Here is a 264,428-nt window from a genome sequence, read left to right on the forward strand (position 1 = left end):
CTTGTAAAAAAAAACAGTTCTACAGATTTTATATTTGATGTAAAATGACAAAAAAAAACATCCTGCACCCAGAAAGTAATGAACTTTTTTGCCCAATACCATAGATTGAAGACACAATGACTCATTGGCTCTTTAAAGAAAGGTAGGTAATAAAATAAACATTAAAAATGTGTCCTTCCCTCTTTGCAATGTTCAGCAGACTGATCATTAGAGATGAGCTGGTAGAAAAGCCTGTTAAGTGCTGGGTTGTGCTGAGGAAGATGTGTGGACAGACTGCTCTTACACTACACTTCAGGAACTTGAAAGAATAACTAACCCAAGCCATCGGTGATATCATAGCTGTCCAATGTGTCCTGGAAGTTTCCGCTTTCCCCAGTCATGGATATTCAAGACCGACAACGCAGCAACGACCTAGAAAACTAGACAGGCTGCAAATCATCATCCAGAATCTAATGGCTTCGTGTGTCAGAAGAGTAGCAGACAAAAAATTGTCACACGAAACTAAAATTATAACCTCATCTGGAAAATAACAATTTTTGCATTCCTCCACCAAGCCAGAGATTCAGCGGAGTGTGTTTTTTCCAGGAGCTCCAATGCTAATGCACTAACCCAGTACATTACGGCACAATTAAGCAAATAATGAATTCAGTTTACTCAGAGGGAACTGAGCAAATCCACATTGCAGGCCTCTAGACCTAGAGGCTCCTGACATATAAGGAAGAAAAGTAGGATAATGAGTGCATAAGGGATGAGAGGAATTGAACCTGGTCTCTTTTTGTGTGATATAGTAAAGATCAGTACTTCTGGGTTATCTTAAGTCATGAATACACACACACACTGTATAAGTCTATATGATCATCCCAGTAGCCTTTGAAAAAACTCAGTTTTGCAACCTCTTTAAAAACAAAAGATTCAGATTCATTATAATTTCTGGGTGATTTAACTGCATAGCCTCCACAGCAGCCCCTGGCTCTCACCAAGTGATGAGTCAGGAGTTATCTTCGTGATTCAGTTCTTCACGTTTACAAAAAAGAGCAAAACACCAAAGGTGACGAGCACCCACATAGCCAACTCCCAGCACAATTCAATCAGGCCCTTTTATCAGTTTGAACAATGGAGATATCAGCCACTGCAGGACAAAGATCAAAGCAATCATTGAGATTAATGCAGCGAGTGCTCGGAGAGCCTCACACGTTCTGCATTAACTTCCTAGCAAGCTATTCAAGGCTGTTCTGCTAAGCTAACCCCACTCCTTGCTGTATTTTGCCAATGCATTTTCTCTTGTTCTTTTAGAAAAAAGCCGGCACAACCCCTCCCCTTTTTTGGCCACAACATAAGCAGCTCAAGCGATTGAGACTTAAGGATGTTTGGAAAGATCAGATCATGCCAAAGATGAGGAATGAGAGCTAAACAAATATTGAAACATGCAAATGCTCAAGGGTAAATGTCAGCTCCACACAACAAGACCAACAGCCAGAAAATGTGTATACATTAATATTATTTTAAAAGAAGATAGAAATAATGTAATCTTCTGTTCACCTTCTGACACATTTTGAAGAGGTGAAAACAATCCATGTCCCCAATTCTTCAGGACCGTTCAAAACATATATCCATCCATTTTCTAACCACTGCTTCCAAATCAGGGTCACAGGTGAGCCAGAGCCTATCCCAACAAGCAATGGGAACAAGGCAGGACACACCCTGAACGGGACACCACGGGACACTTAGCCCAAAGTCTGACATTGGGAAACAAAGGCTTCCAGCACTGATTAACATTAACAAATTCAGTGGGTTCAGCAGAGTAATGCCATTTTCAAATGGAAATGGCAGATTAAAAAAAATTACAAATCCACACTTACAGTAAGTACACAACAATAGGAATTTTCTATTTTGTCCCGAAACCAAAGTTCTTTACAATCCAACCCCTTTTGCGGTGCAGCACAGCAATCACGTGCTGCCAAGCAGAGAGCTTAGAAATAAATGACAGTAGGATTTAGGAGTTAGTTTGCCTCAGAACTACTTAGCGCATAACTGTTTAGCTTAATACCTGCAAAAATGCAGATAGACCTTGCCTATTGGAAAGAGAAAAATAAAAACAGGGGGTTTAGCCGTCCATGGTTTCCTTCATTTCTCTTTAATTTACATACCAACGTATCCACAGACCTCAGGAGAACTGCAGGATAAAAAAAATATCTTCTCTAGGAAAGGTGAAGAGCATGATTCTCATTAAGAATACATGAATGATTATGTAACAGAACTGCGAGATGATACTTAGTATTAAAATTCTCTAACCAACCTGAATTTCGATTGACCATTTTTGCAGCTTTGCTTACGGATCCCCCCAACACAGAGAAACCCTGCACGTTCCTTTTTTGTTCGGTGAATTCACTGTGGGAATATCAGGGCCCTTATTTCTGTTGCTTTTGACACGTGGGTGGAACAAGTAAGGACAGCACATGTAATCAGAGCAATCAGAGTTATAGCACATTCATAAACCCACAGAATGGAATACCTATGAGATTTTTTTTTTTGCTCAGCTCTGAAATCATTCAGCTTGGCAGGCTGTTTTGGAAAAGGAGAAACAAAGCAGGCTGAGTCAGTCAGATGAGGGGGATAAATTGAATCATCTGTTTTCAGATTATCTCATTTTTTTTTATTTTTTTGGGTCTGAGGTACAGGACCTTTATGAAGATGAATTAGCAAGTTGAGCACGCAATGGGATGAGCAATGTGTGGAAAATGAACACAACTGTGGACAGAGTGTGAACTACAAAAGGAAAAAAGGGGCAACTTTACCATACTATGAACCAAGTTTACCAAATCAATTGGCCCTGCCTTGGAACCAGGACAATGACTAGTGTAGGGTCACCATTGACAGTGTGAGATACAGGAGTCCTAGAGCTGCTTCACTGACAGTGAAGGCTCTGGCAATCCAGTCCTCAGCAGAGCAGGTGGAAGAAGTTACCTCGATTTTACGACTCATCTGAAGGACGGCACCTTTTTACAGTATAACGTCCCCGTCACTATACTGGGGAATTAGGACCCACACAGACCAAAGGATGAGCGCCCCCTGCTTGCCCCACTAACACCACTTCCAGCAGCAACCTTAGTGTTTCCCAGGAGGTCTCCCATCCAGGTAGTGACCAGGCTCACACCTGCTGAGCTTCAGCGAGTTGGCAGTTGTGAACTGCAGGGTGATATGGCTGCTGGCATAGATATGTACAGTGGTGGCATGAACACATGTATGCTGTCAAACACATTCCCCCAGTCCTTTCACAAAACGCTAATGGTGATGGGGGCAGAATAGTGATGTCTGGAAGCTTCTAGTCATGATCTGGCATGGAGGGCAGTATCATCACTTTCAACTGAACAGCCACATACAGAGGGATCACCCTCCTGTGCCCAAACACACAACTGAGAATTCAAATCCAGGACCTGGTACAACAGAATTGTCCTGGGCTGTCCAGATAACTAGCCAGAAAACCATACTGTAGGTTTGACCAGGAATACTGTCAAACATAAAAGAGATGGAGAAGGGCAACTCAAGGAAATTGGCTAAGCTTTGAACATTGAATTCATAGAGCTGGACTTGCAATCAAGAATAACATCAACCACATCTATGAACATCCCTATGGAATCAATGAGCGTCATCTTTTATTACCTCTAGCAATTTCTTCCCTATTGTAGATGAAGACAAAATCAAGTAAGATCTTTATGTCAAGCTTGACCACATTCTCTGTGGAATCCAGAAGGTGGAAAGACTTATTTTCAATGCAAGAATTAAGAGACACAAAATATCTAGTGGAAACACTGGCACCTTATTTACTACTGTATGCTATTGTCTATGATATTAATAGAATCATAAAGATGTCCACATCACCAGAGCAATGACCAGAGCTCAAGACTGCTGAATTGATCATGTTGTATCTGTTCAATTATGTCTATCAAACCAGCTCCAGACCTCACATCTTTGTGAGGAAAAGGACCAGGTGATCAATGAGCCTACTAATCACAAGTGCAAGGCTTTCTGTACTTGGCCAAAGTCCAAGCAGGAGAAGCTGGCCAAACAAAGAAAAGGGGAAATTTAACCTAGTTTAGGAAGCGGACAGACCAGACAAAGGAAATTCAACACACTTTGAACTGAAAGTTCATTTACAGAATTTGCCAGTTTCACAATGATATACGTGCATCACTGATAAATCTTGTACAGATCCCTTTGATGTCTGGACAGGAGTAAAAAAAAAAAAAAAAACAACTAAGTGTCATCGATCCAACTATTTTTCTTCCGAATTCCAGTGTGGGAGGACAGCCACACCACTTTAAGCATTCTCTCTGGTTCAACATTCACTGACATACAATCATCTGCCACCAGCTCAGCTTGGTTGACCGTGAATCACAAACTCAGATTCCAGGCTCTGAAGGAAGGCTCTCTTCTCCTGGGTTAGCTAAAAGAATCACACCACAGGAGGACAGAGGAAGCAATCAAATCGGTTTAGGAAATGCAACTCCAAGCACTTTAGATATGTTAAGGTGTCAGAATGATAAAGAAAAGTGAGAAGAGAGCTCATCGCATCTGGAATGAATTCAACACAATCACATGTTTTCCAAGATAACACTTGAAGAACCTGGCAATTGGCAGAATTTGCAGGGGTAGCTAATTAATAAATGGTTGATATACTTACTGTGAACATATAACTATACTTGTATGACAATCATACAGTACTCCTCATAACTCACAATATCATGCAATTACCTTTAGCAATTCAGTGGGATATTAATAATGTGATGTTAGAATGACTTTTTATTGGCAATTTAAGCTATTAAACAAAAAATTCATAAAACGCAATGTCCATTCATAAACAAAAAGTTATACAAATAAAATACCATCGGCAGAGCACACAGGAAAACCATATAACAGGTACGGTATACTTGCAAACTGCCTTACCATCAGTCGAAAAACCATTGTGCCATTGGTACTGTACGTAAGATAACCCAAAAAATCCAAAATGGAGCTGTTCACAAAAAAAACACATGGCTTAATAGCTTAATCACTGTCATGCCCGAGGAAACCCTAAGAAATCGTCATTAAATGAGCAATTTAACAAACATAAGATATTAGGCAAGGTCATCAGACAGAGCAAATGGTGTTTTCTCATTTACAACATCAAATCTGTATTATAATAAAAAATAAATGAATCCAGCAGACTGTGATGTCAGATTATTTTTTTAATGGGACCTTTTCGCACATACAAAATCAAAAATGCTACTTTTTTTCAATTTATATATGTTTTCATCAGCCCATCACCAAAAAGATATATTAAATTATGACATTTAGAGTATGAAAAGCTTTCTGGTTCAACGTGTATAATTTATTCCTGCATTAAACAATATTCACAGTTATATACAGTACATTTAAATCTGGCCATTTTCAAAGAAATACCAACTGTATAAACTATCTTAAAAATAATAAAGCAAGAAGATAGAAAAGCTGTCAAAATGTCAAAGTATTTTTTGAAAAAATATGATAAACCTTTACAATGGTATGAAAATTAAATTAGAATTATTTTTATAACCTTAGGCACATTTAAATACGTGGCGTTGCGTATCTCAATTCAACCGAGTTGCTCCTAAAACTACCTAAGCAAAGACTACTCAGGTGCTGAGAGGCTGAAGAAATTAACACAACGCTTAACTAAACAGATATGTAAACGGGTTAAATCTGTTATCTCTGCAGCTTCTGTCAGTTGACATGTCAATCACCAAGTGCATAATCCACAATATAAATCATATTTCAGGCTATCGATAAAGTGCCTCTAAAGTATAGTTCAATCTATAATATTCCAAATTGAACACATTTGACAGTAATTATTTCTTTGGTATGTACATCATTGTTTTTTCCCTTGTGTTTTGCTAGGCATTTCTTTTAATTCCTTAAATGAATATTAAACCAAGTTATTTTATTATTAAAGCAGCTAAGGACACAACCAAGACCACTACCTTAAAAAGAAATAAAAATAACTTCAGTGCAATTCACCTGCGCCATCATGGAAAAACACTGTAAAAAAAAAGTTCCCTTTTCTAAAGATATTGGTTATTCAATGTGCACTGTGAAGGAAAGCAACATGCCAAGTTTTTAATTTTTGTATGTCAGATCAATTCTGAAGGGAGCATGTTATTCATAGCACTAGAGACGTCAAATAAACATTGTTGCATTTTTTCGCTGAATAACATCTGAACTCTTTCTGTTCACATGTCCAAGTGAAGACAAACAAACAAGTTTGGTTTTAAAGTGAGTATTGTTTTACCCAAAGAGACTTGTTCCACAAGCAGTAGAACTATTAGAACTAGAAAAGAAAAGATGAATATTTTTTCCGTCATGTGTCTTTGCTAGCCTACCGGAAAACACATAAGGATGGATTGCTTTAAACCAACTGTTTACATCAGAAGAGCCAGGGTGCCCGATTCAGATATAATTTTAGGAAATAACACCTTGGGCTGTAGCAGTTAAAAGGATTAAAACAAGGTTATGGTTCTACATAATAAAAATAAATTATCCATAAGGTAAAGGTTAGGATTGCTAAATGCAATTCTTAAAACTAAGAGACTGTCTCACTTCAGTGGTCATGAATTAAAAAAAAAAGCAAATAGTGTGTGTGAAAGCCGATAATCTAAATGAAAGACCTCATGAAAAAAAAGTCGACTCAAGTTTACTCAAGATATTTGTGCCGAGAAGGTTTGAACAGTATTCTTACATTTGTTGCAGTTTGCTTATTATATGAACTATTATGTCCGTTATTTTTGCATATCACTCAGCTCCTTTATAAATTTAGTAAGGACAGAACAACAACTCTATCCTAAACATTTTTATACTAAAACAGAAATATGCACATCAAATATTTCCCGATTCCATATTCAAACAGGGTGTGAAAAACGATAGTCCATACGTCCTGAATAAGTTTCCAAGTGTACCACTGTGGTTTTTCGGCTGCACCACCTGTTGTGTGAAAGAAGCGGATCTGATTTTACAATGATCTATTTGTAAAACCATTTTTAAAAGAAATTCTTAAAATATCTAGCAATATGGCACATATACTTTATTTAGAACAGACTTGAAAATCTAAGAAAAATGTACAACTAGATTTTCAAAAACGGGTGAACTGTACTTCTGGCACAGGCAGACATTTCTGATTGCTATTTTGAAGGCAAGTTTAAAGAAGATAAGAGATGGACACTGAACAGTACAAAGTAATGCGGTGACTAAATAACACACTTTGCTGTCAGTGAGATGAGAGGCAATTCCATTCGACTGCAGTGCTTTCTTTATTTGAAATGCTAAGTATTAGAGATACTTATGGAACCTTTACTATGGTTCAGAAAATCATCTTCAAGTTTACATTCTGTATGCCAGTGACCTGCATGTCAGAAGCCCCAGAAGAAAAAGCTCGATCTGGCTGCTCCTGTGATATGACAAGGCAATGAGTTCCAAACCAATCTGCTTTTTTAATATAAACATTGCTTGAATCACTTCAGACACAGTTTGGTGTCCCTTTCAAAGTCAGATTTACTGGAAGACATTCAAGAGGCGTCACTGTACGTTTCCCAGCCATCCAAACTTCTCTGGGTGCTCTGTCAGATCTTTCCAATTTACGGTGACACATTCAGTAGCTTTGTTGATCTGTTTGGGTAATTAATGGCCAGGCTAATAGCAGCAATGTTCTTCAGTGCCTGAAAAAGTAAGTTAACAGAGAGGGCGTTATGCAATGTGGGCAGCTATTCATCACATGAATCTGTACTTCATACCATTTGTTCCAGGTTGACTTTCACTAACATATAATGCTTTGCATATTACAAAAAAACCTGCATCTTTTCCATTTACAGTGAAAGTAGTTATTTCATAGTTGGAACACTTTGTACTATTGTGGCCTATGATTACTGATAATAGACATCTGAGGAGTGTCTTTGTTCTACAACCTATAGAACAGCACAGGAGATAATTTGCATGCATCTTCTGAAGTCTAAAGATTATCTACTTAGTGTATCAGGTTTTATTTCTTGATGAGAAAGGAAACTAAAGATAAGAATCTTAAACATCAAGAACATTATATTTACTCTGTAATAATTGCTTAAGCAATTTCATATGAGCTGTGAACTTAATGTCTTCCATGTACTAGCTATAAAAACATGCATGTTAACAGAAGAATTAAGTATAAGATACACTAACCTAGTTTGGTGACACTTATGTATTGATAATTATGTACTGATACAAGCTATTGCTCAGGTACAATCAAGTGCAAAAGTTCAAAATGTCTAAAGTGGAAATGTCACATTTTTGTTTGCAATCACATCATAAAATGGATGATCTTAAAAAGAAATACAATTATATTATTCCCAATAGACTGTTAATATTTTTAAGTTTGAAAATAAACTACATTTATCTGATGAGTCAATGCACAGTAACTCAATTTAAAAAGATATTAGCAGTATATAAAAGAGAGCTATGATAAAAAAAAATAAGCATGCGTCACTTTAATGCTGTCTGCAACAGATGTGATATGGCTCAATCATCTCTGATGCATGCAACTGCCTCTATTCTGTTTACACAAAGCAGTGTTTTGAGCCATTTGCTTGGAAACTCAGACTCAGATAAGAATCATCTGATGACACAAGTACACACAGACTTTCACATGTTGTATATGTAAGCCAAACAAAAAAAGTGTTTTTTTTTTCTCATTCTTGTAAGATGGATTTGCCATTATTTACATCCCGATATTCCACTGAAGGCTCCAGAAAATGTGCTTTTTCAAAACAGCAGCTGAGCCCAAGCTAGGCACAGGCTATTTGTTTAATCACCATGTCAAAACCAGCTGCAGCCTGTACCTGTACTGTATGGATGTGGAGCTGTTCATCTGTAGTGAGGGCTATCAGGTATTCCTGGAGAACCCCCAGCTCCTGTATGGAAGACAGAAGAAAATAAATTATATTCACCATCAGAAATCTGGGATATCCCTGGAGCTATCGTCGCACATCCCATCAAATTTCACTGGAACACATACCAGTCTTTTAGAAAGCTAAACATCCTTAATCCACAGGGTTTTATGGCTTGTACTGCTGAATTACTCAGGCTTACTCTAGCAATCTCATGTTGTTGGAATTATTATGCAGGAAAAGCCAATGAGGAAAAATATTCCTTTCTTTCATCCAGCTGCATTACTGCTGAACTTAAAAACAATAAGACAGGAACATTTTGCCAAAATATAGGAAGGTGAGCCATGTCCTTTCGGAGTTTAACCATTTCTCCGGACACACCACAGGGATATCTTGTTATAAGTGAAGACAGAAGGCTGCTTACAGGGAAAAGCTACTGTTTTTATTCCTTTCACACGCGATACACAAAAAAGAAGGTATGTGCTCAGGAAGTGAGGTTCTTAATCCCCTAATAATAGATGCAAATCAGAAATCTCATGGTCAGACCTAGACTCCAAGACAGGTTGAGCAGTTTGGGGTAAAAATTGAGAAGGATCTGAACTACTGAAACAGCAATACTAGTATATGCTTCACTTAAAGCACAGGACCTCTCAAATCCTTCTGAGATCTGTCAACCTTCTGCTCTATCTTTTTTACCAGAAGGGTGACTGATAACATGTAGGTTTTAATTAGGTCCAAAGTTATCCTGAACCATTTGTATATTTTCAAAATGCAACAGTCAGAAACCGCTGAAGTGCCAGTAAATTCAGGGCTCTTAAACAATGTTGTTTCCTTACATCATCCAAACTGTTGCATTACTTATTACCACTGGAATTTCAAATATGGCTGTAGAAAAGCAAAGTATTACATTAAATCGTTTAATTCATTTTTCCTTAGCATAGTAGGCCATGTTATATATTTTATTCCCTGCAACCCACAGAACTAAAAACGACTAAATAAAATAACAAAAAAGGGCTTTTATTTCCAAAAGGATCTTAATACATTAACTGTAAATGCACTGGCACTGCAAAGAACAAAAACACTACAGTCCATGTCTTTGATTAGCTGCTGAGAAAATGATTGGATGTTTTAAAAAATCACACAACAGTCTGACCACATCCTGAATCAAGACAGTAAAATGCAGATCTTCACCCCAAAGTGGTGGGCGGGATACTTTAAGGAAATAGTTTTTCAAAATTGTTCACCATGCATACTTGCACCTCATTTCCTGTTCAGATCTTCTTATATAAATGTACCATGACTGCAGGTCACACACACGAGAAAAATAAAGCACTGGTCCCAGACAGCACATAGATATACTGTATGAAAGAATTACTTGGCGCAACGTTTGATTTCTCCAGTAGGAAAATCTGTACTTGTGATAATAGCTTGTGAAAAAGCTATTATTCAGAACTGTAATTAAATTAACTAAATTTGATTTGGAAAATTCTAACAAAAATGCTTGTGAATACACACTCAAAGGTGACTGCACAGAAGAAGTTCTTAACCTGAGTTAAAATACTGCTGCCCCAAACTACCTCAAACTAAAACACTAGATCATGATCATCATGGAGGGCAAAATGTTGAGTCATTAAGAAAGTGCTGGGTCCTCAGTGCTGGAGAAATGTGTTTTGTTTTTTGCTCTGAGATACTACTATATATGATAAGAGGAATAATTAATAAAAATTTGCATTTTCAAATAGCATAACAAAACTAATTTAACTGCACAGAAAAAGTTGAAAATATTTAGCTCTCACTGCACTTGCCATAGATCTTTTTTGCATTAATAGATGCCCTACATTATACTGTTAGACGCTTTCAGAGAAAACATATCAAAAGGCAAAAACTGTCACACTTCAACAAAAGCAGAGAGGAAGTGATGTACGACGTGCAGCATTCTTGCCTTGTCTTGCAGAGGCTTGAGCTAGTTATGATCTTCTGCACAGGTCCTATTACTCTGCATTTGTTACAATGGCCTAATACTTACAGCCCTTTCTAAATAATACAGTCAAATAATACTGTAATAATACAGTCTAATTGGAAAAAAATATATATATTTAATGCTGGAAGAGCTATATCCACTTCATTTATTCATGAAGATGTACATATTTCATCTGAACTACTGTGGCAAGCCCACAATTTCAAAGGACTGGAAAGCGTGTGCCTCAGTGATCCTGAACTCAGACATCTCAGTATTATTCTGTGTGGTGCTGCTCAGAATCACATTGACGTTGCAGAAATGCTCAGACTACAACGCTTTCAAGCTATTGCCTATATGGGTCTCCGAGATGTGTTCTGACTCCACAATTGTCAGTGCCTTCTGCCGCATCTCCTCGCCTGCTCCACAAAAGGAGAGAGCGCCCCCTGCTGTACACTTAACCCACTGATTTGAAGATCACAGCAGAAAAGCTCAAGGTCAAAGAACCTCAGAGATGATCAACCTTATTAATCTTACTGACTACTAAAAGTAGCCTTGTAACTGCTATAAATGATGCATTATAGAAAATGTATACAGACTCTGTTGAGGAAGTATAATTGCTAAGTATTTTCCTTGCACTCCAATAAGGCAGTGTACAATCTGTATTTGGCGTTTTATGAAAAGGTCACTTTGATGAGAAGTCAGAAACATAATGGAAGATATCAGAGCACTCGCTTCACTTTTCATGCACCACACCTTTTCATCACACCACAGTAAAGAAAGTTTTTAATAGAAAATTAAAAAAAAACCTTCCTACAGTATGCCAGGTACGAACTCCAAGCACGCACTCAATCAGTGGTTTTCCTTCATAGTTTCCTCACACAATAGGCATGCCCCTAAAACTGAAAGCCCCTTAGAGAAACTGAACTGATACATACCATTCTCAGAATGGACCTGAAAAGACAATTAATCTTAACCAAAAGTATTTTTCCATCTTTCTTTCTCCTTTCTTACTCATTCATTAAATGATAAAGAGACTCCTCCGCACAAACTTGTTTCTTGGATGCCTTAAGTGGGCAGCCACTTGCCTACCCACTAAAATATTAATCGGCCAGCTCATTTTGTGTTCACAGATGGCTGATTCCTGCCATAGGCAACAAGTAATGAGCAAAACATGTGAGACTGGCACTTCTTGAAAAAAAATATATGAAGATGATCTGATGTTTTTAATCAAGTTAATATTAAATGTAAAAAACACAACTACAACTACACAAGACTACAGCAATGCATGATGAGTAACTCAATCAGATATCCATGTTTTTTTGTTTTATTAAAAAAAACACACCTACACATTATTAATGTCTCTTTACTCCTTGCTTAGGTCTCTGCTTGACAGCCATAGTATACCAAAAGGTTTTTCAGTGACATACACACATCCTGAACTTAAACAATAAAGGCCTTGATACTGTCACTCCATTGAATATAATCTGGCCTGCTTCCATTACACTGCTCCAGCATATATGGAAAAACTTTTAGACATTATGAAGGCAGATGTAGTCTAAGATTCCTTAATAAAATTCAATGTAAAGAATAAGCTTTTGTATTCTTAAAGTGACATCCGTTTATTATCCATCTCTTCACAGAAGGATCTGTTAATGACAGTCCATTGGGAGTGTTGAATTTCATGAAGCCTATCAGTATTCAAACATTTATAAAACATAGTCAGTCTTATCACAAAGTTTATTATTAGGATTATTATACTTGACGGATCCCTTGAATAGATTTCGCTTTGATGTGTGTAGTGAAGCAAGAGACTACAAACATAACCACAGTGAAAACATCTACAGGAAAGGGTGCCTTCAATTTTAAATAAGGAACATTTTACTTTTTAAGAATTGTTGCAGTAGCTGTTTCGATCATTTTTGCCTATTCATTAATCCAGAAAGACACTCCTGGTGTAAGGGCTGTGGTAAAAAAAGGTATTTAATTGAATGAAGTGCAACAACATCCAACTGGTGTACTAGACTCCAGCAGAAGTACCTTATTTTTCCAATCCTGCAATTTATCATTATGCAACAATCAGCAGGATAACAATAAACCAATATCTAAAAATCACAATATTACTCAAAACAAAAGGCAAAAACTGACAACTGTGAGAGAGAGAGACAGTGCTCCATGAAAAAGTACAAAGAGGAAGAAGAAAGCGCAGAAGTCTAGCATGCTGTAATTTATGATTTGACATTGTCTGCGCTAATACAGTATTTCCCTGGAAAAAGTCAGCCATCTTACGACACTTCATTTCTCAACAAATGTAATAATGAGCAGGGCAATTCCTACAGCAAGTAAACCGAGAAAGAAGTATTTACCACAGAGTGCAGCTTTCAACAAAAAGAGAACTGAAGAACTAATCAAAACAACTGACTGCAAATCTGTCGCTACTGGCAACTCCACTGATGTGAAAATGTATGTCATATAGTAAACTTTTACATTTTGTTAGTTTTACTAGGACAATCAAATCATTGTATACTGACAGTTATTCTGACAAGTCCAGTTTAACTATACTCCACAAATAACTCCTTGATGGCACAGAGCACCATGAAATGTTTACTCATCTGACGTGGATTTCCAAAATTACACTTGCAGTGTTGCTGCAGAAAAAAAAAATGCAAACTTTAATCCAGAATAATTATATAAAAAACAAGTTTCACAAAAGAAGTTAGCAAATTTTCAAGAAATTAGACCAAGGGTGCAGTTTGGATGATGAAGACAAATCCGAAGTGGACAAACACAACCACTATAGAAACAGAACACGGCAGTTGAATTGGTCTGATGCTGGAGTGAAGCTGAAATTTTATTTCTCATTTTAACCATATAAGAATAAATAACAATTGCCAGGTGTTACCAAGTGTGTCTCCATATGGGCAGAATCTCAAAGCAGCAACATTAAAGAACAATAGGAAAATACATTTAACAATATTTAAATTTAACAGCCAGACATACAGTACCACACTGGACACTATTTCACTGAAGTGAAGGCTCAGTGTCTTATCTTTTGTTTTGCTTTAAACGGTTTTGATATATGCTACAGCATCTTAATTATGTCACTGTACTCATTTTCAAATCTGAATACAGTACTTCATATATTATATGTATACTTCATGTATTTGCAAACAAGGCAAACAAGATTGTTCTGTTGATACATCATATATTTCCCTGATGACTATTTTTATTTATTACTGCATCAACTGTTAGCTGCTGAAGAAAATGTTTGATTAAATGTCATACACATTACTGTTCATCTATATGCTTTAAGTGAATAGTTTGGAATAACTTAATGACCAAGATGATTAAGGCACTGCAATGGGATGCATGTTTAATAAGCGCCTTCAAGCTATACCTACAGTAACTTTTTGTGCAGGAGGATTGAAATACAAGTTAAAAAATTAGTCAAAAAAAAACTCCAGGCCCTACTGTGCTGATACAAAATCTGACCCCACACATCTCTCACCCAAAACACAGAACAAGCATGGCAGCTTCTTCTCCTTCCCAAACTGGGATATTTCTTGCATTCGTGAACACGACTGAAGTGGTCTAGACTACAGATCACGTGTGTTCTCAAGCATTTTCCTTCGAAATCAGCAATGTTTACCTTCACGTCAGATAAGATCACAAGCTTTCATGAACAAACATCCACTGATTAAATGAAAAGGGACTTTTCCTATGTGTTGGCACATTCACCATATGAGAAGGCCAGTGTTATTTAGCTTCTGAACTTGGCTGTTTTTCCTCTCAGTTATGCCTACTCTCATCCTCAAGAGGTGCTCCGTTGCCCACTTACTGTAGCGCTGCTTTCTGCAATGAAGAACAGCTCTGTGAGCGCGCGGTGCAGAGGCAGCAGGACACTAATACTGGTGGGGTCCTGGCTCAAGCCGCTCTCCATGGTGCTGAAGAGCTGCCACAGTGGCCTCAGCAGAGTCAGGTCACAGCCACTACAAACAAAGAATGACAAAGCCTCCTATCAAATCAAATCCAAACACTTGGAAAATATGTAAATACTGCTAGGAAAATTACTTCATCTTCTTTGCAAGCACGTGCATCAGTATTTGCTTCCGTGCACCAGCGAGCTCTGTATGCAAATCCTGAGAGAATTAGTTTGCATGGCGACCACTGCTCCTTGCTTTTAATGGTAATCCCACTGTAGGATATTAATAAAGTTCTGTGTCTTGAGGCACGTATGTTCAGTATTTCCATTCTGTATGAGTTTTAGAATTTGCAGTGATCTGGGTAAAAACAACAACAAATGCAGCACTGCTAACCCCAGAATGAAATAATGAATTAAATTATCAACAGATAACGTCTCAGGATTATCTATTGAACAGTAGATATGAAAACTGTACAGTGATTAAAATGGAAAAAAAAATAATGGAAAGTTCAAGGTGCCCATTATTTCTTAAGAGCAAGCATTGCGACTCACACGTTCAACAATAAACTCAATCTTTAGCTACATTTCAGAACCTGTGAAAGAGCCAAAGGATTTCTCACTATCTATGTTGATTTTTGACTTTCAATGATCTCCTGATTTAAAGATAATTTGATAATTTGTTATGTAACACAGAAGCACTGGAAGACTTTTACCTGTTGGAGCTGCAGTGAAGAATCCTCAACAATAAATGAATGGCTTTGAGGCGTTGATTTCCGGTCTGTCGGCAGGCCACGCCCACCTGCCACTCCCAGATGTCGGCCAATGGCAGATCCAGAAGGGTTTGCTCGTCCGCCAACATCTGCTTCAAGATCTCAAACCCTAAAGACGGTAAATTGCCCACTTGCATTATGGATGAGCGGGCATTTGGAAAATTTATATTCCATTATCATTTCATCCAGTAGCTGAATTTTCACAAAACTAATTTAAAAAAATACATAGTATGTGTGGTTGTTGCATATAAATTCTCTGCATGAACAGAGGTCGTTGGGAAAAATCTTATTACTTTTGTCTGGTTTTCCTTCCTCCCCCCCACCCATTTGTGGATTTGCTGTGTCATATTCCTTTTCTTTATTTTGACCTGAAGCTCAGACTTTAATAATTTACTTATATGCTAAATTCCTAGGCATACACTTAAAAAAGCTGGCATACAGTTTCGAGTATGATGACATCTCCAAAGCACTAGCTGGAGAAGGTTTAGTGAATGTGACCTCAGGCACCAGAGTAGAAGGCTTCTTTCTACACATTCATAAAAATGTTCCTGTAGGCTGAGCTATTTAAATGTGTAGTATTAAATATTTATAGCTACTCATCATGTTTTACCACAATTATTTTTAAAGACTAAAAGACAAAAGTAATTCAACAAAATGTTTTCTGGCCTGAACCCTAAATAAGAAAAGAGAGAAATCTGACAGGTCATCACACAAATGAAAGATGAGTAATTTGAGATAATGACTTGAGATAGTGTTGAAATAACTATAAAAGGTTTTGTCAAATTGTGATTCCCATCTGTCATAATTCAATTTGCTACATGAAACTGGTATCCCAAGAATATACCTCAGCTTTTCCGTAGTAGAATAACAACCTCATAAATGCTTTGATATTTCCAGCATGTACAGTGGCTAGTAGATAAAATCTTGATTCGTTTCAATAAAAAAAATCGAGGATGGAAAAACAGGACCGTAAACTGTTCCATTGTCATGCAATAAAGCAAGCAGAAGAAGTAACCAATCAATCTCGTCTATGCATTTTCAAAAGTAAATTAATTTTAGATATAGATACAATTTGACAGATTATATTACTATTCTAGCAACATAGTAGATTATTATATCACTGTAGATTAGATATGTAACCATATGCAACTTGATAACTATTAACAAGAAAACACCTTTGTACCACCAGTTTGCTAGAGACAGCAAACTGTCATTTACCATCTGGGGTCTTTCACAGCGGCGATTTCTTACCAGGCAAGATGTTATATCTGTCAAGCACAGTCTGTCAATAATATATCTGCCATGATCTGGGAGATCACAGAGTTGCAACACTTGCCAGAATGAGGCCGTCTGGGTAGGAGAGTCTAGGTGCCCTCCATTTATTTTGAGGGAAAAAATAGCACCACCAAAACTTGTAGATACTGCTGTGTTATATATTACTGTGTGACTGCTAATTGGTTAGGCTCTAATTTCACAAATTGGAGCAGGAAAAGTGGAAAACTTGAGCCACTTATAGTTCACATCACTTCATTCCCAAAACTTGGAGAAACTCAGCCTCAAAGTAAACTTTAAATGTTTTTAGTTCTTGTAAAGAACACAAAGACTTAATTTCTCAACTGTCATTATTTGTTAAGATTCCTAGTCTCCGTTTCATTTTTTGCCATGTTTCCACTTAAAAACTCACAATAATCTCTCAAAAACCAACCTCAGCAACATGGCTATTTTACATAGTGTCAAAAGGGATTTACTTATACGTTTATTTTTGATTGCTTCAGTATAATCATCCCTGTTGAAATGATGCAGGTTCTTCCGAAAGTAATTTCCCTGCTCTCTTGAAAGGAGCAGACCATTTGTTAGTCATTTCTTCAGTGAAGAAATACAAACTGCAGCCGCTGTCTGGATTCTATTAAATGTAGAAATCCTCAAGATTCCCATGCTTTTCTGGAAAATGTCATACTGCATGTTCTCGCACAGTGCAATCAAGAAGCGCTAGAATAGCTGTTGAAGTAGACAGTAAAGGGTTGTAGTTATTTTCCCATGTCAAAAGGGAACCGTGAGTGCTGCTCAGTGGAGCACAGTGCTGGAGTACAAGCAGGAATGAAGAACTACACAGGCCCCGACGGAAATCGGAATGAAGGGCTGGATGCATGGAGAATCGGAAACAAAGAAGCGAGAGGGAGACCACCAGTGGCCGAGACCACAGGGCAGATGGCAGAAGTAAGACCAGTGTGGTTTGGACTTGGGGGAAAAAAAAGCGAAGAAAACGGTGTGGGGCAGAAGTTACAGGAAGCGAGCAGGGGTGGGACAAATCCGAGAGGAAGGCAACAGAAGAGGTGGCGTGATGCAGTAAGGAGAGTGGCACAGGACTCTTTGTGCCATCGGGGGGAAAAAAAAAAAGTTTCCAGGACCTTGGGCCCTACACGGCAAAAACACACAAGAGCAGAAGAAGGTGTTTTACCTGTCTGGAATCTGCCTCTGTGGCCTCCAGTAACTGTAAACTTGTATCCCCATTCTGTGTTGCTCATGTCAGAGATGAACCTATAGTACAAGGTATCCCCTGCAGAAATACCCATAAAAATATGTTAGGCTATTTGCGAATATTTTTTTAAGTATGTATCTCACTGGTATAATTGAGCTGGTAGTTATACTCAGAAAAGAGTAGAGTATTCTCAGAAAACATGTGATGTTGTAATAAAAGCTCCAAAAGGTTTCTGGTGAACTCATATTGCAAATCATGGATAAACAAGTCATCAAATCAGATTCAAAAGAGTCATAATACATGGGCAGAAATATGTCAATGACCAGTACAAGAAAGGCTTTCAACACGCTGCAATAGATATCTCGTGTGCAAAAATGACTGCTCACAAATCCAATTTGCAGAAATTTACATTTTTGAAGAAAAAAAAACAGGAAAATCACTGCAAAGAGCAACAAAGATAAAAAATGCAATAAAGATGAAGAGCCTTGCTGCTGGTAACGCCTTCTAAGCAGCAGAATTTATGACACGCAACTTAAAAAGGTTATGAAAATTGAATGTGAATGCAAGTAGCAATTTAATGCTGTTCATCTCTTCTAAACAGATTTAATATTTAAACTGTTACAAAGTAAACAGAGTGAGAAAATGACTGTATATATCTTCTGGCCCTCCTGTCCATACAGACACATACAGTATACTACTGATACACTTCCAGTGGATTCTCACTAAGTTTTATTATATTCTCAAGACAACATATTTTGCATAATATATACCATGCTTCTGAACTTTTTTTTTAAAACCACATTAAACATACGAAAATGAATATTACCTGGAATTTCAAAATCCGTCCACTTCTGCGGTGAGCCACTGAAGTTGTGGTGGTCCTGGAGGAAATCGCTGCTGCTGGACATGAGCAGCTCGTCGCAGCCTTCCTCAGTGTGGCAGCGGGAATCAAACTTAATGGACAGGTAAATGGCACCAGGGATATGGACCTTGTCCTAGTAACAGAAAAAAACCCAGAAAGCGATTACTGACTTCTGTAGTCATTGGAAGGCTTTATCGCAGCAACAGGAAAGAACAAATTAAGACTTCAGATTCATTCAGACCCACTTTTGTTTGTTAAAGGCTTCAACAATGGAGACCCACGATTAAATGAGAAGCTAGTAATCTGAAGTGGGGCAGATGGGTAAAGCTTATAATGCAATCTAGTCCAAAACTTGTTTTAAGAACCACAACCTAATCATCACTATGGCTTAACAACTTGTTTTGGAATACGGCCTCATTACATCAAAAAGGCCATCTTTAAAAGACGCTTAAATAATTGAATTAACATACATGGATCTGTGATTTGCTCCATGGCTCTTATTCCTGATCAAATTGACTAAAAACTTCCTCACGTTGGATACTTATAGTTGACAGAAGAACAGGGAACTACGAAGTCCAAGATAATATTAACCCAGAAGTCATAGGCTGATGCTGGTTAGGAAGACTGAATATTGTTTTTGTGAAAAAAACTAACGATCTGTAATTTGATCATAAACTTGGTTAGGCATACACAATTGATATTTCTAAGAAGACAGAAAACCGATACTTTAGATCTGTTGAGCTGTCTAGCGTGGCAGGCTTTCAAACCCAGAAAAAACACATTTGGAGTCCCTACCTCAAAGTTGGTGTTGTTGTCGTAAGGGTGCTTGGATTCCCTGACCTGCACTGCCATCCCTGGCTCTTCCATGAACTGACAGGCCGTGAGGGACAGGCTTCCCAGCATGTTCTTGCTACAGCCCTTGAGAACTTTCTGCAGAATCTGAACACGAATTTAAATCTTCTTACTTGTGCACATCATGAAGAGACAAAAAAGGCATTTTCCCCCCCCCAGCAAACAGGTTTCATGTCTTTGTCTCTCCCCCCCCACCCCCATTTAGAAATTCCAGTGATAAGCTATGTAGCTTTAAAATGCATTCGACAATTTTTCCTCCCAATCCCAGAAGACTTTAAAAATGCTAATGTTTAAGAGTCAGGTGCTTCTGTCAGTTTCAGACTTGCTCACCTTCTCCCACATCTGCTTCTCCTCCAGCTGCATCAGCATGTCCAGAATGTAGGCCATGTGGGAGGCCCCGCTGAGCTCCAGCACTTCTTCGCTCATGGCTACCCCTTCCGGCCACTCTGCCAGCAGGGAGGCCAGCACGTGCCGGGCATAAAGGATGGCGATGGCTTCATTGACCTTGAACAGGTACTGCCGCACCGACTTATTGCTGCGGGCATCCAGCTCCTTGTGCAGCAAGGCTGAGCTCTTGGTGCGTCGCTGCTTGGCATAGCTCATCTGCAGGTCGCTCTCCGTGTTGGTGATCAGCTTCTGGGTGACCATGTTGGTCTCCTCTGTGGCCTTCTCACAGCGGCTGGGTTTGGACTGTTTGGAGGAAGAGGGAGCTTCCTGACTGATTCTGATTTTCTCAACCTGGAATCACTTTGCTAGTCTTAACATTTTGCAGAAATAAATGTCAGTGAAAAACACCCACATGCAATCCTTGAAGATGTTTTTTTCTAAATGAAAGTGCAACTGCATGCTTCTATGTAAAATAAATCAAATCACATTCACCCCATGTAATTTACTAAAGACTTAAATGACATCTAAGTTTTAATCTTCAAAAACATATATTATAGGTTCCTGGTAACTTGCACTACTTCTTGATATTCTTACTCCATTAATAATCCAATTGTCCATTTAAAAACCTGGACTGTCAAATGAGAATTACTCTCAAATGCCCACCCTAGCTAGAAACAATGAACCGACACCGGCAAAGTGCATTTCATGTGCGCACTTACTACACATGGCATAACAATCATGTCAGTGTCCACTGCCTTGGCGCTCCTCTCCCCTGAACGTGTCCTCTTTGCAGGCTGCCACTTCTGTGCCAGCGTGCGGATTGTCTCATCTGTCTTTATCATGTCGCCGTCGAACCTTGAGTAAAAAAAAAAAAAGAAATTAAAATTGGGAAAAAAAATTAAATCATGCATGCCTAGAAGACATATATGATAGCTGCTGGTATATTAATAGGAGTCAATATTCTTTGGTGCTTATCAATATTTGTTTAATTAGCTAATGGCGAATTATGTCAACCAACAAGCTCCCTTTTCACCATATTGGATCACTTACCTCTTCTGCACCTCCAGGAAGAAGGAGTCTGTTCTCTTCATCTGCAGCTCATACATGGCACGCAGAATATGTAGGGGGGCATTGAGGGCATCATGAGTTATCTATATCAGACAGGGGAAGGCACCTTAGGAGTCACATTTTATGTCATAAGAACATAATTATACTATGAAATGATTTAGTACTTTACTCAATTTTCTTTCAATGTAAAGTTTTGCATATCACAGTTCATAGGAACAGACATTACACACTGCCAGGTCTGAAATGTTTTTCTCTACAGAAAGTTAAGTCATAGAGCAGATTAATTTTTGGTGTGCAAGAGAATCTTTTTAGCCAGGAAGTAAAGGGCCGAATGCAGGCTATACAAGCCTTCCGCTTTCTCAGACCTGGAAACAAATCTTCGTCTCCTCATCCAGGCCCTCCAGGGGGTCTGGTTTGTTCGGGTCCAGGTCATCTGCACAACAGCTGGAGTGATCAGAGTCCGGCTCCTTCTCCTGTTCCCTGTCCTCGTTCTCGGTGTCTGTGTCCTCAGCCATCGAGTTGATTTCCTTCTTGGAGGAGTACAGCATTATAGACAAGATCTGAAAGCAACAACAACAATAAAAACTGTTAAAACGACCGGCTTCTCTTATTACACAGAAAATGTGCAAACCATTACAGACTCATTTCACCAGTCTAAGGAGTCTCAAGTCTTACCTCAAGATCCCGAAGGAGCCACATCTTGCTGAATCCAGTTCCCTTGCTGCACTTTCTCACCAGTAGTTTTATTAGCCCTGACTGTTGAATAGCTGCCTGTGCCTCTTCAACACCGTGTTTCTGTAATCAGAGCATAAAAACCCTAAAATGTTACACTGAAACTGCAAAAGAAAATGGTTTTGAGATGAAGGCAGTAACATGTTTTCACTCCTATGAACCTGCACTGAATAAAACTGTAGCCAGCAATAATATGACCGCCTAACAAGTGTCTTATTAGTTCAGAACAAAGAAAATGTGAAAATCAGCTCTACTTTCTACATTTTAATACAAGCCTATTTAAGGTAGACCAATTCTCTATGCTCTGGTTAAGAATTAAGATTGACTAATATAATGATGACACAATGAAAATGCAAATCTAAGATTAACGTGGCCAAACAATATTGAGGTCCAACAGAACATATCTGTGGAACCAATCTGCCAATGTCAAACAGGAAACAACCATAAAAGGCCAACCTTTGCCTTCTGACCCCTCTGAACAGTGATGTAACATCCCTTACCAGTGTATATTAAAATTGATAAATACACCTGATCAACATTTCTTGGACTGGGTAAATGCTCAATAAGGCCAAACCTAATAATACTGAATACAGTATTGCAAATGTATTTCATACTATGAACTCACTTATGATTCTTTAATTTGTATTTTTCTGCTCATATTCTGTAATTGTTTGATATCTATGGTTGAAACACTTGGTTAAAGTGTTCCATTTAATCAAGTTACCTTCAGAATGTTGTAAAGGCCTTTAAGAGCAAGAGATAAGACCCATGTGGCCTCTACAGCCTCACTGGAGCTGCACTCCAGGTTGTTCTGCAGCAGGTGACTGATGATCATGATGAAGCTATGGAGGTAGCGGCTGAGATGAGACTGAGGTGGAGCCTGCTTCCTGGCATGAGTCTCAGGGGTGCAACCGTATTCATGAGGCTGTACCAGCTGATAATCTTTCACTGAAGAGGAAACAAAAAAAAAAACATAGAAATAAGTAAAGCTTTATTCCACGCTGAAAAGAAAAGAGACATTTCGACTGTGGAGCCTTCTTCACGCGTGAAGATGCAGTCTTGCTAAAAGAAAAAGGATTCAGCCTGACCTGTCCTTCTCTTGCGGGTTTTGACATCCACCACAGCTGCCCGGTTCTTCTCTGTAAAGTGCTTCAGTAAGATCATATTGTGCTGCTCGTTGGCATTATCAATGAAAATTGAGTGTGTTCCCATACACAAAACCTGTGTACCAAAAAATCAGAAACGAAAAGAACATCAAAACTTGTCTTAGTAGTACTTATCATTTATGCTTACAAAAAAAATTAATTTTCTATATAACAACATTTAGATAAAGACTACCTACAGACATTGATGCTCCCAGAATATCAAGTCTTAAAGCACTAAACGCCATTTGTATGGGATTCCACTGCTTACTGGATTAGGCTTTGGCATCCCTAGATACAGTGGTTAGAAAACAGCTGGATGAATGGATGGATGGACTTACCTCTGGGAAACCGACAAGCACAAGAAGAGTGAAGAGGTTTGTGCGTTTGAGCTGCAGAGGCAGCTGTTTGACACAGTGATTGGTGAAGGCCGCAATGACATCGCACCACTTAGCGCAAGCATTAAGATCCTGCAGAATATCTGCAACGGAGCAAGCCCAGTCCAGACCAATTCGGCTAAAATGTGACAACAAAAAATAATTAAAAACTTCAGAAGAAATTAGAAACGCCTTCATTAGACTCCATTTAAATTAATTGGAGTGGAAAAAAATGTTGATCTCATCACCACTCTGGGGTGTGACCCTTTTCAGTTCCCCCGACCGTAAATCTCACCTGTCCAGACACACGGCCCCCAGGCTGAAAAGAAGCTGTGTGGTCTTCCAGCCATCAGCGTGTGGAGCACCATCTCCCTGAGCCAGCAGCACAAACTTGTCCTCCAGGGCTTCGGTAACGGCGGCATCGGAGTCGGCTGGGGAAATCCGGAGCAGCAGCTGACCGAGGAGCCCCAGGGTCAGGTGGTAGGTCTCGTTGAGGCATCCTGCATTGGAGATCACCACCCGGAACAGCAGTGGTAGGATCGGCCTCAGATTGAACAGTGACATGGTGCAGCCCTACATATAAGGAAGATCATAATTAGAATGAGAAAAATTGATTTTAACAAATGATTTTATATAGATGATAACAAAAAAAAGTTACCCCACAAAGCATTGCTCTTTATACACTTCTGGAAAAAGACTGGATCTCTATTTTTATTTTTACCAGAACAGTACAATAACGTTTACTGTATACAAATGGTTTCCCAGGAAAATAAAGCAGTTAGACATGAGGTAAACAAAATGGGAATTGGATTTGCTTGGACACTTGAGAAAAAATAAGGCAGCACAATGCCTGGTGTAAAGAGCTGCAGATTCCCTAATGATAGAAGGCACATACTGGTTTAGCTGGAGGCAGCATAGCAGCCAGCAATCCCAGAATCCGCTCTCGGGAGCACTCTGCAAACACATGCTCTTGGAGTGGAACCCTGGCCGTCTTCTCATCCCGCTCTTTGGAAACATCATGCGAGTCCAGTACGGGTGTGGTTGCTGTCTCTGCACTGCATTCAGAGCCTAAGGGAAATCATGAGAGGTCATCGCCGACTTCATGAAACAGCATACAGTACGACACAAATGAGAGATGACCGAGTCAGGGCACCTTCAGTCATATGCTAAACTGGAGTAACTTAAAATATTTTTTTTGTTCCGAGGACCAGTGGACTAAACAATCAAAATACAAGGGAACCGAGTACTGTTGTATCTCTACTACCACATCTCTGCTCATTTCTAACCATTTCCCTGCGATACAGAAAACAGCAGTTCCATACCTCTGATGACCGGGGACAGGGTATCCTCGCTGGATACAGAGGGTGTCTGGCTGAAGCTAGCGGAATCCAGTGTGTCTTGTGACAAGAGTCTCTTTTTCTTGCCCTCTGCGTCATTAGAAGTCTCAAGTCCGGATGCTTCTTTGGGAACAGGATTTAGCTCTCCATCCTGGGAGTGGTCCTTGTTCTTGCAGAAGAAATCACGTATGAAGATTTAAATGGTTTAAGCTGGAAGGACTGTCTTTACGAGAGCACTAGTTTGTCTTTTAAAATATTATTTTGCAATGTGTCTCTAATATTTATGGTCACTTGAAATCATTGGACTAAACATAATATATTTGCTTTTGTTCTAAAATAAATCAAATGTAGGCAATTTAATACTTTATCCTAATGTTGTACGTATCATATTAATACCATGATCACAAAAACAATGACTCAAGTCTTTTCTTGAAAATGTGCTGGTAAGCTCTTGAGTCTCCTAGGTAATATCTGCAAAATCTGAGCAACAAATCTCCTGTACCGTACATCAAGAAAAATCTAAGGCCACTTGTACCTTGTCCCGGGAAGGTAGTGGAGAGCACACTGCAGCAGTGCTGCCAGGCAGGGAGGAGGAATCCGTAGTGCTCAGCTCCTGGCTGGACTCTGTGCTGACAGGGCAAAGCTCGCTCTCGGAAGCCGAATCATTGGGCGACAACAACGAGAGGAGAGCCGATGCTCTCAGGCCTGTAACGCAAGAGTTCACAGCTCAGGCCTATTGTCCATTTGTTTCAGATACAACAAATAAGAAAGCAGGGCTTTCCATCATTTACAAAATGGTGTCATCGAAGTGAAAATCACAGACGCATACATATTGTACTGCTGGAATAAGCTGAAGTTAGGAACTCTTTTCAAGTTTACTCTAGTTGTGACAAAAAAGGCTAAAGTTCTTTAAAACTGACATTTGTTTCAGAAAAAAGGCAACTGCATATTGATCAGTCCTCTAAATTTACATTCTCCTTTTAAAAGCAGAGGGCCAGATCTCTTATAGACTGCACAAGAGCAACTGTAGGCAAACTCTGAGAATGATTATCAACTCCATTTAAGGACAAATGTTAAACAGAGGGATCTGCTGTGAAAATCATAGGGTATTGTCACTGATGTAAGCGAAGTTGTACGTATGGGATACGTTCCTTTGCAGCCTATGCATGCTCACGCAGTTACACACCGAAAAGCATAAAGAGGCCAATAAGAGACCACTAAGTCATGCTCAGTATTGACAGTAACAATAAGAGTAAAAGCAAATCACCTTTGCCAGTCTGTCCTTTGAGCAGGCAGTCTGCAATGAGCTCAGAGCAGCGGGTCTGCAGAGCTGTGGCTCTAGCAAGAGTTTGGGAGTCCAGAGCTTCTCCCTCCATCTCTTGCTCGCTGGTGAGGTCTGAGGTGTAAAGAGCCAGAGCGGCAAACAGCAGCCAGGAGTAGTTATGGATATAGGGCTGAATGAGCCTGTGACGATCACTGATCCGGATAGTCACCATGGGATAGACGGTGATGCGGTGGGTTGGCAAATGGCTATAACAGGGGGTGCACAATCAAAAAGAGAGTAAAAATGTCAAGTTCAAAACGAAAACTTTGGCATAGGAACCAGGCAAGCGAGAAGCATGTCCAGCTTACCTGTCGGGGTATTTCTTTGCATTGTAACAACCGTAGCAAAGATCGAAATCTTCACACACATTGCAGTTGATTCTGCTGCCGACGATCAGCCCCTGGCAGTGGTCACAGGCGTACTCCATATTGACCATCTCATGGTCATCCTCGTGACCCTCAGGTTTAGCCCCACCTGTATTTGTGCAAAAAAAAAACACCATGAAACACCCTTTAATCAACATCCGTTTCAGAATCTACCATCACTCGGTCATCTAAAGCAGGGGCTACCAGACCTCATCCTCGACGTTCCCACCTGGGCTCGGAGTTATTCTTACCCAGCTCTGCGATATAAATCGAGCTAATATTGTTAATCACTTGAACATTTCAGTTAATTACAGCTATGAAATACTCAAAATGGAATACTTAAACTTGAAATCTCTAAATATTGAGCAACTTACTGTTTCAGTATAGTTCAATAATTATTTAATTACGTAACTAACAGGTTGAGTGGAATGAAAACCAACACTCATGGGCGTCCTGAAGATGGCACATGGAATCCCTGATATACGACCATTACTGTGCTTCCTTTAGGACATCGAAAGCCCCCGAAAGGACTGTTTAGAAAAGCTTTGGGTTTAATTTAAAAACATGCTGCAAGTCAATGCTTAACTTAATGAACAATAAACCAAAACCATGTTAATTCCCCCCATAATGTAAATAGAACTTACTTAAGAAGCATGTTTTGCACAGGTCCATGTCGGTACACTGCAGGCAGCGATATCGGTGCCAGGGTGCGATCCTCTCACAGCCATCACAAGAGATTTCCACATTTAACAGGTCACAATATCGAGCAATGAACATGTGCATCTGGACAGGAGCAACCAGAAAGATGTACGTGTTCACCATAGCATTAATGAACCAACACCTAGCTGCTTCAACCTGCTTTGTGTTTCAGATAAACCTTTAAATCAACAAATAAGTTCTTTGTACAGTACCTACCACAAAACTGTGGCGTGTTGAATTCTACCTCTCAAAAAAAGCAAACAATTATGTTCGGTTACACTTCTATCCTCTATCATCCATCAATCTTTGTAACTGCTTGATCTAAAATAGGGTTGCATGGATCCTATCCTGGTAAGCAATGGTCACAAGGAGGTAAAAGCCCTAAAAGGGACTAAATCTCTTCAGTCTAGAACAAAAGGAGATTGAGAGAAGATTTGGCAGAAGTATAATGGTTTATCTAGGGGAAAGTCTCAAACTTTGTAGCAAAATAAGTACATAGGATCACAACTGCAACCTAAAAGAGAATTCATTTAAGACCTAGAATATGAATACATGACTTCTTAAAACAAAGCCGAGGTGTGGGTAACTGTCAGTATTATTGTGTTCCAGTTGACAAAGATGTTTGTGGAGCATTTGTAGCAGTGTGATTGGCAGTCTAAAGCCTTGAATGTGTGGAATTCCCACATTTAACCAATTATTCCCGCAAGAGCGAATGAATTGCCCGGTCCCACCTTTCTCCTGTCCTCAGGAGTTCCCTGAGCAATCTTGTCGTACCACCGCTCAAACATCCCGTCCTGGCACTCATCCATCCACTCGCAGTTCCTCTCGTAGTCCGCGATCTCATCCTCCTCTGTCCACTGACTGCACATCGGAGGACAGGGCTGGTTAACTTCATCAAGCATGGTTATTTAGGGTGATTTTCATAGCCTAAACTTTTCAATTTTCTTGGCTTTGCTACCCATTTTAATAGAGAAAATCTCAACCAAGACGGTCTGCCTAACCCTCCCTGGTCAGTATACGTCCTGGATTTCAGCGGTAGTGAAAACCACTTTGCAGTGCAGTTCATACACCACTACCTTTATTTTGAACCTCAAGGGTAGCTTGTAAAAAAGAATAGAATTGGATTGTGCTGTAAATATTTCCATACTTTGCAGAATACGTGCTACGTCCCGTTAAAAGTGCTCTTACTACTTACAGAGGCCAAGCATGTTATTTACTGAGGGGTCCTAATATTTTAGCCAGTGCTAGACATGAGCTCAAATGTTTACCAACAGTCGGACCATAAATAATCCTACTGATTCAATCTTATTAAGATTATATAGGAGGCGTCTGTGCTACCTGATGGCAATGTCATGAACACTAATGTTCTCCTGAGACATGGTCAGAAGGAGGTCCGGCAGTTTAATTTCCTGGAACAAGGAAAGATCTTGCACTTCCCAGCACATATCCAGCAGATGAAGCAAGCAGGTCTGCACACAAGACAGAGCAGGGAGCAGAGACCTGGGAAAGGAAAAATCAGTGACGTCACAGCTCCATAACAGAGTGGCTTATGTTAACTTCAAAAATGGATACAAATCTATTCATGAAAAAAAGGTGGCTTTCCACTTTAAATGGTATCGGTAACAACATAAACTCTACCTCTTGAGAATCCAAGGCTTACTTTACATGTCATTACTGCAGTGATATCTTTTGATTTTAAAATGATGCTAAGTCTTCATCTTAACCACTAATCCTAACTTGTATATAAATATTTTTTAAACACTCCTATCTATTCCTACTCCAGCTTTGTACTACCTCAAGGCATTCCCATAAGACACACTGATGTTTCTAAAGGAACATGCTGCTTTCTAAACCTCGTTTAAAAAAAATAAATCTCACTTGTCATCAAGGATGCTGAAGCCCTGCACTGCATCCACCAATATCAGGACCAGGTCATGGTAGGACTGGCGTACTTCATCCCGCAACCTGTGCCCACTGCCAGCCAACTGGGCAAAGTAACTGCACAGACAGAGATCACAGCTATGACACATGCAACAGATCAGTTTGTCATTATTACAGCTTTAACACATGTCCCTTTCTATATGCAAGCTGACCCACAGCACATTTCTCAATAACTTTACAGAAAAATTATGTAAAGACTCTTGCAGAATTTTCAGTGACCTGTACTACAAATCGCACTTCATTGCATCTTCTAATTCTTCCCCTAAAAATGTATTTTTCTGTGACGACTGCTTTTCACACTGTGGGGAAAAATCCCACCCACCTTGTAAAATCCTTCTGACAGGCCAGCATCTCCTGCAGGAAGAGGATACAGGGGGCCTGGAAGAGGTGAGGATCCCCCAGTGACCCAAAACACTGGCACACGGTCTTCAGCACCTCCGACACACTCCGTGCCTGGGTCATCTTCAGAGTAAGGACCTGCAAGACACTGGGCAGAGCAAGAGAAAGGAGAACTGTACTTAGTGGGCTAACACTGCTATGCAAACTTTTAAAAGCACCCAACATCTATAAGCTGCCGTGAAGTGTAACTGCTGAAAGACCGTCTTACTGTGTCTCACTGATGGCTTGGTCCTTTATGAAGTCCATGATGTGCTTCAAGAGGGGATACTTCTCCTTAACAGAAGGGACAATTCTGGGCTCCTCCATGGACCTGAAGGACAGAAGGCGCAGGCGGCCCTTGCTGAAAGGGGCCTTTCGAGTCGGAGTGGAAGGAGAGGCAGGCTCGCCACCCTGAAGAGGAAGGCTCTCCGCGGACCCTTTGTTGGGGACCGCAGCTGCGGAATCGCTTGCATCCGAAGACAAGGCACCCCCGAGCTTCTCCTGTGCCATTCCGGCGGCGGGGCGGCTTGGCTCCGAGACCAAGGCATCCTCTGGGGCGTCGGCCTGCGACGCAGAAGGGGCACTGGCCTGGAAATCTCCCTCGGAAATGGACACTGATCTCTGCAGTAACAGAGGAGCCCTCCCTGCACCTCCTGCCTCCCTCCTATGCTCCCCGTCGTGCGTCTGAGCTCCACCGGGGCTGAATTTAAAAAGCAGCAGGCTTTTCTCGATGCAGATTTCCGCTGCAAAGATACAGCAAAGAGCAATGAGGACGGATGATATGAGAAGAATAAAGCTCTGCAAAGTGCCAAGCCTTGCTTTACTCACAAACTGGACATAGACTTTTAAAAATATAAGTATGAATTACTGCTAAGTCCAGGAATTAAAACATCCTCTTGATATTGCTTACCAAGAGATTCCATATTGACTTCACAGAGATCCTCGTCTTTCTCATCAGCCTGACTCATTTTTCCCACCAGGTATCTTTGTTTCATTTCAAGCTGCAGGCGGACAACAGCAGATATGAGTATCCAGCATTTTTAATAGACATAATTAATATTTTTTACTTCTTAAGATATGAATATGACATTTTACTAGTGTTTACGAAACAAAGGAGGTTTACTGAAAGTGGGCTTGTCATGAATCAAAGCTTATATTCAATAATTTAATTAAAAATAAGGAAATAAGTGAAAATATGTATTGATTATTCCAACTCACCATCCAGGTTCTTATCCCCTCAGCTAGTGCATACACCTGGACAAACTCTTCACTTAGCACAGCCTGACCCCCTTGGGAAACTGCCAGCAAGAAAAAATGAATGCTTAGGTACAGCAATATACCCCTCCATTATGCTCTAGCTGAAGCTGTAGAGAAAAGGTTGAAGCTGCTGGTATATAATCTAATAAAGGTCACAATGAGAGGGGGCCATTCAGTCCAACCAGCTTGTTTGGTAAATGTATATTTATAAACACATGATATATATTTTAAATGTTAAAAACATTACACTACTTTATTTTCTCCCAGTTTAGATAATCATCTTGTTACACTTACATTTTTATATCTGAAAAGGTGGGGAATGTCCCCTACAGGATAATAATACAGTTTGAATTGAAGTGTAAAGTGATCCATGCATGAACTACCGAATGAGAGTCAGAAGAGCTTCCTCTCTAAAGCAAAAACAAAATACATCTCACATGGGTACAATAAAAAAAAACTAAAATGTAAATACCATAGCTCCTAAGGGCAGCGTGCAAAACAGGTGTGTGGTAAACCATCACCGCCCAGATGGCATTGACAGCCTGGTCGACCTTTGACCCGGCAGCAATCTCATTTCTGGATGGTTGCTTCTTACAAGCAAGCATGAGTGTTCTCATGAGACAAGTCCTGGCATCTGAGGGCTCTTTGGAGGGGTCCCAGTGGGCAAAGTCAACAAGGAAATGTTTGAAATCTTCACTGGAACAAGCGTTGACCTATAAATGAATAAAGTGGGCTTGTATAAAAAGAATAAACAATTTAAAACTAGAGCTTTGAAAGGTTGTAGTCGGGTGTTTTATACTATCAGTTTAATAGGATAATAAAAGACTTATATAATTACAAAGAATAATCAGCGGATCTTTAAAATGCCCATATCTGAACAAAGGAACCTTATAGTGCATAACAGGAAAAACATTTACTAAAACTGCACTGCTGACATGGATGGGTTTCTCATGTACAAGAAGACAAGTGAAATACTTACATATGACTAAAAAGAGACACTCAAAATTACTGACTTTTGAACTGCACAAATTACTAATGCAAAAGTTCTAAAAAATATATTTAACAGGACTACACCTGTAGATTACCTTCTTCTTGTCAGCACTGCACGGTGGGCAGCTGTCTTCCTCAGGCAGCCCGTGTCGGAAGAGAGGCTTCCACAGAGGGGAGTTCAGAATATGCGACATCTTTCCAGCAGGGAGCTCTTTAACATTTCTGATCTCTAAGCAGGGAAGAACAAAATATTATTAAAAATGTTGACAAGAATTACAGATTGATACACACGTACTAAATAATACATGCTCTTTTTGTTTGGTCCACTTACATTAAAAGTACCAGTTTTGTTGTGTTCAAATCAATTGCAACATCTTCAACAAGGCAAGAATGTCTAAACAGGCCAATATTAATTTGATAACTTTAATAAAGTACTACACCTGAGTACATCAGCAAATGTGCATAAAAAATAAAATTCCTTGACAAACTATAAAGATAATAAAGAAGAGGAGGAATACTGAATGTCTCTTATTGGATAATACCTTTCTTAATTTAATTTAAGTTTTGGGTATTGTTAGGTTTAGGGTATAAGGTTTCTAAGAGTGCTTTTTAACCTAACATAAGTTTCCCAAGCCCCCCCCTTTTTTAAATAAATTGCCATGTGCCCATGTGCCCACTGGCCACCAGCCTCACCATAGGGAGATTTCAGAGCCATTGTTCGAGATGCCAGACGACCCATTAACCTGGACACTAGGAGCTGCAGATCAGATACCCAGGACACAGTGACATCAGGCAGGCCGTATGCTGTAACTGTAAACTTGTAGCCCCATTCATTGTTGCTGCTGTCAGAGTGGAAGAGAAACTGCAGCTGTGGACCAGCCTTAAATGTAACTTTCTGTGGGTTAAAGCACATCATCCAGACATGCATTAGAACAATGTTAGATCTAGTGTCCTGCTAATAGCCAAAGCCCTAAGCATGGCTTGTCACGTCCATCACTTTAGCAATTTGGTTCGATTTATTGGGCTCTTTATCAGAAGACATGTTAAACTAAACGACTGTTCTACCTTGATCCATCAAAATCTAACTTATTGTTAATTTTAAAGAAAATAATAATAAAAAAAATTCCTTTTAAAATCTCTGATCCAAAATCAGATGCCTGAAAACATGTCTGGGATTCCTGCAATCCATTCATTGATCCATCTAGAAAAATTAATCAGCACAATCAAGACAAAGAAACCCCACCTTAGGCCACTTCTCTGTGCCAACCTTCATATCATAGCGAACCTTTCCACCCCTGGCATCAGTGAACTCCAGGTAGTCGTATCTAACAGGATTCCAACATAACAGAAATTTAAGGAGATGATTTCAAACAGAAGAAAGCGTCTTACATCTAAACAAGCATTTAAGAGCTCATTAAGGAAATTTAAGCACCTTTAGTTCTGAGTAGCTTATTATTTGAGAAGAAATAAATAGATCTAAGCATGAACAGCAATAACAAGCCCTGTGAACAAAATCCAGTGTTTCACTATACTGACTTTAGATAGATAGATACTTTATTGATCCCTTGAGGGAAATTGCAGATTTATTTATGTATATTTCATGACTAGCATGAAGGAAACATTTCAAAATCTTGACAGGTACCTTTTTTCAGTTTCACATCTGTCATCAAAAACGACTTCAAAGGATGTAGCCCCTGGACAAACAAAACCGGTTGTCTCGTGACGGCTGTTCTCATAGTTGTGTGGAGACTCCATCTCCCATGTCCTCAGCACCACAGGCTGCTGGGGCTGTTGACAATTCTCCAGATCCCCCTGGACAGAGAGAGAAATACTATGTCTATGGCTATGACTGGCTACATCTTGGGTTAAGAAGCCAAGCAGCAACAAATAGTTGGAACAAAAAATACAACATTTCCATATAGCTCCTGAAACATGATTTATACTTTGACCACTTCATTGAATTGCTACAGCAAGTGGTTTCTATTAAACCAGGTTCTTCTCAGATTGCTGCAAGGTGATTCCAGGAAGTCCATACCTTGGAGAAGCTGTCCTCGGTTTCACTACACAGGCCTTTGAGTAATTCTACCAAAGAGGCAAAGCTTCTTAATAGGACACTGTGCGGGATATCCAAGGAGCATAACTCCAGCAGGAAAATGGCCTGAAACAATATAAAACAAATTACATACTGCATCTAGCTAGATATGGCTTACTGAGGACATCACAGGATATTAGGGTACCAAGAGGCAAACTGTAACTCTACTAAACAATGCAGATGCTATGGGATAAATATCATACTATAATAAAGTTTCCTTATTCATTTTCAATTCAAAATACTTAATTCACCACCAGGGGGCAATTTCATATTCTAAGTTAGCATCCAAAAATCAGAAGAATTAACAGTTGACTATTTTCTTCAGTACCAGTTGTCTTGTAGTTGTTGCCAGAATAGAGCTGCTCAGTCTCTCCATGATCTCTGTTCCACTGTACTTCTCCAACAAGGAGACCAGGATAGTCTTTGTGCCCAAGAGGAATCTATCAACATCTAGGGAAGATCATTCAGATGTCACCAGTTAGAACTATACTTTAATAGAGAATAGAGTACTTCAATAGTCAATGGCATACGTTTCAGAAAACCACACAACATACTCAATTGCAGTAAACAATGAAAAGATGGTCCTTTGCCTATAACAGATTTTGTAAAATGATCAAACAAAAGGCCTTATTAAATATTTAGTTTAGCCTAATTACATTATAGTTAGTCAAGCCTAGTAACAGTTTAACAGTCATTATGTTTCCATCATTGACAGGGATACGTTTTTTCATATTCTTGATTCCATCATAATGTATAAATCCCCGGTAAATAAGTTATACAATTATATAACACTCTCTTGTAAAGCAGTATTTAAATGTTCCTTTTTCTAATTTATGCGTACAACCAATTACAGTGACATCTCATAATGTTATATTATTTATTCTTAGCAAAAACAGTTGATGAAAACAGATGATAAAAATTCTGAAAGCCAACAGTTGGATTTGGGGAAAAAAAAGAATAATGCACTTTGCATTTCTGTTCACTGGTGAAGCTTAGAGAAATCTTTCCAGATGTTATTTCCACTGAAAAAGTTGCTTCGTATGTCAGCAAAGCACAGAAACCAGCAAAGGCTTTAAGGTGATACAGGCAATAGAATATAAAAATATAAACTATTTAAAATACAGAAAATATAATCCAAACCTTGAGGAGGAGGGACACTTACATTTAAGGAGGATCTCCCTGGCAAGATCAGCAGCACTGTTGGGTCCTCCCTTGAGCTGGAGGTAGCACCAAGACAGGAGGCTTCCCTGCAGAGCCCAGAACAGGGACAACAGCACCTTCCTCTGCCCACTGCTCTCACATGCCATCATCACCTCGCACTGCAACAAACACCACACCATCAGAAAGCCTGCCAGATGCACAAGGAATCTACTCCCCACAAAGCATGATTAGCTGTACATAACACTATACTGTACACAGTCTCGAGGGCAAGCAATGTGCTTCCTAACTGGTACTGTACCAGAACGCTTCAAAGCAACATGAATCAATGCTTCTATGAACACGCTGCGTTTTACATCAAATGTTCACATATTCTGTGATGAGGTTGATGAACAACAACTTATTACAATACTGGACAACTGCAACTACAGTATTTGTATTCAGTTTTGTGCTTTCACTTATTTTATTAAGTAACATATGACCGCTATGGATATGTTGTCAAAATCTAAATCAGTTTACTGGGGTTCTGTACTGGAAAAGATCTGTGGATTCTACATTAGGAATGAGAAAATGACCTTCACCGTGTCCATCCCTGGCTATTTTAAACACTTTTCGAAGATGCATCCTGAGTCTACCGGGTATGCTCTGTCAGATACACAGTTGCAGATTATACTTAATAGGAACCAGAGGGGATATTAGAACTAGTATCATATTTCTACTTCCATTCCAGGAAAAAAAAAAAGTGTTAAATACAGGGAATTTATTCATTCTAACCAATGCACGAAGAATCTATGGAAAAACGATTCTGTCGTACAAATTTAAAACCTTACAGCACTACCAATATAATTTAAGCAACACAGACCCAATAAATCAAAATCTGATATTGCTCAACATACCTCTCGGGTTGCCACCAAAAGCATGGAGTCCATGACCATGAGAACTGGACTGGTGTCGAAATCAGGAGGAGCACCTTGTGGTGGAAGGAGCAGCAAACCGCTGGGGTCTTGACCACTAGTAAAAGCAGAAAACATGGTACTTAGTCATTCAGGCATCACCATCTTTCTCTATACTGATATTTTACATTCTGTCATTGAGGTCCCAGTTTACTTGTCCGGTGAGGAAACTAAAATAGAGACAGGAAACCCAAGGTCTACACTAACCTGAAGTAGTTACAAAGAGACTCAAACATCAGCTTTGTGGACTCCGGCTGATCATCTGCTGTGATATTTTTCTGAAAGGGGAAAAAGAAAGGGACAGGATTTTAATTAAAGAAAAAAGGAGCTTTCGATCCATAAAACCTTCCCCGACTATTTTAAAACAATAATTCAAATCTGCAGACATGTTTATGATGTTGCACATTGTTTGGATCTTTAGGTTTAAATAATTAAGGTTCCGTTCTTAAGAAAAAGACTTCCCGCTACCTAAAACCATCCAACACTCAAAGGTTTTACCTACACAGAAATCACTACATGACAATAAGAACCAGACATTCTTCAGTCTGCTACTTTGCTTCTATAATTTGCAAGACTTGGCTAGTATATGGATATTGCTTCTAAAAATAATTCAGTAATGCTGAAAGACTTCCACTAGTCATGGTTCCAAGTTACAATTAAAGAATTGTATGAGGCTCTGTATTTCTGAAGTTCACTTACCATCATAACAAAGAGCTTGTCTCTCCTGCTCTGCTTGTCAGGAAAGAACACAGCTGCTCCATTCAGAATAGTCTTGACAGCTTCTTTTCTCAGAGCTTTGTCTACAGCACTCTCCCCTTCTGGGCTATCCACCACTGCTCAGGAGATTAAAACACCTTCTTTAAGCATTTACCACAGCACCCAGCATTTTCAAGTTTTGATACCAGCAGTGTTTGGTCATCACATGGATTAATGGGTATAAACCCGGGTGAGACAAAGCTCAGCACTGTCATCTAAGCTTCTTTTCAGTATCTATCTTTTCTGTTTCGGCAAACGAAAGGTACATCAGCAGAGGACTAGATCAGCTACCATATTAAAAGCATTTCAATACACTTCCACAAAACCCACTGCGGGAGTGCACTGGGTCACTGGACAAGCCAGTGTGATGTCATCCTGGTGGCAGCATTCAGGTGTGGGACCTCACCTTGGCAGAGGTGCGTGTAGAGCTCCTTCACTGCCCCTGGCTGCTCCGGCTCTGCACTGCAAGAGGCTCCATCTGGTGCTCCAGGTGCGACTCTGGCAGACAGCACAGGGAAACAGCTCTGCAGGAGCTCCAGGAGCAAGATCCGGGTCTTCACAGCCTCTACCTCCTCGCTAACATAAAAAGAGAAATTGCAGTCAATCGAATAAACCGAGGGCCTGCAATTTTTTATTCTCCGGCATCCATGAAGATTAAGAAGAATGAAATGGGGAACACTTATAGAAATTTATTTATGGAGGTGCATTTTAAAATGAGCACCCCTGACTTTCTCAGAGTTCTTACCCAAGCAGTTTATCTTGAATCTTTCTTTCTCAACATACTCACATACTTACTTTTTTAGGAGTTTGTTGTAAAAGTCCCAGAACAGCTCTAGATTCAGACCACTGAAGTCCAGGAGACATTTCTGTTTCAGCATGGATGTTTCTTGAGTCACCTGAAGTCAAGAAAATTACAAAGCAGGAACCTTTTAAAACTGAGACCTCAAAAATGTTCCAGCAAAATGTCTGAATATTATCCTTTGTTAACTAAAGAATTCTCTGCATGAGAGGGGAAATGCAATTTTAAAACGTATTACTTGCACGTTATAAATTAATACATGATGGTGGGTTCCCAATGGACAGAATCACGCTAAATGTTTGTATTTTGCAATTGGTACGTGGTCCTGAATTATGGTTTGTTTCGTGCCTTAACACATAAATGTGGAATACCACTGGCAAAATATTCTACTTTGCACTCGATAACTTCAGAAAAGAATAACAATGGCAATTACAAATCAGCTTAGATATACACAAGTAAAACATCAATTTTGATTAAACTAGTTGGAAAGAGATTTTAAAACATCAGTCTGATAAAGCTTACTTTAAGGAATTAGTTCAGATTAGACATGTCAGAGCTGGTTTCTGATGAAAAGACAAATAAATAAATAAAACAAAGCAATATGCTTTTCATTGCCTGCCTTCTGCTAGAGTCCATCATGACGTAAACCACCAGGAGGAGGAAATGATACTACCATATTACTTAGAAAGGGGATAAGTACCATGTCACGTGTAAGCTGCTGAATGAAGTAGAGTGTTTTCTGTATAAGTGAAACTCCGCAAATCACACTAGACTCTGCATTCTCTCCTTGCAAGTACAGGTTCTCCGTGTCTATGTGCTCAGTTCCAGGCCGCATGTATCCGCTAAAACTTAGCTGCTGGATTCCCAGACGCTCGGCTGTCTCCTGTCTTGTGCATAGGAATTTCACCATCAAGTACTAGAAAACAAACACAAAAAAAAGACAAGACACCTTAGCCCACTATTCTTTGCAAAACACATGGTACATAGAACTTTATAATGCTATATTAAAATTGCAGGTATAAACTTGTCCCTGAAATGGAATTAACTAAAATCAGCAGATGGCACATTCCTTGTTTACTGTGCTATTTTTTAAACATGATAAAGCAAGAGACAACGCTAATCACTTCTTCTAAATTTGTGAGCACTCTTATCTGACTTCACAAAGTTTGACAGATCTTGCTTCACTCGGCCTGTAAAGGGTATCTGGCTCCCATGCGGACAGCGCACTAACCTTTGTAATGCAGCACTGCTGCAGCTTGACCTCCACGTCATTCCAGTCATCCTCGAGTTCAAACCAGCCGACAGGGTCATCCTCCCCCAGCTCTGAACGCTGGCTCGTGCTACACAAACAGCAAGTGGTGATTTCACTTCTGTTAGACCAAGCCAAGCATTTCACTTCCTTTAAAATACATCCATCCGTGCAGGGTCATGGGAGGGCCGAAGCCATGAGTGTAAGGCAGGATACATCCTGGACAGGATGCCAGTCCATCAAAGGCCTCACACAGCCACAAACCTGCACACACTCGCACCAGGGCCAATTTTCCATGAAGCCAATTAACCTACCAGTATATCTTTGGATTGTGGGAGGACACTGGAGCACTCAGAAATAACCCAAACATGGGGAAACATACAAACCGCACACATACAGAACCCCAAGTCTGAAACTGAACACAGAGCCCCAGTCCTGGAGGTGGCAATGTTAACCACTAAGCCACTATGCTGCTCTAAAGCTAATGCCTATTAAGGAGGGGGAGAAAGCTGGGAAAACAATTTTACAAAATGGAGCACAATAAAATAATTTTACCAATTCTTTTTAGTTTTTGTTTTGGCTCTCCACCTAAACACTGCAGTTCACAGGTCAGAAGCTCTGCGCACACTTTTGTTTTTCCAAGACTTCTGCTTTTCTCACTTCATGACAAACACAAAAGATCTAATTAATAGTCCTCACTGTCGTTGCCGCGATTTCAACCAATGCACTAGGGATTGGTTAAGGGATTGCGTTAAGCCACCGGAGTGGGACACAAAGGCACTCCACAAACAAGGAAAACAAAATATGCACAAGGTTATTAGAGGATTGGTGTCACCAATGTGAAGCTAGTTTTCCCCATAGGGTTCAGGGAGTAGAGGATGATAACCATGGAAAATAATCTATGCTTTGGGATTTCATTTTCAAAATGAAACAAACATATTGCCCAGAACGAAGAAAAAAAGATATAAAACGATCCATTTCAAAAGGCTTTTCTTACCTATTTTTTACAAATTCACGGTAATCATTGAAGTCCCATGCATCATACTTCTTAAACCTTTTGAAGTGCTTTTCTGCGTCAAATGTTGTTTCAGCCTCGTTGTAGGCAAAAATCAGACCACATTTGGCACCAATTGCTCCTTTCCGCACCTACAAATTAGGAAGGACACAACTGCTTACAGCCATTGACATCACCATACAAAAAATGCAAAATTCCAGAAAATTAACATTTTAGTTATTGTGACAGTACCTCTTTACAGTTTTTCACACGACAGAGCATAAAGGAGACTACACAAAGGTTTAACAGGTTCAGTTAAAAATTAAAATAAGAAATTGAGATAAAGAAACTGAATTCAACTCCACCCTAGGTAAGAGATGACGGCTTGGTTCCCATCATGCCACTGCATGGTTACAGCAAAATTGTGCACTCACTTTAATCTTCATCTGAGTGACCTGGAAGGTTGTTTGGTCCTCTGTTGATAAGATGATGCTAGCTCTTTTCTTTCCATTTTCTGTGAGGAAACCTACAAACAAAGAAGTGACAAAATACTGGATTATGTGTAATGCAAAAGACACAGTTATTCTTTTTATTAATCTGACACAAACTGAGTATGGCTATCAAGTGAAAAAGAAGACCAATTATTAGTAATATAGTGATGGATTAATGAAATATTTCCAATGATTTCTGAACTGCCATGAATTATAAGAACTCATGCCTGAAATGGCATGTTCCCTCATAACACCAATACTGAATGACCTGACTGGGACGTCCCCTGTGACAAAGGCCCTACCATCCCCTGCAGCAGGAGGATCCATCAGCATGTTCTCAGGCCCCGATTTTTCCTCCTTCCCCTTCACGTCACAGGCTTGTAGCCTCAGCTGGAGAGGCTTCCCTGAGAGAAAACAGGAATACGCAAAATTGTAAGAGACAGCCATTTTGCACCACACTCTCAATCTCATCAAGCTAATTCCAACTTCCTACTAGATTCACAGATAATCATAATGTGCTCATGACGTTAACAATAATGCCCAGATTTAGAGAACAGTACGTTAGCTCACATGCCATTCTCAGCAAACTCATTATAGTCTCTACCATGACCAAAGTCTGCAATGAAAGTCTTAATCTACAAAAGCAAGATGGCAAGATTTTTCTTACAGGTTTAATTTCAATATCCTTTAAAATTAAACAATGCCCCTTTACTGAAAACATGGAGTAAGTTCTGTCAGCTGTTTTCTGAAGCGCTTAGAATATGTCATTTGGCAAAAGAGATTAGCACTCATATGAATAATGAAAGTGTATGCTTTTGTGAAAAAAAAAGGAGATTTTCCTTTAAAAATGGTCATTGTTTAGACCTAGAATAAGTCAATTAAGGAATGAAAAGGTTTGTTATCATGTATTATTACCACTTTTAAGCTGATCTAGTGACAACTTAAAATATCACATCTTCCCCAAGCTGTAACCAGAGTGAAAACAGCATAAATCATGGCAAAATAGGCTAAAAAAAGCTAAACAGCTGCTGTGCAGCTCTGGCTAGAACCTGCCTATAGTAAGAAACTATATTTTAGAAGATGTCAAGTGTGCGAATGGCCATTACATCTATGTATTGTTAAAGATCCCCATCAAGTTATGAGCGAAAATCATACATTTATAAACAGAATATACTAGAAAGTGACACAAAGCAAATATTCCTGCCTCAAAAATAGTTTAATACAACTCAATAAAAGACATACATTTATAGCTAAAAATACAACCACATAAAAAGCACCTCACTTAAGACAAGTCAAACAAAACAAAGTTACCATTCTTATACAGCAGTTGGAGTCTGACTGTAGCCATGGAGGAGATGAGAGAGGAGGCCCTGTACTCTGTGCCCAGATGGTCACTGATGATGGACAGGGACATCATCACCTTGGCAAGACTCCCCCGGGCCAGGGCAAAAGCCAGCAGTGTCATCTCCGTTTCAGGGGTCACACAGCAGCTGGCAAGGAGAAACCCAAAACCTGATTGAATGTGGATACTCAAGTAATGTACAGGTAAAGTGAACAAAGGACAAATCTGTAACTGTTAAATCCATCTTCACTCTTTGATCTTATAGTAGGGGCACCTTTACCCTATAAATATGAATTTCTGGATGCATAAACAATAGAAAGGGTGGCACCCTAGACTGAGACAGAGCTGCTGTAAGTTAACAAAAAAGTATACGAGTTATGCAAGATATTCTATCTTGTGCTGACAAAATTACTGTATTCAATTTACCGGTCATCACTCGTGCAAGCAGAAATCTTCCTCTAGCACTTACATCCAACCCATGCTCACAGGAATAGCTTCATTTACTCACTCCGCTATTCTGAGAAGAAATCCATCCACCTCCTCCAAAATGTTTGGCGAAAAGAATTTGGGGAACTCAGTGGATCCAGGAGTTAAGGACAATGGTGGCATGTGCTGCAAAGCTTTCCTGAATGAAAGGAATACATGCTTCAGCGCCCAAGACAGCTTCGCAACAATTAATTCAAAAACGCTTATGACACGGTGCCTTTGTGTGGCTGCAGTATCATGTTAATCTTTTCTCTGCATACGCTTTGTTAAAACCACCTTATATTTTTGGGTTCATTTCTATTGATCTGGTTAAACAAATCGTGTTAGTTTAAAAAATCATTTTCTAAAGATCAGATTCTAAGGCAGACCAACTATTATCAGTTAGAACAGGAGAAGCTTACTGTGTGCTCTGCAGGACTGTCTGCGCCAGCACAGGGTTGGTCTCCATGGAAGCCGTCACTAAAGAAGTCAGAAGAGACAGATACCAGATAGCAGAAGCATCAGACACAGACACCTCCTTGTTCTTGGTGATCTGATAGCCCATGGTCTTCAGGCCATGTATCCGTGTGTCACAGCCATCACTCAGGCAGCGCTTGATGTTGATCTGAACATCTGGAGGCATTTTTGGGATAGAAAGCAAAACTGCAGTTAAAGTAATACAACAACATCTGATTGCATATGCGTTTCAGCAATTTATGTTTCTTAAGTAAATATAATCCGAGGACCATACAGGCCTAACTACTCCATATTTGTACATCTAATCATTTTGCAAAGAAGGACAAGCCTGACATTTTTAAGGAGGACAGAGGAAGTGATAAAGAGGTTTATGTTATTTGAAAAGTTAATGTACTGTTCATTGTATATTAAAATATAGGGAATCAAAAGGCTAGACTGAGGTTAAGAACAGGAAGCAACACAATATGTTTGTACTCACAAGGGTAGGTGATATTGGCATTTTCCAAAAGTGCAACGTATCCTGTGACGTTACTAGGAATCCGAATATCCCGGATTTCCTGCATGGACCGCCGGTTCTTCCCTACAGCCACAGACACCAACTGGGGCATGTAGCTGTGGTCATTGGAAGCCACTGCAATCGCCAGGCGTCTTAATACGACATCGGGTTTCATTTTCAACCTGCGAATAACAAGGTCAGGGAAACCAAACGACAAGGAAAATCACGTTCATGTGTTAAAGAATTACTGGCACAAAATTTTCAGTGGATACTGGCTGATTACAGTGTTATGTCATACTACATGTGATTTATATTGGCTCCTAACTTCCTAACTCCCAAACAACACCAAAACACAGGAGTTAAATTATACTTGAAATCTGCAAAACTGTTATAAATTAACAGGATGATTAAATAATAAAATTATTATTAAAATAATATTATACTCTTTATAATAGAATATAAAACAGATTAATGGTAATATGCTGACTCCAAAGGGATTACAGGCTTCCTTACATTTTTAGTATTCACAACCTTAAAAAAATGTAAATCATCCCACATCTGTATGGATGTATGTACTCAATGAGTACATATGACATTCAAAAACTAGTGAAAGTAGTTTTACCTTATCCAGTGTGATCGGGCACTTCCATCAGATTGCCAAAAGGACATGGTCTCCCCATTAGTCATCTTGTAAATGTCAGCAGCATTCGAAGAGGCTTCTATGAAGCTGTAGCACTGGGTGACAATTTTCACTTTGTCGACCTCTGGATCCTGGCTGAGCTCAGCTCTGTACTGGATATCTAAATCTAGAGAACAAGTCTATTACTGAAAAAACATGCTACCGTTTAACAGAAAATAATGCTCACAGAGATTCTAATGTTATAAAACTTAAATGAGAAACAAATATCAAGCCTGTCTGTGATATTCTATTTTGTCCTTAAACTCTTAAAAAACTTTTCAGAATAATAAAGTAAATGAATAACAACTGGAAGTAGACCTATGACAAAAAAGAGACAGTGCTTGCAAGCACAATGAGTTGACAAGTTTAGTCATCTAAGCTTATGCTTAAGAAAGGCAACCAAATTAAGAGTACTACACATTTATGGGATTATTGAATCTAATCAAAAAAGCACAAATAAAAAATATGTAGACAGAAGAATAGTACTTTGACCCTCATGGAAATAAGGAACACAATCTTGGATTACTCAGTAGCTCAGAAAAAATGTATATTATTCTCTACTGCTGGCTGAACTTAAACTATTCATAACTAGCACAAAAACCGAATACTCATTCCACCAAGAAGTGAAATATGTTCATAATTTAAAGATGACCACTTTTACGCAAACTACCAAGACAATTTCGGCATTGGCTCTACCTGAAAACCTATAATAAAATGCAGGAGCAATCTGAACGCCTCTTCACCTTAAACACATACAGTATGGGAATATCTGAGGGTATGTTTGCCTCTACCACCTTAAGGAAAGGTGTCTGCTCGAGAAGACGGTTTCAAGCTGGTTGTTATCAGAGTTACTGCACAACCGATGGTTAGTGCGTGTCCCAGAATCCTTCACCTTTCTCTTTCTGAAGGAGAAAATCTAAGAAGTCCTGGACGACAGAGGACCTCATCGCACAAATGCTATTGTAGCCCTCCAGCATGGGGAAAGGAATGGCACTGCTGGGGATCCTGTTCCGATGCAGGAACTTCAAGATCTTCGAGGCATGGAGCCCAAGGCGATCCTTCGACTTGGAAAAAATATCAACGAAGCCTGAAAGATGGTGGGGGGGGAGAAAAACAAAGTGCCCATGAAAACTCTGTCAGGTATGGCTTGTAATCTCTTGACACACTGCCAATGAGGAGAGGCCCAGACGCCAAGAAAAGCTCCTTCATGTTTGCACAACACTGCCGCCACCCCATGCCACACCTGGAGTGAGAGAGCAGGCCTGCAGCTGCCGGATGACGTGACTGAGCTCCCCCTGGAGGTTTGCCCCATTGCAGTTCTTCAGAGCCATCAGCATGTTCTCAACGTCAACAACGCCATCCCCCTCGGCATCAAACTGCCCAAACGCCTGCGGGAATGGAGCAGAAAGGTCTATAAGCAATCAGCGAGACAGGCTTGGCAACAAGAATAGCAGGCAGGACACAGCTGATCGTGGCAGTCAGCACATCTGTACAGCCCGGGAGTGTATCGATCCTAGAACTTCATCATAACGCCACCCTCTACTCTTCATATAAAGTAAATGTCTAGACCCACTTTCTTTTCTTACATCACTTAGACCAAAGCCGTCCCATAGTAGAATATAGAAGAAATGTTCCCTGGCGGAACACACACCAGTATTAATGTGTTCAACTCGGTAAGAAATACAATCTTTATCAGCTGTCTCCACACAGAAATGGCTACTGTACACGACTGGATTTATAATTATTGTTCATTTGACTTACTTTGAAGTACCAGTTTATAGAGCTGGACTGCCTGGAGAAATCTGGGTTAAGAGCTTTACTGTAAGATCTAGCAGCAGTGTCCCCAAAGCCACTCTCCAAACCCTTCTCTAAAATAATCACGTTTTTCCCCAAACACACCGTGACAAAGTTCAATCACACATAACAACTCAGGTTGCCTCCCAAATGGGGTAATACTGATTCCGATGTCTGCCTGAGCGACACAGATCATGTGGATCTAAAAGGAAAGCCTCAGTCACATAAAACAAGCTCTCATACAGACGCACGGAGTGGAGAAAAAATAAATGTGCAAAAGGTGCTTTTATTCTTTTAAAGACAGCTGGGGAGAACTACACAGTCCTCCAGCCCTGTCTCTAGACTGAATGACAGCTGCTTAGGAAAGTTCCACGCAAATCGGAGACCAGGATGAAGTTTGCTCGTCTCTGGCTCGCTTTTGGAGTGGGGGGCAGAAACTGGGACGCCTGGGAAGACGCACCTCCTCACACTCGTCCCTCGGCGCGTCGCGGCTCTCCAGCATCTCGCAGAACTGCTCCAGGGTCACCGACTCCTCCGCCCGGCTCAGCCGCTCCTCCAGCCAGCGCACCAGGGCGCTCTCGTTCCGGGCCAGCACCGACTCCGAAATGGCGACCCACGAGTCGCTCATGCGGGCGGCAGCCTCCCGGAGCTTCACCTGCTCCAGGAGGGCGTCGGGCGGCGGGAGCCCCCCGCAGGGTACGAGCCCCGGGGAGACGCTCACCCCTCTTCCGCCCGCTGCCGAGCTGCCCCCGCCGGTGCCGGCGCCCGCCGGAGCCCCCGAGGCCGGGCTGTTCGTCACCAAGCCAGGGGTCACGGTTTCCAACTCCTCCTCGTCGCCGCTGGCTCCTCCGCAGCCGCTTTCGGCGTTCCCCATGTCTGCCAGGGGCCTCGGGCTTTCCTGCGTGCTCTAGCGGCCCGGCCAGCGAAGGTGAACGGGTGGGTTTGTCCAAACTGCCTGCTTCACAGAGACGCTCCCAGCCCGTCTCCCCACAGCGCCTGTCACTACCGCATTAGGCGTACTGTACGTCGTGACGTCACGCCATTAATTCGCAAGTCAGCGTTTGACCTGCCTGACTGGTATTTATACTTACCAGTTTAGTACACAAATTTCTCAGTTGTACATATTATGTCACCCGCGCAAGAGTGTTCCCGCAATGAAATGAGTGTTAATGGAAAATGGACAACTCCATTGTTAAATGATCTTAAATTTGACAGTTCTATTACATGTATAAATCACTTTTTTTCCCCTATTTTTATTGTAAGGTGCTCTGTAGACATTCAATATTAGAGTGGCAAATTATTTTCTGCCGTCTGGAAAATAACTTACGCAACTTAATGCCTCTTTCACATTTGGGCCGCAATATTAATGTAGTTTAAACATGTAAATTATGCGTAATAGGCTTCAGGAAATATATTTTAACTTGGCTTAAGTACATTAACAGGTTTATTTTGATACCTTAAGAATTCACTGGTTAGATTGCTACATCAAAGGTTTCTTAGTTTTTATTTACATGTATTTCAAAGAAGGGACCTACATTTAAAGTGGTTAATAACATAATTTAAGCATTTATTTAATTCTAAAAAATTCCTGTACAATAATAACTAAAACTTTTCAGCCTATAATATAAAAATCCCAGAGTGAGACGTCATCAGTGTTTATTTAGAAAAATAGCCAGGAAATGGAAATCCCGGTGTCCTATCGAAAAATGCTCCTATGAGCAACCCATAATCCCCTTGTAGGGTTCCCATGCTACTAAGATAAATTGAACCAGAAATTAACCCAGTGACAAAGTATAAATAATTGATCAAAAAGTATCTTGCCTTTTTCATTCTTTTTCATAATGAATTCACTAATGACATAGACGCAATATATACGTTTTATTAAGTCCAACTAACAAATGTATTAAATGCAAATAACAATGTTTTAGTGCTTTCTGTTAATTTGTATAAATGATACTGTTACATTTAAAATTAAGTTTGCAACGTTTCGGTTTATGTCAGACTTTTTCTTTCTCCAGGCAACAGGAAACCTTTTACAAATTTAGTGGGTTTTGTTGTTGTGCTTTACATCTCTTAGTCGATGATAAACTCGTTAAATGCTGAAATTCCTGCGAAATACGCTTTACTCCAGAAGGCTCCTGAACGCATACGAAGTAAAGATAAATGTTTTTTTTTAAAAGGCACATGGGCTACCAATTTAGACGGCTAGTGGTTTATTATTTTGTGTCTCCAAACAGTGAAGAGAACTGTTCACGGGGAAATAAATTAAGGGGACACCGAAATGGTCACAAAACCGGAAAAACAAAGATGTCATAGCAAGTGTTCAGGACGCAGCAGTATAATAAAGTCTGATGGCTATAATAGGAATCTTTCAGTTCCTGCTTTTTTCATAACCGCTTTGTCTGTTGGACTTTGAGGTGCTCGTCAATCACAAGTACAACATGGAGACGTGTATTATTTAAATCTTTTGGCGAGCAAAATATTTTAATGTACAGTACCTCGGGCCATCATGCTGAAGTATTTTGTGGCGGTGCTATTGGTGGCTATAGCGATCCTGATGGCGCCGCAGACCAGGAAGCTGCTGGAAACTAATATTCTGGACAGGGCGAAGTCCTTCATGCCCGCAGCCTGGACAGCTCAAGCATCGGTTCGGCTTTTAAATGAAGATGAACTCGCCCTGTACAACGGAGAGCCGGGCAGTCGAGGCTTGTACCTGTCAATTTTGGGACAGGTATTTGATGTCGGGAAGGGAAGGAAGCACTACGGACCAGGCGGTGCTTACCACTTCTTTGCAGGTGAACCCTTCACCTTAATTAATATTTACAAATGCGCATAAATATGTCATAAACGCAAATCATTCGTGAGACCCTGCTAGAAATTTCTACGGTATGTACAGTGTCATATGCTTTATCCACTTCGTGTTTGTGGTACAGCAGTTTATTGTTCCTGAATTTCACCCTTCAAGAGTCAGATGTAGGGACGAGAATAGCAGAACTCCAAATGACTAAAATATTGTCCGCATCGTGTGCCAAAAAAATTAAAACGTACGAGTCCGCTGCATAAAGGATGTCTTGAAAAAATGGACTCCAGAGTTTGAGAAATGCTTTTAGCTGCGCAGAGTGCGATTTCGCTACACGGCTTTGGGATTTTCTCAGATACATAGGTTATCTGAGAACCTATGTATCGTTATAGATACGTTACATAGCTAGAGTACCGTTCAGTTACAGTAACTGTAGACATACTCCCCTTTTTAGTTCTTTTGAGGTGGAGCTGAAACACTATTTAAATTCTATTAAAAATGTGAGAAATAATAAAGCACGGAAAACATATGATATATGTAAAAAATACAATTTAATCATATAACTTACTTATTACCTCTGGCGGTTAACTGTTTATTTTTCTGTTTGTGTTTGTTCTCTTGTACCTAATTTGATCCTCTGATTGTATTTGTATTTGTAAATTCTTTACACATTTAATAAAAAATTCTTTTAAAAAAATACAGTAACTGTAGACATATTGTCTGATTTAAGGCAGAGATGCCTCCCAAGCTTTCGTGACCGGGGACTTCACCGAGGCCGGGCTGGTGGATGACATCACGGGACTCTCGCCCACTGAAATGGTGGTTCTGTTCGACTGGCTCTCCTTATACAAAAGGGATTATGTGCCAGTGGGTAAGGAAACCGCAAGCGCAGTTCTTGGGAAATACCAATGCTTGTTACTTAGGACAAGAGTATAGGAGCCTGCACACGTCCAGATAGAGCTGAGGCACATGTATAATGTTCTGACATTATCAGTAATTTCAGACAGAGATGATCAGCGACCTTCCTTCTCGTTAACATTGGATAAGATTTTTCCCTTTTCCTGCCAGGCTTATAAACGCAAATCAAAATCTTGATTTCACGTTGTCAGCTTGTTGCATTTCCATGGTTGTTACTGTACATATTCTACAAGGACAAGAAAGTTTAATATGCTGTATATTTTAAGTGGCCCTGAATAAGACTCTTTGCAGAGCATGACAACATTGTAATTATAACAACAAGAGTGTATGACATGAGTGAAACCTTTAACATTTGTCTTAGAAATGTACCGAAGTAGAATATTCTTGTTCAATAATTTAATGCAAGTCAGTAATTCTTAAATGAAAGAAGACAGTGCTATAACCTTATGTCTTGTCTCATTGGAAAAAAAAAAATGTCTTCCACATTAACATGCCTGCATGCTGCTGTGTGAAGGCAGGCTGGTCGGGCGGTTCTACAGCGAGGTGGGAGAGCCCACAGCAGCACTGCAGCAGGCCCAGGTCACGCTGGCGCAGGGGCTGGAGCTCAAGGCCCAGGCTGAGGAGGAGAGCCGGCAGTTTCCCTCCTGCAACTCGGAGTGGAGAGCGGACAGGGGAGGCAGAGTGTGGTGCTCCACACAGAGGTGCGCTGCCAGCCGGAGAATCCCGCCCTACAGCTGCACATACACGTCTGGGGCAGTACGGGGGGACACTCCGTACAAATAGCTTGGGCGTATTTACATTTTTTACACCATTTATCACTAGTGTGGAATAGCTGCTGGGCACTGGTGTATGGCACAGACCTTATGTGATTGGCCCTTTAAAACAAAATCATCCATCCTTCCATTTTCTAACTGCTTCTTCGAATCCAGGGTGGCAGGGAAGCCAGTCTATCCCGGCAGGGTACACCCTGGATGGGATGCCAGTCCATCGCAGGGCAGGCACATAGAAGCAAACACACTCACACCGGGGCTGTGCCACGCACTGCAGTAAAATAAAAACAGGTTTTCAAAGTCCATGTGACCGACTTTAACGAAAAATAATCCATTTAAAACCTCACTCCTTGGCATTCTGGCTGCTGGCCATAGTGACACCACAACACTAGAGGGAGCACAAGCCTTGTATTGTTGACATTTCTCAAAACGGGAAAAGTTAGTAGTCTTGTCATCATGCATCTGTCAGTACATGGGTGTGTATTGCTAAGAATTAATAACACTTCAGAACATGTAGTTCCAGTTTTCCTTATACTTTTGTATTTAAAATGCTACTCTCACAGCCTGTTAAAAATGTACTTGTATTTAAGCGAGGTCACAAGGTAGCTGACCGCTGTGCTTGTCTGCCGCAGTGGAGGCGTGCTCAGAGGCTGGGCAGGCGTCCCCAGGAAGCTCTTCAAGCCGGGTTCCAGCAGCTCCCGCTGCGTGTGTGTGCAGGTCAGGGACCTGGCCAGCCCCCGCCTGCAGGAGTACGAGGGCTGCCCGCCCCTCTCCGAGTCCTGCGCCGTCGGCAGCTAGCCCCCCGCCCGTCGCTCAGGAGGGAGATCAAGCGCAGGCCTCAGGAGAGGACTGTCAGGCAGTATGAGCCCCCGCCGTTTTCCTTCTGTCCTGTTGTCAGGCAGCGGTTCAGACGCTGAGGTGCTGATGCGATCTGACCCAAATCCAGACGTCAGACCACTCCTGGCCCTCATTACACAAGGCAAGAGCTGAAATGAGTGCTCTGAGATTATAAGGGAATAACTCCATTAGTATCTCTGTTGTTCATAAGAGCAAGAACCTGCTGCGTTCTTTACCTTGATACTGGGCCAGGGCATATCTGTGGATGTGTAGTTTTTAGGAAAAAAAATCACGTGCTTCACTTCTAAACTTATATAAATACCCAGGAAAGTGTGAATAAAAGTATTTTAAAAAAATGAATTCAATTAAATGTTTAACTGGGCCTGGAGGGTGGAAGGGTGGTCGAGGTTTCTGTAGAAACACTCAAATGTTGAAGTTGTGTTCATAATACCTAAATACTGAATTACTTTACTTTAATACTTTATATGTCAACATAGTTGATTGGAATTTGCCCCAATGCAGCCCAAATAAAAACACCAACAGAAATAATTTTACACTTACATACAGTAGTACACATTGAACATTCAATTTAAGATTCAAACTTCAAAAAATCAAAAGACTCCTGCTTGCATCACCCAAGAGCTATGTTTTGAGGTGCCTAATGGCCTCTAGACAGGTGATATTTCAGATGCATTTCACTACTGCATTTGATATTTTGAAACCTCCTAACTGAAGGACAAACTTTAAAAAAGAGCTGATGGGGTGGAAGAATTCAGACAAACATGTAAAAGAGAACAAGAATGACCAACATATTGTACTTAACGGTCACAGTAAAGTGACTTTTCATAAAGATCAGTTGCATATTAAGTCAATAATTTGTCATTTCTAAACACTTTTTTAATGGCAACTGCACTGTTAAAAACTGTTCCAAACTATTAAGGTTTAAACCCCCTAAAATACTGTTATTTTATTCTACTGTAATGATCATTATGGCCATAATTTTAGGTGAAGATAGAATGATGTTCATAGTCTGCCAGGAGGCTTTTGAAGGTTGTATCCTGAAGAAAACAGCCAAGCAATTAGAAGGAAGTCCTGCCTGCAACATATGCCCTGAACAGTGTCCACCCGAACCACTGCAGCACCTACAGAAGGGCACAGTGGGACACAAAACCACTCTGCGGGACTCGTCTTGCTTTGGTCAAGGCGACATCTTTTCATAACCAGAGAAATGGCTGAAGTCTGTCAAAAGTTTCGCTAGGATCCCATACTCGAGCAACGCCACAGCAGGTGGAGTCCAGGACGAAATGTTCTTGGAAAAATCTTACAATTAACTACGCCTTTGTGCTGGTGGAAGCGGCTAATTTCCTAGGTATATAGCCGTAGGAAATTAGCTACGGCTTTTGCTTTCGGGTAGGCAGGTGCGGTCTAGCCATTCAAAAGACTGGCGCAACAACTGTTCCCCGCCGGCTCCTCCTCACAAACAGGTGCCGGTATAATGGAGAAGAATAAAAGACGGAGGCAGAATACTCTTCCCTCGGAGAGTAGTTTTATTGTCGGCCTTGTCATACACAGCACAATACCAGCTACACACACAAATCGATGATCCTCAAGTCATTTAAATGCTTCTCCCCTTAGCCGCCCGCCTAACTCTCTTCTCGCCCCTGTGTCGTCACAACGAAACTTATCATTCTTATCATTCTTTTTAAAACTCAAAACTCTTTTAACATTTACTAAATCGCGTCTTACACTAGTATTGCGGTATTGCACAACCGGGCTATTTACTTTCTGAGAGGTTAGAGGAGCTGAGGTGACCTACACATCCTCTGTACCTCAGGCAAGAGTAGGGTGTGTAACCATTCCCCTCAGCTGGTTTTGGTTTCATTTCTGCTCCGGCTGCTGACAAGAAGTGCGGAAGAAAATCTTACCTCTCGGTGTCTCATCTTTTAAAACAGGAAGTAAGCACTGTTATCTTTATTATCGTTTAAAACAAAACATTATTTAGTGTTACAATATTTATATAATCTTTAATGAATACTTTGTAGAGCAGCAGAGGAGAAAACGGTATTTGCTATTGAATCTTAACTGCAAAAACTAGTAACGCAGAATGATAACACATACAGTATTGGCAGTTCAAATTATCACACGAAGGTCTGTTCTTTTTTTGTAGGATTACGACAGCGCTCATCCATAGGATAATGGAGTCTCAAGGGAATTTATGGAAGGAGCTTCTGAGAAAGTTGGAGACGAAGGATTTGGAAAAGCTGGTGAAAGCAGTCGGGCAAGGCTGCAAGAAGCTCACCAGATCCATGATGATTAACACCGTCGTTAAACACAGTTTGAATTCCGCCGAGCTCCTGAGGCGCGCAGCGCTCAGCAAGAATACTCTCTACGCGTATGCGCTGGAGAAATGCCTCAGTGTGTCTGCAACCCAAACCAAGGAGGAGATCGCGAAGAAAATCGAAGAAAGTTGGGAGATGAGGGGGAAATGGAGACCCCGGCTGAAAGATCACGAAAAGCGTGAATGCTTGGAAATTCTTCGGAACCTCAAGCCTCAAGAGGTGGAGAAACTGATGGGGAAACTTGGTTGCGTTTCCCCTGAAAGGAGTGAAAACCCGTTTTTAAGAATCCTAGATTACCTGCCGTCAGTGGAATGGCTCTTGAAGAGAAAGTGTGTCTCCAGAGGTGCACTGATACGCTATTTGGGAACGAGGGATAGCCTCCCGCCGCCGCAACTTTCAAAAGACCAACTTGTTTCGTGTGTGCTGGATCAGATACGTCAGAGCGCCGTGGAATCATTTCATAGCTGATACTATAGGCTCAAAAGGAGCAAGTAGTAGGTTTATTCCATGGTGAAAAGAGAAGAAAGAAAACAACGCGTGTCACCCGAAGAAGGCTCCACGGCCGATACGTTGTTTTTTTCTTCTCTTCTTCAGCACGAATAAACCTGTTGTTCTTAGCAGCCTACGCATGCTGACGCAGCTACACGCCGATACTAGACTTGGTTGTGTTACACCTAAGTTGTGTAATCAGCAATACGAAAAGTTCGTTCATGTTTAATTTTTGTAATTGCTAAATCAACCGGCTTCTTAAGTTTTATTTCCCATTAATACTATCAATTGTAATAATACTGCTAACGTTTGCGATTTTTCTTTTTTGCATTTCTGTTCCTTTTTTATTAATGCTTTCTCTAGCCAAACGTCGGTGTTTTACAACAGCTAAACAGGCAGAGTTTAAGGTTGGGATGAGTAGCCTACCTAAGCAGATATTTGTTCCATAACAGTGCAATAAGAATGTTAAGTTAATTAAGTCCTAAGCGGCAACCATTTTAACTGTTTTCACGAATATAGTCCAGAAACAGCCATAAATAACTAACTAGCAGAGGACATTAGCTAGCCAATATGATAAGGGAATAAATGACTTGCTTTTTTTTGTTTAGTTCTTGTGCACATTTATTTGAACATTTCCATTGATCGTACAAGCATTGAAAAAACTTCCAATCCCGAGTTCGTCGGGCATTTTCCTTTTCGCTGCGGGAGCGCTCCCACTGCTGCTGGTAGCATTGTGTTGATTTAAAGTGATCAGGTATGAGGAAATATGCAGCCATAAGCTTCACTTCAATTGTATTTTGTAGCAGTCATATCTTTAAATAAAAGTTTTACTTATTTTTTGTAACCTTCCTTGTGGTCACGTGTTTTCTGTTCGCTGTAGGGTGGGAAAATTGAAAAATGTACTATTTCCACAGCTGACCAGCTTCCACCTGTCAGGCAGGTTCTGAATTTGGCGAGGCAGCTTTATAAAAATTAAGGCAACACAACAGGCAAAAGCTTACAGGGTTTCTGCCTTCCAAAGGAGAATACAAAACAGCAGGCCCAGGAATTATTGGCACCTTTGAGATAAAGATGAACAAAAGTTGTATAAAATTAACAGCACAGATAATGAGTTATGTTTTATGCTCACAAAATGGGAGAACTTTAAAAAAAAAAGATGGGGGAGTGAGGCAAGAAAAGAATCCAAGGTCACTCTTGGGGTCCCTCAGCCTCCAAATCAACAATCGGATAGTACATCCATGCCATCAGTCTATCTGGGAGGCTTTCCAGAAGAAAGCCCTTACAGACAACTAATTGAAATGGCTGGAGTTTGCCAAACGCCACTGGGATTTTGATTGGAGCCGAGGGCTGTGGTCAGATGAGAGAAAAATCGAACTATGGGGCCACGCACCACCATCAGCCTGTTTAGCATCAGAAGAGGGATGCATTCAAAGAAAAGAACCTCATGCCCACCATGACATGTGGCAGTGGTTTGTTGTTATTGTGGGGCTCTAGCCCAGGGGCCCTTTTGAGATCAATGGCATCATGACGTCTCCTTCCTAACTCAGGATATTTTGGTCCAAAATCTGGTTGCCTCTGACGGTAGGCTGGGACTTGGTCGCAGGTGGACTGTCCAGCGTGTCAGGGAATATCGTACAGCTGGGTGGAATGGAGTAACGGGTTAAGACCTGCCTCAGGGGTACAACAGCAGCGCCTGCAGCAGGGACTCGAATCCACAACCTGTCAGTTAAGACTTACCGACTACCTGATGCCAGCCCCTAGACCTTTCATAAGTAAAAAAAATAATAAATAATTCATAAACATGGAGTATTCATCCTAGCAGTCAATCACACACTCATACAAAATTATGTTTACAAAGAATCTTATTTCAGATCTGAAAACACACTTGTACTACACAAATACAAGATTTCCAAGTTTTTAGAAGCAGTTATCTGAAACTGTGGGAGTGCTTTCTGAAGGGAAATGCCTCTTGCTTTATCTACATAAACTAATTTTAAGGTTACACACAGTGGATCATTGTTAAATCCACCATGCTTTAGAAGAGGCCAAAGTTTTTTATTTTTATTTTAATAGCTTGTTGTTGCATTCTTATTACAATTCTGTTTTATGTTTTGTAGGAATTTGAATTTGTTTGCAGTATAAAGTTATAAAAAATTATCTATTATCTACTTAAAAACAGTGTAATGCTTGTTTAAAGTACAATATTCAGAAACCGGGCTATACAATACATTACTTCAGCTGATTAAATGCACTGTAAACTACATTTACTACAGTATTTAATGAGAAAATGTCACCAGTTTAGCCTGAGACCATACTGGAAGCAGATCACCGAATAATACATGATCTACTGCTGATGCACAGAATCAGCAGTGAACAGATTCATGCCTGGGAAAAATCAAAACGCCCATCGTCCTACAAGTGCAAATTACAAACCTCCCAATTAACAGAGGGTTCGTCAATGAGCAGAAGCAAACAAAATGTCTCCGATAAATAATAATAAAATGGCATCAGTTTTGCACAAGTTTTGTTTGATGAGAGAGTGAGTGAGAATTAAACATGGACAAGGGTTGGTGGTGTTGAAATGTTAAGGGACGTCAGACTAGCTAGACACAGAGCTAGAATTCCTGGAACTATACCACCCATCAGCTAGACATTGTTCTTTCACAAAAAGTCAAATCCAAGGCCAGTCATTTTTTTCCCTTTCATCCTTTATGTAAAGGTATGTCCTTGTTCTTCAAGGACGCTAAAGAAAGCAGAGGGCTACATAATCTGGACTAACAGATACATACAATGTGCATAAAAGGTTAAACAGTAGCAAGATTAAAGTTTGTCACAATGACCAAAAAAGCACAAACTGCATTAAGGTACAAAACAGCTGTAGTGGTCAAAAATATTTTACATTAATCTGTACAATTTAATAATAGGCATCAGCTTCCACCCTCCCTCCCTCCCTCCCTCTTCCTCTTGAACATTTAGCGCAGTCTAATGGTTTTCAGATAAAGTGCACCTTTCTGAGTTAGCTAAATAGAGTAGGTCATTTCTGATGAGATACAATGACATTTTAGGGCAAATGCAGAACGAGCTTTTTCATAAAATATAATTAAAATCAAGAACAGTTTAAGTGGACACCTAGAAGATTCTGAGTTATGTCTAGAAAATACTATAAAACATGCCTGTATGACAGCTGTCTGGGCTAATATACTAGTTTCGTTTTAAAGATCTCTTCATATTATGGTGTAAATGACATTAAAAAACGTAAATGTGGATCCCAATGATGCAAGTGAAAGGCTTTCTCGGTTACAGATTTAATTAAAAAAATTGATCGTTTGCTGCTTGGGAATGGCATAGAATGGACGCCTTCTTATCCTGTACTTTGACAACTGCACTGCTTTTTTAAAAGGGTTTCAATACTTACCGGAAAGAAATCACAGCTCAGTCACCAATCGGCTGTGAAAGACCCTTTATGCATGTCTAAAAATGCTATAAGAGATGTGCCTTTACTGGCCTCCATAGGAAGGTCCGCTATGATGCGGGTTCAGTCTTGTGAACTTCCTGTCTTTGAATGTTGCACGAATACCAGCAAATCGTGAGAGCAGGTACAGATCTTTGGACTAATGTCCTAAGAAAGTGGAAAGCTTGTCAGCCAGGCACTGCAAAATGAAGTCCTGCTAGTGTACCATGTGTAACAAATTAGTGTCTAGTTTTACACTGCAGTTACTGTATCACAGATTCAAACAGTAGAATGTGTACAGCATAAACTCCTGCATGCACGGTTTTAAAGTTGTACAAAAATGCGGAGGAGAAACACTTTCTAATGTTCCTTAAAGTGAGCGGTCCATTCTTAAAACTCCTGTACCAGCAGCAGCACACTTGGTTATAATATGTAAAGCAAATATGCTCATTCTTTATTATCTGGTTTGGGAACCGATTTATTCTGTGGCTCAAGAACCAGCTCCTTCAAGTTGATCTCTTTTCAATATGCAGATCATGCAAGGACAAAGCTGTTTCCCAGACCATGACAGCAGGGAAGAGATATTGTTAGCCATTTTTCAATCCTCAAACTGCCAGTCCAAATCAGGTGCGAATCAACCTCCGGGACCCCATCCCTTACCCTTTGACCCCGACCGGCTTCCAGGAAGTCCTTAGTTCCTTTTACTCTTCTGCCTCTTAACAAGGTTTAATTCAAATCATCAGACTATTAAATGCTATCTGAAAGTCCACTAAAAAGTGTACAATTTATGAAAGACTGGATTCTGGAATATCACAGAAGTGTGGTTTTGGGTTTATCCGGGCACTGGAAGAATGCCCATCAACAAACACTGACAGCGTGCCAGGAGGGTGGCACAGCTGCTCCGGAATACAGGAAGTGCCTCTGGAGGGGCACTAGGACACGCCGCCCAGCGTCAGCACGTCAAAGCAGATGTCGCACACCCTCACGGGCTTGTTCAGGTCAAACTTGATGATGGGGATCTCCTTCATGGAGCATTTGTGACAGAGCAGGCGGCCACAGTGACGGCTGGGGAGAGGAGAGAAGGAAAAGAGGAAAAACAGGGACAGAGAATCAATCCGTTCAGAGATCTCATTCATCAAACACTAGCTTCACAGCAGAAGCTGCTCCTTCTTTCTGTACTACCATTCATCATCTAGGAAAGAAGGGGGCTTCTCAAGCTCCATCACCACGAGCAGTGGCCTGGTGAAGGCCTACTTCTTCAAGAACACTAACGAAAAAAAATGCAGCTATTAAAAGCATCATCTGATGAACGAAGATTGTTTTGATTTTTTTTGTTTGGTGGTTTTGCTTCCATAAAAAAGGACAGGAAAAGGATCAATGTTGACTCCCAGTGTAATCTATGTTTTTAAAGCTAGATCACCAAGATTCTCAGATGGCTTCAGCCTGCGATCTGTGAGCTGCACAGTGCAGTACAATGAATTATAACGGAGACACTACTATCAATATGAGCTTTACCAGTGGTGCTTCCTGGTGGTGACCCCAAACTTCGCAGCACACTCATAGCAATTGGATCCATCACACCATGGAGGTTCTTTAGACAGCATATCTACCAAGAAGAGAAAAGGAAATAAGGAGTTACTGAAGAGTACTACTGTCTGTAAATGATATTAATCAAATTGCATTAATGACTGAAACAGTCTCCTAGAGAAACAGTTTTTCTGTGTAAATGTATCCTCGATGTCAAAACTTAGAGCACCTGAAACGCCAACATCTAAAATCTTTCAATGAACATTTACAAAATGACTACAGTTACTGTGTAGTATGATGAAACCAAGAGAAACAGGTCATTTTACTTCAACATTAATCAGAAATAACAAGACCCCACATATCACTTAAGTAATGTGAAATAGCATTATTTAACTGCAGGTTTGTGGCCTTGCAAAGCAATGCATTATCAAATGTTTCTTTAATCAGATTTGGACAGCAAGTCTCAGCAGGTTTTCCATTCTGGGTCTCATTAGCCTCAGTGCAGAATCCTTTCCTTAATGACCAAGAGCCCCTGAAACAAGCTGCCAGATCCAGAGTGTCACATCAGGGTTAGGCCACCAGAGGGCAGCGTACAGACACTCTAAACACTGGGAGAAAAATTAATTTCCAGAATTTGCACAAGGTTATGAGGGGACTGGCTTCGCCTGTCTGGAAGACAGTTCCCCCACATAAGGGTTCTCAGAGTAGATGGAGGTTTCCTGCTCAGGATTGGGTTAGACCCTCACAGTCATTCCCGGGTCAGAAACTCAGTCTTTAAAGTCAGTGGTTATTAGAGGAAGGTTCAGGGTTTCAGCCTGTGGTGTCTAGGACTGGTCACATGGCAAGAAAGAACAGATACGTCATGGAGCAGAAAGGCTCCTACTGAAAGGCCATCGAGACCAAGGGAAGGCTATTGGGAGAGCAGCAGCCTCAGCTGTGTGAGATGGAGGCCAGAAGAGGTCTGGCCAAACGGGATCGACCTATTCAAGACATTCCACTGTTACTCCCTGAAAGGGGTGAGAGGAAGAAAGGTGGGCACATGACAGATCAAACTGGGAAGGTTAATTACCCAATTCCCGTTATACAAACGGGGTTTGTGTGCACAGATCCTACCTGCTGTGCTACCACACGAGGGAGATTCATCCCTGTCCCCTAAGTCTCACAAGCAGTCCTGTCAGAAATGGCCTTACCCAGGAGTCTGAAGAGCAGCTGCTTGGTGGCCACCTGGTAGTTAAAGATGTTGATGCCTTGGTTGTTGTTGACCCCCAGTCGTGCCCCTGCTCTCACAATGGCTCGGCAGAGGTTGGCATTTCCTTTCATGTAGGCCAGCAGGAGCACTACAATACACACAGACAGGCTCTTCATACAGCAACAGAAGAAACCTTTCAGACGTCAATGGAGAACAAGCGCTGAGCTACAACGACAACCTGTAGAGTTACCCTTGTATATAGTCTGGCATTTTACTGAAGCACTCTCTGTGAAGTACTTTGCTGAAGGTACAGCAGTGTCCTAACCCACGATCCTCCGTTTACAAATCTAAAAGTCTAGCAATCACTTCCGAGCTACCACCCACGTTTGGACAAGGCCCGTACTGAAATGAGAGTAGGTATAAAATAAGTGGAAAACAGTGCCAAATTAATTTCCTAAAAATAAAACTTCAGCTCTTTAGAGAGATTCTTGCCACCCAAGAAAAATCCATCTTCGTGAAATGCATTTTGATAGAGTGCTTTGAGGGATAATAAATGGCAAGAGCTACAACTTCATGGATGAAGAGCATGAACTCTACTGAATTATTTCAATACTTCTAAGATTTTCTCTCAATAAATAATTCAGGAACAGCAAAAGAAATAAGCCAAAACTCTCAGAAGTGCCTGATGAAGAACCGAGTGATATCGATCTGTGTTTGACTTTTTAGGATCTGGGACGGAGGCTGACTGTCTCCTTACCAGTGTTGCCTTCGTTATCGGGCTTGTCCAGTGGATACGCGGGCATGCACTCCAGGAAGAGCTCAAAGATGGCCGCGGCATTCTCCTTCCCATACTGCCCCAGGATGTGCATCGGTGACTGACCCCTGCAGCACAACACTTTACAGAGTCACTGAACACTCCCTAGGTCACTGGGGGCCGTGACCTTTAAAAACCAGGCCTGAGAATTTGCACAGATCTATCCAAAGAAAACGCTAATGCCTTTCCACTTTTGTTTTCACTTCAGCGGTGGTCCGGCTTTATGAATTCATAAAGAGTACACTGCATATTATTAATATCCCGCGATCACTGTGGGTATTGACAACACGAATCAAACAAAAGAAGAGGCAGACGAGATAAAAGAGGAAGCCTGCCAGTCAGATAAATCCATTACTTTTTTTCTTAAAGATTAAAAAGCTAAGTGTGGCTCTTCAGTTACAGAATTGTCATGAGTTCAGAACCAAAGTGCTCTGATCATCTTTAAGAGGGGTGACTGAATTCTGGCTCGTGCATAATGTGAACAAAGATACATCACAAACACATCATCTCTTGTACCACCAGAAAAGCTCAAGAACACTCTGTGTCCAGAGAGAACAGGGATCAGTGTTAAAAAGCACACCTGAGATTGAAGGCCTCTGCATCAACGTTGGACTCAGTGAGCAGTGTTCTCACATTGTTCAGACGCCCTTGCATCACTGCCAGGTGAAGAGCTGGAAGAGGACGGAAGAGGATTCTGGTAAGTCTGCACTAGGGAATTCAACAGACCTATTAAATTTGGGGCCCACATCAAAAACCCAAAGCCAAACAAGTTTAACAGAGACAATTTTGTATACCTGCATGAATAAAAAATAATACTCCAACAGGAAGTTCAAAAAAGAATCTGTAATTCAGCAGGTTTGATGCGAAGCATTATTTAAAAAAATAAGATCACAAAAAGAAATAACGGATCACCAGTAAAGGTATTCCCAGCACAATTTCAGCTCTACGGCCCAGGCGTGGTGAATTCAAGCACGGGTAATCTCAACACTGCCAATGTGCACCAGGGTTGGGATCAGTGGGCATGGCCAGAGACATCAGTGAGGGATGGGCCACTTCTCCAATTGGCACCAACCCTCCTGTGGAGTCTGTACTACAAGTGGGCCAGAGGAGCCAATAATACAATAAAATACTGTCAGTAGCTCAGACGGATTTCTCACCATTATTGCCGTTCTCATCGACAGCAGCGAAGTCCACTCCGTTCTCCAGCAGCACAGAGCAGATGGTGGGCAGGTCCTGCTGGGCAGCCAGGTGCAGGGCAGTCTGTCTGTGTTTGGTCAGCTCATTGACTTTGGCCCCTGCTAGAAGCTGGTCAGAAAGACGACCACAGATCAGACTCATACTCGTTGTTTTGTCCCATGTTCTTTCTGCACTGACACATACAGCTAATGTGCTTTGAAACACAGTGAGACCAATCATTGGATAATAAAATATCCCTTCTCTTCCCTCTCTCACTACAGTACCATGCATTGGTGTTCCGTTATGGCATTCTACGTAGTTGAACTATAAAAACATAAAAACTATCCTTTTGCCACAGCTTTTCTAGAGTCACAATTCACACTTTCAGACGTGGAACAAGTACACATCTGACGTTTGTCTCCTTGAAAAAATAAAAAGGCACGAGAAAAACATAAAACTCCCGAGAGTTGTAGACATTCATTCACATACCTGTTTTTAACAGGGGACAGTGATGAACAAGTCTAAGTCAGTAAATAACGGGTTCAAACATCTAATAAAGGAGTCCTACAGAAAGAATGAAAGCGAAGTAGTTTTTGAAAACAATGCACGGAACAGAATCCTAGCGATTGCCAGGGGCCCAGCAGGAGTTACCTACCAGGTTGCGGACGATGATTTCGGATCCGGCCTGCACGGCCAGGTGGAGGGGGCTGAGCTTGGCAGCGTCCTGCACGCGCGAGTTGACGTTGGCCTGGACGCTGATGAGGAAGAGCACGCTCTCGATGTCCGAGTTCTGCACTGCCACGTGGAGGAAGTTGCGGCCTTTGTTGTCCACCTAGAGGGCACAAGCAGGCTGCTGGGAATGTACGGACACCAACAAAACTACTGCTGAGCCACAGAACGTTTACATATCCTCTTTATAAAGGGGTGGCCACCTTGCCCCCCACGTATAAGAATCAGAGCTTTGTAATGCCACCACAGGAAAGGTGAGGCGAGATTAGCTCCGAGCAGGACCTGACCTGCTCTGCTGCTCCCGGCTCGCGCTTCAGGATGGCCTCGGCGGCTTTGTTGTTCTTGTGCGTCATGGCGCAGGCGAAGGGGGTGGTGCCCTGCCTGTCGCGCACATTCAGCCGGATCTCTGGATGAGAGATGAGCAGCTGGATGATCACGTTGTGCTGGTTGCTGATGGCCACGTGGATCGGAGCCCTCCCTTCAGCATCCTACAGCAAGGCAAAGCACAGATGGGGCCCAGCCGGTCACACTACAAGACCTCAGGCCTGCTGCTTGTCTCCCAGGCCAGGACTTCAGTACTTTTCATAAGAAAATGAATCATGATTTCATTATTCTTTCCCCAGGTCTGAGTAAACTTTTTAAACTTAGGAATGCTGCTATTGAAGACTTAAGCACTTATGTACTGAACTCATGTTTTCGCCCTTTATGAGTTGTATAAAGCCTACCTGAAATACCTAAGTCAAAATGCCAGTATGCGTCACAGAAGAAACCCAGCAGAAGTGCCTATCTATAACAAGCAGGTAATTGCTTTACCATTCTGGTGACTTTCTGCTTTACTGCTGCTTGTCGCTTGGAGACGGTTTGAATTTCTCAAATACTAAACTGATGAAATGCAATGAAGTGGTCCGGAGCGTTAAACGGCAAGTTAATCTTTATGTGCTAACCTTGCTGCTCAGAATGGGTCAATTAAAATGGACATCAAATGATCAATTCGCACCAGCCTCATCAAGTTAATCAATAATGTTAAATTATTTGCTTTTTTAATAAAATTTAAGTGGTCTTACAAAAACATGGCAGGTATCCAAGACCCCTAAAGAACAGTCCAAGACCATGCTCATCACATTACTTGTCTTTTCACTAAACTGCAATCAATGGGATTCACTTTTACTCAGGATGTCATCCCATTTTAATTTAACTGATGCACTCCAGCTTTTACAGAAACATTAAGAACAATCAATACGACTACAGGCCATCGCGCTGGCTTGAGAAGGAGAGAGCAGGCCCTGGGCGGAGCGTGCTGGTTCCTGTCCCGGTCCGCCAGTGCCGCAGGCTCACCTGCGCGTTGACGTTGGCACCGAACTCCAGAAGGCACTGCACCACGTCCTCCAGGCCCCATCCCGCGGCCAGGTGCAGGGGGGTCTGCCCGTCCCGGGCCTCCTCTTCGCCCTCGCCGTTGGTGCCCGGCCGGCGGGGGCTGTTCACGTCACATCCGCTGGGAGCGACAGCAGGACGAGAGTGAGCCCGGCTGGCAAGCTCAGGATCTGGCCTGAGCAACCGTGGAAGAGCTCACACAGGGTTTAGCGATTTGTTCCTGTGCCCACTTGCAGCCCACTAAGCACTGGAGGCCAGTCCAACTAAAACCACACTAACTGTTCAGGATTTCACTTTGACTTATCTACTTGACTGGCCAGAACACGCACAGGGGCTAATCTAGTTAACCCTGTGGAATGAATGAAGCCTGGAGTGTGTAGATCGCAGATAGAATAATTCCATATCAATAAAATAAATGTTCATCACTGATGCACAATTTGCAATAGTTTGTAAATGACCTGTTGTGGGATTTTCTCACATTTCTCTCTAATAAATCTGGATAAACACGTGCCAGCTAGATAAGCAGTTGGTTTCTGAGTACTAGAAACACCACGCCAGTTCATCAAACCAAATATACAACGGAGCTCAAACCTGGTGACCAGGGCATCCACATCAAACCTCTTCCATCCTAATCTCACAAGCAAACTACTGTAATACGAGCAGCATAAGGACACATACTGATCTGCAGGATCAGTCTGGATCAGATCAGTTCTCTGTTGTAATCCTTAGGAAGGAAAGCCAAGTGTGATCCCCGGACCTGAATCAATCTAGTGCCAAGCAGTGGCTTAGTCAATATTCACTAAAAAAAACCCCGAAGAGACTAGAACCTCAGTAGCTCAGCTGCACATCTGCGGCTACACAATCTACAGGTCCTAAAGAGGACCTGAATCCATCGCTGCTGGATTCACCTGAGGTGTTGCCCCAGTGTAAGTGGGGCCTATTGCTTCCTTTCTGTGTTTCTCCTCGTTTTTCACTGGTCTTGACATTTCGACATCCCAAAACACTTAACCACGTGTGCACACTCAGCTCTCAAAAATGAGGTGATCTAATGATTATGCAGCAGTCCAAGTCACTTGAGTGTATCAGTCATCCATCAGTCAAAATAATGCCTAAAATATTTAGTCATTTTCCAAAACCCACACCTTTAATTTTCCTAGAATCACACAGACAGGTTTCTTTTGATGCTCAATGGTGACGCACAGCTCAATGCTCTTGTACGAATCCCACATCCCACACTGCTTTCACCACCAGCCTGCAGTCGCCTGGGAGGTGGCTGTTTCATGAGGAGCTAAGAGACCCCAGGCTGATTAATTCCATCTCTGTTCACAACAGCACTAGACCCACAGCCAGGTCAGAAGGATGAATTAAAATCGACTTCACGAGGCTCAGCCAGCACAGCCTGGGGCAGCGCGGGTCTCGGGCTGACCTGCGGATCAGGAAGCAGGCGACGCCCTCGGTGTTCTCGTCCACAGCCCTGTGCAGGAGGGTCTGCTGACAGCCGCCCGGCCCAGGGCTCCAGCAGGTGGCGTCACAGCCATGCCTCACCTGGACAGCGGCAAACAGAGAGGACAGAAACACTGTGGAACTGTCCTGCGTCACAGAAAAACCCCAAACTGCTCTTCTGTTATCCGATGTCACAAACGGGTCATTCTCATTCATTTACGGACACACTTTGAAGTTTCTGTAAATCGGAAGCATTTGACTAGACTAACAGAACTTGCTCTTGCAACACGTCAGGACTAAGAAAGAGAAGCAGGCTGCTTCTTCCAGCTGCTTGAAAAGCCTCAGAGGCTCGGGGGCTGTGTGACGATGGACATGAGTGTGCAGTGCCCTGTCTTACCAAGGTCGAGGCGATGTCCTCCAAGCCGCTCTCCAAGGCCAGCCACAGTGGCGGATTCCCCTTCTCATCCATCACAGACATGTCTGCCCCCCTTGTGCAGATGGCATCCACCACTAGGGGGAGCTGGTTCCTGATAGCCAGCTGCAGAGCAGTCTCGCCATCCCGCGCCCTGGCAGTACACACATCATCATGCTCCATCACCTACGCGCTGCACTAACCGGACTAACAACCACACGTTCTGACCAGCTGATGCTAAAAACAACTTGCACAGCTTCACAGAAAAACACCCTAGGATTTCAATCCAGACTGCTGTTTCGGATGACTTCATATGAAGAGACTCAAAAATGAAAACCAGCACTATCACTCTATTTATTCTGCCTTAAAATATTACAGATTAGAAACAAGAACTATAAATCAATGGGCTTCACTTCCTGTAAATAACAGACTTGTATTTGGCATGTCACAAGAATTCATTTTCTATTTAGTTTTTGTTTTTCCCCGTATATGAATAAATATCAACACAGCACTAATGCACCAATGAACATATTGCTCCCTGTGCAACTCCACATAGATCGAACAGTCCACAGAATCAAAGTTATAAACATAACTAATATGCTCCACGTTGCCCTTTCAGATATTTTCATTTGCCATCAAATATTTAACTGATTTTGCAGAGAATTCCCTGGTGGCATATGTCTGGCTGATGTGCAAGAGTGTGAGCAAAAACAGTGGGCGCACCCCTCTCTCTCACGCTCTCCATACCTGACATTGATGTCCGCCTGGTGCTCCAGGAGAAAGAGGGCGCTCTTGCTGTCCTGCCTCTGGATGGCCATGTGCAGCAGAGTCTGTCCGTTTGACATGGTGTCATTGATAGCGGCTCCAGAGCCTAGCAGCTGGGCAGCTATCGTGTGCATGCCTTAGAGCGAGACAAAAACAACACACGCTTAACTAAAAAAGCTCTTCAACTGATGAAGAAGCCTACTCCAAGCACAGCTGAAGCTCTATGATCCAGATGTAGTGACTGGCCGAGTGCTTTCAAGGTAGAATTGGGAATCGACAGTCACACCATTGCAACTTCATGCGTGCAGTAAATTCAGTGTGGTGCATGTCTCTCTTCCAGGCAGAGGGGAACTTCATATATTTGGGTCCGTCTGCAACGCGTCACAGGATGCAAGTCTCAATGGGAGGGCTCTCAGAGGAGCCTGTGCGCAGCTCCTCCTTTCTCCCATGTGGGTACATCATCCAAGATGTAAAGACGCACTTGGCAATCTCAGATTCAGAGGGTGATAAAAAAACTAGAATGGAACTGTTTTCCAATCTTCACACCAAAAATCAAGAAAACCGTGCAGTTTTCTAAGCTTGCTCTGTTGATGTAGAATTGTAAGAATTTTGTTGAAGAATTTGACTAACCCCCTGAAGTTGATAGACATATCCAAATCCATAGCATTCTTGGATAAAAATGTCTTAAATTCCTGATAAGCGACAGATTACTGTGATGGGCATCCTTGCAGAGTGAAGCGGGAGTCAGTTTTACACAGTGCGATGCCAGGCCTACCTGTCCACAGAGCAAGGCCCAGGACAGTCTGACCCATGGAATCCTTCAGGCTGAAGTCTGGGATGATCTGTAGGTTATTGGTGGCATGAAGTGCATTGGCTGTTAAAATACAAAACACTGGACATTAGAAAATGTCAAAGATACATTTATACAAAGCTATACTGAAAACTACTGCACGTTCAATATCTACATCACGGGAACACTAGGCCTCCAGTCATCCCAATTATTTGCGTTTTGAAAAACATTCAATATTTAATAAGTAGAAAATGCTGAGGATTATCACAGACTGATACGGAAGCTCAAATTGGACAATGAACACTTACCTGAGCTTATTTCAATTTTCAGCACAATGATTATAATTTTTATTAACAGTCCAGGACACATCAATAGGTTGCCATATATTTTCTATCTTCACTGTACTTGTAGACATCACCCAGTTTATTATAAAATTATTTTCGTTCAGCTATAAAATGAATTAGCTCCTCCAGAGAAACAGGGAGTCGCCCCTGTCATTTATCCTTATCATTTTATTGCATGTCAATTTGGATCAAACTGTAATGGTTCAGATTCCAAAACTGACAGATCAACGTCGTACGACCATTCCAGACTGTGTGTGCAAGTGGTTTTAGAAAAGATTCTAATTTCTTGTATGTCAAACATCCACAAAATAATCTGCTGACAGATCAGATCCGATGAACAAAGGCTATTTATTCACACTTCTCCATTATAATTATAAGTAAGGAATTCCTTGTTCATTGAAGTTAAACAAATGTCTACACTGAAGTTGTGGAGAACAGGTTTTGTTCCTGACGCAGGAAAAATGTGAAGATATATTCTTTGGGGAAGGTTTTCGTTAGAGGGCTCCAGCTCTGACCTTTCTGCTCTAGGATGACGGTCACGACGTCAGGATGGTTGTAGGCTATGGCCATGTGCAGGGGGCTCTGCAGGGACACCCCCTGGCCCTGCGGCCCCTCTGGCAGCGCCCTCTCGGTCTGCAGGTTGGGGTTGGCTCCCTGCTGCAGCAGCTCTGCCGTCAGGTTGGCCAGGCCGTTCCGACAGGCGGTGTGAAGAGGCGTCTCGCCCTGAGAGACAGGCACGGAGAGCACGATCAGGCTAGCACACCAGGATCCGTACAAACACCTCTCTTATTAGTGATGGCAACGCTCGGCCTGAGCACTCTGTTCCCATCGTTAAAGCTTCTTACATTTTCCTGTAAATATTTGCCTTTCCTTTCATACTCATTTTCCATTACAATAAGAAATTGCGTTCAAAGAGGTTATTTTACTTCTTAATACTAAGTGCGCTCCTAGTTAAAATAAACGAGGGGCAATGAAAGCAATAAAACAGTCTCCACACGCTAGTGTTTATGTATATATATGGTGATCCCATGCTAGTATCACTGAGATCCATAATATTTAAAGTCTGAGCACTCTGTTCCCATCATTAAAGCTTCTTACTTTCTTTACTAAATATTTGCCTCTCTTGTCTTAGCTTGCTTTAATTCAAGTGCATTCTGTCACATACCTAGTCTCTGTTCGGTCACAATTAAACAAGAAAAGCTGTAAAATCTACATTTGGACCTCTAGTTTGTTTGAGAGGTTTACCAGAGAGGTACAACAGTTCGGATCAATGGCAATAGGGTGCCTCTAACCAGGCTACTTAATTTGTGAAGCTCCACTTCTGTAATCCAGATCCTTGAATGTGCAGTGGCTCTTGTCTCCCCACTCGGAATCGGAGACAGGCCCGTGAGAACTGCAGCCAGCAGCTCATGCACATACCCATTTGTTGGTGTGGTTGACCTTTGCCCCATGCGTGGCGAGGAAGAGGGCCGCAGCTTCATTGCCAGCTCCAGCGGCTCTCTGCAGAAGACAGTTCCCTGAGGAGAAGCAGTCAGTAGTTTCACTGACAATCCCTGAAGCTACAGGACTCTCGGAACCGGCAGCGGAACAAAGGCTCACACACGGGCCGACACGTGACACAAGCCCTTTCCAACAAAAGATCACACCAGGCGTCTCATTCCATTTAGTTCTTTCAGGAAACGTGGGCTTGTCTCTTAGGGTCTATTAGTGATTCAAAGTAATTTACCTTTCACTAAAAGAGTGGACAATTCCGGAAAACAAACAGGACATAATGAGTAACCCAAAATAAACACTGCCCCCAAAATTTAAACTTACCAAAAAACTGAACTAAGCCCAATTTAGAACATAAGAAACAAATACAAACTAGTGTCGCCTTTCAAGCTCATTTCACTGTTAGCAGCTCTTTCTTGAAAGCCAGGTTATCGGCTTTGACAACATGGCAGAACTCCCACAATTCCCTGTACAAATCAAGAGTACGCAAAGCAAAAAAAAACAGACTAATTCAAAGCTCACACCCCCCACAGCCCACATTTCGGGCTCCGCCAGACGGACAGGCCGTCTGGTCAGTACCTGCAGCAGAGTCCGGCGCATTCGGGTCGCTGCCGCGCTGGATGAGGCGAGCGGCGAAGCTGTTCTCGTCGAAGGAGGTGCCGTTGACCACGGGGGCGCTGTCCTCGAAGGGGTTGACGGACTGGTCCGAGGAGACGGTGATGTACTGCAGGGCCAGCCACAGAGCTGTGCTGCCCTCGTGGTCCTTCAGCTCCAGATCCAGCCTGCAGAGCAAAAGCCACACCTGCATCACGCTCTGCACCTGGAGACGCACAAAATCCCCACCGTGTCCCGCAAGCAAGCTTTAACCCACAACGCCCTTTAGAACGAAGCTCTGCCCACACTTTATTACCTAAACTGTTCGTTTAGAAAGACTATCTGTATAACAGCCCTAATCTGTTCATAGCACTGGGTAGAGTTCTGGACCCACAACAGGAAGCTATAGGTTCTGATCCCAGGTGAGACCCAATAGTATAAATGGATGCAAATACAAGGCAAATTGGATAAGAGCATCAATAATTAAACTGCAGATTGAGATTCTTTAAGCACTATGAAAGACGGAGCTAGCCAGAAACTGTAAAAAGGCCGAGGTGTGACAGCTGCCTTGAAAATGATTGGGTTGTACAGGAAGGATTTTAAAAAATCAGAATACCAGAAATGTCACTGAGCGAGTCATCAAGTCTACATTGTTAAAAACACAGGGCCATGATATAATGGGAAGCAACGGATGCTTTCTTCTGTACTCACTGTTTGCACTGCAGGAGCTGGTTGAAAACGGGTTCATTTCCAGACACAACAGCTTCATGCAAAGGGGTTCTGGGGAAAAAGCACACGCAGCACTTTAGAGCAGACACAATACAATCTTTCACCACTAATCCAGCCTTGTGATGATCCAGCCACTGTGCCTGCAAGAGAATCAACTACACAGGTGACTACTCACACTTCCAAGTGAGGTTTAAGATTTACTTCCTCTTCTCAATCATTAATCATTTGTGCATTGGAATTTTTAATAAACAAATGGTGGCAAGGCGGAAAAGTGGCTAGCCCTGCTTGCTGCCTCACAGCACTGGGACCCTGGTTTCATCCCCTAGGGTGCTATCTGCATGGGGTTTGTATGCTCTCCCCATGTTCACACATGACTTGTCCAGGTGTTCGGTTTCCTCCCACAGTCGAAAGCCATACTGTGGGTTAACTGGTATCTGGGAAAATTAGGTGCGAGAGTCAGTGTCCCTGTCTGCCCTGTGATGGACTGGCGTCCTGTCCAGGGTGTACCCTGCTTTCTGCCTGTTGTTCCCTGCCAGGATAGGCTCCATCTCCCCCGTGACCCTGAACTGGATGAAGAGGTTAGAAGATGGATGGGTCCCTTTAAATATTATGCTTAACAGGCACAAAGCTAATTAAAGTAACTGGCAAAAAGACTGATGGAGCTTTTGTGGCAGTTTTTCACTACTTGCCTGCCTTTGCTGTTCTGCATGTTGGGGTTGGCACCAGCCTTCAGCAGGGCTTCTGCGATGCGCGCCATCCCTGCCATCACCTCCCCGCAGTGTTTCTTTGGGCTGAAGGAGCACACCAGGTGGAGCGGAGTCTCGACGGCCCCCACCGTAGCAGCGCTGACCTGGGCAGAGTGACGGATGAGGAAGGTGGAAGCGAATTCATCCCCTGAAACCAGCCGGAGAAACACAGCTTAGACGAGTCTTGAGTCAATCACGCTGGATGCACGCAATTTAAATTGGAAGAGAAAAAAAAATAGTCGAGCCTTTGTGACATTTCTTTTTTGCTGCTGCACCAGCTACACAAGACATGAAGCCAAAACCACTGTTTCCTTTTGTATCCAGATGAATTCTACAGCAAGGTAAAGGAAGATCAAATTGTCTTGCAGAAATCCCTGAAACTGGATGAAAACAACGCAATGAAAAAAGACGAGGATCTGCACTGGCGGCAATAAATAACAGGAATAGCAAGCCCCAGACAAATCTGCAAGCCTGGTTTTCAAGAGAGAAAAGTCCACGGCTTTGTTCTCTTTATGGGACTCACTGGAGGCATTTTTAGTGAGCTCTCTATATATCTGCAAGCATAGCAGATTTTTTCATGACAGGCTGCCCTTCCGACATTTTTTTAAACTCAAAACTGCTGCATTTCCCTTCTCAGCAGAAGCCTAGAATGTTTCAAATCAATTATTAACCGCTAACATTAAGTTTTAAAATCCCGTGGGATTCTGACCGTCTTGTCTGTATGGTGCTCTGTTACATGACAGGCGGAGGGCGGCGGAAATCAACGCAGGAACACAAGGCAGAAATGTGCTGCCGGTGCCGCTGGCGAAGTCAAGGGGGGAGTCCCAGTCTCACAGGCAGCACCTATCTGAGCAAGGGGCTGCGCCTGAGACCCCTGTCCCACCTCTCTGGATGGCCTTGTGAAGGAGGCTCCAGCCGCTCTGATCCACCATGTCCACATCGGCCTTGTTGTTGACCAGGGTGGTGGCGATGCTCTCCAGCCTCCGAGACAGAGCCAGGTCCAGAGCCAGGTCTCCATTGTTGTCCAGTTCATTCAATTTGCCAGGCAACTGAGAGAGAAGGAGGAAACCATCCTAACTAGCAGGTGGGCCAGCCTGGAACCTGCTGGGGTATCCCTGAGCACCACGCTCTCCTCTGAAGTGATACCCAGGGAATTACTATGTTATTGCATGGTTACTAAAATGCTTTTCTGCATGAACCCAAACGGGCTGCTTCCTATCACATTCCTCCCTCACACAGCTCACAGGTCTGTCCATGGTTTGGTGGCGTGCTGGTATAGAACAGAATAATGATATTTGACGACGGAAGGTTGCCATCTCATCACATTCACTTTCACACCCTCATGGGATCCTCGATCTACATCTAACTTCAGTACAATACAGAGTGACGGCTACAGCTAAGACTCAGACGCCAGTCACCGACTGAAGGTCAACAGCAGAGTGTAGTAATTTTGGGTAATCATTACACACCAAGCTGCTCTGCTTATTAAAACCCACCATAAGCAGAAATGGCACAACTTACTTGAATATAACTGAACTTCCTAAAAAAGAACTTTGAACAGTAAAAAAAATTCTAGAACGTAAAACAGGAAAATCCAGGTAGGAGGTAGCTTACGCAAACATATGTCAGTATGCTCACCACACATCAGCTGTCAGCAGGGAGGAGAGCAGAGCAATGAAGTCAGTTCATAGATGGGATTATTAGGAGGCCATGATTTGTAAAGGCCAGGACACCAGGGTAACACTGTGAATAGGATATTCCTTGTCTGGTCCTATAGCACTTACAGTCACATGATTGCATCAGACCTGCTACCGTCTTGGACACACCCTCAAGACAATACCTGGGAATCCATCTCTATGAGGTAGAGGAAGACCACGTCCTCCCGTTCCACTTTAATGGCTTTGTGCAAGGGGTACTCGGTTTTGGATTTAATCATCTTGTATAGCAGCTGAGCGCTCATGGTGCTGAAATCCTCCTTCCTCAGGTCATCCTGTGAGCGACCAACAGTGAAGTTACACAAGAGCCCCAGAAGACATGCAACACACAAGCAGTGCACACAGAATGAGCAACCAGCCCGAAACGTCTCTCTCCTCCACAAAGCCCTACAGCAGAATGCCAAGTTCCCTTGGATAGCTGTAGTTCAGCTGATGTAGAGACTTAACAGAGGTTCTTCACAGCAGCAGTCCTCAAGAGCTCCAGGCACTTCTGATTTTAATACCATCTGAGGTCCAAATCTCTCTTTATGTGAACCAACTTTACATATTTTTCACATGATTCTAGCTGTGGATCATTTCGAGACATCTTCCAAAACACTCCACTGTATAATGTTCCTACGGTCGACATTACATGCTTTTGGAGTAGAATGCTGGAGGTTCCCACATGCACAGAATAAAGTCAGAATGTGCTTTACCCAGTGACTGGCGATGATCTCCGCGCAGTAGTTCATTAGCGTGCTGGCACTGAGCTCCTCCGCTGTTTGATAAAACCGAATACAGTTCCTCACATTGACCGAAGACATTATCCCTTTCTCACACCTGCCAAGAAGAATTGCTACATTACAGACTGCGTGAGAACAGATACCAAAATGTCTGATCCTGGGATAAAGAAGTTATCGTCATCCTGATGACTCACAAGATACTTTCTTTCGAAGTATGATATCATACAAATGATACAAAGGGCCAGTGAAATTTCCTTCTGTAAAGACCAAAACTGGAGGGTTTCTTTAAATTAAGCGTACTGACCTTACCTTGCAATGAGAACACTGCAATTAAATGTGGGTGAAGGATTGGGGAGTCTGGAACAAGCAACCCAGCCATACCATTAAAGACGATACCCTGGTTTCTCTCAAGAAACAGATGGGACTATCGGATTAATGAGCTACTAGCAAAAAAAGGGCTAGTTGTATGTTCTAACTGTGATCACGTGTTTTCTCTGGGTGCCCCAGTTTCCTCCCACAGTCCAAAGACAACTGGAAGGTTAATTGGCTCCTGGAAAAACTGGCCCGGATGCGAGTGCTTGTGTCTGCCATGCGATGGCCTATGCTTTCCAGAACAGGCTCTGGCTCCCCCGTGCCTCAGAATTGGAGGACGTGGGTAGAAGGTAGATAGATGTTTGGGTGAGCCGAATGGCCTCTTTTTGACCTTAAACTTTATTACATTCTTAGATCATGTCTTAGGACACAGCCTTGTCAGCCTGGCTCCCTGTTATGCCAAGGTAGAGATATTAGCTGGGAATCAGTCTGGAGCTGCCAGCTGGTACAGAGGTGAGGTGGGATTTATCTCAGGGTGTTGGGCTGCCACACAGCATGACCAAGCAAAGTGAAAGGAGAGCACCACCACGACTTCCTCACAGGCCACCTTTCGCGCAGGAGCTGCAGCTGGAAGCGATTGGCCAGCTTCATGAGATCCGTCAGGAAGACATCATCCTCCTTCAGCTCCAGCTCGTCTGTGTAGGCCCAGCGCAGCATTGCCATGGCAACCTCCGGCTTGGCATCTGGTGCCACACAGAAGCAGGGAGGAGGACGGCAGAAGCCGGGGAGTGGAGGGAGAGCAATACATTAAGTGAATAATGATTTTAAAAAGTTTCTGAGTCTGGCACAGAAACATTTCTAAACATGTTAAAGCACAGGGATGCGATTCAGTGAACTGTAGGGCAGAGTGTTTAAAAAAATGAAGACTTGTCACTCTGGGACAGTTTATAATGTACATAATGAGAATGGGGGAATCAAAATCATATTTTCCAAACATGAACGCCTTCAACTGCACAGCAGGAGAAATGCGATGCTCAAAAAAGCTACGAAGTGTAATAATAATATAATAATAATAAACTTGATTTTATATAGCGCCTTTAAAGGTGGCTTCTCAAAGCGCTTTACAGGATGACAGGTTGAATTTAAAGGTTTCAAAGATTTCCAACATGACTCTCCTAAGGCATTGGTGTCTGAACAGCTCATGAGTGTAATTACAGGGTACGGCTTGCTCTGTGATGCTCACTGGTCCCTAGCCTGCTCTGTAGACTTGAAAGACACTGACTCACCAGACAAGTCCAGTTCTGTAGTGGTGGCCAGGTTGGCCAGACTCCAGGTTTCGCTCCGGGCGGCCAGTACAAACTTGTGTGCTCTGTATTCCTTCTCGCCAACCCTGACTTTGAGATCACTGAAAGCGAACAGAAACAAAACAAAACAGAACACAGGAGTAAGACCCACATCACTCCAGAAGGGAAAGGTCAAAGGTTTCAGTTCCTGTACCAGTGGCTTCAATATTCGTGAGCAACACAAAACAGCCCTTTCATTGCATGCGAACAGATACTGTTTTTTTGTTATTGTAATGACACACCGAGACCCAGGAAGCAACTCTGCGGTGTGGCCCTCCTTCCCCCTACCTGTACTGCTCCTGCTGGTACAGCTCGGCCACGATGGCCAGCAGGCGGCCGATGAAGGTGGCGCTGGCGCTCTCCTGGTTGGCCTGGGCCGCCAGCACGGCGCACCGCTTCTCCGACTCGGCCAGCCTCTGCTGCATCTTCACGTACTCCTGCCGCAGCAGGGCCAGGTGCTTCTGCAGCTTGGCCACCTCCTCTGAAGCTCGGCAGGGGCAAAAAGCACCAGTGAGACACCCACTCTCGGCTGAGCAATTCTCCCCACACACTCACACCAGGGCCAGTTTTTCCAGAAGCCAATTAACCTACCAGTATGTCGTGTGACTGTGGGAGGGAAACCAGAGCTCCTGGAGCAAACCCATGCGAACACAGGAAGAACATACAAACTCCACACAGATAGTATCTCAGGACCTGAGCGCAGGGCCCCAGCATGGTGATTCAGCAATGCTTACCACTGTACCACACTCTTGTCCGAGTAATTAGATGATTCAGTTCGGTTTAAACAGTTGTTTACAAGTCATTAAATAAGCTACTGTAATATGCTGATTTCAGACCAGGACCTAGGTGTGAAAACAAATAGCTATCTGAACACCAATGTAGAGAACACCAGCTACAGGAAGCCACCTACCACCTCAAGTAACTGCAGCATAGCTCCTGCCTGCCAGCTGTGTATAATGTTATTTGCCCTGTTATCATTTTCCAGTCTACTTCTTAGCTATTCTTTGTAGTTGCTTCCACAAGTGGTCTTAATGCCTGGTGTGTAAATGTTTCCTGAACTATTAATTAGTGTATCTGACTCATCTTTATTTGGAACCTCCTCGTTCATGAGTCTCTTTGCCCTGGGCAGTAGTGGAGTTAAGAGACTCTGTGTGTGAACAGTGCATGCTGTATCTGGGTCTTATGATTCGATATTCTGCTTCCTTCCTTGGTTTCCCCACATCCTTGTTTTTTAACTCCAAATTAATATCCTCCTTATTCTAGTTTCCAATTCAGCTATCACTTCATAAAGCTCTGTGTCAATTTAACAAATGACCCCTACATACATATATGTATCGTTAATCTAGAATATAATGAGAAATAGAAAAGAAAAAAAGATAGGATTTATTTTCTCTATCCACAAAACAGTGAACTTTCACTTCAGGATATGACATCTGACAAATCAGCCAGCAGAGTTTGACATTTCCTGTTGTTCGACAGGAAAGGAATCTGACAGCACAGAGTTTAGAACATTCTTTGACAAAAGGAGTGATCCAACAGAGATCAACCACCACTAGGAGTTTTAGGGAGACCAAAAAAAAGGTACCATAAGTGTCAGGGCAAAGCTAGACAAGGCTGAAACTGATTTTTCCCATTTCTCCTTCTCAAGTCCGTCTTAAGTTTCAGTTTCCTCACAATGCTGAACTGGCAGTTTCCCAAGGCAGCGCTACATACTCTCTGCAGATTTCTACAGGCTGTACGCTCACATCAGGAGGGAACTGGAAACTGGGCTCCCTGCTCAGCCAGCACAACCACAAGTACAGCGAAAAGCTCCAATGGCACAGACAAAACCTGCACTGGCCAACTACAAGGCATGAACCCAGACATCCACACTTTTCAGATCCTAGCGTATGATTGCACAATTTGAAAGCCAAAATGTCTCTTTTATGAAAAAGCAGAAGTTGCAGAACCCAGCAGATACTGACATTCCACAATACTCTCAGTCTTTTAACCTGAAATGGAATGATCTGGGTCACAATAAGGCAGCATTTGAACACCAAATAAACCACAAATGACAAAGGGTCGTTCTGTCTGTTATGGTCTTCTTTCTCTAATCCCACAGGCAGCACTAGTTGTACTGGGAACAAATCCCTCATTGTTGAAACCCTATGACGAGACCTATTTAGAATAGCCAATCAAGCCTGTCCTACAAAGGCAGGCAACTACAGCACCTGGCAAAAGCTCACACTAAGGGAGAACATGCAAACGGCACACAGACAGGCATCCCAAGCCACACTCTAAATAAATACTTCAACTTTTTGAGACGGCAGTGCGAACTGGCTTACTGGACATTACCCTTCCACCCTGTTTTAAGTTCTTTTCTTGTTCAGGCTATTGTAATACAGCCCAGACCAGTAGTGCCTCCACAAACTGCAACAGCAGCATATTAGGCATCCTAAGGCTGTTAATCAAACCACTGTTCTTTACGCATAACGTGAAGAAAATTCTGAGATGCATCACCAAAAAAACAGGACACCCCATTCCAGAACGGAGTGCAAACATCAGACAGCTACATAAGATACTTTCTGCGAGGCTCTGTGATGCAGCGTAGCTCAAAGGCAGCCAGATGTCAGCAATGACAACTGAGGATCACAACACAACAAGCACAAAGAAAGAAGACCGCCTTTTGTTTAACAGAGATCTGAAAGAAGACATTCACATAATTAAGCACAGCATGAACTAGAGTTGCCACTAGGCCATATGATTCTAGGACATTCTAAAACAGGGCAGAAGAGAAAAGGCATCTCTAAAATGGAATTAGTATTCAAAACGCCCTCTGAAAATAAAATTCACTCTTGTCCAACAAGGGAGTTGCATTCCTTTATAGTGACATGATAAGAAAAGACTCACTGGAGAAACTGAACACCTCATGTTATTAAAAGGGACATGTGAATATTGCCTTGTTGTTAACCTTTGCCTTTATTCCTATAATATTACAAACAAATGAGTTTTGATAATAATAGGAATATACAGTAGAACAATGGAATGGAAATACATATACCTCAATTCAAACACAAACAGTCCTGAACAGGTAAAATTCTAAAATCTTTCCTTTGAACGGTGAAAGCTGAGGACACACATGCCTCCCTGCAAAATAACCAGAATCTTTGCTTTTGTCCGCTGTCATAACCATACACACGTATTCTTCTCCACATAGCTGCTTTCAGCTGCCTTGAGAATGGACCAAAGAAAAGTGCAAAAACGGTCAAAAAGAGCATCTGCAACTTCACTGAATTCCCCGTGGCACCCGAGTACACAGGACTGGGAGAGGATGGTGCTTGCTGGGGCAGCAGCGCTGTAGATATACTTCTAGCTTTAATTATGGTTTATTGTCATATGCACAAGTGCAATAAAAAATGTTTATTTGCATGTATATGCGTCTATACAAAGACATCAAGCAAACACCAAAAACAAAAACACAGAACAGCGGTGGCAGCAACAACAACAATTTAAAATAAAATACATCTTGGAGAAAAAAGACATCAGTGTGAGCCAGTGGTGGGGGTGGAGTTCAATAGTCTGACAGCTTGAGGGAAGAGTCTAGACGTTCCTGCCTTTATGCTCGAAATAAAGGGATATAGATTCTTTACTACCTATACGCGTCATAAATGATACTTTTGATGGACTGCTTATAACTAGGCGTGGTTCCATTCTTTTGCATTTGCATTTTTGACATTTGACAGATTTGGGTTCCCATTGGTTTCGTCATGCGTAATCAAAGCCATGATGGACAGACCCGTGCTGGGGAAGGGTTTTCTGTACTTGTCAGGCATCCATCCCAATAGCTCACAAACTACTGCCACCCTACCACATCCCAGCAAGCTCTGGAATTATGAGGCCAGCTGGGCACCTTTGCAGGCCAATTGGTAAGGCCATCCCACTGTAGAGCAGAAAACTTCTTGAAATGCACACTCTGCTTCAGATCACTAAAACATCATATTCCCATAACTGTACCAGGGCCTTTCATAAATAGCACAAGAGAAACTACAGCACAGTAACTCGTGACCTCTCCGAAGCTAAGCTACCTCACCAGTTTCTCTTTCACAGTAGCAGAACAATACCATCAGCTTACTCTGCAGCCTGCTTCAGTCTTCAGTTTGCAAGTGCTAACCTGATTGATGGTGGACGAATCACTCTCAAGGCAAGGGTCTTTCCTGTCAGGAAGTGGTTCTCCAAAAGGACCACAGAAATGATATCAGACAGAGGCAACAGCATATCCCATAGTGCAGAGGCAGGGTTTTTTTTTTTTAAAAAAAAAACATTTTTAATTTAAAAGAACAGTTGCTTTACTGCTTTTCTACTTCAGGCGGCACATTTACTGCAAATGCGCAGCACTCCTGTTGCAGTAATTAAGAGCAGCCCAGGCTGATATTTACAACTCTGTATCAGCTACAGTGCTAGAAAAATAAATAACGTCACACCCGCAGTTGTTACAGATCGGAACTTGACACCGGTAACGCGAGGCCAAGACGCATTTTCTAAGCCCCGATCTGGAAAATAATGAACGGAATAGTAAATGGTGTCCGCACACATGTAAAAATCCAGGTCTTCCCTTGAAGGGAGAAACCGGGGTGTTTTAACAGACGGCAAAGCAAGATCCGTTCTCTTCTGTCAGCCATTAAAATCAGGGCTTAACTTTTGCCTTCCAGGATTTTTGTTTTTAATAAAACGATATGCCCTTGATATGAAATGCCTAATGTTTTGCCCTCGAAGACCAGTGTCTTCAAAGAAAGAGTAATATGCGGTTTGACGAAAGTGCCCTTAACACCATAGTGCTTATAAACTATATTCCGTTTATCACCTCTGTTAAAACACCCCGAGTAACACATACTGTTTTAACAGGTGGGGGGCGTCTTGAAGTTTTGTAATCGACCTCCAGTATATCGAAGCCACATTGTCCAGATTTATCAACCCAGCCACCCCAGAAAGCATCCCATTGTAAAAGCGAATGAAGACACCAGATTCAAGGTCGGTTTCTCATTGTTTCGAGGTCTTAAACTTGGGACATGGCCGAACCTAAGGTCTATGAACCAGAAAGAAAGGGGTGTGGTGGGGTGGGGGGGAACCAGTCTTATTCTCACAAAGCCTCGCCGAGGAAAAGAAAATACTACGTTTCGCGTTTCATTCATGCTTCGTCGATGCAACCGCGACGATCCAGCAAGTACACCACCCAGCCCCGCTGCACGGGAAAAAAACAAGAGCCGCAGACAACGACTTCTAGCGCAAAGAGACGACGGCCAACGCTTCCTAAAACCCGAACGCACGGCGACGTGGGGTGCCCACTCCGCTCCCGGAGCGACCCCGGGGGAGGTAATTCACAGCCAGCGAGCTCAGTAAACAGAGGCGGTGCACGGATCTTACGAGACGCACTGTACCTTCAGCCATGTTGGGTCCGGGCTGCTCGCTTTCTATCGCGAGAGGAGGAGCGGGGCAGAGCCGGGAGGAGAAAGTTTGAACAGACAGGGCGGTCCGGGGCCGGAGAGCTGTGCGCCTGCGGGCGGCATAGCGGCCTGCAGCGGCAGGATGGGGACAGTGTCTCAGCCACCGGACCTCAGCCCCGTCTCTCCTCGGGAGGGGGGTGGGGGGTTTAATACCGTGTGCCCCGCAAGGAAGGGTCCTTCAACTAAAATGCGTTGGAACTGGAGCGCCCCCTATCGCTCTGTTTGGGGGTGGCATTCACACCCTTTTCGAAATGGTTGAGTGGAAGACTCTTCCCTCGGGGGGGATGAGGCGTTTAAAAGAGAAAAAAGCCGTTTTATTTTCATAGTGATGATGAAAGAATCGTGGGTGGCCAATACAGAGATTACACGCACATCTACGTTAATTTTCAAATGCACAGTTAATTGAGCGCCACTTAAATTGGACCATGCCCATAGGCGGTTAAAAAAAAAAGATAAATCACCGCTGCCTGTGGTCCTTCTTGTTTTTTTTTTAATTACAGCTCAACCCGACCAGGACATACACTTAAGTGTTTCCAAAACCGAACTACTCTAAAAATGAGCGTGTTATTTTAAAACCACCAGGTTCTCCCCAAAACGTTACCGGAGATCCATTCTGAACAAACGGGTCATTTTAGATCCCACAGCCCTTTACAAATCCTTTCAAGAGAATAGATCCATATAAAAAATAACTTGTTGGTCTCCGAAAGCTGGAGAGGAGGAAGGGTATCCTTTTTCAGCCCAAAAAAGTCGTTATCCTCTCAAATCTCTTACGTCCATGTACCAGAGCTCACTGATGAAGACCTAGTCCAACTATTTTCATAGATTTCTCAGATGGCAGAAATTTTGTCTTCTCTTCAGCGCTGAGGCAGTTCTAGCAGCAACACCAGCAGAAAAGAGGCCGAGAATGAATCACAGCTGAGCATGTGCTTCAGTAAAGCAAACTTTTGATCAAAAGTCAAAAGAACACCTATTCAGCTTATAAATTGAACAAAAGCATATTTTGAATTGATTAACACTTTCAGCCTTTGTTAAACAGAATCAGCCTCCTCCCATTTGCAATTGCAAAGGCAATCACTATTTTCCTTATGAATTAGTTACCCTTTGCATCACATTCCTGCACGATCTAAAATTACCCGTATTTTTAAAAAACATGAGCATACATAAAATTATCTTAAAAGAAGCTGCTTTTCGATTCTTACAATTGTTGAACACGGAGGTGCCAATTTGTTAATTACATCTTCACACAGAACAGTCAAGCAGGATATACTTCATACAGGCCAAGTCAGCATTCAAAGGATAAGCTAAACCTTAATAACAGCTTCTATATTCTGCTATTCCATTAAGATGATTTTCTTAAACCTACTGTATATAATTACACCATTTGTATTAAGAATGCAAAAATGCAAGAGAACTGCTGAAAATATTTATTTTCATAAATCGATCTGCATGCAAGTGTCTTCATTGAAGCAACACGGCTTCAGACAGGTGAATTCAAAGCTCAGCCAGTTAGGAACTGAATTTATTGCAAATAAATAAAAAGTTAAATAAGTGATCAGGCTATCCTGTTGTGCAGCATTTCAAGAACATATTGCACACTACTGAATTAAAAAAAAACACAATGGTGAAGGAATCCTTTGAGGTATGAATGCATTACCAATAACTGTAGTTTACAAGAATACATAATCATATAGCATGAGAATACTAACACTTATCTGTTCTCTGCCATGATCCTTAATGCCACTGTGGTGCATGAAGAACTGTAAATGCAGGTGTAGAATGGCACAGTGGAAACTGAGAACAGGAACCCGATTAAGAGTAAAATCAGTTTTACCTAAGAATTCTCCATGATGGTTTTGACACTTTTCCTTCTTGGTATTTGTCAGAGAACTGGGCATCAATGACTACACATACCATGGCTTTATCATGCTCAGAATTAGCTTCAGCTGCCATAAAATTGTAAAAAAAAAAATCCAACAATGCTGTTTTGTCTCCCAATAATATTACAGATGTGCAAGTTGAACCATTACAGTCACAGTTTCCTAAAGATTAAGGCTAATTTGTTTTAATCAGGGCAAGAGAGTACACAAAACAATTACTGGAAAAAAATTATATTTTGGAAGAACACTACAGAAGGTGACAATTTCCATTACATGAAAAATATACATCAGTATTTTGTCTTTGTACATTAGGCAAGAAAACTGCAGTAGTCCATCAGAGCCAGAATAAAATAAAAGAAATTAAAGTGGAAAGGGGAAGTAAATGTGCACGCACATACACACTCACACACACACACCAGCATTTTGAATACCAAACCCAGAGACTGCCCACATGAAAACCTACAGTTAAAGCATGCTTTATAACCCTACCTAGAACACGACAAAAACAAGCTTGTAAAAATAATTTGCTTCCTTAACTGGATATGGGGTTTGCTGGGCCCATAATGCCCCTAATCTCACCTTAACCTTTACAATGGAACAAGTGCAAATGGTGAACCACAGAGAAAAGCAAAAAAAAAAAAAGAAAATATTGCTACACCAAGTTTTAATTGTCCAGGTACAAAGGTTTTTTTTTTTAAAAAATGTGAAAAGGTGCGTAGCAATGTCATCTTGGGCTTTCTGCATTTCCAATTCTGTGTAATGCAGAGTGTAATCACCAAGCTGTTCAACAGGAGGCACTTCTGAAAAAAAAAAGCAAAAATAGCAAAACAGGGAAAACAAAGCTCTCCTTGCACATGCAGCACCTCCGAGTGGAATCCACAGACGCACCTCAGAGCTCTTCTGATGACTTACAAGGCGGAATCCACACATTTGACTGAAAAACTGACTGGAACGCCCTTTTGCCTAAGCATGAGCACCTTCATTTTGAGTTATTAAAAAAAAAATCTAGTTAAAATGTTGGGCTTTTTTTTTGTAGCAAGGGACATCCAAAGGGAGAGGGAGCAAGAAGTGATCAATGACGATCAGCATAATTAAAGCTTTGTTTTGTCCCCTCAAAAAAGGCAATTTTAAGCTCAAAGTTATGCAGGGAAAATCTTTAGGCAGTTTCATTATTCCTTTGGAACCCATGAGTCTTTCCAATTACAGGCTCCTAAAATGAAATTCTACCATCCTCTTACAAGGCTTGCTTTTATAGTAACCTGCAACAGAACTAATGTACACAGGAGAAAGTGGGGAGGGGTACTAAAATCTTCAAGAATTTACATTTTTCATATTCTAACTACAGAAGCGCTATTTATTTGGTACTATATGTGTCACTGGATGAATATGAACAGTTTATATATTATCCGGTTCATGTTTGTGCTATGTACAGGTCTTTACAATTCTTCCTGAAGGTTGAAGCAGTTCATTAGACTTCAAAAAAATTGCGAAATCATCTTTTTAGGTTGGCACTTGCTAGGCTTTTGTCAGCATCGGAGACTGGCATTGCATTGTATTGCAGCCTACTTTTGCCAGTCAGCGTCTGCCAACTCTCAGTAAGGACAAGTCCAGCAAAAGGTGGGAGTGCAGGAGAACAGTGCCATGTTGTTTCTCAATTGGAGACCTGCAGAAGAAAAAGAAAAATACGACAAGGTATGAGAAAAAATTGCCCAGGCAGTGCAGTTAATAATCCTTCTCTACAGAGAGCAATCATTCTACAGCTGCCCCTACCCAACAGATTATCTTATGTTCTTTGAAAAAACAATACCTTGATTAAGAAATCAATCCATAACACTGAGGAATTCAGTTAAAACCAAGCTTATTCTCAGTGAATAAATGGAGTCAATGCTTTACTGTGATGTAGGCAGTACTCTGTAAAGGCTTGCTTTTAACCGAAATGGTCAGCAAAGTGAAATGTTTTATACAAGTTACACACAAGGTGTGATACAAAGTGCTCAAAATGTTAAAAAAAAAAAAAAAAACGTCAAGCTTTATTCCCAGGCCAACATACTCCACTTTAAACCACCTCTGCGTTTCAACTCATGGCAAAAGCAAATGCACTTGCAGGCGTTTCTCAAGTCAAATGTAGTACCTCTGAGAATGAAAGCAGTCTTCTGTGTGCCGGATGGTACCGGTCACTGTACTTAATAGTCCAAATGCTGCTTGCTACAAATATCACAAATTTAGATCATACATAGGCAATCAAATTAGACAAAAACTACTTACAATTCCGTACAGCGAGAGAGACCCTTTATTCAGGGCCATTGTGGTGTATATTACTCATTTTATCTGCCCTGGTATTACAAAGACCCGTATCAAAATCCACATCACTCACCCTGAAAAAAATATGAAGCTACAAGCCGCTGGATAAACGTCACTCAAAGGCAGTTTCTTGGCTTTTTCTTACACAACGGGCAACTTTCCTTTTGAATTCTCCATTTCTGTCTTCCCTCCATTCTTTCTGTAACAGAGAAAAGATTCTGTACTATAACATACAGTACCAACATTAAATATCTTTTCATTATATTCAAGCACTGGCATACAATCGTAATCTTAAGGTTTTGAGCGGCTTTACTCGTAAAGTGTTGAGATCATAACAGTTCCATGCAGAGACAATGATAAGCACAAAGTATTTTAAACAGAAGCGTGAACCAACCCCTTCACTTCAAGGAGCTGAACCAGTGCGGCACAGTGGATGGGCAACACCAGAACAAAGAATGCAATATATTGGTATGGTACAAACAAAAAGAGGATCTGAATCCTCATTCAGCCACTGTTCTCTCCGATCAGAGAGTAGTACCTGTACAAAGGTCTTTCAGAATTGGTATATTAAACATTTTTACTTCTCACAAAAAGTGATATTAAATCTTTAAGGCAAACTAATATAAAGAACTGTGAATCCAATAAAAGTTCTTGAACAGAAATTGAGTAGAGTCTTAAAAACCATAAAAATGCATTTTTATTCTTTTAAATGTTTTACTTTAAGGCATTAGTTGACACCAGTGGCTACTGTGAATGTAAATAAATCGTCTATAAAATAAAAGTTCAGTCATGGTGCATTCTTCTGATGAGTCATTTCTGCTAAAGGTTCATACTTTTGTGTATCTTTCCATCTGTCATTCTTGTAAATTATTTCTGTGTAAGTAAGAACTATTACTGTCTTGCAGTGATTAAGTGTTCTAACAATCTAATGATAATGTTAACACAAGCATCCCTTAAAAACTGTCTTTCAATAGATGAATATGAAAGACAGAACATGACCACCACTCTCAAGATTGTTAAAGGGAAGCTAGTGCACTGACCCACCCCAAAAGTAAAAATTCCCCAGTCTTACCGCTGCATCCACATTTGCAGGAGAATCTCCGTTGGGATCTGCTAACATTGAAATGACACTAATCATGATCGTCTCCACTGTGTGGATAGGAAGCCAGCGTTCTTCTGGCTTTTCATAACCATATTTATCCTCTCCAGGCTCATGCAAAATAGAAATACATACATCGCCATTCTTGTCAACTGCAAAAACAAAATCAAAACATAAAAATTCCAATAGCAGCAGGTGTCAAAGTACTGTAGTAAGGGCTGAATGTGTGCAGAGTGCAGATGAGACTTTGCAGGAACACCCCCCTCCAGAGATCAAGACTCATCACACCTTAAGGTCAGTAAAAATCATCTGTCTAATTGCCAATTAACACACACGCATAATCCCTTTTAAGGGGCCAAATTAAAAGAAAATCTACAAGGAGGAAGAATTAAACACTCAAGGCTCTCAACGTCAAAATATTTGCTTGGGTCTTGAAAAAATTGAGAACATAGAAATCATTAAACAGCCCCAAAAAATAAACTTACCATTTGGATGCCATATTTCTGTAATAAATTTCATTTTTGGAGGCCTAAGTGGATAATCTTTGGGGAATGTTAGATGGGCCTTGAACACACCGCCTTCACTGTGAACAGAAATTGAAATTAATTCTGCACTGTTCCTTCAAGAGCAGGGTTTTACATCTTCAAATATGCTCAGGCACGTTTTAGGTAAACACTCATTTGCATGTTACATGCACTAACAAGAACAAAACATCACATCTCACCACTCTTAAATGTGTAGTCCTTTTTTCTGTGCATATAAAGCTTAGTATACCAGACAGTACTTCCCTTAACTGAAACATCATGGGTTTTCATTTGAAATTGTGCTAATTAAACTACTTGCAAAAAACCTTGCTAAAAAAAGATTTCAAATTTTCGCAAGTTAGAGCTGAAACTTCAAATATTCATAATATCCCACATACAAATACATCTTCTAGTAAAAAAACAAAATTAATTTAATCAAATCGACCTTTCCATTGCAACATGCGTTAAACGCACAGTGAGATTCCTTAGTACTGATCTAGAAAATTTTAATGTAAACTAAATCTAGTCTTTAAAAACTAAAAAGTACCCGGTATGAATGCAAATGGTGCAAAAGAAAAAAAGATTTGAGATAAAAACACCCATTTTTATCTCTTTGACGAAACAAAAACTAAAAGCTATACTTACTATAGGGTATCGGGTGGGCCAATTATGAGAACCTCCCATCGGTACAGATCATTGTCATCTATTAAACCTGCTGAGAATCCTTCCACTGGATTTTTATTCAGTTCTGGAACGAAAAGGATCCATGCTTTAAAGCAGAGTCATTAAATCATTACCAGTGGCGTAAAGAAATATTAACTGTAGACACGAGGGAGAACGCCACATTGCTGAAATAAAACACACATATTTAATCATCATGGTGTAAAAAAAAAACAACACACACAAATGCTTTAATGTGCACAAAGTTAACGTGCATTGCCTGGCTGTCCCCAAGAGGGGTGCTACTCATTTAAGGTTTTCCGCAGTTAGATGATCTATATTTAATATGGGACAGCAAGTGCAAGTAGTTAGCATTGCTGGGGCCCTGGGGTGCCGTCTGTGTGGAGCCCTTATGTTCTCCCCAATTTCACATGGGTTTCCTCTGGCTGCTCCAGTCTCCTTCCACAGTCCAAAGACATGCTGGGAGGTTCATTGGCTTCTTGGAAAACTGGCCCCGGCCCCCGTTTGCGAGATTGTTTCTGTGTGTGTCCAGCCTGGGCTAGCGTACCATCCAGAGTGTACCCCTCCCTTGCACATGTTCTTTGCAGGGACAGGCTCCTGCCCCCTGTGATCCTGAAGCAGGGGAGGTGGCTTGATGAAGGTGCAATATGGAGCATTGTAGACTGCAGCCATTATTATCGGTCATTCAAAACTGTTCACCCCAGCACACTTTCAATACCATGAGAATTTCAGCATCTGTCTAGTGCTCAATGACTGTAGTGCACCTCTCTTCTGTCACACACCAGTCATTAAAGCTTTACAGACAAGCTGATTAATGACCCATATCTCAATGCTAAAATGACAAAATTTGTGCTGCTGCAGTTCAGTCGTCAATTTCAGCAAACTTCAAAAGAAATCTTGTCCTGCTGGTGAACACATTCGACATTCAACTATTCATTTTATCATTGCATGAATGACTTCCCTGTATCGGTTCTGGTAAGATTACCTCTGTACCCTCAAGTTATCTTCTGCTGAAGAGAGTTTTCATACTCCCTTTAGACTCAAGTGCTTAATTCCTGTATATCCCCTATGGCTTGAGATGAGCGCTAAAAGCAAAGCTGATTTGCATTACTTTATGCTGCTTGGTAAGAATTATGAGCTACACAATGACAACCAAAACTTCAAAGGAATATGAAGACATAAGTTCTCAAAGAAAGACAATAGGGATCTAAAACTGCTTGGTGATCAACAGCGTGATCTCGTATATTTCAAGCTTGCTCATAGGGTATGACTTCACCAGCACCACTCCCAAAAGTAATATACTAGGGGCAACAAGTTATTCATAGCACACTGACACAAACAAAATGTAACATGAAGAGGGAAGCCTGAGAGCAGTATTGCTTGATACCAAGTTCAAAGGTTAAGAGAATTAAGTAACCTGTGAAGCCATGACGGGGTTTTTTTGGTGGGGGGGGGGGGGTGTTGGGACTCGAAATATTGGTAAACATTCCAGGGGAGTAACTAGCAAAAAGGAAGAAATTGTATCATTTGAATTGAAAACGTTTTAATTACTCACCAGATCTTTGTCTAAAGTCACAGCCACAGTTCAAACGCACATGCCAGGAATTTGAGCTTCTCAGAAAACATGAGTCAGGGAACAAACAGCCTGGAGCACAGGCAGCCAGGTTTCGGAAACACTCTGAAAGCGAAGTGCTCATCTTCAGCTGTGAAAACTTGGCTAGCCCAAGTCACGAACTGAAACTCAGGAATCAACTTTCCCACCCCCTGGGATTCAAAGAAATTAAGCACTTTCTCCAAAATACCAAACAAGCCATTTTTTGTACAGCTGAACATTATCCCAGTTCTCTACTTATCTAAGAGAGTCACCTCTCATCTAAATTTGCAAAGAGAACTCCAAAGAAAGTAAAATATGAGAAATACAAATCTCAGAAATACTTTCAGAAATAAAACTGTCCCATTAGAGCTGCACACATGTAGACCATCTGATCAAACAGAGGTATTCTCAATAGGGCAGACAATACAATGAAACACTGGAAACAGCTTTTTGATTAAAACCAGGTACAATATACCTCAGTAACATATAAAGTGGGACAAACCCTTATAACTGACGTGTTATTAAAACTTCACTCAATCCCCCCTTCTCTTCCCCAGCCTACAGCAAGCTCAGCCTACCCCAGCTGCATACATCTTTTAGGATAATGCAAACAGTATATACTGCTATCTAGTGGCAACAATAATTACTGTTATGTCCTATCAGTCTGGCATGCTCTACACGTACCTTAGCATTTAAAAGAAAGTATTTTGAACATTGTGTCATCTAATAGGTCATGTATGCTGCCCTGCACTCATAACTTCAGCAATCACATTTAACTAGATGAATGCCAAATAATTAAACAAAGTAACCATTCAATTAATGTATTGCACCAAGTCCAGTAAGGTCTGTAAAGATAAGAGTAGCTGAGCCACGTTAGAATACTGTGACATGACTGATCGGATACAATCCTGTTGCTGTTGTGCATCTTCACACATTGTCTATCTGCAGCTGCTGCAGGCTCGACCACTGAAACTGCACCAGCTGGAGGAGTTGCCTCTCCTACCAGCCATCCTCCCCAAAACATTTCCACAACAATTTCAGCCCTCCTTCAGGGTGGAGATGCTTCCAGCCCAAACTGATTTTTTTTTCCCCCCACTGTACACAATTTTATTTTTATTCACCTTGACTCGCATATTTCCAGCTTTTGTATGCATCTCTTTGCACCATTTTAATGCACCACAATGCAACATTTTCGAACAGACAGATCTCTCCCGCTTAACATGTCTTTATGCAACTGGCCCCTGCATTCAATAAAACACGCCAAATGAGCTTCAGTCCTCAGATTCTACCGTGATGACGCCTCAGAGAGATGCTTGCTGGAGGAGAGAGGGGGAGGGGAGTTATGAAACCCCATAGGACAACACGTCACTAGAGAACCAAGCATCTGACTTTCAGATACAGGATTACAGCACCATAAGCCTGCGTCCCATTTCACAAACCTGACGGTCATTTATCACACTACTGCAGGGTTCATTAGGTTAAAACGAACAAAGGCTGCATAGTGAGTTACAGAGAGCAGGTGCCTTGCATTAGTTACAATCGGAGCCATCCAGCCTTGGACCGAAGCATGTTTTAGGGCCGGCTAAGGGCTCAGCTCCCAAATGCTGCATCACCGCCCCAGCCAAAGGGACAGCTGCAAACTAAAACCTGTACCATGATCGCTCTCCTCACCCAGCCGTCACAGATTATTAAAAGGCTTACCTCGTTAGCAGGCTGACCAGTGAATTAAGTGGAAAGGACCCAAGTCAGACTTGTCATCAGGACCTGTCCAACCTCCACAAGGCGTACAAACCACATGCTAAATTCCATATACTGTTTGCTAGCCAATGGCATCTTTTTTAGTATTCAAAAACAGAGAGGGACATCTGTAGCATGAACTAAGATCAGGTCTGTTGTATTTAAAACAGAGCACCTGTTGCCAGGTTACACTTTCCTGTACTACATTGTTTTTTCACCAAGCTTAAACAACAGTGGCTACCTGAAATTAGCAAGTGCGAATGGAATTGTTCATAAACATAAAAAACACTTGCGCATCAGAGGAATGTAAAAAAAATCAGGCACATGTCCCCTCCACCCAATTTGTTTCTTTTTGTTGGGCTGAGCTCTGCAATGCACCTAGATACACTGCACATGCTTACCATGAGCTAAACAAATTCAATTCAAGCTTTACTATCCTCTTTATGTTTTTCCCAGTACAATACAACAAGGAAGTAACACATTACCAACAGAGAAGATGGTACAATAGTGTTACAGGAGATAAGAGTTACTTTCCATTGTTCGAGAGAGATATAGCAGCGGGGAACATTTCAGGATTTGTTTTTACCTTTTACCTTGCTATAGACAGGGCTGTAAAATAATATAGGCTACTCAAAGCAACATTTCTTTTAAGTGTTAAGGTAAAGCATCCTAGTCCTGTGGCTCTCTCTCAAACACAAAAGAACTTCAATGACTTAAAAACAAAACATAAAATCTGCCCTTACAAGTCTTCAACAAGTGTTGTTTCCTTGTATTGTGATATCCAGGTTGACAAGTGCCATATATGAAATGCATCAAAATACATTTTACACATACTCAGTGAAGCACGTAAAAAAAAACATCTCCTAGGTTTGTGCAAAGACTTGCCACTTTCTGCTTGAGATCTTAAATGAAATAACTCAGTTCCTTACCCCTATAGCAGTTCAAGTAAATTTATATTTAAAGGCATATGAATCTTGAAGTGCAAGAACTGAGTTGTCCTTAATCACAGAAGATAACTTACAACCACAATCACAACAAGACCAATATGTGTGCATCTAACTTCTAAAATGCTTGTATTTATGAAGCCACCTCTGTTTCAATGCGATAGTTCGACCTTGCTCCTTCACGGATTTACAGTCCTGTCTCTCAGATTTACAAGACGTCCAGGCCAGCAGAGCGAATGACATTTCAACGTGGTTTCCCACAGGGCACCTGCCAGGCTGAACAGTAGCATTAAATCCCCTAAACAATCCGAGCTCGAAACATGTCCCCGATTTCGACGTGCTACAGTGATGTTGCCATACAAAAAAAGCATACACGATCCTATATCCAACACCCACAGGTCCCAACACTGAAAACTTGAATTACAGACTCCTAGGTAAACAAATATGAATGGAAATAGTGAAAAGGAACTCATATCGTACTACATCTGGCCAGAAGTGTCCTTTTCTGGCTCCATTTCCATGTGTAATGCAAGCACTGACCAAGACATCTAGCTATAAAAGCACTCATTTAATCTACTCACTCCTAAGGCCACACAGCACAACTTCATTCATGATGTCTAAAACAAGGTTTTAGACGTAATCTACCTTAGGTGCAGTACCATCTCCACACTATGTTCAAACTAAGCTTGGCACTATGGATTTCTGGAAGCACAGCTTTGGGGTGAAAGTTCCTATGAAAAGTTAATAGTTATAACATTAATTGCAACAGTTCACCAGTGTTGATGCCAAGATAAAAAGATCTGAAAACATTGGAAAATTAGGAAACAGTGAAACAGAGTCAGGCAAAATTTACTTTTTTTTTTTTTGTTTGCGACAGTGGCACAGTGCTACCATGTCCAAGGCAATATGGGCTATGGTAATAGCACAGGTTATTTAAAGGAAATATAAAGTAATCTAAACAGGACCGAGACAGCCAAGCCATCGGGACAAGCACTATATCTGAACAAATGGCATTTAAGGACAGATACAGTGTCTAAGATCATAAATGTCACATTCACTGAGGTCTGTTGGAAACTGCAGAAGATGGCGGAGTTCTGCCCCCCTCTTTTACTGTGCCTGAGGCAGGGTAGGGGAAGCCCATACTAGCAGAACTGTTTTTTAAACTGCCCCCTAGATCTGGATATGAGAGGAGGAGGACTTCCCAAACCCTGGGTATGAAATACCAGGACGCACTGGGTCCCACTTATTCCCCTGCAATCAGTTCAAGCTTTTACCCTGGAGATGAAGAACAGGGACATGCAGCATTATAGAAGCCTGGTAAAAGGTTACTCCCAAAGGCCTTTATTGACCGAGTGACATGCTCAGCACAGCATCACCATGCAGCTATCCGTTTCAGAAAAATTAAGCCACAAGTCGGGCATCAAAGACTGATTACAATGATAGCTCATAGGCAGAGCACATTAATAGCTCAGCTTTCTTGTTCAATAGCCCCTGCAACCAAAACCCATAGCTTTTACCTGCTTAAATGGTGACAAAAGTAACTTTTATTGATTATTTTTCCTCAAACCACATTTTAGTATTACTATAATTACTATATAGGCCTACTATAATTACACTATGCATTTAGATGGGTTTTAACATTTCCAATTTGAAGGTTTAAATGTTCCTTCCCATATAGACTGTAGGAATGCAGTTCAGTTTCTATTGCTGACTTTAAATCAGAAAAAAACAAATTTCTGATCTTATCGAGCAAGAAACGCCTAACTAAACCTTCACACTGCTGCATGCCAACGTATCCTGCAGTCCAATTCAAGCAGGTAACAATGATTTCATCTCTCATTACACTGCCATAACACTTTAAAACTTACTGACAAAGGTATTTCCTAATATGGGATATATTCTGTATACTGCAGTTTGCTTTTAGAAATCCCCCCCACCCCCCCATCACTGTACAGATTTGAAAATGCTGAAAATCAATAACAGCAAAAGAGATGAGCTCCTGACACAAGTAGGCCACTTCATAGAGAACAGCAGAAAAGAGGCTTATTTCAAAGGCTTTACCTTTCCAAAAATCTCTGCCTTTTGATCTGATCTGCAGCTCCATAGACCCCCCCCACCCCACCCCACTTCGGCTCCCAGAGGTACACTGGGAGGAATATTTTTCCAGGAGTCACTGCGGAGATCCGGCATGCAGGAGCTCTACTGGAGTTATAAAAGGTCACAAAGGAACAAATAAGAGGTCTATTCCATTCTGAAAAGAGAAGAAAGAAAACAACGTTGTGTTTTCTGTCTTCTCTTTTCAGAATGGAATAAACCTATTACTTGTTCCTTTGCAGCCTACACATGCTAACGCAGATACCCACCTGAACTATTATGAAAGGTCAGCGCACAATCATGAATAGCTTTGCAAGCACTACAGCTGAAGGCACAGTCTACATTTTGACAGGTCCCTGCAACCAAAACAGAATGGTTCTGATTTGCAATCACTTTTTTTTTTTTAACACACACACCTGACTGGTGTGGAATCACAATTAGAAATCGACTCCACAGTAAAAATCGATCTGGACCAAAAAAGCAGCCGATGTAACCAGGCAGTGTAAAAGTCTTCTTAATGGTAGGGTGGATAGAATATTAACTGCAGCTATTGGCAAACCTGCAAATCTGCAAAGCTGTTTCCGTGCCACGGAAGACACGGTACGGACTGGTAATTTCTAGAACTCCCAACCCAGCGGTGCGCATCGTAGAACACTTCACGAACGACCAATGAGAAACTATGTTTGGAAAACCCTTTTTGCGTCTTCCTTTCACTACAAGGGCCCTGCCTGGGGGACCACCACCACTTCCAGAATCATTTGACCACGTCTCTAGAAGCATGCCCGTCCCGGCTGCAGAGACTGCACATTAAGATGAAACGCGGCTCGAGAAATTCGCAGTGCACGCGAAAGAGGCCCGACTGCGGTGGGGGGGGAGGGGAGAAGGGGGGGGGGGGTGTCTGGCAAAGGGTGTAACGTTACCCTAAAGTTGTTGTCACGGCCCCCCGAGCGAAGCCGACCGTCCGGCAGCAGCAGCACATGGTGCGCCGCTGCGGCCGTGCGCATGCGCCCTGGCGCCGGGCCGCGCTGAGCCGCTCGGAGCGGGGCTGCCTGTCACTCAGCTCCGGCATGGGGAAGGGGGACAAAGGGGCGAGGGCCGGCGCGACTCGGGGCTCCCCGCAGGAAAGGCTCAACCGGGCGAACGCCCACGCCGCCCCCCGCCACGTCCGCACTTTAATCGGGGGGGTACTCGTCCGACCCCACGGGGGCCCCCCCTCCTCTCCTGCCACCCGACAAAAACGCAACGCTTTCAGTCCGGCATGATTTAAAGTGACACTAAAAACAAAGGCGAGCGAGCTGGTCCAGCGACAGCGGCTGCTTGTTCCTTCAGAGTCCGGGGGGGAGGTGTAGGTCCGCACAGAGACCGCGGCAGACGTAGGGGAGCCCAGCGGCAACAAAAAGGAAGGTGGAAATTTTGGCCTTGCACCGTGTCTCCAGCAATAAGACGCTCAAACTCCTGAACAAAACCCGACACGGAATAGGCCCCGGATACATGTCAAAAAAATACCCCCCCTCCCCAGACCCTGCACAACTTGAAGTTAACGGAACAGTCCGACGCCACTTTCATTTTGCTGGTGGGCTTTGGTTCAAGACTGCTGCGAGCACGGCAGGCGTTCAAGACAGATGCGTGCCGAAAGTGGGACAAATTGAAAACAATTGCTAACAAAACACAGCTAGCTATAAATGCCTTTTTCCCTCTGTCGCTCCTCCGTCCCTTTGAATTTACCTGCCAGCTGTCTCCTCAGTAACAGCGCAGACTGCAGCTCCGTCATGGTTGTGTACTTTAAGGTCTTAGAACAATAAACCTGCAGTTTAAACTGGTAAGTATTGCGTATCAATTGAAAGAGACGTGTTAAATAAATAACGAGACGCAGAGTCTCTCCCTATCTTTGGAGTTTCGCTCTGCACTCTGGCCCAATCCGCGCATGCGCAGAAATACCCAAGAGCCACTGTTAAAAAAAAATAGCTTGACTGTGACGCGCCGCCTGTCAGAACGTAGAGGCTGACCCAGGTCGCCATCTTGAGAAGGTCTGAGCACCTTGCACAGGCAGAGACAAGGGGACACTGGGAAATGTAGTCAGGACTAGAGATCAGGCTCCTATGTGATTCACAACCGTAACAAAAGATTCTGCAAACTAGAACAGTGTTTTTGAAATTGAGGAAGGTTTTCTGAATCCTTTTGGAATCTCTTCCGAGAACACACAAACTGCTGCTTAGCAGGGATTTATGAAATGAGGTGCACCCCTTAACACAATTAAAATGCATTTTTTTTTCCATTTATACTGGAATCTAGAAATGCAAACTGTAAATTGACTACTAAGTAACCTCTATCAGGCAGCCACAGCAATAACGGTATCTTATTAATAGCAACTGCAGTAGCAGCATTATTTTATGAAAATAGAACGCCAAACCAGTTTAAATTATTTTAATACTAATACCTTTTATTAATAATGCATTGTCAGCAGTTACAGGTATCTTGACACTATTGTTGATTACAAGCCAGTCTTGTAATCAAGACGTTGTGTGTACCACGACAATGACTTTTGGTGTTACTCTGCGAGTTATACTTTCTCCACTAGATGGTGATAGATGCCATATGTTAGAACAGCGATTTTTCTCCCTGAGAAAACCCCACTCTGTTAATGTGCGTACTACAGCAATTACCTTATTCTAGAGAACTTTTACTGAATGTGTCCTAACGTTCATCCTAACACTGACTGCCATCGCCACCGCTTGCACAGTGAATCTGACCTCCTTCCATCTCAGCATCGATTGAGAATTAGTGTTAGACTACCCGGATTCAAATGCTCTAGAACTAAGATATCTTTTATTCCCACAGCTATTAACCATCTTAATTTCGACAAGTGACTGTGCATTTTATTTGATTTTTTTTTCTTTCTGATCACACATTTCTCTGATCTCTCATCTGATAATGGTTTCATCCTGTGTTAAATGTGCAGTGTATTGTGATGTGTCTTTTACGTGCCTGTAATGCAAATATCACGTCTGGGACAATAAAAGGAAGTAAGTTTATTTGGTACTGCATCAATGGAAATTGGACAATCACAGTTAGAACCTCAAATGTCTCAAGTGTGTAGTCGTACGGTACCGGGAACAATTCAGGACCCCCTGAAAGGTGGAGGAGTCGATCAAACCTCGCATGCACGCAAGGCGTATGAGGATACCGGAGTGTCCGGGGAAAACCCAGGCAAACACTGGAGAACTCGCAAAATGCACACAACCCAAGACGTTTGCAGGACCCTGTGAGGACCCACGACGGAGCTAACCACCATCTGCGTCTCAACACGGTGGTGCCTCAGCGAGTTACACTTGCTCCACTAGATGGTGATAGATGGCTAATACGGAGCAGCATTTAAAGTGCTCTTGCCAGTATTTGAAGCCCTCAAAACCTATTTAAGTATTTTAATTGAAATTCTACTCCCGTTTTACACTGCAAACTACTAGATTACGATTTGGGGGTTCCTGAATTTTCCACTTGAGATCCTGCGCGCTTCCAAGATCCGTTTTTAATTAAAAAAAAACAGCATCGTATTACATCACTCGTGTGTTCTAAAATACATAATTGCCTTTGCATCATAAAACTGCCAAAACTAGTCTAGTGATTTTGATACAGAAGGCAAATGACATGGCGTGTAACAACGTAATACAAACGTAAGAAGAATTAGAATAATTATATAATAATGTTTAAAACTGTTCTCTGGATCTGAATGAAGTTGTCCTGTAGAAACCCTCACAAAATCATAGCCTTTACCCATACTAGATCTATTGATCACTTTACTAAATCTTTCAAAAATTAGTTAACTAACTCATTAGCTTATTAAGTAGTTTTCAAATGAACAACATGGGACTGTATTTGGTTACTTGCCCTGAGTATGGTCGTGAGGCCAAGCTGAACACTGATAAAAATCTCCCTCTAGCTTCCTATGAATCAATTCTCAAGAGAGGGGAGTATTATCAGACGTATCTTTTTGAGATTAAATGAGTAGATTGATTAGAAAACATATAGTTATAAAAGTGAGTCAAACCAAGCTGCGATTCAGAACATTAAATCTGACCTATTTACTGTGAGAGAAGAGTATCTTTGTTTTTATTGTTCTTGATTGTGCATTATGTATTTGTTTTAAAATGTTAATTCAGTGATCAAAAACAAAATTCACAGAGGCTGAGATTTAGACAGTCATACAGCCAAATCTTCTTTTCTTTAGGCTGCTCTTAAATACTTCACTCTGGCTAGTAAATGCAAAGACTTCTATAAATTTAATGAGTCACAATTATACTCCCTTCTCCCGGGATGAGTGTGATTATAAAAGTTTATTGATTGTGAACACTTCTGTTCCTTGGAATAAGTTTTGATAACAATGTTCCACAGAAGGTGATTTAGGGATGAAATATGATAAAATGTTGAAACTCACTTCATGTTAGGAAGGGATAAGAACTTCAGGCTGACAGGTTTAAAGAGGGGCAGCATGGTGACACAGTGGTAAGCGTTAGCTGCCTCTTAGCTCTGGGGGCCTGGTTTCAACTCCAGACCCAGGGTGCCGTCTGTCTGGAGTCTGCATGTTCTCCCCAGGTTTGTGTGGGGCATTATGTTTTCATTTTATCTACAAAATTCCACTTTTTCCTCAGGCAACCCAAAACCTTATTTTGACAAAGCATAGTTAGGGACTTAGCTAACACAACGTAATCTCCTGACTGCTTACAGGGGATTCTGTACCCCTGTTTGTTATTCTCATTGCATTCTCTATTACTTTTCAGCACTATTTTCACCAAATCTAATCCTAGCATAATGTGATGGAGCAGTTCCACTGACATTGCCTATAGCACTTTTTTTATTTTTGTAACACAGTACTAACCTAATATTATCAAATACTTTACGTAGACTATATTAAGGCCATGAGCAGTGTTAAAGATGTCATATTGCAATTCCAGGTGCAGTAACTTCACACTGTAACCCCAGCACACTAGTTACTTATGCATTTATTCTGCAAATTCCACTGATATCTTGTGCTGCTGAAAATGCTTTGCAGGCAAAGAGGAAATATTTTATATACTTACTGTATTAACCAGTCCAGGGTTATCAAAAAGGCTGTCAAACTAGACATTGCAGTTTCACGAGAAAGTCTTAAGTAAAACACATAGCTGAAAGAGTGAAAGAGACTGCTGGAGCACAGTGCCTGTGATGTCACAATCTCGCAATGAGGAACTGTTTGAGGGCGTCCCAAAAAGGAAAGAGGGGGGAAGGGGCCGTGCTTAATATTGTGAAGTACAGCTTATTAATGCAGTGAGAAATATTTCTCCTTTATCCACAAATTGTCTGCCGGAGCCAACAAAACAGAATGAGCTGACCAGAAGACGTTTCAAACCCTCATGCAGCCAGTAAGAAATCTTGATTCAAAGCCGAAGACATGCAGCGTGATTGGAGTAGAGGAACAGGCTTGCTGCAATGCTCAGAAGCATCACGTTGGACTCTTCATGAGTTGACTGTTTTGTGAGAATAGATCCTTTAAAGTTGTTGTCATTGTGTTGGATTGTGTTAGCTTGACAAGAGCATTGTAGTATTATAGCAATGTTTCTGCTAATTATGGCTGATTCTTGCTAATTAATAGCGGTAAATGGATTTTTATTTTATATGTATATTTATTTTAGATTTATATTATATTTTTTTATAAAAACAGTATTACATCTTTGCAATTCTGTTTTTCTTCAAGATACGTAATGCTACTTAATTCTAGTTCATCTGCCTGAAACTGCATTTTTAACACAATTTTAAAGTATCGGTAGTGAAGTAAATTACAAATTTGCACACTAATTCAGAAACCACACCCCTTCATCTAATTCAGCACTGCGGCAGACATCTTGAGAAACATAGTAAAGGCTTGCAAAACATTTTACTTCAGTTCTGCAAAACATTTCTATGACTGTGCAAACCTACAGTTAAATTTAGGAAATGGTATTATTAGCAGTCATACAAGGCTTTAAAAAAATCCCCTTCACTCAAAAACAATAATACAACACTTGTATTTTGTACTTGTACTTGGAAAGTAAAATAAAATGTTCAGGCATAATTTTTCAACATGTATCTTGCTTATTTGCATTTTATGTCTTATCTGCTTGTTTGCAACCTCCAGGAGTACGAGATTTCTCATCACAGACTTGTGTATGTACAGTATGTGTCTACCTGAAGACTAAATGCACTTCACTTGGTTGTGACTGTGCCATCCAGACTGGGGTGCAAGAATGCCCAGCTTAATCACATTCTGCAAACATGATTTTATGACCAATTTTAAAGACCTTAACTGCAGAGTTATTCAGAATCATAAAAGGAAGAGTACACAAACTGTGCATTATGTACAGTATGAGACAAAGGACAAAGAACAAAGGCAACTTTTTTTGCACAAAGAGGTTTGAGGGTATGGAACCAATCGGCAAAACTATTTTCTGGGGGCTGATTTTGTAGCTTCTTCTTATACGAAGTTTAATGAGGCTCTTGGATCTGAATGCCACTGGTCTCCTCTCACGCCTTACCTGTCTGATAATGTCATGGTCCACGAGTTCACCTGCAAGCCTGACCCCCAGCATATAACAGAGGCATTCACATTGAAAATATGACAAAGGTTCTAATCTATGCAAGCTTTTCCAAAGATGATCTTGGAAACATCTGAATACCTTTTGCGCTGCATCAATACTTTGTCTTTACCAACACTGAATCTAAATCGGGTTTTTTATCCATTTACTTTATAAAAGGTTAGAAAATAGTTAAATATTTGCTTAAGGACAGTTTTTTTCCCCCTCAAAGGCACGGTTGATCTCTGAGATAATGTCTTGGAACTAAAAATGGGAGATAACGCATGTGAACATGGAGAGAACATGCAAACTCCACATTTCTAGTCTGGAATCAGATCTAGAACGTTAAAACTGCAAGGCAGCTGTGCTAACTGCTACACCTCCTTTAGCTTCAGTATTTTGTTTCTTAAGTTATTTACCACAAACCACAGCTAGGAAAAGCTGTTTGAAAATATTCTTACACAATGGTTATCGCAAAGACTTTAAAAAGTGATAGATCTTGGGCACACATTGTACTATTTCCCTTGACAGAACGGCGATTAAACGGATCTCCAACGTCAAGAGTTACAGTACCTGTCGGAATCCGGGATGGAAGTTACAGAGGACAGCCAGGACAGTGAAATTTCACGACTACACTCAGGAGCAGCTCATGTCTATGGTTCATTTAGTGAGAGCCACACAGACCTTGGAAATCCGAAGGCTGAAGATGCAAAGGTCTCGCCCAGGCGATCCTATGTAGCTGCTGCAGTTCTGTGCTACATCAACCTGCTGAACTTCATGGATCGCTACACAATTGCAGGTAGGATGTGTTTTTGGAATGTGCTTCGTGAGTGATTTCACGTCTCCGAATTTAATCATAACGAATGCAGGAGAAACTCTATACAATGTCAACAATATTAATTCAGTTTATTTGAAAATAAAACCATTACACAATTATATGATTGAATAATCCTGTTTCATATCTAGAACACCTAATTGGTGTTAGACCTTGGAATTCATGGCAGTAGCCATTGCCTGTCTGAGCTAACTTAACACAAAATATCTTGTTACACATTTGGTTGATATCTTTCGCTCCCGAAGACTGTAAAGGAACTCTATAAGAAAACAAGGCACAGCATTCTAACTATATATTTTTTATATTCATCCTTTAGGTGTACTACTGAACATCCAGCAGTATTTCGACATAAATGACAGCACATCTGGTCTGCTGCAGACAGGTGTGTTTGAGTTCATGCATTTTTCATACAGCTTCCGAAAGCTGTCTCTATAACTTAGAAACAGAAAGAGTTCATGGTTTTAAAAGGCATCAAAATCCTGGGACTGCGCTGCCAGTATTTGATTAAATAAAGTAGGTATTACAGTAAAATAGAGGATCCTACGGAATGTTTTATTTTCTTTTAGGTGTACTTTAAGACTGATTAATGAATGGGTTTGCTAATGATAGAAACATTTACCCCACCGTCGAATGAGGTTGGGGAAGGCTGAGCTTGCCACTTTCAAAAATGTTTGACTAGTAAAGCTGAACAAACCATAGGATGTCACCCTGAGTCAGAAATTCCTCAGGCACTTCACTACAGTGGCAAATCAGGGATCTAAAGCAGGGACTCTCAGGGCCTCACCCACAGAACGTTCCCATGTTATTAGATAACAGGAGCATCTTTTACACAAAAGCTTAAAAACAAAATCCAACTTGGATGGAAATATTCATGTCATCTTTTAAAATTAAGAAAATAATTTGAACTGTTATCTAAGAGTGGGCTTGGGGGGAACGAAAGACAAGTGAGCTTGCAGCCTCTTTGGAGACTGAGCCTGACAGGCCCTGGAAGATCGTGACTCCACAGTGTGCAATGACTTCCATGTGCAGCTGGTCTTACTGTGTTTTGCAGTGTTCATCTGTAGTTTCATGCTGTTGGCCCCCATATTCGGTTACCTCGGAGACCGCTACAACAGGAAGCTGATCATGATCGCAGGTCTGAGTGTGTGGATCGCTACAACACTGTGTAGCTCCTTCATCACCAAGTCGGTAAGAGACAAGCTCCCCCAAATTCATGTCAGAGTGTTCACCATTTATTAATTGAAGAGATCAATGCTTCACACGTGTGTAATTTATGAGAATACAGATAGACACCATAACTGACACGCCATCAGAGTCCATAAGAAGCACAGCATTATTTCCAGTTTTCTTTCTACTTCATCCGTTAATCACCTACTTGACTAGATTATTGACTTCAAATTTCCTGTTTCATAACTTTCAGCCAAATGAAGCTTTTCTAGATTAGTAAGTGCAATGATACGTAACATAATCACGATGTGTACAGTGATAAGATACCTTCAGAAAACTCATACATCAGGTATTTGTATAACATGATTTCTGAACTTGTTTAATGTGTTTTTTTTTAAATAAAAAGTGAATAGATCGAAGTCTGGGCTTCTCTGACCAGTTTTTCAGCAGTTCCAAAATCCACATGAATTTGTTTATCTGCCTGTACGTTTGTTTTAGCAACTAAAATCCTCGTTTTGTAAGGATCCACAGTACTTGATAGATATGGGTGTATACATGGGACTTTAGCCATTGTAGATTTAATGAGATCTTTAGGAAGTGGCTAGGCTGTGACTCTTCATGACCAGGGCTGAATATCGCTGCTCTTTATGTGTCAAACACAGACAACCTGTGTTCTCCAGTCATGTGCTGACCTCAAAAACCCTTTTGTTTTGCAGTACTTCTGGTTGCTAGTGGTAACAAGAGGCCTAGTGGGAACTGGAGAAGCCAGCTACTCTACCATTGCACCTACTATCATTGGGGACCTCTTCTCTGGCAACCAGAGGACATGGGTGATCTCCTTTTTCTACATTTTCATTCCTGTTGGAAGGTGAGGTCTCTCTTTGTAAATAACAGAGATACATTGTGCTCCTTATCTTTGCAGAAATGGAGGTGTAGGCATCATAACGGGTTGTTAAAAGAGCCACATACAGTAATGACAAATTTCCTGGTGTGGCAATTAAAACTCCTCATTAAAATCTTACCTTTCGCTTTTAGGAAGTGACATTGAGTATCAGAGATTTAACTATGGGGAAACCACTCACCCTTTTCAATTGGGCTGGGGGATCTAAGACTGTCCGGAAACAAAATGTCAATATGAAAATCTACTTTATTTTTGTCAGTAATGTAAACACACCTAGAAGTAAAACCCACTTATACAGCTAAGTCTTGAGTCTATGACATTCACTACGAATTAATTCAACCAAAATATTCTTCTGTTTTTTTTTTTCCTCCATAGTGGCCTGGGATATATAATTGGATCTGGTATTGCAAGTGCCACAGGGGACTGGCACTGGGCACTCAGGGTAAGAGCTGGCAAACCTTTACAAAGCCATCCATCCATTTTCTAACCACTTCAACCAATACAGGGTCGTGGGACAGTGGGAGGCTATCCCACCGAGCAACGGGCACAATGTGGGATACACCCTGGACAGGACACCAGCCCATCACAGAGCACACTGACACAGGCACAGATACTCACACGCTCACACCCAATTTTCCCAGATTCCAATTAACCTACCGGTATGTCTTTGGACTGTGGGAGCAAACTGGAGCACCTGGAGGAAACACATGTGAATATGGGGAGACCATATAAAGGTCACGCAGATAGCACCCCAGGATTTGAAGCAAGAGCCCCACTGCTGCTAGACAGCGATGCTAACCAAAGTGCCACTGTGCTTCTCAGGTTCCCCGATTTTTATCACAATTCCCTTGTACGGGGTTTGAAGCAATGTTTGGGATTTTGGAGGATGGGGGGGAATATCCAAGTACATTCTACTAATTCATCAAATATATAAAGACCTGAACTGCAAATCCTTCCGATTTCTTCTGTGCCATTTGATTGATTATTAATCTGGTCTTTTTAAAAATATTTTTCCAAACGCATGTACCTTCACAATGCAATACAGTGAGCATCTTCTCACTCCTGTTCACCCACATGCATGGCTGAATCAAGGGAAAGGTTTCTGAAGGTTTCAGCCTGCAGAAAAAGCAGAACTAGAAAAACAACAGTTTCCAGGAAGAAAAACTAGACAAGACTAGAGAGGTGGCACTCAGTCGCGTGATCAGCAGGAACTAGAATCAGATTAACAACATGATCGTGAATTTAGAAAAAAAAAAGCAGAGTACAGGGTGGGGTTAGCAAAAATGATACAAACATGAGAATAGTTGCACCCTGATGGCAAAGGCAAATTGTTCTTCAAGCATTTTGAACTTCACAGTCAGTTAGTTATCTGTTAAAAGCCAAGTAATATGTATTTCTGGATTAATGAAGGTCTGGTGAAAGAGTGATATATTAACTTATAGGTCCTGCTATACGGGGCTGTGTGATTTCTTTCTTTACTGGGTTGTTATTTTAAATTGCAGCGTTTGTAGGCTAATAACACACGATCTGTTGCCTGTGTTGCAGCTCACTCCCATTCTTGGAATTGCGGGTCTCCTCCTGCTCATCCTGCTGGTTCCCAACCCTTCCCGAGGAGCCTCTGAAATGTCCGGAGAGGGACGGGTGGAGCAGACTTCCTATAAGGAAGACGTCATGTACCTTCTCAAGAAGTCAGTCTTTACCACCATCCTAATCCTTTAGCTCCTGGGTAACACAAAAGGGGGCTGCAGTTCGAACTTTGCTTCAGATGGAGAAGATTCACTTCAAGTCAGTGAAAGTCCTAGCGGCCAGGCACACAGTCACACAGCCAAAGCACATGTTTGACTCGCCCGATCTCGAAATCCACTAGCTGTACTACAGATGGGAAGAACAGCTTCCCTGTCTTCATGGGCAGGACACACACGGCGGAGGCCTGCACAAACACAGGAGTGTGCAACCTGATCAAGACGGTCACCTCTGTCCATTTCAGCCGCAGCTTCGTCTGGTCCTCCCTTGGGTGCACCGCCATGGCTTTCGTCACCGGGGCGCTGGCGTTTTGGACCCCCGTGTTCCTGTCCCGGGCTCAGGTGGTACAGAAAGTCAGACTGCCCTGTAACCAGGAGCCCTGCGACACAACTGACAGGTAACTCCCCGATCTTCCCCTCTCCTCGCAGATGCATTATTCCCAGTTCTCTGCCTACAGGCAAATCCGTAGGAAAGGAAACGGTCAGCTTATCCAATATTTTCCCGAGGTCCTGTACTGAGAGAATGCTAAAACTTGCATCTTTGTGAGGAAAGTACAACATAATATTTATAACTGTAGTACCAAAGAAGTACCTAGTGCTGAGAGCGGCGCCACTCTTCTCTTTCAGCTACATATTTGGCGCTGTGACCATAGTGACAGGGATCGTGGGTGTCTTCATTGGCACATCCATCGCAAGGAGACTAAGAGACAGCATCCCTCATGCAGACCCCCTGATCTGTGCGGTGGGCATGCTTGGCTCCTCCCCCTGCTTCTTCCTGGCCATTGTGTTGGCGCACAGGAGCATACCTGCTACTTACGTGAGAACACTTCTCTTTCTTAAATCACAGTTTGAAGTTCTAGATTTTTAGGTACTTCTCAATTGCATGTTTATGATCTCACAGGGGAATAAGAGAGTAGTGCTCAAGTAATAAAGAGCTGATAAGGTCATTACAATGGTCCTAGGGCTCAGAGGTCACACTTTTGAAGAGAAATCCAAATTAAAACAAGGCAAGAAGTGTTGGTTCAGCTGCTTAGATAAAAGTATAATGTCTACAACACATTTCAGGGAAGCTTCATAATGGTTATTGAAAGAAGCAAGAAATGACTTTGCAAGAAAGAGGTAAAATGAGTTCCTAAACATTAACTTGCATTTAGAGTATAAGTCTATTTAAATCAGAAGGATTCAGGAAAACAACCACTCCATAAAATGCAGTTTAGAGACTGTACAATAAATAAGTTCTATAAAGGTATGTGTTGACTCTGATGTAAAAGAACAAACACAGATATTCTTTAGCATTGTCTCCAAGCTGATCTGCCTCAGATGCAGATATGACCTGAAGCGATTTTGCCTTAGATACAGTTTTCTTAACGAATGTTTGGCTTGATTTAAGGCAAACCATGCAAGTGAGCTCAAAAATCACCGTTGCTTGTCTCCTTTCTGTCCGCCCAAGGTGTTTATTGTTTTTGGGGAGACACTGCTGTCTCTGAATTGGGCTATCCTGGCCGACATTTTACTGGTGAGTGTCTCATCCATGAGCTGAGAAAAATTAGACCGTTAACATTAACACCTGGTTTCACCTGGTAATTGTTGGAAAACGGGCATTTTAACTTTGCAGATAACTTACACTAGACCAAAGTTAGCTGATCATATTTAAAGATGAATCGAACTTGCTCTGCAGATTCTGCAGAGAGTGCACACTGGCACATCCTGATGTAATTATTCAGCTTAAAGTTTTACTGAAGCAGGAATCTGACAAGAACACAATGCAAAATGGTGATGTTGTTACAGCATTCCCAATTCCTCTCTTCCAGTATTAGCATCAGGGACTGCCTGCGATACTCTGTGATTTAGATGAGAAGTTTCGTAACTCCTAGATATGGGCAATCCTGTGCAGCTTTGGGGTTCTGTACTGGTTCTGTTCTGTTTGGGGTTCATCCAATACTTCTCTTCCAGTACGTTGTCATACCCACCAGACGGGCTACAGCAGAGGCCTTACAGATTATGGTGTGCCATCTCCTAGGTGATGCTGGTAGTCCTTACCTCATTGGCATAGTAAGTCTTGTTTTAATGTTCTTTTGATTTGCTTTTCACAAGAGTAAGCGGTCAGCTTACAGCATCATTCATGAGGGCATGAGACAGGATTGCACAGCCCTCCTCTACCACAGTAATACTAGAAAGAAAGAGAAAAGAAATCACTTTATTAAGAAAGGAGATTTTCAATACAAGTCCAAAGGGGCAACCAGATCTTCCAGAAGTGCTCAGATCTCGAGTGTAGACCATATGTCAGTTTTTCCAGAGGTAGAAAAGCAACAAGCAGTACCTTCCAGAGAGACCACAGCAGCAAAATACAAAGCACACTACATAGACAGTCTGAATCTTTAAAGGAACAAGTAATCATTTATTCCATGCTAAAAAGAGAAGAAACGTACTGTGGAGTCTTCTTCACGTTCTGAAGGTTCATTATATCTCACTGCCAGAACAGATGAATAAGATACCAGCATGGTAAGTCTATATTCGTGTCTGCTGTGGCTTCCCCCACGCAAGGTTTCATTCTGAATTTATCACAGCCTTTAAAAAAAGTCTCACCTCACTGCAGCACATCACCGAGTCTGGGGGGACAGAATTGTCCTTTAATCATTCACACTTTCTCTGGGCCGTGCTCACACTCACAGGGTAGCCCAAGTGGAACAATGAAGGAAAGCCTCTTTCTGTCTCTTTTTCTCAGGTCTCAGATGCCCTGAGCAGCGAGAAACCCAACTCTTATTATTGGATTTTCCGCAGCCTGGAATACAGTTTCCTGTTGTGCCCTTTTGCCGGGGTCCTGGGGGGCTTCTTTTTCCTTATGACAGCTCTGTATGTGACAGAGGACAGGAAGACCGCCCAGCTTCTGACATCAGGTAACACTCACACGAAGGAGCTCTTCATTAGTCTCCATAAATTAGAATGTAAGGTTGCAAAAGAGAGGAGACCATTTGGTCCTCATATGGTTTGCTAGCAACTACTGTACGTGAATTGAGGATCAGATCCAGCCATTTTTTGGAGAAAGTCAGGGTATCGGGTTTAAAAACCTACCTGGGTAGTTTTTTGTTTCCAAACCCCCACAATCCTTTGTGTACAGAGATGCCTCCTGTTGTCTCAGGCTTAAATGCTCTTTGACTTAGATGGCTGTCGTGTTGTCTAGATCGTGCTTCACTGTTCCTCTTGATGAAGTCTTCTCAGTTGACTGTCAGTGCATTGGAGGATTTTAAATACAGTACTTGAATCAAGTAATCTTCATTCAGGGTTAGGGTTAGATTCAGTTCTTTTAGCCTGTCAGCGTAGGACATTCCATTAGTCCAGAGAACTGGGATATAGGCAGTCAAAGCTGCACATGATATTCTTACTCATGCATTTTACAATTTAAACTATTATCAAGATTGTTGTACCGCTGCATGCTGAGGATTTAAAAATAAAGGTACCGATGAGAGTAAGAGAAAATCTGTGCTATTTATGATACTTTTTAAAGGTCTTTAAATTTTGCATTGATCATTCTGATCTCCCCCAAGATAAACAATTCAGCTCTCTGAGATCATATCAGAAAGCTTGCATCTCTGCACAGCTGTATCATAAACCCTCTGATGGTTTGGTTGTTTTCTTGCAGAAGGAACCATGTGGCCTTAGGTGATAAGGTGATTGCATGTTAGTGATACTCTGTTGGAGAACCTGAAATAAATGCACACAAACATGGGGAGAACATACTGTACCAATTCCACACAAATAACACCCCAGGCCTGTGATTGAACCCAGGGCCCCAGCACTGCAAGCCAAGCAGTGCTATCAACTGCACCTCCATGCTGGTTAAACTATTATTTGTTTCCCAGCAACACTGTCCCCTAGTGGCTGCCTGACATCAAAACTAAATCCACTTTGAAGCAATGTTATGCATTGGAGCTTTTTTTTTTTTTAAAAAAAGCCAAATAATATCACAGGCATATCAGAGTATCACAGGCATTTTGGCTTCTCCAGGGGAAAAACAGTGTCTCTCGATCCCCCTGAAATGCAGTCTGTTGTATCCTAGGAGGAGTGGCTGTTCAGGTCACCAAGATGAGATTTTGATTCTTTTTTGGTTTTCTTTAGGCGAGGTGCAGTCATCAATGTAAAGCTCTGAATTGGATCTGACAGCTGGAGCTTCGTGTGCAGCTGAGAATACCCAGCCTGGGTAATTACCGAGGGAACAGGAGTCTGGGTCTACCAGGCCTGCTGAAACCCTCAGGCAAGATTGAGAAACTCGGTTCCTAGCAGAAGCGTACCTGAGCAAATGACTGTTGGCTAGTCCAAATGAACTCCTGCTGCAAAGTGTCAAGTGTCAAACTGTGCCAGAAGCATTTGCAGGATAATGTAAATTTATTCATTACTTCTGGCTAGGCTGGAACTGGTAACCTATGTCTATAGCAACTGTCTGCTATAAGGCAAATCATATGAAGTGGTTTAACTGAAATCGTAGTACCCTAGGTGTGCAGAACTGTTTTTATAGTTTAGTTTTTTATATTTTATCCCTGTCTCAACTATATTTTTTAAATAAAACTTTACGTTATGCTTTTGTTATCTTTCAAGACTCGTATATTTCAAGCTCAACTTCTGTTGAACTCTGAGGACGTGTTGCCTGTGCCCTGCACTTGTGAGTTAGTTGGCTGCTTCTTGCAACAGGGTGCCAAAATAGAGGCAGCCAAGTTGGAACTGTCTAAGCCTTCAGTCTTCTGCATCTGCTGAAGACTTGCAGCCAGAACTGTCAAAGAACAAATCCTGCTTATGGACCTGTGATTGACAGAACTGTTTTCCTGTAGGCAAAGGCTTTTAATGGACAGACAAAGCCGGAACCCATTCCCAACCCCGATTTGAACGTCCGTTTCCAATAGGTTCATTAAACAGACAGAGGTGTTACCAACATTTACCACATAGTGGCGCTGTTGCACAGTAGAACGTTTGCGATGCCAAACGCAGCAGCTCTTTGTGTTAAACTTTGCCTTTCACTTCCTACTGGGTGAAGCCTCATATTTATAAACCGAGACAAAAAGATATAATTTACGGTACTGCTCCTTACTCCCTCTCAGACAAAATAGCTAAATTGTTGCTTTTCATCGCCAAACTGTGCAGAATCTGCTCACTGATGAGATGAAAGTTGACAGTGCTTTAACATATATGGCAGTATCTTTTCAATTAATGACAGTTATACACAAAAAGGTATTGTAGATAAATAAAAATTCTTTGTGCAATAAAAATAAAAATGAAAAATAATTGAAACTATGAGCTCAGAGCACACAAAGAGCTTTTGTTTTGATCCAAAATTGTATTATTGAAGTCAACAGACTAGTTTAACTCAATCTGTTTTAATAGAATAGTGTTACATAATAGTGTTCTGTATTGCCGAGCTAAGATGCAATCCTCTTTTTTATCAAAATAGTCTTACCGGACATATGAAGCAACAATCCCACTTAAAGCATTCAAAGCAAAGGTCTTTTTTAGGGAACTAAAACACATTACAGATTAAAAAGTTCCATATCTTCACTGATAATCTCTAAAGCAATGATAATCTGCCACTTCAACGTTGCTCCATTTCTCTTTAATTAAGTGACTTTTGCACTAATCACATAATTTTTGTCACTTATCTTTATTAATCTATATGACTAACTCTTTAATTTTTCAGAGCACTATTTGTGCCCATTCTTATATCGAGGCACGTTGCAAGAAAGATCTGAGTGACACAGCAGGGATTTGAACCCACAACCACGTCCTTATGAGCTCAGAAATCTGAACACTACTCCACATCACCTCTGTTTTTTGTTTCATTTTAGGCATTTAAAAAAAATGTTCAAAATTAAAATTTAAAACCTCAGCGAAGATGAGATGATTAATGAAGCATCAACATAGAACGCACATTTGTAATAAAATTATTGATTAACAGCTCAAAAAGAAAAGAGCGATAGGCTGTACTGTATGAGCTGTTAGACGTATACAAAAACAACCAAACAGCACTTGATAAAAATAACCCATCTGCCTATTCTCTCCCAAGAGCATCAGTTTTCTATTTCAGAATTGACGCTGTTGCTGACCTCTTCATAACTTTCCTTTCATAGGGGAGACTGGGGATTGAAATAGCTGCCCATTCCTCACCTCCCACTTGTAGTGCTGTCATAATTTTATAAGGAAAGCTGGACAAACTGTGGGTTCTCCATCAAAGGTGACACTTGTCTGCCAGTCAGGCCAAAATGCAATGACCATTCGGTATAGAAGTGTCAACAGCAAGTCCATCTTGACCTTCTGACCTTGTCAACACATGTGGAAATGGACAGAGGGCTTCCCTGGGCTTCATTCTGTAAAGCTGCTGACTGGGGCCAAGCTACACAGAGGAAGGATGTGCAGGGCTGTAGGCCAAGGGGCACAAAATACAAACATTGCTCTAAAGTAAGATGCTTCATTCTGGGTTCTAGGAAAGACATACAGAAATACGAGGCAGAGTGTTTGGGGGGAGGGTGTGGACTGTATCAGTAGCGTTGTTTTTACAGAGATGCATGTGTGTGAGCTTAGTGCAGCAAATTCACTGAAATTGAAAAGCAACAGTGGCTCACTTGACACCCAATGGACTGTTATTACAGGGAGTTTTCTGGTGTCAAACCACACTTGTCGCTCGCAGTAAAGAAATTTCAACATGACTTATCGGCACAAAGTCGCAGTAAAGAAATTTCAACATTACTCATCGGCACAAAGTCACAGATCTTCCTTATCACAGTCAGTTAGACTGTAAATAACATTAAAAATCAGCGAACAAGTAGTGTAAAAAATCTTTTTTTCTTTTTTGACTGCAATTTATTCATGACATGGTGTAGATTAGGATGTATTTCCTACAGATGGATGTGGAACAGGTATGTTATATTGAAATACAGGTCAACTCCAGCAAAGTCAGGCAAGTCATTCTTCAAGACGAACTCAAGATGGTGACCTTGCTTCTTCTTCTGGTGTCACTTTGATTTTATATTAAGGTTTTTGGTTTCTTTAGAATTTTCTGGTATAGTTTTCATTTACTGCCCGGAGAACAGTTCTGGGTACCTAAAGGACTCACTGGGCCAGACCCTGCATTCTATAGAAAGTACACTCCAGGGAATTAGGAAACCTTGAGCTCCATTCTTTTTGCACTAAGTAATAAGTTAACCTCTAATTGAGAAACAATAGCTATTGTTGCCATGTTCTGAACACTTTATCTGAACAGCTAGACATTTCCTCTCTGCACATTCCTTTCGACAGGAAGCAACCACAATTGCTAATATGTTAAAGTCATTCCACCAGAACTGCACATACATTAAAGTCAGACCAAAACCTAGTCTGTCCCACTTCTCTAAGCAGGTCACAGACTTTAGAACAGTGTCTTTTTCCATTTCTTTTTTGCCATTTTCAAGTAATCAAAACACCCGTTGCCTCAGCTAAGCTCGACTTCTTGATTTTAGGATGAGAAATTATCCCTGAGCCTGTCTGCTTGACCAGCTCATACATCTACAGTGGTTAACCAAGAGCCAAACTGAATCACAACTTGACCTGCTTGCCAACAGCAAATTCCAAACATGTCACTTGATAACAAAGTTCACATCCGATCTTGGAAGAGTGGCATAAACCATCTCCAAGACCTAGACGGTGAACCACACGTGGTTAGAGAGTCAAATTATCATGAAATTGATTGTCAAAGTAATGAGATATATACACAGGACATTCATTCTTTAAAAAAGACACTTTATACCAAGTAACACTACATCTAAAGCTCTCTTTTCTCATCATTCTGTGAATCTATATAACAAAGAGAGCAGGTGTCAAGCACCTTGTGTATAAACCATGATACCATGAGAACTGTTTTACTCCCCCTGGCTGGTTCTGAAACCAGTAGCCACTGCATTCCAAATGAAGTAAGATGAGTGTTTTGTAAAAACAATTCCGCAAGAAATAAAAAGTGCAAAACAAAACCTACATTCAGAGAGCACTATATGGGCCAGCAGCCTCCCCCTAGTGTGTCAAGAGAATCGCTGAAGCTGATAAAGCTTACAGGGTCTTTTTATCAATGAGAAGCTTTGGGAAGATACAGTGCTACAGTATCTACTGGCACCAGCAACAACACCATTGTAGTACTCAATTACTAAGGGAACCAATGGTATCACTTTAAGAAAGGCATATTACACCTTTTGCTGTTTTCCTGTTAATTTTATTTCTCTCTTGTTTTGTGTTTATAAGTAAGTAAGTAATTGCGTGTTTCTGTTTCTGATTGCGAGCTGCATGGTGGTGCAGTGGTGAGCCTCGCAGCTCTGGGGTCCTGGGTTCGATTCCGAATCTGCAGCGTTGTCTCTAGGTTACCTTGTATTTGTGTGGGTTTCCTCCAGGTGCTCCCGTTTCCTCCCACACTCTAAAGACACGGACGTCAGGCTCCTGGGGAAATTGGTGCTGGTGTGAGCTTGCTTTGTTTGTGTCTGCGCGTACCCTGCCAGGCCTGGGGTGCTCTCTGGGTGGAGTTAGTATGTTCTCCCCATGTTCACGTGGGTTTCCTCCGGTACTCCGGCTTCTGAAACGCTCCCATGGTCTACAGACTTGCTGGTAGGTTCATTGGCTTCTAGGAGGACTGGCCCTGGTAAGCTTGTGTCTGTGTGCCTGCCCTGTGATGGACACAACAAAGTTAAAAAATCAGTCAAAGTAAACTCATTCCTGATTTAAATACAAGGACCTGTGTTCACCACAAATGTTTCAGAACAAAATTACAGAATGAACTACATGTAGAAGTGATAGTCCAAACACAGATGCAAACACATTAAAGCAGATGTTGGTAATACTGGGGTCTCCAACCTCTTCATTAATAATTAATGATAACTATTTAAGTTAGACAAACGAGCAGGTGTCTGTGAAAGAGTGGCTTCCCCACCATAGCAACAGCAAAGATAGGAAACATTTTATGAATGAGTGCCTTTTAGATTTAATACAAAATTAGATTCCCTGCAGAGAAGACTGTTAAAACTACTTCAGAGAGTACAAACAAGCACCAGCCACCCAAGACCTGCTTAGCCTTAAACATTTGTGAACAGTGAGGAGATCTTTGGATATCTCTCTTATAAGTACAAATGGCTAGAGCAGTGCGATTAGCCAACAAACACCTCTGTCATCCTTTCACCTGCTGTTTTGATAACATAATCTTCATAATAACACCTTGCACCAAGCTCCAGATCCTCCAGACAGAGCGAAACAGAAGATGCATCATTAATCTAAATGCCGGCAGATACCAAACCACACAGGAATCTAATTTTTGTTCATGAATCACAGGGTAACACATCCCAGCCCTCAGAGGCAACCGCTATGAAATCATACAAATGTGTAATGAAATAATCTGGGAGGGCCTAAACTGAGGTTTTGTCTTGAACATTATTACCAGCTCGTTACTGATTAGACGCCTAATGATCGGATTGCTCAGCAGTGACGCTGATTTCTTTTTCATAGGGTTCAAATGGAGCAGCACTTCAACAAAACAACCTGAGGAGGTCAGAGGTCACCGCGCCAGTCATTGCTGGCCTCATGCTGAGAACTGAGCAGCAGTGCTTTCAGTTAGTGCTCTCTATTTCTTCTCTTCAGCGCACAGCAGTACATACCAGCCACCACCCCCGGCCACGGTGTGTAACATATCAGTTATAAGCCAGGTGAACTACCTCACGAAAGACCATAAACACGGAGAGCCACATCTGCGGCCACTAAAAAGCGTCTGTTTCACATGAAGCAGAACTGAAAAAAGAAATTCATCTTAATTCCTAATCTGCTTTGTTACTGAGCTTCTTACTGTCAAGTTCTGCAAACGTTTTGACAAAAGATTGTATAGAAAGCTGTGATCCAACCACAAAAAGGGAGGCTTCAATGGAGCATAAGACCTCTCACAGAGCTCTCTGAGCTTGAGTCATAGGGTGTATTATTAGAGGTGATACAGAGTGCCATGTTTATAGCATCAGCGAATTCAACGCATGCTGCAAAATTTACAAAAAACATTTTCATTTCAAAATTGAAAACTAGTGTGACCTTCACCAATTGCATATCTTAGATATATTGTATAATGAAATTGATTTTGTAAAAGACCCAAACCACCAAACTTATGGTATTGTGTACAAGAAAATCGGAGGTAACAGAATACAATAAAGTATAATAGCAAAATGCAATATACTGTATGCAGTTTGAAACATTACTTAGGCAATGCACAAATTCACACCAAACCAAAAACTTTCAAAAATACAATAACGGTGTGAAGTTTTTTAATAATTCCTGTCTCAAGGAGACGGGGAATAAAATCTCTTTACACAGAGCTCAGCAAGTAAAAGCTCAAGCTCAGTCGAAGGCAGAATGAGGTGACCTGCTTCTGCAGATCGAAGAGCTCATGAAGCCACACAGTTAGGACCCAGCTTGGAGCAGCCAAACAGAACTGAGCCATGAGCTGACCACAATCCCAAAAACCTATATAGGGTACATGCAAAGGAGACCAGAAAACAGGGAACACAGCAGTGCGTGGTTTCAATAGATATTATTTTCTTTGCCACCTTCAGATGATTGAGGATTAAGTGAACATTTGCCGTGACAAATAACTCATACCAGCTTTCAACATCTGGATACACACTTCATAGAACAATGCATAATACAGACGTTGGCCAGGCTTCTTCCTACCGTCCAGGAAATTCGAGAAAGCTAGAAAGATTATTTTCCCATATATTGTACTACAGTAACCTTATCCAAGAGGGGAAGGAATTGTGAGGGAAAGGTGTCTTTTCCCTGGGTCTGTTTTTCCAGGACCTCACAGAGACTGGTCTCAGTATTGGAGCTAACGCAGATATCCATTTTTCAGAAAGCTGAAAAACAGCAGGTCAGATTCATGCTTTCTCCTGAGCAGGGTTTGCATCAGTTTTCCTTTTTTCCATAACAGGAAAAAATCAGTGCAATTGTTACAGAAGTAGAAGAGAATGTGAGAAAATAATCAAAGCTATTTGTGACTCTGTTCAGAAACAAACACAAAGCACTAGATAAATTGTGGTGCCAAGTTTTTGTGTTTTGCACAGCGAACAATGTGTAACAATCATCATCCTTCTTGAATTTTCTCTTAATATGAAACAACATGAATATTTTATAATACTTTTTGCATGTTCTTATATATCATTAATGTCTTTGATATTAATTATGCATTTTTCTATTATACATAATAATATATATATTTACACTTAGAGAGAGAGGTGAGACAGAATACATGAATAGTCAATGTGTGTTATAGTGTTGCTACTTTTCAATTTTGAAGGAAGATTCTGTTTTTCCCTAATACCAGTCTGATGGCATGAATGACTGATTAATACCCCATATGGATCTGTGTGCTGTGTTTAGGGTGCAGTGTAGTTTTAATTTTGAGCATGGAAAAACAACCATGTGAAAGCAGCGCACAGACTCTGGTGATCATTGATTTCATTTCAGATAAGAATTCCTATTACACATGAAAATGCTTATACACACTAATCAATATATCTATACTACATAAAACACTTTAACATGCTGGAAAAATGTGGTGCCCTGTAATGGACTGGTGTTTCATTCACGTGCCCTGTGTTTCTAGGAAAGTCTCTGGTTTTCTATGGAATACCCAGGAATGAACTGGTAATAAACCGCTTTCAAATAATAAAGGGAAGGATAGTTCATACAAGCGCACTAGACAGGATATTGTCCACATGATACAGTCGGGCATGTTTACTGTGGGACTGAGGATTTCCCTAATCCACTTCCGGATTTTAGGTGACTTGTTTTTCCTTCTTGTCAAAAGACTCCAAACTTATCAGGCCCAGAGGTTCATCCTGGCAGACATTGTGGCCGAGGAGATAAGCAGGGAGAGGTAGCTCTGTTATCACCCAGCTCCAGCGCAGCGCAGTGGAATGGTAGAAAATCCACCGCCGCTGATGTCGGAGGCAGTTCTTAGAAAAACAAGAACACAGCATGCAGAGTGCGTATCACACACAGCCTGCTGCCCTTCGGAGAATCGGGCAGAGCTCAGCGAGCACAGCAGTGTGTCTTTGCAGCGTCGTTTGAATATCCTGCTCACATGTCATTCCCCCTCGGCTTTTAAAATAAGAAGGGAAGCTTTCAGCCCACTCACATGCAATCTGCATCTATCCCAAAGCCTTAAGGTCAGTGCAGCACAACAGCACACAGGCTTTATAACAGCTCATCAAATCCAAACCTGCCTCAGTCACTCTCACCAGAATCTGACCTGAACTTTGATGGCAAACGTTTGAGCTTGTTAGATATGATTAATGAGGTTTTGCTAGGTTTCTTTCAGATCATCTTTCAATCAGCATACGGTTCCCTTTCCTTTTTAATTTCTGAGCTTGGTGCAATGCATTATTTAATCTCAGCAAATAAAAACACACATGTTGCATTGTGAGAGAGGCCACCTTCACCTCTGCGTCCGGAGTCTGAGCGACACCAAATGGTGTCCAGAAAATACAAATAGGGCTTCTGGCTTCATGGAGCTTCTATTCTGTGAGCAAAAACTTATGCAACACTTGGCACCTTCTCTGAAGCCTAAACAACTTACTTACAAGCTTATAGCTACACCATCGATTAGTAACTGGAATCCCATCGATCATAGAAGGCTCTGTGCCACACTGAGCTCAGGAGAACAGAGGGAGGTGGCACTCTGCCAGCCCTAACTGGTGATCAACTCAGGGTCCACTATTGTTCCCATTCAGACGAGAGAAATCGCTGACTGCTCCACTTGCTGTCGTGCTTTCAGTGCGTCACAGAAGCACAGTGACAGTGTGGCTGCTGGCACAGCTGAGAGCTTGGCTGTGGTGCACTGTGGGATCCTCAGCTCAAATGAATTACTCAGAGTAAATGGATGTTGACACTTTTTGCTGCCGATAGCTCTCGCTGCTAACACATACAGTACGCAATACACTTGTGTAAAAATGGCTTCATTGAACGGCTTCATAGGCTTGTTTTTAAGCTGACGTGGATCAGCGGCTGGCATTGCTGCCTCACAGTGCTGGGGACCTGGGTTCAATTCCAGATTTGCAATACCGTGTGCATGGAGTTTGAATCTGCATGAAGTTTATATGATCTCCCTGTATTCACTTGGGTTTGCTCCAGGTTCCTCCCACAGTCCCAAAGACATACTGGTAGATTAATCGGATTCTGGGGAAAACGGGTCCTGGTGTGAGAGTGTTAGTGTCTGTGTGTGGGCCCTGCGTGCTGGTGACCCGTCCAGGGCGTGCTCCGCCTGCTTGGCAGGATAGAGTCCAACTCCCCAGTGACCCTGAATTTGAAGAAGCAGTTAGAAGGAGGGATGGTGGGTTCAGTGCAAGCACTGGTGTTTTTCTAGTGTTTATATAGTATGTGCAAACTGTTATTTCTAGAAATATAGCCTCCGATTAGCACCACTGCAAGAGAGATTGACTTCTTTTTCAACAGCTCAAGAAACCCAATATCTTTTAAATAATATTTAAGAGCATAGATATGGAAACCAAAGACCCTTTGAGGACTCTTCTTTTTGTTAAGAGATTATTAACGGTGTTCAAAGGCTAGAAAAAAACATTCACATTGAAGTACTTGTTTCAAAAAAGACAATCTTGCTGAGGGTGGATTTGGATAGTTTAGTCTCTGGTCCCTATCATGTTGTTTTGGGTCTCTCAGGGAAGAGGGGAATGAGGCGGTCCTGTGGAGAAAGCAGGGCTTCCCCCTGTACCCACACACAGAACAGGGGCACATGTGGTCTTCTGATGGCCCCTGTGCAATCTGGCAGCAGCTGAGCCGTCTCCGTCAATAGCAGCACATGGCTGAATACTGCGAGGGCCCGTCAGGAGCTGAAAAGGTCATTGCTTGCAGGTGATGATAGTTCTTTATATACAGAGTGTGTATAAAAGGAAACACGGACTAACTGGAAAAATAAATGGGGCTTGAACTTTAGGGATCAGTCAGGACTGGTCCTGTCTCCTTAGGTTTAAAGCTATTTATAGGGCTAAGAGACCCATACTGCAGGGCGTTTCGTCACCATTAAAAGAAGTGAGTTATTCTGTGTGGGTGAACCAAATCTTGGGGGTATCGGGAGAGAAGGCTACCACCTAGTTAAAAAAAAAATCAATAGCAACAGTATCAAAGATGTGTACAAAAACATTGTTGTGCTGTGAGCTGTGGTAAAATGAATTGCTTCATGCATAGACAGGCTAATGGAAGTGTTTGTCAGGACAGATTAGTGCACAAAATTGAATCCCTGGGTTTTTTTGCAGCCTTTCATCCATCTGCCTTCCTTGTGCTGCACAATCGGAAAGCGTGCTGCGTGTCATCATAAACATCCTTTCTCCTGTATTAATTCCAATTAAGTCATCTGGAAGAAGGCAAAGCCACTCCTGGATTTTCCCAAAGGAGTGAACACTCTGCGAGGCCATGATTAAAGCCCGTACATTTTCATTTCCACTTCCCTAGATTTCACTGCATTTCTACAGCCAATGTACCTCAGGGAAACCTACAGCAGTATTTGAACTTTACTGTGCACTCACCAGTCTAAGACCAAAACATCTCTATCCTTGAAGCAAAGTGCTCTGCTTGGACAATTTCAAAGAGGCACAGAGTATCACTTTTTTTCTTAGAGCAGGTTTCTGTAGCTCCAGTCCTGAATAGCTCTAGTGTCTTCTGGTTTGCTTTCCAGCTGAGCTCTGAATAACCTAATAAACAGAAGTAAACATGCTTCTCAGATGTCTACTCACTGAGGCTGCCTGTAAAACCTATAGGACTATGGGTCTGCAGGACCAGGTTGCAGACCTTAAACTTAAGATTTGGCTTTGTGTCAAAGCAAGGAAACCCCACTTGAGCTTTCTTCACTGCAGTCACCATGTGGTGAACAGACCTGTGTTAGATGCACCTCTCTGCAATAACCCTTCAACCTGCCTTTGTGCAGTAATCTTGAATCCATCCATTAAGTGTAGTGTGTGTAAAGAGAACTCATCCCAGCAAGCAACGGGTGCAAAGCAGGATATACCCTGGATGGGACATCAGTCCATTGCAGGGCACACACAAACACAAACACTCAATCCAGGGCCCGTTTTCCCAGAAGGCAATGAATTAAGCACCTGGCGGATCACATGTGAACACAGGGAAAACATACAGACTCCACACATACAGCACCCCAGGCTCGGAATCAAACCCAGGGCACCAGCGCTGCAAACTACTGCACCACTATGCTTCCGATATACTTGTCAGTCAGTTTTTTGGGGGAGTTTCATCAGTCGTGATGTGCAGATATGACTACATAACAACAGCAAAAACTACCGAAAAAAAACAACACAAGCATTTGGAAGCTATGGGGGAGCTGCCAATTTAAAGAACTTACGATGTTGAAATGACTTACTCATGCATCAAATTGTATGAATCACAGCCCACTATACAAATAACAGCTTAACTTACGTAACTCTACCACCTACAGCTTTACAAGGCTTTCTCATGCTGAAATAGGTAAAGTGATTTAAAAATCCTACTGACTTTCTGAACTTCTTAACTCAGAATGCTCAGTCCTGCTGAGAGGTCCAGAAATATCCGAAGTCTCCCACACAGCTACTCATCTTTCACCTTGACATCTGTCCAGGAATGCAGAGCAAGCTTCTTGCAAGAACCTGAGTATTTTTGTTATCAAGGAAGAGGGGTTCCCTTTTTTTCATCCTAAATGTCTTTACTGGTCTTTCCATAATGCACACTACAAAAAAGACATGATGTCTGGGGCTCAAGACAGTGCTCGGAAAGGAAGGAAAATAATCTGAAGAATTCTGCAGTCAACAGGAGAGAAATGGAGTTAATTGAGGAGAAGATGCAAAGGAGAAAAATAAATTCACGCCTGCAGACAAAGGAGGTAGTAGGTTTATCATTCCAGATTACAGATGATGGCAGCAACGGAACTGTTTTGCTTTAGGTTACTACACAACAAAGTGGGCAAAGACAGAATGAAGCCAAAAAGAAGATCCTGTGAAAGACAGGCTGCCCAGCGAAAGGACACTTCCTGGCCTTAGATCATCTTGAAAGATGTTTTTTTTTCTAAAAGTCCTTCAACTAATTCAATACATCCACTCATTTCCTCTATCCATTCACTAATGTCTTTCAAAATACACCAAAACCATATCTTACCAGGAATATAATCAGCTATCCCTAAACTGAAGAATATAAGCATCTAGCCCCACGTTTCACGAGCATTCAAGCTTCTAGTTTACATGTCTCAGACCAAGAAAAAAAAACAGCCACAGTTCTTCAAATTGAAAAGCACCCCAGGGTTCATAATTGAAACAAACTAGCAATTGGATTACATTTAATGCACGTGAATAAGTCACAGTACAGTGCTATGTGCTATGGTGTAGTCTGTGTCTTGGATAGCACCAGCCAGCCATTCCACAGCCGTATATCACAATAAGACACGAGAGAGAGAGATGATCTTATTAAATGCTGGTAGTATTCTACAGTGTGAATCACTCCCTGGAAGCTGCTTGGGCTGAAGTACAGTAAGTGCTGAACAATGGGCTCAGTGATGGATCTGAGGATCTGCAGTTGCACCAAGGGTGCAGAAACAAACTGCACACCTGTTCAATTCCAGGATACTTAGACAACACATCCACAGCTTCATGCAGCAGTTTGATTTGTATGTATACTGTATGTGTGTGTGTGCATATTCTTCCACATTCTTTAGTGCAGTAAGGCTAAAGGACAGCAGGCTTATTGCAGGCTTATTTTCATGCAAGGGTGCATGAAAAGGTTTGGTATTTTACTGCTTCAGAGCATGCATAATCACATGGATCAGGTTTCTGAGACAACTTAGCAAAGAAGGAGCTACGAGGCTAAGCAATGGGCCCTGGGGTTGTTTGCTTCTTGAAATTCCAGTCTAGAAATTTAGAGAGAATAGGGTACACCCTGCAAAGATTGACGGCAAAACCTGGGTGAATTACAGGCAGTCGCTCTGAGACAGATGATTAAGTACAAAGTGCAGCCGGTGCTGACAGCCTGGTCTTGGGAGAGGGAGGGCCTGAGAGCTGCAGTCACTGGTCATCATCAATTCTATGAAAGATTGAAGAGAAGCAGTGGAGCCCCCTGCTGAGACAGCCGGAGCATGAGATCACTTCGGGACAGAGGCGTCTGCAGCTCAAGCTAACTGCAATCATCTGCCTGTTAAATGGACCGATTTCTGCCTTGGAAAGAAAGGTCAGAGGACCAGGACACATGAAAACAGCCCAGATTTTCTTTGCTAGTACCGGGGCCAGACCAGTACAGTTTTACCATGCAGACATACTGTACGAATAAATATACATATAACCTAGAAGAGAGCAAGTCAGTGAACGAGTGTTTTTACACTTGGTTCCTCCATTTTGTTTTTGATTACAGTAATCAAGGGATTCAAGGTTGTGCAGATTATTCTGGTTTACTATAGCTTGTGTGTACATGACTTTGGAAGCTAAGGCCCACACGGTTTCAGTAGTTCCCTACCGCAAAGGGCAACGAGAAGGACAAGCTGACAGCTGTTTGAGGAACAAAATCAACCATGTGGCTTTGGTGTCTGTGGCTTCCAGTAGCTCTTTATGCTGAGCCAGGTCAGCATGAGTAAAATAGGGAAGTGAAAAACTGTAGAGAAAAAATAGCCTGCTGTTTTTCCAGTGAGAGGGACAAAACAACAATAATACTGGCTCCAAAAATATATCTAATGAGACCTGCAGTATACTCAGCCTTGGAGCCTGATCTTGACATGTTCTCAGGTTCTCAGATGTTAACCCAGCCTGGGACAGGTTAGTAATGGGATGGGTGACCTCTAGGGAAAACAAAGTTGCTGCAATAAATGGTGTCAGTGGACCAGTAGGTGGCACTCTTCCATCTGGTGAAACAAACTGATTTCTGGTTAATTGGTCATTACAAGTTCCTTGGCACTATGGGTAAGAGTATGCGTTATTGTCATGGTGTCTTGGTTAAATTATACTGTGCTGGCTTGCTCAATGTGGCCACCCTGTGTTTTTCCCTTAATTAAAATAAATGAGTATATCCTCGCCTTTCCACAAGATGCGTAGTAGGGTGGTGGGGCTTTTGTGTAATTGAACTGAAGTGTTGGATGATGTAGGCCCCCTTCTGCATGTGAAGCTCTTTGTAATTTCTGAATTTCTTACAAATTCTCAGATTTTGCTTTGCAGCAGATTTTGTTCTGGTGTACGAATAGACCCTTCACTGGATCCATGGACTGAGGTATAGTCCCTCCTGCCCTAAGCTTCCAGAACACCTTCTGGGCTGCTATAAACCTTACTAGAACAGGCTTTCTAAAAATCAATATATGGTCTAAGGGTAACAGACCCTTGCAGAAAAAACGTGCATGGATACACTGCTTTACCTTGACCTTGAATATGAGCTACTAACAATTTAACAGGTTAATATGCTACACCTGTGAGCAGTTGCTTTCTCTGAATATAACTCTCTGATATACAGATACATGTTTACAAAACCCCTCTGTTGATGTTAAGCCTGGAAAAAAGGTGCATTACTGTAGAAATGACTACTCTCAGTTTAGTCAATAGCTACAGTATATCTTAAGACCTCTGACCTGTAATATAATAGGGGCCTTGGGTGACGAGGGTGAAATTGTATTTTTTATTTTACCTTTCTTTGAGCCAGAAGAACCCAGTGGCAGTCAGTTCTTTCTGCTTTGAAATCAAGTGAATCTCTTCCAGAGGATTTGCCTTGAAGTGTTGTGGGTTATAAATCAGACACCTCTCTTGAATGCTGCTGTCTCAAAGTCTTGGATAGAATTCTCTTCACAAAGGGAACAGGTTGTGTTATTACAAATGCATTTGTTCTCACAAATGTGCTCATTATAAATAATCTAGGAATAGGAAGGAATCTGAGACCCGAATGGGAGGAATAAGTGAGCTTAACAAAGACTTGTTTGTCTATTTTCTCTGGTCTTTAGATAAGAGTCTTTCCCTTTCTTGTAGGGAAAGAGTTATTCTTACTTCTATAAAGGGTGATTTTCTTTTCTCAGAAGAATGATAAGAAACAATAAGACGATGAAGATTTCCTACCTTTACAGCAGATTTCTCATTATTATTATTGTGTAGAAACTCTCAAAATAATAAACCCTGTAAACTGGCCTAACTAAACATTGTGTATACATTACATTTGTTACAAAGATTTGCACTGTGACAACGCGTATTCTGCTTTTATTTATTTAAGGTTTACTTTACAGTAACTAGGCAATTAAGTGTTCTTCAACTAAGTCAAAGGCCAAGTTGTGTGTTTAATCGCGAAAAGAAAGACTTTTACAAGTTCTTAAATTCTGACCTCCAACATGTTTATTGCTAGCGGTTGCCTGCTGTAATGTTAAAACCAGATAAGCATGCTCAAAAGTTCAAAAGAAACACCGTGTTTATTAAACCCAGCTGAAATTAGATAGCTGATGTTTTCAAGGTTCTGGCTCTACTCGATGGACTTCATATTTAATAAAGAAGAGAGGCAGATGAGCTGTATCAAATACATTTGCTCTTCTCAGTAACTCCAGCACTGGTGACCGTGTGCAGTGTTGGCGGTTCGTGAGAGTACGAACTACATTGTACAGCAGCGTTCACGGGTTTTCATTTCTGTGCTTTATGGTTATAAATATATTCATATTTTCGTAAACTAAAACGTGCATGCGTGCAGCTAAGTGCTTGCCGGTGAAGATGCATTTATCACTTCAATGTGTCGAAGGGACAAAAACATGTTAACATTGACTAGCTGCGATTTTTATTTTGAATTCATGAGGTCTTCTTTGTGCAGTGTTCAATCTGAGGGGGGTGAAGCAAGCGCTGTCCAGGGTACTGATACTGTATCTCCCTAAAGAGAGCCCCATTCGAGTGTACACACACCACCTCAACGCAATACACATGTACATAAGACCCTGCTCGAAACTTCGTTTCACTCTTGTTTCGGGACAAGCAGACAGGAGACGAAGCACCGCTTGTAGGCTTTGACTTTGACCCACTGTTCTAATTAGCAAGCTCTGCAAGTCGTTTTTTTTCCCAATGTGCGGTTACTATGTGCCTGCCAAGCTATAAAAAAACAGTCTGCGTTTCAATGACATTCGGCACATATTAAAGTATGTGGTGCTTCAGAGGTCCAAGGCATCAGTTATCTTCAATAGTCTTGAAATGTATTATCTGTAGGCGTTGTTGGAATAGAGGTTTTATTTATCGTTACTGGGCTGTGTGCTGTATTACTGACGAGAGGGTGTTTTATTTTATCAAGCGGCGATATTTATCTACAAGGACTGAAATGTATTACAACCGTCGCTCTAAAACTCTGGAATTTCCACACTGTAGTGAATTGTCTTACTTGGAATTCCATTACGACCATCTGCAATTATCTTTCGGCCCCTTCAAAATAAATATCCAAATTACAAAGAGAAAAGGCGAAACTCAGAATTCTTCACTCACTGTTCCCGAACTGGAGTGCGAGGGTTTCAGGTGCTGATATTAACACATTGTGATTTACAGCTTTCAGTTGCAAATAAGCAAAGGAATACCCTTTCCCAGCCCATCTCAAGACTAAGCCCGTCTTTCCATGTTAAAATCACATGCCTTACGCCGCACACTTTCCAACTTTTTTATTTTTATTTTAATGACTAATACGCCCTCAGGACGTCTCCGCAGATTGTTCGTGGAGTAACCAAAGCATTTAATTGCTTAGTGATGCTGTGAGGGCTGCACTGTCCACACAATGTATTTGCATAATCTTTTCTACCAGGAGGCAAACTCTTTCAGACAGCAATATTTTGTTTATGTTATTTTATCGTCAGTTTATGCCGTGCATACCGACCCCAGCATTTCCATAAAGCTGTGTATTATTTGCTGAAACAATGTAATCCTAAATCACATTGTTATGAAGTCAGTTATTTATAGACCACCTACGGGCTTGAGAGAGATCAGGAAACAGCAAGATAAGCATAGACCACCATATATTGTCTCGCTGAAATATTTACAGGGGTTTGCGTGTTTGCTTTTGGAGGGTGTTTGTGAAACTCTGTAATCAGATGTTGCCTAAGTGCTAAAACAATAGGTAGATAATGTAAATATATTGTCCAAGGGAAATCAACACACAGGGCACATACGCTGATGGTCCTATATTATTTATTTTACAAAAAATATTTCTTGGCATTGTCCTCAAACAGCGGGCGTCAAGAGTGACTCGTGTGGATGTCTGCGCTGCTGTAGAGCTTGATTTAGAGTCCCACCGAGGTGCTCGGTGCCGCACTGCTGTGTGACGTAAAATTCATATGGAATAGCAGACCCTCGCTTTTAGGGAGGGCTATCCAGTAGGACGCACTGCATACTGCATTAATTACTGCCTCCGCCATGCGGTGCACTTTCCAAGTCCCTTATTTAGAAAGCTGCTCTGCTTCCAAGCCTCTCACCAAGCCAATTATACAATAGCTGCTATAATGCAATCTGGCGTAAAGCTGAACCGATATGGCCTATATAGGATCTAGACGTACTGTACGTCGTTGCACTTGTACTGAAGCACTCAAAACATTAACCCACACCTTGAAAAATAATCATCCTTTACGAATACCTAGATTCATAATATTGTTACTGTAAAGGACGTTGTCTGTGTGTGAAGCTGAAAGCGAACTACCACCACGCTCATACAGTAGAGCTGCATTCAGCTGTTACTGTACTCTGCGCCCTCAGTGCTGCCTTGTCTCGTCTCCTCTGAACCCTCCTTTGAGGGCTCGGATTTTGATGAGGATTACCTTGTACGTTTGAACGACGAAGAGCACATTATTAGCGTGAGCCTGTTCTGTTTCAGAGCGAGTAGATTTTACGCTCTTTCGCCGCCGCAAAAGAGGATGATCAGGGAAAAAGAATTAACGAAGTAAAAAAAATAAACTTTTAAGGTATCAGAGGGGGACCGCGGACGAAGAGCCACTTGTATCATCATTATCTTCATAGCGTGCAAGGTCAGTGTTAGGTGTTTACAAGTTTGCATTAAGAGCATACGCTGCATTTGAATGCGGCTCAAAGCCCGCTTTGAGAGGAGGAGTCTATCTACACACTGCAAGCTTTCAGATTCACTCCCTTCATACCCCAGCGAAGCAAAGCCGGTCAGACTCAGCGATCTCATGGAATGCCAGTGTACCGCGCCGTCCACACAAACATGAGCCAGGACGACCGCCCCCCTTCAGCATATTAAGACAGCCGTATCTTGGTCCTTCTTATTTTCCTCCCTGCGGTTCCCGTGGGGCTTGGTGTCTTCTTCTGCCGGTGTTGGCTGTGAGCTGCATTCGCTTCGTTCGCGCTGCCGGCTGGATTTCGTGACAGACGGAGACGATGTGTGTGGAGAGCGATGGGTGCGAGATCGAGGGCTGCAGCAGTTCGGACGAAGTGCACACGCTGTCCGGCAGGATGAGCCCCGGTCTGAAATCGAACCCCGATCTTCATCCCTGCAAACCGGGACAGAAATTTCGGGCTGCGCTCCTACGGTGCAGGTCTCCCGTTGCCGCCGCTGGGATACTCAGTTTTGGAAATGTGCTCAATTATATGGACAGGTACACCGTGGCAGGTAAGTTTTCCCGTGTCCTAGTATACACTGTTCCTCATCCACGGCTCATGCCAAGTGGACCAGTTTTCTGTTCCGTTTCTTAAGTTGTAATATAGTGAACGAGGTTCACCAAAACCCAAGAATAACCAAGAACCTTACCACACTCCAGAATACAATTCCTGCCCGTTTCCTTTCGCGTTTTACTGTATTAATTTCGCATGGTCAGTTGGCTGAGAGTAAACAGGTCTAAGTCCAGTTTAAGAATACCAACCCTTTTTTTTTCCCCAAAGATGGTTTAAAAATTAATAGAACAGAAACATTTAATTAAAAACATTAGAGCTGCTTTTTTTCTAACAGTACAGGAAAGGTTCACCCGTAGTAGTGAACAGGAGTATCATGCTGTGCGAATACTGTACGCCACTGGGGCAAGGCTGTAATCAATAAATCCCAGACCCACCACGTCGAGACCTAGTATTTATATCTGAAGTACAGTATTTTCCGATATTGCCACACAAATAAAACAAATAGACATTTTTTGGTACATAATGTATGCCAAACCAAATAATAAGAAATGACAATATTCAATTTTGAAATCAACCAGATCAGAGGTGACAAAAAATGCAGCAGCAACAACAACCGTACTTCTGTTAGAAACTCTGTGATATACGAGATGGGATTTATACTCTGGCAGCCGGGTCTCTAATGGTGGGATATATTTAGGTTCATATTATTAATACCTGGGTCTTTAAAAACACAGAATATCAAGCACCATTAAACGTTTCATCATCAGAGATTAAACCTTATTCGGAAATATGTCGTTCATTAGAGAAGTCACGATGCATTAATCATGTATGCGTATCTATAGGCTTATCCACAACATGTTGTAGCTTCAAACTCCTAACACTCGTATCAAAGTGAGGATTTTAGCGATAAAAAGCTTTCCCTTTGTAGACATCGCTTTAATACAAAGCTTTTTAAAATCAGCCAAAAGAATGTCGTTTTCATTTTTATGTGTTGATTTATTTAAATATAAGAACCCCGTGAAAACGCATAAAGCTCGTAATAGACGAAAAGAATACTTAACCGACTGTAGTGCCTGGCCTGCTACCACATTCTTCCAAAACAACATCAGCAGGACATTTTTACCTTTCAGTCCTTTGAAATGTGCTGAGAATTGACGGATCCAGCGCGCTGCAAAACTTGAAAGTTCAAGCAGGCTGTCCTTTGGACCTAACAAAACATTTCATTCACCTCGTTCAACTGCTACCCGATCTCCACCGGGACAGCGAGAGGTCGGTGTCACAGGTGCAAGGGAGACGGTCTAATTAGAGCCCAGACTCGCTGGAGAACGGAGCGTGAATTAAAATCAGATTTCGCATAGCATTATACTAATTCATAGAAAACAGACAACCAGTTTCCTTTTCCCTTGAAAAAAGTTATTTCGACTACAGAGGTATTAACATATATGATTCAATCATCTTAATACAGGGCAATGTGATGTGTTTTGGGGAAGATCAGATCATCAATTCCAAAATCCTACCAGAATTAATATCAAATGGAAAAAAAGACGTTAGTAGAGAGATGAGATCCGAAACCCAGACTGTATAATGGTCTCATAATTATATATTCAACCCGTTGTTCTGAATATTTTAAAATATTTAAAAAAAACATTTAGGATTCAGCTAGCGAAGAAATAGGACGTTTAGCAGAATTTTAATTGATCAAATGCAGCCTCAAGGACAACCGTTTTACGCTATTTAGCATTGGTTACATTTTACACTTCGTTCAGGTGTGTGTTGCTTTGCAAAAGAAGAAAAAGTAGAATTACACTCTTATTCTAGAAGTGGTTTGGGGTCTTGTTGTCATATTGAACGATAGTCCAAGAACAGTGATACTTTGCTCACGCTATGTGGAGAACATTTTACTGCCAGCGGTGCAGTCCATAGTAAACGTGACATTTGCAATGGAGAATCATTGCATTCAGGCACTTACTGTACTGTGGCTCCGATATTGGGGAATACAACTGCACTGGGTTTAATGGTTGTGATCTCTTAGCCAGGAGATTAATTTGCGCGATTAGGACGTGCCCATCGACTCGGTTGGCTGTCGAAAACGATATACTGTCCAGATGTACAGAAGGTTTTGAATGAGCCGTAATGGAGCAAACAGGAAAAGTGCATCACTGCGTCGGGATACAAGCGCATGCAAAGCCCTTCTGTTCTCTGATGCTGGAGATACCATATTTCACAGCCCTCGCAATACAGGGAATTTTGCTGTCCACGCATGTTTCAGTTTCCCGCAGTGGGGTGGATAGAGAGTACTTGCAGCAGCCGGCTGTACAGAAAGGTATACACAGTAGCACAGGGGAAGCTTTTCGGTTTTCACTAAGGTTTTTTTAAAAGAAAACAGCACCATTTCATTACGAGTTCAGCTATTACAGCAGGTGGACCCTTCACGTGGGGGGTCGGTATACATAATTTCAGAAAATTTCGAAGCGTTTCGACTCCAGTGTAATTTTAAAATCAAATGAAGGAGGCCGTGAATTCTAAACAAATACGAAAGAAGGCGCGTTAGAGTCGTTTCTATCTGTTGTCCGAATTTCTAAAAATGAAGAAACGAAACCGTTTGCCCTTACTTGCGTCAGAAGGAAAACAAAAGAAAAAAATGCAGGGTGGAGAGAGGAATGTTGTTAATTTCTGGGAATTAGGTGTCGCTGCTGGTTAAATGACACATTCGACGGAATATCTCGCACCCAAACATTTGTCTGGAGTAGCATACTTCTGGAGGTGGATTCTCAGATCAAAGCTACCTGCTGGCTTGCAAACTATTTAATTCCAGTCATGTCAGTCTGAAAGGTCTTCTCCTACTGTAGGTAAAGAATTCTGTCAGTATGGAAGAAATGTGTTCCTGCTATATTTTTGCATTATTCTCTGGATAGGCAGTCTGCAGTGACACACGGACTCTTTGTTTGCTATCCAGTCTGATTCTAGGGTCAAGCGATGGCACACAGATTTGTTTTTTTTTTTATTCTGTTTGCATAAAAGGTTGCTTATAGTCTCTTTCATCCTGCAGCAAATGATCGAATGCTGAATAAGCATGCAAGGTTCATTTCTAGTTATGTGTCATGTTAAATTGAGCAGCAAGTACTCCACCACCTCTCTCTATACAGGCTTGGAGGCCCAGTTTTTCCATGCACTGGAAAAAAAAACATAATGTAATATTTTCTGACAGTACCCCAGTAGGTGCATGTGATAAACGTAGGATTCTTTTTTTGCAAAAGAACTGCACAACAGCATACAGTAGCTTACTAACGATAGTGAATGAACATACCTTTCGTTATCTGAGGGTGGCTACAAAACAGTAACTGCATTATGAGGGCGAGCGCTCAGAGGCTTTTACACACAGCCCAGTGAAGGCTGTAGCTGTGTTTCATACAGCTGCAGCAAGCCTCTGAGCGCACAGAGACACCCTACCCCTTCTGGTACTAATGCATAATGCATGCACAAGCCTTTTATTCATCCAGCTGGGGAGTGAGGCTATAGAGAGAGATGCAAGCACTGTCCAGCAAAGCCTGCTGCCTTGTCAGGTGAAGGCTACACCAGGACAGGACAGTGCTTTGTGGAATTTTCCTGGGGGAATCTGGCTGGTGCATTTTGATGTGATGGAGAAGAGCAGCTATCTGCTTGCTGTACAAGGTGTAACAAAGCTTTTTACACTTACCTACACTTCTGCTTTGAAATCGGCTTTGGGTAATTCATTGTTTAGCTGCACTGTTATGCAGCTCCTGTAATAAAGATGATTAGTGCCTGGATCAGAATGGGAACTTTCTGTTCAGTTCCTGCATTGCGAGATGGTACAAGAGCAGCATCCTTTAAGCAGGGAGATGTGTTCATCTGTGCTAGAGAAAGAGAAGACTCCCTACCACCACTCCTGAGCTTAACAAAGGGATTTATGTGGTAGAAGCAACCTATGTACCCAGTGATACACACCAGACAAGATGCTCCAGTACAGTGCTTCTTATACTTTGGGGTAGCACAGACTAGGTTTGGTGCTTCTGTGAAGCTTACTGTTTTTAAAATGCAGTTTTTAAAGCAGAATGCAGCTAACACACCAAATTCAGTCGCAGGGGCAGTCTGCAGATCACCAAAAAATTCCAGGCTCAAGAAACAAATTCCATCTGTTATTTAAGACTAGTGTGTAATACAAAGCAACAGATTTGTACAAAGACGTAGTGCACTACAGTCCTTTTTATTGTAGAGGTCTTGTATTAAATAAATCGCTGGATACTGGTACTGTAGTGCTTATTCGTCCCCTGGGACATCTCACACGTCATGGTGTGTAATGAATTGTGAGACTGCCGCCAAGATTATGTTTGCTAAAAAAAAACAGTAACGAAATAAACAAATATAGCTTTTGGAAAATGACAATCTTTCAATGGGGAAGTACAATTGCAAAAATGGTAGAGAAACGGCGCTTCTGTGACTGGGAGGGCACAAAGGTGTGATTAGATTTGATCAAAGCTTTTCAAGCAGACTCAGAAAACAAGTATGTTCCGATGCCAGTAAATAAGATCGTTTTAGTGGTATACGAAGATAGACACATACATACAACCCAGTTTGCTTGTGTTTCAATTGTGTCTAACACCAATATGATGCCCACAAATTTCCAAATCCCTTTACAATAGAAGAACATTTATTTGAATCTAAGAAGGTCTTACACTAGGGTTTAGAGGAAATAAAGAGGGGCGAGTCTCAGATGGACAGCAAGGCGGTGCAGTGGTTATCATTGCTATCTCGCAGTGCTGGGGTCCTGGGTTGAATTCAGGGTGCTGGGGTGCTGTTTGCATAGAGTTTGTATGTTCTCCACATGTTATGTTTGCTTGGGTTTCCTCTGGGTTCTCTGGTTTCCTCCCACAGACCAAAGACATACTGGTAGGTTAATTGGCTTCTATATAAAACTGGCCATGGTGTGAGTGTGTGATTGTTTGTGTTTGTGTGTGTCCTGCGATGGACTGGTGTCCCGTTCAGGGCGTAACATGCCTTGAGCCTGTTGCTTGCCGGGTGGGCTCTGAGTCCCCCTGGACACTGTATTTGGGAGCACTGGTACTTCTGAGGTGCGCAGTCGGAGAGGCGGTGTTTGGTATCCCTAAACCTCACCCTAACCCTGCAGCACCTGTGACTCCTCTTCCCCCTGGGGCAGCTGAAATGCCACAAAATCAGGCTGAAAATCAGCCCTTATTTCCACTAGTTTTGGGGCATTGTTTTGACAAATTGTCTATGATTTAAAAAAAATAAGACAGCCTGTGGGAGAGTTAGAAGTCAAGATACCTTTGAAAATTTACCCACATTTGCTGAAGAATTGACAACGCTGTTTAATTTTCTTTCAAAAATATAGTTTTGGTGTATTTTATGTGTATTTTATGCTTGGGGTGTGTTTTATGCTTGGCTCCCGCCCAGCTTACCAAACTTATCATTTACCATAAACCTTTAACTTGCCTAAATATTTCAGAAGCCATGTATATAGCAGACTGTTAATAAACTGATCCCCTTTATAAGACCTTCTTTGTCGTACATAATACATTTGGCATTTCTGTTCATAAGAGATTTCTTTTATAACAATGCTACATTGACATGGTGTAAAATACAGACAATACAAATGAGGTATTTTGGACAAAATTATCCGTGCCTTACCACGAAAGACTTTAACATCTTTTTCTTTTTTAAAAACTTTTATTAAATATTAACAAATGTACCATTAATGTTAGTAGACAGTTTAGGTGTAGAGTTTCGAATTAAATCTGATCTTAGTGTCTGACTGCTGAAACAAGCTCATGTATGAAAAAAACAGAACAGAAATTCCCAGACTGTCAACACAACAGCTCTTCGTCTTTGCTTCTCACCTCAAAGGGTTAAACCACATCTAATCCTCCACATGTATGTAAATGTACAATAAATACACATCATACATAAATACTCATCAGAGACTCTAGAAGGTGTCACTGCCTGCACAATGTTTAGTTTAGGTCATTTCTTGTTGCAGTGAAAACAAGTAGGAACGACTAAATCCGCCCATCTGCCTTGCCCAGAATGAAAATAAAATCTCCACACAAAAAAATGTGTTTTCAATCTTCATATTTCGTCTTCTTGTTGTGGGTAGAGCTCTGTAATTGCATGTTGATCACTGCTTAATTGAAATACATCTATGGTGGAGAAAGCGATAGAGTTGTAATTTCGCCCCCCGTAAATAGAGCCTGTGGGAAACTGTTTTTAGTCGCTCAGGCCCACGAGAAGACATAAAAACCCCGCCACGTGTTCTGAAGTGAGGTTAGCGTTGCTTGCAGGGAGGAGCAGGGAACAGTTTTCTGGTGGGTTGTCAAGGCCTGATATTTAAAACTCTGCACCAATATAGCTCTGTCTTTGTGCTGCGGGGGTCACACCTTCTCAGGAATGGGGCAGCTGCGTGCGACAGAAGTGCACTTGGTAAACACGCTTTTTAAGTCTTTTGTCCCTGTCCCCTCAGGAACGGACAGCCACGCGCCGTGCAAGCGTTTGTATTGCTTTCATTCTCGCTGAGTGGCATCAGAGTGCCCTGAAACACCTGTGCCTGCCACACAAAATCACACCGACTTTGGCATCATCACAGGCCACAGCCAAGGGGCAGGAGCTCCTCCATTCTGCTCGAGCAGCATGATTACCCAAGTCGTTATTTCAAAAATCTTTATTGGCAATAAAGGAAATAATGAAGGGGCTGGCGGCCGGCCAGGATCTGTCAGTCAAAGTAATAGCTGGGCTTCCGGCTTTTCTTCTCGTGTCTGACTTGTAGTGCGACCGATGTTTCTGCTTCCATTGTTTATCGCACAAATCTGATACCTTTTCCAAAATGCTTTGTACGAGTGAATGAGAGGAAAGCCTGCTGAGTAGTTCTTATTGTGCTGCATAGAATGCGTCTCCCTTGGAGTTCTCAGCATGGATCAGCGGTAGTTTACCTGGTGACTTCCTGGCATTGAGTTGGGGAACATTTTTCCGGAAGTGAGTGGAGTCCTCACACAGCATTTGAAGTGAATAACTCTATAAAACAGAGTCTGGCATCGTGTGAGGATCTAATACAAAAAATAGAACAGGGAAACGCAGTAGGTCCCCACTGCTGTCCCAGATACAGAAAGAAACAGGCCTTGTCAGAGGGTTTGACGGGAAGAATATCTTTTGCCTGATCCCGATCAAAGAAGTCAATGCACATGCATCGTAGTGTCTCAGACAACGACAATAATGCTGTAGGAGTGATCTTCCACAGAGTGTCACAAATCTTGAAGCATATGCTGCTGATTGTTAAGGCTGGATTAGGTAGGGTCAACCAATATAAGGGGTGGCAGATTGAGCTTGTTACTTATTTAATGTATAAAATGCTCTAAGCTCTGTCCCTAGACCATTTTTATGGCATTTTAAGATTCTTAATTAGCACTAATCTGGTGCTGCTTTACCTAAGATAACATTAGAGACCAGACGATTATCCGCGATCAGGCATCTGTGAATCTGTCCATTTTCTATTGAAGTTCAGTCAGAAAGTTCAGGATAAAGAATCTGCCCTACAGGAGGATAATCTGGCACTGGACTCCGTGACGCCTGTGCAGCTACAGTACAGTGCGGCAGCCGGCTAGAGTCCCTTCAGACTCCCTGAGAAGGATGTGTGCAACAGGAAAAGAACGAACAAAACAAGATGCAAAGTGTCTCATCTGAATGGCGGCATGCGTCAGGTGAAGGCATCCTCCGTCAGTAAACGTCTTTGGTGATACTGTGAGAATGACTTAGGAATTAAAAAAACAACAACAGAAAAACAGAAATATTAAATTTGTCCCTGCAGATTTCAGCATGGAAGCCAGTACAAAGTCCCCCTCCCAGACCTGTGTTGCACCCCCCAATGACCTATGACCCATGACCCCTGAACCATGTCCCACATCCCTGTCCTTTCTTCTTAACAGTCGAGGCTTCACAGTTAAAGATCGTATGCTGCACTCATTAAATCGCCAGTGTGACTGGTGCTGCTGCACACATCGCTGTCTTGTTTCCAAACCCAACAATTCTGGTTTCTACACACTCTCCGTCAACACAGGGCCAGCCGACCAGTAGCAGCGCTTGCTGCTGTCTGCCCTATAGAGAAATGCGCAAGACATCTGTAATTAGATGTCTCTTCTTGTTTCTGAGGTCCATGTGGTCTTGCAGAGAAGAGGAGGGGATATAAATATTTGCTTCTACTAGAACAGTTTTCCTAGCGCTAACAGCTTCATTTATCCGAGAGGCGTGTTATGTGCTACATTGCGAGCCTGCCTCACAATTTTCCAGTTCTTTTTCTTCTTCACGTATTTCATTTTACGTGGTTGTTCATGGATGCAGAGCACTGATAAAAATGTATAAAAAAGGACATGCATTGTGTATGATTCTGCAGCAGCTGAGCACAGTGGTATCCGTCATGCACTGCCTGCAGATTATAGCTCAAGGTAGGCTGCGGTCATCCCATTTTGCCACTGTAGGTTGTAAAGCCAGTGTTTTTATTGTAATCAATAATCATTTATTGACACCAGAAAAAAAAAACATTGAGTTAAATCCGTCCTCCTGCAATTTCATTTACTGGATTGTCTTGGTTTTATTTCTTGTGCATTTGTTCATTAACTTAATATTTTTAGTTACTCTGAATTTTGAATTTTGGCAAATATGTAATACACATTGGACAAAGAAGTGCATTTTAAATCAACATTTTAAATAATAAATTATGCAACATAATGATCACATAGGGAGTCATGGTAGCTGAGACAGCAAGGGTGTCAAGCTCCTGACCAGAAGGTCCCAGGTTCAATCCCAGGTAGGGGCAGGTGATGTAGATTGCTCTAATTCCTTCCAGATGGCTCCCAGGTCCACTCAGCCTGCTTTCCAAATGAGCACTGGGGGTTAATCCTTCTGGGGGTAACAGGCCAGCCAGAGTGTGATGCTGACCTCATCACCTCCACCTCCAGGGTCAGATGGTTGAGACAAATGGTGGCCCTTGCCCCCCCATTCCCCATGGGCCTTTATGGCCTGAAAAGGGACCTACCTAATAATCATGTGGAACACTTTTGATCTAAATGTAAGAAAAAAAGATCTCTCAAATACACAGCCTTATGGGTGTTTTTTTTTAATATACAACAAGGACCATGGGAGCTTAGAAACTCCCTTTCAGCAGTGTGTACCTATTTAACTACACCCGTACAGCGGAGTTTGTTGTGTGTTGCAGAATTCAAACTGCTTTTGATTCACCTTTCTTGAGCTGTTTTGTATTTCCTTCCTCTAAATACAAGCCTATCCCCAGCACAGACCTTTCAGGGATTTCTACCACTCCCAGCTTTTTCGGTTCATTCAGTGCTGGTTCTGTAGGTTTGAGACGGCTTTAGAATGAGACAGTATGCTCTGTAATAGGAACCATTGGAATTAGAGGTCACCTCTTCCCTCCCAAATGTTTTTCATGTGGTCCCTCTAGCAATTATTCTGCTAACCTCAGTATTGCCTTGGAAACCGCCACTCCTGCTGGCCCTACTCTTGGCACATTAGCTTTATCTGTTTAGATCCAAAGCGTTTAGTTTACTGACTCCATTTTTTTCCACATTGTAATCTTTCATTTTAATGGACTTTTTATTTGTTTATTTTTGAACGGTGGGCCTAGGATTATATATCAGTAACTGTGCTATTTTCTGGTGAGCTACAGCAACTCCAAAAACACAAATAAAATTAACTTCACTGGGTATGTATTTATATGTCACTTGAAAGAATAGGCTGGTGCTTCATTAAATGGAAAATGACAAGGGACCTAAAAATATAATGAATACCAATGTATGATAGCACATTTAAAGAAGCCAGTGGTGCAGCGTGGTTTAAGGATGTTATATGTTTTGCTTAGTCTGCTTTTAGGCTGTTAGTAGTTTTTAATATCAAGATAAATTTATCATATTTGTCATATTTGAAATGAATGTAATGTTTAGAATTTGAATCAATGGGCTCATGCATTAAGACTTGGTTTAAGACTTAGTATATGCTTGCTTGACAGTCTGTGGCTATTACAGGCCCGTCTTCAGTGTGTTCAAACAGGAAATAATCAGGACACTGTAGGGATGCCCAACTCACTTTGGTCAAAGGGAGCTTTGAAAAGGAGCCTTTTGTCTGCTACTGCCAGACTCAGTTTGCTTTTGGATTTCGGTGCTATGGAATGACACCTCCCTGACGGCTGAATTAGACTGGTGGGCAAAACCGAGCAGGTGCTTGTGGGGCTTCCTCTCCTGAGAGCGAGAAAGGCACAGGGCCAGGGGCCACACAGGGATCAGAGTGGGCCCCTCCCTGCCCAGCAGCTGCGCGGGCGGCATGGACTCTACCAGGAACGGCTACGAAGTGACGATACTGGCGTTCGACAGGACCGGAAAAACTCGTCAAACGGGGGGTTTTCACAGCCTGGCAGGCAGGGAGGGCAAATGAGAAGAGAAAGAATTCCCAAGTTTATACTGAGGAGCCGACGGTATCTGCTGCTGAGCTGTGTGCCAGCTGGGTTCATAGCTTCGTGAATAGAGGCAGGCAGTCGAGCAGGAATGTACAGAAGATAATAAGAGTGCTGTTAGGGAACAGCCTATTGTTTAGAAGGAGGTACCTGAAAACTTTGGCAAGTGAGGTACTATATGCAATGTATGTAATGTAACCTGAAGATCCTTTTCTGATTGTAACTTACTGAATCAGCCTATTTCTCTGTATTGATTTATTTCCAAAACCTAATGCTTTGCTGCCCTGAGAGGCAGAGAGAGGATTTAAATCCTGTTTCATTAAATGAATGCAGATTAAGGGAAGCCAATCCAAAAAGACCTAAAAACATGTGAGGAGTTAATAAACTCATCTAGAGGGACCTGTGTCTGTAACTCCCCACCTCATTCCTAACTGTCAAAGGAGAAGAATGCTGGATCTTGTTGTTGTGTTGTTGTGTTTCTCCAGTGGTTGACAGAAATAAAGGTCATGAAAGTCAGCCCCTCCCTAAAAAACATTCCATCCATTCATCCATTCATGAGGGATCCATTCCTATTACTGAGGCAATAAGGTTCCCTTAGTCGACTCTAAACTCTTCCTAGTCCTTGCAGTGCTTAACCAGTTCTACAATGTGAAGGGGAGCTCCAGGCTATAGCTGAAGAATATAACAATCTGGATCCAAACCAGCAACCTCCAGGCTGAAATACAGGTTCTGTCTGGTTTAATTAAATTCTAGTTTAAGTGGGAAACTTCCTGTGCACCTTTAAAGGGTGGAAGAGGTACCCCAGTACCCCTGCCACTGACCAGCCTGTGCCAGGAATAAGGTCTTTAAAACCAAACCCTTACGCCATTAGTTCAGCCTCGAGATTCAAAAATTAGGTTGTGAAGCATTGTTTTTGGAAACCTCCAGGCCAGATGGCTACATCATGTAATTCTCGAAAGTTGAAACTTGGTATTACTTAATTCAAAGCCACAAGATAGTATATCTATAAACATATTATATTTGGGAATCGCTGGGGCGATTGTTTGTGGTCACATAACATATTGCTTCCATCTTATCACAAATCAAATGTCTGCCAGACAATTTAAAACTTTCCAGAAATATGACGGCCAAGGTGAACAGCATGGATTATATCCAGATGCAGGAGACTAAAGCTTTGGTTCCCAGATTACATCTGCAATTGGTTTTCCTCAAAAGATCCTAAAGAGATACGAGCCCCTTAATGATGATTTAACTGAACCGATTCCTGTGAGCTCAGGGCATTTTATTCCTCGCAGAGAAACGTAACAGCTGACCTTTTCTGCAGAACTGACAGAGCAGCGAAACAACACTGCTGATTACGTCAGCCTGTTTATCCCAAATCTAACACAGTTTTATCTGCTGTAACCATCTTCAAATGGCTATCATCAAGCCACAGTGTACAACATGCTGGCTTGAGTGCTGAAGAAATTCAAACACAGTTTCAAGGCTAAATGGCCTGAGTGAATTGACATGGGCTGTCCACTGATGGCGTATTCCTTAAGTGAAAGTGAAATCGATGAACGAAGTGGACAAGTGTGATAGCCCCATGCTGGATGACAGCTCAGTGGCCTTGGGCCTTGCTGCAGTTGTTGAGTAAATGTATCGATACTTGAAGTGGTATCTCTAGTACTTCTATTTATCTTTTTTCAAGTTCTTGCATTATATATCAAATCACACACAGAGCGTTAAGGTGCTGGGAATACAGAAGGACCCTCTGGTGACCTCAGCAATGGAAAGCAACAGTGAAGTGTTGGAGATATTCATTCTTGTCACAGCAGTTACCATGAAACACAAGCAATTGCAGGCCAGGGCTCTCCTGTGGCTCTTATTCAAAGTGTGGAAGGGGCTGACCGTATCAATCAAGAGGTCAGAGAGGGAGGAGGGGCATCAGCGTGTGAGCCAGAAGAAAATAAGCAGAGGTGGGTTCCACTGCGAATTAAAAAGAAAGCAGAAAAAATCCCCTTGGAGTGTGTGACACACCTGAGCAGAGCTCCACAGATGAGATATGGTTTTGTTTGTTCTTTTCTTCCTTTTTACCCTTTAGCACTGGTAATGACCTCTGCTTCTTCCTATACCAATAAAGGTCTTTGTCTTTTAAATAAACAGGTGCGTTGGTCTCTATTTCAGTTGATCTAATTCAGCTTTGCTGCAACAAATCTAGAACACCCCTCTATTTCCTACTGACAGTAGAAAAAAAACTGCCAGTTAAAAAGGTCACTACAGAATATCATTTCGGTCATATAATATATACAGTATATAGGAATGTGGACAGCTAAGCAGTACAGGGGCTCAGAAAACAAAATGTTACTGCAAAATATCAAAAGGTGTTTTTACTTTATACAGCAGTCCATTTCCAAAGAAAGCATCTTTAAGATTTTTCTTGCTCAGCACTTTAAGTGGAAATCCCTTTGGTATGATCTTCAAAACACAGCATTGAAAATCTTTCAGTTCTCAGTGGGTTCTTAGATTAGGTTTCTCATTTGACTCTTTTTCCCTATATATCTGCGTCATTTGTTTTTGTCTACTGCAGGTTCTAAAAATTTCACAAGGGTGAGACTTTAAAGGGTGAGACTACGTCTGGGAATTTTTTTTCACATTGCCTGTAGATATTTTACAGTGCATAGTAGAAAAGAGAGTAAGTCATATTCTGGGAAAGGACAAACATTTTCTCACTTGTCTCACTTGAATTAGGAAATTTACTGTGCTTTCAAAAAGAAATTAATCAGATGTGAGCAGTGTCTGAACAGAGCAGCGTTTGACATTAGTTCGAACGGAGAGCGAGCACATTGTACAAAGAGACCAATTTTAAATACTCTAGTTTTGAAATCAATACCAGCAAATCATTTCTGCATGATGGCACTAATCAGGAACAAATCTTTTACATCCCATGCTCAGAAAAAAAGAGTATGAAATCAAGCTTCAACGAGATAAGTACAAAGATGTGCATCTGTATTTTCCAGGAAACCAATCTTACATTTTCCACCTTCAGTAATTAAGATTTTAGAAAAAAAAAACAGTGAATGAGGATTAGATCGCTTTGCCTGAAGAAGCACTACCTGCTCTGCTGTGTGTGCGGGGTAAAAGGAGAGGAGAGGGGAGTGTGTATGTTTGTCAGGCCACAGACAGATTAAGAGATGGATTTCAGTGCCATCCACCATAATTACCCATCTCCGACTAATACAGGCCTGACTGAACAAGGGGTGGGCACCCAGATGTCCATCTTCCCAAGACTACTCTAATCATTGGAAGTGCTTTTTACTCTTAAGACTGGGATCTGTCTCTGCAGGTCTCTTCTGTTTTCACTGATTACTTTCCTCTTGACATGAGACATGCATGGCTACAGCCCACTAGGGCTGAATTGGGCTGGAAAAGCAACAGTCCTAGATTCTCTCCTCTTGTGGGAGATCTGAAGAGGAGACCACCTGGCTGTTATCCTCTCTCCTGCGAACAGGCTGGTGAGGAAGGTTTCGACTGCACTGAATCAGATCAGACTTTTTAAAGATCTCATCACCCACACAAGGAGAAATCGAGATGGCTCAGTAAACGCTACGAAACCTCCAATATAGTCCTTCATGTTACTAGTCACCACACCTTTGTTTTAATTTGCAATTAGTCCAATAACAGGTATTTCCCTCAACTTGACAGGAAATGTAAAAGAGGAATAATGAAATAAATGCACCAAGAATCTAAAAGGATTCAAAGCAGAACTATTAACAAAGTAACGTGGACGATCTTGCAATTGCACAATTTACATGCTTCGTTAGCCTTTCGAAATCTCATCCACTTTCTTCATGAGTGTCAGGTAGAGAGAGTATTTTGTGCTGGATCAAAACTTGTAAGGAATAGTGAATTGCTCCATCCTTTATAATCCATAACAGGAATTGAATTAATGTATTTGCGATATTATTTATCTTTTTCACATGGAATAACTCCAATGCAGTAGCTATGCTGTGTCAGCACGGATATATCGGCAATTGTTTTTGTCGGAAAGATTCACTCACTGGTTTAATAACATAAATAAGCCTTTGGCCAAAATGGCTAAACCTCAGAAATATGTGAGTCATATTAGCAAAGCATTGCATCTTTAACAAAATAACAAAAAGAGCAATGACAACAAAAGGGTGACAGTAAAAGTACCACAAGGAGTTTTGTGGAAGTGAGATTATTCCATGTTGATGTTATCTAGTTTACATTTGGTTACTTCACAGTAAAGGTATGGTATTGGAGCCTATAGAAACAAAGTTACAGAAAACAAGTCAATAGTCTTTGATTCATTTAATTAAAACCAATGCAAAGAAAACTCTGGAGTGTGAAAAGAGCTGTATAGTAACTGGTCGAGCTAAGCAGTAAGAAAGAGTTTTTAGCCAACTTCATAATCAGGCAGTTGCAATCAAATCTGATGTTTGCAGACATGTGACTATTTGTCCTTTAGAAGTGAAATAATATTTGGCACTTGAACCGTGTAGCTGATACTTGGAAGACAAACTTTGAAACAGGAAAGCCTCTTTAAAAGACCCCACGGGAATGTTCCACGCCCCTGGGGAAAAAACAAACTTCGGCCATCCTGTGTGACAGCAGATATTAAGCATGAGCAGGAAAGAGAGGAGAGGAGAAAAGCCGCCGTTGAAAGAGAAAGTCAGAAGAGCAGCGAGCTCAAGGAGAATCGAGCAGAGATGTCGAAGCTCAGACCATGCATTTTTGTGGTTAACCCTCTGAAGTCTGTGGCCAGGCTTACCCATTAAGGGCAGGACCAGCGCTAGGAATCAGGCATCTGGAGACACTCGTGGCTCCCCCTTTCCAACATTGAAAACATATTTATCTAAAAAAGACCAGTTTTGGAAGTCACAGCATCTGCTTCAGTCAGCACATTGTGGCCGGCTACCCTCTCGATGGTATTTCCAGAATGAGCTATAACATTGCGCAGCATGAGAAAACCAAGTCAGGCATTTCAATGTGCAGAACTTTGCAGAGCCTGGAGTATTTCTTCTGTGGCACAGAATTTGACCCTGACTTGACTCTGATACGACTTTCTAACATTGGCCTTTTTCTGAAAGCATACCTCATTCCTCTGGTAACCCCCTTCGATTCCTCCCCCCGTCCAGCTCTGACCACTTGTCCTAGTTTAAGCGCTGCTTTCTGAAATAGAAATCAGGGCTTGTTCATCTCTTTGGGGACTTTAAATTAGGTCTGCTCTTAAAACTGTCTGCTTTCGAAACTGCATGAGACTCAGCGCGGTCCTTTGGCTAAGACTCGTGGCCCAGATGAGCACAAATCACTGTGTTCAGCCAGAAGGAAGATGTTGAGATGATTTTTTTAGCAAGGTGACCGATCCACACTGACAGTCTGTGACCGAGGATTGTAAACACAGGCACGTGGGCTTTTTTTTTTAAAGTGCACCGTGTGAATATTACATCATGGTTTTCTTTATTGTTCATTTCCTCATCTGCAAAGAGTGGGAGCTATTTAGTAAAGCATGATGTGTTGTGTCACAGGGAGAGAGAAATCTTGCTCTGCTGTGGTTAAAAGAAATGCTTCTTTGGACGCAAGAATGCTACTGAATTGCTGAATGAGTTTTGGTGGTTCCTCCCTTGGTTTTGGAGCAGGCTGTCTTGGCACTGACAGATGGCATTTACCATCCGTTTTGCCCGTATTCAACAGATTATCCCAGAATGTTCTCTAACAATCAAGCAAATGCAAATATGTCTGCTTTCTTCGAATGTTGCTGACATCTTGATCTCTTAAAACCGTATATACTGTTGCGAATTTTTAAATTTCCCAAAGCTTTTCGAAACTGATTTCTCCTGAAAGCTGTGTGTGCAGATCTCTTAGAAAGGCTCTAACTGCTCAGGTCATAACTGGCTATATTTTATCAAATATAAGCTGACTCGAAAAAAATTGTAAAAATCTACAGCACTTTATCCTGAATGTATTTCTGTCAGATACATGAAAAATATCATTGGTCTTAAAGGAGCACAATCAAAGAGGAATAATTTAGATGGGATTTGAAGACACCTCAGCTCTCCTCTTACAAAAAAAGAAAAGTGCTCATAGTATTGGATTGGCATATATATTCAGTTAATATAATTCAAATCCTCTTTAGTGGCCAAGTCTTACAACATTATTACACTCAGAAGACATCTAATGTATTAAATTACAATAGGCTGTCTTTATTTCATCTCCTTGCTTCTTAAATTAAAACTGGATGTTTGGATAAAGAACATTTTCCCTAATGTAGGGAGTTTTGCATGGTAAAAGATTTTGGACAGGAAGCTCATTTTTTGCTGTAGTGTGGTGCACAAGAATGAAAAAAAGATCTTTAAAGTCTTTTTGAGTGCTATAAATGATATTTCACTCCCTAGTTTTTTTGTTTTCATTTGTGGTTAGGAAAAGTACTCCTCTCACAGGGATTGGCACCAGTGATTCATAGAGGAAGGGAGAGCCTGCATTCAGAGCTCAGTTTGGATAATGTTGATGATGTAATGGAACAGAAGTGGTTCATTCATAAGACCCTTTTCTTACACACAAGAACACTAGAGCTTCAGAAAGAGAACATGTGCTGGGCTTGTTTACATAAAATTGTTTTGCATTGTCTTAATTCAAAAGGGATATGAAATATTTGTTTGTAAATAATATGGTTAGTTACACAAAGGGCAGTTTAATGATGCAGTGGTTAGTTAGCATTGCTGCCTCAAAAGGGCTGAGGCCCTGGGCTCAGTTTAAGAACTGGGGACTGTATGTGTGGAGTGTGTAAAAGAAGGAGCTCAAGCTTTGCTGAATGCTGAGAGTCAGGTAAGACTGAGAAGCAGATTTTTTTTTATTTCCTGAAACAGGCTTCCCAGCCCTCATGAGTTCCTGTGCTACTGCATTACCCCTCCTCTTCTGTTCAGGACATGGTGTTACTGTGGCAACAGGTTTGGTGCTAGCACTTTCCAGCAAGTGTAAATCTACCCCCCCAGCCTGTCGCTACATCACTACAACCAAAATAGCCTTTTGTCAGGATGGCTCTGATTGTACAGTCTGCCTAGGTTATGCATCTGTCGTTGATAACTCTCCTTCTAAAAGTGAAATGACCTGTCAATCGGAACCTTATGTGAATCAATATTCACCAGCCATGCTTAGGAGTATAACTGGAGGCACTGTTATTCAGATCCATCAACAGTAAGACAGTTGGCTCCCAATTTATTTGACCTTTGATACAATGTCCCTGAAAGCAAGGAAGCAAAAATAAAAGTGATCTTTTGTTGCAAAAATAAACAAAAAAAAAACTGAATGGTTAGACTATTAGAATTCTATGAAACAAAAGAACAGATATTGTATCCTATTAATGTTAGAGGGACTCTGAGTGTAAAATAGACTCACAAACGTTTCTGATCATATGTGTGGTTTAAATTTCTTATGTCCTCTTTCTGTTGTGCTGGGGAAGTTTTGTATAGCTGTACCTAGAATAAATGAGGATAGTACCTTAGATCTCCAGACAATTCTTGTACTTTCCCCATGATGTTTTGGTACTCACCACTACCCTGCGACTATCAAGGTGACCTTCCAGAAGCTCTGTTGAGGTTTTGTGAAACTACCTGACAAACGTTTGAACACTGTGTATTTAGATTGATATGTAATTATTCTTTTCAAGTGCGCAATTGATGTCCCTTCACAGATCTTAAGTTTTCATGTATTTGTATCACGTGCTTCTATATTTTCTTTGCCAGCTTTTAGTTAATCAAGGCTAAATATGGAAGCTTTTAATTATTTTGGGGGAAAAACATTAATATGAAAGTCACCCTACAAGATACATTCTATAGAATACCACATAAATATATTGCTTAATATACTATTGTACATACTTTTATTACCTGCTTTAATACCATGTAATGTACTATGTTACACACTACAGTTGTACAGAGGTGTACTATAGTATCTACAGTATCTACAGTACTAGTACTGAGATGTAATACTGCTGTGAAAATACAGTATACACTATAGTATGTCTCAGCGGACTGTATTTAATACTGTACTTCTCCAAACTGTGTTATGACACCCACTCTATAATATAGAGCTTCAAAGAAACATAACAGCATATTAAGCCAAGTAATGTTTCAGACACTTTGCTTTCCCTTTGTTGGTTCCTGGAATTTTATTTTCACAGAAACTGCTTTTTTTTTTTTCACCTGCGCACATGGGACAGGAGTTTCGGCATGGTGTTGGGGTTCTCGCGTGCGATGGAATTTGTCTTTTTAGCCTCAGTAACAAAACAAAGGCAAAATGAAAGAAAACATGTCTCACTATGCCAAGCACTTTGGCTGCAACCAGGTTCCCGAGCAGCAGATAATAGTTTGACAGTCTTTTCAGAACAAATAAGTGGAGCAGTGAAGAAAGCAGGTCGATTAATCCAGGGATAGCCCAGTCACTGGATTCCAACAGGCATTTCAAACATTTTTAAACATTTCCTGCCCAGCATATTTATTCCTGGCTTATCAGTTGATAGGTTATTTTAAGCTTCCTTTAATTAGTCAGCCTGCATGTGTCAATTTCGCTGGAAATATACAAAACAGCCTGGCAGGATGAGCAGACAACTGTCAAGAAATGTTGCTCACCTTGATAAACAGGAGGGGAAAAGGGCAAAGGGATTTTATACACTTGCAACACACTTCACATTCTGATTTAGCAACAGCTCTGTGGCACAATGTTGTTTTTTGCAATGCAAAACCGTGACAGGGATAGATTATATTCTGTCCATGGTGGAACCTGTGTTTTTGGGGGATGTTTAGGATGTGAGAAACCAAACACTCCTGTCTCCTTCTGGGTACTGAGATCTGCAAAGCAAGGGCCGTAGCGATAGGCATCCCGAACTGCGAGGAAGAGTGAAAAGAAAAGGCAAGAGACAATCCAGAGTAAGGCCCGGAAGAACAGGCTAACCTCTGGCACGCATTCCCATTGTGGTGACCGGCTGTTTGTGTTGGAAACTGGAGTTTGCCACACCAGCACGTGAAATGTTACATGAATACATGTATCTTTTAGCACATCAACCATGCCAGACTGGCATGCCCATTGTTTTTGCAGAAATCAAAGGAAAATCGAAGTACTAAACCATGCGCCAAAGTTTGCTACAGTTGACCACAGTGAACTACAGCATTGACCACAGTGAACTACAGCATAACATGGATTACTTTGCCAAAATTCCACTATATGTACTGTATCATTATGTCTCCTCCTGCGGGTTCTATGAGCTAGTCTTCTGAGTCATGGCTAATTGGGATTTCTGTAACCTTGCCATTGCTCTGCAGAACAAGACAGGGAGGGCAGGGAAATAAAGGACTCAAAAGCCACCCCAGTCAACCCTTTCAGTATCCTCCCTGATGAATTATTGGATGCAGAGAAATGCAATCTAAAACATTCGTGGCCTTGTACTGTACGTCTCAAGGGAGAGGTAAGCAAGCTAGTGTAGGGGGAGGGGGAGGGGCTGGTGTGCTATGGAGTTTGGGTGAGCCGAGCAGGGCCTGTGTGTGTGTGTTCACACCCTCTCTTCTACACCTCCCTGGGCTCCTGGGAGATTTCGCTGTGGCGCCAGTCTGGACAGGCATGCCCATAGCAGGTGCCCACTGCCGCCAGCAAGACGCTACACCATCTGGCGTGGGATCTTCCTCTCAGTGGGACAGTCGAGGTTCACAATCAGTCTGCAGCCAGCTAACACTGCCATCTAATTAGAGCGGCTCGGCAGCCCCCGAGACAAGCACGCTTCCACTGCATCGCATCCGCGTGAAGCGGGGCACCGGCACCCCGGGGGATGAATGGACACCCTGTATCGACAGCAACATGCAGCTGATTTCATGGAGTTTCTAGCGAACGTCCGGGAGGGATGAGAACAGCCAAGTTCAATCAGCTGTAGCTGTCCATCTTTTGCCTTCCTCCTCCACCCCATCTCCACCTCTGCAGCTGCCCCTTGGCCACTCCCCACTCTGCAGGGGGGTCCCAGTGTCCTCGTCTTATGACCAGGAGGTTAGCCCTTAGTCAAGAGGGTTAAGGCAAATTTTAACTTAAAATACTCACTAAACCTCTAAATATGCCTAATTCCTGGCTGTTGTCAATCCTAGTGAAATGTTGTTTTCCCAGCTATCCTTATTGATACATTCCCTAGTGTCGATTTTTGCCTTCTTCAGTGATAATGAATAATTCAAAAAGACAACACCAGCAAAGACTATTCATCAGACAGATGGACAGAGGAAAATATTCTTTTTCACTAGTGACTTATGCGTTTAGCATAATATATTGATCACTTCTATCTTTTACATCTTTTCTAGTCAGGTAACCCACAGGGCACAGCTTTGGAAAATCTAAAAAGAGCACCAGAACACCACAGTGTTTATCCACGTGGGTGATTATCAGGCAGGATGAGGTGCCCTCAGATCTCCTAATTGGAAGCAGGGTGAGGAGAGTCAGTCACAGGATAACCAAAGATCCCAAGGGACTAGACAGATTAGGGCAGTGTTCCCTAAATGAGACCTGAGATAGCCAGGCTCTTCTCAGTCTGGCTTCATCAGCTCCTCAAAGCAATTTGTCCTGTATTGCAGATTCTGGGGAGAATCATAAAGCAGGCAAAGAGGACTAGTTCAGAGTCTGGCTGTAAGAAGAGGAGCTAAGTGTGAAAAGTGGTGTTTTTACAAGACCTAGAAACGTGAGCCATCTGGTCTGGCTTTTTTTATTTGACTGTTTCCTTTTTGACTCATGTGCGTGTGTGCGGATTTGCATATTTTTACGCTTTTCCAGTTTCACAGTGAAAGTGACCTCATTAAAATGTTCCTTTTTCTGAGCCCAAAAGAGTAGCTCTATGAGCTTACTGCCAGCTTTAAAGACTGAATCTCTACCCAGACCGTTATGAGACTCACTACATTTTGCCGCTGAATTTTTGTGGGTTTGAAAATAAATATGAAACTGGAAAGCTGTAGTAATTTTTGACATGTAAGTGGAGATACTATTGCGTTCTGTATTTTATATACAGTACATATAAAGACAATCAATACAGAGCAGTGAAAGATGCACTCTAAACTCTCTCATGTAACAAGAATACAATATCAGGTTAAAAATAAAAAAAATATTCACATTCTAACATAGCATATTTCAGTGCTTGTCAAAACATAATGGCATACAACATGCCCAGTTTTACAAAGCTATTCTATACACAGTGCCTGGAAAAAAAGATGAGATAATTATATTAACGGGCAGATCTGCAGTCCCAGACACATTATGCAGACACAGCTTGCCTTGTCCAGAATTAATGGCCATATTTGACCTTTATACATTTTTTTGCCATTAATTAAGACTCATCCCAAATGTGTAGTAGCAGAGTTACATGGGTATAAAAATCTCCAAGCAGCAGGTGACATACTTAATTCAGCTCTGTTCAATGCCTGTCAATTTGCCTGTCAGACACTAACACAGATTGCATGGCCATCCTGTAGTGTGAGAGAAAAATACTCCCATGTATGCCTAATCCTTCAGCAGCTCTGCTGCACGAGAAAGCTGGAACCTCATAATGAGAGTGTGCCTGATGCATCAAATTAACTGTTAAGTAGGGAGATGAAGGGCCTCTTTACTTGATTCCAGGGCTTGACAAGTATATAGAATGGGTCCAATCCCCTCCCTGCGGCGTGCATGCCATCTGTGGAGCAGTACTGACTGACAAGGCCTTCAGTAGCTCCAGCACCTGAGAATTTTCAACCATAGTGCTGAGTGTCAGTAAATCCCCACGCTTCACATTCCAGGCATGACTGGAGCTGAAATCTTTATTACAACGAGAAGTCAACTACAATGATAAATACCCAGCTACATGGCCTTCCACAAGTAATTGTGAATAATAAAGAACACCATCGCTTGACACGCCTTTCTGACGCTGTCCGTGCGCTGTGGTGTGATGGAAGACAGTTTCACACGCCACATCTACAAGCCTTTTCATTTCTTCGTTTAACTATATGTATAGGGTTTGTTCATACCGCACAGAAGTTGGTTACTTCTATATTTGCAAAGGCAGTCAGTTTTCTTTCTGAAAACATCTGCTTTTCTTTAATTCAAGATCAGTCCTTCCTTTTCCAGTGAGGAGACAAAGCCGGTGTTCTATCATCCGATAGGGACTTCAGTATAACACAGTGCTTTTGCTAGGTACTCTTCCACGTCTGTGCTTCATATTTTATGTGAAGTATAGGCAATAGATACAGTGGTTATGGAAATTGTTTTAAGACAAGAACACTTTCACCTTGGACTTAAAAATTAGAAACCTACCATTTTTTTAAAAATGAAAAGGTACCCTGCCATTCATTTATAGCTGGCACAGCTTTTTGAAAAATCAGAACATAATAATCATAATTCCCGTGTTTCTGCAATTGTTTCTTGAATATTACTTTTAAATAGTATGTCTCTTTTAGATGAATGACACCAGCATCGCTGTTCAATCTGGGGTTTATTTCATTACTCACAAAGATGAACTGCAGGACTCAGAATTCTGTGACCCCTTTAACTTAAAACTAGTGAGGCAACTGGTCTTATTTTTGGGCAAGAAAACGCCACAGAGCCACAGCGACAACAATAGTGTGTCTGCAATGCAAAGGGTGCCCGCTGTTTTGTAGCCTTTGCCCAACTATTTTTATAACTGTAACTGCAGGAGGCAAATGTGTGAATATCTAGTATAATCTGTGAAAATTATTGTGTGCATATACAGTATAAAAATACATATTCTGCAAGAATTTTGCCTAAAATACACCGAGTTAGAATTGATGAAAGGGTGGATCTGTTTTTCACAATAATTGCAACCTTGCAGGAATATTGCCAACTGTGCAATGCAATAAAAAGTATAGAAGGCAAAGCTTTGCCAGCATGAAACCATTACAGTTAAGGGCAGGTTCCTTAAAGCAGGGTTATGACAAGTGCAACAGGAATTCCCTATGATTCTCATATTAATGTGTGAATGCACAACTTCCACTTGAAAAGAATAAAAAAGCTATTTTAGGCTTTGAGCTGATGATATGCAACTACCAAATGTGCATCGCAATATGAGCAGATTGACACGCATGTCAGACTCCTATGTGTAAAGTATTCAAGGTAATGCTCTACAATCTGGTAATTATCAAAATGGTGGCATTGTGATTTGAAGTTGCTGTAAAGTTTAGAACTACACACCACAGAAATTATAAGGAAAAAAACGCTTGACACACCTTTACTTTGAACAAGCCTCTCTTCGTGGACTCCAGAATGAAAAGGGAGGGCTCAGTGTAATCAGAGATATATTTTTGGATGGAAAAGCAGACGCTGTCTAGCTCCACTGACTTCACAGTCCCATAATGGCAGAGTGTAATTATACTGGATTGCATGGGGACATTTGGGACAGGATGCGTTCGATCAATCTCTGTGAAATGGCTGAATCAAAATTCTGTGCAGAAATCTTTGAGGTGGGATTTACTCAAGAGCAATAAAGCTATCAGCATTTCTGTTATTTATTGGAGTCCATGCCAGACAGAGGAGCGCATGACTCTACGGAAATACACTGTTAAAGCATCACTGTGCAAAGGTGATAAACATAGACAGTGACGAACATTTCAGGGCAGCATGGTGGTCCAGTGGTTAGCATTTCTGCCCCTCAGCGCTGGGGAGCAGGGCTCAATTCAGACCTGGGGTGCTGTTTGTGTGGAGTTTGTATGATCCCCACATGTCCATGTGGGCTCCCCCTGGGTGCTCCAGTTTCCTCCCATAGTCCAAAGCTTATTTGGCTTCTGGGCAAATTATACGGGAGTGTGTGTGTTTGCGTCTGTGTGTGCCCTGCGATGGACTGGCCTCCCTTCAGGGTGTATCTGGCCTCGCGCCCATTGCTTGCCAGGATAGGCTCTGGCTCCCCTGTGATCCTGTATTGGATAAAGCGGTAAGAAAATGGATTGATGGATGAATATTTTAAAAATCCCAAGCCAACTCTATGGGTCTGTTATACAGATAGCAAGCTTACTTACATTATCAATGGAAAAATGCATCTACAGTGTACTTTACAACAGAGATCTCTACCAGTACTTTTTTTTTTAGGAAGGGCAAAAAGAAAAAAAAGTTTTGTATCTAATTGCAGTTTTGTTTCTCAATTTCAGGTGTACTCCTGGACATTCAGAAGCACTTCAACGTGAAGGACAGTGAAGCTGGCTTGTTGCAAACAGGTAAGTCTCATTAATGTTACTTTTGACCCAGAAATCTTCTGCCTCCTATTATGGCGGTGACAGTTCTGTGGAATCAGGAGGAGAAATAGTTCACTACACATTTTTGCCTGTGGGTTAAGCTATAAGTCAACACAATACTGCAGATGTTGTTAACTCCTGATCAATGCTTCATCTTAAGCCTCCTACATTGCTCTGTTAGGGCTCCTTAGATGGCTTGCTAAATGTTTTCAGAATTTTTTTTAAAGGTTCCTTGCTAATAGCATAGTGACAGAAAACCATATGAATTGGGCTCTTTAATAAAACAGGAAAAATAATGCTACATTGTTGAATATCAACTACAAAAGTGGCTTTACAAACAGCAAAGAAATGCCCCCAGAACCAGCTATAAGCCTAATTTCTAACTAAACGGATTGAAACTGCAAAGGGGTGACTTGTTTCTAGTAAGATAATAAGCTTGCATTCACCTCCGAAAGAGACCTTCCTTGTTATTCAACTTAAAGCTGTGCCTTGTTCCCCAACTCCCTGTGTTCAGCCAGTGCTCCAGTAAGAGACATGGTGACTCAGTGAAGTGCTGCATAAAGTCTGTGGGCAGGCGGGCCACTTTTAAACCACACAGAAAATGAAAACTCCTGCACATGACTGATGATGATAAATGTGTTTCCGTATTTGTCAGAATTCATTGGAAAGGCACTACGGTGAAGTGTTTTGACTCCTAGATAAAGAGCTAATATTCTCAGCTATTTCTTTAAAGATCATTGATTAAAACTAAATCTGTTCTATTTATTTTCCCTTTTCTAAAAAAACGTTCTTACCATTTTACAACTAATTGTGCACAGAATGAAAATGATTTACTAATCTTCTTATGCATTCACAATCTACAGCAGTGACAATAGTAGGGTTATACTGTACATCAGTGATACATAATGAAGTGATGCCTTCTTAGTCTTGGGCACTGAGTAGAGGGACCTGAAAGGACTTGATTCCAGTATTCAAAAGCCTCAGAAGCATTCACGAATTCAACTCAGTAGATCTCAGTAGAATCTAGTCAGATATAAACCAGTGCACACAGATGGAAGCTAAATGGGAGGTGCTTTTAAAACTGAGAACTGGAGGCACTCTTTTCCCATAAGGCTTAGGGAGTCTGTAACGAGCCGCCCAGCCATACTTTTGAAGATGGTACCTGGATTCCTTCAAGTAATGGCTTGATGAGATCCTTGTATCAATTAGCTACTGAAATAAAAACCAAATAAACTACAGTATATGGGCCAAATGGGCCCTCGTTTTGTAACTGTTCTTAATGTTCTTTTGTGTGAACACAAGAACAATTCAATTTTTATTTAAGGTTGATTATTGTTCAGATGAAAGGGAGTTGTGATGAAAGATATAAAAATGCATGAAGACTTCATTTTAATCTCTTCAGTAAAGAATGACACCGGCAAGGACAAAATAACATTAAGCAGCACGATGAGATTCGACTCCCAGTGAATACTTTGCCTTCCATCTTTAATTAGTAATCACTGGCCTTTATAAGGAAGTCAATACTAATATCAGGCAGCACAGACAAGCCTAACCTTTTTTTTACAATATTGTGCTTCCTTTCCAGCGTCTCCTATTATAAAGTTTATTTTGTGTCACCTGAAACATTAAATGACTCGCATATCAGGACCTTTCGCAAAGCTTTGGGCTCATATTGATTTGTTCAATTCTGTTTTCCCAAGCAATACTTTATGAATATCAAATTGTTTATGGGTTTTAGATACAATGAAGGAAAAAGAGCATTCAAAACAATTCATTTGATTAACTGTAGCAATATGAATCAGAAACCTAAGACACCACAGCATGAGCACACCGAACAGTGTACAACGCAAATAAAAAAGGACTCAAACACAGAAGTACCATCAATAAGTCATCAACAGCTTTCACTGTGACAATCATTACCATAGTGTTAACTAGGAGGTAATGATATAAAATACTGTTCAGCACTTTAAATTTGGAATCGGTTTGCTTAACAGCAGTTACTAGGACTATTCAAATTACCAATACACATTCAGTACGTTGTGAAAATACATTAATATATTTAGTACATTAAGGAACAGAATTTATTGTCTACCAGTTCTTAAATATCTCTTTCTGTTGAGATGGTATCTGCTAGTGATTTTTGTGTTGGTTTCATTTTACAGCCAAGATTTGATACTGCAGAGATTAAAACATCACACATGCAATCTTTTTTTGGATAAGGCCAGGATGAAAAGGGTTAAGTACAGCAGCACCTACAGAGTCAGTTATTTTCTTATTAAATCACAGGTTGGTGCATATCAGGGAGTTTTGCTTTCTAAAGTTCTATTTTCACTCCTTGGTTATGGGAGTGACAGGACTTCTTGGTACATATTCCGGATTCCTTTTGTCTGCGGTTAGATCTTTGCTTGGGGCAGATTAGTTTAAAAGAAAAAAAGTCCTGTCGTCATAATATAGTTATGTGTGACAGGTATAAATGATATCTCTGTGGTATTTTGAATGTTTTGAGAGCTTTGTAAAGGGAATTAGATATTTCTTTCAATATTCACTGCTGTGTCTCTTCTCTAAAAAGTCCTCTGGATGTCAAAAGCTTTTGAATATCACTGAGGTTGCCAAGTTCCATGTAAGTAAATGACAAGTAAATAAATGCTTAAAATGTATTCATGCTTCTGTAGGCCTTTCTTCTTTTAGGATAAGAGGAGACCCTTTTCAGTCTGCTGTCACAGAGCAGCTTCAATACACTGTTCACAATGAGAAGCTGAGAAGTGTAAAATTAAGGGATCCAAAAACGAAAACTGGAACCCACTGAGACAGCAGTTCATAACAGGGCAACAGACAAAGTCTGATGACTTCTATAATAAAGCAGCACATTCTCAAAGTGGATGTTGGAGACTAAATGAATGTCCATCTTGCAAGTCAATAAGTAATATTTAAGTCATTTAACATTGATGGACATTTTGGGTTTTTTTCCCCATGTACGTGACATTTCCATTTCCTTTCATACTAGAAAATCAGGCTAATTCCCCTCAAACAGCTTGAGAAGGGACAACTATCATCCAGTCATGTTGCATTTTGTGTTGCTTTGTAGCCCCCTCCAGCTACAAAGACAAATTAATCCTCACAAAATCTTTCACACTCACCTAACTGCCGAGGGCTACTGCTACAGCAGGGACAAACTGCAGGGACTAATGACAAGGAACAGCGGGAGCTTTCAGGGACACAACCGCACAACGACACACTCACATGTCCACCCCGCCATTTCGGTGACAGGGGTGGCATGATTTAGCAAAAGCTTCCATGACGTGCTGTGTGTGTGCTGTGAGGGTCTCTAAACCCCAGGCCCGGGCGGACAGCCTGGCTGCACCACCCTGTGGAATCTGGTACCTGACTGCGAGTCCCGGTGCTTCGGGCAGAGAGAAGCCAGCAAGGCTTCACAGAAAACCACAGGAGTTTTTGCGATCCTCAGCCTGCACTTGAGGAACAATCGCAGCAGTGTAATTACCTGCAGGCTGGTATGAGATTCTTTATTTGCTTTCCATCTCCTCTCTCAGGGTTTCATTGCCTTGTCTCACACCTCAGACTGCTGACGCTAGCTGGGGGGGGTTACTGATGAGAAGAGTGTTTAACCACAGCAGTGTTGTGTTTCCAGACAGACTGCAGCAGTAGCAGGAGAACACAGCAGTTTGACTTGAGGCCCAGGTCACTCATCTATGCTCTCTGCCCAAGTCAGAACCTCCTCTGAGCCCCCCCCACCACCACCCAACACTTTTTCACACTGGCATGAAATCTAGCCATTATTTTTAAGACTGTTAGATTTTCACATCTGGTTAGGCTCAGTCCCTCAAATACAGCAGATCTGTAGATGTCGGATTTGCACAAACTCCATTCTCAACGAGCTCCCCTAAAATACTTGTTTTTCTTTCTGTGTTGAAAACCTGCCAGCCCAGGCTTTTATTCTTATCTCATTCATGAGCTTTAATGTGATGAGGCATAGTGTTGTTGTGGATACAACTGCAGCCTCAAAGATCCAGGGTTCTGGGTTTCATTGGTCTTAGGTATCTGTGTGTGTGGAGTTCACATGATTTTAGGGTGTTCATGGAGGTTTGTGTTAGGTGCTTCTGGGTCCCTCCCATCACTCAAAGGCATGCTGGCTAAGTTTGTTTGGCTATCCTGAATTCTCCACAGCCCTGATAGTGTGCCTCTTTGCACGCTGTAATTCTGAGGTATGCTCTGGCTCGCCACACCCCTTAAAAGAATAAGTGACTTACTGACAACTGACAGACAGAAGTATAAATAACAGATAATCAAATGAGATCAGATTTCCTTATACTGTAGGTGTTCCTTTATTTTCTGCTTCCTCCAGAGCTTGATTATTAATAATCTTTATCAGGTTCTAGTTGGGGCAAACAGGAAACAGATAGCTTTAAAGGTAAAAGGTGGGAGGGAAATGCAGTGATAGAAGAGTGCTCCAGAAGCCTGGAAGGCATGTGTAACTGCACATCACCACAGTCGTAGCTTTCCTGGGCTGCTCTGGACTCTAATCCCATGGGACTCAAGTTGTGTTTGAACTGAGATTGTGTCAAAATCATTAGCATTCTAGCAGGATTTGTGACACAAGGCCAGCTATCTGAAGCAGACAATTCCTCTTTATCCTTCTTTAAGCCAGTGGGATCAGGGCAAGTGAACCCAGGGCAGAAGTCAGCATTGATACCTGCCAGTCACTGGGTGACTTACACAAATCCCAACCCTCCACGGAGCACATGATTGTGAGGAAGAGGAGGAGGACTGCACCGCACCGAAGAGTGGAAAGGCTCTTTTGGAGTTCATGCTCAGCCCTGCTCTGAAAGATTGACCTTCAATACAGAATGAGTCTCCAGGGCAGCTAAGTCTGACAGTCTCCATCCACTAATTAGTCAACAGTTGTGCGATTCCCATAGAAAAAGATGGCACAGAGATCAGTACCAGCACACCAAACTTTGAAAAATACACAATGTTGCTTTGAGGGTTTCAAGGCTCTGTATCTTATACCTTATCCTACAACCGTTATTGCTGGATGTGTTATTCCCAGTTTACAAAGGTGTGATTTATTCTTTTTGTAAAGACAGCAACAGAAAACTTAGTTGGGGTTCACAAGCAAGGCAAGGTTGTAGGAGATTAATGCATCTCACAGCTTCAGGAGTTGGTACACATGTATAAGGAACTCAGGAGGATAAGAGATTTGTAACCTCAAAATATAGAATGAGCAAATTTCCCTTTAAGGATTGCCTTGAAACATGTTGGTTCATGCCTGTATCAGCTAGGAAAATTTCAGGATACGCGACTCATTTAAATGTTTGTGTGTCCTATGTGGAGGCACTTGACCTCAATACAGCCCTTACCAAGATAAACACTCCTTCTTCCCCTTGCTTTGCACCTGATCACCAAGGAAACCAGGATCTAGACAAACACAAGACTGATTTGAATGCCTGCTTTCAGTCTGAGCTTTCCACCTGAAATTCCTTGGGAATATGGGAGAAATCCTACCAAAGGATGCCTGTGGGGACAGAAGTGGAGTCTGTTTGTTCAGGTGAGGAGACACAGCATTTGATAGGAATGACTTCACCTGGATAATGTTACTCTCCTCCGGCACTGGGATTCTGTAGGATTCTTTCCTTTGTTTCACAGCCACAGGCAGAGAGAAGGGGGAAACTAGAGCCAGTTGTTAAAGCGCACGTTGTAAGTGCACTATTTTAGAGCTTTTTCATCTGGATGGGAACTGACAGGCCAGTGAGATAAGGCTGCTACCGTCTGTCCTAAACCCATCACCATCATTCTGCAAGTCCAGCCCTATGTGCTGCTGTTAGCACAGTCCAAAGCCAGCATGGATACATACACACAGTAGTGCAGTGTATGGACCAGACAAACAAGAAATATTCCTTTAACCCTTTTTTTATATTGGCAGCTCTCAGATTTAATGAGAGCATCCCAGTGAAGCAGCTGCATGTTTTTTTGTTTAGAATGGCAATTATGTTTCACTGGATTACCAGCTGAGCCATTCAAGAGAGCTCTGAGCACTTTTTCTGGGATAAATTCTATACTGTCATGCATACTTGTGTACTTGCATATTTGCATAGTTGCATAGGCTTGACTTTAAGTACAACTGTTTCTTCTGTCACACAAAAATGACAAATCAGGTATTAAAAGGGGGAAAAGAATTGATAGGTGTACATTGTTCATGTGACGTTGCTTTCCCAGAGTTTTTTTGCCTTTTTCTATCAGTTCAAAAGCCTCATATGTGATCAAATACCTCAAAGAGGACATACAAGGCAAAATCTTAAAATAGCATTACCCATTTCTGAAGGCTGACCAGTTAGCCCAGTTAATTCACTCAGCTTCTACAGCATCATTGTTACTGGTTCATCATGCTTACAACCTTTTCCTTCAAAACCCACAAATAGAACTAGGATGAGAGGGGTGAGGGTGGAAAGAGGAATAAATTCTCTGCTTCTAAAGGAAAAAAACAGCCAACAGCACAATCACTCTCTTTCCAGATGAGTGACATCAATTCTTGACAACAGCTTTGATTTAACAAGGCAAAACTGGAACACCTTCTTTTGTTGCAGGAGTGTTCAAAGGTAGCTGAGGGAAATAAAACCAACTTCCTCTTGTGCCGCAAGATTGTTTGCACTTTCCTATCAGTAGACACAAGGTGTGGCTCATACCCAGCATGGCACCAGAAAAACTGTTTTGCAGCTACCCTGTAAAGACAGACATTGCTTACTTGCATTTCAATCCATTATTGCTGGGATCCTGGCCAGGTGCTCTTTGGATTGCATAATCTTTCCTCCTTATACAATATTTCCCTTAATTTATCTGGTGTAGTAATTTCCCAGTTTTCCACCAAATCTGCTGTCCAGTGGGACTGCTGTTGTATGATCACTTTGCTTTTTTTTGCACTTCATTCCTGCCTCTTGACTGGTGTATGAAAAAAGACAAAGGTTCTGTGCAAATTCTCCTAGCGAAATACAGAGAAAATTCACTTGTCGCCCAAGGTAGGGAGAAAATTACTGCAGTACGTCTGCTAAAAACTTGTAAAGGCTCAGGCTTTGTGGTACTTTTGACAGTAAGACCATTTTCATTAACATTTGACACTCGGGATATCTATCATTTTGTTTTATTTTCTTAGGCAATGTCTGCGATTGTGTGTGCCCTAGTGGCATGTTTTCTCTTCTAGACTGCCTCTGTACCAGAGTGGAAATTACAGCAGTTAGCGTGCTCTCATGGGCCTAGGAACTTCATTAGAGCTCCTCAGGACTCGAATGCTGCTCTGTTTATAGGCCAAGTCTCTAAGGAGGACTCCAATGGGCCTGCTGAGCTCTGCTAAACCCCCCTACCACCCTCCTCCCCCTCACTCTTCCTGTCACAGGCCAGATCATGACCCAGTAGAGCCAGGCTATCTAATCAGGCATCTTACTCATATTGAAATAAACCATCTTCTGAGTGGTGAGTAAGGGAGTAACTAGAGATAAGACTACATCTGAGTCTCGGTGTCTAAAATGAGGACCGCCCTGGGTTTTTCCTTGTAATGTCTCATTAACACACTAACATCACAACAAGCCCTTTCATAACTTTAGATCTTCAGCTACGCCTTCAGTGCAGACAGGATTTCCTTTGATCCAAACTATTTGCATAATCTCCTGGTCTGTGCTTTAAAAATTGGCTATTAAAACTAATGCCATGGAAGGCTGTAGTGTCAAACACTACATTTTTAAAGATGCTCTTTTTATACTTTTTTAATAAAGGCTAACCATGTGCATCCACAGTAAGTTACCAATTATTTGACACAGATGTAATTTGATGTGTAACTGATTAAGAAGGATCAAGCGCTTAATTACAGGAGATCATTTCCCTTTGTGATCTGTACACCCTCTCCATTTCTTTGAACTTAAGTATTACAATAATCTTTCAGATGTTCTCTTTCAAAAGTGAGATGGACAAGAATGGATTTTTCACATTCATAGAAAAAAAGCTTTAAAAAGTGATTTCTTAATTGGTATTTTTTAAATGTGTGTGCAAATTCCACTCCCAGAAGCAGCCAGGAGACACACACAGAATGTACACAGCCACGTAACTTTTAGATCTGGGTATTTTATTAATTCTACTGTGCCTATGATTTGGGGTTGACAATAAATGTTCGGGCTACAAAAAGGGCCCTTGGACCATTTCAGACTTTTGACATATCATCATGATTTTGGAAAACTGCTTTATCCCATTCAGTGCAATGGTGCACTGTATCCCTGCAAGCTTTGGGCACAAGGCAGGATACACCCTGGATGGGACACCAGACACACAGACACAAACACTCACATTCACACCAGGACCAATTTTCCCAGAAGCCAATTAACCTACCAGTTTGAGAAGAAACCTGGAGCACCTGAAGGAAACCCCCCAGGAAGGGATAACATGCAAACTCCACACAGTCAGGACACCAGGATGGCATTCAAGACCTTAACACCACACGTCACCAATGCTAAACCACTGCACCACCCCATTTTAAATTTTCAAAAAGGCTATTTCATTTTCTATACAGATAGTGACCTTTTTTATGTCTCAAAGAAGAAATATACTTTCTTACATTTTAGACAACTGTGCATGTTCTCTTACCAGATCCTCAAAAAGGAGCAATTTTGACTCGAAAAGGTCAGGAGGCCTCAAGGGAAGACAAGTATTTCCTAAAGATTTTCTGCAGTCTACAATCTTACATTTCAATTATGCTTGTATACATTGACTCCATGTTTATCACTTGTATACCTCTGAAGACTGACGAAAACACACTCAGCCCTGCTTCACAATCCCCCTGAGGATGAGATCACTGCAATGCAAACTAATGTGATGAGGTCTGCCCAGTAAAACAACACAAAAAGTGGATGGTGGTAAATATGTGCACAATAAGGCACAGAAAAAAAAATCAATGAAGTTCAATCTAAAATAAATTAGACTTTCAAAATGCTTTGGCTATAGGGTTTAACAGAATTAAATCATGTGCTCCGAGCTCTATACTGTATATACCATATACCATTTCAGTTTGAGATCAGGCTAAATAGATTCCCCCTCTTCATTTCTTAGTTCGGTTTGAAGACCAGCCCGAGTGGCTTCAGTGACTGGTTTCTTATCAGCTGTGTTATAGCCTACATATTAAATGCAGAGTCACTGCTCTGTATTGCCTGCTTCTTCATACAATGTTCAGCTTTCAGCAGATCAATATGACAAGAGGAGCTACCCCCCAAGAAAGGCTTTCTACAGTATGGAGAGCTAGTTGAATGCTCACAGATGAGGGATGCGTGCAAAAACTGTTTATCACGTCTTTAAAAAACATTTAAATCTAGGTGCCCTTGTATTTTAATAACCCTCTAAAATGAAGGTGGGCTGTAAGACAGGATCTTTTGAAAGGCATCTTCTGTTTTCTACTTAACATCTGAAGGTCCATCCATTTTCTAATTGCTTTATCCAGATCAAGGTTTTGGGGAATGCTGGAGCCTACTCCGGTGCCTGGCACAAAACAGAATGCACACTGGACGAGATGCCAGTCCACTGCACACACATATTCACACTAGGGCCAATGTTTCCAACAATCAATAAACCTACCAGCATAGGCTTGGACTGAGGGAGGAAACCGGAGCACCAAGAGGAAACCCACATGAATACGGGGAGAACATGCAAACTCCACACATGTAGCACATCAGGAATTGGAACCAGCGCCCCTGCCACGTGTGGTAAAAGTGCTAACCACTGCGCCACTGTGCTGCCCGCTGTCTGAGTGTAGTTCAGCCCATGCGTCTCGCCACAGAACTATGCCAATACTCTGGCACTCTTAGGTTGCATAAGAAAACCTGTTGACTTTGAGCGTGCTAAAATTAATTTAATTCACCCTCCCCATCTTCCTACTTGCTCCTTTAAACCCCTATTAGATGACGGTATGTGTTAGTGGCTTTTGTCTGGAGATTGTGTCTACAGTGACTCCAGGACACCAGGCTTGCTAATCCACTTGTACTGTCCCTCCTCTAGTCTTCGCAATAATGAAAAGGGATGGATAAAAACCCTCCACAGTCCTCCATGCTAATTTTAGAATTCCTTCCCCAGGCTTCTGTGTTTCTAAAAGTGGCAAGTGTGACAGTTCAGACTCGCTCTTTCAAATCCTCCTGCTTTCCGACGCCGAGGAAGAAAAACCGCTTTGTTCTTGCTCTTCAGTTTTTTTGCAAACACCAAATTGGTTTGGCCCCTGGCCATGTGGAAGTTTCTCCTGTCGCTGCTGGGAGGTAACTCAAAAGGCCCTGACACTTAGAATCGTGTGCAGAGATCAGGACCCTACTGAAAGCTCTGAACTCCCCTGTACAGTTTGGAAAGTTACCTTCTGTCCTGAAATGGCAACACACCACTTTTGCCACCTAATGTGTAACTCAAGAGTTTAGTGATTAAATAGGTATCACTTCTTTAGACCCTTAAATAAATGAAAGATTGAAAGATGACAGTCTTTCATCTTTCCTCTTTGTTCTTTTCAACTTCTTTTAGACACCTTACCCTTCAGCCATCATGGGCACATGATGAGGTGCTGACTTGATCCTGATAGCGAAAGACAATCACTCTACTGCGGGAGTCTCCAGCCCTGGTTCTGGAGAGCTATAGTCCAGCAGGTGTTACATGGAGTCTTTAAATCATCCATTTTTAAAGGCTTGGAACAATTTAACTGTGTAATTAATAAAGTGGTTTTCAATGAACACATTTAAAGAATATTTGAAACAAAAACCAAAAAAACCTTTAGCCCCTTAAGGACCACTGTTGTCTTCATTGAAATATGACTTGCTTAATTGATCAATTGCTTAAATAAGTGTCTCTAATCTTCCAGTAACAGGTGGTGTAAGGTGACCTATTGGAATAACTGCAATCAGGGCTCTCTTGGACTAAGGTTAAAGACCTCTTCTCAAGCACAATGCCACGGGCTCTTCATGGATTAATGTGATTCTTGTACCACTGTAATCTCAGTGCAGTTAAAGAAAACTTTCACTTATATCCGCCTAACTATTTTAAAAATCTGATTACCATTTGCTATCAGTGTCTGCTATTACACGAACTGGGATATGGTGTTGTTTGTTAACTTAAAGGCAAACTAAAGTTGTGAGCAGATCTGTGGCTGTCCATGCGAAAAGATTGATAACAGTGAAACTGTGGGTCCTGAGGCGCAGTTGTTGACTGACAAGTCAGACACCGTTGGAAAGCTGGGCTGAGGGCTACAGCACTGTGCTGTGTAACCCAACACACCCTGCTATAGCCCACTCTCATGTCCTGCTGTAAAACACGGAATGCACTTGTGATTTTAATGGGCTTGTCACAAATTTGAAGTCCACAAATGTGTTAAGTGCACTTGCACAGGAATAACACCAGGAAAATTCTCCTGGGTATTAAAAGAATGCAACTCCTCCCTTCAAAAGTGGCTTTTCAAAGCACTCCCGACAATGGTAGAATTTATTATGCAGCTGAAAGTTTAAAATGAATGCAGTATTTTTCTTGCTGTCATTGGAATGCAGGTATTACAGTACATGTGAACGGATGCAGAAATGCATTCCAGATGATGATCACGCTAATGGGTATAAAATGTAATTAAACTTTTAATAATGTTTTGCAGCTATTTTTAAAATGCATAATTTATTGAAGTGATTTTTTCTGTTAATGATAAATGATCACACCATTGATGAGACTGAGCTGCAGTTCTATTTCTTAACAGCCTCTTTCTAAGACCACGGATATCATATTAATATTAATATAGCGTACAAATACCATTATTAATTTTTGCATGGGAAAACCTATATATGAAAGAATTGTAATCTGCTCATGATGTTTCACAATGCTCAGAGGGGCAGCATCATCTAAAGAGGTTCAATTCCACTCCTGCAGCTCCTTTAGTAAATCAGCTGTAATGGCTACATGGACACAGTTTTACCTGTATTCAGCATAACTGCACTACTTGTATATATTGCATACACCCTGGACACACAGCAACTCTATTCATATTGAGTTTTATTCAATTTCTGTTACATTATTATCTATTATTATGGAACCTCATTTTCGTAACCTTAATTTTGTGATTTTTGTGATTCTTATGATTTTTGTGAGCTCGCAGAAAAGACATTTCATTGCCAGCAACTGCTGCTGCAGGCTGAATTGTTGTGCATTTGATAAATAAACTTTGATTTTATTTGATTTTGATTGATTTGAAGTGAATATTAGCTGCCACAGCTAAATTAGGGCGTATCTTAGTGTAACATAGCTCAATTTTACCAGTGAAATACAGTATATAGTATGTATATTTTGAAGTTTTTTAATTAATGTCTGGGTGGGATGATGACAACTAAGCATTTCATAATCATTCCTGACATCATTACTCAAATATATACTGTAAGTATAATACAGAAATGTTTTCTAACGTTTTGCCTCACACATCAATCCTCAACCCAGCTACTTCTTGGTTAACTCATTCTACCAGTTTCCAACCTACTTTTCCTATTTATTTGCTTAAACACTCAAAGCACATCCTTTAATTTTTGGGTGTCGTTATCCTTCATGAAATGCATCTTACAAGGAACATCTTATCGTTTTATGGTTTGTGTTAAGAGCACTCAGTCTCTTAAGGGGACTAAGGGAATTAATATCAATTAGCTCTTGCTTTTTCACAACGTTGTCTATGGTTGCTAATTCTGACTTTGGTACAGTACATGCCTAAAGGTGGAAATTAAAGTCTCTTTAGACGGTTCTACCCCCACTAATCATTGTAAAAAGGTAAGAGTTAATATATTAATATATTAATATTAACAACTTGATAGGAACAGCTGTTAAATCCTATCACAAAGAAAATATTCTTAGACAGGCAGAGACCTAATGCAGGAGCAATAGCTACTGGCTATATTACCATAAAATAAAATAATTCTGAAAAAGAAAGGCTTCTTGAAACCTGTGCCTTTGAGCAGCCTCCGTCAACAGTGCTCAGCTGCTTGTAGCGCTGCCACTGGTTGGCAGATAAAAAGTCCATTGAAAAGAATGAAGCTCTGACTCTGCACTTTCTATTGTTTCGGGTAATTGTCATATTTTCCTACAAAAACAACAAAAATAAACGTCTCTGTCTCTCCCCCTCTGCCAGGCTTTCACCGGTGGAAGCTTGCGAGGCCTGCCGAGAAGTTAGGGATCTTGAGGTCATTGTTTTTTTGAAAACCTTCCCAATCCCTCGCTCTCTCAGCACATACATCACCGACATATTTCTGTCCCTCTTTCAAAGGAGGGGAATTTCCTTTACCTTTGGAAAAAACTGTTATCAGGAAATCCTTTTGTAGCCATGTTGTGGATTTTTCTGACTACATTCTGGGACACCATTTCAGTAATCCACTGTCTAAACCTTTAAGGAAGGGACCCAAGCCTGATACTTTCATCTTCACATTTGTGTGACAGTTTTATAGCAATGGGATACTTTTAGGTTCTTGTTATTAAAAAAATACCATAGAAGTAATTTTGTTCTTTACTTAAAAAATTGGATGTTCTGGAACATTTTAAACATACCGAACCACTGCAGTAAAAATCTTGCAGTTGCTGTTTTGTACTCCTTCCAATAGCGTGTCACCTTCCAGGTTTAGTCATCACTGTTTCTGTGGCAACCAGGTATCATATAAGGTCACTTATATTCTAGACAAAGGATGTGCTTTACTTGTGCAAAAAAACAAACCTATTGTAAAATTCCCCAAAGAAGGCTTTGGCAAAAGTCACATTTTTTTCTTATGTATGTTCTGGGGGCACATGTATTCATTCTCTAAAGCCTTTTTTTTCCCTGCAACATTAAATTTCTCCTCATGTGTAGCTCCTTTTACCCACACAGATTCAGTGCAGAACAAAGAGCACCAACTCTTTTCATGCAAGGAACAGCTAAAAACTATTATGAACTCAAACTATGAACTAACCAGATTGTTTCACAAAAAAACTGAAAGCACCAGAACATGTAGAAGCTCCATTTAAAAAAAAAAACTTTGAATAGAATTCCATATTCATCACAGTACATTGCGATCAATTTTGTTTTAATTGCATATTCGTTGCTACTGTAGCTTTCTATCAATCCAACTTTAAAAAGTATCCAGAACTGGTGTCGTTTGAGTAACTGAACTTCCTTCTCTTTCATCTCGCCGCCTGCCTTGAGATTCCTCATAAACGATTACCCGGCCTTTGGATCACTTTGGATTCCTGAAGTCGGTCTAATTGTTTGAGTAAATCTTAAATGGGCGTTTCCGCATTATTACAAAGGCTTTTTCTCAGGAACAGGCTTATCGAAACTCACATGAAAAATACCATTCTTTAATTAACCTGGCTGCAGCAGAGAAGGGTGACATTTTTGACTTCTTGGTGTTCATTGTTCCAGGACATTCTCATTATTTCTACCAGTGGCAGATGAGTCATGACAATGGCTTTCTGTCCTCAAGGCTTCCAGCTTTGCTCTGGGCATCACACAAGGTACTACTCTGAAGAATGAATGTTGGCTGTGCTTGATCCACGACAAAGGCAGCCTCCTTTGTCTGATGTGTCGTTTTGTTCCCATGCTGAGACATTCCATTGTGACCACAATTATGCAGGAGCGGTCAGGTTCAGATACCATCTCTCGCCCACTGCTTTCATAAAATCATAAATTCAAGGTGCTGTTTTTGCTTTTCAATTCTGGTAGAGCAGGATTGATCAGTGCCTGATGAGTAAATGGTAAAACAGATGCAACCTTGCAAAGTACAGTAAAAAGAAGTATTTAGTAGCCAGTGCTTGTGTGATCACAGTTGTGCTTCTCTAGGCAGTTAATCTAAGAGAGGTTGATGCAGGTCGAACCAATGTTACAATCTGCATAGCCCAGATAAGTGATATGTTATGCAGACTCCAGTTTTGCTCTTCAAAAGCAGGAATGCAGCTCCTAGTCTCTATTTTACATGTACTTTTTCCATCCATTCGTCCATTTTCTTACTGCTCTGCCCAATACAATGTCATGGGGGAGCCAGAGCCTGTCCTGGCAAGCAACGGGCTCAGAGCAGGTTACACCCTGGAACGGGTGCTAGTCATCGCAGGTCAGACACACACACAAACACACACAGACTCACGCTGGGGTCAATTTTCCCAGAAGCCAATTAACTTACTAGTGTATGTTTGGACTGTAGAAGGAAACTAGAGCATCTGGAGAAAAAAAAGAACACGCCAACAAGGGGAGGATAGCACCCTAGGAATTGAGCCCAGGGCCCCAGAGCTGTGAGACAGCAATGGTACCATTGCCCCACTGTGCTGCCCCTCAACAAACAGGACATTCCAAATGTGCAGAATCCGGGTATTTATAAGAGAATGTTTCTTTTTGTACCACCAATTTTTCTGTTTGAAATTGGAAGATGCGTGAAAACAAATTGGAAGTTAGAGGAATACTAGATCCATTTTTAATTTATTAAGTTTATGCTTATCTACATCTGACTTGCGGCTGTTGCTTGCTGACTTCCTTGTGACCCTGTATTAAACAAAGCAGTTCAAAAATGTATGGATGTTTGATTATAGGGCTAATTCTGCTCTATGGGTTTTGACCGAAACAACTCAAAGAGTGATTTTGCAAAGGCAGCTTTGAATCAAAACAAAAACGTTTCATGGGCTTAGTTCATTTCTTTATAGTAAGATTTTTAGGTTTCAAAAATAAAGATTTTGTCAGTTGGTGAACTGACTGTGTCTGCTTTCTTTAGAAACCAACCTTCCAGCTTAATCAACATTCTTTTCACTTTCAAACAAAATTAATTGGAGGTCACCAGTGATCCATGTTGTAAACATCTGGCAGCAGATGGACATACAATGAAATAGGAGTGAGGTGCAGACAAGGCCAGGCAACAACCTGAAATCCAACTGTTGGCTTTCTGACTCACAAATGAGCCAGCTGAGTGACAAGGCCCTCCCTGTGAAAGAAAGACACTGCCACTTTCCTGCAGAACAAAACCACCCTGTGAACAGAAGGGACAATAGACCCCCAACTCCATAAGTTGTGAAGAGTTGTTTTTCTTGCTCAAACCGTCAAACGAGGAAAACAAAACACACGTCGAAGCTAAACATACCTCACCAGTGAACAAACAGTAACAGCACTTGTTGCTTGATTCACCCTTCTGTTGATTTATTTGAATGGTGTTTCACTAAAAGAAACGTATACAGTATGTGTGCACACCCTTAAGGATCCACCTCACTCTGGAAGTGAACACGAATTCTCGCAGACAGAAACCACAGTGCCAACCACTTCTTCTCCATAGCAGCTGACCTGTTAAAATGATGAGACTTGTAATACTGTTTTTTTGCAAAAGGACATGACACTTTTTGTTGTACATTTCAATAGTTTCATCTCTTATTGAGAGGTAGCTGTAGCTAGGAGATAATGAGACATCTCGGGTTCTGTAAGAGTGAGAGAGACAATGTGACGCTGTCAGTACACAGTCATTAAAGTCATTAAAGTCATTAAAGTCATCTTCTGCTGTCTTTTTTACCCATCTTCGTTTACCCTGTTTATCATTGGCATGAGAATTTATCACTAAGAAGAATTCATTTTAGATTTAGATATTTTAAGTGGATAATGTACTGTATAACACAAAGTAGGCTACTGATTACTGACAGCTTACATAGATTAGAGGATGGGAAGCCATATACCAGCAACCTGCAGAATTGTTCCCATGTCGCAAACCATAGATCTGCAACCGTAATAATAATAATAATAATAATAATAATAATAATAATAATAATAATAATAATAATAATAATAATAAATTGCTTACACTTATATAGCGATTTTCTGGACATTCCACTCAAAGCGCTTTACAGGTAATGGGGACTCCCCTCCACCACCACCAGTGTGCAGCCCCACCTGGATGATGCAACGGCAGCCATAGTGCGCCAGAACGCTCCCCACACATCAGCTATCAGTGGGGAGGAGAGTAATGTAAAGGCTACCCACGTATGTGAACCATGGCATGTAACATGAACAGGACACTGAAGTAACACTCGTTCAGATCTGCTGAGTTCTGAATATTTTGACTTGCCTAAATGTAAAGGTTGAGTGACACTATAGTCCAGAACAGTGGTGGCCCCAAGCCACCCTCAACTGGCCCAGTACTGCACTTGTCGATTACTGAAGTTGAGGTTTGTTACAGTAGATGCCTCACGTAGGAAATGAGAGGGTGAGAGTACTGTATGTACTGTGTTGGAAATGCTAAAGCACATTAAAAGAGAGTCACAATGGGAGCGTGGCTGTAGCAGCCTGCTGTGGATTGACTGGTTTGTCAAGAGAGGAGCTTGTCTGGTTGCTAGGTAACGCGAGCAGGCAAATATGACACTGTAGCTGTGAGCAGTGAAGCCAGAGGGAGGTGACAGAGGTGACATGTGGAGACTTGTGAAGGGACTCTATTTATCTTGAGCAGCTGCAGTCAATTTGAACTGCTGGTATTCTCACACAACTTAACCCCTAATGGCCTGTTGAAAGCCCCTCCGAACAAAAAGTCAATGAACCCCGAATCTGGGGGATTTGAGATGGGAAAGTCGTGTCAAAGTCATGTCAAATGACATTCAGCTGCAGAACTGAGGTGGAAATTGTCCTCCTGGAGAGGCAGATGGGAATCTTGTGCTACTTAAAAAATCTCCTGGAATCTCGGCCACATTCAAGGTACACGCTCTGCAAAAGTTTCCTTTATGTGAACTGCTTTGGTGGTTTCACCATACACAAATCCACAGTCTCATTGAACCCGAGTCATTGTTTGTAGCTGAATTATTATTCTTTAAAAATCTCACTCATCACATCAAATGTATAAAACTGATAATGTTACAGTATGTATTGAATAAAACACTACATACTGTACAAGCCTTGTATAAAACAAACATTTGACAACCTGTTAATATCAAAATAGTCAACATGCTTGGTTACCTTTCAGCAGTTCTAAGTCTAAAACTTTGTACAACATTAAAAAAAATGTTTTTTTCCTACAATATATGGCCATTTCCTTTTATACACAGAAAAAAATTCAAGCCATAAAGAGTTAAGCAGTGATTACATGCACTGCTGCATGAGTGTACACATACAGCAGTGATGAATGTCTTTCTGTATTAGTGGGAAAATTGCACTGGTGTGTATTTACGTGTTCTGAGATAAATATGGGACAGGGATGTGAATCTTAGTTTTTTGTAGCATAGGTACTAGTGCTATTCTTTTAATCCAAATATAAGTTTCTGAATTTCGTGAAATTCTTCGCAAACTATTAGTATTCTGCATCGAAGGGACAAAAAATCTTGGGAAAGAGATATGCAGGAGTCTTAGTACCAGAACCTTTACTTGGACAGCACGATATGGTGTCATTTCTTGAAAAAGAAATCTGAAGATATAATGTTTAAATGCCACTTTTTGCGAAGCTGTCAATTACTTTAAGTCATTGTGACTTTAAGTCAAAGATTTTTTTCCCTGAGTAAAATCCTTTGTGACTCATTCAGAGAGAAGTGCTCCATTTGTGATTTAAAGTACACCGGGGGTCCTAAGCTACAATGTGGTTGCAGATGTCACGTCATTCTGCTGACTTTAAGTGACATACTGTATCCACATTCTCAGGAAACATTTCACACATATTAGCAATGAGCTAGCCAATTATTTTAGTTCTGTGACTGCGTTATTTTGATCACTCACATTCCCCTGATGATAACACATTTCTTTCGTGGAATGCAAAGCAGTTGGAAACTGTAAACTCCAAATACAATGGACAGGTAGATGAATTTAGAGATGAATTGCAGCCCCAATACAGTAAAGTTATTGTATTACATAGTTGTAACAATACTGTTTTACAAATACTTGTTCATACAAAGGCTCATACTCTCAGAGTCTTCTGAGTTCTGGAGATTAACTGGACCCTGATCTTGGGCATATAAAACACTTTGACATCATCACATGTCATGGTACAAACTATATAAGTACATAATTACATTTAACAACAAAGCTCTGCCCATATGGTTAATCTGTGGTCAAAGGGAAGATTTGTGGAAATAATTATAAAGTTGAATATCAGCCTTTTCATTGTGCTGGTAAATGATATAAAGAGACTCTAGTTCTAATCTTTAATGTTTACACTGGGAAGACAGTGCTGCAAAACCTTTTAAAAGGAAGAGCAGAAGGGACACACAACTGTCAGCCAGCCTTAGAGCCAATGGCCAGCTTGCTTGTGTGTCAATCAAAAAATCAAAAAATCCTTTTCCAGAACTGCAAGACCCAACAGTAAACGCAATTGAACTCTGCTGGAATTAAATGCATTATGAAAGGATTGCCTGGCCAGTTCTGATTCGAACATGATCACTTGTGTACAGTATCTGAATCCTGAATATGAAGGTAACTTATCTGACAATTTTCACAAAGAGTAAACTACCCACTCAGTACTAAATTCACTAGTCAGACAATTTTGCTACTGTGGAATGGATCATTACTGTTTCAAAGGGAAAAATATTATGGGATTATTTTCAAGAGTAGCAAAATTACATAAAAAATGACAATTATTATCACCCTGTTCTGTGTTCCAGCAGTCTGTAATTCTTTTGCCTTTATTGGCTATAACAAATTACTCAGTGCTAAGTGTTCTTAGCTTGTAACTATTTCCCATGTAACATTTTCTTTTAATGTTGCATAATTGTATTTGGTTACAACATAAACACAGAATGGCCCACAGTTCAATGCGATAGCAGTGGTTTGCTGTTGCTACAAGTCCTGCGATGTTTCTTTCTTCGGTTTGGCTTTATAAGGTCACCTTAGTGTTAAAAGAGATTTGTTCTAGGTAGGAGGATTTGATTTCTGATATGTCTGTGGGAGAAAGTTTGTACCAAACATACTGGAGTCACCCAAAACACATTGTGAAGGTTTTTCTTCTAACTTCCATTTTTTTATCTCCCTAGAGTCTCACTATAATGGAATCTTTTGTGAATGCACTTCTTCAAGTTTCTCGATCTGCGTATGAACAGATAAGCATAAAAAGGTTTCTAATGAATACATGTCTTTGCACCTCTACATAGCTGTTTTTCAGAGGAAGTGTACAGCAGCTTCAAACAACACCAACACTTCTAGACTCCTGAGTGCAGAAGAGACAATGTCATCATGGTGCCAGGGTTATGTCATAGTTTCCCACTCTTCTAAAGTCTGTAAGCTACCGGACTAATGATAGAAGTTTCCTTTAGCAAACAAGTGTCATTTACCCAAAGGGCTGTGGGAGTATGGAACAAGCTTCCCAGCCATGTTGTTTAAACCAATACACTGGTTTCTTTCAAGGAAAGGCTGGATAAGATCAATCAACTGCTAGCTACCAAACACGCTTGACTGGACTAATGGCCTCCTACTGTTTTTTTTAAACATCTTTTCTTATGTTCATTACCTTTCATATTTAGCGAATTGGTGTGTGTGTGTGTCTCTGCTCATGTAGGATGCTTCAAAGAATGTTCCTTCTGAGAGCAACTTTAATTTATTACAGGTCCATTAAAAGTACACATCACACCTGCTGCAGTAAGTGCCCAAATGCAGGAAAAAATAACAGAAAAGCATGAAAGATTCAACGTTCAAGCCCTTGTATTTTGGATTTCCTCCGATTTTCAGCTGTATTTATTTATCCACGGCAAGCTCTTCCTCATGAAGACACTGCTGAGATCAAACAAGAGAGCTGGGCTCCCAGCTGCTCACAGAAAAAGAGCCCAGAGACACACAAAGAAACAGGCTTGGAATGTGAGGAATCAGAGAATAACACAGAAAGCAAGAACAAAATGCTCAACCGCAGGTATTAAAACACTAGCCTTCGTGAGGTTCAATAGTAGAATCCCGATTTATAGCTTTGTGTGCGAGAGCGTTTTCTGTTCAAAAACACCATAGGAATTTAAAGCCATGTAGAGCCCGTGTCATAGCAACATTTAGTGACATGTCCTTGAGATTTGCTTGGCTCTGTCTGGAACACAGAAACCCCTCCACCTCCGAGATGCTGATCGAAGCATCTGAGCAGTGTTCAGGGGCAGCTGTCAAAACATCATGGTTTCTTTAAATCAGAATAAACACCATATTATTTGAATTTCCCATTTGTATTATATGTATACAACTTTTAAGTAAATCTGTAGAAGAGAGTTTTTCTGGTTTAATTTTGGTTTTTTTTTTGTTGCTAAGAATCCTCCACGTGGTTTTGCATATAGGCCATTGAGTTTTCTTCTATAGCTGTCCTTTCCTTGTTAAATTCTACAAGGATGAAACAGCAGCCTACAGTATGTCCCACCAGATCTGCAGGTTATGGAAGCTCTTGAAACAGAACTGAGCAAGCACAAGCATTAGAGAACTACGAATCTCCGATTTTCTAAGGACATGACAGATCAAACAATGAAAATGAAAACAAACAAAATGTGGTTTTGAGTTACAGCGAGTTGATTTTCCATTGTTTGCAAATGAACTTGCAAGCAGTTCCACAAGCTCGGCAGGCCAGGCACCTGGGTGGTATTGTAAAGCTGGGCCACCGGGAGGAGAAACAGCTGACAGGATGACACAGCCTTTCTGTCTGATGTTTCTGGCGATTCCTGATTGGTGATGCCACTAATGTTTTATTATGGAGCTGGATCCATGATATACTGTATGCAAATGCCTGTCCTCTGTATGCGAATTTCTGCGAATTTCCCAATCTCTCACTGGTGATACAAACTAGAAATCAGCACTAAGCCCTCCTGATTCTCAGAAGCAAGAAGGGCACAAGAGAGTGTTCAGTAAAACACTGCTTAAATGGTGTTATCACAGCAGCAGACAAGGACTAGACTTTGGGAGAAAACGTGATGAAATAATACCCAGTGGACTGTTCCTCAGTAACATACTTTTAAACCCACTGCGAGAGAGGAAATAGCTCCACTTTTTTTACACATTTACACTTCTTAATGGTAGACAAAAAACCAGATGCTAACGGAGAGGTGGGGAAAAAGACACTGGAAGTTTATCTTGAAAAAGAATAATGATGATATTCTGAATAAATTGAGATCAGTGCCATGGGGAAAATGCCTGCAGCATTAGGGAGAAAAACAATCAAAGAGACCTCATTATTAATTTTCTAAAGATTTTCTTCAGCAAAGTTTTTAGAACCATTGCTTCAGATAGGAAACTCCACATTAATAGAGATAATTTGTTGAGGATGTTTGGTATTTCTAAGACAGGCCTTACTTTTGTCACATGAAAGTATTTTTCCCTTGCGGCCAGAAAAAGGTCACAAATACCAAAAGCCATTTCGTACAACGCGATCCAGTAGTTCTTTGTCGCTGAGACACTGGTGCGGGTGGACAAGGAGGAAACAGGGCAGGTTTGCAAAGAAATAAATCAAAAACAGTGTGTCACCCGTGACAAAGTGTTTGAAAATTGCAGATTAAACCATTTAAGAACAGACAAAGCCACAACAATGGACTGAAATAGCACACATGTTTCAGGACTGAGTGCTTCCTGGACCCAGGGCAATTAGCCGAATTCCCCAGGATGGGTTCTTGCCACCACACCTGGCATCGGCCAATGACGGGGCAGGAGCACGGAGGAATGAGGGAGCAGGGCCCAGGTGGGTGTGACGGTCCTGTGGTATTTGCTAATTAGGCTTATTTGGATGCCAAAGTGACAAGTAACAAGTAGTCTGGGGATACTGTAAATGTCAGCCCAAAGCTAAACTGAAAACCATGAGAACTTGCGTTCGGTTTAATCGTTAAGCTCTGTTTTTTAACTCCTGGAGCAACGTCACAGGCAGCAGGAAGGCAACACGTCCCTGGCCTTTTGCAAAGACATCACTCTTTTACAAGAGCCGGTATCTGAACGGAGCGGCATGGTGGAGAGCTTCAGAATTAAAAAAACAAACTGGCAGAATGTGGCCTTTGCCACTCCCTCTCCCCTTCGAAGGGAAAGATGTTCTGCTCACTCTCGATTTACCCAAGACATCACCTTGAAGCATGCTGGGATCTTTGGGATCTTTCGCCAGTTGACATCAGAATGCCAGCAGTAAGGACGCTACATAAGAATAAAGATATAATGTATAGTTTGTGGTCCAGTCACACAGTCACACAATCCATTAGGAGGCTTAGGAAGCATGTTGCTTTCATTTCCTCTGGGAAAGTCTGCTGGTATAGTAAATTCCCAGTGCATATCGCATGTATGTAACAATGGAAAAGAAAAATGCATTCTTTTTTTGAAATCCTTATGAACAATACATCCACTTTGGTGACATTTTACTTGCTTTCCTTTATATTACAGAGACTGATTCAATTGAATTGAAGTTTAAGTGAACGTATAACCTCAATGGGGTTAGACAGTATTTTTCATTACACTGAACTAACTTATAATAAAAACCCTTTTGGTTAAAGGGCTTGTGAAAGAGCAGGACCAGATGAAAAATAGTTTGCTTGTTTGTATCCAATCAATTTCTAATTAGTGTGGCCACTCTTTGGCCAGATTTCCAATTTTATTTTTTAATTCTACACATACATCTCAATAGAGGACAATAGAGCTCATTCAATCAATGCAGTTGTGCACCACCTACCTTGCATTTCCAATATTTCTGTATTAGGGACAATTCTGGCACATCCTGCACAATTTATGCTTTTTTGAGGAAAGTTACTTTATAGTCAGGAAAATTAGAAAAATAAATGAGAAAAAGTTAGAACTGGAAAGTTGCAGTGATGCTGACAATGTGCAGATAACTTTTAATGAGATCTGGGGTTTACATTTTTTAGAAAAAAAAAACAATGTTCTTCCAAAAAACGATGGATCTTCAGATTAATTATCTGCTAGCAACCAATGAGCTTCTCTCGTTTGTAACCTCTCTTAGTTTCTCCAGGAAGAATGACACACACATGTGAAGAAATAGGGACAGGTTGTACTGAAAGTATGACCTTTATTTGTTCAATTACCCGATACTGGAGGTGGAGCTGGTTTCTCAAAAATCTGTCACACCTCGAAACAAGTGTTTGTAATTCCTACATACTTAAGTACTGTAAATAACTATTGAATGTTTCAAAACTGGCCTAGTCATCACATTTACTTAGTGCTAATTGTATGTATTATATTTCTACACCAGTGGTTTATCCAATATATCTTGTAAATTAATGTTAATTTTTTGCTGTTGGACTTATATTTTTAAGAGCCCGACTGGGGTAATATTCAGACAAGTCCAATAGGATTGCCAGCTTTTTCTATCATAGCTATTATATTTTATTTCAGGGGACTTTGCTTCAATATTAAAGGGGACCACCAACGGCATGGTGGAGAGATTGTTGTGCTATACTGCTCTGCTCTTATTTTGTTTTGTTTTTGAAAATATAAACCTAAGAAAAAGTAGTTCACAAATAGGAATGTGATTCTGAATCTCAGTCATTTGCTTTTTTACTATACTTTTCCTTGATGTCTTAAGGCTTTGGGCTTCCCAATGTTTAATACAGAGAAATGTGGAAGAGCCAAAAATAAACTGCATTTCTGCAATGGTCCTAGATGAAGACCCTCTGATAAAGAGTTAGCATCTGTATCGACCAGTGAAACAATGTCTCATTAAAATGTATATTTCATACTAAGCCTTGCAGAGAGGCCCCATCTTTAAATGTCTTTACCTTCATATTGTTTCTGATTTATAGAGACTTCCTTACTTCTGGCAACAAGAAGCACAGCTATTCTTGATATTTTTCACCCTAGAGAATGTGTTTATGCAAATCTGATGTCAGTAAGTTCTCGGACAGCGATAAGCTTCAAATCCCACTGTCAAGATTAATTCTGGAAAGAATTATATCACTGGTTTCTTCTCTGCACTCATTTTAAAAGCATTAATAATTCAGGGATATTTGTTTTTGTTTTTCCTTTTTATTGATTAGCTGTGTTTTTTTTGTCAAATCCTACTTTTAAGAAATACAAGCTTCATATAGAAATAATTTAATGAAGACTGAGTTGGAAATAACACATTTTAACAAACAACATCATATTCAGTAATTAACAAGGAGTTGGTTAGCTTTTCACTAGGTAGCACACAATGCTTTGGCATTTTCCCCTTATTCTAAAACAAGGTTTAATTTCTCTGAATCCACACTGAGGAGGGTTGTACACTGCCAGGTAAATGTGCTTGATTTCAGGATATCCTCAAATCTGCATCTGGGGAATGCACTGTGCCAGGACTGAGTGTCTGAGTGCAGAAGTCCCCAGCTTCCTTTTCCATTAGATTTTTACTTTCTTTTTTGCAATAGCTTAGTCCCAAGCCCTTGTGCCCTAGGGTGGAACAGACAGGATTTCTGGGCAGTTTGCACTAGGTTTCTTACTGACGTTTTATGGTTCCTCTTTTCACTTGTCCTTCACACAGAGTTCCCTGAATGTGTGAACAAGAGTGCTGACACAATAATTGGCCTGTTGCCTTTATTAGCCCTGAGCTGCAAATGGTTCGTTTTAAAATGAATCTTTAGCAAGGAATAAAGTGGAAAAGTCAAAACACAAGAAGACTCTAACTCTTGCTTTAGCCTAAGAATAACAGATCACAGACATGATCTTGATTTAAGGTACAGGAAAGTGCACTTTTACCTCTAGTTCAAATCAGTACAATGCTTTCATCAAAGTGGTCAAGTGGTTTAGATTCAGATTCAAGACACTACTCTTGCGATGGGTATTAGCAGAACAGAAACTCCATTCCTCTTATGTGACTGGTTCTTTGACTTTTCAGAGAAGGTCAATGCACGCCACAGACAGGAATTACTCAATTAACTCCTATAAGCAGAACAAAAGCTAGTCTTTCACGCATTCCACCACTGAGCTCCAGACTTATGTGTTTTTTTGTTCCCTGTGTCATTGCAGTCTTCATCTGTAGCTTCATGGTTGCAGCCCCCATCTTTGGTTACCTTGGAGACCGTTTCAATAGGAAGATCATCCTGAGCTGTGGCATCTTCTTCTGGTCAGCTGTAACCCTGTCCAGCTCGTTTATCACCAAAGAGGTAAGATGATCCAACTTGATTTTCATCTCCCAGGCTTCTTAACCCAAAGCCTGAACACTGCGTGTGTGAATCCCTGCTTGGTCCTACTTCAAATTGGAACCACTCAGTATGGATGTGTAAGGAACATGCCACTAGCTAACCTTACCCTGAGGTCGAAATTCATTCAGAGCATAATAAAACAATACTGTTCTTAAAAAAACAGCTTCAATTATTTATACTATAATACTAAAGTGACAGAAAATGTTGAAAGTCAGACGTAAAAGGAAACACTCTAATGTCAAACTAATCAGTCAGGTATCTGGGGAGTTTTAAGATGGACACATATGCTTATTACCAAATACTGGAGGTCTGTTTCTAGATTGATTAAAAGGCATACTAAATAAGCCTTTTAGGCTATTCTTCTGTATGTTTCTGTGTTGAGTGAAAAGGTTTTTTTTTTAAAGAGGTTGGGAGGTCATTGGTATAAAGCAATGACCTAATGAGAGCATGCATCACACAATCACCTAATCAATCAGGGTCAAAATGGGCTGTTTGTTAATTATTGGTTCTTTCTTAAAAAAAGAAAAAAACAATAAAACACTGCCCAGGCTTTTGCGGCTGTATGAGATTAGCTCCATTTTAATTTAAGGACCACTGTGAGTTATTGTATGTCCAGAACATCCTTGAAATATGACCAAAGAAAAAAGAAGTAACAACTAGTAGACAAACTATGAATTCCCTGAAGATGACACTCTCGTGGCCTGATTCAGCAGTTCCGTAAATGTGTACAGAAGAGACCAGAGACTGTCCACTGTGATTTGAGGGCAGCCACTTAAGCATTGAGGAGACAGGATCTCTAAAAAGGTTGCAGAGATGGGTGTTATTCAGCTCTTTCTGTTGCACAATGGTGTCAGTCCAGCTGAAACAGTGAGACTTGGAGGAAGGTGTTTTCCGATGCCCAGATCCAGCCTGGCTGATTTCAGGACCGTGGGGAATAGTGGGTTAGATAATAGCACACAGAAAAAAATGTCTTTGTATCTCACTACCCACTAAGAAAAGAACATCAATAATGCCCGTTTTGACAGCTCCTGACCTAATTTTCTACCACATGGGGAATAGCCTACACACTAGCATTAGGATGCTTTAACATCTTGAAAAATGTTTAGGTGAGAAATCAGGAGGATGGGGGGTCGACAACACAAATTACTTAGATCAGTTGTGCACCCAGTTATAAAAAAACGCAGTGTCTCAGTCTGAGAAGAGACAGGAGCTGAAAAAGTATCCTGTGAAACCTGTGCTGTGTGCATTACTCTACCACTGTTTTCTGACCTCATTGTTTCAACCACAGCAGCCATCAAGCGACGTTATCAAGGTACCCATCTGGGAACGCACAGCCACACAAATAAAGAGTTTCGCACACAAACGCGAGAAGTGGCTCGTTCCAATTAGATCCAGGGGCCAAACGACACAGCGCCAGATCATGCACGGGACAAAGCAGGTTTTTGTGCTGTTTCACAAGGGGAGGGAGGGAATCTAAAGTCAGAGGATGAATCCCTCATGGAACAATGTGACACCTCCTCCTTGTGATCACACTGATCACCCACATACAATGGCACTGTAATATCAGAAAAAGAAAAAAAATATTATTTGTTCGGACGTATTAGACAAACATCTAATGTCACTGCTGTCTCGGATTACTTCCAGAGTAAAACTAACACACCGCCTATGTCTTCTGCCCTGTGTTTCTTAGTTAGTTTTACTTTCACAATGACTGTATATTAAAGGGAAACTTCACCCCAGAGTTCTGACATATCACATATTTTTGTGTTCCCCACAGTGCTTAATACATTGTCTAAACGATCCATTTTTTATTAACTCATCTGGCTTATTTACTCATTATATTATACCTTCTATACTGTACACCTACTACCCTGTTATAAATATAGCTATATAGTACTTAACTATCAAGGAAGATTGGAGATTTGATTTATGAGTGAGGAATAGGGCCACCTAAGGGTTCACGAGATTGCTTTTTTCCTGTCATCTCCAAAACACTTTCATACTGCCAATGGGGGCCAGAGGGGTTCCACCAAGTGTCACTCCCCAGGCCAGGCACCTGCCCTCTGGTACTACTGGCAGGTACCTGCTGTGGCTCAGGAGGCTACACAGGGAAGATTACTGTACATTGGTAGTGTGGCATGTGGAGGTGTTTTTTGAGTAACTGGATTATTATATGCTTATATGTTATGTTCCCAACTGCAGTTTGGCATTTGAGTTTTCTATCAGTCTGCATTTGCCCTTTGTTGGAAAAGCCTTAGTGGACACTTTTAAAATGTGGGATGTTTAGTGTGGGCCAGCACAGTGCTACAGTGGCCAGCATTACTGCCTCGCAGTGCTGGGGCCCTGGGTTCAGTTCTGGACCTGGTGTGTTATTTGTGTGGAGTTTGTATGTTCTCCCTTTATTTTCTTGTGGGTTTCCTCTGGCTGCTCCCCACAGTCCAAGCACATCCTAGGTTAATTGGCTTCTGGGAACACAGTACCTGGTGTGTGTCTGTGTTTGCAATGGGCTGGTGTCCCATCCAGGGTGTACCCTGCCTTGCACCCACTGCTTGCCAGGATAGGCTCCAGCTCCCCGGAGACCCCGTATTCTGATTGGCAGAGGCAGTTCAAAAATGGATGGATGGTATATTTAATGTAAAAAAATTACATTTACCAGCTCACAATACTAACAGGAGAAACTTTGGCTTGGCAGCTTTTTGATTCAAGAACCTCTTCATTTGAAGAAACCCATTAGTTGCCAAAAAGGGTTAATTGATTAATTCATAAACTCCAGATGTTTCCACCAAGTGCATTTGACAGTGGAGTGGCATGCTAAGCAATTTGAGCCAAAAAGTACTATTTAAAACGTCTCTAAGCAGACGTTGGCATGGATCAGGAAAATGTAATGAAATGTGTCATGGAAACAATTCCATTAGATCAACATGTTGTGTCCTTCAGAAAGGAAAAGTCAAGTACTATACAATGCATTAGAGACAGCATGAAGGAAATAAATGTGTAAATTAAAAAGTGAAGGCTATGTTACTGGTTCAGCATAAATCTATGATCTGGTATGGAGCCACTCCTTCAAATCCAGTAAAAGGCTCATAAAAAACTATTCTCTTGTTAATCATGGAAAATTGGAATAGCATAGTCTTCAAATGCTTTTTACTTTAGGGAGTTTAATGAAAATTCTTTCCAATTTCCAATTAATCTGCTGTTTAAACCACATTGCTGTGAGTTGCCAAATGAAAAGTAACACACATCAGTCATCTAAAGATTTTTTATTTCCTTCAGTCCCAGTTTGGGACAGCACTGGATAGTATTCTACACTGGCTTCTCTTACCCCCCTGCAGTCAGCACATTGATTCAATAATAGAGCCTGCTTTGGAGCAAGCCGGGGTTTCTCAGAGAACTGTGCGGAGGATGTTCTCTCCAAGGTCATCTTACACGTGGGCTGTCAAGATCTTCTGATCTGTCAGCCAGCAGCAGAGAACTGTAACTACGCAGAGCACTGAACACTTATGCAAGAGTCTCAGATGTACAGAATGCATTAATTTTAATGGGAAGCCAACAACAAGAGAAAGCCTAGAGGGTGGTCCTCGTAAATATTTCTCCTGAAAAGGTGGCAGATGCAGTCAAAATGATGTCAGTCTGCGTTTTTCAAGAACTATTGAAGAAGCAGGCAGATGAGAACATTGCAGCTCAACAGCTGTTTTGAAATAATAATCTCAGACCAGTTTTGACCAAATCTCACTCATCTCACAGAACCAGCAATGATTCAGTTGTCAAGTGGTGGACAGGAAAAATACCTTCTCACCTCTGATTGAAATTTTAAGTTCCATCATTATGATGACTTGTGACTGGCCTCACATTTTTCTTTTATTTAGAAACAGAACCTTGTCTTATTAAATTTGTGAATCCTGGACACAAAACAGCAGAGACAATAGGAGCAACATGTGGTAGCCAGGTGGGCTGCATCAGTACAGTATCCAACATACTGCATACGCTCATGACCAAATTAAGACTGATATTCACACCACAGGCAAAATTGTTCTAGGTCAGTTTGTTCTGTGAAGTTATGGAGCAGAAAGAATAAAACTGAAAAGATAAAGCTTTGGTGTACAGGCACAGATTCAAGAGATTATGTACATAGTGTAAAGGCAAGTGTAATTAACTTCTTACATTGAGTTTTGGTTTTGGGTGGTTGGGTGCTAAGGGAATTGTATGTTGTTAGTATCTGTTTTTGTCTTTCAGTTTTTAAAAATAGGCCACTGTTGACCCTTCATCTTGAAGTTTGTTTCCTCTTCAATTATGCAAAAAAATATTTCAAAGTATGCATCATTGTTCTTCAGAAATGGCTAGGGGGCACAAGTTCAATAATTTATAGTGCTTTGACCTAACAACTGGTTTGCTTATAGATACCACTTGCCACCACATAACAAATGTGTTATAAATAAGTTTTCATCAGAATTGCAGTCACTCCATTTATCCATAAAACAAACAAAGCCACAAAATGAACTCCCACATTTTAAAGATGTGAGAAAGCAGCACTTTTCAGTATCAATTGAAAAGTCCATAATGATTGTTTACCTGAAACAGATTGTCGTAGTTACTGCTCAGGGTTTCAGTTTTCAGATTCCTCTTTGGATCAGTATTAAGCTGCGGAAGAGGGAACTTTCTGGCTAAATCTAAATAGACAATAATGCCTCCTTGGCCCTCTAGCACAGAAGAGAGAAACATTATTTTGTCATGTATGAGCACATCACAAACCAGAGCCACTCAGAATAACCCTGTTCCAGTCAGCACTGCTTCACATCATATAATCCCCCTGGAATTATGTAATAGCAAAGTAAAGAACTGTTCCACAAAACCCAGCAACACTGGGAGTCATCAGGTATAAAAGAATGCTATTAATGGAATGCAGTTCATCCCTAGACAGTTCACTGCTTGTTTGAACATGTGCAATAAAACACACAATTTTCTATTTATATGTGCTTTATCTCTTAATCTCTTCTTTTCCTCTCTTTGTAACTTTTTTATCCTTTTTTTGCTGGAATGCTGTTTACAAACTGTGAAATAGCAGTCACCACTTGCCTACTTAGTTTAGCAGTCCAGCCTATTCTGAGATCTGATCTTGACAATCTGTGGATTTTTTTCTAGTTCTGTTTTTGGCACAGCTCACACTAGGTATTCCAGCCGAGATAAGGAGGAGACAGAAAGCCATCATCAAACTGTTGCAACTTTTTCTTCTGGATTTAATTAAGAGAACTGGTGGAATATCTACCAGCTATAAAGTGGTCATTTTTATTTTCAAACATTCTTATGGTAAAACCAGCATCACTTAATAAAGAAAAGCACTTAGTATGATGGGTAAAAGTGTATTAATCACAACATAGATGAAAGCAAAGAGTCTAATGAGACATTTTGAGGTTTTCCTAATAAGAGCTTAACATTGTTTATAATAGGTGTTATAACCTCTTACGCTGTTCAGCTCATTAAAATAAGATTGCTGTTCAAATTTAATTCAGCTGCAGGTGACAGTTATGTTGTTTTGTTCTCCCTGTTTTACCTGTAGGTGAATAGAACTCTAAGTTACTACTAATTATATTTTAAAGGGCAAAAAGTATAGTTGTTGATTGATTGACGCAACTATACTGTTCTTTTTATCAGGTTCCTGGTTTCTTTTGACTCTAAACAAAAGGACAATTTAAAAAAAAATGTTTGAGATAGTCCTGCAATAGGAAAATGCCAGTAAGCCAGAAGCATTCTAGTTGGGTGGTTGCAGTTCTGGGGGAAAATAAATGATCACAGAAACAAACCACCTTGTTCTGCAGCTTTTAGCAACAGCCTGTTTATTCTGCACTAGAATGTGAAATAGATCCTAAATAGCATAGGATAATTCTAAATGCATACACACACATCTCTCTTTCTGTGCTGCAGTGCTGTCTAAGGTGATATTTAATCATCCACTTGCTAGAAATGTTCGAAGGTGTAAGAAAGACATGCACATAGAGCTCAGGCTTAGATGCACTGAGCATACAAAACTGAATTCTGTGAACAATTCTCAGTATGCTCACAAAACGGTAGGAAAGGGAGTTGCTTTATATATTACGTATTTATATACAGTATGCAGTCTCTGGGGGACAGTATGACCAAAACTGAGGATGTAGCTGTTCTGCTGAATAGCCTATATCTTACTGCAGTGCAAGTAGGGATTTTTGAAGATACATGCATGGCTTAAGATATATATAAAGATAGAGTATTTTGAGAAAGGGAGGAGGTACTTCCACATGAATTTCCTTCTCTTGTGTTGGCGCCAAAAAGAGCAAAGGTCAGTATCCACATTTTCAGCAGAAAATACCACGTCTCCTTCCGATGGCTGGCTCAGGCTTCCAGTTTGACTGGAAAAAAGGCACTTGTGTTTTACCCCTGGCTTTCAGGTTGTGATGTACCATTCGCAAAGTGGGGGAAGAGGAAGGGTGGCAGCGTGGGATTTGTAGTTTTTCAACCATATCTGTGGTGAGATCCACAAGTTTTTAATGTAATGTGTTCAGCTGCATATGAGTCGGTGGGGGGTGGGGGAGAATCTGAGAGAATAAATTAAATGATGTTACATACGCTGGCCTGTGTAGGAGTTAACACCTTCACCACTCACACAAGCTTGCTATATCAGCAGCTAATAAATCCATCAAGAGAAACCCACTGAGGTTTTCTTTTGACTCCAGGACCATTGTACATCTGAAGCAGTACACTACCACAGACTGACTCAGTCATCACACTATGAGCGTGAGATAAAATTTAGCTGTAGCACACAGAGTGTCACAACAGACATTCGACTTTTAAGGGCATTTTATGATGAATACTTGTGGGACCAATCTATGATAACCATTTTAGACACTTTAACTTTGTTGCTGCACAAAACAGTGATAAAACTGCCAGGGTGGCTTAAATAAACCTAACAGGGTGAAGTCAAATTATCTCTTATCTAACAGGGTTTCTGGAATTTTTGTATAAAAAAGGATCAACATCCTTTGAAAGATGTCCAAAATAGCAATTACAGCTGAAGAACAAAGAGAGAGCCTTAACTGCAAAGCGTTTATTTTCATTTTTTTCAAACAGTATAATTTAGAATGAATAGAAATAAAAATGAATGGCACAGCAGAGGTTTGTGTATTAAAGGTAATGGGAAAATTGTAAATGCTTAAGAAAAAAAATGTTTCAAATGCTATTCCTAAACCCCTTTCATAACATTTACAGAACACAGGGTAATTTAGGTAATGCTTTTCTTATCATTTAACTTAAATGAAATAACATAATTTCACATTTAATAATCCCTAAAATGTCCATTCACATTTATCTGAAATTTACACTGGTTTCAATAAGGAATAAGAACAATGTTGGCTATCTAAATTTCTCTTTTTAAATCTATTAAATTGTTACATGGCAGAATGCCTTACGGTACTTTGAGTAGGAAATACAGAAAGGTAATCTAGGTTTCTTATCCTGTTATGGTACTTTCATTGTCATCTCATAAATCTTGTCAATTGAGGGTCATGAAGAATTATCAGACCACAATTTAATATTCAGTTGTGTATCAATTTAATTTAATTAATGTCATGTAAATTAATGTGCAACCATAATGTCAGTGGCTTTAAATTCCACTCTAGTCGCTAGCAGCGGAGAGATGAGGAGTGATGTCAGCTACAGCTGAGAGATTGTCCCTCTGCTGCTCGGTGAATAAGATCAGATTGTAAGCTGCAGTTTTAGAGCTATAATTCTAATACCTCCTATAGTAAACCAAACATCATAGTAGATTTATTCTATTTTTTGTTCTCGTGCTGTAATGTCACTTCCCTGTATGACTGATGCATGTACCTTAGGCAAACTATACATTAACAGAGTCACCGAATATGGAAATAAACGGCTTTTGGAATTCTAGCCCTGTATCTATTCTGCTTGTTTGTTTTGTGTTAGTTCTTAAAATTTGTCTTTCTAAGAACGCTCTCCTCTCCACGCAGTATTACTGGCTGTTTGTCCTGTCGAGGGGCCTGGTGGGCATCGGAGAATCCAGCTACTCCTCCATCTCTCCAACCATTATCGGCGATCTCTTCACTAACAACACACGCACAATGATGCTCTCCATCTTCTACTTCGCCATCCCCCTGGGCAGGTAAGCTGTGCTTCTGGGCAGCCGTCACTCAGCTTTCCTACTCGACTGCTCAGAAATGACGGGCAAGGTCAGAATAAATGACACTCGAGTGACTCACCCTTGACCTCATTGATTACTCCTACTGCACAGTCACCGAGCACTAGAGTCATCAATTACTCTGCTGTAGCTCACAGTCACGACCAGCATTTGCAATGAATGCAGCACTGGAGCCCTGGGTTGAGCCCTGGGAGTGGAGTTTGGACGTTCTCACAATGTTTGCGTGGGTTTCCTCCCACAGTTCAAAGACATATTAGTAGGTTAATTGTCTCCTGGGAAAATTGCCCCTGGTGTGAGTGAGTGCATGACTGTGTCTATGTTGGACCATGCGTCTAAGATGGACATGCGTCCCGTCCAGGGTATACTCCGCCTTGTGCCTGTTGCTTGCTGGGATAGGCTCTGGCTCCTCTGCAACCCTGAATTGTCTAAAACAGTTAAAAAATTGGCGGATACTGACAAAAGAACAGTATGCTTCAATGCCACTGAGATCTGCCAGATTAATAAACTCGTTGACTACATTAGATTGCTTCTTTAACTTGTTTTACGAATGCAATTAGCTAATTATTATCGTCCACAGTGATGACATTTTCTTATTAACGGTGTTCAAGTCTTCAACCGAGATATGACAAGCAATGTGGGTGTATCAGGAGTGAAATGATGAAAAGCCATTCAACTCAAAGGTCACATTAAATATAACCATAGCTCCCACATGAACTGAAGTGTCTTCTACAAAGATGCTGCCTTCAGGCCAGAAGAGACATGTCTGGGGCAGAAGTGGGGAGGAGGGAGCAGTGTACTGTCCTGGTATCTATGAGTAAATGCCAATGGACACAGGATGTCACAGTCAATTGTTGTACTTAGCACAGGCCACAAACACCTAAATGAAAGGACTGAAGAAAGAAGAACACTTCACCTGCAGAAGAAACCAGAATGAAAAAGGTTAATCCATCTCCCATCAGAACAGAGCTGGTCTTCAACTGTGCCTTTAATCTCAAACATCTTCGCAAGAAAACACATCTCCTTTGGAATGGGAGGAAGCAGAGATCACCTAATAAAACACCGTAAAAAAGGTTTTAAACAAATCAGTTCTTTACAATATAGCCGAAAAGCTTGAGTTTAGAGCCAAATCCATTTATTTGGAGATTGACCAGAGGCTGTTGAGCACTTATCCGGGACTAATGGGCAATTCTGATGTGGTACTGTAGATCTGCAGGTTTTCATTACAAATCAGTGAAACCAACTTTTTATGACTTATCAGGACCGATTCAACAGCTTCTCCCAGATCTGAAGGTGCTGCTGCTTAAAAGTGAATTAAAATTCACGACTGCCCACCCCTGCACTAACGGTTTAACTTTTCAGTTCTTTCTGAATTCCTGGCAGCTTCTTGCTGGAGGATAAGCTTTGGCTGTGTCAAATTCTTTTATTCTTAAATGTGTCAAGAGATTGGAAGACAAGACAGGACCTAATTAGATTTTTTTAGAAATGAAAAGATACTGTGGTATGCTGTGCTGAGCTGTCAACAGTTAAGAGGTCTGTGAGAATCCTTCATTACCGGCTTTTCTCTGTGTTTTAACCTTCTATATGACATTTGGAAATATTTTCCTGCTGTTTCTACTAATTTTCAGCTAACGACATTCTGATCTATAATTTCAAGCATCACACTTGTTAACTAATTCCACAAATGTTTATCAAAGACTTCAGATTTCAAATAAATGTGCGATGGAGAACTACATGTTAAGGACCAAAACAACAGATATTTATTACAAAGAAAAAAAGCATTAAAATCAACGATTCAAAACACCCTATTTGAATCAATACTTGTAAAATTATTTTACACCCAATGTGGACTCAATGAATCCTGTTTCACCCTACTTCTCAGATAATAACAGCAAATGAAAGAGGTTTCCCAGTGTCTTTTCATGCTGCAATCTGCAAAACAGCGGACACAGTGGTGAGAGGATACTCCTTCACAGCCCTTGTTAGCCACAGGAACACGGGAATTTGCATGAAGATCGCTTAGTTCACACCCGAATCCAGTGCCCCTGTCACTCGGCCTGCATCGCCCACTTTATAGAGCTCTCCAGACACTGCGCGCAAGTTACTCGCCCAGGATTCACGCCACCACTCTCCAGGTTTAAGGCTCATCCTACAGGCTGGACAGTGCAGAGAGAACGAAATCGTCTCCTAGTCAGACTGAAAGAGGGAGCACGTTGACATTGCTGTTGACTCTACTTTCGTGTACCTTTTGGGTCCTGAGTTTGCCTTCTGTGCGGAATTTGCACCTGCTCTCATATTGTCGAGGGGGTTTTCCCCTGATGCCCCAGTTAACCCCAACCTTCCAAAGACATGTTGACTTGTCTTACAAACGATAGTAGATGGAAAACTAAAAAAAAATAGGTATTTAAGAAGCCATTATGAAAATACTTTATCAGACACGCACCTCGCCTACAAATGCTAAAGAACCCAGACTGGAGAAAGGCCAGACCACTGGCACGTTATTTTTTTTATACCCATTGTTGTTTTTATTCTTAATAATAATTGGACGTGGTTCTAAACCCCATCATTCATCGCTGGCTTTCATTGCAAAACAGTTGAATTTTTCAAATGTTTTACCACCGAGCTGTCACTGAACGGGTCGAAACGTCAACTCCTCAAAAGAATTCTGGAATGCCAAAGCAAAATATTTAATGGCAGTTAACGCTCACTGTGAAACAATAAGAGCTGAGTGACTGGACCTCATGCAGGAAAGTAAAAAAAACATCCTCAACACTTTCAGTCTTGTTTGTTGTTTTTGTTCGGGAGTTGTTATTAACGGTTTCCAGGAAGTGACCTCAAGCGTTGGACACGCTGCGCAGGAAATGGTTTTCCTTGGTTGAATACACACACCCTGACCAGCCTGTCTGTTGCCTCCTGGCTCAATGGTTATCTGTTCAGAATATCAGCACTGGCTCAATTGAACAGTCTAAATAGGCAGTGAGTTGAATCTGATAAGGGTACATTATGCGCTCTGCTGGAAATATTATTAGGCCTTTAAAATGTTCTTAGGCAATAATTCTTAAGGTCTTCTTTATTATAGTTATTTCACAATTATTTTTTATAAGCATAAAGGTTTACAATACTTTAGGTGCTACTTGAAGAGGAAGAACTTTAGGCTGCTGTTTCTTATGGACCCTTTCAGTGATCAACACTATGGCTACATTGGTCACATTGTGTTTGGAATGCATCTACAGTATCATTATCCACTTTGAAGACTAACTTTACCCTGTTGGAATCACCCTGAAGCCTCATGCAAGTTGTATGTTGACTACAGTACCTGTATTAACCATAACTAGCTCATTGTTTGCAGCAAACTCATTAATGGTCTCAATAATACTAATGTTGTAAAAAAACATTCATGAAAGTGCTGCTCGACATACAAAATTATCAATATGATTTCATAATGACGATAACATACCCCTTAAAAGCTGGCTCGTCAAAGGAAGAGGACCAACAAAGGGAGAAACTTAGCTGCTTATACACGTTTGCAAAATGGGACAGGACTAGGAAAAATAAGTCTACACACACACACATGCTTTACAGAAGGCTGACCTCAGCTCCATTAGTCATGAAAGGTATCATACCCCATAAGGTGTCACAGTGAACGGGTCTAAACAACAGACTGCATGAGGATGTACTGTGCTCTGGGTCTGGATCAGCCCACGGTCATATTCCTGTACTGCCATGATAGACAGAGAACTACAGAATATTCCAAGGAAGGAAAAAAAACATCACTGCCTCCATCAGAATTGTATGTGCTGTGATACCTGCAAAAAACCAAGCTTAAACATTCACTCCGAAAAATTTTCACTTCCAATTGAGCCTTATAGGACAGGGTCAACACTTTAAAACGAAATCCTAAAGTTACCTTTATCTTTCGGTCATTAAGCAAGTTTCAGAACACAAGCAAAAATAAAGGAATTTGCTGGTGATGAAATGTTGTAACTCCTGGGCTGCAGCTCAGCGTACGAATGAAGGTTTTCAGCAGTAAATTTCCTAAAATAAAAGTATCCCTGGTGGCACAAATACTTCAATAGTGTGGCTGCTGTGTGCCGAGACAAGAAGAAAAAAAGCAGATGATATTTTTCTTCTAATTTGGAAAAGTGATTTTTTTTCTGATGGTCTCTTTTCTTCCAGTGGTTTGGGCTACATCTTGGGATCAAGTGTAAAACAAGCTGCAGGCGACTGGCACTGGGCACTGAGGGTAAGCAGAATCATTCATGATCGATTCCTTCTTTCTTTAGGTGTATTTTTTTGTCAAGTTCTATAGCTGTGGACAAGATTCGCACAGACGCTGCACACTACTGGAGTAGTGTAACTCAGATAAATGACTGTGCAGCTGTTTCACTCTGTATGCCATGAGATCACCGCAGCCTAGACCAGGATAAAACTAGACACTCTTTCTTTTGTTTCTATTGTATTTATACCAAGTTCTATAAAAAAGAAGGGTCTCCAAGGCCTCTCACTTAGAGACTGACACAGAAATGCAATTCTCAGCATTTTTTGTTAAGCCTTTAAGTGCAGAAAAACTGCTCACCTGAAAACTGTTCCAGCCTAGGACATTTACCGTGATAAAAAAAAAATAAGCATAGTTTTCTGACAGCACACCAAAACAAACATTATTCCCTTATGTCAAATGAATTGCATGCAGTCAAATCCGGCAGTTCTACAAAGTAAAAATAGGCCTCAATTGTACATTTTGAAAGAGCATTTGGTTTTGAAAGTATCTGATAGCACAGACTGGTGCTCGTTCAAAACAGCTAGCCTCAAAGGCATGCAGCTAGTCCACAATTGCCAAAGAAAATTGTTACATAGAACAGCGATTGTAAATTGAAGGCAACATGCCTCGATGGATTACAAGACCTCTCTGCAGTACCATCTACGCAAACCAGATCCCTGCTTGAGCTCTATCTTAAACAGCAAACGCCACAGCAGTCTTGAAGTAGTCAGACCACATGTAGGGTAAAGTATAACATTTTAACACTGCAATATTTTCTTTCAAGACAAATTTTGGTTTGGATGTTGCAAGCTGAAGCCCTCCACAGTTGTCATCTTGTGCATTTAAAGGCAAGCAGGGAGCTGCATTCATGGTTGCTGGTTTCTGTGGTGCAGCTGTGTGCATCTTGTTTCACTACAAGAAGTGAAAGCTGTAACACATGGGTAATGGCTAAAGTACACAGTAGGTGCCATATTTAAAGCACTCTAATTAAAGCACAAAAAAAATTTAGAATTGGCACAAAATGGTAACTTTAGATGTCCATCGCACAGGAAAGTCATGTTCTAAGACAGTGCCCTTTTCACCCATTTCAAAGAAAGAGTGGTGGCAAAATTTTGAAATGGGCTGCAAGGGTATTCACACACGGTGTGCCACACAAAGAAACGATCCGCTCGGAGGCGCTGATCAAAAACAACAAAAAAAAATGAGGTTGTACCGCCAATATCCTGCTTTGAGGAAAAAACACTTTGTTCGGCTTTCCGTCTGTTTTGCGCGCTCCGAGATGTCGGGCTTCCTTGCTGGAAACCTCGGGAGAGGAGGGGGAGGGAGACTTCGGAAAAGGCAGGGAGTAGATAGGCATCTCAACAGATATCTATCCCTAGCAGACTGGGCAGGAAGGGACCTTGTGGACTCTGGGACTTGACCTTCCACCTTTTAATTGAGGCTGAGAATTTGACTGCTCCTGGGAAGGTCTGTCTGAGAATGTTTCGGAGGGGCTTCTTAAGATCCATCCTTTCTTCAGTCTCACTCATTTAAGACATGCCGGGCAAACCCAATACAGTATTCTACCAAACATAAGAGCGCAAATTAGCAAAGGGCTGGACCACCTCATAACCCTGTGAAGGTGTTGCTTTAATTACAGTAGTGATACTGGTCAGTGTTGCATCATTCTCCAGAAGGAGATTTCTCCAAGGAATTTTAGTTTGAAATCCCACCCCATCTCCACGCCTTAGGATCTCCCCCTCCAATATCCATATCCATCATTGGACTTCCCTGTGAATTCAGTTTTCATAGTGCATCTCTTCTCGAAATGTAATGTAGTGTATATAGCAGAGTCAATAGACTTAGACCTTGATGTTCACTAGCTGGAGTTGGTGTTGAACAATAGAAAGAGAAAAGGTTCAGGTTCAGGTCTGCTTAAGAATTAAAGGTTCTCATTTTAAATGATTTGGGCAGCTTCTGCTCAGATAGAGCTGGAATCGTCAATCTGAAATTAATAGGTAATTTAGAATTAAGAATGATGAGCAGAGGCTAGAACTAAAAAAATAAAATAAGATCACAAAACAACATGTACGATTAAGACTATTTCTCGTAAGATATCTCAAAAGACCTATGACTCCTATGACTTTCCATGCATGATGCACAGTGGCTAAACATACAAGCTACTACTGCCAGCTGAACCCATGTGTGCCAAGATATGCCAATATTAAAAACACTGCTAGGTTGGGTGATACTGATACTGCAATGCCTCCTGAGGCCCTCCTGTAAGCCTGCTAGATTTTAAGAAAGGAATTTCATTTGACAAATGAAACTGGTTTTCCTTTCCCCAGAAGTCCTCATCTCCCTACACTGCAACTTGTTCACCATTAGTTTGAAAACAGGCTTTCTGCATGCTAAAGTCTCCTCGTTTTTGCATTTTAAATCAAAACAAAATGCCAATTTAAATGTTTCTGGCTGATTTGCAGTCATTTGGGCAGTGTTTTCACCATGGTATTAGTAGGTAGGGTTGAAGATGAATGTTCTTTAAGTGCCCAAACTAGGGTTAGGGTTAGGGTTTGAACAGCACTAGACAGTTCGTGATGCCTTTGCTGTGCTTTAGGATGCGTTTGAAATGCAGGAAAGGTGTTGGTTTGTTATTTCCTTGAAAAATAATTTTGGCCCAATTTTGCCGTTTTTGCTGACCGAGCACTTGTCAATCAAAAATGGTCAAAAATGAACAGTTTGAAAACATGCTTTCTGGATGCTAAATTCTCCTCATTTTTGCATTTAAAACCAAATAAGAATGATACGTTTAGTTGATTTTTAGTGGTAATTGTAATCCTTACCTCTAAACAGCACAAAAAATTCTTATTTAATATTCAATTTCAGCAACAAATAAACAAAAAAAGAAATTCTGAAAATTTGAAACCATTTCACATTAGCTGACAAAACTGTTACTTTAAATCTCACCTGGGTATTAACAAGCCCACTGGTGATGTACAGTAAGCACCCACATTTTGTTCCTGTGTTCATGATGAGATAATCTCCCTTAGTCACAGCACGGCTTTTAAAGAAGACAATCCTACAGCAAGGCTTTGCTTAATTACGCCACATAACTAAAAATCAATAGCACATTTATTATGGGCTATAGAGTTATATATATAAAAGGGGAATCACAAGAGAATCTGAACGCAGTAAGCACATCAGTAATAAAATCATTTATAACTTTATGAGCTATTCAACTTACTCCATACCTGTACAACAATACTGTAACCTTTTTATTAAAAACATAGAAATTATAAAAACATGAAGGATGAATTCCTCATGTATAGAGGAGCTAAAATCCATGAATTTGAAAGAGAAAAGCAGACTGAGTTTTGGGGTCCGATGTTGGGCGATACCCAAAGCTATAGTTGGAGTACATGAATCGTGCAGCAAGCCGGTCCAGTGATGAGTGTTGTGCCGAGGCTGACTCACAAACAGGAGCCTTTTCTTTCCCCCGGCAGGTCTCTCCAGTTTTGGGAATGACGGCAGGGGGCCTGATCCTGTTCTTCGTGCCCGAGCCGAAGCGCGGGAGCGCGGATCAGCTCGGGGGTCGCCTGAAGGCTCGGACGCCATGGGTCTGCGACATGAAGGCGCTGGCCAAGAAGTAAGAAGTGGGCCTCTAAGTAAAGATTACTAGTAAACGGGGCAGTTCTTCCTTCCTGCAAAGCCAGGGGCTCGTGTCTCTTGCGTTATGCTGGCATTAAACCCGTCCAAAGTGAAACCACTGCAGGCTTACATCTGGAGGTCCATCTTCCACAGTGTCCCGAGATCTCGGATACATTCTGGTTTTCCTCCCTCAGCCGGAGCTACGTGTTCACGTCCCTGGCATCGGCGGCCGTGTCCTTCGCCACGGGCGCCTTCGGCATGTGGATCCCGCAGTACCTCTTCCGGGCGCAGGTGGTACAGAAGACTGTGCTGCCCTGCAACCAGGAGCCCTGCAGCATCAAGGACAGGTGAGTGCAGAGGGGGGAGCCTGCCTTTCGGTTCCAGCTTCATATATATATTAGCAACATATATTTAAGGGTCTTGCTGTGAAAGTGTTCTGCTGGACAGCTGGCAACTGTTCACAGAATTAGGAAAGAGGCTCTTGTGAATTATAAGGAACGTCTGGAGCATCTAGTGTTGAGAATTAAGATTCAACATTGGGAATCTGAGGGACGCAAGCGTATTAATGTAAGAGAGACCCATATCATCCACAGCAATGCGGAGGAAAAATGTTGATTAGGCCAACAGACAGTTGAAAGGTATTCTCAGATAGAGCTCTGCTGGCCAGCTGCCCTTGAGCAGCCCCAGGAGCGCGTCACTGAAACCGAGAGATTCTTGAGCTTCACGCTCTACCATCTGTTCATCAGCCTGATCTTTGGGGCCATCACCTGTGTGACGGGGTTCCTGGGAGTGCTGATTGGGGCGGCTGCCACCCGCCTGTGTCGCCAGAAGACGGAGAGGGCGGACCCCCTGGTGTGCGCCGTCAGCATGCTGGGCTCAGCCATCTTCATCTGCCTCATCTTCGTCGCGGCCAAGAAGAGCATTGTGGGAGCTTACGTAAGTACTGCCTGCAGGCTTGGACTTGAGAATTATTCACATCAAGGCATTTATATATATCTAGATGTACGGCAAGGAGCTAAAAATTCTTTAGTTTCTGACATTTAATGAAATATTAAAAAGTTGCCCGAAATAGCGGTTGAAGAAATGCTATCTGGTATTTTTATGAATGCATCCAAGTCACAACAACTTACAGAATGGCTAGTCATGCAGTGCTAGTGCTTGTTTTTACACAGTGCTTTAAATAATGTATAAATCTTGTTTTATTTGGTCTCACAGCTTTTAAAGCACCTGGCAAACCATCTAGCTTTTAATCCATCACTAAGGTGGAAAAGGCCAAGAATTGTATTTATTTTGCTTTTTGATTACTAAGGAAATGAGGAAGGGTGCAGCCCAGAAAAAGACCATTAGAAATCATATTTAGGGGCCAGGTCACTGCCTGGTAATAGTCAGCTTGGCAGTAGCTTCAGGGTTTTCTTCAGAAAAGCACTGTCGCAACGTGATTTATACACAGCTTCCCATTGTTTGTGGAAAAGAAACAACCTGCTGTGTAAACTGACCTTCACTTTTTCCACAACCAGAGTTCCCAGCAAAAAAGTCTTTGATTTTGAAGGAAAATAAAATAATTTCTTCCTAAAGAATAATGTTGCGTTTCGTACTGTACAATATACAAATATCATATCTGCATAGAAGAATGTTATATACTGCAATATATATGTGTGATAGCCTCCAAATTTATTAATGCCTTCGAAGCAGATTGCTTTGGTGAGATGTACTCGGTTTCAGCAAAACTGAAGGTTGATTTAGCGTGAAAAACCAGATGTACATCAAAAACTAATGACTTACGTAGCTTTTAATATTAATGTATGCTGTAAAGAGAAAACCTGTCAGAAACAGTTACATCAATTCATCTATCATCGGCTGCTTGTGCTGTGTTATTCTGGTGAGGGTCATAGCAACAGCAAACCTCTGTCTTAATACACTGGATGGGAATCCAGTCCATTGCTTAACCCCAGACAGCATTTCTCTGGGAGAAAGATAGAAACCGACACGCTTGACAAAAAAACATGTGAATCTAGGAAGAACGTGCAAACTCCCCATCTAAGGTACCCAGAATCCTGAATTATACTGAGCCATCGCCGATCGCCACACCAAAATAGTTACAAATATTTCTAAATCCAGAATATTCAAATGTTTTTTCAACTTCGGCAGCAGTTTTCTCTGCTAATCTTACTTCTAGTGAGAGTGTCCAAAAACTAAATTAATGTTTCATCCAATCTTACCATGTACTCTCATTTAATTTGGGAGTCAATTACTTGCCATTTGACAAATTCCTGGTGTTTTACATTGCTGTGGAGATCTGCCACAGACCCCAAATATTTGAGGTCAGCCTCAGACGACAGTCATGGACACTTTGAATTCTGCTGATACCAGAGGTTTCTGAAGATTCACAGTTGTTGCCCCTGGGTGAGGGTTATTCTCCTATGTCACTTTTCTGACTGCACATCTGGCTAAAAATGTCTTACAGTACATCCTCTTCCTAGTGGTACAGCAGCACTCCAGTTATCCTTGAACGTTATGATTATGAAACATGCAGCTGAAGCTGGGAAGTTTTAGAGCAGTCAGTACTGTTGTTGAAGGTTAATCACTTTTTACATTAGTTCTCCAGCCAATTCTCTGTGATGTTGGGGTACTGATTGCTCTCCTTCCATTTCAGCTTCCTAATATAATACTCTGTAAAAATCAAGATGGTATTCTGAGGCTCCTTCAACCTCCTGTGGGTTAGTGAAACCAGTAACTGAAGAACATATAAAAAATAGAAATAAGCTGTATAGTTGTATAGATATAGTTACATCATTTTCATACATTTTTATCACATTTTAATTCTCTAATTTTCTTTATTCACCAGCTTTTGGTTATAGATCATCAAGGGTTTGAAACATTTCAAAGGCTGATAATTTTCTTGATACTAATAATTGTATTTATTATTTTTGTGCTGTTGGATATTCTGCATTTGGTAGACCATAACAAGAACTAAACTTCCGTTTAATTCATGGATCATTTGTGGCTTTCTCCCTTTATGACTATTACAAGACATTGTTAATAATAATACGATTCATCTATCCATTTTCTCACTGCTTCATCCAAGTCTCTCTCAGCAAGCACTGGGCACCAGACAGGGTGCACCCTAGATGGGACTCCAGGCTGTTACAGGGCACACAGACACAAACACTGTCCGCACCAGCGAGACTTTCTTTAACGGACACACATTCACTCCCCCTCCCTTTCCAGACATGAACAGGGCACCTTCATCCTCGCTTCCTTTCCCACTGCTGATTATGCCAAACTGGTGTCTTTTTGAGAATGTTTGCTTTGATCTTAACCAGTCTACTCTTTCTTCTTGCAATTCTTGAGACCTTTATTTTTGCTACATACACAGGAAGCATAAAAATACTGGAAAAATATTTATGGAAAAAATAGGTGGTGCCGCAAGATGACCTCAATGAAATATTTCCTTTTCCTGTTTTTTTTAAGGTCAATATATTTTTACTCACCTGTGCCAAATAGTCAATATAAATTTAAAACACAGACTTAATTTAAGGCAGACTTTTAGAATTGTCTGCCTCTCCTCATTACTGTATACAATTACCAGTTATATTTATAGCTTCCTTAAATACACAAATGTAACATTCTGAAGGCTCAGAGGCTCCTCTGAGGATATTTGTTTTAATGTGTATATCCTGTTTTCTAGCCTATTGTTGTGTATTTAAAACTGGGAATGGAAACCTGAAGCCCTAGTGGACTCTAGTAGCTGTTCATTTAGAAGAAAGAAATCTGAGTAAGAATCAAAGGGATTGGGATGTCAGGACTAGTTTGATGTAATGTTGTACCACTGAACACTGCAGGAAACTGGCAGCTGAGTGTGGAGGCAGGTCTGTTACCCCACCTGACCTCCTGATAGGTGCAAAGTTTATCAATGACATGTCAATCATGCTGAGCTAATGGTTTCCAAGCTCCTTGAGGGCTGCAAGAGTGAGGCACACCACACTCAGGCCCAGTCCATCAAGATCAACACTCCCCTCCATTTTGCCGAAACCAGAAACTTAAAAACCTTAAAACAAAAAGGTCACTGCAAATATCTAGGATTCCACTGAAACCCTAGATGGTTTAAAAGAATTGCAAGAATGCTGCTGACATCTGTTGTGTATAGGCAGCTGCCCCACACTTGTTTTGCTTTGTTTTTGACACACATTAATGACCAGGCATTCCTGGGTCCTGCATTTTGTGAGCAAGCGCCTTTTAATGCAGAGCTTTCCGGTCCCTGAAATGCCTTGAGATCAAGGAATACCTGCTATTTAAATCAATTTCTTTAAATTTTCTCAACATTTTCTTCGGCATTCACCCTCATTGGCTGCTACACTTTCCATCAGACGGCCGTCACAGAATGTTTTTACACATCACAGACAAGAGAAAAATGAAAATGCATTGATGGCAAAGAGTGAAAATAAACTACCACTTGCACAAAATTTCCTTAAATATCTCCTTGTCTTTCATTGGATCTTTCTTTAGATGAGCTCCAAATCTATTTATGTAGCACTCTAGATGACACTGTTCATTATTCCTTTTCTGAATACTTACTGAGGTGTGACTTTTTTGTACCCAATTATTCAGGTGGCTCGAGTGTGAAATTTGGGTACGAGCTGCGTATTGGGAACAACTGAGTGCGCTACACGTGAACCATCTTACTGTTAATGGGATGCTAAATTATTTTCTGTTCTCGTTTTCCTCCTCCTCAACAGATCTGCATATTTATTGGAGAAACACTACTGTTTTTAAATTGGGCCATTACAGCAGACATTTTAATGGTAAGTCAAAAAACCATACACTTCTCCAGTGACTGGAATCTTTTATGCAATATTACACAAACGGATGGTATTATTTTCAGGCCTTAAGAGCGTAAGAGGAGCCAGGGATTGCATACATGTTATGATTTAAACTATAATTATTCTTGAGACTAAATTAAACTGAAACACCGCAACTGGAACCATTGCAGTTTCAATACAAAACAGTTTGGGATTTTGATTATTGAAATATATGAGCTTCAGACCTTGTACACAGACACCCTCCTGAAGCGATCCAAGCAAAATCATATGGCATATGCTCTTGTTCGGTTCAGTAAGTGAGCCAGGCCATCGTAACACACCGTAGATATTCAGTCATTCTTTCACACTCCAGACAGGTACTCTTCACTAGCAAACAGCCAGCCGTGTCTTTCGTGATCACAACGTCAGCCTGGGTTTTAACGGCACGGGCCTCCTCTCTCCGTCTCCGCAGTACGTGGTGATCCCTACACGCCGAGCCACGGCCGTCGCCCTGCAGAGCTTCACGTCCCACATCCTGGGCGACGCTGGCAGCCCCTACCTGATTGGCCTGGTGAGCCCCCGCCCTGCCCACTCCCACAGCGACCACACTCGCCGTCATCAAACAGGACTGGCAGGGCTGATCAGTTTAACCCTACAGGGGATCACACCCCTGCAGGCTGTACAGGAAGATTTTAAATGGGCTGCCGACTAAGACCTGAGGGACAATTCAACTGAGCAATTCAGAGCTTTGCTTGGGAACGAAACATCGTTTGTGGTGGCACCTGTACAAGTGGGTTAATCTCCAGATGGGTCAGCAATGACTTATGAATACGAGATCAATAACAGCTGAAAGGAAGCCATTCAGCCTATCTTGCTAATTGTACTGCAAGAAGCTCAGCGCTATAGAGAGGACAGGAGAAGTGCCCTGGAAGTGTTATAGAACACTAAGTTTCTATCAGCATTGAAGAGATTAACAGCTAGGATGGGCAAGAACAGTTTTACCAAGGTTCTCTAAACCTTAGGTGTTAAAAAAGGGGGATTTCTCTCTTTAAAACATGATCTGGTTTGTCCAATTAATATAGTAAAACATTAACCTGCAATTCTTTACAATTGTTTCTGTTCCCAGGAGTGTCCCCACATGATGTCATGCATTCCAAATAAAGGTCAACATTCCATGAACTGCAGTATTAACATCAGGCTTATTTACAAAAATCACCCTTGAATACATAAATCATTTAACACTGCACCTCACAGTGATGCGGTCTAGAATCCTTCTTGCATTGGCTAAATTAACTGATGAGTCACATCCCACAAATCGAAAAGAGTAACATATACTTTTCCTAAACACAATTGAAGAGGTTGTGAAAGTCTGCCCACTGCAAGGGCCTGGTGTTTTTTGCATTTCCACTGGAACGAATCTGAAAGAATGCTTTTATTCAGAGTGAACTATCCAGCAAAATATCTGAATTAAAGTGTGCCTCAAGCAACCTATTTTTCAGACCATTTGCTTTTTTAAATGATGTAATGAATTTTTAAACTTAAAATCTGGGAATTTGGCATTCTTGGATTAACCATTTGGCCTCAGAAAAAATAAATTGTCCTGCGTGTAATTTTAAAATTTCAAGTCACAGTGCAAATTAAAATTAGGATTGCTGTCTCAAACAGCCTATTTGTTAAAAAAAGAGCCAAGCAAGAATTTCTGCCTTTTTTCTGATCAAATGCTGTTCAGAAAATTACCACTATTTGGTAAGAAGAGAGGGAATCATTATGGCTAATGCAAGGCCTGTCATTCCCATAGAAAACCACTGACAGGCCCTGTGGTAGACAGTGATACAGCTTCAACAGAATCTGGGCATCCCTGAGGCTCCAAAGAAAAGGGGATTTCTTCCACATGAAACAGTGCACAGTACTATAATAAATAAAAACTGAATTTTATCGATTTTTTTATTGACTGTTAGAAACAGAATTGCCTCAAAAATTATTCTGTTTTCCACTGATCTTCAAAAGGTAGTTCTGTCATTTTCACCCACAACTCCAAGACAGAACATTTTTACTTGCCCCAAAATTGTTGGGCTTATGGCTCTCAATCTAATGACAACTTGTGCATTCTAAAAAGCAAATGTTCTCTTGATAATCCACAGAAATTCTTAAAAGATGTGGAAAAAAAGCTTTGACTTAAATGCTGTCACACTCCAAGTAAAAAAAAAAAGTTTTAAAACTGATGTAATAAATTTCTACAGCAAAAACAGCAGACTAAGACTTTCAGCAACAATGGAGGAGTCAACAAGCCCAAATGATTATGAATAGCTGTCAAATAAAAGCTGAAAAACATCTTAACTATATTACTCAATAATGAAAGGTAGAGTTGCGTGGCTGTTATATTATTTGAACTTGGACAGTTTGCAATATTTAAACTAAAGGCCATGGATGAGGCACGGGTTATACCTCAGCAGTTCTTAATTCTCAAGGTACTTGTCCGGGCAACAGCCTAATTCAAAATCATTACTCTTCAACCTAAGACAGAGGAGGGGGAATAAAAAAGACCTCATGCCTCCAACCACATGAGTAGTCATCAGTACAAAATCAATTATTTAAAGCCCTCAGCGGCTGAGAATATTTCAACATTAAAGATCGAAATAATTAATCAGTCAGTTCCCATCAGAGCTGAGTTCTGTCCCTTATTAAAGCAGCAGTTTCTAGCATCAGTCTTTTCCCATTCCGTTGGTTTATTTGTATCTGTTGGTTTTGTACAGAATTGCGATTAGTTAATAATGCCACAAACTATATTCATAATTTCTTTAGAGGAGGCTTTTATCCAAGGTGACAGGTTTCAAGAGCTTTGGCCTATCCCCAGTGAGAATTAAGTGCATGAGCAATTTGAAATACAGATTTGGCTGTAACCTGCTTGGCTGATGGAGCCATAGTTTGGACAGAAACACCAGAAACACAAGGTCATTGGAACTGGGTGGCCTGAGCCAAGTAACTGCTGTAAGGACAATGACAGGGTGGAGGGTGGTATGAACACTGAGCACCACACAACAATCACAATTTGTTCACTTGCCATAGGTCATGGTTTCTATGTTATTACTTGCAGTAAATAGTATCAGATATCTTGATTGCAACATCACCTTTTCTGAAGGGGCAAAAAGAAAGGATTGTCAAGGTTTTGATGTTCTTGCTTGTGTGTGTACCTGTGCTGGCAGATCTCTGAAGCTCTCCAGAAGAGCTATGCCCACTCCAACCTCTGGAAGTTCCTCAGCCTTGGCTACGCCCTCATGCTGTGCCCTTTCGTCATCGTGCTTGGGGGGATGTTTTTCCTGGCCACTGCCCTCTTCTTCCTGGATGATCGGGAGAAGGCAGAAAAGCAGTAAGTCTTCTCCTAGCTTCAGGCAAAGTCTTTCAGTGACAAATCTTATACATCACACACCCAAACAAAGCCATTACAGAATGTGTTCTATTCTTTACATAAGGGTACAGTATATCGGCGCATACAGTAAGGATTCCTAAGTGCATTAGTGCATGCTTGAGTATTTCACAAGGTTTTTTGGTTTGACACTTAAAACATTGAACTTTGCCGATTCCCTCACCTCCTAGCTTTAAGAGTATGCAGTTCTTTATGTACATTTCACAATTAAGAATGACATTTACGGAATACCAGCCACTAAGAACCTAAAATGAGGCTGCCTTTGTGCATGTGGTGTAATTTCACATAAACTGCAGTTTGTGGTAGTAAAAAGGGCTCATAAAAAGGTGGCAGGAGAGCAGACTTTAAAACTTTCAGCAGCATTTAAAAGTGTTTCATAGGTACAGTGTTGTACAGGACAGGGATCCTTTGTAAAAGCTTTGGAACATTAACTGAGTCAGCACCATGCTAAAGAACCTGATAATTACCCAGTAGGGGAAATTGCATTGCTTTATCCTCAATAATGAAAACATTTAAGAAAAACTTGCATACACATGATGTTCACTGGAACCTTGTTACTGAGCCATTGACCACATATCAACGTTTTGGCAATGGAGGATGTGTAACAGACATTCATTCAGCATCAGAATAACCTTGGGAACAGTCCCAAAGAGTCGGCTCTCAAACTTCACTGTGGGACATGTACTGTAGCAGCTTTAACATTTGCTATTCTAAGGTGATGGACAGTATCTCAGTGCTTATGTTGCCTTTCTAAAGACGAACCCTATTTATTAATAGATTCTTTTTTTACTCTAACCAAACAAATATCAGGTCTTGGTGCACTGTTATTCCCTTAAAGGGTAAAGAAAAACATTCTCCTTCCAATGCCTAGCATTCACATACTTTTCTGGACCTAGCTTCCTTTATGCCTCCGAAAAATGATTTCCTTCCTTCCAGATAGATGAAGAAGACATTTTTAGAAAAGTGGCACATACGTGCACCGACGTGCATGTCTCTTTGCTGTACAGCATGCACAAGAGCTATTATTAGCCTGCTCTCCCTACAACAAAACAATAGTTTCTAAAGAAGAATGCAAAGCTTATTCTATGTTGCATCTTCGCTGTTCTGTGGAGGGAAATGTAGATTTTTTGTTGGAGTTGGAGAGTAAGGAGAGTTGTAGTTTTGAAGTAATGGGAGTATGCAAACCTCACATTTAAATGACAAAATGAAATTATTTTGTAGAATTTAGTTTTCTCGATCCCCATATACCAACAACAGGAAAGAATGAAAAGAAAAATGCTAAAAATGTGCTGGCTTCTATAAACCAATAAAAAATATCTGTTCTCAACAGAGCCCCCTTCTTCATATAAGACACTTAATATAGCTTATAGCATATAGCTTAATATGTGCAGGTCTCATCATAATCACTAGCTTTATTAAAGTTTAATATCACTGACTTTGAACTAAATTCTAACATTAAAAAAAATTTGTAGAGTAGAAATTTAAATGAAAAATATATTGATATTTCAAGCAAGGAAGTCTTAGTAGACTATAAAAAACAAATACCATGTTTTTGTGCAACATTTAGAACAGTCATTGTAAAGCATGATAATAGCTTGTAAGACAGCCAGGCTGAGTATACACTGATAAACTTCCCCTTTTGCGGTTTGAACTGCCCCACAAATTCATCTCTGCTGTTGATACCCTTGTCATATTGGACATAATCTCATCACACTACATCCTATATTGACTTCTGCTAAATTGAAGTTAAATTTGGAGGTCTGGAAACTGAATTCCATTCCAGGAAAATTGTATTTCCTGTTTCAGTGTCAGAGGGGAAAGATAGTTAAAATGTTCAGGGACAGATTGCAACACACATGTAAAAAAACAGTAAAGTTTTGTCAACTATAAATGTAAATTTCTACATATAATTCCAATAAACTGAATACTGTCATAGAAGTATGTTATTAGATTCGGTCACATACATTCTGCAAGATCTGCGAGAGAATTAAAAGACAGCCCACAACACACTAAAGATGCCATAAATGGGATTTTAAAGGAGATTATACTTGCTTTTTCTGCTGACGAGCTGGTGACCCCTTATTCCACTGATAGTGACCCCAATATCCAATGCATTTCACTTTAGCTAAGTGAATTCTACTCCATTCCAAACCACTTCCATAATACTTCAATGTCTTGCACTATTAATAAACTATAAGCTGCTCATCGGAAAGCTGGTTTCTATTTTCAGTTTGATGTATGTATTTTTTTCGAGAAAGGACAATTATAGCTCAGCCTTGTCAAGTGGCTAACCTCCCCCCGTCTCTGATGCAGCAGTTCCCTGTCTGACACACAGCTAATGTGATATTTAAAGAAGGCTCTGCCTTGGGCTGCACACTGCAAGCCTGAACTGTGTATGACTTTGCCTGAGAGCTCAGAGGCTGCCAGAACAGATTGGCACTCTGCAACAGCCTCTGTAGCAGTAATGAGGAGAAGGACTCGGTGACCTATGGAAGAACATAAGAATGGGTGTGCACAGAAAGAAGCTATTTAAATTCACCTACATACATTGACCACTAGTAGCTAATTGATCCAAGGATCTCCTCCAGCCCACAGCTTCAACACAGCCAGGTGGATTGTTCTCTACACTTTCAACAAGTTCTATAAAGACATGTCTACTATTCTCATTTTAATAAGAGCTCAATGGCTGACCGAACACTATGACTGTTCCCCTACTATGCCCAGACTGTAGGGGTATTACAAATCACCACCCATTACCCATAGCTGTGAAATGGAAAAAGAATAGAAGAACTGAGTTACTAACAGAGTGAATGGAGACAGTGTGACGGCACATTCATAAAACACTTTGAAAACTTCATTAAACTTTGTCTTGTAATAATGAGAAGAGTGTGATGAATTTGTGAAATGTCACATACGATAATTTATTTCAAGTATTCACTTTTTTTAGTGCCCGCCGGAAGTTTAAATGTTTCTTATGGATTAAGTATGGGACACGCAAAATAAAAAGGGTCTATAAAAACTTTTTGCAATTGAAACTGTATCCTCTCTTCCTCTCAGTCTCACTACTCTTCTGCTCTCCCTGCAGGCTGAACCAGCTGAGCACTTCACCATCTTCTGTGAAGGTATGAACAGGTAAATGTTATTTATTTGTAATGAGAAGCAACGCTAATTTAATGCAGGTCCCAGAAATCTTTCATGGAGATTAATGATGAGTAGCCATGGTGGTTACCACTGCTGCTTCACAGTTGCAGGGTTCAGGGTACAGTTTTGGGCATCTGTGTGGAGTTTTCTGCATATTCAGGTTTCTTCCCCCAAAAAAAACACTCCAGCTAGGCTTGATCGTCTACTGTGAATTGTCTCTTTCACCATCGCCCCGAGACAGAAAACATCCCATCTATGGAGAAAACAGTCATGTGCTCTCAGTCCCGCCTGACGTTCAGTGTTTGTGGACAGTGCTCTTCAGGATAAACAACTTTCTCATAATGGACAGAAGAGGGTACAGATTGATGAAGGTGAAAAGGGGCATTTTAATTATGAGTATGGCTCTAAAAGGCTGTTTCAGGTCCTTCTAAGTGGCTAATGTGTTGGAGTGTAGGTTGAGCTCTATGATTGCAGATTCAAGTCCAAGTCATGGCATTAAGCATTGACTGACTGACTAAAACTCCCCAAGTGGCAGCACACAGATTGAGATTTCAGTAATATACTGTAGACGTAATTTGACTGGTAGTGGAACGTTCCCTCTAGTCTACAATGCAGATGGCAAGAGCTGAGTGCCGCAGACTGCATCGTCTATTTAACAAGCAGACTTCCACGCTATGTTACACATCACACTACCCCCAGAAAGTAAGATTCACAATCCAAAATATGCTGAATATCAAAATAACGTGATTGATCTTTGCTTTTAAAAACTGCATTCAACGTCAAAAGTAATGTCAAAGGGGCAATTCAGTAGCTGTGGCAAGAAGCAGTACTCGTGCAAGAAAAACATTCAAATAGCTGTAAACTTTAGTGTGGAGCTTCTGCCTGCTGTTCCTCCCCAGAACCAGTCTTTTAAAACAAGAAGAGTCTTTGAAGGTCCGAGTACACCGAACCTTCACTGTTCTATGTTCATGCCGCATGGTTGCTGCGATGATTGGTTTTGCTGTACTTCTGGAGCAATGCAATGACCTAGCTCCCCCTCTCTGTCCTTTCCTTATCAGAGACAGCCACTCGCTGAGTGGAGCCTCCAAACCTAATTACTGGAGCCCTGCCTCAGCCTGAAAAAAAAAAATTCACGGGAAACCCTCCACACAGGCCAGCATGCAACAGCAGGACAATGGGGTTTCAAGCAACAAACTAAAAATAACAAGATTAGGTCGAGACTGACTGATTGGAAATACAGAAAAAAATGTTTTTTTTTGTTTTTTTCTTCAAGGTAATTGCACTAAGACCCCAGTCATAGATACGAGTCTTAACCCTTTGGCAGTCTCTGTGATATTACCGTTTCCCATTTCTGTTTAAATTCGTAGGCTGCCAGGCCAAGTGTTTGCGTTGATAAGATAGCAGCTTTGCTGGTTCAAAGTAGAAACAGGAAGCATCTTTGATCAGTACAGGGTAGAACAAATGTGAAGCGGGCTATTCTGTTGTGATAAGATGAAAGAAAGGGCAAATTTAGCACCCAAATGTGCTGCTATGTGCCCGACAATACAACACATTGTACATTGCAAATTATTAAACCACAGCTTATTGATAGAGCACTTTATACTAACTGAAATTTTTCTGCCTGGCATTTTCTTTGCTTGTTCTGTAAATATGCGTTAGGAGAAGTGTTCATTTTTGTTTAATTACCATTTAACTGCTTATTCCAGCAGAGAAAACCTCTGAAAAGACTCCCCAAAACTAATTGTCAGGGAGCACAGAGAAGATATAAATTGGCACCACAGCATGCCAACTGTTTACCCAGGAAACAATCTCAAATTATCCCACACCATCTACAGTAAGGCTTTGGGAGAAACACAAAGAAAATGTCTGACACCCCCATCTGTTTCCTGAGATGTGCATTACTTTAAAGGGTTATTAGCACATCCTTTCAAGAAGTGGATTGGCCAGATGTTCCCTGCAATGATCAATACTTGATGGCGCAACAGTAAAACACTTCCCCACATCATTTCCTGCTATTTCACATTTTTGAAGAGGCCATATTCACTGGACAATTTCCAGAATTTCCAGAAGAGATAATGAAAGCAGAAAAAGAAAACAGTCTAGCTACCTTTTATTATAAAGTAAGGAATTTAGAAACTGTAAAGATGAGAATTGCTAAATCGATACTAAACGAGCTTCAAGTAGCAAAACAATCCCAATGCAAGCAGTGCTGTATCTACGTTAAACACATTTGGTGGTCCTCCTTGTTGGTAACGGACGCAAAAGAGAAAAGTGATTTAAATGAAAACAATGGGTGAAGTACTCTTTAGAATCACTACGATCAATATATTCCAGCCTCTAATCAGAAGGAGCCAAGACTGGAAGTCAAGCTTTCTAATAAGGCTGCAAAGGAAAGTGAGACATTACTGAAAGCAGTTTTATACCCCTCTTGCTTAAAAACAGATAACAGAATGTCCTAGTGATAAAGTGATAAAGTAGGTGGGGAATATAACTGAATTGGTGTGGGTGCTATTTGATGAAATTCGGTACTGGGGACAAAAATTAAGTCAGGCATAGTGCATGTGCCAAAAGGCAGCAGATGGCTGTATTAAAGAGGGAGAGAAGTTAGAATCATAGTGTTTTTAATCACTTAATGTATCACAAGCCATTAATCTTCGGCAGCAAGACTTAGATCAGGCCCAGATGAGAGAGGATCAGATTTACTTCCACGCCGTGTGCTGTGTGCCAGTCCTAAACAGTATTTTACTAGACTCTCCTTGATTATTAAGGAATGCTGGAGCAGTTAAGTGATTGGATGACACAGCAAAATAAGCTATTAAATAATCCTAAAATTAGGTACTTGGGACCTAAACGACTCAGTTCTTTTACCAATACATCATTCCTGGAGCTGACTATAGTACACAAACTACTGGAAAAAAAATCTTGAGTAATATAATCTACAAATATTTACCTAAAATAAAGTCTTAAAGCTCGGTGTGAACATGTACTGTATACACGCTTCCTTCAGAGGGCTCCTTTCATGAATAACACACATAGTGCCTGATTAAACAAGGTCTGTCATATTTTGTCCCTCCAACAACTACAAAAAAAATCCATTGACCTGCCTTCTGTAAGACGTTTTTCTACCTTTCAAAGTATCTATTGCTAGAATTGAAACAGAAGAAAACAAAGCCCCCTCTTTATTAAGTGAAAGGAATCATTGGGAACTGGAAAAAATATCCAGGAATCAGATTACTTGGGGAATAAACAAAATAGTTAGGGACTCCATTTCGTTGCCTAGAAACTGTGAAAGTGACCACTTTATTTTTTTTTAAAAAGGACCAAAAACACCAGACAAGCCCGTGGTAGGGAGTGGACAAGGGTCCATCTTGCCCAGGACAGAAGGCCAGAGGGGACTGACACGGTCTCCCTGTCTTATTGGACCAGCTACAGATCTTAAGGCCTTTGCCAAATCCACAGACCCATTCAGTTCTGTTCTTGAGCTTGCCTGACTTCCAGCCAGCTGCTTTAAACCATGACAGGAGCCCTCTCAGGCATCCAGCAACAGACTTGCAGTGGGGTCTATCTATCTCCCCGAAAACTGCACCAGTGTAGGTTGCGATAAGGGTGGGGTACTTTACCGATAACGGAGGGGCTTGAGCTTCAGTTTCTGAGCAATTTTTTTGCAATTTAATTCAGGACAGCTCTCAAGTTTTAGTCACACCCCAGAAATTCAGCTCCTTATCAGTCCTGGTTCAAGACTCTTATTTCCAAAAATGTGGCTTTAGCAGCTTAAGCACAATACAATAGCTTCCTTGCACTGGCTTCATGTGGATTACTGAATACAATTAAACGTGCTGCTGCTCACCTTGAATGGGTTGGAATGGTTTAGCATTTGATGGCATCAGTGAGCTGTACACCTACACTTTTACATTCTCTGGACTCTGGTCTTCTTTCACACATACCAAAACAAAGCTCTGAAGCCTGGAAGACGTAGAAAGAGACTGTACTTCTCATTCTGCCGTCTCCAGGCTGTGGAAGGATCTCCCAACCCAATTCAGAGTTTACAAGTCAGTCAGCACTGTTAAACCCCAGCTTAGAATTCACTTTTATACTCTAGCATTTAGTTAGTTAAATGTATTAATTGACATGTATCCATTTGATTTATTGTGCCTTAAAATTATGCATCATGAGAAGCATCATTTTCCAATGGATCTTCCTCATCCTGTTGTATTTAATGAGTTAGTGACAGATACATTTCTTCCCACTTAAATGAATCAATTAACCATAACCACCTTTTCAAAGTCAGCTTTCATTAAAAACAAATTCTGCTCAATCGAGCATACAGAGTATTTATGCACACCGGTTTGCGTGACATAACACAAACTATTTACTTTTTGTACTGGAATAACACAGCTATTTACTTTATTAAAATCCCACAATCCAGATGTATTATTAATTATTCCCTATGCCACTGCTGCCTCTCTTGCTACAGTGTTCTGTGAGCTGTGCCACAAAATGAAATAATCGAGGCCAAATCATTTTTATTACTGTTTGCTTGGAGTAAACTGTTCTAAGGGTGACCAACCAGACAACAGCAATAAAATTGGGGTTGCATCTTCACACATTAGTACTCGAATCAGGATGACATGTTTTTAAACAAAAGCAGAGAGTGCAAGAACAATAAAAACATGTTACAAACGAGGGGGACATTCAGCACACCTGGCCTGTTTAGTAGTTATTATCCAGCTGCTTCTTAAACAAAGCCAGGGCGTCAACCCTGCAGTTTGTTCCACGCTCCCACCAACCTGTGTGTAGAGAAAAGCCTCCAGTTCGGAGTTTTTAATGCACTTTCACTTCTGGCTCACGTTTCACTGCTGGTTCTGAAGGAGTCCTCTGCATTGATCCTGGCAATGCCAGATTCCGAGATGAATGCATCTTTCTGTATTAAGGAGGTCAGACATGGGGAAAACTGGAAACTAGAAAGAAAGAAAAAAGGGCAAAGTCTGGGACCAACTGGCTTCGTCCGTGTAGTAAAGGATCTAGTTTCCTCCTGTGCTCCGATTCTTCCCCGTCTGCAAGTCTGGTGTCAGGAGTCCCATTCTCAGTGCTGAAGCTCTCCATAAATATTCATCCCCACACACCTGACTGCATTTCTGGGGTGTGCAGCAGGGGCACACATAATTTAATAAATGTGAAAATGAGGGCAGCAAGGTCTGTCTCTTTTCCTATGAGACACTGGGAGAAAAATCTTTTTTTCCTAGTTTTAATATCCAAGGCCTGTACACTTTTCATGAAGTACTTTCCCCGTCTTTACTCGCTCGTGTTCTTTTGCTATTGGAGGGAGGTAGGGAGTTGGTTGAGATGTATTTATTATTTCATTCGTGTTCGTCCTCCAGCAGACGCTTCTCCATCAATATTTTCACTCAGGAACTGCAGTGCATTCTTGTGTCTAAATTAAGGCAGTTTTGGGTTGCCGATTGGCTTAAGTGATAGAGGCTCTTATCGACGTGCAGACTGAGCTCAATGGTCATGGCCTGGGACATGTTACTAGTAGACTGTGACCCGGATTAGCAGGACACAGATGACCAAATGCCACCAGCGGTAGGCTGGGCTCTCCAGCCAACATGGCAACCCCTGTGACCTCCCAGGCTTGGAGTGCCTTCTGTACATGACATTCCTGTGATTTAAGCATCACTGCAACTTATTTTTGAGGAGCTAATCATGATAAAAACAAGTTTAGTCAACTGGTGACAGACCACGACTCTCTAATACTAAATTCTAGCCCAGCATCATTTCCTAAACCTCCCAAGTGGGTTTCTTTTGAAAAGGTACTATCCAAAGCATAGCAAACGAACAGCACTCAAACATAAATTGCAGGAATTGTGATGGGGCACCAGATCCTAAGTGTATCTTCCTTTTTTTTCCCTCACAGGTCTCACAGTGAAGGGGCTGGAGACTCAGGGGAGATGTATTACCTGGAGTTCTGAGACCCCATTCGAAGGAGAGAAGGACCCGAGAGTCTCTAGCCTACGGACACGTTTGCCCTTTTTTACTATTATTTCCAATCAAGAAACTGTTCTTAAATGGAATGAAGGAATGCACACTGATCCAAAGACCCCTCTGAACCACAGAGGATATAATAGTGACAAGAGTCCAATCTGTGAACCAAACCATGGGACTGGAGGGGGTATTTCCTAGCCTGGGACATTAGTGTCACATATGAACTACGTGAAGACTTATCACAAACTGATAGCATTGCTACTGAGGAGGTTATAGATATATCATGCCATGCTTCACCTGCACAAGTGCCATATCTACAGATCTCTAGGGATTTCAAACCAACAAAACTCATTGAGCAAGAGGCCACATAAAGGTGTAATCTGTGATTCACACAGTGAAAAAGACCCTTAATGGTCAGCTAAAGCAGCCTTAAGGTCTTTGGTTCAGTAACACTTCTACAGTATCCAACACTTAAAAGCGCGGTGCTGACTCGGCCACTGAGGAGAGGAAACATTTTTATCAAGCTGGAAAAGAAACCTGGCTACCGCAAACACACTGGATACTTTCTGCAGACACGGCTATAGTCATAACTGGAGGTATTTACCTATGATGGTTCCTGTCTATGCAGAAGACATTGCACTGGCAGTAAAATCTTTTTTTTTTCAGACCCGTAGGGTTTTCAATAATCCTAGCAAATATGAAAAAGACAAGGCTGATGCCTTTACAGGAGTTAACTTGCATTTAAAATTACCCATAACTATGCACATTCTATTTCATTAGCACTGAAGTGCATCAGTTAAGAATGAACAATTCTACCCTCTGGGCACAGAATGCCTGGAGATCTCTTGCACTTTGGCTTAGTTTGCAGTTAAACAGGTTATCCTGCCATACAACCACGTAAGGAACAGCTGCAGTAAAACTAACTAAAACACTCCAGAAACTTCTCTTCCCAATGCATTAGGACAGGCAACTACAGCGAAAAGAACACTGAAGAGGCAGTTGAGCTACAGTGTCTTATGCATCTTATAGCCAGTCAAGATTCCTGGATCTGCCCCTTTTACGATTGTATTTGGGTTTTTTTTTTCCTGGACACAAAAATGAGTCAGAAACATCTCTGACTACAGTAGCCCATACTGTACAGTCCCAGAAAAGAACTGCATCTGTGGTCACATGCCAGTGATCTAATGTTAATGCGTCCACCAGAAGAACGTCCACTAATTAAACCCCACATCCATCAGCTGCTGGCTTGCCTTGAAGACCTTGCATCTGAGATGCCTTGCAAGGAAGCACAGGACACGAGTGCTGACCTGGCATAAAATGAAAACAGCAAAAGCACCACCTTTGCTGCAACCGATTCAAGCCCAAGAACAGGACACTGTTGGACTGCACTGCTGGAAATGCTGCAGTCTGTGAAAGACTGAGTAAGTCTCAGTGTGGCAACAACATGGGAACTACAGACAGAGATGGTAAAGGTGAAGCGGCACCTACAGATTCCTCATTCAGTTATTTGCCTTCAAAAAGCATTACTTTTGCTTGCCTTTGCAGGCCCCTTTCTGAGAACACTCACTTTTTTGTCCACAGTCAACAAAGCACCTTATTTAATCAAAAGCATTACCCTCAACACAAGCTGTGCTCAGCAAGAAAACTAAAAGAAACTAGTTCTTACACCTTACTTTGGAGGTCAGACAGGATTTGGTTTGTTATCAACTGGTTTCTTTCAGCTTCCTAATTATTTCATGATGAAGCCTTTTGAAGTTGTGGATGAGCTTCTGTTGAACTTGCGTGTTTACACAGCAGAGTTATCGTATCAAGCTCCGTTTGTGATTGTTTAATGTACATTTTTACAGATATGAGTTTATATATAAATATATAGAGAGATATATATCATTCAGCAGTTTTTAATATATTGTATAAGATAGCTTCAGGATGTCTCTTTCTACTTTTGTTACTAAAATGAAGAACTCTTTAAAAGGAGGGCAGATGGATTTTAAGTATCTTTTCTCTTTGGCTGGTTTCAATGTCTTTTAACTGCAGTTCATGCTGCTGATCTATACATAGTGCCCTGCCTCCTGAGGCACTTTACCTTTCTCCATCAAATCAGCAATACTACATACACCTGGAAATGAAAGAAACTGACAGCTTACAATCAGCATTCTTCATTCCAATGAATATCCCTGGAGTCTGTCTTAATTAAGGCTCCAGAGCTGATAATGCAAAGAAGACAAAGAAGCAAGACCCATTAGCGCAAGCTCATGCCGATTTTGTTTATAAAGTGCAGTTTTTTTTAATCTTTTAAGAATTATCAGCAGATGGACTAATTTTTTCCTCCAAACAGATGCTAGATCCATAATTTCCTTTCATCATTCAATTAATTTTGCTCTTCAAATGAGTTTGCTTTGCATTTGTTTGACTCCATCAATAATAACAGAATTGCGTAATTTAATCTATTTATTTTATTCTATCCTAAAAGACAGGCAGGATTTACCACATATAAACAGTGAAAATACTTGGTGTTAAATTCACAGAAACCTTCATGAAGTGAAAGGCAGCTTTTTGCACTTAGTCAGTCAAGCCCTGCTGGGTTTGCTTTCAGGACAGGTGGATTAAAGATTTAGTTACCGAAAGGCCTGCCAGCAGGTTTTAATTGAGCATGCTGATGTACCGGAGATCTTTTCCATCACAAATGTAGATTGACTAATAACCCTGTCCCCATAATCGGTAGAATTCAGCTTGGTACCCATGTGAAAAGACACACAATGTGAAGCACAGTTCCTCTAGCAAAGAAAGAAAAATGAACGGAAAAGCTGGTAACATTTGGACTGCTGACTTCTAGAATCTCAAATTCTCGTTTGAAAAGGGAAGTTGGAAGTTGGAAAGCTGTTAAGTCAGAGCAGTGCTAAAAACATTACCAGCCCTTTGAAAATGCCTCTAATGTGCTTCTGTAAGCACTGTGGTATTGTATTCCAGAACTCCATTTTGACTTGTTTCAACACCTCTGTATAGAAGGTGGGAACATTAACAAGAATCAGCTGTTAAACAAATATCGTCTTTATTAGTTCAATCCGTCAATTTTATAAATCCTCAGAAGTCTGCCCAAATGAAGGGTGCTGGTAAAAAAAACAGCAATACTGTGCATTTCTGTTTTATTACCCTGACACAAATAGTGCAGCAATTACTGTAGAATTTGTCAAGAGGTATCCTATTTGATCAGTCTTTACTAAACAACAAGGTAACCTTGGTCAACATTATTAAGGAATTCAACCAATCTGTTTTTACAAATCGTTAAAGAGACAACAACACCCGGCTAATTCTTTGGACCACAGAGTTCACTTTTTCTGCTTTTGGAAATGTTCATCGTGTTCCTCAAGTGTTGGTTACATCATTAATGTCATTAAGTCTATAAGTCTTAATGCTCAGCTCAGCTCCTGAGACCTCAGTGGAACTGAGATAAAGGCTGTAGATGGCCTGTCACACCTGATTGATAAGCAGCTTTTCCTTTTAGACATTGACCAAAGGGGAGAGGAATTAATTATCATAGCCTGACCTCTCTTCATTCCTGAAAAGAAGCACTAAAAAGCTGAACTCTGACCTGCCTCATGCACTATGATGTACACTGTCAGGTCTCTGCCTCTAGCTATACAGAAAGCCAAGGTCAGGCGAGGGGACAAAGCAGGATTTTCCTTATAAATCTTGAACGGATGGTTAATCCCCATCCTGAAAAATGTTTAAACATGGAACATATTTCAATACCCTTGACCTCATCAAATTCTGCTGAGAATCAATTAACCACCACTCCTTTTTGATGTCAGATATTCTTTCTGGCCAAAGGAATCCTAACTTTTCCTGATAAAAACAATCTTATATCTAATTGGTTATACAACAGCCTTACTGGTTGAAATTTATTTTTCTTTGGAATATATGAATTGCTGCCCCCTTTCAATCAAATTCCTTATCAATGTTTCTGTTAATTACCTTCAATAAGTTAATGATCATGGACTTGCGCCAGAGGGCAAAGGTCAGGGTACTTTGATCACCTGTTCTGATTGACCAGCTGGCTTCATCTCCCCCTCCATAAACACACACAAGCCCAAAGTTCAGGGAGGTTCCAATTGGATAACAACATCAATCACTCTCAGAACTCTGTGCCTTTTTTCAGCACGGCATTCCTGGGTTATTTGTTTTAACTGTTCATGGGTTTTCCATAGAAACAGTACAATATGATCAATAAAACCCCATAGGTGTGGTATTTGAACCAGTTTAATGTGCTCTGTCGAGATGTATTATAAATAAAATGCTGAAGAAAAGCTGAATGCCTGGACAAAAATGCCAAAATCATTCTAGCCATCCATGATTTTACTGTTATGTTTGAAAATTTGTCTTTTTAAATATTAGAGAATAGCACCAGTCCATCACATAAGTGATGTTATCAGATTGTGCTCACTTTCTTGTCATACAAGAAACGTGTAAATAAAGAATCCTATTTCTGATTTAAAGCAGAAAACAGATTATTTTATTTTTTAGAGCAAGTGTATTTGAAAACTTATCTAGGAAGCAACTGTGTCACTCCCTCAGGGAGATGAAATGTACACCTATATGTAAATTATAAAATAAACCTATTTAATCACAGTGGTGTGCTTTGTGTTTTCTTTTACAGAATTGTACCAGACAATGACAACGGTTAAATCACATCCTGAAAAATACATTTAAACAATGAACCTATTTCAATATCCTTGTCCTCATCAAATGCTGAACAGAATCAATTAGCCACCACTCCTGTTTGATGTCAGATATTCGTTCTGGCCAAAGGAATCCTAACTCTTTTTCCGATAAAACAATCTTATATCTATTGGTTATAAATAAATACGACAGCATTACTGGTTAAAAAATGCTTTTCTTTGGAACATATCAAAAATAATTATTAAAGACTTATTTTAAATGTCCCTTTTAAAGTAAAGTACCATGTATTGCACAAGATAAGTGGAATCAGTTCCTGGAGTGCTATCTGAGTGGAGTTTGCATGTTCTACCCATATTCACAGAAGATGCTCCGGTTTCCTGCCACAGTCCAAAAACGTTCTGGTAGGTTTATTGGCTTCTGGGGAAACTGGCCCTGGAGTGTCTGTGTGTGCCCTGCAATGGACTGGTATCCTATCCAGGGTGTACCAGGGAAGAGAAGGGCTGAATCTTGACTTGTGCATATCATAGATTTGTGGGTGTATGCATTTTTTGCATACAGTATGTATTGAATGTATTTTCTGCCCACACCGAACCCCTCCTCCAGAATCAGTGCTATGTAACAGGCCTAGAAGGCTCGCTTCACTCACAAACATCAAAATAAATATAAAAAGAGTGGTTGGTATGATGGCACGGTAGCTGGCATTGTAGCTTTTCTGCGACCCGGCCCTGGGTTCAATTCCTGAGGTGCTATCTGTGTGGAGTTTGTGTGCTCTCTCGGTGTTTGCATGGGATTCCTCAGGCTGCTCTAAGGCAGAGTGGTAGGTTTATTGTCTTCTGAGAAAATTGACTTTGTGTGTCTTTGTGTTTGTCAGTCCACCCTGCAAAGAACTAGCGTCCCATGCGAGGTGGCCTGTCGCAGCTGAAGAAGTGGTTAGAAAATGGACAGATGGACACATGACACAAGGAGATTCTGGTTCCATATTTTTCTTTGGGAAGTAGTAGCTTAATTGGATCATTCACATCCCTACTACTGCTCGTCTGTGGTCCTGTGAGTTCAGCTGCAGATAGTGCAAGGACAATCCTGATACTTAGCCCACTTCTGGGTGAGAAATTGTTCTGTCATTTCATCGGGAGAAGCACACCTGACTTTCAGTCTCAAGACAACATTAGTACACATGAAAAGGAACCAGGGTAAAACAACAATATTAATTCAAACTCCAACCCCCTTCCAAAAAAAAAACCCAAAAACAATCAAATTCACTTCCTCTAAAAACTGAAATGAAAAGGGGAAAATGTGACATTTTTTTACAACTCAAACTTGTGTTGTAAAAGCGAACTATCAGAAATACAACTCTGAGGAAATAAATACAGCACATCTGTGTGCTAACAGAGAGAACTATGAGATGTTCTTTATACAGAGCTTGAAAGGAAGACGTAATGGATAAGTGAATACTCTACGCAGCTATAGTTGTTTTACAACTTCTAACAAAGGCCGATTTTATCAGGTCTTGGTGTGAACTTGTGTTTAATAAGGCCTCGATTCAAGTGCTGCATTGTCAGGCTGGGATTCTGAGCTCCCTTTCTGCACACAGACTCACTTAAACACTAAGCAGTATTAGCAATAACATTACTTGAGGAAATGGTTGTTCGTGTGAAAGATTTTTTTGACTGAATGTAGACATTAAGTCTTCTCTGACGAGGTAAGCAGTGGGGAATGGGCTCTAGCAGCACACACGTCCTTTTCAGATTCCTGCACCGAAACAAAAACGGCCTATTAATTCCAGAGGTAGTAAGGTTGAGGGGAGCCTCTGTTTGTACAGAAAATAATGAAGGAAAGCTTTGTTCCAATAATGATTACTTAGTAAATTCAGTTTCCTTAAAAAACAGGCTAATACCAAGGATTAAAACACTAGGCACACAGACTTTGTACACATTTCCCATTGCTTTCCCCAAGACATCCCAAACAGACGGCATGTTCTTTAGCTGCAGTCGGAACATCAGGCGGATACTCTTACTTGTTTCGTTCACTGAACGGCCAGGCTTATTGACAAGAGACTTACAGTAGGAAAAGCCATTGGATTGGGGATCCTTTTCAGAAACACAGACGTGACCCCCAGGAAAATTTATTTCGTTTAATGTCTTCAAGATCAAATGAGGTCACTTTTGTAGCCGTCACACCAAATTCTGTTAAAGTACTGGACGTTTTTCCAACATCTGAAACAATGCACAGGAAGGAGACATTGCAGGCTGGCTCAAGAGAGCCTGTGTTTTCAATGACAAATTCCACATTTTTCTGTTAGAACACTGCCAGTAAAATGCCATATTATCCACAATTTGTATTATATCCTGTATCGTATTAGTCTCTGAGGTGACTCAGTATATGTGCTATGTTCTACATATAGGAGACATATTTTGCAAGGAATGAACACAAAACTGTATAAGGGACAAAGGAACAGTCGTTCATACTGAAATTTTAGCTTAGAGCACAAGTCTAGGTTAGTAAGGAGAAATAAAAGTAATTAAGAGAACACGTATTGGAAAGGACAAAAATCAAAAAGAGCTGGTTATAGCTCCAGCCTTTTTGTGTCTTTCTGATTTTCTTCCAGTATATAGAGAGCTGACGGGATACCCACCAAGTTATAGCAGCACAATGCTAGCAGTCCACCATTTCTTACAAAACACATTTTATATGTATCTTGGTTTAACAACCAGTGCTTCTCTTGCTCATTAAGAGATCTTTCTGGTCTGTAAGCCAGGCACTGCTTCTTTAAAAGAAAGCCAAACAGCTGGGCAAGCAACTCCCCACCTCATTATAGCACCTCAGTTGTGAATTTCTCGACTTTACCAATGACACACTGACACAGTATCATCCCACACGGGATTACACAGTGCCAGCTCAGAGCACACCATCAGCAGGACCTCCTACACAGCAGTGCAGAATTTATATCATGTTAAATATTTTTTTTTACTGGCAAACAGATTCAAGTCTCTTTTTGAGGTTTCATTGGAATGTTGAATGCAAAATAAATAACAGAAGATTCAACAAGCAATTCTTATCATCTGCACACAAAAAAAAAATCATGTTTTTCGCCCAGATTAAACTACATAACAGTTTGGTCAGAACTGTCGGTTAATGCCATGTAAATACCTGAACTGAATTATTTTATCAACGCATACTTGGACATAATGAGTATAATATATTGTAATGTTAAGTCTTACACATAAATAGAATAAATGGAAATATGTCCTCGGTAAGAAAATGTTATGCTTGACTTGATTGAATCTTTTCAGTTGTGACAATCGTGGCTGCTTTCAAGGTAATTCAACAGAAAAGCCACCACAGCAGATTTTATTAGTATGCTGAGCACATATGTAAGTGCCTGGGATTCTTTTTCTTGCATTGTTAGTAGGTTATTCTCATGTTTTTTTCTAACAGTTTGACACCCATTTTCGGTGCAAATGGAAATCATTCACTTTGTGAACTGAAGAAGAAACTCTTCAAAAAGTCCCAGCTGTGATCTCAGGATTCCCCTCCCCTGCACATAAAGAAATGGTAGATTTAAAAAAAACAAAGTACACTTTGTACTATGCACCAAAAACTGACCTTTTTAAATATTCATTGAATTTAACCATCTTCTTCTTGTATTTCACGAATTAGAGATCATTACAGCCCATTGTGAGTCTCCACTCAAGTGTGCTGAATGGAGTGGTTCACTGTCCTGCTGTTAACACATACGAATCACAATAATGATTTCTGTCAACACGTTAGCTCAGTGGTTAGTATTGCTGCCCCGTAGCTCTGGGGTCCCCGAATACCTGGGGTGCTACTTGTGTGGAGTTTGTATGTTCTCTCTGCGTTTGCATGGGTTTCCTCCTGGTGCTCCAGTTTGCTCCCATAGTCCAAAGACACATTGGTAGGATACTTGGCTTAGCCCTGGTGCGAGTGTGTGTGCTCCCTGATGAGCTAGCGTCCCGTCCACGGTGTTACCTGCCTCGCTCCCACTGCTTGCTGGGATAGGTTCTGGCTCCCCTGCAGGCCTGTCTTGGATAAAGTGGTTTTAAAATACAATATTAACTACATTTGTCAGCCCAATTCCTCTCCCCATGGTGACAGTATACAGGCACGGAATGCATATCTAACCAGATAGTTATAGGAATGTATAACTATCTTCTTCCCCCAAAGAAGGTTCCACGGTCGAAACGTGTTTCTTTTCAGCGTGGAATAAACTTAACTTGTTCCTTTGCAGCCTCTGCATGCTGTCGCAGCTACCTACTTTAACCATCTGCTGTTCATTAGCTCAGATCCTTTGCTCAGAGCACAGCACTGCAAATCATTGGTTTACAGGAGACCCTATGCAGAAACACCAGGAAAGGTGTGAGGAACACAGAAACAGAAATCCAAACCACAGATGCGTCTGAGTGAACGGGCTCACACATCCAGATGGCCTTTGAGGTGCATACATGAATAATACATAAACTACGAACGCGATCAGCGTGGTGGAAGTAGACACTTCTGTCTTTCTCAATTTCCTTTCATTCCATTCCTGTTGCCCATCTTGTTGCACCAACTGGGTTTTAGTTTAATATTGTATGGGCTGTTATGATTACTTCCAGCAAAAACACTCCTCAAAGTCCATGAAGCCGACACTGGTGTTACACCAGGCCTTCCCCTCCCCACAACATCATCTTCTTCCCCGAGATGTTCCATGAAAAAAGCAGTAATAAATATCAATCGTGATTTAAAAACAACTGCTGTGAGTAATTAACTGATGGGTGAAGCCTGAGGCCAAAGCAATAAATAAATTCTTCTACCGGCTATTCAGGATTTTCTCCAACTTCACATAGTTTCTAAGACGGTTCTGTCCTTATTCTCCTAGTTCACTTTCAACTGTGCCGCATTTTCTAAAACCGCAAATTCATTTCTGGAAGTGAGAGAATGAAACAGTCGTTCCTTGGTCGAAGTGGGACATCCCAAAGCGACAGCTTCCCGACATCATTGATCCGCGACTGGAGCTCCTTGACCTGGGCGGCTGCACACATTACACGGCTACACAGCCCTCCCCCGACAGCACCCCCCCCCCATGTTTAATTCCGTCTGTCTATCGCCTCTCCTGCGAATTGTGAATGGTGCACTTCTCAGCCACCTCGGGCACTTTCCTTCCTCCCTTACTGGAACTCTGCCAAGAGAATGAAGCTCCAAACGTCTGTACTTAACACCTGACATTTCTCGGGTTTAGAAAGGAGTTCACCATCTTTGTGGGGGAGAACTGCAAATGGAAATTAAAAGTGGAGCACCAGTGTCTGGGTTTCACCAATAAGCAACATAATCCCCCAGAGTCATTTTTAGTTTGCTTTCTGGAAACTATAAGCTTTTCTATCTTTCTAACCCATGAGCTGAGAGCAATCCTCACATCTGCATACCTCTGCCTTCAGGAATGCAGCACAGGCTCTCTCAGGATCCCGTCTTAATGCTAAAAAACCCTGAGTTAAACTGGGCTATTGATCAGAAGAGGTGTTCAATGTGAATTTTAAACATTCCCTGAATTACCATGTTACCATGACTCTGTTGTAACCCATGAGATAAGAAGATTGTTGCTTCTCAAGAATGGAGTTGGAAGCTGTGCAGGAACAGTGCTGGGGAAGATATTCACGCCCAGTATTGTGAACACATCATTGAAACTGCTTTTACAGTCAGGGAGTGAACATTCTGTGCACTGCAACACCTGCCTGAAGAGCCCATTCACTCTCTCACCGCCTGTCTCGACGCCCAAGGCTATCTCACTGTTTATATTAATCTTTAACGATCGCTTTCATGAACGGGACAATTCAGCTAGAAGATAATAAGGCTTTTTTCACTAGGAAAAAAAAACACACTTGCATGATTATATTTGTATGCCTGTTTTTAAGGATAATCTGCATCACAATTTTTTTACTCTAACTACAACCCCCCCATTTACCTTCTTTAAAAACTCCTGTGCAGAAAAAAAATCTAGTTTCCATGGAAGTAAATTAAATTATCCCTATATATAAAAAGAGGAGGCTTGTTTTGCTGTTTTAGGCTCAGCTGTCATTAGAAAAGGGTACAATACTGTATCCCAAGTTGCTGGAATCATGCTTATTTTCAAATGGGTACTGGTTAATCTTTTTTCCTGTTTACAGTAAATCTTATCATCAGCCACAAGGCATGGGGTCACGTTGCCGCCATTTAATTGTTTAGTCAAACTACTAAAAGTTGTTTTTGCATGGCAACTCGGTTATCTGTTCTTCGAGAGGAAGCAAAACCTAAACTATCATTCACCTGCCTGCTGCATCTTTTAAGCCCCCCCACACAAGGGCACTCAGCATAATGAGCCCATTCTTGAATTCTGAGTCTCAGCAGCTTGAAACCCATCAAAATCAAGTTTATATACAGCACATAGTCACTGTCCGGGATCAACAAAAAATAACTCCCCTTCGAGAATTAACGAGGATGACAGATTCACCAAACCAAACAAAGACCTTAAAGGCTGGGTAGTCATATTGTGAGATCAAGTTGATCAAGGTAAACGAAGGCAATCGGGCAGTGACCTAACATAATGACCTGTGATGGACAAGTAGGAATAAAACAAACAACTAACCAGGTGGACCTGGGCCTCTGTATTCCACTGCTTCACAGTGCTACAGGGACACCTGTAGCCAAGCCCTGTGTCCACACGAGCATGAAGCCGTGAAATTACTGTCATTACGAACTAATACTAAGCAATCCAAATATCTCAGCTGGGAGCTCCTTTCTCAAACTGGATGATGATCTGTTTTCTGTGGCTAGTGCTGTTGGGGAAGACCACTAGAAATAACCAACTTAAACTTGCATCCAAACGTACCAAAAAATTACAAGCTGCAAACAGCCTGCAGTTGCTTATTGCTTTGACTGCTTGTGTCCTTTTGAGGCACTAATTTATTAAGAATGATATTAGTTTTCTTTATGAATATACACATATGAACGACACAACCACTGCATTATATTGAATGGTAAAATATAGCAACTTATAATATGGGGCAGATCTATGGAACATTTCAAATTTGTTTCCAAAGAGCTTTCTTGACATTACTGATAAATTACAGTTTGATAAATCTGATTTGATGCCAAATCAAAAACAATTAACAGACATCTACAAACATATTATTTGACATTTACATACATCACATAAAACATTATTGTGAGACAGGCTTACTGTCTGTTCTTCAAGTTGTGATAGGAGATCACATACTGAGCTGCCTACTCTGTTGTTATAAAGGGACACAGAATGATCCATCAGTATTAGTCCAGACATTTAAACTGCAAACTCATTTTTGTATTTGTCCCTCAAATGCCAACAGAGCACAATACCAATATTGCTGCATGCATGTTATTTCTGAAATATTTAGCAGCCAATTAGACATGTTTAAATTTGAATTCACTTTTGTCTCTGAGGTGTTCACCAGAGCTTTCTCTCACTGTTTTGGGCGGGGAATGGGTTAATCACCCTTATTAGCAAGGGGTAATCACCATAGTCTATCCCTTTGACAGAGGCTTACAGTAGGTGTTCCAGCAGTTTGAGTGCGCTCGGGAGTGACAATTATTTTGGAAACCTGTTCAGGAATTCATTGCCCAATGGGATCAGCTCAGGGAGGAACCCTTTCTAAGATTGCTGTGAAAAAAAGTGTTAAGTCAAGTTTCTGTTAGGATAAAGGGAAGAGATATCCCATTGTGTCAACATGTGATATTTAAGGATAATTCTGAGAGTTAGAAGGCAATAGGAAAACATACCAATTCGAAGAGCCGAGTTTGAATTCTCTTGGCATGCCTTTGGCGTCTGTAGTTTCGCTACAGAACTGCAGTTACCAAAGCTGGCAAAGTGCCCCAGAATCTGTCTCTGCTATCATACAGTTAAGTCGGTGTTATTAGTCTTCTCTGTAGAAGTTACAAATCGCTCAGGAATGCTATGGGTTTCGAGGTACACACCTAGGCCATCTTTGTGCCAGCATGAAGCAAGATTAAGTTTTGTTTATAGTACAAATAGCAAGAAAACTCTAAGTACATATGCATCAAAATGACATTAGTGTATCGAATAGCAGTCTGAAAATCTTGCATTGCTTCAGTTTCCTTTATCATGCTTGCTGACATTTCAGCTAAACGAAAGCACCTTAATTAACCGATTTGGATGGAACCCGTCATGAAATTTGGCAACCCTTGCTCAAAGATTTAGTTTGCAATCAATCTCAATTTTAATTCCAATTCCACTGCCGGGCTCTTATCTCCCGTGTCAGTTTGTTGTCTGTTAGCGAAATGTGCCGAGATGGTTTCTCCAACATGACTGCATTGTTTCTTATGTGTGGTTTAATACACTCCCAATTACATTACTGCCTTATTTTCACATTGACTTTTAACACGCCTTCAATGTGCACAGATTGCATGTCTACATTTGCTGACCATGTGCTACTTGCATTGCATGTGCCGAGTAGATTGTGTTACCATGCAAAAAGGCTCCTTTTTGCTCTGTATTACATAACGCTTGTCCTTACATTATTTCCACCCCAGCAGTGACACAGCTTTCCTTCTTGATATTCATACAGTAGCTGTTCCAGCACAGAACCCTACCCCCCATTCAGCCCTCCCTGTGTTCCCTTTACGTAAAATCAATTTTTTGCATCTTCAGCTCTTTACTGAATAAATGCAGCAGAGGAGCAATTTATCAGGCTTTTCCAAAAGGATGTGATGGCTCTTGTTGCGTTTCAAGAGGCAACACCATAGGATTTATTAGCAAAAACCCTCCAAAAGACACCCTATGTGTCTCCTTAACAAATTTTCATGTGACAATTACGAGTAATGTATTAATCTAATCACAGGGCTCTTTGGAAATCTGGCAGCCCTGCAAAGTGTGGAGAGCTGTGGCTGAGAGAGCCAGCTGACAGCTACAGAGGATTTCCTGCATTCCTTTAAATCCTCTTAAAACATCTTCTCTGGAAAAATCTTTATTTGATATGCCTGCACGTCGGCCTGTAATCAATCAATCAAGCAAGCACGAAAAACATCAAGAGAATTTCAAATAAAAACTCCAGACTCAAAATTGATTGCATGTCAGTATCAAAGGCAGAAAAATTCAGCCAATTCATTGATTTTGGTTTTAAGTTTAATTTGAGAGACACCATCCATTAAAATTAATTGTTCCGGCTGTACTCCAACCCAACTAACCAGACAGGAAAAAAAAAAACATCTAAGATGTGTGTTGCAACAGGGCAGACATTTCATATCTTATTTTCTCTCCTTGAAAAAATTTTGCAAGTGGATCAGAGGTGAAGCCGAGCTTGAATACCTGGAGAAAACGCAAGGCTTCTGAGCACGTCCCTTTAGGAGACTCCTCACCTTTAGAGCACCAAAACAAAAACCTCTTCTCATGGTCCAATAATCGAGGTGCTCTGATGACAACGTGTTATTCCCCCGTTCAGTCAAAGCTCATTTGCGATTGAAAGGTTTAGAAGTCACAGGCAGTCTTCTAGATTCTGTAATCTCATGCGTTAACAGGCCTCTTCTGCTGAAGCTGCCTCACTGTGTACAAGGAAAACTCTGTGTCCTGAACACAGCCCTTTCTCTGTTTCTAAACTCTATCTCCAACTCATTTCTGAGGCTCACAGAGCCAGAAACATCTCCATTTTCAGTATCCCTCGACAATTTGGCCTTTTGTTCATTATTTTTTTTCCACACTGGCATCTTATTAATACCTGCACACATTAGCACAACGGCTCCAGTTCCACCACTGTTTTCCCAAAGATAACAAAGACGACCCTGTTCAAATAGTTGCACAAGCCCATCCAGAGTTTTTGAGCATTTCTGATATGACGTTGGTATTGACCCTTCACAGTACAAACACAGATTGGTCACTCAATAATTTAGATAGACTTTCCTTTGGCCATTTTAATCATGATATTGAGCTTTTAGCTGCCAGAATCTGTATTAGGACCTGCTGTGTGCAAAGAAATGAAAAGGCATTGATACACCTGGGAATGAAGCTGTGAATATTGGTCCATTTACAAAGAAAAATTATTTGCCTTAATTTCTCACTTAACAGGAGATTTGAAATCCTGTCCTACTGCAGACATGTGCAGAAAAAATGACTAGCAATGAGCCACACCCTCATTCTTTCACTGCAGTGATAAATTATTTTCTCTCTCATTGTCAGCTTTTCCCCACAGCAACCCAATTGAAATAATCAAATCATTGTGATTAATTCCTCTGCATACTGTATACCAATTGTCTTAACACACAGCTCACTTAAGAAACAGGAAACCCACTAGGGACAAACTGGAAAGAAAATAAAAAAAACAGGATACTGACACTCAGTGGGGGAAAATCTATAGATTGAAGCAGATGATTAATTCCACACTAAATAAAAGCATGTAACTACTTCCATACCAACATGTAATGCTTTCAGTATACACAAAAATGTAGTACTAAAATATCCCATTCTAATATTATGAAACTTAGTGATGCTTTTTCTTCATTTTTAGATTTAAAAAGATCCATGTTGGTCCTACAGGGCCAATGTATCTGCAGGTTTTCACTCCAGACCAGCTTTTAACAAGATAAAGCAGTACATACCAACTTAATTAACAATTGGCAACTCCTCCAGGTGTTCAGGTGCTTCTGCTTTAAGGAGATCTAAGAAACATGCAGTCCCACCAGCCTTCCAAGTTCACGACTGGAAAGCTCCAGCCTATGTATTGTTTTTTAACTGTGATCATAGAGAATAATGCTGAGGAGGGGTCCAAGTGGTTCCTCTTAAAACAGCTGAACCATATTACAGTACGTTAAAATGTGAAATCAAACGATCAATTGCAGGGGTGGCAACCCTGTTCTTGGAGCGCCGAAGTCCAGCAGGTGTCATTGGTCTCCCTTAAATGAATCATGTTCTGTACACATGGAACTGTGATCCTTTGATCACTGACACAGATGACTTATTCAATTAAGAGGCTTTGGCCCTAATGTTTGATTTAACATCATACGAGCAAGATTGGTGATATAAGGAGTTTTACTTTAAAGTGCACTGTCCAGGGATGACTTTTAAAAAAAGGCAAGAAAGGTTTTCAAACTAGAAGCCACTTTTAGATGACTAGTTGCTTTTATAAAAACATGAGAGAGCGGGACTGTTGAGCTATTTTATCCATAACAGGCCCCAGTAGCATTCAGCTGTATCAATTTATCACATTAAATGTGAGGCACCTTAAAGCTCATGTCATACATACAGACTAGCATATATCTGAAACTGCCATGATAGATGTTTCTTGCCTTGTTCTAATCTATAGAACAGTATGATATGGCTTCAGAAACACATTTTTTTATCCTGCAGTTTACAAGGTTGTTTATGACCCACAAAGAAGCTGCATGTTCTACTATCAGTTTATAATAAAGGGTTTCTGCATAAATCAGGCAAGAACAAAAATATCCTAAGCTTATTTTAACTAACAGCAACATCTCGCTACTTTAGTAGCTGTTATGAAGTGTGGACAATATGAAGAACGATATGGGATGCACACAGCCTTGACAGTGCAGATCTGACTGATGCCTTGATACAACTCTGCCATCTATTGACATATGGGCAGTACTGCAGATCACAGCTGCCCATTCTTAAATCCATTCATTTCAGGAATCATGCTGGTTTATGATGAGCTGCTTCCTAACCTGGCATCCAGTGTGGGCAAAGCACAAACAAGCATATGGGGGAGAATAGCCAAGTAACCTGGATAGCATGTCTTTGGACTGTAGGGGGAACCAGAGCTCCCAGAGAGAACCTGAAGAGCCGTAGAGAGAACATACAAACTCCACACAACAGGTCATCCAGGTTCAAGAGGCAGCGATGCTAACAGCCACACCAGTGTCACCCCAATGCTCTCCTCTCCTTCAAGAGAAAGCTATCGCACACAGATTAGGGCAGACCTAACAGAAAACAGAACTGAAATCAGTCATTGTCTGAATTCTGCTTAGCTAGTATTTCAGCAGGATAAGATATTTTGGTGCCCGGGGAGACAATTATCCAGACTTTCAGAAGAGAACAATCAGCATTCTACATGCATATTGTTTCTATAACTGAACTCAAAAGGCATTCAAGGCAGACAAGGAGCTGCAAGGCTGGAATAGTGACCTCTCCTGACATAACCTGCTCAAAAACAATAGCTGCAGACTCTTTTTGCATCTTTGCAGTTAATATAATTTTGCGTCGTGAATTTCATGAAGGATTTTAATTGGGTTTAAAGAAGAAAATCAATCAAATGGGAATATAGAAAAACTGTTTCAACAATTAACATTTTTTACCCTATTTCATTTGTATATTGCAAACCCTAATGGACAAGTTGTATTTTGACAGTGTTGTATTCTGCAAAGAAATATGACAGAACAAGATTAACAAAATGATGTTTTCAAAGGCTGAGAAACAATTACAGTTCTCTTTCTCACCAGTACCACAGTTAACTGGAAAAAGAGTTGTTCCTGTACTTACTAAGAGGGCAAGTACAGTAGGTAGACATCTTGTCAGCCTAGTCCATGGCTTTATTTCATATTATAAACACTAGTTCTAGACTTGATGAGGTGGTACGCAGAAGTCTAAAACTGAACTATGCAATTAATATTGCCACTAGATCAATGGCAGCCAGCACAGCAGGGTCCTGGGCTTATTTTTAGAGTGGGCAACTTCTATGTGTTCTGGTTTCCTACCGCATTTCAAACACATGCAGGTTTAATTGATCTCTCTTAATCATCCCTGTGAGCTTGCATGTGTGTGTGACCAGTGATGAACATCCTGACCAATGTGTGTTCCAGTCTCTCACCATAGGCTCTGGGTTGCTAAGGATTAAGTGGCTTTCTCAGAAGGAAAGGACAGATTAAGTGTAGTCATCATATTCTTTATTATCCCCGTTTGTTCTTTTTTTAATAAAATCAATGTAATATCACTCATGTTAATCAATAGCAATCATCAAACAATAAGAATGATACAGTTTGACAAATCAATTTCAAATCATGCTGCCTCAGCTACCACATTATAGTTTTCATGTAAATCCCTGACAATAAAGTGATCAGTCTCAAACGACTAGAAACAGAGAACAGCAGTGAGAGATGAGTGATTAGATTTTCTATAGCTACACTTTCTGATTCAAGTTGTTGATCACAGTGCACAGAAAGCCACGATTGGATGTAAATTACAAACATGCAAAAAGAAGTGTTTCCTCATGTGCAAGAATAATTAGTAAATTACAACATAAAACACATTTCAGCCCATTTTGCAAAAACAAGTGGGCAGCATAGCTTAGTGAGTAAGTCTCTAGACTCATAACTGCTGGGTTTTGGGTTCAAGTCTTTCCTGCAAATATTGGTAATGTGCTTTGAGCAAGGTAGCTAGTTGCTGCAGTCCGTCCAGCTGTGTAAATGTGAACACAATTGCTGGGAACAGGCATTGTAATGTACTAGAACTCCCTCCCTGAGGGGAGGCATATGCTTTCCAATGCCTAGAAAACAGGATAAGCTTTAGACATTGTGTGTAGCGTGAATAAAATGACCTACCTAACAACAACAGGCAAAAATAAGATTATTCAAAATGTTTTTTGGGGGAAAAAAACAATGCATCTATGTGTGTTTTATCTTTTGTTGTTATCTGACTCACATTGTTGTCTGACTCTTCACTCGCTACTAATTTTCTTGGTGTAGCTCTGAATGCAGTTTTGGAAATGGGCAGGCGTGTTGTGCTCTGGTTTGAAAAGGATAATGTAGCACTTGGGAGTAAAGTAACCCAAGAGAATTCCGTACAGGCTGGCCAGCACAGAGAACGCGTTAATCGCAGCAATGTACTTCCCCTGGTAGACCATGTAGGCTGTTAAGTAGAGGATCCAAGAGAAGAAAAAGATCAGCAGGCTGAATGTTATGCACTTGGCCTCGTTGTAATTCTTGGGCAGGTCAGTTCCCATGTAGGAAAACATGAAGCACAACACACTGAGGGCGGCCACAAACGCGATCACTGTAACGAAGGTGTAAAGATTGCCCATGTTGCAGTCGAAGATGATCTGGTCTTTGAAGAGGGCAGAGTTATTGAAGGGCCGGGGACCCTGGCTGCCGATCCAGACGCCACACAAGAGGATCTGGAGGACGATGGCGGTGGCCACGACAAGCCACTGCCCGTGGTTCTTGACCCAGAAGTCGTAGGCCTTGGGGAGCTTGGCGGCCATCTTGAAGATGCAGACGATCTGGAACGAGCGCACGGCGAGGCAGGAGATGCAGGCGGTGTAAAACACAACGAAGACGGGGTTCCTCAGGGTGCACTTCTCCCGCTGGGGCCACCCGAAATAGCAGAAAATGCTCAGGCTGCACACGCTCAGGCAGCTCAGCATGAAGAAGCACATCTTGCCCCCCGCGGACTTGACGACAGGGGTGTCGTGGTGACGGGCGAAGACGATGGCTATGGCTCCTGACAGAAGGAATATCAGCCCCGCCAACAGCAGAATTCCGATGGATATGCCTTCATTGTAATGGAGATATTCCAGGGTCCTTTTCTTACAGTGGGTACTTCCATAGTCAGACCACTCATCCTCTTCACAACTCTGGCAGGTATAGGGATCGTCTGTGAAGTGAGAAAAAAATCTGGAAACTCAAAGAAAAGCATGCAAGGAGAAGATATGTAAGTACTTTCTGCTTGCATGGACATCATAGACAAACTCAGTGTGTTCATACAGCTGTCAGCAGACTTAAATTGTGTGTTAAAGTGCCCCTTAAGAACTTCACAGAGGTGTGGAACTTCTTAACTGACAAAGATCCAAGGCACACTTTTTCAGGCCCAATCGCAATACTTCCGTTAATCCGCGAATTGCTGGGAAAACAGGTTTATTTGTCTGTTTCGGCACTGAACAAATTGCCCCAAGACACTACATGACTACAACAAAACATAATCAGGAAATGGTAGGATGTTTTTGAAGATTCCAGACCCTGACACCCCTTAGCAAGGCATGCTCATGAAGGAAGTTCCTCCCTTGGCAATGAAAATTACAGCTGACAGAGAGGATAAAGGAGAGGCTGTCTTGGCACCAGCTTGAGTCAGAACGTCTGGCTTAGAGTCACACAAACCTTTTGGAAGCCCTTACTGGTAAACATCTAGCAGGCCTGACGTACCTGTCTTGTTGACATAGGTTCCATTGGGGCAGATCTCACAGTCAAAACAGCACGTATGAACTCCACTGACTTTCCTCCTGTGACCCTCCTTGCATTCCAAGGAGCACAGGGCTGTGGGAACCTGCAGGAAAACAGGGCATTCCAAGGGCACTCAGAAGCTTTCCTCCAAGGTAAAAACTGGACTGTGAGAGGCCATCACAACAGGACACTGCCCACCAGGAGCTTGCTATGCTGTGGTGATATGCTACCAGGTGAATTGCTCCATATTTAGAAGCCCTGCCTCTTGTCAGCAGCTGTGTGAGGTAGCCCAGAGAAGGCAGAGATCATGCACCAGGGCTCTGTGCGAGAGAGCTGTATCTGCACTGTGAGATATAGTGAATACTGTGATTTTGGAAGAGAAGAATAAAAGAGAGCAGATACTAGTGTACTGCCTTTGTTTTAGGCTGCACACCAGGGACAACTCATTCAGCCCTTTTTTGAAAACCTTTTTGTATTTTTCATTTTATCACCCAAATTTGAATCATCAGTTGTTTCTTTGCAAGTGAGCTCTCATAACAGTGAGTCCTGTGCTGTCCAGATGGAATGAGAGAGGGCAGACAAACTAGTCTAACCAATAATTACCCCCACTTATTTTACAATGTACTACAAGCTCCACAGTGCTTTACAGGAGAGTTAGAGCTTCTTGGAGGAGTAGCAAGTCTCTTACTGACATTATGACCAATCTGCTGCCTGGGAAGCAGCATCACTTCCTGTGAGCAGAGAATTAAAAATCCCCTGGCCAAGTAATCCTGGTCCTACACCCGACACACTCTGCCACCCAGACTAACCCAATGTTTTAATTTGCAAGGCACCAAGAACCAAAATATTGCTCAGCATTTAAATACAACAGAAAAAAATTTAACTCACTCTATGTTGGATTCTATTTAAGATTAAATGACAATCAACAAGAGTCATATTCAGTAGAGACATCATTTGCAGTGCAGCAATTTTAGATTTAGGATTAAGCAAGGAAAATATCCACTTATTTCCTCGATTGTAATATGTAATATCACCAATGCTTTTAATTCTGTTGAAACTGCTAACACATTGAAGTTCACATTCCTACCGTTCCATTGCTATGCCAGCGAATAAGCTCTTCATCCAAATGGAAAGCGATCGATGGATCTGAGACATAGGAACCAATCTCCCTGTGATACAAAGGCAATGTCTTGTCCCAAACCACTATCCCATAGTTGGGAGCTGGGTCTCCATTTTTGTCAAACGAGACAGTACGATTGTTGAGTGTGAAATTCACATTTTTCAGTGTTTGAAGAAGCTGCATTCAAAGATAAAAAGGTGAAAAGGCTGTCTTTCTTCGACCACTAAACATATTGTTTTACAGTAGACTTTATTTAATGTTACAGTTCATTCAAGCCAACCTGTTTCTCAGTGAACAATAGACATAACCATCCTGCAGTATTAAAGAAGCAGAACATACGCTGGAAATCAATTAGACAGTATAAGTAAATTAATAATTGAACCTTTAGTTTACAAGTTTGTACTCCATGTATGCACTAACTAACTTTGAGTAAGCTTATTCACTGTTTAGAATCCTTCTTGTGCATTACACAGATTCAAATCCATGCTTTGCCTTTAAAACACAATCAAGAATTCCTAGGAAGAAGAATACAAGTTATCTATCACTGGGAAATCCTTAACTCCCTTATACCCTGACACTGGATGGAAATACAGTGACTTTAGATAAGCAATCACACATTCACAAGGCTGGCTGTTTGCAGGCTGGGTTTCACAGCGTGAAAAGAGAAGTGTGATATAAAATCCAGTGAAGGTTTATACAGTATTGTACAGTATGACATCTTCAACATGCCAGGACTGCTACCTCCTTTTCCTTCCAACCAGGAATTGTATTCTTCTTTTTAGAAAATCCAAACATTATTAGTTAAAAAAACTGGTACCTGGTAGGGGATAATTGTCCCAGATTTCCGACAGCCTTCGGCATCACATCCCAGGAACTGGTGCAAGGAATGAGCAACAGCGTACACAGCAGAGTAAATGCTAAAGCTGTACATGGGGTCTTCATCGGCAATGCTCTGGGGATCTGTGCTAGAACACTCTGAGCACACCTGGTTACATGTTTCCCAGGTTCCTATGTGTGGTGAGTTGACACATGTGCCGTTCCAGCCCCGCGTCATGGTGCTGTGGACAAACTCCCTCAACCCAGGCAGAGCCACCACCTTGATAGTTATCCCTATCACGGTGCCGATAGTATGGATCTGTGTGTCCTGAAGCAGCTGCTGGTTCAAGGACCACGTCTCGCTTGCTATCCACACTTTGTCCGAGATCTTGTTTGAGATTGCTGCTTTGATAAACGGGACAGCGGACACCTTAGAAGCAAAGACTATGACCACGTTGATCTTGAGGATGGTGATGTTGGAAAACAAGCTGCCCATAGCGGGGCCTTCTGTGGGGATGGTGGACTCGTAAGCCACACAGATGTCATAGGGGCTCATCTCCTCCTTCAGAGCTTGGAGCCCGTTGCGGCTGTAGTCGTCGTTGCCGCCGATGAGCGCGATCCATCGCCACCCGAAGCGGTGCAGGATCTGCAGGATGGCCCGCACTTGATTCCTGTCGCTGGGAATGGTGCGGAGGAAGGAGGGATAACGCTGTTTGTCACTTAGCAAAATGCTTGACGCTCCGTGACTTATCTGAATGTAGAAACAAAAACCTGGATGGGTCACTTGCCTACTCCCTATTTAAATACAATTCTAGGATGATTAAAATGCAGGGAAAAAGTATGCTGATCAACCCAGTAAAAAAACTTTGTTTTAAATAATTATTAAAATATTGCTAATCTTTAAATTTGTTAAATTTCATTTAATTTAAATCCGACCTAGTATTCAAATAACTAATCAACCCAGTTAAACAACTGTACAGCAGTTCGATCCATTTGATTGAGCTGCAGGTTCTTACTGTACAAGTAAGAAAGTCAAGATCAGATTATGGTATTTCACACCATAGGTCAGTCTGAGTGAAGCTACAATAATATGGAATAATAAGGATAAGTTTTCTGGTTTTCTTCTACTTCGGACCTGAATGACTGAACTAGTTATGTGGAAAGGAAGTTAAATCACCAGGATTTCTAGGTCATAATCAGTTACTAATTGAAAAGAGACAGTAAAACCTGAAGGACTCTTGAGGGTGGGAACTGCCAATAAGCACTTCTGCTTCATCAGAGCAATGTGCACAAGAAACTACAGTTGATTATACCCGCAAGAGATTCAATTCCTAAGCAGTTTTATTGCTACATGTCACCAAAACAAGATACAAAAAAGTACTTACCACAGGAAGGAGGTAGGCCATGAACACAGGTGAGAGTATAATGTTTTCAGTGCTTCCAAAAGGGCCAATCAAGGCTGTCACTTTGGGCTGATAGTCCTTGAAGTACTTAGTGACATACAGGGATCCAGTGAAGTTTGTGGAAAGGAAATCAAAGGCAACCATGAAATTCAGGAAATCGGAACAATAATCATAGATCTCATAGCCCAGGGAAATGTTGGGAAGGAGGCTGGTGGAATTATTGATTTCCTCCACAGCGAACCTCATCACCTGGAGCTCCTGATAGCCTGAGGCTGAAAAATCGAATCTGAGAGGTGGAAAAACCATTTAGACACGATTTCAGCAGACTCCGGAGTGGGAAACAAACATCAGCATAGGTTCAAGGTTATAGCATTAATGCTTATGTGCACTGAAGAATGTTACTGCATATGCTTATCTGGCAATGTATCTCCTGTACCAGTTCCCAAAAAAGCCTTAAGATGTGTCGAAGTGAGTTAAGAACTGACTTTGCCAAACGAACATACATTGTTTGCATCTTACAGTACATCTAACTTGTATGCAACTGGATAAGCACCTAAAAGGATGCTGAGAGAAGAAAGGATCAACAAGCCAACCTCTGTCACATACTACATGAGGCTGTACAGTATAAAAAGAGTTGGAAAACCTTTAGCAGCTTGCCTGCTCTGCAGCACAGTCCCAGTGCTGTGTTGCTGTGTGTACTGAACTCAATAAAGGCGAGAACTGCACAACTCTCCTGGTCTTCTGTTGAAGAGTTTCCAACAGCTTTCCTTAACACTGAAGCCCCCCCTTGTGGTGGTTTAACTCTTCAAATCAATCCAAGCAACAATGACATAGCTTGGAATAAATGCACAAAAGTTCCCACAAGAGATATGAACTCAATAGTCAAACCACTATAGAACAGAAGAGATGAAAACTTTCAAACCAACATGTTTTATAGTGCACCTGAGGATGTTCTTTAAAGTAAGACAGTGGAAGGGTGTCATACTTTTTCTTTGGTTTATTGATTATAAAACACGTGTGGGAAACAAGACCCATTGAAAGTGATTGTACTGGCCTTTAGTACAAATTAATTGTATAACTGAACCGATTTTGAATTATTTAAAGAATTAGCTTTAGAGTCTTGATCATTGTGTAGATGTGGAGTGTATTAAATGATAAAGTATTGGAAAAAGTGACATCAAGAAGCTATGAGTGATTTACAGGCACTATTTAAGTCTCTTTGGTTGTGATTGTCATTAGGACTATGCAGAACAAGCCAGCATCTATCTGCTCTGCTGCATCCATCCGTAAACTGAATGAAACACAGGAACTGATTGCACTGTTCAAAACATCTTGTTAATTTGAATACATTGAATTATTACTTTATAAAAAGAAATCCAAAAATGAGACCCAATATTTGCAGATCTATTGTTATGATTTGTGGCTGTAATAACACAGGGATGGTTTAATTTGAACAAAAACAATTTCACATTTATATATGCACTTGTATGCAACTGGATAATTACCTAAATGCATACTTTAAAACTGCATAACCACATATACTGTTAAAACAATGCATGCCATACTTACTCTCTGCACTGTACTGCTTCTGGCTTGCTGTGTACATGGTTGAATTTACGATCAACATGAACTTTAAACAGTCCTCCCAAAATATAATCACCATGTAACCTGAAGTCAGACAACCCACAAACATTCCCACCATTTGCCTTGAGAAAAGACAAAGGCAAGATGTTGAATAGGATCACAAAGCCTTTCATTGTTGTGACAATTTGGCGTCCTCCCTATTTTTCTTCTCAGCACGTTCAGTTCAAGCTGCAAGCCCTTCCTCTTGGTTGCACATATCATGGCACAGATTTCCCTACAGCCTGGTTTGTTTGAACCAGGATATATGCAGCTTTCCACACATCCTGGTTTGTTCCAACCACAGCATTTGATTTCTCGCAGGGTTCCGTGCTTGGATAGCCCTCAGACTGGTAATGAAACCAAACCAAACACAATCCAATGTAGATCATTATCTTGATACAGTCAAATCTGCAGCACAGGTGTTCATTAAAGTCAAATGTTTACTTTACAAAAATGCAAAATGCCCAAATGCAAAAAAAAATAAACAAAAATGCAAAATACGGTCCAGTTCCTTTTTTGACCACTGTGAGGCTCTACTGCAATCATCTGATCTTTTTAAGACTTAACAGCAGGGCTACATAAATTCAGGAAAGAAATGATGAGTTTTGAGTTGTCAGTCTTTCTGAATTTTGCTCTGGTGTAGAATTACTTCACGTCTTTTGGATACAGTGGGCAGTACAGAAATGAGCAGATTGATCTGTAAACCATTGTTTAGGATATGATTTTACAGTATCAGTCTTTTTTTCCCCCAACGCTCACGGATACTTAAATGTACAATCTTTGCAAAGACGTCACAGAGTGAGCTGAAAAAGATGTGTGCCAAGGTCACAGGGCTGGAAAAGGAGGTGAACACTGAGCAGAGGGAGTGTACAGGCTGAAAATGAGAGGCAGCTCATGGAAAATGAAACAGGCTGAGGAACAGAGCAGTGCAGATTCGGGGAGACTGAAGAATATGTTCCTTTACAGTCTCCCCTAGTATCATCGTCTCATAGTCTAGCGAAGACAGACACGAACATGCACAACTACAGAAAGATGTACAGAGACGCGAGAGGCTTTTTTCCCCCTAACAAAAGGGTCAATGGAAACAAAAAATTAGAGCTGTAAAGTGCTCAAAAAACAAAAAGCGTGCTCGAAAAGTAGCAGACATCACAGACAGAAGTCATGTAAAAATTCCTTGAGCTGGACAAGGTACATAAGGTCACCTGGGGGTTCAATGACAAACTTCATGTTTGTGAAATTCCCCAGGTGTTAATATCACTCTGCCCTTGCCTTTTTTCTCTCTAGCACGTAAAGGCTAACGTGCACCTGGTCAGTGCTTAAATCAGTCTTAACACCAGATCACCAACAATATCTGTGAAGGATGCCATTTCCCTGCTTTTATTTTGGATGTTCTCATACCATCCCCATCAACCATATAGCTATTTTTGTTGTCTGTATGTGCCATCTCCGCTGCTGCTGATTCTTGCTCAGATTATGTGCTTGGAGATGCTTCCAAACCAATCAAGACAAAGAGCACTGGAATGCCACATTAACTGTGAGAAAAAGCAAAAGGTACATACAACTCTTCTTGTGTAACAGAGTATCACACTTTCATTTTTGGCACAAAAGAGTGCAGAAAAGACACATGCAGTACTCTTTATTTTCCTCTAATCTGACCTCTCGACAATCAGTTTTGAACATGGAAAGGGATTTATTTTCAAATAAAATTAAAATGCAATATGGTGTCAAAAGCAAACGTTTCAGTTCCTGCAAGCTTGGTAAAAAATATATATACATTTAGTCCACTTCATTAGGAGGTGTCCATTTGAGATCCTTCTGAAAAATAAGAAAGAGCAATAAGATCAATATCAATACATGTTCAGTTTCAAGTTTGAAAAACAAAACTCTGTACCATAGAGGGGTACTGTTACAATTTTTCCATACTAAAATGCAAACCGTGTTTCTCAACTTCTCTTTTTCTAAAATAAATTCCATCTTAAATTTAAAGTGAGGCAGAAGTGTATTTTAACTGTGGTGCAAAACACTGTCGCATCATGTTTTTCATAGACGTGTCATGTTTCTGTAATAATAATCCTTTCCACATGTCCCCATTATCACTGATATTCTTTAAACTTACTTGTCTCGTTGAAAAGAAAAGAGTCCTGGTATTCCTTCATGTACTGAGAGGAACGAGACTCGTCAAGAAAGAGAGAGTACACGCGTTTAATATCCTCAACCTGCACTTCTGTGCCCTGGAAACAAACAGATAATACATGATGCTTTAAAACAGAGCAACACCCTCAGGAAAGCTGTCTGTATTCAAGAGCATTTGTCAAAACACCCTCTTCCTTGATGCTTAGGGGTGAAATTTTAAGGTTTCTTCAGGGTTTAAAATTGAAGGATTGACAGATTTGTGACAGCATAACTGTGAAGGAACACAATGGATTTATCAAGAGAAACCTTTCTCTTTTTGAGTCTCTGGGTTTCGAAATATATTCTCATTTTTCTGTATTAACAGTTATTCAATGAACTGCACAGTGACAGTAACTGGATAGCTGGAACTATGAAAGCAGTGCACACAGAAATACAGAGTAGAGGAAACATTCCACTGAGCAAAGATATTGTTAGTGCTCTGTGATTTACATCACCAGTGTTCATCAATTAGGCCTTCTGTAAAAGACCACCAGCACACCTCCCAAAGCAGCATCCTCTGTTGGGTACAGTTGCCGTCCATGAGGACATGTTCACTTAGACAGATTCCCAACCTTAGTCCTGGGACCAACGCCCCTGCCGGTTTTGGTTCCAAACACTTCATATAATTGAACTAAACAGTTGCAAATGAGCTGGCAAGAACCACTTTAACCTATTCAAATGCGGAAGGTCTTAAGTAACAACAGTTCAAATTGTAACCTCCAACATTTTAAATGCTTTCTGTTGCATAAGGCCATTAGGTCAAATAAGGTGTCAACTATATAACAGCGCTCAGCTGAGACGTAGACCAGCAAGTCAGGGAGTCCTAGGGAGTAGTGTCAGGAAGCCCTACCTCACAGCACCATTAGCATCTGTACCAAAACTCACTAAGCCATCTACTATGAAACAAAAATACAAAGATGGACCTCCTGGTTTTTTAGGATACAAAAGCTATACATAAACATACCAGAAAATAAGGAGGAAGAAGACAGTCACAGAGTTAAAGAGATTTCAGCAATTTTGCACAAGAGAAACTCGAAAGCGGGTTTACAGACCCTGCGCTTGCGGCACACGAGCCCCGCAGTGCTGATGAGCTGGATGGCGTAGCGCAGGGAGGTCTCCAGGCCGATCCGGGTGAGAACAGTATGGGCCTCTTCGCTGAGCTCAACGTCCTCCTCTTCACACCTGATGCACAACAGACAGGAGGAAAAGCGAAGACCCTAAGGTGTACAATCCAACGCACAAGGCATTATGAGCTATGGTAATGATGTAACAGCTAAAATATTTTATGTACTGTGTTAGGACTTGTTCCGACTTATTCTAGATTTCTTCTAGATGAACAAACTGTAGTTAAAACCAGGACACAATAAACCTCTAACATCCTCATTTTAAAAAAATTGTACATTCCTGAAATACCATGAAAAATCTCTTTTTACACGGAATCATCTGGTTTGTTAATAGTCAGTCTTACCGGATTTTGAGGATCTGGCGCGTCTCCTTTTCAGTGTAGGGGGAAGTAGCGATGATCAGCAAGCGATCCAGCAAATCTAGTGGGATCCCATGTGGGCTCTGGTAGTTTGTCCCACGAATTCTAAAAAAAATAAAGACATTGCTCAACAAATGGCAAAAGGGGATGAAATATCCTCCCCCATCAGAAACAAAAATATGTACCGTACAACTGCTTACAAGGGGCCAAACCCCCAACAGGCCCTGGAACCAACAGTCTATGCAGGTCCAAGTCTTTTAATCCTTAGACTGTAATACTAGAGAGCCCCTGCAGGATATTGCAAGGAGCTGCAGTGTTCTCCAGTTTCCAGGGACTAACGATACAGGTGGTGCCCAATAAACATCAGGGTGAGTGACCAGGAAGTCACAACATATAGAGAAATTATGTATATAGGGAACTGTTTCCCCATGTATATGAACAGTGTAAATATGGAAAATCCTGGGACTATAAGAAAAGGTTGGCCCGGAAAGTTTGCCCATGTGGCTTGAAGCGAGAGCTTTCTCCCATGGAATTGCGTTCATCTTAGCTTTCCAGTGATCTTATTTGTGGTATGTCTGGTCATCTAGTGCTACTCCTCAGGTCTTGTGTTCTACAACCTGCAACTTGATCATAATTGCTCTTACTTTTTTAATTTTTAATCTCCATTTCCTTTACTAGTACAATCACCCTCAGGTCTTCACCACAGAACATGTTTGCCAAGAGCAGTTATCTCATACCTGGTGATGCCTCGGTTGGTTGCCATGATGAGGACGGGCGAGAGGTCACTCTCCAGAGCTCGGTTCAGGAAGGAGAAACACTCCATGTCCAGCATGTGCACCTCATCAATGAAGAGCACCTGCAGGTCATTACATATTCACCATAAATCCTCTTTTCATTGCCAAAAACTTGATTTAGGCAAGTAGATACACTTCATTAACTTAATTTGCATTTCAGTACCTTTTGACCACTGTGACTTTAAAATGTACAAAAATACAAGAAAAGGCAATTGAAAGTTACCTTAATAGAAATAAAAATGTAAAAAGTTTTAACTTTTTCCTCTTAACATTCCAGTTAATATTAAATATATAAGGAAACAATGGTTGTGGTGTGGTTATGTTTTTCACTGGAGGTCACAGAAACTCATCAATAGTATGTGAAGGGTAAAGGAGAGGACAATTCATCTTACAAGGCATCTGCTAGGACCTTAAAGGTGTTGCATGTCAGTCAGGCCTGATATTAAGTACTTCTTTTATATTTATTGGCAGATAATAAGAGTTATATCTACTAGAAACCAACATAAACTCACAAAAACATGCAGTGCATATAAAACAAAAATGTCTGACCCCAGGAATGATCTCTGCTTTCCCCTCCTCCCTCCACTCAGACACTTTAGCGTTGATCTGCTCTCGGACTTCCGACTTAATCTCTCCTGTGTCACCTGTCAACCACCGAGAACAAATATCACTGCAAATCAGTCACGACAGCCTCGAAATTGGATTTCATCCAACCAAATAGAAAAATGCAGTACAGACTAAAAATGATGTTAAGGGCAGACCTGAGAAGAGAGCCAGGAAGCCCTGGGTTCGACTGTTGATGACATCAATTTCGTGTAGGGAGACAGTGTGGACAACTTCCTTGCGCTTCTGTAACTCTCCTTCAGGACACTGGACAAACTGAGTCTGCAACAGACAAGAGACTCGGCTAAACCTGTGCTTGAAACGCAGTCACATAAAGACCAGGGACGTACCATCTGAAGACTAATAGCAAAGGGACACGGTAGATAAAAGACAATAAGTGTACCTGTGCTCCCATAGCATCATAGTCTCTGGCTCTAGTGAAGGAACGTCCCAGTTTGTTGATCTTCCCTGTGGCTTTATCAATTGTGATGACATCCCTGAAGAAACAACGAGCACTTTGGTTATTCCAATCAATATAACAATGGGATCCCTTGTCTTTGTGAACTGATTGAACCGCGATCAGCATAATCACAATGAATAATGAGCAAGGCTGAGGTCCACAACAATGTAATGAGAGCAAGATTACCAACCTACATCATATAAAGATCTAAATCAGCAAGTCTTACCCTGCCTGCACGCGTTCTTTGCTCAAACTCTCAATCATTTTGCTTCCCAGATCATAAATAGTCTCCATCTCTGTTGTTTTCAGGGTCAATTTCCCCACCTTGGATCCCTGAGAGAAAAAAGCATATAAAAATGAATATAAACAGACAGAACACGACTTACTACCACTACATTCTTCTATTTCTAAATCGACACCAAGCACTTTTTTTTAAAACTCAATGCATTACCTGCAATAAAAAAGCATCTCTAAATTGGAAATATAGGTTGTGTATTGTTTTGTATTTATGTCTTCAGATTAAGCCTGAAAACAAAAACTTAAACGCACCATACCTTCAATCACATACAACACAACAGACACATTCATGTCAACATGTAGGATGCACATTGATAGAGCATCACTAATTTTAATCACTGCACTCACAGTTCCAGTTGCTGGCCGATCAATTTGAATTTCAACAACCTCTCCCTCGATGATCTCGGTCTCCTCCCTGCAGGATGAAAAGATAGTTGCCCAGAAATTAAACCCCTGATAATTCTGACTGGTCATTTTCAAAATGGGTACGGTTGTCTTTATTCCAATCTAACAAAAAGCCTTAAAGCCATAAAACAAAGACATACTAGACAAGCCTAATCTAAATGCAAATTATAGCGACTAAAGAGGAGCTATCTGGATTGTCTTTAAAATTTCATGTCTTTCATTTGCCACCATGACCAAAGCTCTTGAGGGCCTCAGCACCCATCCGCATGCTCACACTCACTTGATCCTAACTCCGATGGCTTTTCGGAAGGCCTGGCTCAGTGCCTCAGTTTTGCTCATTTCTAGAGAGTAGATCTCACTCCCAGCAAGTGCAGTGAAAGGAGTGTCTGGACCAAGAGACTGAGCAATACCTAAAGAGACAGAGGGTAACTCATTAATGCGAGCACACTGAAGATTTATACAATTTGGTACAGACAAAGGAGTTACAACTCCCTCTGTATAAAGTGCTCTGTTTTAAAGTTACATGCAGTAGTTAAACTTGCCAAAGTGTTTTATACAGCCGGTGAGATTTACCACTATAATTTCCTAACTTCAGAAACTTAGAAACAGAACACAGAAAGCATACCCATGGCAATGGCTGTTTTGCCAGTCCCAGGCTGTCCTGCGATGAGAACAGCTCGCCCTGCGATGTGTCCCTCTTTAATCATCTCAAGAATCAAGCCTGCGGCTCGACGGGATGCTAACTGACCAACCATTCCCTGAGACACCTAAGACACATTTCAATCTGGAATTACTAACAGCATGGATTCCACCAAAAATGAAAAAGTACATTATAGATTGAATTTATTTTTTTACATATGGGTGACAGATTAAAACCTATACCAGATTATTATGAGATTAAATGGGTTATTATAACACGGTTTATGTTGCAGTGTGACAACAGCACTAAAAGAAAATTAACTTGGGCAGAAAATGAAGAAAAGATGTGTTTTGCTAAGAGAATTCCACAAGATGCCAAAAGAATTAAACAGTTTTTTACCAGTATCATTAGAATAACCACTCAATATCTGTGCTTTACAGTGCTCACTTGCTTCATTCCAAAGCACATGCTTCAGTTTCTAAATCCCACATGCTATGATACAACTTACCTGTCGAGGCTCCAAAGCATCATCCAACCCCAGTCCTCGGATATGAGAGTGCGCCCCTAGGGAAAATGACCATACCATTGGTCCTCTTATCACTCTAAAGGTATTTATGCAGCACAAGTTGGATATAAGGACTGCAATCACTGCACAGTTGCAAATAACTCTACAGGAGCACTATTGACTCCAGTTCCTGGGGGGGCACAGTACACCAGGTTTTAAAGATAACTCACAATCCTCAATGAGTAAAAACAAAAAGACCGGGAACCAGTGTTAATACAGACTAATTATATAAATAAATGATTCAAATTAAATAGTCCAGATTGGGATGAAAATCAGAAGGGACTGTAGCCTTGCATGACCAGGAGTGAATATCAGTACTTTACAGCAGTGGTTCCTAACCCTAGTTCTGAAGCAGCTTTGAATATTCTGGTTTATCCTAAAGTTGTGCTCCTAAGCCAAGGCTAATTGATCTCAGTCTGTGGTATATTAATAAATCTGTCTTTAATAACTTGTAAAAGGTCAAATGGGATTGACATTGTAATTCAGATGATTTGGCTTACATGTGACCAATAGGACCTCTGCATGAGGAGAAACGCTTACAATGGGCGTATCTGTTCATCAATTGTTCAACACGTAAGAACTGTTTAGTCATAACTAATGGAAAGTAAGTTTAGGAGAGGGTGCTTAAAGCTCTGTAGGCCGATGGCAAAATATACAGGGTATATTTCTGAAACACAGGACTGACCAAAGAAACATGTTAAAAGTTTTTAAAAAGTAAGCGGCTCCATTAAGTCATCAATGAGCACTACTGGAGAGCTGTACTGGAATGAACACTAGCACACAAAGTGTTCTCCCAGGATCAGAACTGTGCACCACTGCTCTTTAACATCACCCGCCAACTGTGTTTTAACTATGGGGCCAGCTGCTTACTTTCTCATGGTTTGTGACATTTTACATACACCTTCATACTCTAGCTCAATTATTCATCGAAAACTTCTAAAGACTTACCAATTCTCTCAATCCTGGTGATGTCACGCACCTCAGGAACCTTTGTTGTCGCCATCTACAAGAATAACAGAGTATTACTAACTCATACATTTATGCAAATCAGTCTTTCTGCTGAAAGTTAGTTGTTCTCTGTATACGTGAAAAAAGTGGCTTGATATCTAACATATCTCTGAACCTCAATGGGAGCTACTTCTTTAGATGTCTGGTTCTTTCAAGATGTTTTTACAATATGCCAAAGAAAATTGTCCTGCTTAAGAAGGAAATGCACAGTGCCCAGCCACTTTGTTTTGCTTTATAAGGGCCTGGATTTAATATAAATAAGTGAAAAAGAATAACACATCTCTGAATATTAATAGTAGCTAATTATCCTCCGGTACTTAAAAAAAGAGGAAAAACATCCCAAACAAAAACATATAATATAATGCAATTTTAAAATATACACATAACTGAACACGGCCATACACATACACATTGTTTTCTTTATTGCTCAGACACCTACATTATGTATTGTCCATTATAAAACTTGAAATGACAGTAAAAAAACCTTTGGCTTTTGCAAAGTTCTCTGCATGTCATTTGGCAGTCTGCACCTTGAATTGTGATCAAGTTAGAAGCTCTACAACATGACCACTAACACTAAAGACAGGAGTACTTGCTTTTCACTTACAACCTAGGAAGACTAGAACTCATTCTAAACATTTATGTAAGAAAAAAACAGAATTGTCATTTGATCTGCTTTGACTTAATCCCATTAAGACAGCATAAACAGTAACCTATAATATAAATGACGAGTCTAACAGTAAACAAGGCCGAGAGTCCAAACTGAAGCCTGCACTGTTGTCATAGTGATTTGGCTTTCCTAGACGTTGCTATGGGAGCTACTCTGGGGAACGTCAAAAGTAAAACGTAGGGTTCAAATACAACCATAGAGATTGTTTTATTTTTGTGTCAAAATAAATACTAATATATCTAACTAGGCGGTTATATTTTGGAGCGCTTTTGCCACATTTTTGGTAGAAACACGTGATTATCAAGTTTACATGTTAAAAGAATATTGTACTGTTGTATTAAACTAACATGCGGCTAGCTACACTCTCTCCAAATCAGCTAGACCTTGGAGTACAGAACAGTATTTTAACGAAATAACAACTGACCTCGGTCTACAGAAAAGTATAAACGCAGAAACATTGCCGCCACTATTCTGTAACCACTCGGGATGAAATTACACCGGCAACAATCAATATGGCCGAATTGCTCATTCCAGTGTGGCCAACAAATAATTGAAAACCTAATCATCCACTTTGATATACGGTACGTTATGAGTAGACACGTACGAGCTTAACAAGTATCGTATTTATACTGTTTTCTAGTGGGCTGTTGGTTAGGCGGCGATTTTCATGCTCTCGCGAGTAGATTCAACTCATCCTACTCTCTGGGTTGAACTTAATAAAAGCCATATTTTGAAAAAGCAACTCATAATAGTACGATGGCTTTAAATCTACTCCTTTCTAGAGACACTTTTTTTAACTCAAAAGGCAACGGACACTTTTAAGCTTCTCTTTTTATAAGCATGTTACTCACCTGCGCTGCCATCTTTTCGAAAATGCGGCCGTTCGTCTGGTCGCGCCTCTCAAATCCTCCCGATGTGGAAACAACAACGGAGTTGAGTAAGTGTTCCGGTTGAATAACTGTGTGAACGTGTGGATCCTCTTGTCTGAAGAAGTTTTAAAAAAATCAAGTGAAGAAAAATAGAATGAGTCCGAAATATACAGTTAAATAAATGTGATTAAGAAATTAATGATTACAGATTTATTTATCTTAACAAATATTAGCAGTCTCTGGACGCAAACACATCCCAAAGCTCACCTACTCAAGTCTGGTACAGACAGAGCGCCCTCTTTTAAGATCCCCACTTGGTGTAGGAATCCGATGTAAGGTGTAGCGCCAAGCTCTCAAGTATAATAAACACAGGCAGCAACATTAGTGTTCAGACACAGAACCTGCTCAACCATATCTATACTAGAAGCGTTCAAAGGAAAGCATTTATTATTATTTTAGTAACAAATTATGCCTCACATCCACTACACTGCCAATTTAAAACAATATATCTTCCGGACGGCGTTTCAGAGTATCAAAGGTTACAAAAAACATTTAAAAGAAGTTATTAATTCCGAGGGACTTCACTCTTTTAAACCCTAATGTATGAGCCCCTTCAGAGCGTATATATGCATGCAGTTTAGACTTATATTAATCTTAATATTCACTCTCTACTCTTATGGTTTTGTACTTATGTTTTGTTTATGTATTGTATTGTTATTAATATTACATTGATTGTATTTTTTCGTAAAAACCACTGGATGTTTTGGGAACTCCATTATATGTGGACAATAAAGTAGATTCTGATTTTTCACATCTGTAGCAGTAAGGATGCACTTTCAAACCGTATTCGTACACTGCCATTGAACACAAATAGTTGTTAATAAGGTTAATAATTAATACAGCTGGATATTGCCCCTTCAAAAGAAACGTAGTTAAAAGTTGAGAATTTCTCTGTAGTAAAACCAACATAAAAAACTCCTTTGATTTGGGGTGTTTGAATGCATTTAGAGTTTTGTATTTTGCTTGTGTTCCAACTCACGGGGAGATGTATATGTACTGATGAAAAGGAAATGCAACATTTTTCTGAAATGTGAATACTAAAGTTAAAGCTTATGTACGTTCACAAAAAGTTGTTTTTTTTTATTATTGATGAGATTTTTTAGATTGCCCGTCTCCTTGAATAATCCGCGATTCTACAAAACTTTCAGGCATCACAAATGTGTGATTTTTGTGCCGTGTTCCAGCTAACTATGGCAGAAATCGAGAAGCTGGTGTCACTGACAAAAAAAAAAAACACATGCCGCAGTTTTAGGTTGGGTATGCGTTTCACTTTTCCGTGCTACGTATCCATATTTCGGAAGGAATTGTTAACCGACTGCATATTACGTATTCAGGTAACACAGCCGCAGTAGTTTATCCAGGAAGAGGCTACCTGAGTCCACGGGCTCGATTTGCATTACCGCTTGCCGAAAGAGAAAACCACGGTATGCAAGAGCCAGGCAGGAAGTGAAAGTAGTGAGGATTTGCACCGTGCAAATATTGAACACACCGTATTGCCGGGCCACAAGAGTCCGCACATGACGACGCTCCATTACTGGTGAGTATTTTTGGCAGAAGCAGAAATCATAATCATGATGCCTTACTACATGCATGAACAGGGTTTAAAATATAGAAATAAATGACACACGGATAAACTGTGTTTTTATTGGTACATTTAACATTTGTGACTTCTCGGTAATTAGAATGTATAGCTTAGTCATTAATAAAAACTGACAGATATTCAGATTATATAATTAACAGGAGTAACTCCGCAAGAGATGCAAGAGCAATTCACAGCTATAAATAACGTTAAGTATTGGGCATTAACCTGGTATGGGACTTTTCGTCAGTAAACGATTCAAGTAGCAAAAACGTGAAGTACTGTATAAGAGATGAGAAATGCTGAGGTTGAACTACCTATAGAGGCTAAAGGGGTCCGGGTTGACGTTTTTCTTTTCTGAACATGCTGGAGAAGCAATAAAGGCTTACTGCTTGAATATTTGTAATATTACGTGGAGTTTGAACAGTCCATTAAGATTTCTAATACTGTATTTTAGTTTCCGGGTTACAAAAAAAAACTGTTCTTCAGCATTGCCATCTGGATTTTTAATTATTTAGGATGAGGGAGACCTGTAGTCATTTTTTTAAGAATTCCACGTGTGAACTTCTCCATGCGGGCATAGCTGGGAAGCAATCAATACATTTCATTTTGGGGGACATTGATGCCCTCGTGTGGCTTCAGGCTGTAATACAGGCAGCTTCTCTCGTTACTATGCTGCCTGTCCACAGTGTTTTTAGTCTTGAACAATGCTCCGAGTGCGGAAAGAGATACAGCGAGTCGGGTGCCCTCAAGGAACACCAGCGCACTGATACGGGAGAGACGCCGAACTGCTGCACCCAGTGCGGGAAGAGCATCTCATAAGACACCAGCGTACCCACACAGGGGAGAAGCCGTGGTAAAACATGTAACGAGTTGGTTACATTAAGTTACGTTTTTTTGTAACTGAATGAACAGTGTAAGAGAAGATGAGTGATCGAATACTTGTTTATCAAATCACACAAACACGGGGCGAGCATGCGAACTCCATCCAGATAGCACCCCAGGAAATGAACCCAGGGCTTCGGGCTACCAGGGAGACATGTTTATAATAATAGGTGGGTTATTAGTTAATGTATCGGCAAAAGCAGTGTCATAGCAATGCGATTGTTGCTCTTGTTTCCAAAGCTGTCTAATTTCTAAATAACTGCAGTTTGCATATAAGGACGCAGTTCATGTTAGCCTCTTCTTTCTCAATACAAATTTAACAATTTAAACAATAAGCACTGTCCATCAGCTCCAAATCAATTCAAAATGTTGAGTTTCAAGGAGAATTGCAAGCTCCCGATTGATCATTTTACTGGGTTTTTTTTGCGTTGGATCATGCCTCAGTTCTGAATACTAGTGTGTCTCGCTTTTTAAAGACTGTGCAAGACAGGATAAAGATAGACAGCACCACTGACATAATGTTCCTTTTGCACAGGATATTAAGAGGGAAATGCAGTCCTATTCCTGAAGAGCCACTCAGCCAGGAATGTTTTGATAGTTCAAAGGAGGTTACAGGGCTGCTTTCTGTCAAAGTGAGAGCAGAGCTGCCGAGTTGAAGACTTGATTGAACTGAAATCTGTCACCACAGGGAAGAAGGACAGAAGCCCTTTTTAGGGCCTGTTGTAGTGCAGCTGTGGAAGAAGGTTTTGATCTTTCTCCATGACACGTACTAGAAACTAGCTCTCAGCACAGAGCTCCTGAGTGGGTTTTAAGTTACTGCTTTGGTGGCTGATGCTTTTATTCCAAAGCAACTTCAATTTGTCCCCATTTACTGAATACAGCTGTTAGTTTGCACCATAAAGAATATATATTGCTCAAGAGGTTTGAACACACAGACTTTTACCTGCAATGTCCTAGTCTTTCCCACTACTCAACACTCCTTCCCAGGTGACTAGATGTGAGAATGACTAGTAATCATCTTATTTAACTGTCGCAGTTTAGGAGATAAAGATGTTATAGTATGTTTTCTAACAGTGATCATCTACTTTGGCACCATGGTGGTGCAGCAGTGAGCATTGCTGCCTCACAGCGCTGGGGCCCTGGGTTCAATTCCAGAGCTGGGGTGCTGTCTGTGTGGAGTCTGCATGTTTCCCCATGTTCATGTAAGCGTCCTTCAGGTGCTCCAGATTCCTCCCGCAGTCCAAAGGCATACTGGCAGCTTAACAGGCTTCTGGGGAAATTGCCCTGTGACTGATCTGTCCAGGGTCCATCCTGCCTTGTGCCCCTTGCTTACCACCATAGACTGTAGCTCCACAGTGAGTACACCAGTCAGCCCTTCCCTCTGCCCCTCAGCCTGCAGGCATGACAGGAGCATTTGGCTTCTGGAAGACATGGAAGCTTCTGGTTCTTCTTTTTAAACAGTCACCTGACCAACCAATTAACTTCCGCCAGCTGGTCAGGTGATCAGAGGAACCTGGTGAATGTGGTCCTGGCAGGGCTGTGCTCTCGCGATGGGTAGCCAGCACAGCCACACCACTGCTCAATAGCTAAAGACTTGGACGCAGTGCTGGGAGAGGTCAAATGACCAAGCAGTCAGCAGTTCAGTTTAATGTCTCCTCTGATGGATGGCACTTGAGACCTGCAGTGTCCCCTGTCACCAAACTGGTCCATTAATCGCCAAGACCTCTTATATAGAGCCTTCGCTCTGATAGGTTCTATAGTGTACAGTCTACATTAGTCCTGGCAGTCCTTGTGAGCTCTATATCAAGAAAACGTTTTTGCATGTACTTATATTGTAAAATATTTATTTTTTGATGAGCTGTAAGTACACAACCTCTGCATTTCCCATAACCTGCATACAAAATTAAATTTAAATTAATTTTCCCCATTTTTAAAAGTAAAAGAAGCATATATCCAAGCAATATTTGGATTTCTGTCAGACTGGGCTATTCAACTTGCATTGTTTTAGTCAGCACCATTACTCAAGCGTGCTGCAACTACTTGAACATCTAAATAAGGAGCAGAATGATCAATAAAGGAGCAGGTCACATTGAAATAAAGAAACGGACTTCACTGGAGGTTCACTAGTGCTGATATAGGGGCTACTTCACACTCTTACCTGTTGCTACAATGTTTAATTTTAAAATTCTACCTCATGTCTGTATATTGAAACTATTTGTCTTTCTACATATTACTTTTGAAGTATTAATGATTGGATTGTAAAATTTCAAATTAAATAACCTCCCTAAAATGGGTTCATACTACATTGTGCACAATGACCCTATGTATACACATTTAAAGCAAGGTCTGACATAAAACAGTGATATTTACCTCTACTACCTGTTTGCTATTTTTGTCTGAACATACCTCATATGCCAATTAAGTGTTTGTGAATCCATATGTGTATTTACTTTTTATAACTCAGCCAAATTGATGCTGTTGATTGAATTCCATTTTGGTTAATCACTTAGCAGCCCCTTAAAAAAGATCAAAAAGAAACTAAAATGGCTTTTCAGGGCACATCCCTTAAAATATATCCTTTAGTTATTGCCATGTATTATATCTCATTTAAAAATATGATATAATAGCACAATGTACCACGAATTTCATTTCCGTTAAAGAAAGAACAAACATTCTTAATCCCTCTCACCAGTATGATTTTGCAGTGGTTGAAAGTAAATTCGATTTGTACAGAATTATTACAGAACAGTTGAAACAGTAAAACAACAGGGGCAAAAGAAGGAAGATGATTGAAGGGTAAGTGTTCTGAAACACCTGGTTACAGTGGTAGGAGAATCGACAAGGCGCCAGGACTGGGGGTTGTCCTGCTGGACTGTGAACTTTAGGAGAAGAGAAGGCAAACGGGAGGATGGGGATGATTGAATGCCGTTTACAGCTGGCAGATTGTTACAGCCGATTCATACCAGACCCAAAATCCAGCGTAGACGGGCTCGTTAAACGTGGCCTTGAACCTGTGGATCAGGGACATCGTGTCGGAGACGCTGTAAAACGAGAGGGTGCCAGCGCTGTGATCCAGGAACACTCCTATTCTGGAGCAGTAGGGGGCGCTAATTTCCACTGGGTCCTTGTCATGCCGGGCGGAGTAGCTGGAGTCGGAGCAGAACAGGCTCCAGGACTTTTTGTTATATCCGATGCGGCAGCTGTCGCCGTACCCAGACCTCTTCATGCCCTTGTAGGCGACTCCAATGGAAGCGCCTTCTCCGCTCCACTCCACCTCCCAGTAATAGCAGCCGCCAGACAGAGGCTCCTTGCAGAGCACCTGAGGCAAGCAGTCGAATCTCTGGGAGTGGTCGGTGTACGGCTGGGTGTCTCTCTTCAGAGCCGCTTTTCTGTTTCCTCTGGAGAGGTACAGCTGCCTGTAGGCTGTGTTGGGGTCCAGGGTGAGCTGACAGGCATCTGATTGAGGAGAGAGTGGTCAGAGGAGAGATCAGTTGTTTAAAACAAACATGCCAGAAAAGCCAAAGGGCAGCCTTTCATTCTCTGGTCTAACTCTTCCTATACATGTGCAGTGCCCTGCGATCATAGATGGATTGTTCTTTCTTTATCTGATCAAGTCACTTCAGTGAATTTTGGAATCACAATGGGGGATTCTGTCTTCCCTCAGCTCTTGCCTGTTTCTAGTTCAGAGTTTTAATTCCTGTGCACATTTATTTATTCTCTCATGGTACGAGCCTGGAAATAGAGATCTAAGTGTTGGCATCATTGTTCTAGGAAAGCAAAAGCGATCTCTCAGTTGCAGTAAATGTTTGTTCTTTGCTGGTCCACAGAAGCGACTTTTAGTTCCCCAAAAGACACAAAACTCCAAAGCACAGCTGAGAATCCGCTCCAGGAAAAGTAGCACTCCAACATCCAAAGGCAGGAATTTCATCATATAGACCAAACTGTGGATAATGCTAGATTATACTAATCTTTTTTATCCCTTTGCTGATTCTGTCATTAATATAGCACTCTCTTCATCTCAGAATTCAGTCTTTCTTTTTGTTTCTGTACACAATCTATATAACTCTGTGCTGCTGTTGCAGATTTTTGTATCCAGTTTATGCAAAGCAAGGCCCTCTTAGAGTTGCAGTAATTTAGTAAATCAACTATATCACAATACATGGGGTTGTCTGAAATGCTATTCGATATTTTGTCACATGTTTTTTTGCCTAGGAGTTGTTTATTGACCATGTGGTGATGATTCAATTTAATGACAGGATTTACATTAGTGCAGCTCTACAGAGGTAAGAAAAGTAAATGGTCCCACTGGAGAAATAAAAAGTCCTGGGTTCAGATTCTGAGACCTTGAGCTTTACATATCATTAAGTGTATATCCATTGCAGAAGATACGGAAGGGAACTGTGACAACTACATGACACATTTGTGTATGTAAAATGTAACGAACAGTGAAATTTAATGAGTCTGATTTTATTTAATATCAAGTTTGGCCAGCCATGATCCTGGGGAGTCACAATCCAACAGATTTGATTAAATCACCCTTAACTAATGAGCTTCAGAACTCTTGGAATGATTTCATTTTGATCACAGAAGAATTGTTCATTTAAATAGATCATCCATCCTTATTTTCTAACAGCTTTATCCAGTCCAGGTTCACAGGGGAGCCAGAGCCTAACCCACCAAGCAACAGGCACAAGGCAGGATACACTCTGGATGGGACGCCAGTCCATCGTAGGGCACACACAGACACAAACACACACACACTCACACCAGGGACGATATAACCAAAAGGCAATTAATGTACCAGTTCCAAGCCTTTACAAATATAAGGGTGACCTGTGTAACCTGATTGATTGTGGTTCTGCAGGACCAGGGTTGCTCCATATAAGCTTCAGCTACACAGACAGAACAGAAAAGACCAAAATTTGTCTCTTTGCAGCACCAACCAAAGCCAATCCACTGGGTTAACCTCCATGAGCCATGCAAATAAAATATGATATAAAATGTCACCTGCACAATAGTTAAGTGTTTTCTCCTGAAGGTCAAAGGTGATGGGATACTTCCAGGATTTCACTCTTAGAAGATGAGCGTTGATCTGGAAAGCCAGAAGTGCCACACACCAGTAGCAAAAACAGTAAAGAAAAGAAGACTGATTCTTTTTTAAAAATTTAGAGTTACCAATTTATTTAACAGTTTAAATTGTTACTTTGGAATAACCAATTTTTTGGGCACTTCATCCTGTGGTGACAACACTACACTTGTCTGTGGAAGATTTTAAAAGCAGCACAGGTGGGTTCTGCGAGAGATCACTGATCACCCTTTATCTGCTTTATCTGCTCACTTTTTCATCTGCTGGAGGAAGGGCACAGCGCTCGCTGATTCTTCCTGGATTCGCAGGTGAGGAGCAATGCATGGATCTTCCTGCTTTATCCAAACTATCTGAACCTGGAATTCCCCTTACCATTTTAATCTTCCTCCTGGGACTTTGATTACCTGTCCTTGTCTGGCTAATTGCACAACCTGGATCTGAACTGACAAGACTTGAGTATTCATTGTCGAGACTGTAACTTGGATGAGCCACTCAGTCATGATCTTCCTGGAATGTGGCCTAGAGTAATGTGTGGGAGTCTGGAGCTGGCTGCCCAGTTATTCTGTCAAAGCTGATACCCCATCTTCTTTCAAGAAATGGCTGGTTGACATCATTGGCTCGGTTAGTTACTAACAACCAAGCGAACTAGACAAGCTGAATGTCCATTTCTTCTCCTGCTCTTATGTCATCAGCAAGAATAGAAACATACAGGATGTTTACCTGATCTGGCAGTTTCCACTTCTTGACAATTCTTTGCACAGGAGCCTACTATGATCTGTAAGATGCATTGTTCAGTATTTCCGAACACTGAAAATGTACATCTTGAAAGCAGAATCTAAGACTCACATTTTAAGAACTCTCCTCTTTGCCTGGGTTGGAGACTTGGTGCACTGTTGAGTCCAATTTCATTGGCTGGGGAGGAAAGACATGCTAGTGAAGTACTGAACACGAACGAGGACCCATTGTTTGTAACAAACATTATTCTGAGATTGATGTCATAAATCCGTATCTATGACCTTGTGAAAGAGGCTGAAATGCTCCAGAAGTATGGCAAATCCCCTTTGCCAAAAGTCAATAAAGTTCATGAAGCAGAGTACTAACAGCACTTTGCAGAGTAAATAAAGACTTGTATGAAAATTGAGAGCTCTGCCTATCTAACCTTGGATATCATTGAAAACTTCAGGCACTTAAGGCAGAAAACAACAGGCTCTGATATGAAGCAGCTCAATTTAACCTGTTTGTCCTTAGAATAATGTGTAGAACATTCCTTACTAGTGTTATGTAATTTTAATAACACAAAGGCAAGTATTTACCCCTATCATTTTTACTGGTTTTGTAACATTCCTGACTTGATAACACCCTATACTATCCCACACAAAGGCCAGTAATGCAACCTGACCAAACAAAAGCAACTGAAACAAATACTTAAAAGGACTTACATTTCATAGTTCTTCTTTTTTTACGATTTTCCAGCTGGCAAAAGGGCATTTTATTCACTGAAAAAAAAGAAATAAAAGCTGGTTTGTTGAGAAAAGACAAGGGGCAGGAAGGCAAGCCCCTGGTCATACAGGTGCTGAGAAGTTTGGCTCAGCCTCACACCTGTTTTGGTAACCTTGACCATCTCTTCGTTGGTGAACTCGTTCAGGTGCACCTTCATTTCCGAGACGGTCTTAGTCACGGCTCCAAAGGAGAAGTAGGGATTCACTGTGACGTTGGGCAGCTCTTCGGCCTCAGTCTGCTCACAGAGAGTGTGGAAGCTCTACAGGAAGAGGACAAAATCTGGCATTAGTGCAGCACAAAAGAGAACAGGGATAGCCCTGTGCCTGATAGGAACTAATAGGAGTCAGCCTTGTCTGTAAGGTGACATTGTGCTGCTTCTATAGATATTTGTATACAAAAGAAAAGTTTGACAGTCACTTCAAAATAGTCTCCTTTTTTCAGTGGAGACTAGGAAGCCATCGGGCCAAATTCAGATAAAAATAAAGGGTTGTTTTCATAGACGATTTTTTGCTGGTATTGTTAGAGAGGCCTGTTTCTTCGTCCATCGCCTCTCTGGCACAGTGTCAGAGCAGCCAAGCACTGAAACAGAGCAGGCGGCCTGGCCCTGTGTGTCTCGTCCATGCACAGGTGGGGATGTTGTGGGGAAGTTGAACAATTCCAGCTTGTCCTGGAGGTAGTTAATTCAAAGGGTTATGCATTTAAGTAAGGGCAAGTGGCTGCTATCAGAAATGTGATTCCATTTATTTTTTAAGGGAAACATCAAGGGTCGGCCCTGCAGCTGACCAGGCGCTGCTACCTGAATGAAGTGGATGTGGTCCTCCGTGCGCGACAGGTGGGTCAGCTCTGAGTCCCTCTTCTTCAGGTCCGCAACCTCCTGCTCCAGGCGCTCCAGGTGTCCCTCCGCCTGGGTCAGCGCCGCCCTCTTGTTGGAGCTGATGAGCTTGCTCATCTCGGCCTGCATCCTCTCGATGGACCGCAGCATGTCTCCGAAGAGCTTCTCGCTCTCCGCCAGCGCCCTCTGCGCTGAGGTCTGAACGACAAGGAGGTGGCGCGCTGTGTGAGTAAGCACGCTTCCGCTAGTGCCCCAACCCAGGAGCAAAGGCAACGCTTCCCCATGATTTTGCTCTGTTTCTGGAATTTTTTCAATAAATAATCAAATCCTAAGGATTACATTCCAGTTATGGATGCTTGTGAGAAAATTCAATTCACTTAAGTGGTAACAATGCATCGTAGTGCCTTTCAACATACTGGAACAATACTTTTCAAAAGCGATGTCTTAATACATGAAGTGTTACTTAGGCATTACACCAAGTTTAGCAGTTCTAAAAATCGGATTGTTCAAATGAAATCAATCTGTAAAACGTTATTTTGTCAGAATAATTCTTGCATACCTTGAGTGCATCCACCGCATGCTTTAGCTCCTCCATCTGTTTCACTCTGTCCTGGATCCTCTGCTGTATCTCGGCCTGTGTTGTGCTGAGCAGATTCTGAAACACAGAGTGCCACCACATAGAGGCCTCAGCTCAGGGATGGAGTCGCCTTTTAAAACATGAGTCCAAAGTCGAAAGGAGTTCCATTCCGTCATAAAAATATTTAAAGTAAAGTATATTCAAATAATAGAGGTTGCGCCTTTTCATATTACAATTTGACAAAATTTTAAGTTATATTTATACATTTTAATATTTAGAAAAGCAATAGAATATGGTTAATTCTCCACCTTAGGTTACTAATCTTAATAAGAATTTGGAAAGCAGAGTTTAAAGGAGCCTGAACTATTGATTTTGAATTCAAGAACAAATTTCTAACTTATGTGATTGATGTTTTTATGCAAAGCAGCCATTCATACAGCTGGGCATTCTCCTGGAGCAGCCTGTGTGAAACACATCACAGCAGGAGTGTTTCACTTGGGACAGGAAACCACACCCTTCCTATTAGAAAGTCAGAATCCTTCCTGCTGCTCCCCACTACGGATTTAAGACAGTTCAGTCTGGTTTGGGGAGAGCAGGGTATTTTTGTAATGTCTGTGAGAGTCCGTCAATGCCCACTGTCACATCACGGAAGAACAGACTGTTCCAAGACATCTATCACCCAAGTGTCTTAGCAAGACATAGAGAACAGCACAAGATGCCACTGCATCCAGAATGAGTAATGGGTCAGTAGGAAAAATAGCACAGTGCAGCTCTAGTCCCTCCAGCACAGCTTGGCCAATGGTTATCACCACTAACTGTGTGTGAGAAGTGGGTGGGCCCAGCTGATACTGAGCTGCAGGTTTGTCAATGTAGCATAAGTTAGTTTAGGACACAAAGGACAAAACAAACAACAACCTTGAAACAATGGCAAATAATCTGAGCCATACTACAAAAAAACTTTCAAACATACTTTCATGATTATATTATAAAAACAACAACGACTGCACGTTCAGTTGTGGAACCATTTTCAAGGTTCTAAATCTGGTGATAATTAGAACCAATCAGAAATAAATTGGCAAATTCACATTTAACATGAATGAAATACAAATGAACAGATAAGGACATTGTGTATGTTTTAACAGCTTCAAATTATCCGACATCTGTGACTAATGTGTGACTGTTTTTTCTATAGATTACACACATGAAATTTTTAGCCAATTGAACAGTTGCATGTTCATGTTAACAGTACATGACAAAATTACACTGGGCTAAAATGTAAGACTGATGTTTGCGCAGGTGTAATGTACAGGCCAAGGGAAACGGGACCAGACCTCTAACTTCACAGAACGACTGCTGCATTTTCATTTTATTGTACAAGGAGGACAATTTTCTCATGCTTTCACCTGACCCCTTCACCATTCTGCCAGAGTTTGGAGGTCAGCTTTAAATCAGATCATAGTATTTCCACAGCGTGTCTCCCTGAACGCTCTTATTCGACGCTGAAAGGTCTTACCTGCTTCTCCACCCGCTCTGTCTCGGCCGAGACCATGTCGTGGCCCTTGTGCTCCTTGACGGTGCACAGCACGCAGATGCACATCTGGTCTGTCCTGCAGTACAGCTCCAGGCCCTTCTGGTGCTGGGGGCAGATCTGCCGGTCCAGGTGGCCGATTTCATCCACCAGCTTGTGGCGCTTGAAAGTGGTGTTCTCAAAGTGCGCCTTGAGGTGCCTTTCGCAGTAGGAGGCCAGGCACATCAGGCAGGACTTCACCGCCTTGTACTTCCTGCCCGTGCAGATGTCGCACGGCACGTCCTGCGGCCCGGCGTAGTTGTAGTCAGGGGCCGGAGGAGCAGGCGGAGAGGGCTCTGAGGTCCTCACTCGCTCTGATGTTCTCGTCAGGGTTTGGCTCCTGCGTGGGGCAGGCCTCTTGTTGTAGGTCACCTTACAGTGAGGGCAGCTGTAGGTCCCAGTATGGTCTGCATGGTCCCAGTAGGTCTTAATGCAGACTGAGCAGAAGGTATGTCCACAGGGAATGGAAACGGGATCCCGTAGATACTCCCTGCACAGGGGACAGTCGTGTTGTTCCATCGACATCGCTAGACTGAGTTCTGTCCAGTCCCAGGGAGAGAGAGGCAGCCCGACAGCCTGATAAGCTCAGCAGGAACTAAAACGAGCGTGACTTCAGCAGTTTTATACGAGCAAACAGGGAGGGTTTTGGACTGAGGAAGTGAGGAGGTAAACTGGTTGAGCAGAAACCGCTGGGGGTGGGGCAGGTGGAAGAGAAGAAAGCCCCAGCAGAGCCTAAGAAAGTAAAGGTGTTTGTGTCAGGGCACAGGAGTGGACGCGAAGACCTACAGATTTAAAGTCCGGTTCAGCCTTGTGCAATCCAGTCTGGCATAACCCACAACAGCTACAGTAAACAGAGTTTCATATGTAAACACACAACACTGAGCCAAGGCAAAGCTACAGTATGTGCAGCATTTTGGAATTAACCCCACCCCCCCTCAAAAACATGCTACCTTCTCACATCCTATTTTACCCTAGCGTGTTTGAGCATGAGCTCCAAGCACACAAATGACCCTCTCTCCAAACACTGCTTAACGTTTATCCTGCAACATAGAGAGATCTTAGGCTATGAGCTGGCAGACTAGCATATGGCTGTGCTTCAGAAAAAGTCTTGCTAAGGGCACAAGTTCAGCACTCCTCCAACACTCATTGCTTTAATGGTGCTGGTGCAATATACAGAATTACAGATGTCAGGTGTGTTAATAATAATAATTATTATTATTATTATAATTGCTTACACTTATATAGCGCTTTTCTGGACACTCAACTCAAAGCGCTTTACAGGTAATGGGGACTCCCCTCCACCACCACCAATGTGCAGCATCCACCTGGTGTTGTGGTGATGAAAGTCTTGAAGAGCTGCCATCAATTCTGTTTGATCTTCTGAGCTCCCAGCAGGTGAGTGGCAGCGCTCATCTGCAGGGTTTGAGATTGGAGGGCCCTGTATATGAGTTAAAGTCTGGATTAAATCTTGCAGCCCAGATCCCCAACGTCCACACTTGATGGCAGCTCTCCCTTGAGCAGAACAAAAAATTATCTGACAACAACCTCCCTGGTCCACCCCCAGCAAAGATTGTTGACTGGAAATTGTTTTTTTTTATCTCCAGTAGCTCCATTAAATAATAAACAAGAATCACAAAATGTGCAGGTAATGGCTATTCCTTACTATTTCCTTAGCACGGAATGCGGGTAAACTTTTGACCACCAAGTCCATATGTCAACCTTTATACTGTACCAACCAACTGAAAAAAATGTTATCAAGGTATATTAACATCCCCTTACTTAAATATTTCAAGAACAAACACTTCAGTGGAGGCAGGTATTTTGCTAATCTATCCATTAAGTTGTTTCTCTTGAATTTGTACTTTGGACACTTTGCTTGTGAAGAAAAACTAATTGAAAGCAGATAAAAGACACAAACAGTCCATTGTGTTTCTTACCATCAATGTTAATGTGAATTTTGCTAGCCATGTGCTGTCTTCCAGCCACACGCGTAGGTATAGCAGTGTACTGTATGTTACCGAGGTAGAAATGTTTTTTGTAATCTCAGATTTTCCAGTCATCTTTCTCTTCTCTGGAACATGATGTTGTGCTCTTTGGAAAAGCAAGAAAGATAATCGATCAGTTTTCTAACCACTTTATCAAGTACAGGGTCGTAGGAGAGCCGAAAACATCACCAAAACCACTATATCATCTGTTTGACTGATCCTATATACAGCTTGCCTAAAGTTACCATTTTAAGTTAGCTGTCTACTTCTTTTATGAATACAGTAAGTAGTGAACTGCTAACAAAATGGAAAGAGTCCTATCTTGCACATCTGGCTCAACTGCATTCCAGTCCTCATTCTCTGACTCTGAAACCACCAAACCCTGAATTTGTGAGAAAAGAATGCACCATACTTCAAAGTCTACGAGGGAAAAAAGTCCATAGAAAGAGTAGGTTTCTTAATGTTTTAATTAGTTGCAAGTATTGGATGCCAATTATCAATCAACAATCAATGATTTGCCTCTCGGGACAATGGTGTGCGCAAGGAGAACCACAGAATCAAGCCGCTTCGTGCTGCACTGCATGTGTGATATACATCAGTATTCTCCTTGGGCCAATCCTCCCGATCGCAGCGCTACTCAAACTGCACGGTAATGGCGAGGAGACTGGAAAATGAAAACAAGGATAGTGCCGAAAAAAAAAATACAATCCCTGGTCTTAAATCCTGATGCACTGTGGGGATATTCCAGTTTCTTTAATCAAATTGACATTTGTCTCCATTCCTGTTCCCTGTGAGGGACCGGCCTCCCATCCAGGGTGTACTCCTCCTTGCGTCCCCTGCTTGCCGGGATAGGCTCCGGCTCCCCTTGCAAACCTGAATGGGAAGAAGCAGTTAGAGAACAGACGGGTGCATGGAAGCAATAGCGCACACGAAATGTACAGCCTGACCACTTGCAGGAGTGCAGTTAATGAACAGTGCACTGTACAATGCTAATGACACATTCGATTTTCATCATCTTAAAATATGGGCTACAAATAAACACTTTCTTCTTAGTAGTGCCCTACATGTTTAAGAAGAAGGCCAAGCAGATCTCTACCCTCAATGACCTGCCCCTTCCTCGATTTTTATAGCAGCGTTTTGTTCATCCTCTTTGCTGCAGTCTGGTCTCATTCCAGGCCACTCCTATTTACAGTACTCCGAGTATCTGAGGTTGCTTACAAAGGAAGTATCGATCTTAGGAAATACTAAAAAATGCCTCATTTCCATGTGCCATCCGACTCGGCTTCCACCTCCCTAGTTCAGTTGAGCTTGATATGTAAGCCTAATATACTGATTTTGACACAGATTAAAGTGTCACAATGTATTTAAATCTCTATAAACACCCAGAATCAGATGTGATTGGCTTAGTAGCAGGTCTGGCAGTGCACCTCAAGGGTCCATGAGCAGAAAAATGCTGACTTCTGACCTTGCAGATTAATTGATGTCTGTGGTCTCCTTTTCCCCTTTGTATCTTCGACTACCCTAGGACAGCCTTTTCCCCAGTAATGATCTCCTATCATTGTTTTTTTCTTATTGTTGCAGACAGCTCAAAGCACTCAGGTCATTACTGGGGAAAAGGCTGTCCTAGGAGGATTCAAACTCTAATCCTTCAGAAACATTCATTTTTCATCATCTGAAATCTTTCGCATCTGTTCTTTTGACAATCACAGTAAATGGTTCTGGACCCCAATGAAGCCAAGCAAATACAAATGGAAAAAAAAACAATTAGAACAATTTTACCATCTGTCAGATATTATACAATAGACAGAGGTATGTTCTTCTAGCAGGAGCAACAAGAGTAAGAATAGCAGACATGGTCCCTTACTTCATTTAGCTTATCAGCTAAGCTTAATGTTTTTACATTTTCCCCTTATGCATCCAGACATCCAGACAAATGCAGCACTGTTTAGAATATTTGCATAAAATGTAATACTATACGTTGCCTGAATGATGGCTATCAGACACTACATGCCTGACTGATTTTATCATACTTCATGCAAAGAACTGTATTATTTAAAAAGATTATTTCTAATAACATTTTATTGGACAAAACTGGACAGTGTATTGCAGTGCAGCTTGTCTAACACTAGGAACTGTGCTACCTTTTCAAACACTGTTAATCAGCCCCCCGAAGGTATGTGAAGCAAATTACACAAAGAGTATTTATTTTGGTTTCTAGTCAACAAAAACTGGCTTATCAGAAACCAGGCAGTGACAGAAAAAGAGCTGTGAAACTGACTGTAGTAAAGGGAGAAACTGATGTTGCGTAACCAGAGCCTTCTCTTCCTTATATGAATGCACCTATCTCTCAGAAAGTGAATGGGGGAGGGGCTAGGAGTTTCTTTTATTACAATCTCCAAGGCCTGCTTAGCCACATCCATCTACAGACCCTGTCTAGCTCTTACGATCAGATAGTCAAGTCCTCCTTCCTAATAATGTGACGGATATTAATGTTGACTAGCTGAGCACCAGATAGTGCTTCCATCTGGGGGACCTGCTACCACTGACGATCGGATTGTTTGCGAGTGATGCCTGGGTTGTATAAATAGACAAAGTTTCAAAAAGTCTGTTTTATATCAGGTATGTGTGCCTCTAACACAATATACTGTAGCAGCTGCCTCAAAACACCATGAAGTCATTCTTCAGCTATGCACTGAGAAACGATCCCGTTCACATCTGTGAAGGCTTGCTGAGGTGTTTCTGGGATCCGCTCAGCTCTTGACAAACACGCAGAACTGTCCACCAAGCAATGGTTCTCATCACAATTGCATCACCTTTGTGTTACTACTATGAATTGCAGGGAAGTCACAGAACCAGCAGAACTGGCAACCGACTGAGTGCATGTCTCACACATACTGTTCCAAGATAATTTATACTTTATACTTTATGGAAAGAGAAGCACAAATATCTGCATAATATAAAAGCACTTTTGTGTCCGTGTTTTCAACAAGAAGCACATTTTGAATTCCTGCCACTATAGCAAATCATTATGCATAAAAAGAGATCAATTCATTATGTCTAAGAAGAGATCAGCATACTTACTGGAGCCTAGCCGTTCACTGTTTTGGAGCTCAGTTGTTTTCTATTGTGTTTTTTAGGATGTGTTTAAGGTAATTCTCATTAATAACAAATAGGGAACATTCAAACAGGATTGATTAGAAGCTTTGACTTGTGGCACTAAGTGCTGAATACTGTACAAGTCTGTTCTGCAGCAAATAAGAAAATATTTTGACATACATCAAGGGTGTCTTGTTCTGTTCTCAAGGGAGTCTTTTTCCAGTTTGAACCCTCTCTTAATAGAACAATTTAAAGTATTGATAAAACATACAAAACTTTAATTTTAAGCAAATGGGGATTCAAAGTTTCAAGTGAAATCCACAGGACTGGATTTGAATACCTCTAGAGTAATTATTACCCAGTTCAAATATTGCCTGTGTTTACTCATGGTTGTGGAAAGAGCACAGTTATCAGATGTAGAGATTCTCACTTAAAAGCCTACCAATCCCCCCCAGATAAAATCAAAATTTCTTGCCCCTTCACCAGTTGCAAATCTAGATTAAAAAAATTAATGGCAGATTTCCTCAAGGTAAATCCAAAATCCATTCGGAAAACAGAAAACCACTATTATTTGCAACTTTGAAGATGTGATTCACTTCTGAGCCAAAGGCTAGATTTAATTTGGGCACTAAATAATCAGGCTGGTGCTGTAAGCAGCTGATGTACAGTATACTGTATATGCTGACCGGCAGGTGGGGCAGGTTAGGGTGAACTGCTGGCTGTACTGTGCAAAATCTCCCATGCCTGAGTTAATTCCTGTTGAAAAGTATTTTGATGCAAAT

General features: G+C 41.2%; 9 protein-coding genes and 1 long non-coding RNA gene across 14 annotated transcripts; 3 read left to right on the forward strand and 7 right to left on the reverse strand.

The window, feature by feature from the left end:
• Positions 1–5,210: 5,210 nt before the first annotated feature.
• On the reverse strand, positions 5,211–46,551 carry zzef1 (zinc finger, ZZ-type with EF hand domain 1). The gene is made up of 55 exons (XM_088616024.1): positions 45,969–46,551; positions 44,958–45,102; positions 44,607–44,801; positions 43,658–43,841; positions 43,018–43,217; positions 42,485–42,695; positions 42,106–42,222; positions 41,567–41,745; positions 40,558–40,659; positions 40,199–40,290; positions 39,768–39,916; positions 38,753–38,861; positions 38,222–38,437; positions 37,518–37,618; positions 37,129–37,298; positions 36,666–36,799; positions 36,174–36,244; positions 35,910–36,024; positions 35,018–35,174; positions 34,184–34,305; positions 33,799–33,921; positions 33,406–33,575; positions 33,007–33,088; positions 32,457–32,658; positions 31,859–31,992; positions 31,246–31,486; positions 30,735–30,814; positions 30,427–30,517; positions 29,746–30,259; positions 29,461–29,625; positions 29,076–29,195; positions 28,536–28,697; positions 27,929–28,058; positions 27,143–27,281; positions 26,442–26,607; positions 26,077–26,339; positions 25,345–25,514; positions 24,795–24,978; positions 24,368–24,540; positions 23,768–24,045; positions 23,437–23,611; positions 23,042–23,174; positions 22,678–22,901; positions 21,897–22,016; positions 21,587–21,781; positions 21,204–21,304; positions 20,873–21,008; positions 20,097–20,456; positions 19,710–19,853; positions 18,879–19,047; positions 18,032–18,130; positions 15,517–15,682; positions 14,720–14,870; positions 8,877–8,948; positions 5,211–7,724 (listed from the first exon to the last, which is right to left on the reverse strand). Exons 1-55 carry the CDS (start codon positions 46,380–46,382, stop codon positions 7,644–7,646), a joined length of 9,096 nt encoding a protein of 3,031 aa, XP_088472150.1. The 5' UTR covers positions 46,383–46,551; the 3' UTR covers positions 5,211–7,643.
• Positions 46,552–47,788: 1,237 nt separating this feature from the next.
• Positions 47,789–54,505, forward strand: cyb5d2 (cytochrome b5 domain containing 2). 2 transcript variants are annotated; one of them, XM_088616026.1, is made up of 5 exons: positions 47,789–48,303; positions 49,039–49,179; positions 49,741–49,927; positions 50,629–52,788; positions 53,001–54,505. In XM_088616026.1, the coding sequence occupies exons 1-4, from the start codon at positions 48,018–48,020 to the stop codon at positions 50,792–50,794; spliced, it is 780 nt and encodes a 259-aa protein (XP_088472152.1). In that variant the 5' UTR covers positions 47,789–48,017; the 3' UTR covers positions 50,795–52,788; positions 53,001–54,505. The 2 variants fall into 2 exon arrangements, with proteins under 2 accessions (XP_088472152.1, XP_088472153.1); XM_088616027.1 differs by having other exon boundaries at positions 50,629–50,855.
• On the reverse strand, positions 54,256–80,963 carry ankfy1 (ankyrin repeat and FYVE domain containing 1). The gene is made up of 25 exons (XM_088616025.1): positions 80,739–80,963; positions 75,613–75,805; positions 75,268–75,386; positions 74,589–74,724; positions 73,643–73,766; positions 73,073–73,222; positions 72,116–72,281; positions 71,176–71,380; positions 70,469–70,537; positions 69,743–69,945; positions 69,092–69,189; positions 68,188–68,395; positions 67,314–67,412; positions 66,521–66,674; positions 65,759–65,927; positions 65,345–65,463; positions 63,883–64,039; positions 62,835–63,035; positions 62,474–62,650; positions 61,800–61,947; positions 61,223–61,313; positions 60,586–60,710; positions 59,830–59,976; positions 58,628–58,718; positions 54,256–58,177 (listed from the first exon to the last, which is right to left on the reverse strand). The coding sequence occupies exons 1-25, from the start codon at positions 80,746–80,748 to the stop codon at positions 58,045–58,047; spliced, it is 3,492 nt and encodes a 1,163-aa protein (XP_088472151.1). The 5' UTR covers positions 80,749–80,963; the 3' UTR covers positions 54,256–58,044.
• Positions 80,964–82,896: 1,933 nt separating this feature from the next.
• Positions 82,897–95,575, reverse strand: ube2g1a (ubiquitin-conjugating enzyme E2G 1a (UBC7 homolog, yeast)). Its single transcript, XM_088616028.1, has 6 exons — positions 95,381–95,575; positions 87,251–87,353; positions 86,567–86,664; positions 86,055–86,233; positions 85,056–85,181; positions 82,897–84,344 (listed from the first exon to the last, which is right to left on the reverse strand). Exons 1-5 carry the CDS (start codon positions 95,424–95,426, stop codon positions 85,095–85,097), a joined length of 513 nt encoding a protein of 170 aa, XP_088472154.1. The 5' UTR covers positions 95,427–95,575; the 3' UTR covers positions 82,897–84,344; positions 85,056–85,094.
• Positions 95,576–98,871: 3,296 nt separating this feature from the next.
• spns3 (SPNS lysolipid transporter 3, sphingosine-1-phosphate (putative)) lies at positions 98,872–109,464 on the forward strand. Its single transcript, XM_088616307.1, has 13 exons — positions 98,872–99,051; positions 100,771–101,038; positions 101,391–101,456; positions 102,126–102,262; positions 102,958–103,109; positions 103,518–103,584; positions 104,688–104,830; positions 105,130–105,282; positions 105,512–105,701; positions 106,335–106,400; positions 106,838–106,936; positions 107,610–107,781; positions 109,001–109,464. The coding sequence occupies exons 2-13, from the start codon at positions 100,828–100,830 to the stop codon at positions 109,021–109,023; spliced, it is 1,479 nt and encodes a 492-aa protein (XP_088472433.1). The 5' UTR covers positions 98,872–99,051; positions 100,771–100,827; the 3' UTR covers positions 109,024–109,464.
• Positions 106,932–128,774, reverse strand: LOC148643624 (uncharacterized). The gene is made up of 3 exons (XR_015929083.1): positions 128,624–128,774; positions 113,255–113,550; positions 106,932–107,054 (listed from the first exon to the last, which is right to left on the reverse strand). It is a non-coding gene; the product is annotated as an uncharacterized LOC148643624 (long non-coding RNA).
• On the forward strand, positions 126,649–216,320 carry spns2 (SPNS lysolipid transporter 2, sphingosine-1-phosphate). Of its 3 annotated transcripts, none has more exons than XM_088616303.1 (13): positions 126,649–127,498; positions 152,140–152,205; positions 178,106–178,242; positions 186,279–186,430; positions 190,640–190,706; positions 194,204–194,346; positions 194,543–194,695; positions 195,095–195,284; positions 199,085–199,150; positions 199,620–199,718; positions 202,351–202,514; positions 205,657–205,693; positions 211,627–216,320. In XM_088616303.1, exons 1-13 carry the CDS (start codon positions 127,267–127,269, stop codon positions 211,636–211,638), a joined length of 1,518 nt encoding a protein of 505 aa, XP_088472429.1. In that variant the 5' UTR covers positions 126,649–127,266; the 3' UTR covers positions 211,639–216,320. The 3 variants fall into 3 exon arrangements, with proteins under 3 accessions (XP_088472429.1, XP_088472431.1, XP_088472432.1); XM_088616305.1 differs by having other exon boundaries at positions 126,651–127,498; positions 205,657–205,703; XM_088616306.1 differs by lacking the exons at positions 126,649–127,498; positions 152,140–152,205 and adding an exon at positions 157,420–157,786.
• Positions 216,321–229,268: 12,948 nt separating this feature from the next.
• LOC148643626 (taste receptor type 1 member 1-like) lies at positions 229,269–237,977 on the reverse strand. The gene is made up of 6 exons (XM_088616320.1): positions 236,460–237,977; positions 234,873–235,176; positions 233,489–234,238; positions 232,639–232,848; positions 231,534–231,654; positions 229,269–230,988 (listed from the first exon to the last, which is right to left on the reverse strand). Exons 1-6 carry the CDS (start codon positions 236,645–236,647, stop codon positions 230,054–230,056), a joined length of 2,508 nt encoding a protein of 835 aa, XP_088472446.1. The 5' UTR covers positions 236,648–237,977; the 3' UTR covers positions 229,269–230,053.
• A 155-nt stretch (positions 237,978–238,132) lies between these two features.
• Positions 238,133–246,597, reverse strand: ruvbl2 (RuvB-like AAA ATPase 2). 2 transcript variants are annotated; one of them, XM_088616325.1, is made up of 15 exons: positions 246,462–246,597; positions 244,881–244,935; positions 243,876–243,931; positions 243,353–243,494; positions 243,008–243,137; positions 242,671–242,737; positions 242,252–242,358; positions 241,969–242,062; positions 241,724–241,847; positions 241,512–241,606; positions 240,906–241,024; positions 240,154–240,273; positions 239,738–239,867; positions 238,630–238,744; positions 238,133–238,325 (listed from the first exon to the last, which is right to left on the reverse strand). In XM_088616325.1, exons 1-15 carry the CDS (start codon positions 246,471–246,473, stop codon positions 238,303–238,305), a joined length of 1,389 nt encoding a protein of 462 aa, XP_088472451.1. In that variant the 5' UTR covers positions 246,474–246,597; the 3' UTR covers positions 238,133–238,302. The 2 variants fall into 2 exon arrangements, with proteins under 2 accessions (XP_088472451.1, XP_088472450.1); XM_088616324.1 differs by having other exon boundaries at positions 238,133–238,328; positions 246,462–246,596.
• Positions 246,598–250,830: 4,233 nt separating this feature from the next.
• ftr83 (finTRIM family, member 83) lies at positions 250,831–259,305 on the reverse strand. The gene is made up of 7 exons (XM_088616321.1): positions 258,512–259,305; positions 256,981–257,076; positions 256,386–256,619; positions 255,689–255,848; positions 255,529–255,585; positions 254,936–255,001; positions 250,831–252,459 (listed from the first exon to the last, which is right to left on the reverse strand). Exons 1-7 carry the CDS (start codon positions 259,088–259,090, stop codon positions 251,933–251,935), a joined length of 1,719 nt encoding a protein of 572 aa, XP_088472447.1. The 5' UTR covers positions 259,091–259,305; the 3' UTR covers positions 250,831–251,932.
• Positions 259,306–264,428: the final 5,123 nt, after the last annotated feature.

The sequence above is a fragment of the Lepisosteus platostomus genome, chromosome 22 (genome assembly GCF_059453375.1).
Source record: "Lepisosteus platostomus isolate fLepPlt1 chromosome 22, fLepPlt1.hap1, whole genome shotgun sequence".
NCBI classification, from domain to species: Eukaryota; Metazoa; Chordata; class Actinopteri; order Semionotiformes; family Lepisosteidae; genus Lepisosteus; species Lepisosteus platostomus.

What these genes read in the sequence shown, in the direction of transcription:
- zzef1 (XM_088616024.1), bottom strand. Translation starts at nt 46,382, where the DNA reads ATGGGGAACGCCGAAAGCGGCTGCGGAGGAGCCAGCGGCGACGAGGAG. An exon ending in CAGGGAGATCCTCCTTAAAT is followed by an intron (nt 34,306 to 35,017) that starts GTAAGTGTCCCT and finishes GATCTTCCCTAG; the next exon opens with ATGTTGATAGATTCCTCTTG. An exon ending in GGCTCTGAAATCTCCCTATG is followed by an intron (nt 31,993 to 32,456) that starts GTGAGGCTGGTG and finishes TTCCCTGCTTAG; the next exon opens with AGATCAGAAATGTTAAAGAG.
- cyb5d2 (XM_088616026.1), top strand. Translation starts at nt 48,018, where the DNA reads ATGCTGAAGTATTTTGTGGCGGTGCTATTGGTGGCTATAGCGATCCTG. An exon ending in TGCTTACCACTTCTTTGCAG is followed by an intron (nt 48,304 to 49,038) that starts GTGAACCCTTCA and finishes GTCTGATTTAAG; the next exon opens with GCAGAGATGCCTCCCAAGCT. An exon ending in AAGGGATTATGTGCCAGTGG is followed by an intron (nt 49,180 to 49,740) that starts GTAAGGAAACCG and finishes TGCTGTGTGAAG; the next exon opens with GCAGGCTGGTCGGGCGGTTC.
- ankfy1 (XM_088616025.1), bottom strand. An exon ending in TCAACCACACCAACAAATGG is followed by an intron (nt 68,396 to 69,091) that starts GTATGTGCATGA and finishes CCTGTCTCTCAG; the next exon opens with GGCGAGACGCCTCTTCACAC. An exon ending in GGGCCTTGCTCTGTGGACAG is followed by an intron (nt 66,675 to 67,313) that starts GTAGGCCTGGCA and finishes TCTCGCTCTAAG; the next exon opens with GCATGCACACGATAGCTGCC.
- ube2g1a (XM_088616028.1), bottom strand. Translation starts at nt 95,426, where the DNA reads ATGACGGAGCTGCAGTCTGCGCTGTTACTGAGGAGACAGCTGGCAG. An exon ending in ACTGAGGAGACAGCTGGCAG is followed by an intron (nt 87,354 to 95,380) that starts GTAAATTCAAAG and finishes TTTTCGTTCCAG; the next exon opens with AACTGAATAAAAATCCAGTG. An exon ending in AGAAATATGGCATCCAAATG is followed by an intron (nt 86,234 to 86,566) that starts GTAAGTTTATTT and finishes TTGTTTTTGCAG; the next exon opens with TTGACAAGAATGGCGATGTA.
- spns3 (XM_088616307.1), top strand. Translation starts at nt 100,828, where the DNA reads ATGGAAGTTACAGAGGACAGCCAGGACAGTGAAATTTCACGACTACAC. An exon ending in GCTCCTTCATCACCAAGTCG is followed by an intron (nt 102,263 to 102,957) that starts GTAAGAGACAAG and finishes TTTGTTTTGCAG; the next exon opens with TACTTCTGGTTGCTAGTGGT. An exon ending in CCCTGCGACACAACTGACAG is followed by an intron (nt 105,283 to 105,511) that starts GTAACTCCCCGA and finishes CTTCTCTTTCAG; the next exon opens with CTACATATTTGGCGCTGTGA.
- spns2 (XM_088616303.1), top strand. Translation starts at nt 127,267, where the DNA reads ATGTGTGTGGAGAGCGATGGGTGCGAGATCGAGGGCTGCAGCAGTTCG. An exon ending in TTCGCCATCCCCCTGGGCAG is followed by an intron (nt 186,431 to 190,639) that starts GTAAGCTGTGCT and finishes CTTTTCTTCCAG; the next exon opens with TGGTTTGGGCTACATCTTGG. An exon ending in ATGAAGGCGCTGGCCAAGAA is followed by an intron (nt 194,347 to 194,542) that starts GTAAGAAGTGGG and finishes TTCCTCCCTCAG; the next exon opens with CCGGAGCTACGTGTTCACGT.
- LOC148643626 (XM_088616320.1), bottom strand. Translation starts at nt 236,647, where the DNA reads ATGAAAGGCTTTGTGATCCTATTCAACATCTTGCCTTTGTCTTTTCTC. An exon ending in GAAGCAGTACAGTGCAGAGA is followed by an intron (nt 235,177 to 236,459) that starts GTAAGTATGGCA and finishes TCCACCTCTCAG; the next exon opens with ATTCGATTTTTCAGCCTCAG. An exon ending in TGGCCTACCTCCTTCCTGTG is followed by an intron (nt 234,239 to 234,872) that starts GTAAGTACTTTT and finishes TTCTACATTCAG; the next exon opens with ATAAGTCACGGAGCGTCAAG.
- ruvbl2 (XM_088616324.1), bottom strand. An exon ending in ATGCTTTGGAGCCTCGACAG is followed by an intron (nt 243,495 to 243,875) that starts GTAAGTTGTATC and finishes AATGTGTCTTAG; the next exon opens with GTGTCTCAGGGAATGGTTGG. An exon ending in ATCGGCCAGCAACTGGAACT is followed by an intron (nt 242,359 to 242,670) that starts GTGAGTGCAGTG and finishes TTTTTCTCTCAG; the next exon opens with GGATCCAAGGTGGGGAAATT.
- ftr83 (XM_088616321.1), bottom strand. Translation starts at nt 259,090, where the DNA reads ATGTCGATGGAACAACACGACTGTCCCCTGTGCAGGGAGTATCTACGG. An exon ending in ACCACATCCACTTCATTCAG is followed by an intron (nt 255,849 to 256,385) that starts GTAGCAGCGCCT and finishes CTCTTCCTGTAG; the next exon opens with AGCTTCCACACTCTCTGTGA. An exon ending in GGTCAAGGTTACCAAAACAG is followed by an intron (nt 255,586 to 255,688) that starts GTGTGAGGCTGA and finishes CTTTTTTTTCAG; the next exon opens with TGAATAAAATGCCCTTTTGC.